General features: G+C 46.0%; 1 long non-coding RNA gene across 2 annotated transcripts; it reads right to left on the bottom strand.

Moving 5' to 3' along the window:
• Nucleotides 1–108,555: 108,555 nt before the first annotated feature.
• LOC122550823 (uncharacterized) lies at nucleotides 108,556–254,828 on the bottom strand. 2 transcript variants are annotated; one of them, XR_015757368.1, is made up of 3 exons: nucleotides 254,672–254,828; nucleotides 111,178–111,373; nucleotides 108,556–108,833 (listed from the first exon to the last, which is right to left on the bottom strand). It is a non-coding gene; the product is annotated as an uncharacterized LOC122550823 (long non-coding RNA). The 2 variants fall into 2 exon arrangements; XR_015757369.1 differs by lacking the exon at nucleotides 254,672–254,828 and adding an exon at nucleotides 118,576–118,692.
• Between the last annotated feature and the right edge of the window lie 6,693 nt (nucleotides 254,829–261,521).

Genomic DNA, 261,521 nt, shown 5'->3' with positions numbered 1-261,521 from the left:
TTGACATTAGTTGGCATTGACATCATTAAATTCTGCTACCTTCAATGTCATTCAGGATTACTATTGACCAGGAGCTGAACTGGATCAGTCTTAAAAACACTGTCACTATTAGACTGGTAATTCTTTGGTGAGTAAACTCTCTCATCATGCCTAAAGCCTTTCCAGCACGTACAAGGCACAAGTTAGTAGTGTGATGGAATACTCTCTATTTTCCTGGATGCGTGCAGTGCAACAACAATCAAGAAGCTTGATACCATTCAGAAATGCTTGTTTGGCACCCTATCCCACTATGTTCAGTTCTCACTCCTTTCACCATAGTGGCAGCAGTATATATAATCTGCAAGTTGCACCACAGCAACTTTGACAAATCTGTGGTCTCTATCACCTAGAAAGACATGAGCAGCAGAGGCATGAGAATGCCACCAACTGAGAGCTCTGGATTGGGACGATATCACTATTCCTGTACAGTTACTGAGTCAAAATCCTAGACATCCCCTCTTAGCAGCACTGTGGGTGCATCTAAATTCTGAAGATTGCAGCAGTTTCAGAAAGCACCTCATCACCACCACCTTCTGAAGTGTAGTTAGTGATGAACAACAAATACAGGCATAGCCAGCAATGCCCATATTCTGTAAACAAATGGAAAAAACCCACTTAAGATTAGAAAGCAGTGAATCTTTGTGGGTGGTTGTTTTTCAGACTGGACGATGATAGACAGCAGTGCTCCTTAAAGATTAAGTGCTTGGACCATTGTTTTTTGCTAGCAATAAGTGATACAAATCTGCAGAGTAAAATTTTAACATTTGCTGATGATGTCAAATTTGGAGGACTAGCAAATGGTGGGGTGAGATGAATTGCCTGGATCAAGTAATAGGTTAACAGAATGGGCAGACAAGTGGAAGGTAGAACTTAATGCAGATAAATGTAAGATGGTGAATTTTGGCGGAAAGAATGAGGAGATAGAGAATAAACATAGTGCCACAATTCTAAAGACTGTGTGAAACAAAGGGATGTCGGCTGGGTGTATTTTAGTATTTGAAGGAGGAAGGATATATTGAATTAGTGATTAGCAAAGCAAATGGGAAGTTGGGTTTATAACTACAGGCAGGGATGTTATGAGGTGGCTCAGTGGTTAGCAATGCTGCCTCACAATACAGAAATCCAGTTTTGTTTCTAGTCTCAGGCAACTGTGTGGAGTTAGTATGTTCTCCCTGTGTCTATGTGGGTTTCCTCCCACAGTCCAAAGATGTGCAGGTAAGGTAGATTGGCCATGCTAAATTGCCCATAGTGTCCAGGGATGTATAGGCTAGGTGGGTTTGCCATGGATAGGATGGGTCTGCTTCGAATGTTCTTTGGAGGATTGGTGTGGAAACACTGATGGGTTGAATGGCCTGCTTCCTCACTGTAGGGATTCTATGAGATTACCGTAAACTTCTAAAAAGCTCTTGTTAGGCAGTAAATGGAGCACTGCTTCCAGTTTTAGTCACTGCACATTAGAAAAGATATGAAGATCTATGTGATGGAGCAGAGGAGATTTGTTAGACATGGTAAAGTAAAACAGAGCTGCAGATGCTGAAGATTGAAACAAAACAAATTGCTGGAGAAAGTCGGTGGGTCTGGCAGCATCTGTGGAGAGAATGCCGTGTTAGCATTTCTGGTTCAGAGACCCTTCTTCAGAACTAGTAGTAACTAGGAAAAGGTAGTATATATGTTTATGTATGGTGTGTATATTTATGGTAGCTACTAATTGTTCGGAAGAAGAGTCACAAGTTTTGAAACATTAACTCTGCTTTCTTTCCACAGATTGTGCCAGATGTGCTGTGTTTCTGCAGAAGTTTCTGTTTTCATTAGAATGGTTCCAGGCGTGGAAAGGTTTCCAGTTAAAAGGTTAAATCAGTGAAGTTGGGTTTGATCTCCTTGGACCAAAGGAAACTGATAGATTTTAGATTAGATTAGATTCCCTACAGTGTGGAAACAGGCCCTTCAGCCCAACCAGTCCACACCGACCCTCTGAAGAGCAACCCACCCAGATCCATTCCCCTACCTTTACCCCTTCACCCAACACTACGGGCAATTTAGCATGGCCAATTCACTTAACCTGCACATCTTTGGACTGTGGGAGGAAACCAGAGCACGGAGGCAACCCATGCAGACACGGGAAGAATGTGCAAACTCCACAGTTGCTGGAAGTGGGAATTGAACCCGGGTCTCTGGCACTGTGAGGCAGCAGTGCTAACCACTGTGATACCCACCCTCTGCAAAATTTTGAGGTTTTGATAAAGGTTTAAAGTTTCGGGCAAGAGATGTAGGGAATGTGTAGAACAGCCCTTTGAATGGTTTGTGGAACTCACTTTGTACAAGGTCGCTGGAAGAAAATTATTTGGGCATTTGAGGGAAATAAACTTGCAGGAATCACAGAACATAGGTCTGACTGGAGTACTCTGAGGGGAGCTGCTTGGACTTGATGGCCAAATGGTCTCCTTCTATGCCACAAATGATTGCAAGAAGCTAACCAGGCTAGGTGTAAATCCTCATCTAAGATAGGATAAAAAGACTTTTGAGTAAATGTTGCTCCTGTTGGGGAAAAATGGGGAAGAATGACAAAGGTTCAAGCTAGTTGAAAGTGATATAGACAAAAATCTAAGAAAATGACTTTGATTGACCACATAGCTAGAGGTTGCGGATTGAATATAAACTAGCTTCAAAAGAGATTTTAAAAATTGCTCCACCACATGGAATACTGATTCGGAGGAGATGGTGTTGGACTGGGGTGGACAAAGATAACCTGGTGTTGTGTGATTTTTAAAATGGAATATTGAAGCAGTTTTCCAACAAAGCAGTTAACGATGTGGCAATACCTGGGTAAATAACTGGTAAATAATGAATTTGAAAGTTAGGGATAACATTAATGGTCCACGGTACACAATACTTTCATTGTGGGTAGCTTTTGTGGGGGGAAGGGCTGCAAGGCGTGGACATGTGAAGATATAGGTGAATAAATATTTTGGAGTTTCTCTTGGGTCCAAAGGGCTTTGCAACTTCCCTGTACCTGTAGAGAATTTTGGGGCTGAGATAGTGGAGTTAAAGCACAAAAGTTTAGCATAACATCTGTGATTAATCTGCCTTCTGCAGCTTACTGACTAGTTACTGAGATATCACACACGAGAGCTGATCTCATTACTCCGAGTCACCTTCCTGAGACACCAAAATCAAGCCGCAAAGGTTATCAGTAAGGATGTGATCTTTACATTTTTAGGCTACGCTGCAGAATCAGACCAAGCAATTGACTCATGCTTGCAAATTCAAATGAAAATATCTCCTGCAAGCTTTTTAAAGCAAAAACAACTCTTTAACACTTAGGCTTTTAGTTGCATGGCCTTTCTGATCAGGGAAATCATATTCCCCAGATTTCTGAGGCAAGATACAAGCTCAGGAAAGCTGTGGCCCTGGCTGGAAAATTACCTTCTGTATGGCGAGGCCGTTTAAAACCTAGGTATTGATCAAATTGGAGTTCTGGAGATGTTAATTATTCTATAAGACCATAAGACATAGGAGCGGAAATAAGGCCATTCGGCCCATCGAGTCCACTCCGCCATTCAATCATGGCTGATGGGCATTTCAACTCCACTTACCCGCATTCTCCCCATAGCCCTTAATTCCTTGTGATATCAAGAATTTATCAATCTCTGCTTTGAAGACATTTAGCGTCCCAGCCTCCACTGCACTCTGCGGCAATGAATTCCACAGGCCCACCACTCTCTGGCTGAAGAAATGTCTCCGCATTTCTGTTCTGAATTTACCCCCTCTAATTCTAAGGCTGTGTCCACGGGTCCTAGTCTCCTTGCCTAACGGAAACAATTTCCTAGCGTCCACCCTCTCCAAGCCATGTATTATCTTGTAAGTTTCTATTTGATCTCCTCTTAATCTTCTCAACTCCAATGAATACAATCCCAGGATCCTCAGCCGTTCCTCATATGTTAGACCTACCATTCCAGGGATCATTCGTGTGAATCTCCGCTGGACAAGCTCCAATGCCAGTATGTCCTTCCTGAGGTGTGGGGACCAAAACTGGACACAGTACTCCAAATGGGGCCTAACCAGAGCTTTATAAAGTCTCAGTAGCACAATGGTGCTTTTATATTCCAATTCTCATACCAATCAGACTTCTCCCTGAATACAATTAAAGACTGTAGGGTGTCTCCATTATTATTCAATTTTAATTCATAATTTTCACCTCCACATACATAGTAAATTGTAACTGATAAAACAGTGGTCAAGTTGCCATAGTTTTGCGCGACCATAGGACTGCTCTCTCATTAGAAATGACTGGTGATGGATTTAACCTGAGGGCCACGATGCCTCAGGCAAGGGGAGAGGTTGAGGAGGAGAGTCTTTCATGGTAACCTCAACCAGTGCAGGGACTGAACACACACTGTTGGCATCACACTGCTTCACAAATCAACTGTCTAAACAGTAGTACGTGTAAACTCATCAACAACACAATAATGCTCAGTGCAACAGGAACTGTATTTGCTGTAAATTTTAATTCCCCATTTGCTGGTCTTCACTTTCAGTCTTCAAGATGGGGGCTGCTGGGGAGGATTAAAAATGATCAAGATGAAGAGATTCATTCAGATTTTCATGTACAGTTGGTTGCCAAGTAGATGTAGTCAGTTTAGCCATTGAATAACTCCTGTTCAATTCTCAAGCTGTGTTGCGTTAGCAGATTTTCACTGCAGTAGCTATATGGGTATAGCGATTCTCCAGAGTTAGGATGGTAGATGATGAGGCATCCCTGCTTTCAGTTCGTTTTTGAACGCTAATATTTTTCACAAATTTTGGGTGAAGTCAGGAGCCCATGGTCTGTCCTGATGTTGACCATGATTCCTAGAACTGAATGGTGAAATTATTGTACTTCATACAAATAGTTTCAACAGACGTAACAAACCAAATGGAACCCAGCACCATAGGAAAATAAGACAAGGTAGGAGTGTCATGATGAATGGTAGAGCCTTAAGGAGTGTAGTGGAGAAGAGGGATTTTGGAGTTCAGGTTCACAGTTCTCTGAAAGTGGACTCACAGGTAGGGCAGTGAAGAAGGCTTTTGGCAGATTGGCCTTCATCAGTCATGGCATTGAGTATAGAAATTGGGAAATTATATTGCAAGTTATACAGGATGTTGATGAGACCACAGTAGCTCAAATCCTCCAACCCTGGCAACATCCTTGTAAATCATTTCTGAACCCTTTCAAGTTTCACAACATCTTTCCGATAGGAAGGAGACCAGAATTGCATGCAATATTCCAACAGTGGCCTAACCAATGTCCTGTACAGCTGCAACATGACCTCCCAACTCCTGTACTTAATACTCTGACCAATAAAGGAAAGCATACCAAACGCCTTCTTCACTATCCTATCTACCTGCGACTCTACTTTCAAGGAGCTATGAACCTGTACTCCAAGTTCTCTTTGTTCAGCAACACTCCCTAGGACCATATCATTAAGTATATAAGTCCTGCTAAGATTTGCTTTCACAAAATGCAGCAACTCGCATTTATCTGAATTAAACTCCATCTGCCACTTCTCAGCCCATTGGCCCATCTGATCAAGATCCTGTTGTAATCTGAGGTAACCCTCTTCGCTGTCCACTACACCTCCAATTTTGGTGTCATCTGCTAACTTACTAACTGTACCTCTTATGCTCGCATCCAAATCATTTATGTAAATGACAAAAAGTAGAGGACCCAGCACCAATCCTTGTGACACTCCACTGGTCACAGGCCTCCAGTCTGAAAAACAACCCTCCACCATCACCCTCTGTCTTCTACCTTTGAGCCAGTTCTGTATCCAAATGGCTAGTTCTCCCTGTATTCTGTGAGATCTAACCTTGCGAATCAGTCTCCCATGGGGAACCTTGTCGAACGCCTTACTGAAGTCCATATAGATCACATCTACCACTCATCAATCTTCTTTGTTACTTCGTCAAAAAATACAATCAAGTTTGTGAGACATGATTTCCCACGCACAAAGCCATGTTGACTATCCCTAATCAGTCCTTGCCTTTCCAAATACATGTCCATCCTGTCCCTCAGGATTCCCTCCAACAATTTGCCCATCACCGATGTCAGGCTCACTGGTCTACAGTTCCCTGGCTTGTCCTTACCACCCTTCTTATGGAATGATCTGCCAGTGGAAGTGATTGAGATGGGTACTTTAATAACATTTAAAAGACATTCAGACAAATGCATGGATAGGAAAGGTTTAGAAGGATCTGGACCAAGTGCAGGGAAATGGGGTTAATGTGGATGGACATTTTGGTCAGCATGGACCAGTTTGGGCCAAAAGGCCTGTTTCTGTGCCGTTGGACTCTATGACTCAGTGGCTGATGTCAACTGGAATGGCAGTAACCATAAGTTAAAAACCTTCATGAGAAACAAATGACTGAAGCGTTAATTGTCTTGAAGCAGTGACTCAATGATGTAGGAAAGAGTAGGAGGTCTTGCAGAGAATGTTTCAAGAGTTAACTTGCAGAATAAAGTGTGAAAATATGGAGGTGGTAATCTGGGGATTATATATCAGTGACTCGTTGCTGGGAAAGGATAAATGAGACACTTTAGATTATGGTTTAAAAGCTGCAATAAGAAACTATTTCAATTTCCATTAGGATAAATTGTGGGACTGAAGGAAATTATAGACAGCATAGATATGATCTGAATCAGATCCATCATCATGTATGAAAAAAACAACAGAAATTGGTGTAAAAGCTCAGCAGGTCTGGCAGGATCTGTAGAGAGAAATCAGAGTTAACATTTCCAGCGATCCTTCTTCAGAACTTCATCATGTATGCTTTGTCTAGGACAGATCCTTGACACTTATGGTTGGATTTAACAGCCGCCTGTTGATTAGTTTGAAGGTGGTGGCTGTTTAAATACAGACAGTGGGCTACCTATCACCTGCCTGTCCCCACTGCAACTATGCCATGGGGTGATCCACCTGCCAATGGGGTCAACTGAGATGGCCAAGCTTGTGGACAATCAGCACCCATTGGAGGACACTCCAAGGTGTAACTTCTCTGATTTCCCCTCTCAAAGATACCTTCTCCCTCATTAACTCTCAAATTCTGGCTCCCTCACTGACTCTTAATTACAAGTTCCCAACCCATTTAGAGCTTGTCCAGGTGCATTTAGCAATGGCCACCAATTCCACATGATATGGTACATGGAGAGCTGCCAGCCTCAATTCAGCTGGCATGCAAGACAGCTGTTCGAGATGGGACTTCAGTCCGTGGCTGGTGAGGGGGGGAGTCCCACTTCCAGGTTGTTAGTGACCAATTAGCTGATGTATCTTCATGAGGCAACTCTTATTTCTCTGGATGGGCTTCCCTTCGAGATTTTAGCTGGAGCAGAGAACATGGCCGATCGTATAATTAAGCTGATAGTTATCTCCATAACTCCCTATCCTCAGTATTTTCATTTTCCAATAATCTTCTTCAATTTTCAATCCAAAATCCATATTCTCTTCCTGTTCTCTTTTTCCTTGAAATCTTCCCTCCATAATGTACTAGTCCATTTCCTCATAAGCGCCTGCATTGTCTCTCTTCCTTTTCCTAATCACCTTCAGCAAATTTCTTTGTAAATACTCTCCTCAGCACCTCATCATTATTTATTCGGAGCAGATGATCCTTTCCATTCTCCTCCAAACCCACATTTCAAAGCTTTTTAGCAAGTCGGGTGTCTTCACTTTCCTTAAATTCCAAGGGTCAGATCCACACAAAAACAGCACTGCAAATCAAACTCTTTGCCAATCACTTCTTCGGTGGCTTATTCACTATTCCAGTTAGCAACTGTACGTTCAAAAAAATTTCAGAATTTCCTATCGCTATTGTTATAGTTTCTGCTTTGTTTCATTCTTCATGTACAAATATTATGCTCAGAAGTACTTGAATTCTTGCACATGTTCTTTGTCTTTTCGTAAATCAGACTAATATCAATAGAAAAAGTGGAAGAGGATCCACATAAATAAACTGGTTGTGGGTATAGCAGGTGGAAGGGTAAATTTAAGAAATTTAAAAAAATCAATGGATCTGGAAAAGATGTAAAAGCAACATGTTATCATACAAAGTGGGACATGATGGATAATGGTTTTGTATAGACTTGAAAACAGCAGATAAGTAAGTCAGTAAAGCCTGAAGCTACAACCACACTGGAAATGTTGAGCTTTAACTTACTGCAACAGTGCATCAAACGTATGGGCCATTACTTAGAATTGCTCTTGCATGTTTAGGTTATTAAACGTTTTGCGTGAGTAGTGGTTGAAAGTGTGAATTTATAATGTCACAACAAGGAAAACCAAATACCCAAGGTCCATGTAAATGGGGGCAAGCAGCTGTATGCCTCCGAACTAATTAGATGTGACTGTGAAATTACCAGTATAAGATCTGGAAAGGTAAGGTAAATTAGAATGGGAAAATTCAATGCCAAGTGAGATCAACAGTAGGAAAGAATGACTAAAGTTTGCAAGAGAAAAAAAGACGAGAGAAAAGTAAACTATTCTAAAGAAGAACATTTTTATAAGTTGTGACTCAAATTAAAATTAAATGATTGAGAATGTGACACTTTCACATGTGATCACTTATTTTAGTACATACTGCTTTGTTAAAAGGTGCTAGACAGGAATGGACCTAACAACTTCCTGTGGTAAGCTTAGTTTGTATCAACTGTGCATATACAACAACTTTACACTGTTCAGTGCAATTCCATGGTGAGCTCACCTTTCAATTTCATACTAATGTTCAAACTGGGAGCAAGAGTAAGCCACTTAGCCCCTGGAGCCTGCTCCGCCATTCTATAAGATCGTGCTGGACCTGATTATAATCTCAAATCCACATTCTGACCTATGTCCAGTAACCTTTCACTCCCTTGCTGACCAAGAATCTATCCATCTCTACCATAAAAATATTCAAAGACTTCCATCACTTTTTAAGGAAGAGAATTCCAAAGATTCTCAACTGTCTGTGAGAGAAAAAATGCACTTCATCTTTTTTTAAATAGGTGACCCTCTGTAACCATTTTCTCTGTAACCATTAGTTGTGGATACTCTCAAAACATGAAATCTTCTCTGCACTTAGCCTGTCAAGACTTCCCCAGAACTTACATGTTTCAACCAAGTCACTGTTTACTCTTCTAGCTCCAGTGCATACTAGTCTAGTCTGTCCAATTTTGAAGAAAAAATGAAGTGATAATCATTAGTTGGGCCAGCATTTATTACCTATTCCTATTTGCCCTTGTTGTGAGCTGCCTTCTTAAACCACTACAGTTCATTTGGAATAGATAAACTCATCCTTCTCTGTTATTTCATCAAAAGGAAATATGCTGAATTAAGCACAATCTTTGGCTAAGAAACCCGGACTGGGGGTTAATTAGCTCAAAACTTCTATAAATGTCAATTGATTCCCCTCCAACCTGACCCTGATTGTAAAACCTTACCAACCATTAAAATCAAACTGCTGGCCTGTACTTAGTCCTTACGTCCTTTCTGAAACAAAGGTGTGATATTAAACACTCCCTGATTCCTGGCACTTCTCAGGGAAAATTTAAAGATTACAGTAAGTCTTTCTGTGCTCACCATCACTGGTTTGTGCAGTATATCCTACCTCTTAATTTATACACTATTCATTACTTCAATCATCTTCACATCTTCTTATGTTTTGTCAGTATCCTCCTCCTTGGCAAGTACAAATACAAAGAACTCATTGTGCAGCCTTCGTTGTGAAGAAAATCCATCCTTCGTTACTACAATGAAATGAAGAGGAATTTGCATGATGTGAGAACCAAGGCACAAACATTCAGTTGTGAGAGGAATTCAATGGAAAATCAGATGAGTAAAGGTGGGAATAGAATGGCGGTTAGCATAAAATGTGACACAAAAATCTTCTATTGGCATATAAATAGTAAGCTATTAGTAAGAGGTGGGATCAGTCATAATTTCCTCTTCACTTTCCCTCTCAGCTTATTGTATTTCATCTTGTTCTCAACTAAAGAATTCACCTGCCATCCTTCACAAATTCATACACCCTTCCAGTTATATTTAATCATATTCTCTATCTCTGCTGTCAGCCAAGGAGCCCTGCCTTTGTTTCCTCAACCTTTAATTATTGTTGGAATGGACCTTTACCTGGAACGAACAAACTCATTCATCTCCAGTATTGGGCACTTGAATTATGAGGAGAGTTAGAACATAGAACATAGAACAATACAGCACAGAACAGGCCCTTCGGCCCACAATGTTGTGCCGAACATTTGTCCTAGCTTAAGCACCCATCCATGTACCTATCCAATTGCCGCTTAAAGGTCACCAAAGATTCTGACTCTACCACTCCCACAGGCAGCACATTCCATGTCCCCACCACTCTCTGGGTAAAGAACCCACCCTTGACATCTCCCCTATACCTTCCACCCTTCACCTTAAATTTATGTCCCCTTGTAACACTCTGTTGCACCCAGGGAAAAGGTTTCTGACTGTCTACTCTATCTATTCCTCTGATCATCTTATAAACCTCTATCAAGTCACTCCTCATCCTTCGCCGTTCCAACGAGAAAAGGCCTAGCACTCTCAACCTATCCTCGTACGACCTATTCTCCATTCCAGGCAACATCCTGGTAAATCTTCTCTGCACCCTCTCCAAAGCTTCCACATCTTTCCTAAAGTGAGGCGACCAGAACTGCACACAATATTCCAAATGTGGCCTAACCAAAGTCCTGTACAGTTGCAACATCACTTCACGACTCTTGAATTCAATCCCTCTGCTAATGAACGCTAATACACCATAGGCCTTCTTACAAGCTCTATCCACCTGAGTAGCAACTTTCAAAGATCTATGAACATAGACCCCAAGATCCCTCTGTTCCTCCACCTCACCAAGAACCCTACCGTTAACCCTGTATTCCGCATTCTTATTTGTCCTTCCAAAATGGACAACCTCATACTTGGCAGGGTTGAACTCCATCTGCCACTCCTCAGCCCAGCTCTGCATCATATCTAAGTCTCTTTGCAGCCGACAACAGCCCTCCTCACTATCCACAACTCCACCAATCTTCGTATCATCTGCAAATTTACTGACCCACTCTTAGACTCCCTCATCCAAGTCATTAATAAAAATTACAAACAGCAGAGGACCCAGAACTGATCCCTGCGGAACTCCACTTGTAACTGGGCTCCAGGCTGAATATTTGCCATCTACCACCACTCCCTGACTTCGACCCGTTAGCCAGTTTTCTATCCAATTGGCCAGATTTCCCTCTATCCCATGCCCCCTGACTTTCCGCATAAGCCTACCATGGGGAATCTTATCAAATGCCTTACTAAAATCCATGTATACTACATCCACTGCTCTACCCTCATCCACATGCTTGGTCACCTCCTCAAAGAATTCAATAAGACTTGTAAGGCAAGACCTCCCCTTCACAAATCCGTGCTGGCTGTCCCTAATCAAGCAGTGTCTTTCCAGATACTCATAAATCCTATCCCTCAGTACCCTTTCCATTACATAGCCTACCACCGAAGTAAGACTAACTGGCCTGTAATTCCCGGGGTTATCCCTATTCCCTTTTTTGAACAGGGGCACAACATTCGCCACTCTCCAGTCCCCTGGTACCACCCCTGTTGATAGTGAAGACGAAAAGATCATTGCCAACGGTACTGCAATTTCCTCTCTTGCTTCCCACATAATCCTAGGATATATCCCGTCAGGCCCGGGGGACTTGTCTATCCTCAAGTTGTTCAAAATGTCCAACACATCTTCCTTCCTAACAAGTATCTCCTCTAGCTTACCAGTCCGTTTCACACTCTCCTCTTCAACAATATGGTCCCTCTCGTTCGTAAATACTGAAGAAAAGTACTCATTCAAGACCTCTCCTATCTCTTCCAACTCAATACACAGTCTCCCACTACTGTCCTTGATCGGACCTACCCTCGTTCTCGTCATTCTCATGTTTCTCACATACGCATAAAATGCCTTTGGGTTATCCTTGATCCTATCCGCCAAAGATTTTTCATGCCCTCTCTTAGCTCTCCTAATCCCTTTCTTCAGGTCCCTTCTGGCTATCCTGTATCCCTCCACTGCTCTGTCTGAACCTTGTTTCCTCAACCTGATGTAAGCCTCCTTCTTCCTCTTTACAAGACATTCAACCTCCCTTGTCAACCAAGGTTCCCTCACACGACCATTTCTTTCCTGCCTGACAGGTATATACATATCAAGGACACGTCGTATCTGTTCCTTGAAAAAGTTCCACGTTTCCACGACATCCTTCCCTGACAGCCTATGCTCCCAACTTATGCTCCTCAGATCCTGTCTTACAGCATCGTAATTACCCTTCCCCCAATTGTAAAACCTACCCTGTTGCACGCACCTATCTCTCTCCATAACCAAGGTGAAAGTCACAGAATTGTGGTCACCATCACCAAAATGTTCACCCACTAATAAGCCCATTACTTGTCCCAGTTCATTACTGAGTACCAAATCCAATATGGCCTCCCCTCTGGTCGGACAATCTACATACTGAGTTAGAAAAGCTTCCTGGACACACTGCGCAAACACCGCCCCATCCAATCTACTTGATCTAAAGAGCTTCCAATCAATATTTGGGAAGTTGAAATCACCCATGACTAATACCCTGTGGCTTCTGCATCTTTCCAAAATCTGTTTCCCAATCTGTTTCTCCACATCTCTGCTGCTATTGGGGGGCCTATAGTAAACACCCAACAAAGTGACCGCACCTTTCCTATTTCTGACTTCAGCCCATACTACCTCCAAAGGCAGATCCCCCTCGAACTGCCTTTCTGCAGCCGTTATACCATTTCTAATTAGCAACGCCATCCCCCCCCCCCTCCTTTTTTACAACCCTCCCTAATCTTACTGAAACATCTGTAACCAGGAACCTCCAACAACCATTCCTGTCCCTCTTCTATCCACGTTTCCGTGATGGCCACAACATCGTCGTCCCAGGTACCGATCTACGCCTTAAGTTCACCCACCTTATTTCTGATACTCCTTGCGTTGAAATATACGCACTTGAACCCATCTCTGTGACCGCAAGTATTCCCTGTCTGTGCTACCTTCTTCACAGCCTCCCTACATTCTTGGACATCCTGACAAACAGCTAGCCTACTTGCTGGACTACAAGTCCAGATCCCATCCCCCTGCCAAATTAGTTTAAACCCCCCCGAAGAGTGCTAGCAAATCTACCCCCCAGGATATTGGTGCCCTTCTGGTTCAGGTGCAACCCGTCCTGCTTGTACAGGTCCCACCTTCCCCAGAATGCAGTCCAATTGTCCAAATACCTGAAGCCCTCCCTCCTGCACCATCCTTGCAGCCACATGTTCAACTGCACTCTCTCCCTATTCCTTGCCTCACTGTCACGTGGCACCAGCAACAACCCAGAGATGATGACTCTGTCTGTCCTAGCTTTTAGCTTCCAGCCTAACTCCCTGAGCTCTTGAATGACCTCCCCACCCCTCTTCCTACCTATGTCGTTGGTGCCAACGTGCACCACGACTTCTGGCTGCACACCCTCCCCCTTAAGGATTCTGAAGACAGGGTCCGAGACGTCTCAGACCCTGGCACCTGGGAGGCAACAAACCATCCGAGAGTCTCGCCCATGTCCACAGAACCGCCTGTCCGTCCCTCTAACTAGAGAGTCTCCTATAACTAGCGCTCTCCTCCTCTCCCCCTTTCCCTTCTGAGTCTCAGAGCCAAGTTGAAGAGCATCAGTTGTTACTTTAAAGAAGAATAGACTTAGGGGGAGATGTTAGTCAGATGTTCAAAATTTAGAAAAGATTGGATAAATTGAATTCTGTTAACAGGTTTGAGATTGGTACTGATGTATTTAACAAGGACACAGGCTGAGGTTCAGAAGTGAGAAGGCAGTTTAGACCAAATACTTTGTACAGAAACTGTAAACAACAACTTGCCACAGTGCCTTTAGTTTACTAAAATGCCTGAAGGTGCTTCATAATTAGTTAACAAAATGTGATACTGAATCATATAAGGAGTAGTTAGTAGTCTTGACCTTCACAAGGATGGGTCCTCTATTCAACACTCACACCCGTGATCTTGTGTTTTCCTCTTCAGTTGTTTGTGAGATCTTCCTATTGTCAACTTTAAGTTGCGTAACATCATCATTCTCTTTCTCCACCTTGGTCTACATCTCTCTAACCTTCCTTGAGTCACCTCCTCCGGCAGGTTTTCATGCACCAGAAAATGGCCAATCCTATCTTGTTGTCTTTTCTTGATACAGTATTCATTGATCATTTCCTGTTGAGAATTTCTTCATCATTGTTGTGCTGTCTCCAACTGACCCACCTCGTCCTCTTCCAGAACCACATTTCACAATTAGTCTTTGGCTGTCCAATTAATGTCTGAATTTTAGCCCCTTACAACAAGACACTTCAAATCACCATGTTAATTATTACTTTCTTGAGATCTCTACTTGTCCTTGTGCTGAGCAATACCTTATATTTGCTATTCTGGTCCTGATTTATTTGTGGCTGTAACCATCTTCTGACAAGGAGCTTCTCAAGCACTTATGTTGTGACACTTATCTTGATCTTAGCTTTCCACCATTTTTCCTTCAATTTTCTGAACTACTGTCTTTTTTACATTAATTCACATTCCTCAAGCTTTCAAAAACTTTATTAAGTCTATCCATTAGTATCTGTATATCTTTGGCTGTGTTAACCACCTGGGCCTGGTCAGCTTCAAATCTCACTACCTTCACCAATTGACCTACATCATTCAGTGCTTCTTTTATTTTGGTCTGAAGAGAACTAATTATAGCATAGAACAAGGAACATAGAACAGTACAGCACAGAACAGGCCCTTCAGCCCACGATGTTGTGCCGACCACTGATCCTCATGTATGCACCCTCAAATTTCTGTGACCATATGCATGTCCAGGAGTCTCTTAAATGTCCCCAATGACCCTGCCTCCACAACTGCTGCTGGCAACGCATTCCATGCTCTCACAACTCTCTGTGTAAAGAACCTGCCTCTGACATCCCCTCTATACTATCCTCCAACCAGCTTAAAACTATGACCCCTTGTGTTAGTCATTTCTGCCCTGGGGAATAGTCTCTGGCTATCGACTCTATCTATGCCTCGTATTATCTTGTATACCTCAATTAGGTCCCCTCTTCTCCTCCTTTTCTCCAATGAAAAAAGTCTGAGCTCAGTCAACCTCTCCTCATAAGATAAGCCCTCCAGTCCAGGCAGCATCCTGGCAAACCTCCTCTGAACTCTCTCCAAAACATCCACATCTTTCTTATAATAGGGCGACCAGAACTGGACGCAGTATTCCAAGTGCGGTCTAACCAAAGTTTTATAGAGCTGCAACAAGATCTCACGACTCTTAAACTCAATTCCCCTGTTAATGAAAGCCAATACACCATATGCTTTCATAACGTCATATGCAGAAAGCCTTGACCTACTCCATGCCAAAATGTACCAGGTTCAGTTTAATTAAATACTGTCCTGATTGTAGCAGTCTGTCCCATGTACAGTGTTAAAATCATTCATTTATCTCTCCAATCGACTCTGATTACCTGCAAAACTTTCAACAGCTTTGCCAATTCACCCAGTTGAAAGCTCTTTCATAACCCACAAAGCACGTGTATGTTTTGTGCTGGTATTCTATGCTTCTTTCACTTAACACTCTCCTCATTAATGCAACCTCTTTAGCTCCACAATCCTTCCTAAAACTGATGTGATCACAGATTATGTAAAGGCTTACTGTGACTTCCAATCTGTTTGCTAGAATCCTTTACACTACCTTGGGTGCTTGTGTAAGTAAAGTTATGCTGCAATACTCTTCACAGTGTTTGCTTTGTCCTCCATTGGGAACATCAGGCTCCCCAAAAAGTCCCTGGCCAATCTGTTTGTACTCAAGTTAATCAATTTTCTGATTCCCTTCTCTCCATGTAGACATTGGGACAGGTGACCAAAAGCTTGCTCAAACAGCCAAGTTTTAAGGAGCAAGTTCAGGGAGGAGAGAGAGGCAGTGAGGTTAGGGAAACAAACTCCAAGCTTGGGGCCTAGGCAACAAAATGAATAGCTGCCAGTTGTAGAGCAATGAAAATCAGGCATGCACATTATGTCAGAATTAGAAATTATCAGATATCTCAGAGGCTCATAAAACAGACCACCCAGAGACCTGGGTAGGTAGCATGGAAAACATTTGGGGAGAATCTTGTTGCCACCCTTGTAAATAGAGTTTAAAGCAAAATCTTCATTGTCTCTGTGTTTGTCCTGATTCTGGTAACTATTTCTGATTGGTAAGCTATGGATCAAGCAATGCTATTCACAAGTTTTCTCTCAGAACAACTCCTGAAAGACCTCCTTAGCTTTGATTTTTGCGGGAAGGCATTGTATCACGAAACTAACTTTGTCACTGGCTGCAGTTTATATGGTCCAGATGTCAGCAACGATGTTGACATCAACGGAACCTAGCAGGTTATCATTAAGAAAAGAGATCATCGTTCTAATGGTAGCTTACTTGTTCAATTTAATTCTGTTCTATTTATGTGCTGTGTTTGCTTTATCACCAGGGTCTGAACTGAGTTGTGCACTGTGGAGTTGTACAGTGTTTCATGAATATTAATTTGGAATAAAAGTGCACTGCCAGTATCTAAAGGCATTTCAGTGAGGATGATGGCAAAAGTCGGAGTTAGTGATTTATGCAGATGTGTTTTGAAGTGCTTAGGAACATTACTGAGGGTTTCTCTAATGTTTCAAAGTAATATTTACCAGACTTGCAAAAAGAGAACTGTTGGTTGAGCACTTTTTTTTATTTTTCAAAGCACCTTTGATACGTCATACACTGATGCCATTTAAAACCTAGTTGTACTGCATGAAGTATTTTTATAGATTGGCAGAAACGATGGAAAAAAGTTTTCTTTATATAAAAAATAGCTACTTTCAAGGTTGTGAAAAGATCCCTTTTAAAACTGCATGAAAAAGATGATATAGGCAAATCTAAAAATAAATTCAATACAATTTTTATGACCATGAAAAACAGAGCAGATTGAAATGCTTTTCCTGACCCCAGGACATCACAGTAGTCTTTGAATTGTAAGACCTAATGTATTGGAGGGAAATGTGGCAGACAATTTGCTTAGATCCTGATCTTAAAAACAGCAATGACCTAAATGACCAGGTAACAGCCACAAAATTCAGATACACAACCCTTTGTTGCAATGGCCGACCTTAGATGTTTAAAATAATGTAGTAAATATGATGTGGAGGTGCTGATGTTGGACTGGGGTGGTAAAGTTAAAAAAAAAACTAGTGGGTCATGATCATAGGACACAGAATTTACAGTAAAAGGACCGAAGTGTCATACAATTGATGAAATGTATTGAACAAACCTAGATTGCTGTTAAGTCTTTAATTGCTTAGAATGGGGATGCAGGTTTTGATTGATTAATACATAAATTCCCAAAACTTCTTTCAAGTCACATTCCAGAGATAAGTTAAGGTTTCATTAAAAAAAAGGTGCCATCTCAGTTCAGACAATGTATTAAAGGTGTGCAGTTAGAGTCTGTCTGTATTCCAATCTTGACTCAAACTGGTTCTATTTCCAAACTAGACATTTATAAAATGTCACATGGTCTGACTGTCTACAGATTGTGTGCTTTTTGAACAAAATAGAATGTACCTGCAAATACAAATCTACAAATGCAAATTCGCTCCATAGACGTGTGTGTGTGAGAGAGAGAGAGAGTGTGTGTGTGTGTGCGCGTGCGTGTGCGCGCCAGTGTGACAGAGTATATGCCTTTGAGAGGGTGTGCACATAAGTGTGTGTGTGTCTGAGAGAGAGCGTGTATATGAAGTAGGGTCTGTGTGAGTTTGTAGGACTGTGTGTGTATGTGTGCTAGTGTGTGTGTGAGTGTATAGTGTAGTGGGGTCACCTGTAGTGTGACATGAACCCAAGTTCAGTATCCATGTGATGGCCTCAATGGGGATCTTGGGTTCATGTCACAGTATTGGTGACTCCACTCCACTATACACTCAACAAACACAACCCATACACACCCACACCCACATGTGCACACCCTCTCAAAGGTGCATACTCTGTCATACTCGCACACACCCTATCAAGCATGCACACTCACACACACACACACACACACACACACACACAAGTCTATGGGGTGAACTTGCATTTGCAGATTTGTATTCACAGATATATTCTATTATGTTCAAAAAGCACACAATATGTACGCAGACAGTCCATGTGACATTTTATATATTCCTATTTTGGAAATAGAATGAGTCTGACTCAAGTTTGGGATACAGATAGACTCTAACCTCACATCTTTAATGTATTGTCTGAACTGAGATGTCACCTTTTTTTTAAAACCTTAATTTATCTCGGGAATGTGACTTGAAAGAAGTTCTGAGATTTACATAATAATCAATCAAAACCTGCATCCCCATTCTAAGTGATTGAAGACTTAGCAGCAATCTAGGTTTGTTCAATACACTGCGTCAGTTGTATGACACTATAAATTCTGTGTCCCTATGATCCTACCCCACTAGCTACCTGACAAAGGAGCAGAGCTTCGAAAGCTTGTACTTCCAAATAAACCTGGTTGGACTATAACCTGGTGTGTGTGACTTAATGTAGTAAATATGCACACTCCTGGTGCACGTCAGAGTGGATGGTATTTTGGTGAGAGTGCCAGGAGGTAGGCATTTGCGAATCATGATGTCAGTTAGTGTGGAACACTGATTTGATGCCAACATGGTGCTTTAGCTAACATCCTATCTTAATTTCACATTGCTGAACATGTGTTCAGCAGCAGGAATGTCATCTCAACACCAATGTTTCTTCTTTTCTGACTTTCCTTGGCTATTGCTACAATTGTACAAAATTTGATGGTATTCTAGAGTTGCTAAAATCAACAGGAAGTTGTGTGGAAAGTATTGAGGAAGTTCAAGGTCTCTGTGTAAACCAATTGCTCCTGATAATAGGTGCAGTAATAACTATTCCCCTGGAATACTGCATGGCCTGTAAAATATGGAGAGGTGACATGAAGTTCGACATGTTCCTGGAAAAGGGAGAAGGGAAAGAGGAAAAGGACTCCCAGCAGGAGGTTATAATCGTACAGTGTTCAGGCAGTTATGCTTCTACTCGAACCTCAATGTGGATCTGTGCCTGATATCGGCACTTCAGTAAGTTGAGGAACACTACAGGTCTGGCAACATCTGAAGACAGAGAAACAGTTAATGTCTCAAGTTCAATATGACTGAACACCCAAACTGGATCTGAATTGATCATGTCTTCTGGTTGTAGTTGGAGCTTTTTTGTTCATGACTATGGTATCTTCCCAGATGCGAAAACATTCAGGTTTAGCATCACTTTGCAAAGTGATGCGATATTTGGTCTTAAGATTTCTCAGACCAATAAATGGTGTTGGAAAATCTTTTCTCAAGTCAATTCTGGATTCTTGTTGACTAATGTCTTCCACTTTTCTGATAAGATTGAGAGCTTTACACGATAGATGTCATGATTATGTATGATATACAATATTTCAATATCTACTTTTCTTTTCAATGGAATGTTGCCTGTAGCTTTCCCTTGACTTTTAAATCAATCCTTACTGGCAATATAACATAAACCATGGTTCATTGTCTGATAAAAATGTTACACTCACTCCAGTATCTGGTTTGAAGTTGGTGGTGTGTTTGTTGACATAATTTTCTGCATTCTAGAATGCATGATTGGGGTCATTGATCTCACCAAAAAAAAAAATTTGATCCTCTCCTGTCAAGTTCATTAATAACCTCATATATGAAGACTGTTCCCTTTCCTGTGAAGGTAGAAGCTTAATGGGTACATTGTCCCAAAAGAGTCAATTTTTCTTCAGAGTAGGCATTCTTCAGAGTATTCTTTGTGCCTGTGGGTCTTTTTGGTGCAGTACCAATAGTATGGTTTAACAGCACCTTCTTTTACATTCCTATGCTAAAGAAACAAGGTTTCCTGAGCCAAGTTTTTACTTCACCTCTTAGTATTACTCTGTTTGATTTATGGTCCTTCATTTGTCTCACAAGATTGCTTTTCCTCAGCTAAGCTGTTAGATTCCAATAAGTCTGACAAGGATTCATAGGCTACACCTGTGGTCTCATACTAACTCCAACATCCTTCAACCAGTCTGTGAATATTATTGGTAGAAACATCTATCGCAAGTAAATGGGAAAGCTAATATAATTTTATTGCTTGCTGTGTGGGGAATTAAAAACAAAAGTAGTGGGGTTATGTTTCAATTATGCAGGGCATGGAGAGACATTTGGAGTGCTGTATACTGTATTGGGTCTCCTTATTTAAGGAAAGGGTGATATGCATTGGAAACAGTTCAGAGAATAATAATGGAATGGGCAAGTTTATTGTGAGGAAAGGTTGGACAGGCAAAAGTGTTCGGGGTTTAGAAGATTAAGTGGTGACTTTTTAAAAAAATTATTCCTGGGACAAGGACATGACTTGATTGAAACAAACAATACTGAGGTGCATTGACAGGATGCAAATAGAAAGGGTGTTTATTTTGTGGGAGAATCCAGAACTTGGAATCACCCACTTTAGAATTTCTTTTCACAGATGATTGTGAATCTTTGGAATTCTGTTCCTCAGAAAGTGGTGGAAGCAGTGCCTTTGATATTTTAAAGAAGAAGTAAATTAATAATCAAAGGGTAAAAGATTATCAGGATGGTTGAGAATGTGGAGTAAACACATTAACCATAATTTTACTGAATAGTGGAGCAGGCTGAAGTCTTGGGTACTGTGGGCGCCTCCCTTGTATATTCATATGTTCTTGATTTCTGGATCATTATTTGACCTTTTCAATCTTATTATTCTCCAAGTCTAAATAGTTGTTGAAGTCTTTAAATACTTCTTGAAGTTTATCTGCAATCTCATTAATGCCGTGTCATGCAATATTATCTTCTGCTACAGTACCTATGGAATAATGGGTGACCTGTTCACCTTGAGACTTGCTGTCCAATCCTGATATGATTTGGTACCTCAAGAATCTTTTTCTCCAAAGAGCCCAGTTTTGAGTTTGACTTGGTTTTTCTCTGTATCCAAACCTCTCATGTCAATTTAGGATTCATACATTCTCTGAACTTTTATGTGGTTTACCTGATGTAATAAACTTTCCTTACCTTCCCACACAATTCAGACTCACTAATTCTCTCTGTGGTCACTATCTGTCCCTGAGGAATCCCTCAGCTAGACTTGGTATTTATTTCTTGAATGGTGAAAAGCTGTTGAAAATTTCTTTTCCTTAATAATTTCAATAGTCTTTTCACTCCCTTCCTCTGGAATATTGAGTATTTTCAGCTGATTTTTTTGGGGGTGTACAATTCTTCACTAGCTCGTGGTTGCCATTAGTAATGGTGTTCATTTCAGATGTGGACTCCAGGGTTTTTTAGTTTAAGCCATCCTTTTTAGGAATCTGGTATTTCCAGCATTGCTTGCCAGTGTGTCATTGAAACCATTTTTTTCTATCCTTTTAGAGGGTTGCTCACCAGATCCACAATCTTTGGTTCCCTGACTGAAAGTTGCCATAATTCAGGATGACGTACTTTATTGAAGCTTACTTCTAGCATCATAGAACTTAGAACAGTACAGTATAGGAATGGGCCCTTCAGCCCACATCATGCCAAACATGATGCCAAATTAAACTAATCCCTTCTGCCTGCTCTTGGTCCATATCCCTCCACTCCATTCATATTCATGTGCTTATTTAAAAGTCCCTGAAACGCTCCTATTGTATCTGCCTCCACCACTACCCCTGGCAACACATTTCCAACTCCTACCACTCTCTGTGTAAACATAAGTGCCTCTCACATCTCTTTTGTACTTTCCCCCTTTTACCTTAAATGCATGCCCCCTGGTATTAGACATTTGAACTCTGGGAAAAAGATTCTGACGTCAACCCTATCTATGCATCTCATAATTTTATAGACTTCTATCAAGTCTCCCCTCAGCCTCCACCACCCCAGAGAAAACAACCTGAGTTTCTCTCGCCTCTCCTTCAGCTCGGGGCAGCACGGTGGCTCAGTGGTTAGCACTGCTGCCCCACAGCGCCAGGGACCTGGGTTTGATTCCAGCCTTGGACAACTATATGTGCAGAGTTTGCATATTCTCCCTGTGTCTGCGTGGGTTTCCTCTGGTGCTCTGGTTTCCTCCCACAATCTAAAGATGTGCAAGTTAGGGTGAACTGGCCATGCTAAATTGCCCATAGTGTTCAGGGATGTGTAGGTTAGGTACATTAGTCAGGGGTAAATGTAGAGGAATAAGTTTGGGTGGGATACTCTTTGGAGGGTGGGTGTGGACTTGTTGGGCCAAAAGGCCTGTTTCCACACTGTATGGATTCTAAGCCTATATTCTGTATTCCAGGCAGCATTTTGGAAACCTCTTCTGAACCCTCCCCAAAGCCTCCACATCCTTTCTGTTATGTGGCGACCAGAATTGAATGCAGTGTGGCCTAACCAAAGTCTTATAAAGTTGCAACATGACATCCCCACTTTTGTACTCAATTCCCTAACCAATAAAGGCAAGCATACCATACACCTTCTTCACCACCCTATCTACTTGTGTGGCTACTTTCAGGGAGCTATGGACTTGAACCGCAAGATCCTTCTGTACATCAATGCTGTTCAGAGTCCTGCCATTAACTGTATACTTTTCCTTAACAGTTGCTCTTCCAAAGTGCAATACCTCACATTATTTGGGTTAAACTCCATCTGCCATTTCTCCTCCCATACCTGCAACTGACCTACACTCAGTTCTGATATAACGTGATAGTTATGTTCTCGTGCGATCACGTAGCATAAGAAAATCGCTCGATAGCCGCGCCATTTAAACTAATGGGGCCCAAATTGAGTTATAGCCAATACAGGTAAGGAAGGTTCGTGTTTTACACATAACGGTCTAAATTCTTCCATCTCACTAAACCCAATTTGCGTTGAAGAAATGAATTATAGGAGAACCAACTGTATATCCCACTGTATCCTTTGATAACCAAGATGAACGAACAACCTTTGAAGTCAAAAATTCAACAAAGTTTCAGTGGAAGCTGCTTTATGGAGGCTACTTCTTATTCTTACATGCACTATCAGCTTCTGTATGGTACTCCCAGGTCAGGTGGCTCCCAATGAAGTACAAAGTGTTCCTGACTATATCTTATCTGAACACCATGTGATATCTAAAACTCCAGTCACTGTCATGACATCTCTCTCCTATCAGACTAAAAACATATCTAAGATTTTCTGGAATTACATGAATGAACACTTGCATACATACTGTTTTAAATTTTGCAAACAAACTGAATAGATTATTATTTTCCTCCCTCATTGAATAAATAATTTTCTTCAGTTACGAATGTTTGGTAAGTTTAGTGCATTACAGTCCAAAATAGTTACAGTCTTTTGCTGAGTATTTCACCTTTTTCCTTGCACTACATTTGCTTTTAGGGACAGTGATCAGTGTACATCCCTTATAGTTTGACCATAATCGCAATAAAATCTTTATGTCACTATGGGGGTCTCGTCCCATGCTGTGGGCTGCCTGTTGTCTCATGAAATCCAATCATCACATCAGGCTTAATAAGTCTCATTTTCCAGAGCGTTATGAACCAATGTCATTCATTCAGGTAGAAGAAGAATAATTGGAGCTGGAAGGGAGAAATGCAAATTTGTTACAATGTTTTAGTGTTACAAAACAGTCTTCAATTCGTTTAGTTCGGGATTACAGTCACTACGATACTGACTACGAGTTCATGATCGTAAAGCAACAACTAAAATCATCTGTTCCTAATGAGAGCTAAATGTTTTCACTTTGTAATTTTTATTAGCGATATGTAATTTCCTACTCTTATTTTAACAGTAACAACTACAATCTGGCTTTAGTTACAGGCGTCATGCCCCTGTTGTTGGTACTTACTGTTGAACCAAAACAAAGAGACAGGAAAAGCTGCAGGTTTCAGAGGCTTCCATGTGTATTGCTGGCCACTAGCCTTGGGCCCTCCTGGTTGATTTGAAATGGGTGGAAACATCTGCTGGGATTGTTTTGAGTTCACTGGAATGTGCTGGCTTTCAACATGTATGCAATGATTTTAAATCTAGATCTCTGTTTTGCTACCATGAGCACTCCCTTTGTCTTCTGCTCTAAGCACCTTCCACCACCTGCTCCACTTGCTACTCCACAACAGCATAAAAATAAATTATTTTCCACGCATACAGTTCCAAAGAAGAGTAATATATTGGACTCAAACCATTCACTTTGTTTTTACTTCCAGATGCTATCAGACCTGCTGGGTTTCTCCAGCATTTTCTGTTTTCATTGTAGATCCCACCTGGTGTGTAAAAGATCAGATTGAAGATCATCCAGGACATCGGCTATAACGTGACCTAGAAGTTCATCTTGTAGGGTCCCACAGGCACAACAGATTGCTAAATGACTGAAGTCATTTACGATGGCATGGTAGCTCAGTGGTTAGCACTGCTGCCTCAGAAAACCAGGAACACGTTCAATTCCATGCTTAGGCAACTGTCTGTGTGGGGTTTGCATGTTGTCCCTGTGTCTGCATGGGTTTTTGCCTACTGTCCAAAGCGTGTGGGTTAGGTAGATTGGCTATGTTTGAAAAAAAATTGACCCATAGTATCCAAGGATGTATGTGTTAGCCATAATTAAAAAAAACCCCAGGGTGCTGGGTTTGAATGGGATGCTCTTCAGAGGATTAGTGCAGGCTGAATGGCCTCTCTCTTCTATTGTAGGGATGCTATGAATCAGTGCCTCATTTTCCATTTAGACACATTACAGACTCAGGACTCAACATTGGCTTGAACAACATGAACACAGTACTCTATTTTGATACCTGACCACCACTGTCTCTGAGTGTTTTGTTTGCTTGGACTGGATCTCAGCAATACCAACCTGCTTTTGATTATTCGCACCTACCATCGGCATCTATTTTCTTCTTTTCTTTTAGATCTTCTGCATCCGTATTATTTTGCTTTCTCCAGAGAAGACCTCATGTTGTCCGAGTCTGCTTAAACAGCTCGGCAAACTGAAATCCCAGATGAGATAAAGGATTTTCTTGGAAACTCTCAGCTGAGCCTGTCAATTATTTAAAAAAATGCAAGTGAGCTGGGCCACTTAGAAATGAAAATTAATGTGAACAGCACCCATAGCCACCAGAACTTGTTGTTCATGGTGTACATGAACAATCCCATCAGTGGGAAAACTGCCCAGCCATCATATATATATATATATATATATATATATGTAGCTAAAAAATATATTGATTTACTTGATATTTAAAAAATCCCATTTGATTTGTGACTTATATCAAATTGTATCTTTGATATAAGTTTTGAAAAACTTAATCTCCCCTCAGCCTTCCCCTCTCCAAGAAAAAGGTCCTAACTTTTTCAATCTGTTTTCAGAATGAAGTTTCTTATTTCTGAAACTGCTCTTGGAACTCTTTTCTGTAGCCTGCCCATTCCATTCACAGCCTTTCTAAAGTGTGATGCCCAGATTTAGTGATGTGTAGCAGCCCTCATGCCATCTACTGACAATCCAATTTTTTTTTGTATCCAGACAACAAAAAAATACAAAAGAATTGCGGATGCTGGAAATTTGAAACAAAAACAGAAATTGCTGGAAAATCTCAATGGGTCTGGCAGCATCTGTGGACGGAAATCAGAGTTAACATTTCAAGTCCTGTGACCTTCTTCAGGACTGATTTCTGTTTTCAGAACAGAACTTCTGTTTTTGTTTGCATTTACTCCAGAGACTACATGCCTAACAATCTTACTATTACCTAGGAACATCCCATTACGCTAGTTAATGGTATTTGCTTTCAGTGATGCTTGCTTGTGTTGAGATACACTTGGAACTAGGGCTGAGCTATTCAAGTTCTTAGGATCCTGTCTCTTACCCACTTATGTCTCTAATGGAAATAGTTAATAGAAGGTTGTTGCTCATCAACAGACATATCTCTCTCTATAACCTCAATATGAACTCACAATGGGATTTTTGGACAACAGTTGGGTGAGATTGAAAAGGATAATCAGCTAACTGTGGCAACAGAATTTGTCAATAAACGGTAAACCTGCCAGCACCCTGTATGAAGAATGACAATGTGAATATAGTGCTTTATAAGGTGCAAGTTAATCCTTTTTGACATTTCAGGCAATGAGGGAGGATGCCAGGAGTTGGCAGTAAAGTTGAACATTGTGTATGGCAATCAAAGTGTAACAATATAGTTATACGAGAAGATGGGAGACTTGAACGGATTGGGAACAATTAAACTAAAGGAGGTGTAGCCCGTCAAGCTGTTCCATGGTTACTGCTCACCCTTGGCCAGCAGCCTTAAATAATTCACAGGATGTTAATTGTGTACTCTTATATATCCATATTTCAGTAGGGCACAGTGAGGGTGACTGTCCAGTTGAAACTCTTGTCACACTCGAGTTAGCATAGAGACAATGGGTGATCATCTCTGCTTTGGGGAGTGCATCAACATTTAAATATATGGCATTTAAGCTGTGGTATTCATTGGGAGGTGAAATAAAAATGCTAACCACATGGATCAACAGTCACCTTTTTTATGCGTTTGCAAGGAGTACATGCCATTGTAATGTTAGTAATAATTTGCAGCAAAGCATTTGAAGGAAGTGGTGATCTTCCCAACCACTTATCAGTGTTGTCCAATTGTTGCAGTTTGCATGCAGACATTATCACTGCAGATGATCAAACTTTGTGAAGTTTATCAACATTAAAACTTTGTTTCACTGAACCATGGAGTGTCGGAGGTGCCACATTTTGAAAGATTAATCCCAGACCCCATCTGCTGTATTACATGGACACAAAAAGGCACCATTTCAAGGAAAGTTCTCCTGGCATCATGTCCAGAGTTATCCCTCAACCAACATTACTAAAATAGATTGACTAGTTATTTAACTCTGCTGTTGTGACACCCTGCTGTTTCCTGCAACCACAGGGAAGTGGTGGTATAATGGTAATGTCACTGGGATGGTTGTCTAGAATCCCAAGCTAATTTAAATCCCACTGTGGCATTTGGTGAAATTTCAATTCATTAAAAAGCCAGTGCAATGTGACCAGATATCAATTGTTGTAAAAGCCCATCTTGTTCATGAATCCCCTTGAGGGAAGGAAATCTGCTATCCTTACCTGGTCTGGACTACATGTGACTCCAGACCCTCCAGACAATTTGGTTGACCATTAACTACCCTCTGGCAAATAGAAATGGGCAATAAATGCTGGCTGGTAGCCACCAATACTCTCAACTCATGAATTAATCTAAAATATCACATTCGTAAGCACATATCAAATATATTTCATTGATTGTAAGGCACTGATGTTCTGAGATCAAGAAGGATGCTATATAAATGCAGGTTCTTTCTTCTTTTAGAGTTGTCCTGGATTACTAAATCAGCATGATTGGGATCTACTTTTCATCCGAGCATATTTCCTTGCATATTGCAGAACTCAGATCATTTCAGGTTGTATTTAATTTTTCTTAAAGCTTGCCTTAAAACTAAACTGCTCACATTTATTTTAAAAATCTATTAAAAATGCTTCAAAAATTTGTAAAACTAAAATGGTATGGCAAAGATTGTAAGGTATCCCTGAAAGACCTCCTGTGTCCACACAGCATTCTTTGTTCCTTTTCCAAATTGGCACACAAAGGAACGCAGAAAGCACAAATATCATTATGTTGTGTTTCTGTTCACTTAAATACATTTGCATTAAATCCAAGTCCTTCATGGGAATTATTTCAGAAATGTGCATAAAGGTTTCAGCTTAGCAAGTGCAGAAATACTAGAACTTGCAGGCTAGAAGAAAAATTTTACTCATCCTGCTTCCCAATTAAATAATTATGTTGTGTTTACCACCCCCTCCCCCCACCAACACATAGAACCAGGAATATTGTCCTGTAAAGTACATCATGACAAACAGATGTAGAAAAAAAAATCTTTATTGAAATCAAAACAGAAAATGCTGGAGACACTCAGCAGGTCTGACAGTCTCTGAGGAGAGAGAAATCGAGTTAATGTTTCAAGATCAACATAACTTCATTGTACCTCTGAGGAAGTGGTTCTGAAGAAAACATAGAAACATAGAAATAGGAGCAGGCATAAGCCATTTGGTTCTTTATTCAACATGACCACTCCTGATCATTCTATTCATTACACTTTCCCGCTTTCTCCCGATATGTCTCACAAAACTTGAATGAGTTTTTTGAAGAAGTAACAAAGAGGTTTGATGAGGGCAGAGCTGTAGATGTGATCTATATGGACTTCAGTAAGGCGTTTGACAAGGTTCCCCACGGAAGACTGGTTAGCAATGTTTAATCTCATGGAATACAGGGAGAGCAAGCCATTTGGATGCAGAACTGGCTCAAAGGTAGAAGACAGAGGGTGGTGGTGGGGGTTGTTTTTCAGATTGGAAGCCTGTGACCAGTGGAGTGCCACAAGGATGGGTCCAACTACTTTTCGTCATTCATATAAATGATTTCGATGTGAGCTTAAGAGGTATAGTTAGTAAGTTTGCAGATGACACCAAAATTGGAAGTGTGGTGGACAGCGAAGAAGGTTACCTTGGATTAAAACAGGATTTTGATCAGATGAGCCAATGGACTGAGGAGTGGCAGATGGAGTTTAATTTAGATAAATGCGAGGTGCTGCATTTTGGGAAAGCAAATCTTAGCAGGATTTATACTCTTAATGGTAAGGTCCTCGGTAGTATTGCTGAACAAAGACACCATGGAGTGCAGGTAGATAGGGTAGTGAAGATGATGTTTGGAATGCTTTCCTTTGTTAGTTAGAGTATTGAGCACAGGAGTTGGGAGGTTATGTTGCAGCTGTACAGAACATTGATTAGGCCACTTTTGGAATATTGTGTGCGATTCTGGTCTCCTTCCTGTTGGAAGGATATTGTGAAACTTGAAAGGGTTCAGAAAGGATTTACAAGGATGTTGCCAGGATTGGAGGATTTGAGCAAGAGGGAGAGATTGAATAGGCTAGGGTTGTTTTCTCTGGAGCATCAGAGACCAGGGTGTGACCTTATAGAGGTTTACAAAATCATGAGGGGCATGGATAGGGTAAATAGACAAGGTCTTTTCCCTGGGGTCAGGGAGTCCAGAGCTAGAGGGCATAGGTTTAGGGTGAGAGGGGAAAGTTATAAAAGAGACCTAAGGGGCAACTTTTTCATGCAGAGGGTGGTGCGTGTGTGGTATGGGCTGCCAGAGTAAGTGGTGGAGGCTAGTACAATTGCAACATTTAAAAGGCATTTGGATGGGTCTTTGAATAGGAAGGGTTTGGAGGGATATGGGCCGGGTGCTGGCAGGTGGGACTAGATTGGGTTGGGATATCTAGTCAGCATGGACGAGTTGGATCGAAGGGTCTGTTTCTGTGCTGTGTATCTCTGTGTCTCTGGACTCTATGACTTTTATGCCTTTAGCCCTCAAACCTTAAGTCTTGCATGAAAACATACAATCTTTTGGCCCCAACCACTTTCTGTGGCTCTCAGAGGATCACAATCTCTGGGTGAAGAAATTTCTCCTCGTCTGAACTCTAAATGACTTACATCATATCCTTAAATCCTTAGGCTGTGACTCCTGTTCTGGACTCCCTTGGTCATTGGGAACATCCTTCCTGCATTTATCCTGTCTAATTCTGTTAGAATTTTATACATTTTTGAAAGTCATATTGGACTCCAAATAACATCTCTGGTTCGCTTTTGACAGAAGCTACCAGACCTCTTGCATTTTTCCCAGCATTTTCTGTTTAATTCAGATTCCCAGCAATACTTTGTTTTACCTTCTTTCAGGAATGTGCTCCAAAAACTTTGAGTCTCTGCTCTCACGCCAAGTCGAAAAATTACTTAGTGACTCGAATTTGTAAAGAGAATGCTGGCTCAAAATATGTGGCCCTATCTTCCAGTCTTTTTGAGACACGTGTCCCTCCAGATCATGCGTGGTTATTTCCCTTCTGTCATCATCAGCACAAATACTCTCAGGGTTTTTCAGATGTTTTGTTGTCACCATAAGATGAAACTTTCATTTTCAGCCACCATATATGCTTTTTGCAGATCTCTGCTGGAAGTTATCACTCTGTGCAAATTCTACTCATGTTGCAAAGTGGAAATTAAACTTTTAAATCTTCACCATTTGTTTTCCGCCATTCAGATTGACATACAGTACAAGATGTGCAGGTTAGGTGGATTTGCCTTGCTAAATAGCTCTATATATCCATGGATGTGCAGGCTAGGTGGGTTAACCACAGTAAATGTGGGGTTACAGGGTTAGGGTGGCGATTGGATCTGGGTGGGATGGTCTTCAGAGGATCAGTGCAAACTCGATGGGCCAAAAGGCCTCTTTCTGCATTCTATGATTCTATGACATGGGAACTGGGCAAGTACTGAAGGAAACAAGGCAAGGACTGGACTCATAAAAATATCTTCTGGGAAGGTGAGACCTACAGAGAATATTTATGTTACAATGGATCTCATTAGGGCCAACACAGATGTATGACAGATACCTAGTTGAGGAACTGGAAAAGTTTGCCAATTTCAAATAACCTCCCTTCCCATCCCCTGACTCCTTTCCCAGCCCCTCCCCCTCCCTTCCATTCCTCTGATCGACCCTCCCTTCCAGCTACCAGCTGGATTCATTGCTCCCATTGACCAACCAGGTCACACCCTCTACCTATGTTCTCCTATCCCCACTTCACCAACCTGCTTCCCTCCTCTGCATTACACCCACACCCAGTTCTGAAGAAGGGTTACACCCAAAATGTTGACTTCTCCATCTCTTGCTGCTGCCTGACTTGCTGTGTTCTTCCAGCCTCCTGCTTGTCCACCCAGGATTCAAGCAACTGCAGTTATTTTTTTGTCTTGAACTGGAAAATAGAGCAGAATACAGTTTTGATGAGCTGGTTGGGGAGTGATTCATTTTCCTGTGTGCATATCAAGGACATTTCAAACACTGTTCTTAGAATTCTGCCCCTTATATCTTTTTAAGATCCCAGAACTCATGCCTGTGAAGAACAGCCATTCAGAGTTGCCACAGCAACTAGAAAAATCAGAGGTAGTGCGGTCAATCAAGGTTTCCACATGTTCACTCCCGCTGTCCTTCATTTAGTGCACTTAACATGTTCTTTAATGGGATATTCTGAACAAAATTAATAATGCCATAAGAAAACATTAAGTAAGGTTCATTCATATTCTAGTTCTGAACAAAACACTGCTCACTGCCTTCCTCTGTATTAATGGCAACCAGACCAGAAACTGCAGCACTGCCTAAAGAAAAAGTGAATAGCACTCAACCCAAAAGAGTTCAAAGGAAGCTGCCCTGAAGTCAAGAGCAGAATTATACAGGACTGGGAGTGGATCTGGCTGCTGGACTGTTTGTATCCGATCCAGAAGCACCTGGCTGCAGCATCTCATTGCTTCCAAGACTCATGCCAGGCCTGAGCTCGAGCACTAGGCCAGATTGACTGGCTCCCAGCCATTCATGGATTAGTGATGCTGGAAGAGCACAGCAGGTCAGGCAGCATCTGAGGAGCAGTAAAATCGATGTTTCGGGCAAAAGCCCTTCATCAGGAATTATGGCAGAGAGCCAGAAGGGTGGAGAGATAAGCTAGAGGAGGGTGGGGGTGGGGAGAAAGTAGCATAGAGTACAATAGGTGAGTGGGGGAGGGGATGAAGGTGATAGGTCAGAGAGGAGGGTGGAGTGGATAGGTGGAAAAGGAGATAGGCAGGTAGGACAGGTCCGGACAAGTCATGGGGACGGTGCTGAGCTGGAAGTTTGGAACTAGGGTGAGGTGGGAGAAGGGGAAATGAGGAAACCGGTGAAGTCCACATTGATGCCCTGGGGATGAAGTGTTCCGAGGCGGAAGATGAGGCGTTCTTCCTCCAGGCGTCTGGTGGTGATGGAGCGGCGGTGAAGGAGGCCCAGGACCTCCATGTCCTTGGCAGAGTGGGAGGGGGAGTTGAAATGTTGGGCCACAGGACGGTGTGGTTGATTGGTGCGGGTGTCCCGGAGATGTTCTCTAAAGTGCTCTGCTAGGAGGCGTCCAGTCTCCCCAATGTAGAGGAGACCATATCGGGAGCAACGGATACAATAAATGATATTGGTGGATGTGCAGGTAAAACTTTGATGGATGTGGAAGGCTCCTTTAGGGCCTTGGATGGAGGTGAGGGAGGAGGTGTGAACGCAGGTTTTGCAATTCCTGCGGTGGCAGGGGAAAGCGCCAGGATGGGAGGGTGGGTTGTAGGGGCCGTGGACCTGGCCAGGTAGTCACAGAGGGAACAGTCTTTGCAGAAGGCGGAGAGGGGTGGGGAGGGTAATATATCGCTGGTGGTGGGGTCTTTTTGGAGGTGGCGGAAATGTCGGCGGATGATTTGGTTTATGCGAAGTTTAGAAGAGTCAGAGAAAACTTAGTTGAAACATAGTTAAAAATCATACAACACCAGCTTATAGTCCAACAGGTTTATTTGGAAGTACTAGCTTTCAGAGTGCTGCTCCTTCATCAGGTAACAAATGGGGGTGGGATCACGAGACACAGAATTTATAGCAAAAGATCACAGTGTCATGTAATTAAAATGATATGTTGAACAAACCTAGATTATTGTTAAGTCTTTCATCTTTTAGAATAGTTTGCAGGTTTCGGTTCATTAATATGAAAATCCCAGAACTTCTTTTAAGTCACATTCTCGAGATAATTTAAGGTTTTATAAAAAAGATGACATCTCAGCTCAGACAATGCATTAAAGATGTGTGGTTGGAGTCTGCCCGTATCCCAATCATAGGTCAGACTTGTTCTATTTCCAGAGTAGGAATTTATAAAATGTATTTATATAGTTTATAATATAGAACATAAATCTATGTTTGTTCAACATATTGTTTTTAATTGCATGACACTGTGATCTTTTGCTATAAATTCTGTGTCTCGTGATCCCACCCCATTTGTTACCTGATGAAGGAGCAGCGTTCTGAAAGCTCGAACTTCCAAATAAACCTGTTGGACTATAACCTAGTTTTGTGTGATTTTTAACTTTGTCCACCCCAGTTCCACACTGGTTCCTCCACATCTTAGTTGAAACATGTAAGATCCAGAGGGGACTTGACTAGAGGGATGTGAAAGAAAACTTGTGGAAGAATCTAGAATTAAGAGTCACAGTTTAAAAATAAGCGGCTGATCATTTAAGACAGAGATGAGAACTTTTTTTTCTCTCTCAGTGGGTTGTGGGTCTTTGAAATTTCCTTCCTCAAAAGGCAGTGGATCCAGAATCTTTAAAAAATTTTAAGGCAGAGGTCGATAGATTCTTAATTACCAAGGAGATGAAAAATTATCAGGGGTATTCAGCAATATACAATTGAGGTTAAAACTAGATCAGCCATGATCTTATTAAATATACAGCTGGCTCAAAGAGCTCAGTGGCTTACTCTCCTTCCTTGTTCATATGTTTATATAAATTTGTGAAACAATCACATAAACAGAATGAGATATATTATATGTAATTTTGTGAAAGCCTGCAATGCAAGTGCAAAAAAGCTTTGTCTTCATTATTCTTTTCAAGGAATTGCCAGCCATCTCTAAGTGGCCTTAAATTGGATGACTTGTTAGACCATTTCAGAGGGTAGTTAAGAATCAGCCACCTTGCTGTGGGTCTGGAGTCACATGGAGGACAGCAGATTCTCTTCCAAAAAGGGCATCAGTAACCACATTGTTTTTTAAATAGTTCAACTCCAAGTATTATTAATTGAGTTTGAATTTCAGTTATTGCTATGGTGGGATTTAGTATGGACATTTAGTTTAATAGTGCAGTGACATTATAATTATGCCAATGTCTCCCCATTTTTATATGTATACAGCGGATGACCTAAACCACCAATGCAAGATGGACTGCAATGCAACAGTTCAAGAAGGCATCTCACCCCCAGCTTCTTTTTTTGATGCAGGGATAAGTATCCTATAGAAGACATGATTTGGAGATGCCAGTGTTGGACTGGGGTGTACAAAGTTAAAAATCACACAACACCAGGTTATTTGGAAGCATAGCTTTCAGAGCGTTGCTCCTTCATACTCCACAACCACCTGATGAAAGAGCAGCGCTTCGAAAACTAGTACTTCCAAATAATCCTGTTGGACTATAACCTGGTGTTGTGTGATTTTTAACGTTGTATCCTATTGAATGAGCAGAGAGTCTGTTTATTATATTAATGGGCAATAAATGTTGGCCTTGCCATCAATGCCCTCATCGTGTGAATAAATTAAGCAAACCTCTCCTTCTAACTGTTAATGTCTGTTTATTTCCTCATATATCTCATTCATTTTTTGCCATCAGACAAACTTGCCACTCTGAGCTACTGACTAGTTTGTCTACTGGTGACATAAGCCCTGCTCACACGTGGAAACTCGGAATTTACATTTGTGTAACTGATACAGGAAGAGATTTTACCACTGTCTGGATTTTTATTATACTGCAGTATTAAACCCTGGTTTCTGGTTACACATGAAAAGATATGGATTTACATCTAATGGTTAATTGCTTAGTTCTGAAATAATTTTGAAATCCTGATGATTCGCATCCTTCTCATGTGCCAGTTAAACTGGCCTCAGAATTTTACTGTACACAAGATTGCTGTGCCTTTTCTGAACACCTCTTGAGTCTGAGAATTAACATATATTTTAATCTGTGGATGTAAAGCAGATGCCTTGTCTGATTTTGTAGGTAGGATGCTACAACTGAGTACGAACTTTCAATAGGCTCATTAAATGTTGAGTGGAATCCTGCCCAACAATAGAATTCTACTATCAACCCAGATGAGTTCACTTAATTCAGCTCCAATCAGATATTGTCCTTATGGCCTGAATTTGGGTTATTACCTCACCACTAGATTTAGATTTTAACATCATCTCATGTGTTGTAATCCCTTTTCTTAAAAAAAGAGCTTGATTATACTTCAGAATAAAAGCAATTTTTCAAAAGTGCATTTATTTTAAACTTCTTTTTATTCATAATGTCTTACGCCATTTATAAAGCCCTTGTAAAAATCTACCTTCTAAACTGCATCAGAGTCAACTCTCTAACCCTTCAAAATTTATGTGGCATATAAATTTAAGTTCCTGTTACTGTTACAGCTAACATTATTTAATTTCTAAAAGTCAGAATGAATAACACTGAAGATCTAGCACATCAATTAAATGAGCTAAACAAAACCTGCAAATACGACATAGAAGATGTGATTTAGATGCAGGGATAAGTATCCTATTGGATGAGCAGAGATTCTGTTTACTATATTAACGAGCCATAAATATCTCTGTACGGCTCCTCTCAAATTCTTCATCTCCACAGGGAATTCTTCAGCTGTGAATGTGCAAAGCAGGGGAAATTTAGTCTTGCAGTTTAAAGCTTCTTAAAATGGATGGGTGTTTCCCATAAGCATCATTACAACTTCTCACAAAATCTGATGAGCAACTGATTAAATAAAGTTATCTAATTAACCATGATATAGAGATCCCTGCTTGTGAATTGTTGGTATTTGGTTCAGTAAAACGTATCCATAGGGTACAGCAAAAACAGAAAATGCTGAAATACACAACAAATCTGGTAATTGTATATATTTTCTAAACGACCTGCTCACTAATGTTATTATATTCTTCTTGAGCTGGTTTTTTAAATTAAAATTCACTCAGAGACATGGGTACCACTCACTGGTCAGAATTTCTTGTTTGTCCTTAGTTACCTTCGAGAAGGTTGTGGTAAGCTGTCTTCTTGAACCACAGTAATTTATGTGCTGTAGGTAGACCCACAATGCCCTTAGGGAGGCAATTCCAGGATTTTGACCCAGTGACACTGAAGAAGGTCGGGATGGTGAGTGGCTTGGAGAGGAACTTGCAGGTGGTGGTGTACCCACGCTTCTGCTGCCCTTGTCCTCCTCGATGGAAGTGATTGTCTAAGGACCTTTGATCACTTTTGCAGTGCATCTTGTAAATGATATGCACTGCTGCTACTGAGCATCAAAAGTGGAGGGAGTGGATGTGGGTCTTGAACTCAGGCCTCCCAACTCAGCTGTAGAGATTCTACCACTGCACCACAATAGCCTCTCAGATCTGACTGTGGAAAGAGTAGACAAATATGTTTCAGGTGCAAAGCCTTCTATACTTGATGAAATACAATCAAAACTGCCAAATGTTGAAATTGCTATGTTAATTTCAGCACAGAATTGGTTAAGGTCATTCAATAATTGTTATTTTAGCAGAAGTGTTAACCTATTAAAAATAAATGAACTGATATCAATGTTAATAAATGGGTGTTTTTCTGGTTGGAGATCGTTGGCTAATGGTGTGCCTCAAGGGTCAGTGTTGGGACCGCAATTGTTTACAATTTACATCGATGATTGAGAGATGGGGACCAAGTGCAGCGTGACAAAGTTCGCCGATGATATTAAGATCAGTGGTAGAGCAAAGTGTGCAGAGGACACGGAAAGTCTCCAGAGGGATATGGATAGGTTAAGAGAATTGGCAAGAGTCTTGCAGATGGACTACAATTTTGGTAAATGTGAGGTCATCCATTTTGGCAGGAATAACAGCAAAATGGATTCTTATTTAAACGGTGATAAATTGCAGCATGCTGCTGTGCCGAAGGACCTGTATGTTCTTTTGCATGAATCGCAAAACTTGGATTTGAAGGTGCAGCAGGAAATTAAGAAGGCTAATGGAATATTGACCTGATTGCTAGAAGGTTGGAGTTTAAAAACAGGGAGATTATGCTGCAATTGTGTAGGGTGCTGGTGAGGTGTCACCTGGAGTACTGTCTACACTTTTGATCTCCTTACTTGAGATAGGATGTACTGACACTGGGGGGAGGGGGGGGGGGAATGCGGAGGAGGTTTACTAAGTTGGTTCTGGAGTTGAGAGGGTTGGCTTATGAGGAAAGATTGAGTAGTTTGGGACAATACACATTGGAATTTAGAAGAATGAGAGGGGATCTTATAGAAAACTGTAAAATTATGAAGTTAGAAGCAGTGAGGTTGTTTCCACTGGTGGGTGAAACTAAAACCAGGGGGCATAGCCTCAAAATAAGGGGGAAGCAGATTTAGGACTGAGTTGAGGAGGAACCTCTACTCCCAAAGCAGTGGGAATCTGTGGAATTCCCTGCCCAATGAAGCAGTTGAGGCTACCTCACTGAATGTTTTTAAGGGAAGGGTAGACAGATTTTGAACAGTAAAGCAATTAAAGGTTATGGTGAGCGAGTGGGTAAGTGGAGCTGAGTCCACAAGAAGATCAGCCATTGAATGGCGGAATAGGCTCGAAGGGTCAAACTTTTGAACATGAAAGTGGAAAATTCTAAAAAACGAACGTGATAACACTAATGAAAATTTACGTCAACATTGCTTTCTCTCTGAAGACTTTGTGAAACATCCTGCAAAAGCAATGCTTATAATACAGGTTGTCTAAATTGGCAAAGCTCTCATGTGTTTACAGAATCTAGTGATCTCAGTTCTGTCTTTAAATGTCAGTTTTATGCAGACACATTTGAAATGCCAAATATACCTTCACTGACCTTTTCATATTAGACAGTCTCACTAATTTTGGTTTTAGTTCATTGAGTGAGTTTTCTCAGTAACTCACAGGTCTCCAGTCATTGGCTTGTGATAATGGTGAATACTGCTGACATTTAAAAAAAAGCTTTTCAGCTCATAAGCTGTGTGTACTTTTATCTGTTATGCTGAGAGCAGAATTTCTAAAAGTCAAGTTTACCTGGTCAACTCAGCCACACAGAGATTAGTGGACACATTCACTCCTTGTATTCTATACTCATTACTTTTTTTTATTAGTTTATGGGACGTGGACATTGCTGACTAGGCCCATCGCTAAGGAAAAGTGAAATACTACAGAGATCTGAAATAAAAACAGAAAGTGCTGGAGAAATTCAGCAGTCCTGGCAGCATCTGTGAAGAGAGAAATAGAGGTAATATTTCACATCTAACATGACTTATCTTGAATTCAAAACATTATCTCTGTTTTCTCTTCTCTACTGAGTTTCTCCACACATTCTGCATTTTTTTGTTCATCCTTTATTACCCTGGAGAAGATGGTGGTGTGCTGCTGTTTTGAATCACTGTAATCTTTCTGGTATAGGGATTCTAACAGCATTGTTAAGAAGGGAGTTCCAGGATATTGACCCAGAAACAGTGAACTTCAGTTGTTTGAATATTTAAATAATCTCTTTTTAAAAATAATTTAAGAGAATAACATTTTCATCACATTTTACCTTGATTGTATCATTCCACTATTTTCAAAGCATTGAAACATAATGTTTAAAAGCCTATAACAGATTCAAAAAGGAGCATAATGGATTTAATATATCGTATCAGTCATAAAAAATGTCAATTTTATCAAAGGTGCTCTGCCAGTCAAATAGACCACAGTTTATTGTTTGAATTGTGGATTAATTAGTAGTATTCTCTCTCTTAAGTTGTGATATGGAGGAGCTGGTGTTGGACTGGGGTGGACAAAGTTAAAAAAAATCACACAACACCAGGTTATAGTCCAACCGGCTCGTTTGGAAGCACTAGCGTTTGGAGCTCTGCTCCTTCCAAAGCTACCTGATGAAGGAATAGCAGTCCAAAATAATTTCAGTTCACACTACAGTACAGTACTGAAGGAATGCAGTACAGTCAAAATGCTTTCTTTTGGATGAGACGTGAACTATATGCCTGACCTTCATATGGATGTAAAGGTACAATTTTGAAGAATAGAGGAGCTAACCCCTATCAGTTTAGATTAGATTAGATTACTTTACAGTGTGGAAACAGGCCCTTCGGCCCAACAAGTCCACACCGACCCGCCGAAGCGTAACCCACCCATACCCCTACATTTACCCCTTACCTAACACTACAGGCAATTTAGCATGGCCAATTCACCTGACCTGCACATCTTTGGACTGTGGGAGGAAACCGGAGCACCCGGAGGAAACCCACGCAGACACGGGGAGAACGTGCAAACTCCACACAGTCAGTCGCCTGAGGCGGGAATTGAACCCGGATCTCTGGCGCTGCGAGGCAGCAGTGCTAACCACTGTGCCACCGTGCCGCCCACTAATTGATTTATTCATCTACATCACAAATAAAGCAGATTGCCCAGTTGTTTCCATATTTCTGTTTGTGGATGTTTACTGTGTTGTCTATGTTTCAACTTTCAAGAGTACCTTTATTGACTGTAATGTGGATACCCAGTGGTTGTTAAAGATTCCTTATGATTGCAAACTAAACCACAATCACTCCAACCTCAGTCACTGAGCTTCAGCATGCAGTTGATGGCTATGTGTGCACTCACTCGCAACTAAGTTCCAGGTCATTGTTAATGCCTTCTTCAAAGCATATGAAAAAATTGCCCTTTTGAGAAACATGAGAATATAAACAGACAAAAAGTTATAATGCTGTTGCAGTCATTTCCCAGAGCAGAACACCTTCCTTCAACCACCCAACCATCAGCCAAGCACCACCGCCACCATCACAACCATGGAATAAGATCAATGGTGAGACTGGAGTAACTGGGGACCACTGTATCCTGGAAGCATTCACTCAACAAAGGCAGATACAGATTAGAAAATCCATCAACTCCTGCAATGAGCCAGCTCAGCCTTCTGCCAATTTAAGTAAATGAATTATTTGTTGACTAGAGTCCCAACCCTCAGACTCAGCACCGCCTTCTTGACCTGCAATCTTCTTCCCAACCTCTCCGCCCCCACCCCCTCTCCGGCCTATCATCCTCACCTTAATCTCCTTCCACCTATCGCATTCCCAATGCCCCTCCTCCAAGTCCTTCCTCCCTACCTTTTATCTTAGCCTGCTTGGCATACCCTCCTCATTCCTGAAGAAGGGCTTATGCCCGAAACGTCGATTCTCCTTCTCCTTTGATGCTGCCTGACCTGCTGCGCTTTTCCAGCAACACATTTTTAAGCTCTGATCCCCAGCATCTGCAGTCCTCACTTTCTCCTAGGAGCTCAAACCCAAGGTTAAGGTCATGGTTTATCAGGAAGCTGAGCACCCCAATCTTCTACATTCTTTGGAGACTGGGCAATAAATAATTTCAGTAACATCTCAAAATGCTGAAAAAATATTATTTGTGGTGTCTTCACAAGATCCACAAATCCAGATTTGAAGAAAGGAAAGCAAATAGCTGTATCTTCTCCTCAGCCAACACGCTGAGCAATGAGCACTAATCACTTCAAACCAGATCCACCGAGAAGGACATGTACTTCATACACGTGACGCCAGACAATTGAAGCAACTACTCCATTTGGAACTTGTTCATTGCCAGAAACTCCCAGGAAAACACTGAACATGCTTTAGGAATGCGTTCAAAGAATCCGTAAAGAGGTCAAACATTCTCAGATACTTATGGGAGTCCCTAGCTTGTGACTGGCCAAAGTGGAGAATGGTCACTCAAGAAGGCATTGAACACATCAAAAGACTTTGTTGCAAACATGCAGAGATGAAGTTGAAGCATTGGAAAGTGTGCATGGAACTCCAAACATCTTATCTAACCAGCCCTTCAATCAATGTCCCTTGTAGCAGGGTCTGTAGATTGTATATTGGGCCATCACCATCTCTGAAACCATCGAATCGGAATGGAAACAAATGATCCTCAATCCCAAGGGACAACCTGAGAAGTGCAAGCATTTTTGCTTTTTTGCCTTTGCTCTGTAACCTTTGCTGTACTTACATAACAGAAACCTATTTATTTCATTCCTGAAACTTCCAATTGACCTATTATTTACAGCTGTTTGGAAGAGAGTATGCCAAATTTCTACTTGTCTGAAAATGTGCTTCTTGATTTTGTTCCTGAATAGTTTAATTCTACCTTTAGTACACATCCCCTTGTTCTTCATTCGTTGATGGGAGGAAGTCATTATTCTGTATGCACCCTGTCAAATGTAGCAGGAGAATAGGTCAATTTAAATCATGGTAAATCTGTATGAATTAGGAAACGGACTGCTTACATGTTATTTATCATTCAATCAAAATTCCATGTTTTAGATACCAATAAATTTGGCGTGAATTTGTCCCAGCAGAATCCGTCATTAATCACTGCCAGAACCTTTCACAAACATAGTGTAATGGCTGTTAAAACATGCCCTTAGTATGCTCTTCCACGACAACAAGATAGCACACTAATCAATTAATCGCTGTAATGTCTGACCAGTTGATAAATCTCACTTCACTGTCTACCTACCTTTCTTGTGCAGTTCTTTCTATTGCACAATAACCTGTTGTAAATCTGCAGATGCTGCAGAAGTTCAGAGTGACGTTGAATGGTTTTGTGAACAGCTTTATTTATTTTAATGCAATATATGTTCATTGTTATGTACAAGCCCTTTCTTAATGTGTACAGATCAAAAGACATGAAAAAAGCCTTCTTTTCAATTGTAATTCTTGTTTTCAGTATAAGCAACATTAAAGTGAAAAACCTATTCAACAATGAAAAGATCCAACCCCAATCTATTAGAAAGAGCCCACATTGTCAGCTGAAATCATCTGATGTGCAATTTGTATACTCTATCTTAATCTAGCAATTGGGTACATTTAGAGATTTCCATAGCTATTTATAACTGAATCTTGACAGCTCATAGAAAGCCCACTGCTGTGTCCATTTAAAGCACAGTGAAAATCACACCTGGTGCGTGTGACTGAGTTATTAGCTTGTAATGACTGGTTATTAATGGCTGTCACAGCACTTACTTCACTCAGGGTGAAGAGAATCTTTTGCAAGGTCAACAAATTTGATTCTATTTGGGAATTGCAAATGATCCATGTGTTTAGTCTTGGTTAACTCTTTGCGGTTATCTTTCAAATTTGAACAAAGAAAATTTTTTCAATAAATATTCTGGGAGCAATGTATAGCATATCATTTTACGATGGGTCAGAGAAGTATTGCAACATTGCTTCTTTTATTTTGTAAAATATTAAACAGTGTTTAAGCAAGCAGAACAACCTCTCATTGTATTTCGGTGAGAGAGAGAAGTAAATGCTTTATTTTATTCCTTTTGCCTCCAAAGCTTTACTAAGAGATGATTCATAAGTGGTGACAATTGTCTGATACCTGGTTCATGAGGCATGAAGTTTGACCCAATGTGATCCAATTCCCTCTTGAATTCCTTGATCAAACATTCATCCACCAGTCTCACAGGCATTTCAGATCCCAACCACTTGCTACATAATGACATTTTCCCTCATGGGGCCAGCACTAATTTTGCTATTTAACTTAAATCTGTAACCTTCCTTGACCTTTCCACCAATGGAAATAGTTTCTCCTTTTCTACTCCATTCAAACGTATCATGATTTTGAAACTTTTTAATCAAATCTCACCTCAAATTTCTCTTCTCCAAAGAGTTCCAACTTTTCCAAATTTGAAAGATCACAATAATTTAGACTGCAGGGGACATGGGTGTTCGAGATTGGTAAGTTGACACTAATTGGCTGAGACATTGTGATGGAGAAAATAACTAGCCTTCCCAATCTCCCTAGAAATTCAAAAACAGGCACAAAGCTTGAACATATTGCTTTTGGTTACAGAAAATCATCCCCTCATCTCTCGTCAGCAAGCCATCACATTATGAGCTTGACTGTTTATAATAACAGTCTCAGGAGTGTTCAGCAACTGCTGCCCAATTGCAGGATCACATCTAACAGTAGACATTTTGTTTTGGGTTTTGGAAGTACAAGCTAGTTTAATCTAGATGGTCCTCTGCCCATTATGAACAGCCAAAAGAGATGTGTTATTTACATGATATCGCTCAGTGTGGTAGGCAGAGTGTCTTTTTAGAATAATGGCAACATTCTGATCGTGGAAACCATCACTCACGTCTTGCATAGTAGCAGGGTGAAATGGCTTGCTTAATTTGTTGTTCAAATTATTGAGATATCTTGCCTTTCCAAGGTACTTTCAGATAGATCAGATAGTTTCAGACCTGAAAGTGGTGATCTTTGGTCCTTTTGGAGTTTGTGTTATACTAGTAAACAATGATTTGATAAGGATGCCACTGTCCTGCAGGAGAGCTTTGATTCTATTTTAGTGTCAAACTTGTAAGGTGATCAAATGGGTAGCGTCCTAGTTACATGATTGCTGATAGGCCAGTCTTATAGATTGTGGAAATGGAGTTTAGAAGAATGAGGGGGATCTGATTGAAACTTACTAGAATACTGAATGGCCTGGACAGAGTGGACATTGGGAAGATGTTGCCATTGGCAGGAGAAACAAGGACCTGAAGGCACAACCTTAGAGTAAAGGGAGGACCTTTTAGAATGGGGAAAAGGAGCAATGCATTTACGCAGAGAGTGGTGGAATTCATTGCCACAGAAGGCTGTGGAGGCCAGGTCGTTGAGTATATTTAAAGGAGAGACAGATAAGTTCTTGATTGCCAAGGGGATGAAAGATTACGGTGAGAATGCAGAACAATGGGGTTCAGAAACCTATCACTCATGATTGAATGACGGAGCAAACTTGATTGGCTGAATAGTCTAATTTTTGCCCCTATGTCTTTTGGTCTTATGTAGTCTCCCGGTTAAGATGGCAATGAGGATTCCTTTTGTCAGAGAGTTGTTAATTTTAGGAATTCTTTTCCACAGATGGCACTGAAGCTTAGGTCATTAAATGCATTTTAGGCTGAGTTAGACCAATTTTATTCTACAAAGGAATGAAGGATTATGGGAGACAGGCTGGAAAGTTGTGTTAGCGCCAAAATCAGATCAGTCATGATCTTATTGATTGGTGGAGCAGACTTGAAGAGCCAAATGGCATACAATTGCTTTTATTTCTTATGTGCTTTTACCTATTAAGGAAAAGGTGGATAAACAGTTGAAATAGAGGAGCATATGGGCTATGGGGAGAGAGTGGAACACTGGGATTACTTTTGCAAAATGTCAGTAAAGATGAGTTGCCCTCCTATGGTTTGGTAAGCAGCTGCCATTCTGTGATTATCAAATACTCCTGCATAAACGCAAAACCAAAGCATCCTAGAATCTTGTACACTTAATGCCATTGTACAATTGTGCTTTCTGCTGTGTGATATCTCCAAAACTGATATTTCCAAGGATGTTCCCTTCAGCTTAAAATTGGAAGAAATCACAGAAATAGGCAGGAGAAACTATTGCTGAAAATGTGTTGCTGGAAAAGAGCAGCAGGTCAGGCAGGATCCAAGGAGCAGGAGAATCGATGTTTTGGGCATGAACCCTTCTTCAGGCTAAGATAAAAAGTAGGGAGGAGGGACTTGGGGGAGGGACGTTGGAAATGCTATAGGTGGAAGGAGGTAAAGGTGAGGGCGATAGGCCGGAGTGGGGGTTGGGGCGGAGAGGTCAGGAAGAAGATTGCAGGTTAGGAAGGTGGTGCTGAGTTCGAGGGTTGGGACTGAGACAAGGTGGGGGGAGGGGAAATGAGGAAACTGGAGAAATCTGAGTTCATCCCTTGTGATTGGAGAGTTCCTAGGCGGAAGATGAGGCGCTCTTCCTCCAGCCTTCGTGTTGTTATGGTCTGGCGATGGAGGTTTCCAAGGACCTGCATGTCCTTGGTGGAGTAGGAGGGGGAGTTGAAGTGTTGAGCCATGGGATGGTTGGGTTGGTTGGTCCGGGTGTCCCAGAGGTGTTCTCTGAAATGTTCTGCAAGTAGGTGGCCTGTCTCCCCAATATAGAGAAGGCCACATCGGGTGCAGCAGATGCAGTAAATGATGTGTGTGGAGGTGCAGGTGAATTTGTGGTGGATATGGAAGGATCCCTTGGGGCCTTGGAGGGAAGTAAGGGGGGAGGTGTGGGCGCAAGTTTTGCATTTCTTGCGGTTGCAGGGGAAGGTGCCAGGAGTGGAGGTTGGGTTGGTGGGGGGTGTGGACCTGACGAGGGAGTCACAGAGGGAGTGGTCTTTTTGGAACGCTGATAGGGGAGGGGAGGGAAATATATCCCTGGTGGTGGGGTCCATTTGGAGGTGGTGGAAATGACGATGGATGATACAATGTATATGGAGGTTGGTAGGATGATAGGTGAGGACCAGTGGGGGTTCTGTCCTGGTGGCGATTGGAGGGGCGGGACTCAAGGGCGGAGGAGCAGGAAGTGGAGGAGATGCGGTGGACAGCATCGTCGATCACGTCTGGGGGGAAATTGCGGTCTTTGAAGAAGGAGGCCATCTGGATTGTACGGTATTGGAACTGGTCCTCCTGGGAGCAGATGCGGCGGAGACGAAGGAATTGGGAATATGGGATGGCGTTTTTACAGGGGGCAGGGTGGGAGGAGGTGTAGTCTAGGTAGCAGTGGGAGTCGGTCGGTTTATAGTAAATGTCCGTGTTGATTCGGTCGCCCGAGATAGAAATGGTGAGGTCTAGGAAGGGGAGGGAGGAGTCTGAGACGGTCCAGGTAAATTTGAGGTTGGGGTGGAAGGTGTTGGTAAAGTGGATGAACTGTTCAACCTCCTCGTGGGAGCACAAGGCAGCGCCGATACAGTCATCAATGTAGCGGAGGAAAAGGTGGGGGGTGGGGCCAGTGTAGTTGCGGAAGATGGACTGTTCTACATATCCTACGAAAAGGCAGGCATAACTGGGGCCCATGCGGGTGCCCATGGTTTGGAGGAAGTGGGAGGATTGGAAAGAAGTTGTTCAGGGTTAGGACCAGTTCAGTCAGTCGAAGGAGGGTGTCAGTGGAAGGTTACTGGTTGGTACGGCGGGAAAGGAAGAAGCGGAGGGCTTTGAGTCCTTCGTGATGGGGGATGGAGGTGTACAGGGACTGGATGTCCATGGTGAAGATAAGGCGTTGGGGACCGGGGAAGCGAAAATCATAGAGGAGGTGGAGGGCGTGGGTGGTGTCCTGAACGTAGGTGGGGAGTTCTTGGACTAAAGGGGACAGGACCGTGTCGAGGTATGCAGAGATGAGTTCGGTAGGGCAGGAGCAGGCTGAGACAATGGGTCGGCCGGGACAGTCAGGTTTGTGGATTTTGGGCAGGAGGTAGAAACGGGCGGTGCGGGGTTGTGGGACGATGAGGTTGAAGGCGGTGGATGGGAGATCCCCTGAGGTGATGAGGTTATGGATGGTCTGGGAGATGATGGTTTGGTGGTGGGAGGTGGGGTTATGGTCAAGAGGGCAGTAGGAGGAGGTGTCTGCGGGCTGGCGTTTAGCCTCAGCGGTGTAAAATTCGGTGCGCCAAACTACTACCACGCCTCCCTTGTCTGCCGGTTTGATAGTGAGGTTGGGGTTGGAATGGAGGGAGTGGAGGGCTGCACATTCCGAGGGTGAGAGGTTGGAGTGGGTGAGAGGGATGGAGAGGTTGAGGCGGTTAATGTCACGGCAGCTGGCTATGAAGAGATCGAGGGCGGGTAAGAGGCCAGCACGGGGTGTCTAGGTGGATGGGGTGTGTTGGAGGCGGGAGAAGGGGTCATCAGAGGGTGGGCGAGAATCCTGGTTGAAGAAGTAGATTAGATTAGATTACATTAGATTAGATTAGATTACATTACAGCATGGAAACAGGCCCTTCGGCCCAACACGTCCACACCGACCCGCCGAAGCGCAACCCACCCATACATTTACCCCTTACCTAACACTACAGGCAATTTAGCATGGCCAATTCACCTGACCTGCACATCTTTGGACTGTGGGAGGAAACCGGAGCACCCGGAGGAAACCCACGCAGACACGGGGAGAACGTGCAAACTCCACACAGTTAGTCGCCTGAGGCGGGTATTGAACCCGGATCTCCGGCGCTGTGAGGCAGCAGTGCTAACCACTGTGCCACCGTGCCGCCCACAAAGTAGACGCGGAGGTGAAGGCTGCGGAAGAATTGTTTGATGTCTTGCCGCGTGAGGATGAAAGATCAGTCCTCGGCAGAGGCCTCACCTTCATTCCCCTATTCTCCTCGGAGCAACTATTGGCAAATATTCTGATAGTACTGATATAATCTTTTTAAAATAGTAATTTCCAAGACTTACTGATCAATCCATCAAAATAAAGTAAAAGTAACTTCAATTTTTTTTCCCTGTTCTTCTCCATTCTTCTTCTTCTGTCTTCTTCTCCTCCCCTTCCCCAATAATCTGCTATATTCCAGTTAAGAAGATAGGCCTACGGCATGTGCTCAGGTCTCTGCTTGTGTTGCTCAGAAGACGGCTGGTGAGAGGTGCGTGAGAAACACTCAGCTTGAGTGAACTCGTAGTATTCCCTGGTTCCCTTTGGGAAACTGCCTCACCTGAGCCCTTCACTACCTTGAGATCCCCAGCTGAAAAGAGGCACGCATTCTCTGGAGAGTCCTGGGCACGCTATCCCTTGGTAATAGTATCCCTTAGGTACAATATTCCAAATGGAATTTCTCCACAATATAGCAGCACAGCGTTCACAACACTATTCCCATTTTAAAATAACCCAAAGAAACACACATCCTGCTTCAATTTGAATGTTGCCTATGTTTAACTAAAAGATTTTGCTGAGAAAGATTTGTGATTTGATAACATGCTGAAAATATGTTTCAAATTTCGTAGGGAACACTGTTGCTGACATTACACAATGTTTACAGCCCAAGAAGAGATCTTTTGGGCCAGATCTTCTGTGCTGGCGTTTATACTTATGTGAAGAATTAATATGTTATCAAAAAGATAGAACCTGCACTTGCATTAATATTATCGATATTAGTCTGCCATTATACCATGTATGAATAAAATCCTTGCTCACTGTGACAATGATTTTGTAAAATCATGAATTGTCAAGAGAGAGACATTGCCCAATGGTTTGCAGCAGGAAGTTATCCCTCAAAGTATTTCAGTCAACCTGTCAAATCAACTTCACCTCACACGATGTAATCCTCAAAGGACATCCCTTTTTGTTGTTCTTAACTGCCAGAAGTGCTGTCGGAACTAAATCTGATGCAAGTCTATTAAATAGGGTCACTAATTCTGGTTGGACAGGTTTTCTGAAGATGCCATAGAGTCACTGAGTCATGCAGCATGGAAACAGACCCTTCAGTCCAACTAGTCCACACTGACCATGTTTCCAAATTAAATTAGTCCCACCTTCCTGCGCTTGTCTCATATAGCTACAAACCTTTCCTAATCACGTACTTATCCAAATGTCTTTTAATTGTTGTAACTGTACCTGCATTTCACCACTTTCTCATGAACCACTCTCTCTGTGTAAAAAAATGCGCCTGTAGCCTTTGTACCCCAGTTTTGAACTCGCCCACCCGAGGGAAAAGGCCTTTGTCATTCACTTTATCTATGCCCCTGATGGTTTTATAAACCTTAGAAAGGTTATCCCTCAATTCCCTAGGCTCCAGTGGAAAATGTCCCAGTCTTTCCAGTCTATTTTTATATCTCAAACTCTCCAGTCCTGGCAACATCCTGGTAAATATTTTCTGAACTCTCTCCAGTTTAATAATATCCTACCTACAACAGGGTGACCAGAACCATGCACAGCACTCCAGACGAGGCCTCACCAATGTCCTGTACAACTTGACATCCTAACTTCTCTACTCAGATCCAGAAGCCATGACCTCAAAACTCTGAACATTGGTCACCCAACATCCAGAATTGCTGTCTGAGGCCTTCACACACCAATTCAAAAGCAGATGAACGTTTAGAGATTTTTGACTGACTGTCAAGCAGTATCTTGTTTTCTCATCTCAGTCATCTGTATTATTAATAAGCTGAGCATTCAAAGGAATTTTTTTCTGTAAAAACACAGTTATTTTTAAAGGATCCCATGATGTTTCTCCTGGGTTGCTTGCAGCAGTGTCCTGGAGATTAGTCTTTAATCCCAGGAGACTCTATGGTAACCCTGGAGGGTTAGCAGTTGCAACTCTGAACAGTGTGCAAGCCACCCTGCAATACTGCACCTGGATGATGATTTCTCCATCACCCAGCGAGCACTAACTATACCTCACATCTAACGCTCGTGCTTTGTACTTCTGTGCAAAAATCATACATAGAATTTCAATCCAAAACATGTTACCAGTCAAGCTTTGCAGTAAAATGAATTTTACAGTTGTAAATAAAAGAAAAATGCATAATGTTTATTTTTAAAAAGATATTTGTTAACATCAAACTCTCTCTCTATTTTTCTTTTAAGTCTCTAAACCTTCATTAACTCCTAGTCATTTTCCAGATAATTTGATAGTTCCTGTGATTTGCTCAGCCATTCCTTGGCCTCTCTGGTTACAGAGATTTATATAACATGCGAGGGAGCAATATTTGCAGAAACATGAAAGGCTGACCAGTTCATGTGTTACAAAAACAGAAGTTGCTGGAAAAACTCAGCTGGCCAGATGATCTGGTCACTGGACCCAAAATGTTAACTTTGTTTTCTTTCCACAGATGCTGCCAGGCCTACTGAGTTTCTCCAGCAATTTCTGTTTTTGTTTTATATTTTCAGCATCTGTAGTTCTTTGTTTTATTTCGGTACATGTGTTTATTTGTCATTTGTAAAGGGCAAAGGTGGACACAATATGCAACAATAGTCATTTGCAATTTGAATAAATGTACAATACAGAACAGGCATAGAACACACATTTCAAATTTTGGACATAATAACTTGCATCCAAGGGGGGCCAATTCAACTCATGCCCATAACATGAATTATGTGGGGAGAGCATCCACTTCTGACCTCCCTACATTGTCTTGTTTTTATCTGTGATGGGCAGGCTGTCAGTGTTACTTGCTAGTTATTGGCAACTCCACAAAGGGGCACAGTGGAAAATAAGGCAACCCAATGCCATTTGTAACTCTTAAATAGGAGGTGGAATTTGGCCATGCTGTATGAAAGTGGATAATGCAGTTAGAATGAGCATTTTGAGGACAGCAGGACTTTTGGGCAGTGCTGTGGAAATCCTTGTGCAGGTAATCAGCAGGAGAACTATCTGTTTCTAGTTGACGTGAGGCAGTTGTTAAGGAAGTTATTCTGACAAAAAAGGCCAGAGGTACTTTGGAGGTGATTGCAAGGAGCAATGTGTCTAAGCTCTTGCTGCAGAGTAGGAATCTGATTAGGGATACTGTGGTCATACTCCCATTTACAGACTTGAATTTAATTCTGTGTAAGAGAATGAGTTTGATCTAAGTTAACATTCTGCCTTGTATTCCTGTTGCTCCCTATTGTGTGCTAAATCACCTTTAGCCCCAGAATTCATCAACTTTCTGTCCTTTACTTCACAGTAAAGACTTAGACTAATGATAAAAAAATGCTATCTAGGTCAGAGTGAAACTGTAATATTCAAAGTACTTGTGAAATGATTGTGGATGTTCAATGAATGTTAAATGTTCAGTGAAATTATGGAATTATGTTTTCTATTGCAAAATAGATATTACTTCTTTCAAGTTCTAAATGACTTTTATGTAGTGACATTACTGTAAAGCAAATTATTTTATCAAGTAGTGATTGTATTGATTTTAACTAGATTAAGACAACCATGATGTGGTAAAACAGTATACAATGCAGCACAGCTTTTACTTAACAGTCAGTGACAGGTGGCACCGACAAAACAAAGCAAATTGCCCAGTTCAGCTTGCCAGATTGTTAGTGCATGGCTTGGGGATGCCAGGCAGTGAGGAAGGGAATAGGAGTTTATCCTGAACTGGAAAAGAAAGGACAAAAATAGATGACTGAACAAACAATAATGAGGACTATGAAATAGTTCAGGAATGTGTGTTCAGGTAGATGCAATTTAAGGTGGCATACTTTTGGAGGAATGGGAGCATGTATCTTCTGAAGTGCTGAACAGCACGAATGAACAGAGAAAGTGATTCATTTGTAATTCCATATGATATTGGTTACTCGTGTATAAAACCAACAAAATATAATTTTGCTGTGTTATACACAGGTATGGAGGACAGGAATTAAGATGGAATGATGTGCCCATTGGTTTGTTAATAGTTGGAGCACTGTATGGAATTGTAGGCATCCCATTATAGGAAGAGCAATAACACCCAAAGGAGACAGGGACTGTGCAATATAACTTCATTAGGATGGCACCATGAATAGAAAACAATAGTTATGAGTAGAAACCAGTAATTTTGGACCAAAGAATCAGATTTAATGGTGGCTTTTACAATGATAAATGTTTTTGCTCAGAGTAAATTCCTTTAGAACAGTTATAAGTTTAAAATGTTCACTAATGAATTGAGGAAGAAGGTGACGGAAAAAGGCACAGGTTTGTCTAGCTTGAAACACATCTCATGGTGAATGGGCTGGGAAAAAAAAACTCTTGTATAATATGAAGGAAGTGGAATCATTGATGAGAGGAGAATACAGGACTGCTAGATTAATATTGAAATTTTAAAAATTATTTCAAGGGCTTTGGGCTTCACAGACTGGGCCAGCATTTGTTGCAAATCCCTGAGTACAATTAAAAATGTGGTGGTGTGTTGCCATCTTGAACTGCTACAGTATTTGGGGGTTATTGGTACACTCATAGTGCTGTTATGGAGCGAGTTCTCACAAATTTGAGCCAGTGACAATGAAGCAACAACAATGAAAGTTCCAAGTCCAGATGGTGTGTGGCTTGGAGGTGAACTTATTGGTGGTGAAATGCATCTGCTGCCCTCCATGCAGCAGAGATTACATGTTTGGAAGGTGATGTTGAAAAGGACTTGATGGAGTTGCCAAAGTGCATGCTATAGATGATGCCATAGCTGTCACAGGGTGCTGGTGGTTAGAGCATGTTGAAGTTGCTGGATGGGGTGACGACCAACCTTTACCCTGACTGATGTTGGAGCTCCTTGAGTCATGGAGCTGCACTCATCCAAGCAAGTGGGAGTCTTCCATCACACTCCTGGCTTACTCCTTGAAAATGATGGGCAGGCTTTGGGGAGACAGGATGTAACTTACTTGCTGCAGAATTTCCAACCTCTGACCTGCACTTACAGCTACAGTATTTATAAGTTTGGTGAGGTTTAATTCCAGGTCAACGATGATAGTGTGGAATTCAGCAATGGTTACCCATTGAATGCCAAAAGGCAATGGTTAGATTGTCTCTTCTTAGAGATGGTCATCACCTGGCACTTTTGTGGCATAAATGTCACTTGCTTTAACAGCTAGCAAGATACAACGGGCTTAGTGTTGCTATGGTATAATAGATGTTTAATTCTCTTTCCAATTCTAATTCTCTCTAAAGTAAATTTATAGACATCCTACAGAGACAACTGTAGAGATATTAAGTGGCTCCAGCATAATAGCTTTATTTAAACATGAGTGAAATTTATCAATGTTGTGATTTATGTAGGGAAATAAAATAGCTACCTCATCTAACTCCCCAACCACCCCATTCACATGCCCACATCCCCATATACCTCCCTTCAAGACAAAGCTTACATGCAAAGGCTGGAGAAGTTGTCAGCGTTAAGAATGCAAACATGCAGCAGTAACTATTATATCCTTTACAGGGTTGACTGAGCTTGGAGTTTACACAATTATGAGCCATGGTCGATAAACACAATATCATCCCTTTCATCTGAGTTATTAAATGTCAATGAACTTAAATGTATCTGAGAATAGTGGGATGAAGCCATAAATGGGGAGATTAAAGTTAATGGGAAACAGACAGCAATCCCTGCTAAGAAGATCTACGGTAAGACAGAGATTTCATCCAAACCAATCTCAAAACTGGAAATAACCCAAGTTGAGGAATTCAAAATTCATTGTACATTTTTCCAATTTCAGTCATTGTGGATTTGTGTCTGGCTCCAGACTGAAGTTAAAATCTGATTTTAATTATTAATGCAGGAGTTTGTGACCACCAGGGTTCACTCACTTGCTTAGCTAGTCTGCTAAGTATATAGCTTGCAAAATTCACCTCTGTTGCAACATTAGTGTCCACTCTATGGAAGCCTGGCACTGCAAAGATGCCAGCTAGAACATGTTCAGCCACTTTTGTGACGTGCCTCATGTGTGGTGGACCATGCCATGCTTGTAAGGATGCCAGTGTGGTTCAATGATGCAATGCATTAGGAGCGTGGAGAAGGGGCAATTTGTAATGTTAACTGCACCTAAATCTGACCTAGCTCACACATACCACCTGTGGGTTAACATGACTTGTTATTACCTTATCTTAAAAAATGTTCATATGCACAAGGATACCTTCAGTAGTTTTACTTAAAAGGAATAAATTAATAGGACTTCCAGGGTTGGTGTTTTGTTGTGTCTGAGTGAGTCTTGTGTTCAGGGTTGCCAAAAGCATATGGAAAATGTTTTGGATTCATGAGGGAGCAGTGCTGGATTTTGACAAGTAGATTATCCCTCATGGAGAAAGTGAGGACTGCAGATGCTGGAGATCAGAGCTGAAAATGTGATGCTGGAAAAGCGCAGCAGGTCAGGCAGCATCCAAGGAACAGGAGAATCGACGTTTCGGGCATAAGCCCTTCTTCAGGAAGAAGAAGGACTTCCTGAAGAAGGGCGTATGCCTGAAAGGTCGATTCTCCTGTTCCTTGGATGCTGCCTGACCTGCTGCGCTTTTCCAGCAACACATTTTCAGCAGCGATTATCCCTCATGCTCAGACATCCATCCAGGGTGCAGTTCTTGGGTACTTACCATGTGGAAGGTAGGGTTTGGGATCAGGGAATGTAAGGATGGCTTGGTTGCAAATTATTTTACTGTGTCATCACCCGTGTCTTAGTTGGTGGCACACTAGTCTCTGACGCAAAAGTTTTCATGTAGGAATCTTGGCTTTTCAGTATTGTATGGATGGAGTAATATTCTGTAGGAGATGATATCTTTTGGATAGGACATCAAACCAAGGCACCATTAGCCTACTCGGGTGGATGTGAAAGACACTGTGGCATTATTTTGAAGAAGACCAGAGGAATTATCTCCAGTATCTTGGCCAACATTATCCCTCAACTAACATCGCCAAGACAGACTATCTTCTTATTATAATATTGCTGTCTGTGGAAGGCTGCTGAATGTTAATGAGCAGTTGTGTTTCTTATAACAGTGACTACATTTCAAGAAAGGTGCTTCGTTGGCTGCAAAACACTTTAAGGTGGTCAGTGGTTATGAAGTGGGTGCTATGTAAATGCAAGACTGTTTTTCATTCTTTCTCTAAAGTTCCTATTTAATACCAGAAATCAAGAATAAAATGAGGTGCAGGTTTTAGAATATGATTGGGACAGCAAAATACCTTTATTCAAATGTTTTCAGTTATACCGAATGCATGGTCTCAGTCACTGCTGATCACAAAATGTGGACCACCATTTTCCCCAAAGAGTTCACGAAAGGCAGGCTACACGTTCTCTGCTGCTTCCTGCAGCTTTGAGCCGTTGTGTCCAATAAGAAAGAGCAAGGGTTATCACTGATTGCATCGCAATGCATTTATACCTTCAGTAGAGTCATTGAGTCATAGAGGTGTACAGCACGGAAACAGACCCTTTGGTCCAACTCGTCCATGCTGACTAGATATCCCAACCTAATCTAGTTCCATTTGCCAGTACTTGGCCCATATCCCTCTAAACTCTGCCTATTCATATACCCATCCAAATACCTTTGAAATGTTATAATTGTACAGTTGAATAGTTGAAAATGTCTGGAAGCTGCAAAAGCTGGGGGTGAGACTGGCAGCATTGATGAGTATTTAAGGGTGAGCTGGACATACAAATTTGGAATTGAATTAAGCTATTCAGCCGCTTGTGTTTGATTGGCCATTCAATACAATTGTGGCTGATCTGATTGTAACCCATAATCTGCTTTCCAGCCTATGCCCAATAACCTTTCATCAGCCCACCCACCTTGCTAACACCCTGTATTTTGATAATGTTCAGGCTATACCTGCATCACCATCACTTTCAGAAAGTGAGTTTTGAGGATTTCCTACTCTCTGAGAGAAAACAGTCTCTGTTTCAAATGAGTGACCCCGATTTTTAAATTGTGACCCTAGCATGTGAATTTTAAACATGGGGCCTTTGTTGATGGATGGATGAATGAGGATAGTGTGGTGCTTTGTTTGAAGTTGGTGGGTCAGAAAGTAAGATAGGTCAGTTAAAGATGTATTCACTGAACTTGATCACCTTTGTGACATCATTAACTTCTGATATTGTAGCCAGATCCTGGAAGTCAAACTCAGGAATTCAACTCCCTGGCACCTTCTTCAAAGACTTTTCTGACTAGCTGCTGTAGTCTGAATACACTTCCCTTTTAAGGGGTACAGTTTGTCTTTAAGAAGTGCAGACTATCTCAATGTTTTGTTAACCACACATGCATCTGGGCCAGCTGCTGAATATGCAAGTAGTCAGCACTTTGCACTGCATGGTATAATCATGTCGATTAGGACGCATCATGAAGTTTATGTGTTCCTGTCTTAACTTGACCGAAAGCAGGATAATTGTACATTGTTGCACATCCACTGACAGATCTAAATGAAAATTCTCCCTATAGTATCTCCTGCTGTTTTAGTTGTTTTAGTGAAGTTCAGATTCATGTGACCACAATCTTTACAACATTTGGAAAGAGGTTTTTGTAGCAGACATTTCTATCCAGTCCCTATAATATGAAAAGTAATGGTAAGCGTGAACTTACTAATACAGCATTTGCAATGATCAAACAGTCTTATTGTCTACTAGATCTACAAATGGTGCACCATGTAATTCAATGCCCTGTGCATTTTTCACTGTGTCTGATGTCCAGATTCACTGTGGGCTTAATCTGTTTAAATGTGTGAAAAAACATGAAGGTTTTATGCTTTTACTGGAACTCAATACCTTGTGATAACAAGGAAAAAAAGATTCACAGAGTATGTAGTGCCTGTGCCAGCCCTTTGAAAGAGCTATCTAATTACTCCAACTTCCCTGCTCTTTTACTCACTGCTCTACAAGTATTACCTTTTCTTAAGTATATACCCAACTGCCTTTTGCAAGTTATTATTGAACCTGCTTTCTTCATCCTTTCAGGCACTGAATTCCAAATCATAACCACCCACTGCATTAAAAAAAGACCTGATCTTCCTTTGGATCTTTTACCTATTCACATAGATCTGTGTCTTCCGATTACAAACTCTGTTGCTTTTCTTTGAAGTCTGCCAACACACAGATCATGGTTTGATGAAGAAACTATCACTGGGAAATTACAGGAAACCCCCTCCCCACTTTTCAGAAAGATTATAGAGAGAAAATCCTATGGAAATGTGAAGAAAGGGATTTCTTAAGGCAAGAATGGATTGTGGCATAAAGCATTTCCCAATTAATGCGCATACACATCAAAATGAGGTTTGAGCAGGCTTGAGAGTGAAACATGTCACAACTTTATAATCTCATTGAATTAAACTCAATCTGGTGGTAAAACAGCAGAAAATTATAAGGCCCTCTATCAAAGAAACTCTGATTATATTTATGATTGTGCCTCACATTCTTAACCTCAAAAGAACATCTTGCACGACACCTGCGCTTCGCATACACTGTACCCTTAGGGCTACCACTCTCAAGGAACATGCAGAAGCAATTTGTACCACATTTCGAGACAATCTTTTTTTTTGAAGGGAACAAGATATCAGTGCAGCAGTGAAACAGACAGGCCTGCAAAACTGAAAACAAAATAGCTGCTGTTGCTAGGCATGCCGGCATAATATTGCATACAAGCATTTGCAATACAATCTTTTTCTTTATTTTTTTCATGGGATGTGTGAATCACTGACAAGCCTATCATTTTTTGTTTGTCCATTCATAATTACCATTGGCTTGCTGGCTTTTGCAGAGGGTGGTTATGAGTCAACACCAAGAGCGTATCTACTTTCTGCATAGGTTGAGGAAAGCCCACCTCTCACCTCCCATCCTCAGCACATTCTACAGAGGGTTCATTGAGAGTACCCTGAGCTGCTGTATCACTGCATGATCCAGGAATTGCACCATCTCAGATCATAAGGCCTTATAATGGATCCTGAGAGGATCATTAGGATCTCTCTTCCCTCCATTACAGACACTTACACTACACGCTGCATCCGAAAGGCTAAGCGCATTGTGCAAGACCCCACACACTCCTCATTCAAACTCTTCTTCCTTCTGCCATCTGGCAGAAGATACCAGAGCATTTGGTCTCTCATGGCCAGACTGTGCAACAGTTTCTTCCCCAGGGCCATCAGGCTCCTTAACACTGTATGATCAGACTCTGTTCTATCTGAATTTGTACACCACTGTGCCTATTGTCTTGATGTGTCAGGAATTATTGTGCTGTCTTGCATGTTTTGCACTTCTTATGCACTTTATGCCACCCTGTATATGATCATTGTGTAGTTTGTGGTGTCCATGTAGCATCTTGTCCTTGGAGGAGCGCTGTCTCGTTTTTACTGTATAGATTGCATATGGTAGAAATGACAAATCAGGCTACTGTTGACTCTTGACTTGACTCTTGAGAAAGTGTGGAGTTGCATGCACACTAGACCAGGTAAGGACAGCTGATTTCCTTACCTAAAGCACACTAAGGGATGGATTTTTATAACAAAAACTTTGGTCACCATTGTTTTTAATACCAGAATTGTTCAAATTTCACAAGCTGCCATGGTGAGATTTTAACCGGTGTCCCTGGACATGACATCTGTGTTATTAGTCCAGTCTCATTACCATAACACCAACCCTCCCCACTAATGATTTTAAAACTGAAGAGCTGTCATCTTAATTCTGCTACAAAATGATTGTATATACACATATCATTGATTATTATTTATTTGCTTGTGTAAACTTTTCATATGGACCATAACTTCCCTCTATAAATGCCACTTTGATACCAAAAAGACATCTTTCCCGCAAGCACCCAGTCCCTGTGGTGTCACTTTTGACCGGAGCATTCTAGCTAACATCATCCCTAAATTCACATGCAGCTAAACACAGCTGAGCAGGTTGAAGGACCCATTGATCTCCCCACCACCCAACAAACCCCACCTGAATTGTTTAAAGAGTTATCATCTAGCTGCAAAGTGTTTTCTAATGGCTATTGCTGAGTTTGGAAGTTTTGTTATTATTTAAAGTTGGAGTGGTGTGGCATAAGATTGAAGGACTTGGTTCTCATTTCAAGGTTTCTGCTCAGACCACTTGCTCATGGCTCCGGTAGTTTCCATTGTTCAAGGCAGAATGATGGAAAATAAGCAGACACAGTACAGCTACAGGAATAACTGAAGAAGAAGGTCAGGACAAATTCCTTGCAAAGTGCCTTCAGAGAGAAATTCTCCCATCATAAATTCAGGGAGAATCAGTCTATGTGATGTGCCTGTTACACTAAGAAGGTGTTCACTGAAATTTATGCCGTCTCAGATTGGGAGATTGTTTGTGACCATCACCACAACAATGACCATGGTTGGAACAGATGGTTTTTCCAACATCTTCCAGTTTGCTGGCTAATATTGTATCAGGGAAGTCACTAAATCTCTGTATCTGAGAGAACTAGATATATATTTCACTCTCTATTTCTAGAAAGTTTCAGGCAGAATGTATGTATAGCTTTGATAGAATAACATATTTCCCCATGGTGTTGACTGCAGACAGGTCACTGTAGGTATCATATGTAAATGCAAACATGTACTGTAATCAGAAGGGGGTCCACTCCCTCAGAATCCAGCTGATGTATGACCACACCACGTCAATGGCAATTAAGGTGCTTATTATTCTGTGGCCATCTGCTCGGTTATCAGCATTTGAGCCACTACATCAAATCAGGGAGTGACTATTGGGTAACAAGGACAATCCACTGACCACTGTGCTCATGACAACCCATGCATATGTGAAAAGGATGTTTATAACATGTTTATAACATGCTGGCACATCGAGCAGGCTGTTAGCATGTTTCGGTAATACTTAGCTGCCAGGACACCCTGGAGGATCTCTGCAGTATAACTATGTCACAGTTTGTTATAGCCTGTTGCAGCCTTGCCACCATGAAGAAACAGACCTTGCCAGCAAAGAGACGATGACCAACTAAGGATGAGAATGAAGAAGTGTAGGGGATGGAGGTGACCAACACGTCCAATTTCTGGCTCAGATGTCTGCTGATCACAGTGAATACAAATCAAGTACCTCTTTCACTTACTGTCCCACGCCTTTCCTGTTATCCATTATTAGTGTCATAATGTCCTCTTAACCACAATGCTGAAAACAAACATTTCAAAGCAAATTCATAAACCACACCATTTCATATTCCACACCGATAATCACACCATTGGTTTTCAATTCCCCTTTCTCTGTCCTAGTTAAAAAAAGATAAAGTCCTCACAGTGCTGCTCTCTCATTAGAGAGAGAGCGAGATGTCTGGTGGTGAGTTTAACCTGAGGGCCACCACATCTCAGATGAGGGGGGAGGCTGAGAAGATAGGACTTTCATGGTCATCTCAGCTGGTGTAGAATTGAACCAATGTTGTTGGCATCCCTCTGCATAAGACACCAGCTGTCCAGCCAACTGACCTCACTGAAAGCGTGCGCCATCTAGGAGATGTGGAAGGATAAAGTGAAGCTATAAAGGTGAGTCATGGTTGTTTGTTTTTGTTTGTGGGTATTTGAAGGGAAAGTGTGGTTAATTGGACAGTCAGTGAGGCATTCGTGTGAAGTCATTGAATTTCTGTGGCATTGAATCCAGGTCCTTGGGATTCCGTTGGTATTGGCCATGATGGCAATCTGCTCCCTTAACCTAGATAGTTCCTGATCTTCTTTGGATAGTTGACCTTCATGGCTTTATCCACTTCCTTGGCTTCCAGTGCTGCTTTGGCGAAACTTGAAGCTCACTCTGTATTCTGTTGCACTATTATTCAGTGTTTTGCCAGATGGGAGATTCTTGGTCAGCCTCTCCTGAAATCTATTCCAGCCAACATGCAGTTCCCTGACAAGAGGGGCAAACTGGATTGAACCGGTGCAAGGCTAAGTATTGCACAAATATATGACACCAGTTGAGGCATATGGCCATTCAACAGTGCATTTAGGGCTAATTGCAAATTGTAATCGTAGTAATGGGCAGATAGAACCAAATTTTCATGTTGTTTCATGAGAGAGATGGACGCAGTTCAATGTTACATCTGTAACTTCAGGAAGAGTTTTCAGGAGCTATACTATTTTGTTCCCTGGATCCTTAATCCTGTTTCACTCCTTTGCCTTTTTAATCATTGAACAATAAAAGTAGCAGTTGAGAATCAATAAAATATGACGCTAGACTGAACCGATTAACTAATTAAATCTAAATGCTTCAGGGTCTGCTGTGATGGGGTTGGTGGTGGTGGTGGTGGTGGTGGTGGTGGTGGGGGGGGGGGGGGTGGGATGGATGGCCCAGTGGAGGGAGAGCAGTTACCAGACAGAAAAGCGTCAATAGAACTGATGGCTAGAGGCAAAGTGAGTAAAGTTGTGTCTAGGACTGATCTCAATAAGGAATTGGAGGAAATGAAATTGGCAAAAGTTGATGTAAGGGGTGAGAATTGGGGAGAACAGGGGGCCAAAGGGCAGATATGGCTTCAAGACAGGAAGATATCAACCTGGAATTTCATTAAAGAGAAACAAAGCTTTGCAATTTTTTTTCAGCTTGGAAAACCTACAAAGATAAAACAAGGCTTTATTACCTTGCTAATTACACCTTTCTAATTGTCAAGTGTCAGCTTTATGCAGTGTGTAGTGCAACAGAGCTAAATTAATCAGTGAGCTTGCTGCAAGTAATTCACATTAACTTTTGAATTTTTCAATCTGAATCAGAAGGGTTTATGGTCTCATTATTATCAGCCAGTCAACATCACTGACACCATTTTCAAACCAATTTACCTCTCTTTTCATTTCTAATCATTTCCTAAAACAGTAAATCTCTAAAGGTTGTTGCACAATTAAAATGTACTAACTTAAAGTTATAGCATATGGTTCATGGCATCTATAGCTGCAGTGCCCCTATTATGGCTAACTGTAAATAGAAACTGCATTTAACTGATTTTATTTTACCCATGATAAAACACAGCTGACCAGCTTCTGGGAAATAGGAAGAATTTCTGAAAAATTATTCAATATGTTTGTGTACATTGTGGGTGTGTGTGTATGTTTTATTTAAATCAAGATGCACATCTAAGTGTCTGCCACTTTATTCTACTTATCAATAGTTCAGTTGTGATTGATCTATGTAATCAGTTAAAAAAAGGCAGAAAGAAACTTGTGGTATTCTGACAGTTGCATTGCATTTATTACTAAGAATAACTAAACATTGCAAAAAAATATTTAGCTGTTATTTGTTTAATAGAGGTGATATAGATCCAACTTCTTCTAAATTTCTACCTAGCACCAGACTGAAGGTTAGTGTAATCAAAAGTTTGAATTCATAATCTAAACTGATTCTTTTGTATAACATATTATGCAAGAGAAGCCATAATTTGGATGGAGAATTGAAATATGCTTCTGTATACCGTTCCTAATGACACATTTTGATAGTAATGATCGCACAGCACATTTTAAACTTAGGGAGAAGTTTTCATTGTGTCCTGGCCAATGTTCCTCCTTCAACTATGCCACAAGATTATCTTGTCTTTGTTGTTTGGGGAATTTGATATGTGCAAAATGTCTGCTGTAGTTGCTTACTTAAGAGCAACAATTGCTCTTCAAAGTTGTTTAATGTATGTCAGATGCTTTGAGATTTTTCTGAAAGATGTGATAATATTCTCTGTAAATATGAGTTTTTATTTTCTTGTAGAGAGTAGGGCTATTTATGGTCTTTCCTTCAGGAATATGAAGTTTATCTTCAATTATTATTAAATAATAATTGTGAAACTGGTAAAATTGCAGAACAATAATTTATACATTGGTTCATGAATGTTTACATAAATAAGAAGATCATTGGCAAAATCACGCACCATACTGAATTACTAGTATGTAGTTTTTAAAATTAGTTTTCTTCATTCCTGAATGTAAAGATAATTTCACTAAATTATTCATTTTGTGAAATATCTTGTTATTCATCTTGTTGAAGGTGTAGACTATTGATGCTTAAGAAAATATTTTTTGTAAATAAGCTATCCAATTGCTTTTCTCTTCTAGGTTTTTAAGTAATGATGTGTGGCTCTTAGATTTTGAAGTAATTACTGATAAAATTGAGAAGTGTCTCTGAAATCTTTTACAGCCACTCTTTATACAAGTGATTTTATGTGCCTCACCACAATTAAATTGGGTAAATTGTAGGTTTACCTAGACAAAATGTTTTTGACGATGATGACTTGCTTTTATGCAGTCCCTTTTAATATTGCAAGACAAAAGATAATTTAAAAAATGGCTGCTGAGCTGAGAAAAAGATATTTCGAGGGATGCCAAAAGCTTAGATATTGAGTTGGACTTTAAAAGAGGAGAAGGAGGCCAATTGGCAGTGAGGTTTGGAAGGAGATCAAGCACAAAAGGGAATAAAGGCAGTCTCTTTAAAAATGCAAATTAATATTGAATTTTTAGATTTAAAGAAAAATGCATTTACATAGCATGTTATAATACTCCATAAACAAATAGGATTGTCAGTTTTGTAGACAAAGCTGTTAACCAATTAGTGCACATCAAGGTCCCACAATCAGCATGAAGTCTTCATGAACTTGTATCTAAAGATTTGCTTTACTTCAAGGCAGGTTATGTGGATTTTGAGCCATATTTCTGCAGCACGTTGAACATCAAAACAACATTATTGTTTGTATTTAATATCACTGAATCCTGGCATTATTGACTGTACAATATTAAAGGAAAATGATGGCATCCCTCAGGTATAATAGCACCAGCTAGATTTCTCCACAACAGAGAGGAACACATGGCAAAGCAGCCAGCAGATGTGTTTTTGAGTAACGTATTGAAATTGTAACATTTGTGGAAATGAGTGGATCTTGAAAACACTTTGATTTATTTAGTTCTGTTATCCAATATATGATTGCCTAAATTTCCTTATATAATTTGATGATTTGAAAGAAAACAGATATCGGAGTATAATCTACTGAAAGAGGTTGCACTTGTTTTATAACTGTGAGAAAGTGAGGGCTGCAGATGCTGGAGATCAGATTTGAGAGTGAGATGATGGAAAAGCACATTCCTGATGAAGGGCTCTTGCCCGAAACGTCGATTCTCCTGCTCCTTGGATGCTGCCTGACTTCCTGTGCTTTTCCAGCATCCCACTCTCGACTCTGTTTTATAACTGTATCAGCCTTGTACTCTATTAAAACATGAAGGAGATGGATTAATTACGAATGGTTTATGGAACTGGCGTGACACAATTGAGAGGAAATTGATAAATTAATAGAAAGATGTGTTACCAACTTTCTGTTTTCACTTTCCAAAATGGATTTATTCCAAAAAGTTTATGCTAACCTTGTGAGTCTCAGGTGTGAAAGAGTCCTTAGAATAAAACGATGATGACAGCTGGTCCATTCAACAAATTCTGGCTGACTGTGCCTAATTAACTGCTCCACAGATGCTGCTGACTTCACGCACAATTACACTCTGGTTAAACTGAGCTCCCAACTGTAGGGTGGCAGAGAGAAATTTTACAGTAAAGCATTTTATTAGGCTGCTATTTCTGGTCATGAAAGTTTGGAACTGTGTTCAAGTCTTTTTCTGAGTATTGAGGTGGAATGATTCATTTGGGGGTGAGTTCAGATGGTATTTAGGGCATAAGTAGTGTGCTTACTGGACAACATACAAAGACTTCTTCTGTTTCCAATGGTGCCGTACCATGGCTTGGGTAACAGTTACACTTTTTCCATGTGTTAAAAGTACATAGAAAATGTCTGTTGGTGGCTCAATTGGCAAGTCCAATTCCCATGGTGGTACCGAGCTATGCAGATCAGGAAGATTCCAGGTTTGATCCCTGGCCTCTGCTGTATTACTTGTCTTGACTATCGTAACTGCAGCACCCTAAGCTGCAAAGTGATGGTGAGATTGGTCTGGAGAGGTAATCAAGCAAAGCTTCTGCTACTGATCAAATTCATTCACCCAATCTCAAAAAGGTGTGGCCACCAAATAAGGATAGCAACAGATCTGTCTACATAGGCACTCTCACTTTCTGTCATCTAGGTGAATATCTAATGGACAGGGATGAGGTGTGAGAAGACTACAGGCACACAAATGATGAGGCAGTGAATTTAAGAAAGGAGCAGAGAAAATTGAGGGAAAATAAAATGTTCTTTTTGTAAACTAAAGGTTTGAAAAAATAGTTTAAAGGGTGAGAATGTGATAGTGTTAGACTATGGGAAAGAATTCTTTGTGGAGGTAACACATGCAATGGATAAAGGGAGTCTGGTGGGTGCACTGTACTCGATTTCCAGAAGGTATTTGATAAGGTGGCACATCAAAGATTACTTCAGAAAATAGAAGACCACAGTATAAGGGGTAACATATTGGCATTTCAGAAGATTGGATGGCTAACAAAAAGCAGAAAGTAGGCATAAATGAGCCTTTTTCAGGTTAGCAAGATATAACAAGTGGTGTGCCACAAGGATCAGTACTGGAACCTCACCTGTTTAAAATTTATGTAAGTGACTTAGATGAAGGGGCAGATGATACAGTTGCCAAATTTGCTAACAGCACATAGGTAAGTCGGAAAGTAAGTTCTGAACAGCACACATGGAGGTAATTAAAAGATATTGATGGGTTAAGTGAGTGAGGAAAGATGTGGCAAAATGTGGAAAAATGTCCAATTGTTCCTTTTGACAGGAAGAAAGAAACATACCATCCAAATAGTGAGACATTCAGAGATACAGAGGATTCTGGGTGCCATTGTGAATGAATCACAAAAGGGTAGCTTGTAAGTATAACAGATAATTAGGAAAGCTAATATGTTATAATATATTGTGAGGGGAATCGAATATGAAAGTTCTGCTTCAGTTCAGCAGGACTTTGGACACTGATCATGAGTATTATATATAGTATTGGTTACCTTGCTAGAGAAAGGATGTGAATGTGTTGGAGGCAGTTCAAAAAATTTACAAAACTAATATCTGGCATAGGCAGGATATCTTATGAGAAAGGCTTGATAGACCAGGTTGGTATCCTTTGGAATTAAGTAGAAGATGCGGTGACTTTATTGAAAAGCTTAAGATCAGGATAGATGTGGAGAGGATGGTTCCTCTTATGGGAGCATCTTGGACTAGGTGTCACTGTTTAAAAGTCAGAGTTCAGCTATTTAAAACCAATAAGGTTATTTTTTTTCCTGTTTCAGAAGGTTGAGGGGCTGAATGGCCTATTCCTGCTCCCGATTCAAATGTTTGTAAGACTAATTTCAGATGGGAATTGATGAATGGATAGAGGACACGTCAGGAGGAGATACAGTCTTGTTTGAGGAGCTTCTCATAATGTCCTTTCCAGTGAGCATTCTCAATGAACTCCCTCAATGCTTGGCTCTTTAAAGAGCTGGCCTCTTTAATTCTTAGGTCATGGATAACCTTGATGTGCTGAAGAAATTGTGTAAGTTATTTGTTTTTGTGTGTAGTTGGATCACCTGCAGTCTTTATGTTGTGGGTTTTGTGCTGTACTACAGCCTTCAGCTGTCTGTTGGACCCCAGTTTTTCTCTTGAGCTGCAGTGAAGTTTCTAATTAATGAAAGCTTTGCGCTTATACTTGGTTAGGTCCTATATGGTTTTGTAACTTGTTTGATGTCATTATCTATGTTTCCTGGTAGAGGTGCAGAAGACCTCTTCAGCTTGCTTGTTATGGTTGACTTCAGGGTTGACCAGGCACTATGGGCTAGATCAAGATGAGAGTGGTGCTGGAAATGCTCAGCAGGTCAGGCAGCATTCGAGGAGCAGGAAAATTGACGTTTCGGGCAGGACCTCTTCATCAGGAATGGGCTGAGAATTAAAGGATTAACATTGAGGCCTAACTCAGAAGGGCAACACTGGTGATGATCAGTCCAACAGTCATCAGTATCAAGTCATGGCACAGGGGATGAACAATTATGTAGTCAAGCAGATTCTGGTATTTAGAGCCTGGGTATTGCCCAGGTCTTGCTGTTGGAACAGGGTGTTCGTTATGACAAGGCTGTGTTCTAGAGATTTTATTAGGAGGAGAACTGTATTGGAATTTGATGTCTCCCACCCTTTCCTTACCAATCACATCCTTTCTGAGATTCATGTCTTTCCCAACACTAATGTTTAAATCACCAACACTGATAAGTCTGTTTTGTTTTACCGGAACTCAGACTAAGGATTCCATATGACCAATGTAGAATCCGTCTTTGGTCTCAAATAAAAGCAAAGTACAGTGGGTGCTAGACAGCTGAAATAAGAACAGAAAGTATTCAGCAGTCAGGCAGCATCTGAAGAGACAGAAATAAAATTAAAGTCTCGAGTCTGATACAACTCGTTATGGAAGCCTCCTTGGTCTCATCTGCTGCCTGAACTGTAGCAGCATATGTGTTAATGATAGTGGCACGCTGATGGCAAGGTGAGCCAGGCAGTCATGAGACATCACCTATCCCACTGGGGGAGTCACTGAAGCACCAGGTAAGCTCAGTTGATGATAAAACTCAGGCAGAAGACAGAAGATCCTCCTCACTGCATGTCACCTCGCAATTGTGCAACTACTGTTCCTGCACTCTAAATAAAATAATTCCAAGGCACTAATGAAAGGCTCTCTATAGTTATTATTATTCGAAAAACCAAATACCAGTTCATTCCTGATGAAGGGTTTATATCCGAAACGTCAACTCTCCTGCTCCTCGGGTGCTGCCTGACCTGCTGTGCTTTTCCAGCACCACACATTTGGACTCTGATCTCCAGCATCTGCAGTCCTCACCTTCTCCTAAAAACAAATACTGTTAATTGTGCTATAATGGCCCCTTTAAGAAAGACTTGGTATATTCAATAAAATCACTTGGCTATTAATTGACATAATCTAACTCTAGTTTGAACAGTATATTAAATCTAACGGCATCTCCTAAATTAATTACCCAAACACCCCATGTTGCAAGATACCATTTTGTGTCTATAATATTTTCTGAGGAAATTAAGTTCTGGGTTTCAGCCATGGATATGTTGTTTCATTGGGAGCTTTTGGACATTTTGTCCACAGAGCAGTGAAGTTAGGGATATGGTGGTAATGACAGTGGGCTAGTAATCCAGTGCTCCAAGCTAATTTTCTGTGAGCATTGGTTCAAATCCCATCATAACAAAGGTGAAAGTTGAATTCAATGGAAACCTGCAATAAAAGGTTGGCCTAATGCTGATCATGTAAACCCTTTTTTTTTGCAGTTAAAACTCACCTGGTTCACTAATGCCCTTTAAAAAAGGAAATCTGGCACCCATAACTGGTAGGCCTGCATCTGATTCCAAACTGACAGCATGTGATTGACTCTCAACTGCCTTCTGGGAAAATAAGGATGGTCAACAAATATTGGCCTAGTCAGCATCATGCACATTCAGTGAATGAGTGGTGTGATCTGCCAACCATGCTGTAGTGATCTTGGGTAGATTCTTCTAAGGCACTGGGTGACATGGGTATTAGTGAGAAAGTTCAGAGAATCACATGAGATGGCCATTGAGGAGGGAGCTTCCTGATGTTGGGAGCAAAAAAATTTCCATTTGCCAACCAAGTGTTGAATGCCAGACAAGATTCTCACTAGTGAGCAGCTAGAGGTCTATTTGTATGTATTAATAACCTCCTTATTGTGCCATCTCACCTCATGCAGTATGCAGTTTCTTATTCTTCCACCGACCAAATAGAAACCAGATGCTGGCAAATCCCAATATGAAAGACCGATCAGTTACCGGGTGACTCTTGCTTACTGTATACTACTTTGGTGTCTCATTTGTCACAAACATCTCAGGGTATGCACCACGGTCAGTGACTGCACACCCTATGCCCCCACCAGGACTTTTAGGTCTTCCATTGGGTTCAGTGGGATACTGATTTCCTCTCTGGCTATATGTGCATGGATACTGACGGGAACTGAGCAGCCCCAGATTGCCAGTGCTTAACTTGGCACACAGCTCAACTTTAAAGATGAAGGGGGTATCAGAAATCCTGGGTGGAGGGGAGGGCATCAGTTGTGGTCAATAATTCAGCCTGTGGTGTGTGGGTAATGTAAGGAATGGCATGACATAGGGGCATGGTTCATAGGTAAGAAGGGAGTTTGGGAAGGTAGGATGAAAAATCTTGCTAGGCCTCATGGAGAGAAACCCTCCAAAAGTAACTCTTTAGCTGATTACTGATAAGATTCAGCCCCATAACTTTGTTTTCTGATTACTTCATGGTCACTGTCTCTGTAACCTCCTCCAGCTCAACAACTTTCCAAGACAGCTATGTTGCTCTAATAGGCATTCTTGAACATATAAAATTGGAATTGCTTCAACTATTGGTGGGTATGTCTGCTAAACTCTAGGACACTTGACTTTCTGCCTCTCTATTTTTCTCCCTCTCTCTCTCTTCTTTTAAGATGCTTGTTAAAACCTTACAATTTGACCAAACTTTTGAACATTGTCCGAATATCTTCTAACGTGGCTTGGTGTCAAATTTGGCTTTCTAATATGAGACTAGATTCCCTCCGGTGTGGAAACAGGCCCTTCAGCCCAACAAGACCACACAGACCCTCCGAAGAGCAACTCACCCAGACCCATTCCCCTAACTAATGCACCTAACTCTACGGGAAATTTTTTAGTATGGCCAATTCACCTAACCTGAACATCTTTGGACTGTGGGAGGAAACCGGAGCACCCGGAGGAAACCCACACAGACATGGGGAGAATGTGCAAACTCCACACAGGCAGTTGCCCAAGGCTGGAATTGAACCCAGGTCCCTGGCACTGTGAGGCAGCAGTGCAGTCCCGGTAAATAGTTCTGTGAAAATTCTTGAATTTCTGTCATCTTAAAATCAGGATACAAATACATGTTTAGGGCTCTTGTGATGAGGTGGTAGTGTCCTACCCCCGGCTGAGAAGATTCAGGTTCAAGTCCGAACTGCTCTGGAGATGTCCCATTCTAAGCCCAACGCAAAAGAAGAAAGAGCTTGAATTTATATAGTGCCTGTCACTGCCTCAGGATGTTCCAAAATGATTCATGGGTATTGGAGAATTTTTGAAGTGTAGTCCCGGTTGTGATATAAGGATATATGACATGCAATTCGTAGACAGCAAGCTGTCTCAGACAGGAATGAGACAAATATCCAGATAATTTGTTCCAGTTACTCAGTGATCCACAACATATTTTCACAATAGTTTATGTTTGCCTTTGTAACAGGTTTGCAGATGTATTCTTGGCTCCAAATCCTTGAACTCTGAATGTAAACACCTTTGCTGTAGAAAGCAAAGTTTCCGATTACCAGCTTGTTCTTTTGTGTCTTCAAACATTGCGCTGTTTCTGTACACTAGCCGGGTGTACCACACTACAATAATGACGTGGAAACATTGCCAGTGTCAGGTTGTTGTGTTAAATAATCAAAATGATCTGTTTAATAACGAGCTTATTAAACACTCAACTTATAATGGAAAGAAGGATCTATTATGTATGTCCTACTCACTGTAGGGATTCTATGATTCTATGATTTTATTCCTTCTGGGTCTCCATGCTTGGTAACTGAAGTTTCCTCTGGACTTTTGAGGAGGGGGTTTGGTTTCTTGAGGACCTGGTAAAGGCTTTTCCAGTGTAATGTGACTCATGAATTCCTGTGGGATCCATAAGTTCAAGAAGAGGCAAACCTCCTGCATAGCAGCTGCAACCTTGGCCTACACCATCAGCAAATATTCACTTTTGCTCCACCGGAGCACTGGCCTGTTCCTCCACTTCCTCCCAGTCCATCCCAGGGTGATTGCAAGATACTTCATGGATCACCAACACCTTCTCAAGGACAATTTGTGATGGGCAACAAGCATTGGCCTTGCCAGCTATGCCCACAGTTCTTGCACGTAGAAAGAAATAGGCAAAGACCACTTTGTACTGCAATGTATTTAAGAAAAAAAACTGACAAGCTCCGCTGCTCAGAAATGAAAGGCTTTAGTCTGGCACATTACACTGTGTTCAGGAGCCAAAGCAGGCAGCCAAATTAATCAAAATGTGGGAGCCAACCTCAGGGGGTGCTTTGATCGAATGGCTTTATTTACTGCTCAGTTGGCACATGTATCTCTTTTCATTTGCTTATGTTGCATTCTTCACCTGCATTTGGGGAGATAGAACGATGTTTCAAAAGACTTGTTTCAGGATATTAAGGGACTTGTCTTGGACACTGGTGAACTGTATCCCAAGCCAAAAGATTCCTGTAGAATTTATGAGACTTAGGCTGTCTGCCAAGGAAGAGATATTAGACAGAAGCTGATTGTAGGTTCTCTGTGTAAAAGTGAAGTGACAATGATGAATTAGTCTCCCAGACGACGACTTTTAACCTCTCTCTAAAATGCATGTTGCATTTTTAGTTTTGTTTGATCCCATGGCAATAGTCCAATTTAATTCACAGAGATCTTATTGAGAATGAACAGGGAAAAGAAACCAGCTGTTAATTTGCAGTTCCTTTTGATTTTTTTCTCTACAACACTGCTAAATGATATTTACCTTGTCTAACAATGTCTGACCTTTCACACTTCTACAAGTTGCTACTGTTAGTTTATTAACCACACAGCTCCCCTATCTTTTTAAGTCAACAACTACAAATTATGTGATTATGTCACGTGTACAGCATTGGTTAAAGGGGAGAAGTCAAGGCTGTGGAATGGAAATGTACCACTTAGATGAACAGGCAGAAAAGAAGCACACACTAATGTATACAACCAAAGCTGTATACAGTATTACATGATGGTGGTGTCCTCAAACAAATCTTAAAGAAAGGCTTTCCTGTTTGAACTGTGCTATCTATTTTTATTCATATTTATAATTGTTGAGTCTAGACACAGTTCAATGTCCTAATAGCTATTCAGCTACAAAATTCAAAACTTACTAAGCCCATTAATGAAAAGGTATATCTGTTATCAGAGTCATAGAGTCATACAGCACGGAAACAGACCTTCAGTTCAACCCATCCATGCCAAACATCATCCCGAACTGATATATTAATTTTAATTTCCGAATCACGGAATTTGTTTTAGGACGTCATGGAATTCCTGCCTGTTCTCAAAGTTCAACTCACAGAGTCATAGAGATGTACAGCATGGAAACTGACCCTTCTGTCCAACCCGTCCATGCTGACCAGATATCCCAACCCAATCTAGTCCCACCTGCCAGCACCCGGCCCATATCCCTCCAAACCCTTCCTAATCATATACCCATCCAAATGCCTCTTAAATGTTGCAATTCTACCAACCTCCAACACTTCCTCTGGCAGCTCATTTCATACACATACCACCCTCTGTGTGAAAACGTTGCCCCATAGGTGTCGTTTATATCTTTCCCCTCTCACCCTAAACCTATGCCCGCTAGTTCTGGATTCCCCAACCCCAGGGAAAAGACTTTGTCTATTTATCCTATCCATGCCCCTCATAATTTTATAAACCTCTATAAGGTCACCCCTCAGCCTCGGATGCTCCAGGGAAAACAGCCCCAGCCTGTTCAGCCTCTCTTTATACCTGAATTCCTCCAACCCTGGCAACATCCTTGTAAATCTTCTCTGAATCCTTTCAAGTTTCACAATATTTTTCTATTAGGAAGGAGACCAGAATTGCATGCAATATTCCAACAGTGGCCTAACCAACCTGTAGAGCCACAACATGACCTCCCAATTCTTGTACTCAATACTCTGATCAATAAAAGAAAGCATATCAAATGCCTTCTCCACTATCCTATCAACCTGCGATTCCACTTTCAAGGATTTATGAACCTGCATTCCAAGGTCTCTTTGTTTAGCAACATTCCCTAGGACCTTACCATTAATTGTATAAGTCCTGCTAAGATTTGCTTTCCCAAAATGCAGCACCTCACATTTATCTGAATTAAACTCCATCTGCCACTTCTCAGCACAATGGCCCATCTGGTCAAGATCCTGTTGTAATCTGAGGTAACCTACTTCGCTGTCCACTACGCCTCCAATTTTGATGTTATCTGCTAACTTACTAATTGTACCTCTTATGCTCACATCCAAATCATTTATGTAAATGACAAAAAATAGAGGAACAACGAATCTTGTGGCACTCCACTGGTCCCAGGCCTCCAGTCTGAAAAACAACCCTCCACCACCACCCTCTGTCTTCTACCTTTGAGCCAGTTTTGTATCCAAATAGCTAGTTCTCCCTGTATTCCGTGAGATCTAACCTTGCTAATCAGTTTCCTATGGGGAACATTGTCGAACGCCTTACTGAAGTCCACATAAATCACATCTACCGCTCTGTCCTCATCAATCCTCTTTGTTACTTTCTCAAAAAACTCAATCAAGTTTGTGAGACATGATTTCTCATGCACAAAGTCATGTTGACTATCTCTAATCAGTTCTTGCCTTTCCAAATACATGTACATCCTGTCCCTCAGGATTCCCTCCAACAACTTGCCCACCATCGACGTCAGGCTCACTGGTCTATAATTCCCTGGCTTGTCCTTACCACCCTTCTTAAACAGTGGCACCACGTTAGCCAACCTCCAGTCGTCTGACACCTCACCTGTGATTATCGATGATACAAATATCTCAGCAAGCGGCCCAGCAATCACTACTCTAGCTTCCCACAGAGTTCTAGGTTACACCTGATCAGGTCCTGGGGATTTATCCACCTTTATGCATTTCAAAACATCTAGCACTTCCTCCTCAGTAATATGGACATTTTGCAAGATGTCACCATCTATTTCCCTACAGTCTATATCTTCCACAGTAAATGCTGATACAAAATACTCATTTAGTATCTCCCCCATTTTCTGCGGCTCCACACAAAGACCGTATTGCTGATCTTTGAGGTGCTCTATTCTCTCCCTAGTTACCCTTTAGTCCTTAATGTATTTGTAAAAACCCTTTGGATTCTCCTTAATTCTATTTGCCAAAGCTATCTCATGTCCCCTTTTTGCCCTCCTGATTTCCCTCTTAAGTGTACTCCTACTTCCTTTATACTCTTCTAAGGATTCACTCGATCTATCCTGTCTATACCTTACATATGTTTCCTTCTTAACCAAATCCTCAATTTCTTTAGTCATCCAGTATTCCCTATACCTACCAGCCTTTCCTTTCACCCTGACAGGAATATACTTTCTCTGGATTCTTGTTATCTCATTTCTGAAGGCTTCCCATTTTCCAGCTGACCCTTTACTTGCGAACATCTGCCCCAAACAGCTTTTGAAAGTTCTTGCCTAATATTGTCAAAAGTGGCCTTTCTCCAATTTAGAACTTCAACATTTAGATCTAGTCTATCCTTTTCCATCACTATTTTAAATCTAATAGAATTATGGTCGCTGGCCCCCAAGGTGCTCCCCCACTGACACCTCAGTCACCTGCCCTGCCTTATTTCCCAAAAGTAGGTCAAGTTTTGTTCCTTTTCTAGTAGGTACATCCACGTACTGAATCAGAAAATTGTCTTGTACACACTTAACAAATTCCTTCCCATCTAAACCTTTAACACTATGGCAGTCCCAGTTTGGAAAGTTAAAATCCCCTACCATAGCCACCCTATTATTCTTACAGATAACTGAGATCTCCTTCCAAGTTTGTTTCTCAATTTCCCTCTGACTATTGGGTCTATAATACAATCCCAATAAGGTGATCATCCTTTTCTTATTTCTCAGTTCCACCCAAATAACTTCCCTGGATGTATTTCCGGGAATATCCTCCCTCAGCACAGCTGTAATGCTATCCCTTATCAAAAATGCCACTCCCCCTCCTCTCTTGCCTCCCTTTCTATCCTTCCTGTAACATTTGTGTCCTGGAACATTAAGTTGCCAATCCTGCCCATCCATGAACCATGTCTCTGTAATTGCTATGATATCCAGTCCCATGTTCCTAACCATGTCATGAGTTGCATTGAAATAAATGCAGTTTTATTTATTAGTCCTACCTTGTCCTTACCTGCCCTGACTGTTTGACTCGCTTCTGTTCTCAACTGTACCCGTCTCAGATTCAAATTTTTCCTCACTATCTCCCTGGGTCCCACCCCACCTTACAAGTTTAAATCCTCCCAAGCATTTCTAGCAAATTTCCCTGCCAGTATATTAGTCCCTTTCCAATTTAGATGAAATCCGTCCATCTTATACAGGTCACTTCTACCACAAAAGAGATTCCAAAGATCCAAAAATGTGAATCCTTCTCCCATACACCAGCTCCTCAACCATGCATTCATCTGCTCTACCCTCCTCTTCCTGCCCTCACTAGCTCATAGCACCGGGAGTAATCCAGATATTATTACTCTCGAGGACCTCCTTTTTAAATTCCTGCCTAACTCTCTGTAATTTCCCTTTCCATGTGGTTGGTTCCAATGTGGACAATGACTCCTTGCTGGCCCCTCTCCCCCGTGAGAACATTCTGCACCCTCTCTGAGACATCCTTGATCCTGGCACCAGGGAAGCAACACACCATTCTGATTTTTTGCTGCTGGCCACAGAAACGTCTGTCAGTACCTTGGACTAGAGAATCCCCTCACACAATTGATCTCTTGGAAGCCGACATACTCCTTGTTGCATTAGAGCCAGTCTCAATAACAGAAACTTGGCTGTTCGTGCTATGTTCCCCTGAGAATCAATCACCCCCTACATTTTCCAAAACAGCATATCTGTTTGAAATGGGTATATCCACAAAAGACTCCTGCACTAGCTGCCTATCTCTCTTACCTTTCCTGGAGTTAACCCATCTATGTGACTGTATCTGAGACTTTCCCCCCTTCCTATAACTGCCATCCATCACATACTGTTGCTGTTTGCAAATTCCTTATTGCTGCTAACTGTCTCTCCAACCGATCCATTCGATCTGATAAGATTCGCAACCAACAGCATTTATGGCAGATATAATCCACAGTAACCCTTAAACTCTCTCATCTGACAAGAAGCACAAATCACTCTACTAAAGGCCATTTTTGCTCCTTCACAATCTGCAGACCCAGAAAATAACATTGTCTTATTCCTCTACAAACACTGCCGCAGGTTAAATTAATAGTTATGGCTTAAATTTTAAGTTTAATCAAGAGACATATCTCCAAAAACATATAATCAAGAAAGAACCCACTCTACTGACTACTGCAGACTTTCTGTAGGTCACTTAAAACAATATATTTACCTGATTCTGTTCTGTGAACTTTACCTGAACAGTTCTTCCAAGATCAGTTGTGAATTTCACTGTTTGTTAATTTTCCCAGACGCACTCTGATGTCCAGTGATGCATGAATTCCAACAGCAAAGGCAGTGTCAATTTCTTTCTCTCTCTGTCTCTCTCCTGCATTGCCCTCACCATGTGCTTCCTTTTTCTGTTCTTCTCTCTTTTAAAAATGCTGTTGTTTGGACTTGTTTTTCCCCAAAATTCCAAAACAATGCAACAGCATATAAAACAGTAATTGCTGCTCCTGGAATTCAAGGAAATCACCTCCAGCACCTAAAATACCTCAAAAAAGAAGCAGCTGTTACAACCAGAAATTTTTCCCATTCTCCATCTTGGATTACCCAGAATCCTTCCCTGTTAATATTTTATGCTGAATTTAATTGTAATCTTATAGAGGGAGATTTTGGATTGCCCATTAATATGAGCAACAAATTGGAAATGATGGGCCTGATTTTAGACAGACGCAGTCTTGCTCAACTCAACGCTATAGCTGTGTTACTTAATATGGCAGCAAACATGGTGATTTTATTTGTGTATAGCTGCCGCAAAGCAATTTATTCCAATTTTCAGTGGTTCCAAAAGAATTAAAGAGTTGACACTTTGTGTGAGTAAACTTGATTTGCCATTTTCATGATAAAATTAATTCAATAATAGAGTGCAAATCGTAGTAAAATATCTTGGAATTCCCTTTAAAAATGGACTTGCAAGTCACCAATAACTAGTGATACCAAATGTGAATAGTATAATTGAGAATCAAAGCCACTGAGTTGTGGCTTTATGCAAGAAACGTTGAAAATAGGGTGTGATTTTAACACTGAGATGGGAATGTGGAGTAGTGAGTGGCAGTAGTTGGCTTTTGCAGATTATAACGATTGGCCTTCATTAACAAGTCATTTTTTGGCTGGGGATTTTTTGGAAACCAACTGTTTCACTATGAACATCAGATGGAGAAAGGCTAACTCTGGGAACACAGGGGTAAAATCACTCAGAAAATAAGCCCTCTCAGAGGAAAGCCCTGGTCAGGGGAGAGATGGAAACCTAGTACAGGGAATTCACAAGGTTTCTGTGGGGCCCAGAATGGTACTCTTGCTTATCTTGGCCCTCAAGGAAACAAACATTTAAAAACCTATCTAAGTGATAAGCTGTCAACTGTAATTATATGTATTCCTGGAGGCTTCATCACATGACTTGTTCTCATGGCCAACACATTCACCCTGTAAAGGATTCATTATCCAATTGGTTAACTGTCAGCCATTTTTTAAAATTTTCATCATTTTTATAACTGATAAAGAGTAATACTCAAAGTTTGATCAGCACCCTCCCCATCTCCAACATAAACATTCTCTCCCTCCATTATCACGAATGGTGGCATCAGTGTGCATCATCTACAAGATGCACAGCAGCAACTTTAATAGATCCTTTGACGGCACCTTCGAAACCCATGGCCACTACCATCCAGGAGCATGAGAGTAGCAGATTCATGGGAACACCAGCACCTATCAGCTCTTCTCCAAGCCATTCACCATCCTGACTTGGAAATACTTTGTTGTTCCATCATTGTCATTAGGCCAAAGTCTAGGAACTCCCTTCTTAACAGCACAGTGGGTCTACCTTCAGCAGCTGGATTTCAAGTTCAGTTTTGCAAGATAGTGGCTCATGATGACCTTCTCAAGGGCAAATGAGGATGGACAGTAAATGCTACTTTTGTCAGCAATGATAATATCCCGGAATTTTAAAAAAAGCCTGGCTGGAATGAAACTTAAATTTATAATTGCATTTATAATTGCAGCCCAATTGAAGTAGAATACTGATAGGCATGTCCTATACTCCTGCCTTAACTACAATCTCTCTTGCTTTCTACCAATTAGTAGAAGTCAATATTAAGCTCTTGATTCCCAAAATAATTGTCAAAAAAATCCATATTCCAATGTGATAAACTAATAGAAATCAATGACCTTACTTACATGTGTCTGAAATAATTTTAGGTTTAATCTCATCTTCAAATCTATAACTGCACATGTCATGTAGCAGGTCCACATTGCATTATCTTTGCACTTGTGAACTTTTGTCAATCTGCTTGCAGTCAGATGTGTTGTTACAAAAAAAAATGAATGGGAGTGTAATTCTAAGAACTATCCTTTGTTTTCACTGGCTCAGAGACAGTTGTAGTTCCCAGTGAATGGTTCAGTTCCTACTTATTCCATATGTCTGGTATTCAGTCTTTTAGTTTGTCTTACCAATGAGTGATCTATAGTTCTGGGAATGAATTGTCTCCTTGTACACTGTCTAGAGTGAGTAATGTTGCACAACATGCTAGAAATTGCAGTACTCTAAAAGGTATGCGGTGCTTATATATTGATGACTGTTCAGCCACAAAACTTCCTCATTCTAAGCATCTAGTTGCAGGTCAAATAATTTGAACTCAAGGAGAGCAAAAGTCAGCCATATTAAAGCTTACTTTAATCAATAACTTTTCAAATTGGAGTCCTTGACCATTAAAAATTCATATCCTTCTGTCATCACATTTATGCAAATATTAAATAAAGAAGGAACGTGTCCTTTCTTTGTAAAATCAACCTATTCAGAGATATTGTGACATATATCTGGAGCAAGTAGGCCTTGAAACCAGACATCCTGACACACTACCACTGTGCCACAAGAGTCCTCAGGGTGCAGGATCTGGTATTGAGGGTCTGATACTGATTATTAAAATCACCCAAAATGCATTCTCACTGATTTCTGAATTCTGCTAGCCAGTGTCCCACAAAAGATGTTAATTGACCAACAACCACATTGTAGAAAGTCCTCTTTAGATTAGAAGTTGCACTCAATCACTGTAAGATATGAATGCACCATGCCCTAGTCATCTCTGGTAACATCTTGAAAATTTGAAAGCAACTTCTCAGCAAGTGACAGTGATATCATGTCTTTTGGAAACTTGGTCTGAATCACATTTGGGAAAATTTCCAACTCTGCATCTGCTCTCCCTGAAACAGTGCTGAGGTAGCCATACATTGATATGGAGACAGCCTATTTGAAAGCCAACCTCAGTGTTCCTCCATTTTGTCCCCTCTGTGAAAACAACAAGGGGAAATAATAAATATCTCTTTAGCATTCATCCCCACACACCTCCCATGCCCTATCCATCCCAGCTCATGTGCAGACTGACCCCCTACCGGCCTTCATATACTCTTTGCCAAACCATTCCCTTCTAAGCATCTGTAGTGCCTCTCCAAAGCTCCATGCCACCAGATGCTCCCATCCACACCCTTATGTCCTCCATACCAAGTTATATGACTCAATCAAAATCTTATATGCCAAGTTAGTATCAACTAATGTCATTGCATATTCCACGACATGGCACAACTTATCCTTACACCCTCCATGCTAACTCACCCAGTATTTACTACAGACAAACATATGCTCCTTGGCTGAAGTGAAATAAAGTTAATTTCAAAATGTTTATTGTTGATTTCACTATGTTAACGAATCAGCGCTCTCAAAAATAAAACAAATTTCTACATTTAGATTCATTCACATCTAAATCCCTTAGAATAACCATTTGTATTCTTAGACATACATCAACAAAGACTTAATAAGTACTTGGAATTAATAATAAAACTGCCTGTTCAGAATCACCCACTAGCTTAATAATAGGTTTTGTAATCAGTCATGCAGCTCAAATGCTATAATGATGACTCTCAGGCATTGGTCAACAGAAAGAGTGAAATAGCAAGCAATAAATATTTTTTTCAACTTCAGACAGTTCTAGTTTTAGTTAAAGGTCAAGCTCTTTAAATACCTTGAAATTTTGACAGTTCCAATATGCTTTATTATTCCAATGAGTTTATCTGATTTCTTTTTGCATAATCGTTTCTACTATATTTTTATCAACTCTGAAGGGCACTTTTCCTTTCCTAAAGGTGTCCCTGGAGCTCTACAAAAGGGCACCCCACCTTTCCAAGGACTCTGGTAAATTTAGACCTCCTCTTGAAATTGGAAGTGGATCTGTTTGAAGTCCGCTACATATTTTCGCACTTTCAGGTGTTTACATAAAATATACTGTACAATCTATAATGTGCTCCTCACATATTCCTCACCTCTGGTGAAAATGGTGGATAATGGGTGGGATTTCTGGAATCAGGCCCCTGGCCCCATTTTGGCTCAGGTGGAGACCCTTTCTTGGTGAAAATTCAAGCCATAGTATTGAACGTTACTTGAAAGTGATTATTATAATATGCTTATAATATGTCACAATCAAGTATTTATCTCACTGCCTCCTTCAGCCTCTGGTGTGGATGTTTGGTTATAAAATGCCAACAAGATTGTTGCCTTGCAATATTTGAGACGCTGGTAGAACCTGCCTCAAAGCAATTCCAGAACAAATTCTGCAGCTAAAATTAATCCAATCTAATCGCTCTACAATTAGTTTAGTATCAGATGAAAAACTCACACTGCACAAGTAAAATGTTTTTTTTTAAGAAAATCTCCAAGTTACTCAGGCTGAATGATTATGAGGAGATTAATTTCTTTGATGTAACAGTTTGTTGAAAAAGAATACAGAAGTATATTAAACACAATGATATCAGTATTGAAATGTGTACATCATAACAAACAAGTTGTTATGGGCAGAATTTAAACCAAGCTTGTCTGGCATCTGACTTTTTGTGATTCATGTCGCACTCATAATTGTCATTGGATATACCTCTTTGATTGGACATGTTACTTTCTATAATGGAAAAGCAATATACTTTATTTTAAAATTAGATAACTTAGATACATTAAATTTAGCTAACGATAGGACCATTAAGAGATGAGCAAAGTAAGCTCAGAGGAGTGAGTTTTGAAAGGCAGGGATACAGGATAGATCCTTTGTCTTAGATCTTCCTGATGAGGCTAACAAAGAGAAAATGCCAATAGCGGAAGTTGTCAAGAAGGGCATTGTAACAGATAAGGTTTGATGTTTGTTGCAGCTGAGATGATTTTGATTAATTAGTTTTAGGGGAGTGCTGGAGATCCGAAATAAAAATTGAAAATGCCTGAAACACTCAACAGGCCAGATTGTTGCTTCATAAAATTGGTGAGGTTGTAGATTCTGGTGCCCCATAAAGAATTTCTTCACAAAGTACAGCTGAGTATTCAAGTCTAGCACCAGAAACCACTGCTCAAACTTCTGGTACACTGTGCCTTGCCGATAGATATTTCTGGGTGGTTATAGCTTTGAAGAGATTTATTCCTTGAGTTAGGCCTTGGAGGTCATCAAGAGTTTGATGGGAGCTTCATCTAGATTAGAGTGGCGCTGGAAAAGCACAGCAGTTCAGGCAGCATCTGAGGAGCAGGAAATTCTACGTTTCAGGCAAAAGCTCTTCATCAGGAATAGAGGCAGAGTGCCTGCAGGGTGGAGAGATAAATGAGAGCCACCCTGCAGGCACTCTGCCTCTATTCCTGATGAAGGGCTTTTGCTCCTCAGATGCTGCCTGCCCTGCTGTGCTTTTTCAGCACCACTCTAATCTAGAATCTGGTTTCCAGCATCTGCAGTCCTTGTTTTTACCTGGAAGCTTCAAGGGGCAGCAGCAATAACGCCGAAACATGTTCTGAGCATCGTACCTTGAGTCGCTAATGCATCAATGTAAAGTGCAACAAAGAGTACAATTTTCTTTTAACTAATTGGTACATTTCTGACTCATGCTGAGATTGCTTTTTGAGTAGAGACATAATTTGTGGAATGTTTGTGAGTTGGTTGGGAGTTTTGTCAGTGACGCATATCTGACCCAGTTACAAGAACATGCAATGAAGGAAAAAGAACACAAAGCTTATTAAGCTTGCATCCAGAGACATGGTCATCTCACAGATCATGGAGAGGTTGTTGTAGCATGGATTTGATCAAAATAATTTCACTTGTTATGAAAAGGACTGTTCTCCTTCGTCCACCTTTGGAATATTTATGGACCCTTATTTTGCACATGTTAAAACCTGCTTGGTAGCCTACTTTGGCATTTCATTTTCACATGCATTGTCATAGAGTCATAGAGCTGAACAGCACAGAAACAGACCCTTCAGTCGAACCCTCCATGCCAACCAGATATCCCAACCCAATCTAGTCCCACCTGCCAGCACCCAGCCCATATCCCTCCAAACCCTTCCTATTCATATACCCATCCAAATGCCTTTTAAATGTTCCAATTGTATTAGCCTCCACCACTTCCTCTGGCACCTCATTCCATACATGTAATACCCCCCCCCATTTGAAAACGTTGCCCCTTAGGTCCCATTTATATCTTTCCCCTCTCACCCTAAACCTATGCCCTCTAGTTCTGGACTCCCCAACCCCAGGGAAAAGACTTTGTCTATTTATCCTATCCATGCCCCTCATGATTTTGTAAACCTCTATAACGTCACACCTCAGTCTCCGAAGCTCCAGGGAAAGCAGCCCCATCCTGTTCAGCCTCTCCCTATAGCTGAACTCCTCCAACCCTGGCAACATCCTTGTAAATCGTTTCTGAAACCTTTCAAGTTTCACAATATTTTTCCGATAGGAAGGAGACCAGAATTGCACGCAATATTCCAACAGTGGCCTAACCAATGTCCTGTACAGCTGCAACATGGCCACCCAACTCCTGTACTCAATACTGACCAATAAAGGAAAGCATACCAAACGCCTTCTTCACTATCCTATCTACCTGCGACTCCACTTTCAAGGAGCTATGAACCTGCACTCCAAGGTCTCTTTGTTCAGCAACACTCCTTAGGACCTTACCATTAAGTGTATAAGTCCTGCTAAAATTTGATTTCCCAAAATGCAGCACCACACATTTATCTGAATCAAACTCCGTCTGCCACTTCTCAGCCCATTGGCTCATCTGATCAAGATCCTGTTGTAATCTGAGGTAACCTTCTTTGCTGTCCACTACACCTCCAATTTTGGTGTCATCTGCAAACTTACTAACTGTATCTCTTATGCTCGCATCCAAATCATTTATATAGATGATGAAAAGTAGAGGACCCAGCACCAATCCTTGTGGCACTCCACTGGTTACAGGCCTCCACTCTGAAAAACAACCCTCTACCACCATCCTCTGTCTTCTACCTCTGAGCCAGTTCTGTATCTAAATGGCTAGTTCTCCCTGTATTCTGTGAGATCTAACCTTGTCAACCAATCTCCCATGGGGAACCTTGTTGAATGCCTTACTGACGTCCTTATGGATCATATCTACCGCTCTCTGCCCTCATCAATCCTCTTTGTTACATCTTCAAAAAATTCAATAAAATTTGTGAGACATGATTTCCCATGCACAAAGCCATGTTGGCTATCCCTAATCAGTCCTTGCCTTTCCAAATACATGTACATCCTGTCCCTCAGGACTCCCTCCAACAACTTGCCCATCACTGACATCAGGCTCACTGGTCTATAGTTCCCTGGCTTGTCCTTACCACCTTTCTTAAACAGTGGCATATCATTAGCCAACCTCCAGTCTTCCAGCACCTCACCTGTGACTATTGATAATACAAATATTTCAGTAAGAGGTCCAGCAATCTCTTCCCTAGCCTCCCACAGAGTTCGAGGGTAGACCTGATTAGGTACTGGGGATTTATCTACCTTTACGTGTTTCAAGACATCCAGCACTTCCTCTTCTGTAATATGGATATTTTTAAAGATGTCACCATCTATTTCCCTACATTCTGTATCTTCTATGTCCTTTTCCACAGTAAATACTGATGCAAAGTACTGTTTAGTATCTCCCCCGTCTCCTGTGGCTCCACACAAAGGCCACCTTGCTGACCTTTGAGGAGCCCTATTCTCTCCCTAGTTACCCTTTTGTCCTTAATGATTTGTAAAAACCCTTTGGATTATCCTTAACTCTATTTGCCAAAGCTAACTCATGTCCACTTTTTGCCCTCCTGATTTCCTTCTAAAGTATACTCCTACTGCCTTTATACTCTTCTAAGGATTCACTCGATCTATCCTGTCTATACCTGATATATACTTCCTTCTCTTTCTTAATCAAACCCTCAGTTTCTTTAGTCATCCAGCATTCCCTATACCTACCAGCCTTCCCTTTCACCCTAACAGGAATATACTTTCTCTGGATTCTCGTTATCTCATTTCTGAAGGCTTCCCATTTTCCAGCCGTCCCTTTACCTCCGAACATTTGCCCCCAGTCAGCTTTTGAAAGTTCTTGCCTAATACCATCAAAATTGGCCTTTCTCCAATTTAGAACTTCAACTTTTAGATCTGGTCTCTCCTTTTCCATTACTATTTTAAAACTAATAGAATTATGGTCGCTGGCCCCAAAGTGATCCCCCACTGACACCTCAGTCACCTGCCCTGCCTTATTTCCCAAGAGTAGGTCAAGTTTTGTTCCTTCTCTAGGAGGTACATCACGTGCTGAATCAGAAAATTTTCTTGTACACACTGAACAAATTCCTCTCCATCTAAACCATTAACACTATGGCAGTCCCAGTCTATGTATGGAAAGTTAAAATCCCCTACCATAACCAGGAAATATCATATTTCACACAATGTTTAATCTTCATCTATAATTATCCTTGTGATACTCAATTATGTTTGTAACCTGATTGTCATCTAATTTATTTTCAAAGGTGTTATGAAGTACAGTAAGAAAGGTTTCATGCTCCCTTTAAACTTCAGAGCTGTGAATAATGGCAAAAATATGGACAGGACACCGAGGACCTCTTGGAATAAATGCTTGACTTGACACCATCAAATAAGCAGTGCATGCTACCAACGTACACTCTCAGAGCTCCAATATGAATCTGGCCATTCAGCATACTGCACTGCTGCCATGATTGAATCTTGCCTATACTTACCACCACGGAATCACTCAGACTGACCAAACTTTGGTGTCTTGTACTCAGTGAGATATCAAAGATAGGGACAAAGTGCAGAACAGAATCACTGAGATGATCACAAGTATGATGGGAGACTAGAGAAACTAATGCTTTCTGCATCAGAATGAAAAAAACATAGAAGAGGGTACATTAGAAAGATTCAGAATTGTGAGAGGTTTTGATGAAGCCAGGTTTAACTATTTTGACTGGTCAGTGTTGGATTAAGATAATCTCCAAATGAAAACAAGGCAGGTCTAGGAGAATTTCATTGTACAAGTTGCTCAGTCAGTGTCATTTTAATCAACCTGTTCAGACGCACCCCCAGGACAGGTGGGATTTCAACTTCGTGCTCAGAGATAAAGGTACTGCCATTGCACAGGTTTAAGGAGAAATGGGAAAGGTTTAAAAGGGATCTAAGAGGCAATTTTCTTCATACAGAGGGTGGTGTTTATGTAGAATGAGCTGCCAGAGGAAGTGGTGGAGGCTGGTACAATTACACCATGTAAAAGGCACCTGGATGGGTATATGATTAGGAAGGGTTTAGAGGGGCATGGGATCAATTCTGGCAAATGGGACTAGATTAATTTTGGATACCTGGTCGGCATGGATGGATTGGTCTGAAGGATCTATTTCTGTCTGGTTCTATGACTGGAATATGAGTTCCCTGATTGTGGTTGTTAACCTGGTGCAATCAGTGATCCCTGGCTGACAGAGATTCTGTTTTGTCTGAGAACTGTCTCTGAGGGAGCTGGATCAGTGTCAAGACTTGCCATATGTAAAGAAAGGATGACTTGGTGATGCGATACCAGCCTCTGTGGAGTTATTTCAACCTTCAGTTGTTGAGTCAAAGAATGGCTTACTTTCAATACATTTTAAAAGGCCAATGGATAAACAGTTAAGAAATAAAACAAAGGTGTTTGGCATATGGTAGATGGACAGCAACAAGGAGGTAGCTCATATGGAGAGGTGATGGAAGCGTCAATGGTCCCAGTGGCATTCTTGTGTGCTGTAAATCTCCAATCTGTAGAAATTGATGTTCCTGATTTTTCAGGTACAGGGGTTACTATTTGCAATGTATCTATGCTCGCTCCGATTGAGTTGGATAACATGCAAAGTTACTGTGTGCACCTCATCTGCACAATTGTGGTGTGAGCCAATGTCCCTCCCAAGATTGCTCTCTCTGCTTCTTCATGCTTTGCACAAGCTTTACATCCAGCAGGAGGCCCTTGTGGTGAATCCTTGGAATTCTGTACCCTAGAGGACTATGGAGTCTCAGTTATTGAGCTTGTTCAAGATAGACATAGTGCAAGATAGTGCAGGAAAGTGGCATTGAAGTGGCCATGATCTAAATAAATGGCAAGGCAGGCTCAATAGGTGGAATAGCTGAAATAATTGCACAGGGACTGGTATGCCATCAGCAAGTCACTCTTTATTTACTTGTGCACAGATCACTGCCTATGGCCAGCCAGCTCCGAATCAGTGCCCTGAACTGAGGAGATTCTAATTCCCTGTTAATATTTTAAAAATCTTTTTCATTACCCCCACACTACCACCGAACAGCGATAGTGCTTATTTTTCCCCAGCACCCATGTTGTATGTATGTAGGTGTAGGACACAGTGAAGAACAACAGGTGTTTAAATCTTTATTTGTATTCCATCTCCAAGAAGAAAGGAAATACCTGAGTGCATCCCTGTTAATATTGGTCAGCCAGGGCTTTCCTGATTGGCCCAGGCTGACAACCCCAATTTTGTAGTCAACAAGATCCACCTGGTTCCAATCACAATTCCTATGCCTTTTCCAGTGGTCCTAACGTTGTGTGAAACAGATGGTACAGGCAGCCTCCTGAAAAGTAAGCTGGATAGTAAATTTGCTACCATGCAAACTGTTGTAAAATCATCACCAGCAGAATACATGGATGGATTCCAGATTGATGGGTGCGACACTGCAGGCATGGGTGCTTCCAATGATATTTTGAGGCTCTTTATCAAGATGAAAAGTCCCAAAAATATAACCTGTTTGCGATCAGTATGTTAGTGTTTCAAATACTATTTTAGGAGGGCTCATTTAAAGCTTCACACTTCTTTTCTATGAGTAAGACAAATGCTTGGGGCACATTAGTTGCTAAAACTTGAGACCTTGGCCCTTGGTCAGTGCCAAAACAAAATTCTCTGGCACATGCATGGGATGCCCTTGCTTGCACCCATATTTTCAAAGAACACCAAGTAATGGTGTATGGTGCATGTAAGAAGCAGAGGTAGGGTTTCTAGGTAGCACTAGAAACAATGCTGTACAAATGAATTCTGTGTCTGATAATGTTACATAACGAAGTTTTGACATGATTGGTATTGAGGGAAAATTTGCAATTTTAGAGCAAGTTGCTCCCTCTCCACCCTGCCCCCTTAACCTGACCTTACCTGCCCATTGTCCTTCCCAAATACCTATTCCACCCTTCCCACTGACCAATCACAGCCACCTCCTACCTGCATCCACCTATCGCCATCCCACCCACCTTCCTCCAGCCCCACCCCTCCCTCTATTTATTTCTCAGCCCCCTTCCCCTCCCTAGTCCTGATGAAAGGTTCTGACCTGAAACATTGACTCCCCTTCTCCTCTGATGCTGCTTGACCTATTGTTATATCGGCAATTTAAATAAATGGAGTGGACGTGACAGCAGTGGAATCAATTTTTTAAAAAAAGTTTTGGTTAATTCTTTGGAATCTGATTTCCTGTATTTTGTAACCAGTTCCAGTAAAGAAGGAATGAAAATTGTGTGCAACCTTATAGAATGTGCGTACGCAAGACCTTAAACATTTATCTCTTCATTCTCTGTGGTAGACCGCAAGCTATGTAATTTCCTTTAGACCTACCTGTTTCACATTTACTTGTATTTCGGAAAGCTTGTCTTTTTAATGCACATAGCTTGAAGCACCTCTCAAAACAGAAATGTAAACTGAACACAGAATTAAAACGAGCTTTCATTATTAATGTCTACAATTTTATTTAAGCACAATGAGCCCTTAGTGGGGAGAACAGTAAGGTGTCAAATCTCAATTCCTGAAGTAAATCCAATTCCAGTCTTATTGTCTCTTACAGATTTTAAGAATCCTGGCTTGTTAAATCATGACTGGACCCCTATAGAGGACTTGATGCACTTTGTGAAAAAATATCCAAAGGTTTCACGAGCTTGCCAATCTGCACAAGGCTCTGATTGTTTTTGCTGGGGAACATTTGTAGAAAAGCACAGAACGAAACCCTAAAAATGAACCTTTTTGCATGTTCTCTAGAGCAGACATGAAAAGGATAATGTGCATCCTGACTGCATGAACAGCGAATGAACACTATGCTTATTGGCTACTGTTCTACTTTATCAACACACCAATTTCTTTGTGTTGGATGCAGTCTGATGTGATTCGACCAGATACAGATGCAACTTCTATCATAACCACACAGGAAACGTACGAATCCTGTCAGTGCTCTTGCAGCTTTTACAGGATGTACACTTTTTATTTTAATTAGAACATCTGCAGGAATTAGCCTATGCAAATTAACAGCAGTTTAAAGAAGAAATAGAGAAGTGCACAGAAGCCAAACTGTCAAATGTACTATTTCTAGATTTACAGAACAATCTGATTGCAGCAAGATTATAGGGTACAGTAGACTGTGAATATTCTTGTAAGTGAACATGGTTTGTGAGAGTGAAGGGAAATGGGCAACGATGTACTTAATCTTGTTACGTGATCTTTTTACATTCAAGATTGACATGATTAAGCTGGTAATATCTTTTGCCTTATATCACAGTACAGTTATCATCTTCCAATGCTGTCAGAAAACTGACAGATCAAAAACTGGACTACAGAGATATAGATTGTCAAATAAAAAGGTATTAATTTTCAAGGCAAGTTGAGGATGCAACTCAAAGAAACTGACTCAACCTCAGCACTGAGTAGAATATGATCAACGTCAAAGTGGTCCTTGCACATTGAGTTTGCAAAGTGTGTCAGGATGTTAGCGGTTCCAAACATTTTGCCTAAATTGCTTCTATTTATTTCCAGCCCATCATGATGGTTAGAGCATTAGTGCAGACAGGCTGTACATTGGCCAGATATAACCTGCTAATACGGAGGTGAGTTGGGTTCCTTGTGGTGTCTGTGTCCAGTGCAGGTTCATAAAGGCAGATGTGGTTTGGGCCCAGTACGAGAACTGGTGGCACCTGCTGCGGCTGCATGAGTGAGATGGGCCCGAAGCAGACTCGAGTCAGCGGCGGAGTCGGGTTTGGGCAACTGTGGTACCTGATGGCATATGTGGCATCTGCATTGTCGAGGTCCAATGAGGACTTAGTGATGAGGGCATCATTGGAGGCAAGATGGCGCCGAAGAATGATGACTTTCATGCCAGCAACAGAGTGTGACAAAGGGGACTTGTGATTGTCTTCCAGACCCATGGTGCATGTTGGAGCACTGAACAAGAAGAACTGTGAAGTTGGACACTTCCTTTATTTCTTCATTTTTCTGCCTTTATTTTCTATGTTTTGGTTTATTTTTCTGTGTTTTAAGATGATGCTGGACAGTGGCGATATTATACAACACTTTTCACTGCATTTTGTAACAAGAAACATGTGACAATAAATAAATCAAATGACACAAATTAGATCAAATCAAGTAAACAGAATGGGCAGCTCTTGATGCTTATTGGGTGAAGTGCTCACCATTACCCAACTTCTCATCTAGACTCAGCATGACAGCCTCCTCTTTATCAAATTCTGAAATCAAAGACATCCGAAAATAAAATTCCATAATAACTTTATCCATCAAAGTTTTCAATAATATATTAAACTGAATTATTGACCAGTGTGTTTCCTGATAAGCGTTCGTTCAGTGGAAGCAGGGTGGACAGTGAAAAGCTGCTGAATTTCAGGGGGGGGTGGTGGGGCATGCTGAAGATAGTCTGGAATCAGGCTATGGAGCTGCTCTGGTTCTGGAAGGTCCAGTTAATATTACATTACATTACTGCTGTCAGAGAAGAGAGAGGCAGCACTGTCATTTAACGTGCCCTTTGCGGTCTCCAATTCAGACTCTGGCCCTGCACAGGATGGAGAGGTTTGTAGTGAGTTGGGACCTATTTGTGGTAGGTCACCAGGAGTGACTGCAACCACATCCAGACGGAGAGGATTATGGGTGGGCCACCTGAATTCTGAGCTGCTGCCCCAGCAGAGTATCAGTAGATCCCTGGTGCACCAAGCATTGTCAGCATTCCTTTACTCTCCCCTATTGACAATATTTTCAGAATTCTTTACCACAACTCACATGTCATCTTGCCCTCTATTGAGGTGGACCACCCATAATCCTCTCCCTCTGGTTTTGGTTGCAGCCACTCTTAGTGACCTACCACAAATAGGTCCCGACTCACTACAAACCCTCTCCATCCTGCGCAGGGCCCGAGTCTGAACTGGGGACCATAAAGGGCATGTTAAATGACAGTGCTTCCTCTTCAGAACTCTGCTCTTGAGAGAACTTGGGAAAACTCTTTGTGGCTGTTGTTTGCTTGACAGTATGCTTCCTTCTATCAAAGACAGTTTCACCAAATGCTGTAGCCTTTGTGCACCTTCTCTTGAATGGAGACAGTCTACCTTTAGAAGGCTTATCACACATCTAGGCCCCAGCTGAGCCTGTGGGTGCATCTTGCCATTGGTTGAGAGGATGAGTGAGGTTTGGATCTACTGAGAGTGAGCTACATTTTAAAGTATCTATTCTTTCATGGGATGTGGGCATCACCAACAAGGCTAATGTTGGTTTTTCACCTCCAAATCATTTGCCAGGCCATTCCAGAAGACATTTAAGATGATAAGAAAAATAACACTGAGTTAATCACATGTGGATGTGAAGCAAGTTGTGGATGTAAACCCACATGTAGGCCAGGTCAGGTGATAACGACAAACCTTCATTGTTAAGAAAACTAATTAGTGAACCAGATCAGTTTTTACAATAGTCACCATTCCTGACATTATTTTTCAAATTGATTTAAGTCAGTTGAATTTAAATTCCATCAATAGTGTGGTGGGATTTGAACCCATGCTGTCAAAGCATTACCTGGATCATGGGAATTCACAGTTGTATTACCACTACACTAGCATTTTCCCCACTCAGGGCCTGTTGTGTAACTACCTGTTTTCAAACTGCAGCTCTGTTTGTAATTCCATTCTAGGGTTTCCTAATTAGAGTATTAATCAATTGAATGTTAATAATAAAATAATAATCAATTGCTTTAATTGGATTAATACAGGACAATGCCATTGTGCCTGATCTTTTAAAACTGTAGATATGTTAACAATCACACATCGCTTCAAGGCCCATTGCAACAAGCTGGAGGGTATGCTGATTTTGCATGGTTGTCAAACTACAGTTAGTATGATAGTTTATGAAATATTGTCTTTATATAAATTGTCTATTTCAGTTGTATGCAAGGTGGAGTTCACTGGAATAAGCTAATGTGGGTATTGTCAAAAGATTTCTTTAGCTGTGGCAGATGGCCAGTTGTGATGATTGCGTACCTGTTTGCTGTCTCTCAAACAACCTCCACCCTTCTGTACTCTGAAATAAAAACTATTCATAACTCCATATGTCCTCCCATCATTTATGCAGTTTTCAGATGTGCAATGTGTATTCACACAAGTGGTTTCAGGCAAGGTCACCATTAAAACATTTCTCACAGATACAAATCTTGCTATCTCATCAAAATGATAAAAAACGCAGATGAGGTAGGTCATCCATATAATCATATGTACTTTCAGAAAGTCCCTCTCCTTCCAGTACATTTTGGGGTTTTACGTTATATTTTCTATATTTGGGTCAGTGTTCCCCAACATTAGCACTCTGTTGCTGCGATATTTTTATAGCCATTGGTTTATCAAACCATAATGCTACCTTCATATTTATTGGCCTTCACTTCAGAAAACCTTACTGTCTCCTGCCATAGGTAGATACCTGGAAATGGTCCCATCATTGTGTTCTAAATCCCCAAATGCTACATATTGAAGGGTGTCTGATGCACAACTAACTTAGCCATTCATTGCCAGACTTGGCTGGACCACATCAAACACTATGGGTCTCCAGCCCTGTCAAAGTTGCCAATTCATCAATTCTTCTTCTGGGTCTTGAAAATTAACTTTTGGGTAGAATTTTCTGTTCTCATCAGCAGCAAGGGGCAATGGTGAGAAGATTGAGAAAATATGGGAAAAATGGAGATTGTTGACATTGAGAGGTGGTGGAAAGGACGATGGATGAGGACTTGCCATCTGAGGTAGTTTGGGCTGAGGTTCGGAATAGGAAAGGTGAGGTCACCCTGTTAGGAGTCTTTTACAGGCCTCCCAATAGTCCTAGAAACGTAGAAGAAAGGATAGGGAAGGTGATTCAGGAGATGAGTGACAGTAACAGGGTGGTGGTTATGGGGGACTTTAACTTTCCTGATATTGATTGGGAAAGCTATAGCTCAAGTTCGTTAGATGGGTCAGTGTTTGTTCAATGTGTGCAGGAGAGTTTCCTGACACAATATGTAGACAGGCCAACAAGAGGTGAGGCCATACTGGATTTGGTTCTGGGTAACGAACCAGGCCAGGTGTTAGAATTAGAGGTAGGTGAGCACTTCGGGGATAGTGACCATAATTCGGTGATTTTTACTCTCGTGATGGAGAGGGATAAGTGTGTACTACAGGGCAAGAGTTATAGCTGGGGTCAGGGAAATTATGATGCGGTGAGGCATGACTTAGGATGTGTGGCCTGGAAAAGTAGACTCCAAGGCAAGAGTGTAAATGATATGTGGAGCTTGTTCAAGGAGCAACTATTGAGTGTCCTTGATAATTATGTACCTGTCAGGCAGGGAGGAAAGGGTCGTGCGAGGGAGCCGTGGTTTAATAAGGAATTGGAATCCCTTGTTAAATGGAAGAGGGCGGCCTATCTCAAGATGAGACGTGAAGGTTCAATTGGGGCGATTGAGAGTTATAGGGTAGCCAGGAAGGACCTGAAGAGAGAGTTAAGAGCAGCAAGGAGGGGACATGAAAGGTCCTTAGTCGGTAGGATTAGGGAAAACCCTAAGGCTTTCTATAGGTATGTTAGGAATAAAAGAATGACTAGGGTAGGAATAGGTCCAGTCAAGGATAGTAGTGGGAAGTTGCGTGTGGAGGCGGAAGAGATTGGGGAGACACTGAATGAATACTTTTCTTCAGTATTTACTCAGGAACAGGGCATTGTCGTCGATGTGAATACTGAGTCACAAATAAGTAGAATGGATGGCTTTGAGGTATGTAGAGAAGAGGTGTTGGAAATCCTGGAAAAGGTGAAAATAGATAAGTCCCCTGGGCCTGATGGCATTTATCCTAGGATTCTCTGGGAAGCAAGGGAGGAGATTGCAGAGCCATTGGCCTTGATTTTTATGTCCTCTTTGTCTACAGGAGTAGTGCCAGAAGACTGGAGGATAGCAAATGTGGTTCCCTTGTTCAAAAAGGGGAGTAGGGATAACCCTAGTAACTATAGGCCGGTGAGTCTCACTTCTGTTGTGGGCAAAGTCTTAGAGAGAATTGTAAGGGATAGGATTTATGCACATCTGGATAGGAATAATGTGATCAAGGATAGTCAGCATGGTTTTGTGAAGGGCAGGTCGTGCCTCACAAACCTTATTGAATTCTTTGAAAAGGTGACGAAGGAGGTTGATGAGGGGAAAGCGGTAGATGTGGTATATATGGATTTTAGTAAGGCGTTTGATAAGGTTCCCCATGGTAGGCTACTGCAGAAAATACGGAGATATGGCATTGAGGGTGAGTTGGAGGTTTGGATTAGGAATTGGCTGGATGGAAGAAGACAGAGGGTAGTAGTTGATGGCAAAGTTTCTTCATGGAGTGCCGTCACTAGCGGTGTTCCGCAAGGATCTGTTTTGGGACCATTGCTGTTTGTCATTTTTATAAATGACCTGGAAGAGGGGTTAGAAGGTTGGGTGAGCAAGTTTGCGGATGATACGAAAGTCGGAGGAGTTGTTGACAGTGAGGAAGGATGTGGCAAGTTACAGCAGGATATAGAGAAGCTGCAGAGCTGGGCAGAAAGGTGGCAAATGGAATTCAATGTAGCTAAATGTGAGGTGATTCACTTTGGGAAGAATAACAAAAAGATGGGGTACTGGGCTAATGGTCGGATACTTGGTAGTGTGGATGAGCAGAGGGATCTTGGTGTCCATGTACACAGATCTCTGAAAGTTGCCACCCAGGTAAATAGTGCGGTGAGGAAGGCATATGGCGTACTGGCTTTTATTGGTAGAGGAATTGAGTTCCGGAGTCCTGAGGTCATGATGCAGTTGTATAAAACTCTGGTGCGGCCGCATCTGGAATATTGTGTGCAGTTTTGGTCGCCATACTATAGGAAGGATGTGGAGGCACTGGAACGGGTGCAGAGGAGGTTTACCAGGATGTTGCCTGGTATGGAAGGAAGATCGTATGAGGATAGACTGAGACACTTGGGGCTGTTTTCATTAGAGAAAAGAAGATTTAGGGGTGACTTGATTGAGGTGTACAAGATGATTAGGGGGTTAGATAGGGTTGACAGTGTGAACCTTTTCCCGCGTATGGAGTCGGGTATTACAAGGGGGCATAGCTTTAAATTAAGGGGGGGTAGATATAGGACTGAAGTTAGGGGTAGGTTCTTCACTCAGCGAGTCGTAAGTTCATGGAATGCCCTGCCAGCAGCAGTGGTGGACTCTCCCTCTTTATGGGCATTTAAGCGGGCATTGGATAGGTATATGGAGGATAGTGGGTTAGTATAGGTTAGGTGGGCTTGGATCGGCGCAACATCGAGGGCCAAAGGGCCTGTACTGCGCTGTATTCTTCTATGTTCTATGTTCTATGTTCTATGAGAGAAAAATTCTGAAAATTTCCCTTACGGTTTAAAGGGTGAGTTCAGAATCTCACTAATGAGTGGTGACCACCTTATTTCCATGTATTTGCATCTCTTATGAGTTAGACTCATCTCATTTGTATGCAGCTTCTGATTCCTGACATGAAAGTCATTTACCTGGTGGCAGGAACTTGCAGCTGGCTTCCCTGTGCCTTCACCTAACTCTCTGCATTCTCCAAGGACACAGTCCTCTTTCATCCAAAAAAGTCAGCAACAGCAATCATGGCTGCATTCTGGTAACTCACACGCCACTTCAACCCCTGTATTGGAGCTCAGGGGCACCTATGTTGTTGCCCCACTGCAGGGACACACCTGAATCTCATTCATCTGGACAGAATGCAATCTTTTGGCTCATACTTTCGTTCAGTGTTCACTCAGGTTGCAGTTACTTGGAGTCTGTCATTCTCTGTGGCTTGCATTGCCTTTTAGCGCATAAGGCGAGGAGGCCGTCTGTCAGGTTGGAGATGACTGATCATTCAAAGGGGTGTGACGATGTTGACATGCTGTACTCTGCTATGTCAACGTCACACCCAACACATTGCCAGCAGCTTACACAGCAAGTGCACCAAGATGATGGCGGTGTAGCAGAGCTGAGACTAGGGCTCGCCTGCTCCCATCTGCTTTATTTTCTACTCTTTTCTTTTTTGCTTTTGCTCTTTTTTCTCTTTATTTCTTTGTTTTCGTTTCTTTGAAGCCTGGAGAGTGGTGAGTGAAAGAGGAGGCCTCTGGCAACACTGTGAAGATATGCTGCACATGGTTCCACCCCCAGGCCGGGTTCTCCTGGGAGGCAAGGAGCAGGTAGCGTTCATGTTGAGCCCATTTTCTCCAGGATGCTCGCATTCTCTTTCTTTCTCTCCTTTTTATCTTTATCCTTTTTCTTTTCTTTATCTTCATGGTGTAGCAAAGAGGCCAGGGGGTGTCAACACTCCTGGCTTCGTAGGCCTGATATGTGGACTCCTGTATTTGCGGTAGGGTGGTGGCTGCAATGACAGCAGAACAGGGGCTCCTGGCTACGATAGGCCTGGAGCATGAAGTCTTGGTGACAGTGGTGGGTTGTCTCCTGTAGCAGTGTTGGTGCCTGGAGCAGAGACTCCTGGCTGTGGTAGGCCTGGAGTGAGGACCTTGCAGAAGTCCTGGAGACAAGCTTGGGACCCTGGCCAATGAAGGTGAACGCAATTTAAATACTTCTGTTTATTCTTCCTGTCCTCAAAACGGCGCTGGATTGGGGTGACTGAACACTTTTCACTCTATCTCCTTAGATATATACGACGATGAATAAATCATTCATTTAATCACCACATGTCTTTCGATCAAATACCTATTAGCGAGTTTTGAGAAGATTTGTAGCTCAGGTTGAGGTTCTGGTTCTTCATTTACAAAATACCATGCAAGAACTATAACAAACACTACATTGGACAAACAGGCAGAAAACTAGTCACCAGGATACATGAACACCAACTAACCACAAAACGACATGACCCTCTCTCACTAGTATCCTTACATACAGATAAGAAAGGGCACCACTTTGACTGGGACAACACATCCGACTTAAGACAAGCCACAGAGACACGCATGAGAATCCTTAGAAGCATGGCATTCCAACTGGAACTCTATCAACAAACACATTGAGTTAGACCCCATCTACCAACCACTGAGAAAAAGAATAGGAAATGACATTACCACAGGAAATGACATCACCAACCCAAAGAAACCCAAAGATATAAAAAGAAAGCAGGAATCATGTACAGTGCTTCGCCTGAGGCCCACTGAGGATGAACCTTCCAGCTCAGCGAGCAAACCTACATCTATCAAATACATCAGGGAGGCTCCCTTCATCCATCAAAGGGGACAATGGTTAGTCAGGGGCTAGCACCACTGTCAGTGAAGCTGCTCATCTGATTCTGGGCCAGAGGGTAGGCCCAGTTCATGCTGCAGGTCAAGTGAACTCTGTCCAGGGATGATCGTTACGTCAGTAAGTGTGTTATGGAAACATCAGTCTGAATCGGGTGTTGCAAATGTTTCTATAATAAGACAAAGAGAGAGGCTGTCTCCCCTAAGCTGTGAGTGATGGGCAGATGTGGCTCACAGCACCAACTTCCCATTCCAAGACTGGGCCGAGCACAAATCTTAGAGAACTGTGTAGAAGGGAAAAAAATTGGTGAAATGTTTCATGGTGAGGTATGAGCAGGATAGGGGATAAGGGGTCATCAATGAGTGGGTGGGAAGTGTAGAGGACAGGAAGGGTTAATATGCTGGGAGGATGAGATGGATGAGAGCCATTGATTGGATGTGATCCATGCAATGGATCATTGTAGTCCATGAGTCTGGGCGAGAGGTGTGTGCAGTGGCAGGGTTAGAGTGAGTGATGCCTGAGTGAGTGTCAGGTAGCAGAGAGAAGGTGGTGGCACTTACCTTAGCAGAGCATAGAAGACCATTACACTTCTTTCTGCACTGCTGTGTTGCATTTCAAAAGGGACACTCAATGGGCCCATGTCATTATCTCAGTTCAGGCTGACAGTGTAGCTTCCTTTGGCCATTATCAGGATATGACACTGTCCTTCTTTCCACCAGTACCTCCAAACTCTAGTCAGTGAACTGAGGAGCTAACCTATTTCACTCAGCTATTTCCTTTGGGGTAGTGGTGTGGGACCACAGTGTGATGTGCTGTGGAGCTGTGATTTAAGTATAGTATAGTACCAGCATCATGAGGGTGGCATTTGTGGGTGGCATGGTGGCACAGTGGTTAGCACTGCTGCCTCACAGCGCCAGAGACCCGGGTTCAATTCCCGCCTCAGACGACTGTCTGTGTGGAGTTTGCACATTCTCCCCGTGTCTGCGTGGGTTTCCTCCGGGTGCTCCGGTTTCCTCCCACAGTCCAAAGATGTGCGGGTCAGGTGAATTGGCCATGCTAAATTGCCCGTAGTGTTAGGTAAGGGGTAAATGTAGGGGCATGGGTGGTTTGCGTTTCGGCGGGTCGGTGTGGACTTGTTGGGCCGAAGGGCCTGTTTCCTCACTGTAAGTAATCTAATCTAATCTAATCTAAAAAATGAGAGTGGCAGCGGTGAGTACTGCTCCCTCTCTTGCTTGCACCATGTCCTGAGACGGATGTCAGTCAGGCCAGTTGCACAATTAATGAGATGAAGAGCAAAAGATTACATATGAAAAGTCAACTTTGGCCATGATGTACCAGGCGCCAATACTAATCAAAAAGGTTCTAAGCTTGATTTGATGAATTTGTTGATCTTATTTTGGGCACAATTCGTTGCACACTCTGGAATGAGCGTCCACATTTCTAGGCTAGAAAGAGGGAAATCAACCAAAGTTTATGCCCTGGATCGTTACTGAATGTTCTCCTTCTGGGAGAGATTTTATATATATATATGTGAGTCTGGGTATGGACAGATTCTCACAGAGTTGAAATGCTCGCCCATGCAGGAGCAACTTGCCAACACTAAATGCTGGGCTTAAAGACAACAAAGGATTGCTTACAGAATTGTATTCCAGCACAAATCACTGCAGTCAAAAGAGAACATGGAGAAAGTTGGAAAATCAAGACTAGGCAGATGGAATAACTATTCTAAAATCATTTATTCCTGCAACATAATCTACCATCTGTGCTTACAGTACTGTTAGACTTAAACTTCAGTCCTATTTAAGTAATTCAACCGTGTGCTTCTTTTCCTGCCAAAGTGCTGCTAAAGAAGTATTTCTTCAGTGTTTACAGCTTTGGAGGTAGAAAACTGCTGCTACTCTCATTGAGGACCAATCACATGGTTACGGTATGTGATTCTGAGCAGCTTTGGGCCTTGAGGTCCTGGTTACAGCCCACCAGGAGATTTGGAGATGAGTTACCTGTGTGAGATTATAAAGTGCGCTGGAATGTGAAGGAGCAGGTTTCTAATGATCCTGAAAGACAACATCAGGTACCTCTTCTATGGATTCAAGGTCATTCTCCTGTAGCTCTACTTCAGGACGCTTTTGGCTCTGCATGAGTACAGAGTGCAGGAGTGACGTGACATGATAGAGTTCCCTTCTGTTTAAAAATGGTGGTTCCCAAAGTAAAAATAGCAACTGGTGTGATACATATTGCAGCTGCTCGAACTGTCAAGGTAAACTCCAAGAGGGGCCACAGTTGCATTGATGGAGCTGACTCCTCATTCCATATCGAACAAAATCATGCCCATGTTCTAGAAGAATCTTTGACACAACTTGGAGCTGAATGCTTCCACACTTTGCAGCATTGTGCGTACTCTGCTGCTCAGCGCATCTAACATTATCCTTCTCTCTGACAGGCTGTGATCTGCAAGTAACATCTGAGTACTCTGAAGCAGAGCTGGCATGCAATGACGCACTGTGGCAGGCTGGCACCTGTGGCATCCAATCTACTTGACTTATCTCCTGCAGACATTTGCCTAGTGATTCAACATATGTCTAATCCAGCTTAGAAACAGCAACAACAACTTATATTTATGTGTTTGTTATTAATGTACTAAAACATCCCAAGATGTCATAGGTTCATTCAAAAACAAAATATGACAGCAAGCCACATAAGAGATATTAAGTCAGACGAACAAAGGCTTTGTCAAAGAGCCAGATTTTAGGAGTATCTTAAAGGAGAAAAGCAAGTTAGAGAGGCAAAAAGGTTTGGGAATGGAAATCTATAGCTTGGGCGAAGGCACAGACATCAGTTGTGGAATGATTATTTTGGGGATGCTCAAGAGGCTGGAATTATGAGTACAGATACGTCAGACAAAAATGGAAATTGCTGGAGAAGCTCAGCAGGTCTGGCAGCATCGGTAGACAGAAATCAGAGTTACCATTTTGGATCAAGTGACTCTTCTTCAGATGCTAGATACTTTAGGGCTGTGGGGCTAGAGAAGGTTGCAGCAAGGATGGAGCAATGGAGCAGGAGAATCGACATTTGGGGCATAAGCCCTTCATCAGGAATTTCTCCTGCTCCTCGGTTGCTGCCTGGTGTGCTTTTCCAGCACCACACACTCGACTCTGATCGCCAGCATCTGCAGTCATCACTTTCTCCTAGTTGTTATAGCAAGGAGCCTGGCTATGGAAAGACTGAGAACATGGATGAAAAATTTTAAATCACATACTTTCTTGACTATGAGTTAATGCAGGTCAGTAAGCACAAGGGTGATAGAGACTTGATGTGGTTCAGAAACAAGCAAAAGTGATTTAGATGCCATTAAGTTTATGTAGAATATGATGTGGGAGACGGTAATAGAACAAATGCATGAATTAGGATCTCAGCAGCAGATCAACTGAAGCAGGGTAATGTTGCAGAGGTGGAAATCAATGGTATTAGTGATAGCATCAATATGTGGCCAGCAGCTAATATCAAGGTTAAATATGACCAAAAGATTGCAAGCAATCTACTTTAGATTCAGAAATCCTTTAGAGAGTATGTTGGATTGGTTAACCAGAAATGAAGTCTAGGGCAGAGACAACGATTTCAGTCTTCCCTATGTTTAACAGAAGAACATTTCTGCTTATTTGGCAGTTGATGTTGGATAAGTAACCAGATGATTTTGCAATAATGGAAAAGTCAAGAGAGGAGGTGATTAGGTATAACTGTGTCATCAATATACATGCGAAAACTAATGCTGTGCTTTCAATGAATTGTCAAGAGAGAACATGTAGATGAGAAATAGGACAGAGGTCAAGGATGGATCTGCAAGTGACAGCAGAGATGACTGAGTGGGAGTAGGAAGAAAGGCCATTCAAAATGATTCTCTGACAATAATTAGATTGGAAAGAATGGAGTTAAGTGAGAACTGAAACCCAGTCAGTTTGAGGAGACTAGAGAGGAACTGCAATTGGACGATGCTACCATCTGTTTCAAAAGTTGTTGAAAAGGATGAGGGGAGGTAGTTGAACTTTATAGATGTTACACAGGAGGCCATTTGTGAATTTACTAAGAACTATTTCATTGCTGTAGCAGTGGCAGAAGCCTGAATGGAGGAATTCGAACAGATAGTACTGGGAAAGATGGGAAGAGATTTAGGTATTCTTGCAAATTGTCCTGATGACTGCAAGACAACAAGTTTTGAGAAAGTGTATATTACTTCAACAATGCTGTAGTTCTTTAATAACAAAAGGCTAAAGAGAAGCTTGCCCTTAGTATCAGTTATCTTGGGGACCAACTGAGTGTTGGGCAGTAAACAGATTACAGAGAACAGAGTTGAGGGATCAAGACACAAGCATCATAGACAAGTGCAATTTGGCAAGAGCATTAGGGGAAGTGGCTGACAATTTAAAAAAATATTTGAGTTCAGGTTAGGTTGGAATGGTGGTTTTAGAGGGTGTTTGGCTTTTTGGGCTAGTAAAAGGGAGGGACATGGCTGATTGTTAATTAGATGGTCTCGATCTTAGCAACAAAGGACACCATCAGCTCCTTTCATTTATTGTTGGAACGATGCCATCATCTGGTGCTTGAAATGGTGAGAAGCCTTCCAGAAGTCTAGCAAACCTCTTTCATACAAATCAGGACCAGCTATTTGGCTCCTTGAGCTCATTCTATCATTCAATAAGATTATGGCTGATCTGTTAATGTTTTGAATTCCACATTCCCATCAACAACCCATTTAAAGTGATGCGCAAAAGAAGGTAAAAATGAAGTCAGGAAAAGCTTTTTCACTCAGCAAGTAATTAGGGTGTGGAAATACTAGTGGAAGTGTGATGTAGGCAGGTTCATTTGGCGCATTCAAGAGGGCATTGGATGACTTTATGGATAATAACAATGTGCAAGCTGTGAGGAAAAAGCAGAAGATTGGCATTGGGTAATGACAGTCATTTAGCGAGCTGGTTCGGGCATGATAGGTTGAATCGAAAAGTTTGCCCCTGAAGAGCTTATGCCCAAAAAGTCAACTCTCCTGCTCCTGAGATGCTGCCTGAACTGCTGTGCTTTTCCAGCACCACACTTTTTGACTTTGACTCTCTGGCATCTGCAGTCCTCACTTTCGCCATGCTAGGCTGAATGGTCTCCTTTTGTGCGTAACACTTGCGTGATTCTCTGATTCTGTGAATGCTTGATGGCCTCAAATTTCCTTGCCTAGAAGGATTTTTGCAACTCCATCTTAAAAATGTTCAACAATTCTGTTTCCATCGCCACCTGAGGCAGAGAGTTCCAAAGTTACACAACCATCTGAGAGGAAAGGAAATACTTCTCATCTCTGTTTTAAAAGGGAAAGCCCTAATTTTGAAACAGCGCCACTAGTTCTGGTCTCAACCATAAAAGGAAGCATCTTTCTCACGTCCACTTTGTCCAGACTGTTTACAATCTTAGCCACTTCAGTCAAATCCCCCCTCACTCTTCTTAACTCAGGTGAAAACAAGCTCAGTCTGTCCAATCTTCCCTGCTATGACAGCCTGTTCAATCAATCTAGTAAACCTTCTCTGACCCAGTTCCAATTTAGTTACAGTTTTCCTGAAATAAAGAGAGCAAAACTCCATATAGTTCCAGGAATTAGTTGAAAATCAATGTTGGCAAGTTTCAATGTGAGCTTCTCTCCATGAGCTCTAGTGAGTTTTCTCACTCTATCTTCCTAAACTCACCTCATTATTGAGGCACCACAACCCCTTGGCACCCTGCTTGTCATACTCTCCCATGACACAACTGAGTTTCTCACTTGTTCTCTGGGGGAGATATTCATGCTCCCTCAATCAATCTATGCTTTGCACATCATGTAGACACTGCATAACAGAAAAATAAATACTTTTGCATTACCGATCAAACCCTCATAACCTGTTGACCTGCATAGTCTTTGAAAATCAGTTCGACTAATTTTTCTATCTCAAGCAAAGCTACTGGAAAAAGCAGCAGCACTGAAGAGTTGCGTTGGTCAGTCATCCGGTAATAATGAATTTGAAAAACATGCTTAGTATGTTATGTATCTTTTTAGGGGAAAGGGTGACTCCTGCAAATTCCTGTGGTTTTGGCACCCTCAAGTTTCTGAATGAATAAGATGTCTCGGAAATTATAAGGAGAAAAGATTGTTTTGTTTCAAGCATAGGTTTTATTTATAATTATGTAGTTGAGGAGTTTAGCATTGCATAGCAACTGTGGTAAAGTAGCTTTTTTAAATTTCATAGATTACTTGCAAATTTGTAAAAAATCTTAGTATGCTCAGACAATGGGGAAGCATAAATTGAGGCTGCAGATACATCCACAGTTCCACAAGGATTGAAGTATCAAGAGTTTGAACCATTGTCAGTGAAGAAGCAGTAATATAGTTCCACACCAAGTTACTGTGTGACATCAGAATGCACAGGATGCATGAAGCATGACAATAATGGTTGGGTTATGTCCGCAATCTTTCAGAATATTTTACCCTGTAAACATTGCAGCTTCCACATATGCAAGATGACATCCAACTCTACCTCTCAACCGCTGCTGACAAGACTTGCACTTTGAGTTTCTGATTGACAGAAAATAAAATTGAAAACTAGCCTTGGAAGCGAATGAATGCTCAATTTCTTTTTGAAGTTAATCAGTAATGACATGGAAAGGACATAAACATCTCAAAAATTAAAGATCTTGATTTTTTTTGGGAATACATAACAGCTCCTTGAGCATCAAAAGCGACAGAAAAAGTGAATAAACACATTGAATGGGAAACATTTCATGAAATTCTAACTTTGTCTGAGAGAAATTAGGGCAGAAAACCTTTAAACGGTGACAATTGCTGCTCAACTGATGTGGAAGGTTGTGCTCACGGCTTTATTGAAGCAGTCTGCTTCACTACTGATGGAAGTCAGTTCACCTCCCTCAGAATGATATGTACTGTCCCACTGTCAGCCTTCACTATAGCATGGAAGCAAATTAAGCAGCTCAACACTAGTCTCGTGTCTACATTACTCCAAACCCACAGTAATGTGGTTAACTCTTGACAGTTCTACGAAACGTGGCTTAGCAAACCACTCAGTTGTATCAAGCAGAAAAAGGAGTGTGGATGTTACACCACATAAACTGCAGTGACTCAAGAAGGCAGTTCACTACCAGGTATTGACGTACGTTGACATGGGTGGCTTTGTTATCTACTGGGTTTCATTCATCTATGCAATCATCAGCGAATATCCCCACTTCTGAGAAATGTTCTGCAGTTGCGTTGATTTGCTTGAAGAACCACAACTACCATCGTTTGGGCTGGGTATGATTCCAGCCAGTGAAAAGTTATTCCTCTGACTCTCATTGACTTCAATTTTGCTTGGGCTCCTTGATACCACACTCAGTCAAATGCAGGCTTGCTGACAGGGGCAGTCACTTCCACCTTATTTCTCAGCTTTTTGGTCCATATTCATACCAAGGCTGTAATTAGGTTGCCAGAGCCCAAACCGCATTGGTGAATAGATTATTGATATGTCAGGGCTGCTCCTTGTTAACACTGCCAATACCACCTTCCACCATGTTCCTGATAGGGTGGTAATTTCCAGATTGGATTTATCCTGCTTTTTGTGTACATACCTGGGCAAATTGTCACTCTCAGGCAGAAGCCAGTGTTGTAACTATGCTAGAATGTTGGTGTGATGGAATATTTCAGGCCCAATAGCCTTCACAGAATACAATGCCTTCAGCTAATTCTTAATATCGCACGGGGTGAATCAAATTGATTGAAGTCTGGCATTCAGGATATAGGGGATCTACAGAAGAGGCTGAGATGGGTCATCTATTCTGCACTTGTGGTTGAAGATGGGGGTATCTTGTGGAGCCCCATCTTGCACTTATGATTGCATGTGGTAGGACAGTAGAGCTTTGATCTGATTTGTTGGTTGTGGGATGGCTTAGTTCTATCTGTACATTCTGCTTTCACTTTTTGGTGTGCCTGTCATGCTGTGTTTTAGCTTCCCTGAATGACAGTTCAGTTTAACAGCTACTGCTTGCATACTTTCCTGCAATTCTCATTTTTCCACATTGGTTGGAAAAACTATGCATTTGGCTATTAAAATGTGCTAGATGGGTTTTCAATTGATCCTCAGTTTTAATAGATAAGGATGTACATTATTTTAGCACATTAATGATGAACTGGGCTTTTCATTGGCTGCACATTAAGTACTAAGCCTGAATAAAAGGATAAGTGTTATGTTAAGGACAGATAGGAGCATTTTAAGATAGCAAGAGTATATGAGAAAGGGACAATAGAACTAGTAGTATAAAGAATAATGAGAAGTACATGAACTAATTATTGCTTTAGGATCATTATAATAGTGATAAATCTAATTCAGACATTTTGGTCACTTTATTCTTCTAATACCAGACATTGGTTGCAACGTTGTGGAGCATGATTTGAAGAGGTACATAGTTTATGTCTCGTGAGACAGTGATTGTTCTACACAGTCTAAGGATTAATATAGCAAATAAGCTAAACATGGAAACTATTATTACCGATCAACTCCTGCTTATGAATTTTTGAGGAACTTGGAAATTGTTCTTCCATTTTCTTTGCATTCAACATTTGTATTTTGCTTTCCTTCTAAAATATTAACAAAATATGCCCAATCCAAGAGGATAAAGAAATGATTTCTCCAACATTTGTGCTAACATTTCTCTTGTGAGTGACAGGATGTTATAATGACTGGTGATCTAATCTAGTCAGAAACTCATCATGTGCTCAATTACAAGAGCAACATATTTAAAAGTAGGTATATCAGAGCTCCAACAAACTGAGAATCAGACAGAGATAGGCATCTGTAGAAGACAAAAGATCCACTTGGCCCATTGAGCCCCAACTTTATAAAATTTAGTCATTTACTTTTCCAAAGGAGTTGACCAATCGCAAACAAAATTTCAAGCAGGATCGAACTAAAATTCACCTTGGCCCCCAAATTGGTTTGTTTCAATTTGAATCAATTTTGCTCAATCCATTGGAGAAGCACAAGACATGAAACAACTCACCAACGTTTTTGTGAAAGGCAAGTCATTTTTGTCAAATTTGCTAGAGTTCTTTGTGGGTATTACAAGCAGAATTGGTAAAGGTAGATGTCGTGTATTTTGGTTCCTAGAGGATATTCAATAAGGTGTGACATCCAAGGGCATAGCAAAAGGTTCATGGTACTATGTTTCAGCATAGATTGCAGATTGGTTAACACACAGAAACCAGCATTGGAATTAATCAATCTTTTTCAAGTTTGAAGGTTGTAATTAGAGGAATGCCAAGGACTTCAATTATTCACTATCTATATTAATGACATGGAAGACAATACAGAGTACAATGTATCCAAATTTTCTGATGAAACAAAAGTTGGTGGGAGGATATGCTGCAATGAGGAACATCTTAAGGAGTCTGCAAGGGGATATTAGACAGGTTCAGTGAGTGACTAAAAACTTGGCAGATGGAATTTAATGTATAAGAGTGTGAGGTCAGGCACTTTGGTAGGAAGAATCAAAAAGCAGACTATTATTTAAAAGGGAGAGACTCCAAAAAAAAATACAGTGCAGAGGGATCTGGGTGTTTCTATGTATGAAACACAAAAAGGTAGCTTGCAGGTATAGCAAGAAATGAAAAAGGCAAATGGAATCTTGGTATTTATTGCTAGAGGATTAGAGTTTGAAAATAGGGAAGCTTTGTTATAACTGTATATGACATTGGTGAGGCTGCACAGGAGTATTGCATACAATTTAGCCTTTAATTTAAAGCCGAGCTGCAAAGGAATTCCTTCTCCCACAGGGTTGTGAATGTTTGCCTGAAATTTTCCACCCCAGAGAGTTGTGGAGGCTAGATCACTGAAAGTATCTTAAGCAGGGGTAGGTAGATTCTTGAAGTATCAAGGAGTTGAGCAATATGAGGAGCTGGCATGAAAGAGGAGTTGTGGCCTGGAGAAGAAAAGTCATGATTTTGTTGAATGGTAGGGCAGGCTTGAGGGTCTGCTCCTGTTCTTATTAAAACTTTGCTCCCCCAAAGCAGTCAATTACTGAGCTGTGTGAACAAGTTCAGTAATTTTAAGTATGAACTTCCTGTTTTTATTTGCCACAGAAGCATCTTGGGATATTGAACCAAGGTAGGTAAATGGAACTAAGGTAGAGATCGAAATCTAATTGATGGCAGCTTAGGCTTGAGGGACCCAATCACTTTCATGCCTATGATCCTCCCACTAAGGCTCTGTTTAGCTTTGTTGATTATCTTTTGCAATTTGGTTAGCTGCAATTCACAGATTATTTTTGGTTGCATCAGGAGAAATAGTATAGCTCTGTTTGAACCAGATATTTGCCATTTTTAAACGATATGCTCAACACAGGATAAGTATTCACTCCAGATATCTACAGTAAGGGAAAATCATGGCACCATTCCCTGGTATTGATTGAGGCTTAGTGATTGTTGTTCTTGTGCCCTATAGACTACAATTTACTCTTACACCTTCAGACAGTATCAGTTTGCTTCTTTGCAATGTTCCCATAATCTCATGAGTGGACTTTCCCTATACACCACAATTTATTTCTTTATGTTGTCTTGGTGTTTCTGTGTACTTTCATCATTTATTTATGGCTGGGTTTTTTTAATTGTCTGTGCCACTATTCTCTTTTGGGAAATTTGTATTGTTGTTTTTTGCTCATGCTTTGCCTTTTGATGTGTTGATGAAGGAGTAGAGCTGTTGGTCTGATAATGCACCTGGCCTGGCAAATGAAGGGATGGTGCCATGAGGGTTGGCTTTGAGCAATTATCCTTCACACCAGCCGCAGTAGTGCTAAGTGCTAAACAAACTTCAAAAAAGTTTACGTTATGGATTCAGAGAATTTTACAGAAGGCTATTTGGCCCTATGTAACTACACTTAGCCGTTCAACTAGTCTAATATCTCCTTTCCTGCGCCAAAGTTTTGTTAGTTTGCTTTATCATGTACATGTACAATTCCCTTTAGAAAGTTGCTACTGAACTTATTTCCACTGCCTTTTCAATTAATGCATTCCAAATCATAATAACACAGTGTGTCAAAAAGAAATATTGCCTCATCTTCCCTTTGGTTATTTTGCCAATTACCTTAAAATAGATTCTTCAGATTATTAACCCTCCTGCTAGTTTTCCTGTCTGCTCTATCAACGCTTCATAAATTCTTTACTTCAAAACTTCCAGTGTCACAAATGATCCAACTGTGTTGTTGGCTAACATTAACGTTGTTACAGAGCACTTGGAATTCCAATGAGTATAATACTGTATTCATGTGGAATTGCAGTGCCTTCCCTTCCAAATCCATATTTTTTGCTGAGGCTGTTAAATTTAAACAATACGTTTGTAGAGATGGCTGATTTGGGCCACATCCATAACCTCACTTTTTTACAACTGCGCACACCTCAAACTCAGATTTTGTTATATGACTGCCAAAATATACAGTGTGTCATCTTGACTCTGCACCCTCAGGTAAGATTAAGCAGGCCCCACCTGCAGTTACATAAAGGTTGCTGTTGTGAGTCTTCTACTCGTTTTCAGCTTCCTGGAATTGCTTGAGGTCAAATGTAGTTTGACTACACAATATGCTAGTGTGTGAGCTACGAGGCTGGTTAACACCACTTCTAAAGCTGTGAGTGCTGCAGGCAATAAGAAGTAGGCTAAAGGTGTTGTAATTCATCAAGAAAATCCATGACTGAGCATTTCCACATTATGAGTCAGTTGACCTTTATATCGTGGACATTTTTAATGCTTTAACTAATTTTCACAGTTCATATTTTTATTCAAAATAAATGCCACCATGAGAATGAGAAATCCACATAAATTGGCTACTAGACAATAGTGAAAATAACCATGTTTTTATTGCAACTAATCTGTTAAAAGTAGAAGTTCAACAGAAATAGGTTAACTTGTTCTTTCTCAAAGGTATTGAATGAAAATTACCGCTAGGTCAAGCTCATCTGTAATCAGGAGGGCCTTTTTTGTATCTATTAATTGAAGTTAATAGGTACAATTTCATAACATTTTCATCTCTGCAGTTTCAATCCTGCTGACTATTCATGGGGGTAGGTGTTGGGAGGTAGCAATTTTCAGCAATCATTAAAAGTGTTTTTTTATATGATGCTAGGGAAAGCTGATTGCAGGTTTGACACACACTTCCAGGATAGCTGCTTTAGGCTTTTGACACTTAAAGGTGCTGCAATGATTTTGTGGATTTTCATTCAATTCACTCTTGATAACTCCATCCTCTCCCTTTGTCACACAGCTACAAACTATTTGAAATCAACTAACCTACTGTATTTCCCTACCCACATAGTTGGGTTATCTACAGGGAGAGAGGTTTTCATCGGCAGCTTGTGAAATTAATGGAAATAAGTCTGGGCAAAAAACCTAACACTGGCTTCATGAAGATTTATTTGGGTGGGTATAACATATCAACAACTTGCGCAATTAGTGTTTAAACCTAAAAATTGCTCCCTTTGTATCATGATGAGAAGGGCATTATTGTTAAGTTCTAGGGAAATGATAGTTGCAGTTAGCAATTATGCTTTATTGAATAGGTCAGCAAAACAGAGGCAACAACAACTGCACACAGTAATGCAATGGATTTTGGTGAAGGTTCTCCGGCAGAAGTTTAATGACTGACTCTATCAGTGAGTATCGTGCAGTCTGAGCTTATCCAAACTACATTGTGTTTAGTGCTGTGCAGATGAGGTAGTTAACATCTGGTCAGCTAACATCTGTAACCATCTGCTTTTCCATGTGCTGTTTAATTTAAAAGTGTCTACAACCTGCAACAAGCTCGCTTTTGAACAGTGAGAGCACTGTATTCTCTACTCCAGATGAGTGTACACTGGGTGGGGACCCTGTCAGTGCAGGTGCCTCAGTCTTTGTTCTGCAGGAGTTCTTGTGGTTTGTGTGGCTGCTGTTGTAGTGTGATGCACTGTCTGTGGTGAACTCCAGATGTCCATGTTCATCTGTGGAGAATACAACAGAATATGCAAACTTAATTGTGCATTTTATTACATCCATTACCACATTGACAATAAAATAGATCGTGGTCATAAATTTAACATTGTGAAATGCTGGATAGAGTTGCTAAATAAAAGCTACTATTATTGTAATTATACAATTAGTGGGTGCTTACTATAACCTGTGGCATAAAAATATGCATGTCAAAAAAATTAAAGATTAAACGTATCAGCTACTTTTTCCATTTTACTATTACCACTTAATTACAACTGGCCTGCATTCCTTCTCCTGTTCTGGGTGCAATTTCTTTTTGATTTTTTAAAAAGTGTCATTCAAATTTCTGACTAACTCCCACTATATAGATTTCACATAAAATCATAGAATCCCTATAGTGTGGAAACAGGCCCTTTGGCCCAACACGCCCACACCGACCCCCCCCAAAAAATAACCCACCCAGATCCATTCCCCTACCCCTATTGCTCTACATTTATCCCTTACTCATGCACCTAACCTACACGTCCCTGGACACTGTGGGCAATTTAGCATGGCCAATTCACCTAACCTGCACATCTTTCGAATGTGGGAGGAAACTGGAGCACCTGTAGGAAACCCACACAGACACGGGGAGAATGTGCAAACTCCATACAATCGTCTGATGGTGGAATCAAACCTGGGTCCCTGGCGCTGTGAGGCAGCAGTGCAAACCACTGAGGCACCGTGCTGCCCTCTGAGCCACTGTTGCTGCCACCGTAAATGAGTTACCTTAGAGCAGAGAAGGGGATCTGATTGAGGGGTAAAAGTTCTGAAATGCATAGATAGGCTAGATAGAGAGAAACATTTCTTCTCAGCAGAGAGGTCAATATTCAGGGAGTACAGTTTAGAGGTAAGGATCAGAAGGTTAGGGGGGATTTGGGTAAGAATGGTTTCAACCAGAGGGTTGTAGGCACCTGAACCTCACTGCCTCAAAGGGTTCTAGAGGCAGCTACTCTTAAGACATTTAAGAATTGTTTAGATGAGCACTTGAAGTGCCATAGTATACAGGGATTAGAATAGATGGACGTTTGATGACTGGCAAAGACACAATGCACCGAAGAGTCTCTTTCTGTTCTGTAAAAACTCTATGTCTCTAAAGGGATTGTGGTTCAGTGGGTCACATTTAGATTTCAGTATATCCAATAATACAGCAGTCCCTGTCTGCTGTACTTCAGTTTAGCTAAGTCAGATTTCAAGTCAAGGAGTTTGAGGCTATAATCTTCTGGTTCAGAGCCAAGTGTGTGACCAACAGAACTAAACTGGTTCTCAAACCCAGCATTGATAGGAAACAATGTCATTTAGAAGATTTCAGCAATCACAAGAGGACACAACAGTATTTTAAATTCTTTGCCTCCTTTCATTTTAAGAAACAATTCTGCTTTCTCTCAGAATGACATTCATATTAACGTATTCTCGCAAGTAATTTGGCGTGATGATTCACCTCACCTTTTGTGAGCAAATTGCTTCTACATCTAGAACATGCCCGACATTAATTAGTGAGATCCTAATGATTGCTATTAAGCATTTCCCTCTCCTCAAGGGGAAACAATCCTGAGACAAAATGGGCTAGACATAAGTAAAATAAAGATCGGTTGTGCAAAAATAAATCAAATTAGGTATGGAGTCTGAACATGAGTTGCAATGTGCAGCAAGAAGTGCCCAATAGTGTGAATAGTGTTTCCAAAGATCTAGTGGATTCAGCAGGACTTGTCACTGGGGAGCAGAAACACTTGTCTAATATATTGTATAATTCTAATATGGCAACTTTTCCCATTGATTAATGTTCATAGAAATGATATTAGCCAAATTGCTTCTTAGAAATAAAGTTTGCTCGAGGCTTTTATAAATATGAGGAAAATTATTTGACTTTCAGTGCTTTTGCGAATCTTCCTTTTCGAATAAGTTTATTGTTGCATAAATCAACCATGAAGACAAATAGTCTCACTGCCAAAATAAATCAGATAATAATTATTATTCAGATGCAAAAGAACATGATCTGGATTTACACAAAATGAGAAGCTGGATAAATCTAAACTTTACAATAAACAGGTATACTCCCTGTTTTTTATTTGCAAATTTGATTGTTGTCAGACTTTGTTAGAAAAACGTTTGTGTAACAACTGAATTTCTGTAAAACGTAGTCACCAGTGTTTGCAGGCATATGTATACCTAGCCATAAATTCAAATACAGGAATTCTAAAAAAGAAGCAGCAAGTATTGTAAATATATGTAAATAGCATCTTCAACTGAAAAAGAGAATGTGAGGATTTCACTGAATCATTAACCTGACTTTCCAGAGTTTTTATTTCAACTGACCTTTTTATCCAACCATCCTTGTAAACTGTTGCTTCTATCTCCAAACGCAACTTCTTTCTTGGATATGATGTCACTTCCCAGGTTCATGCCCATCTTTTCCAGGACGCTATGTGTGAATTCCTCCAAATTGATCTTCTCCTGCCACCTCAGTAGGAAAGAGTAGTTTATCTGGATAACTTGTTGCAGGCTTCCTTACCTTGTTTTAGAATAAACGTAGAGAATAGAAACAAAACTGGCAGTTCAGTCTTACTTTCCTGCTCCACCATTCAATATAATCATGGCTGATCATCCAACTCAGTACCCTAATCCTGCTTTCTCCTCATACTCTTTGATCCCTTTAGTCCTAAGAACTCTATTTGACTCCTTCTTTAAAACATCAATGTTCTGACCTCAAATGCTTTCTGAGGCAGAGCATTCCATAGGCTCACCACTCTCTGCATGAAGAAATTGCTCCTCATCTTAGTCCTCATCCTAAATGGCCTACCCACATCATTCAACAGTGACCCCAGGTTCTGGACACGCCTGATGAAGGACTTTTGTCCAAAATGTCGACTCTCTTGCTCTTCGGATGCTGACTGACCTGACCTGCTTTTCCAGCGCCACACTTTTTGACTCCAAGTTCTGGACACCCTGGTCAACAGAAACATCCTTCTTACATGATATGGAGATGCTGGTGTTAGACTGGGGTGTACAAAGTTAAAAATCACACAACACGAGGTTATAGTCCAACAGGTTTAATTAGAAGTACTAGCTTTCAGAGCGCTGCTCCTTCATCCTGTTTAGTCCTGTAAGAATTTCGTAGGCTTCTGTTCGAATTTTATAGGTTTCGATAAAATGACCTAACCTCATTTTTCTAAACTTTTGTGAATACACTTTTTACCAAACCAGTCTCTCTTCTTATATCAGTCCTGTCAATCCAGGACTGGCAAACCTGGTAACCTTTGCTGCACTCCCTCTGTAGCAATGACATCTTTCCTCAGATAAGACCAACAGAACTGCACACAATACTCCAAAGGTAGTCTCACCAAAGCTCTGTACATTTGCAGCAAGACATTTCTGTTCCTGTACTCAAATCCTCTCACTATGAAGGCCAGCATACCTTTTGCTGTCTTCACTGTCTGCTGCACCAGCATGCTCATCTTCAGTGTCTGTTGTACAAGGATATTCAGATGCCATTGCACCTTCTTCTTTCCCAACGCCATTCTGATAATAATCTGTCTTCTTCATTCTACTGCCAAGTGGATAACCTCACAGTTATCAACATCACACTTCCTCTGCCATGCATTTTCCCTCTCATTCAACTTGTCCAATTCATACTGAATTTCTGCATCCTCCTCAAAGTTTAACCTCCCACCCAACTTTGTGGTGTCTTCAAACTTGTAGCTATTACACTTAGTTCCCTCATCAAAATCATTCCTATATATTGTGAATAGCTGGGGTCCAAGCAATGTTCACTGTGGTACTCCACTAGTCACTGTCTGCTACTGGGAAAAAGACCAATTTATTCCTATTTTCCTATCTGCTTATCAGTTTTCTATCCATGTCATATACATCCCTCAATCGCATGCACTTGGAAGCAAAACCTTTGCATGTGACATAGAGTCATAGAGTCATAGAGATGGAGAGCATGGAAACAGACCCTTCAGCCCAACCTGTCCATGCCGACTAGATATCCCAACCCAATCTAGTCCCACCTGCCAGCACCCATCCCATATCCCTCCAAACCCTTCCTATTCATATACCGATCCAAATGCCTCTTAAATGTTGCAATTGTATCAGTCTCCACCACATCCTCTGGCAGCTCATTCCATACACGTACCACCTTCTGCGTGAAAAAATTGCCCCTTAGGTCTCTTTTATATCTTTCCCCTCTCACCCTAAACCTATGCCCTCTAGTTCTGGACTCCCCGACCCCAGGAAAAAAACTTTGTCTATTTATCCTATCTATGTGCCTCATAATTTTGTAAACCTCTATAACGTCACACCTCAGCCTCCGACTCTCCAGGGAAAACAGCCCAAGCCTGCTCAGCCTCTCCCTGTAGCTCAGATCCTCCAACCCTGGCAACAACCTTGTACATCTTTTCTGAACCCTTTCAAGTTTCACCACATCTTTCCGAAAGGAAGGAGACCAGAATTGCATGCAAAATTCTAACAGTGGCCTAACCAATGTCCTGTACAGCCGAAACATGACCTCCCAACTCCTGTACTCAATACTCTGATCAATAAAGGAAAGCATACCAAACGCCTTCTTCACTATCCTATCTACCTGCGACTCCACTTTCAAGGAGCTATGAACCTGCACTCCAAGGTCTCTTTGTTCAGCAACACTCCCTAGAACCTTACTATTAAGTGTGTAAGTCCTGCTAAGATTTGCTTTCCCAAAGTGCAGCACCTCGCATTTATCTGAATTAAACTCCATCTGCCACTTCTCAGCCCATTGGCCTATCTGGTCCAGATCCTGTTGTAATCTGAGGTAACCCTCTTCGCTGTCCACTACTCCTCCAACTTTGGTGTAATCTGCAAACTTACTAACTGTACCTCTTATGCTCGCATTCAAATCATTTATGTAAATGACAAAAAGTAGAGGGCCCAGCACCGATCCTTGTGGCACTCTACTGGTCAAGGCCTCCAGTCTGAAAAACAACCCTCCACCACCATCTTCTGTCTTCTACCTTTGAGCCAGTGCTGTATCCAAATGGCTAGTTCTCCCTTTATTCCATGAGATCTAACCTTGCTAATCAGTCTCCCATGGGGAACCTTGTCGAACGCCTTACTGAAGTCCATATAGATCACATCTACCGCTCTCTGCCCTCATCAATCTTCTTTGTTACTTCTTCAAAAACTCAATCAAGTTTGTGAGACATGATTTCCCATGCACAAAGCCATGTTGACTATCCCGAATCAGTCCTTGCCTTTCCAAATACATGTACATCCTGTCCCTCAGGATTCCTCCAACAACTTGCCCACCACCGAGGTCAGGCTCACCGGTCTATAGTTCCCTGGCTTGTCTTTACCGCCCTTCTTAAACAGTGGCACCACGTTTGCCAACCTCCAGTCTTCTGGCACCTCACCTGTGACTATCGATGATACAAATATCTCAGCAAGAGGCCCAGCAATCACTTCTTTAGCTTCCCACAGAGTTCTCCGGTACATCTGATCAGATCCTGGGGATTTATCCACCTTTAACCATTTCAAGGCATCCAGCACTTACTCCTCTGTAATGTGAACATTTTGCAAGATGTCACCATCTATTTCCCTACAGTCTATATCTTCCATATCCTTTTCCACAGTAAATACTGATGCAAAATATTCATTTATATCTCTCCCATTTTCTGTGGCTCCACACAAAAGCACTTTGCTGATCTTTGAGGGGTCCTATTCTCTCCCTCGTTACCCTTTTGTCCTTAATATATTTGTAAAAACCCTATGGATTCTCCTTAATTCTACTGGCCAAAGCTATCGCATGTCCCCGTTTTGCCCTCCTGATTTCCCTCTTAAGTATACTCCTACTTTCTTTATACTCTTCTAAGGATTCTCTCGATCTATCCTGTCTTTACCTGACATATGCTTCCTTCTTTTTCTTAGCCAAACCCTCAATTTCTTTAGTCATCCAGCACTCCCTATACCTACCAGCCTTCCCTTTCACCCTGACAGGAATATACTTTCTCTGAATTCTCGTTATCTCATTTCTGAAGGCTTCCCATTTTTCAGCCGTCCCTTTACCTGCGAACATCTGTGTCCAATCAGCTTTTGAAAGTTCTTGCCTAATACCATCAAAATTGGCCTTTCTCCAATTTAGAACTTCAACTTTTAGATCTGGTTTATCCTTTTCCATCACTATTTTAAAACGAATAGAATTATGGTTGCTGGCCCCAAAGTGCTCCCCCACTGACACCTCAGTCACCTGCCCTGCCTTATTTCCCAAGAGTAGGTCAAGTTTTGCACCTTCTCTAGTAGGTACGTCCACATACTGAATCAGAAAATTGTCTTGTACACACTTAATAAATTCCTCTCCATCTAAACCTTTAACACTAAGGCAGTCCCAGTCGATGTTTGGAAAGTTAAAATCCCCTACCATAGCTATCCTATTATTCTTACAGATAGCTGATATCTCCTTACAAGTTTGTTTCTCAATTTCCCTCTGACTATTGGGGGGTCTATAATACAATCCCAATAAGGTGATCATCCCTTTCTTATTTCTCAGTTCCACCCAAATAACTTCCCTGGATGTATTTCCAGGAATATTCTCCCTCAGCACAGCTGTAATGCTATCCCTTTTCAAAAATGCCACTCCCCCTCCTCTCTTGCCTCCCTTTCTATCCTTCCTGTAGCATTTGTATCCTGGAACATTAAGCTGCCAGTCCTGCCCATCCCTGAGCCATGTTTCTGTAATTGCTATGATATCCCAGTCCCATGTTCCTAACCATGCCCTGAATTCATCTGCCTTCCCTATTAGGCCCCTTGCATTGAAATAAATGCAGTTCAATTTATTAGTCCTACCTTGTCCCGGCCTGCTCTGACTGTTTGACTCAATTCTGTTCTCAGCTGTACCAGTCTCAGATCGATCTCTTTCCTCACTATCTCCCTGGGTCCCACCCCCCCACCCCCACCTTACTAGTTTAAATCCTCCCAAGCATTTCTAGCAAATTTCCCTGCCAGTATATTAGTCCCCTTCCAATTTAGGTGCAATCCGTCCTTCTTGTACAGGCCACTTCTACCCCAAAAGAGATTCCAATGTTCCAAAAATGTGAATCCTTCTCCCATACACCAGCTCCTCAGCCATGCATTCATCTGCTCTATCCTCCTATTCCTGCCCTCACTAGCTCGTAGTACTGGGAGTAATCCAGATATTACTACCCTTGAGGACCTCCTTTTTAAATTTCTGCCTAACTCTCTGTAATCTCCCTTCAGAGTTTCAACCTTTTCCCTTCCTATATCGTTGGTTCCAATGTGGACAATGACTCCTTGCTGGCCCCTCTCCCCCTTGAGAACATTCTGCACCCTCTCTGAGACATCCTTGATCCTGGCACCAGGGAAACAACACACCATTCTGCTTTTTCTCTGCTGGCCACAGAAACGTCTGTCTGTTCCTCAGACTACAGAATCCCCTAACACAATTGATCTCTTGGAAGCCGACGTACCCCTCATTGCATTAGAGCCAGTCTCAACACCAGAAACTTGGCTGTTCGTGCTACGTTCCCCTGAGAATCCATCACCCCATACATTTTCCAAAACAGCATACCTGTTTTAAATGGGTATATCCACAAAAGACTCCTGCCCTAGCTGCCTACCTCTCTTACCCTTCCTGGAGTTAACCCATCTATGTGACTGTATCTGAGACTTTCCCCCTTCCTATATCTGCCATCCATCACATACTGTTGCTGTTGCAAATTCCTCATCGCTTCTATCTGTCTTTCCAACTGATCCAGTCGATCTGATAAGATTCGCACCCAACAGCATTTATGGCAGATATAATCCGCAGTAACCCTTAAACTCTCTTTAAACTCCCACATCTGACAAGAAGTACATATCACTGCAAAGGCCATTTTTGCTCCTTCACAATCTACAGACCCAGAAAATAACACCGTCTTATTCCTCTCCAAACACTGCCCCAGGTTAAATGAATAATTATGGCTTATATTTTAAGTTTAATCAAGAGACTTATCTCCAAAAACATATAATCAAGAAATAATCCACTGTACTCACTACTGCAGCCTTTCTCTTGGACAGACTTAAAACTACAATTAACTTACCTGATTCTGTGTTGTGAACTTTGGCCAACAGTTCCTCCAAGATTAGTTGTGAATTTCACTGTTTGTTAATTTTCCCAGATGCACTCCTATGTCCAGTGATACACAAATTAAAACAACAAAGGTGGTAACTGTGCAGGTTCTCTCTCTCTCTCTCTCTGTCTCCTGCACTATCCTCAACATGTGCTTCCTTTGTCTGCTCTTCTCCCTTTTAAACTGCTGTTGTTTTGACTTTTTTTTCCCAAAATTCCAAAACAATGCAACAGCATATAAAACAGTAATTGCTGCTCCTGGAATTCGAGGAAATCACCTCCAGCACCTAAAGTGCCTCAAAAAAAGGAGCAGCTCCTACAGCCAGAAATTTTTCCCGTCCTCCATCTTGGATTACCCAGAATCGTGGCATGGAAGTTGTAAATCTATTTTCATCTACACAGTGCAATCCCGCTATTATATCACCGATGTAAAGTTCCTCTGGTGAAGTGTGTGACTAGTGCTCTGTGTGAATCAAGTCATACTAATATTCCATCATCACACGTCTTCCTTGACAAGGTATATACTTTATTTCAAATGCTACTCATAATGCATGGATAATGAAGTCAGGGTTCAGAAAAGATTTACAAGGATGTTGCCAGGGTTGGAGGATTTGAGCTATAGGGAGAGGCTGAGCAGGCTGGGATTGTTTTCCCTGGAGAGTCGGAGGCTGAGGGATGACTTTATAGATGTTACAAAATTATGAGGGGCATGGAAGGGGTAAATAGGCAAAGTCTTTTCCCTGGGTTGGGGAGTCCAGAACTAGAGGGCAAAGGTTTAGGATGAGAGGGAAAAGATATAAAAGAGACCTAAGGGGCAACTTTTTCATGCAGAGGGTGGTACGTGTATGGAATGAGCTGCCAGAGGATGTGGTGGAGGCTGGTACCATTTCAACATTTAAGAGGCATTTGGATGGGTATATGAATAGGAAGGGTTTGGAGGGATATGGGCCAGGTGCTGGCAGGTGGGACTAGATTGGGTTGGGATATCTAGTCGGCATGGACGGGTTCGACTGAATGGTCTGTTTCCATGCTGTACATCTCTATGACTCTAAATTCCAGCATAGGAATCTTTGGAAACAAGTGTCAGCATTTGCAATAAAGCAGTGAATTGGCCAACACTGGCTACCCATCTAAATTGAAGCATCTGTTACAATTCACGCGCAAGAGAATGTACAATCAGAGGCAGACCTGGCAGCTGTGTTGGGAGCTGAGTTATTGCTCTTACACTTGAGGCAATTTACTGTGTTGATTTAATCCAAGGATTGGACATCACCCAAGAAAGCAGTTCTGACCTGGGGATAATAAGGAACACCCTCTTTCAAACTCCCAAGGGATTTAAGGTTTTGCACAACACTTGACAATATTGGTCTGAGGGTGCAGTCATATTTTCAGTATGCATTACAACTTATTGTGAGATGATGGGAGTGGTGAAATACCTTAAAAATACAAATTGTAAAATGCCTTGGCAGAACAGCATGTTGAGAAATAATTAGATACAAACTTGCAGATTACACAAGCTCTAAACTGGAATTTCTAACATGTTAAGAGCATTGCCTGGGCATGTTTTACAGTTTTGTTTCTCGCGGTTAATGTCTGTATATTTTGGTCTTACTTACCCAAGATCGTGTGAATCTATACTTTTTCTGCAAACTTGTGTCATTCTTTTGTGTGAGGTGGCAGCCAGTGGTGGCTACGGCAGTTACTCAGTTGGTTAGATAGCCAGCAAATCTTTCAGAATAACATCAACAGCCCACCATTCAATCTGCATCCTACTTCAGGTACACTGGGTGACTGCCTCCTTAGCCTATCCATAGTAAAATCATACACTATAGTTCAGCAATCCTCAAATTATATTTCAATGCTCCAGGCAAACAAATAATTTCGCTGCATTTATCACTATAATCCCTGTTCCTTTTATCCAATCTTGACTACTGACATAGGTTTCTGCCTCCTCCAATTAATTCTATAGCCTCATAATTGCAGGTTTCTCCTGCCCTCTGTCTCATTTTTCATACACGTAATCTTATATCTGTGCTCCTTCATTTTTGACCCTTCAACTAGTGGAGACAGTTGACTTCTGTTTAACTTTTCTCATTCTTTCAGGATTTAAAATGCTTCCATCATCATCGACCAATATCTGCATTGTTCTAATGCAAAGGACTCAATACTGCAAGTCTTTCTTTATATGTATATGTGTACTTCACCAGCTATCTTGTACCTTCTCCAAAATTCCAATATCCTTCCCAGAGTGAAAACTGCACACAACACTCTAACTGGCGGCATTATTAAAGTTTATCAAACCTTCTTGGTTTTTTATATTCTAAAACCTATGCTCAGCAGGAATGTGAACCAATCTCCAGAACCCAAATCAAGTTAAGAGACGCTTCAATGGCTTGAGAAAAATTGTAAAGGTAAGCCACGTCTCTACCTAAACAGCAGATCATCAGAGCTAAGGCTGCAAAGTTAGTTCTGAAAAGACTATTTAGAATACTATGGGATATACCACACAGAAATAGGACATATGGCCTATCAATCCATGTCTGTGTTTACATTTCACTCAAACCCCTTTTTTATTTCTTTTCAAATTCTACAAATTAATAATCCATTCCCTTCTCTTGTCTAGTTTTCCCTTTGACACATTTAAACAATTACCTTTAAACATTTCCTGTGAGTAACAAGTTCCACATTCTTACCACTCTTTAACAGAAAACATTTCTCCTGAATTTTCATTGGATTTCTTGGTGACGATCTAATGTTGACGGCCTCTACTTGTGTTCAACCTAAACAAATGACCTGTGATGTTAATGCCATCATCATTACATGGTGCAAATACAATGTGATAACTAAAATTAGTGTGGAAATTAACTACAAATAGTGCATTCATGCCCATGGGGCAAGCAGTCTCATTACGATTAGAAATTTGTATTTTTAATGAAAACCTGGGCTATCTGATAATACTCTGGAAGTGGTTGGGATTCATGAGGTGATGTTAAAAAAAATGACATTAGTGTTATTCACATCTTGAGTTCAGAATATTTTCTGCCCTAATATTCAACTAAAATATGTTGGAAATGCTCAACAGGTCATACAACATGTGTGGAAAGAAAAACTGATTTAAAGTTTCACGTCATTGAACTTTGATACTGAGTCATTTATTAAGGCATCTGGTAAAAACTTGGTTAATGAAATGGGTTTGAAGGAATGCCAGTTGGTGGGGTGTGTTGAGGGGAAGAGATAGGTGGAGAGATGTGGAGAGATTTAGTATGGGATTTCCAAGGATTGGAGACTGGCAAACTGAATGCACAACTGCCAATGGTATAGCAATGAAGATCAGGGAATGCTACAGGCCACAATTAGAGGAGGACAGAGATCTCAGCTATTGAATTGGATGAGCAAGATTACAGACATAAGTTATATTATATATTATAATATATCAGTTGGTGATTTCCTTTTTCTATAATGCTAGTATGTTTGCCTGACTTGAAGATACTTAGTACCAATTTAGATCAGTAATAACAGTACAGGAGAGAATGTACAATGCCAAACATAAACTAGTGCCAATCTACACATCAACAATTAACAAACCATTAATTGGTATTATTAATCAATTTCACTAACAGAATGGCATTCTTTTCCATTGGGTGGGACTAAATATATCAGCCAATACTGCTAGTGCTATTTTTATTTGCCACCCCTAGCAACCTACATGGGCTGTACCAATAGAAAGCATACCTGGACATGTCTAACCATCCAGAAAATGCTTATTCCAGCTTCTTGCTTTCTTATGTGGCCATTTTAATCCTGTGTACAATACATTCCATCCATGTAATGTAAAATAAGCACTGTAGTTAATGAGGCAGCGGTGAGCTTGTAGGCCCATTCAGTGTTGCTAATGATACTATTCCCTGAAGCCTAATCAAAGATTTGTACATCTAATTGCTGTCAAGTCAAGTCCAGCCACCTGCCATTTCTGAAGCACCTGAGCTCACATTTTGCTAGCTATAGTTCTGCATGAATGCACAACCATTTCATGTGGAAGGAAAATAAAATTGCTGGGCAACATCTAATAGCACCTACTTTTGAGAAAAGAAATATTAACAGGCTGTAAGACAGGCATTTTGGCTGTGTTGCAGTTTACGTAAAGCCACTTTAATTAGGGTCAGATATTATCAGGCACTGCTAAGCAACATATGAATATTGACAGAATAACACATTCTTGATGCTTCACTATTTTCCTTAGAATAGAAATTGATTATCATTAAGATAATCATGAGTTTGTATTAATTAAAGAGAATTGAAGATAGATTAAGAAAAGCATTATTAATTTTATGCTGACATCCTTGTTTTCACTGAATAGATAATGGAAAGTAAGAGGAACTGGTGCTCCTGATTTTCAGTGGAGGAGCATTTTGGCTGAGGTTGTCAGCAATGAAGATGCTTTCTTCAGCAACTTATCCACCACCACATGAAAACTGTAGAAAGATCAAGCTCTCCAATTAGTCTTCAGTTGACAGTTAGGAAGCACTTGTTCTATACCGTTTTATTGTCCATTTTAGTAAGTAAACAGAGGTCAAAAGTTTCTAGCACACATGGTGTAAACCTCAATTCTTTACATTAGCATTGCAGCAGCTTAAGAAACAATTGGCAAAAATTACAAAGGATTTTGTAGGCATAATAAATAAAAAGCATATTTTTTTTAAGGGAATCATGTGGATGATTCATTGTAGTTGATGGTTAGCATTACCATTGCGGGCCAGGTATCAAAGAATGATGAGTCGGAATACAAGAAAGAGGCAGAGTGTTTGGTGACGTGGTGCAAAGATAACAATCTCTCCCTCAATGTCAGCAAAACTAAAGAGCTGATCATTGACTTCAGGAAGCAAGGAGGAGGACATGCCCTTACCTACATCAGTGGAGCTGAGGTAAAGCTGGTCGAGATCGTCAAGTTCCTAAGAGTAACAATCACGAGCAATCTTTCCTGGACCACCCATGTTGGTGCAAAGGTCAAGAAGGCACAATGATGCTTCTTCTTCCTCAGGAGGTTAAGGAAATTTGGCATGTCCATAAGGATCCTCACCAGATTTTACAGATGCACCATAGAAAGCAATCTATCTGGACACGAGACGGTTTGGTTCAGTAACGGCTCTGCCCAGGACGGTAAGAAATTACAGAAAGTTGTGAACACAGCCCAGACCATCATGCAAGCCAATCTTCTATTCATTGACTCCATTTACAAATCTCAATGCATCAGAAAGGCAGCCAACATCATCAGAGACTCCTCCCACCCCAGTTACAACTTCTTCTAACCTCTTCCATCTGGAAGAAAAAAAAAGAAGGTTGAAGACACGTATCAACAAGTGCAAGAACTGCTTCTTCCCTGATGTTATTAGACTTCTGAATGGACCTCTCAAATTTCAAATCTAATGTTGATCTTGCTTTTTGTGCACTTTCTTTGCAGCTGTAACTTTGTATTCCTCACTCTGTTCAATCACCCTATTATCTTTGTACGTTATGATCTGCCTGTACTGCACGTGAAACAAAACTTTTCACATTGAAAATGCTTCAGCCCAAATTATTGAAAGCTCCTGAAGACTATTGAGAGCCTTTTAATGACTTGCAATGTATCTTTAGAAGGAATTGCAAGGAATTTGTTACTCCTACTGCCCACCAGAGTCAATATATTGTAGCAAAATCACACATTAGTGGTGAAACTCAGCAGGTCTGGCAGCATCTGTGGGAAGAAAGCAGAGTCTTCATCAGAATACTGGACTTGAAACATAAAGTTTGCTTTCTTAATAGTCTCAGAGAAAAGGTTGTTCTCAATGCCATTTATTACATTTGAGACCAATTAAACAGACCTATTAACTCTGATAGGATATGCACTGTCTTCTTATAGATACAACTGGCACCAATACCATCAAATGTGAAGGCATCTTTTGCCATCTTTGATTTCTTTGGCAATATTCCTTTCCTTTCATTCAATTTCTGAATGATCATGTCATGATTTTGTTCAATTCTGGAGTTGAGGGAGTTAGCTTATGAGGAGAGACTGAGTAGACTGGGATTACGTTCATTGGAATCTTGAAGAATGAAGGGGGATCTTGTAGAAACATATAAAATAATGAAGAGGATAGATAAGATAGAAGTAGAGAGGATGTTTCCACTGGCAGGTGAAACGAGCACAAGAGGGCATTGCCTCAAATTAAGGGGGAGCAGATTTAGGACTGAATTGAGAAGGAACTTCACCCAGAGGATTGTGAGTCTGTGGAATTCCCTCCCCAGTGAAGTAGTTGAGGCATCCTCAGTAAATGTTTTAAAGCACAAATAGGTAACCTTTTGAACAGTAAAGGAATTAAGGGTTATGGTGAGAGGGTGGGTATGTGGAGCTGAGGCAACACAAAGATCAGCCATGATTGTACATAATGGCGGAGCGGTCTTGAAGAGCCTGCTCCTGCTTCTAGCTCCTATGTTCTTATGTTCTAACTGATTTCTCCCTTGTCTGAGGCTGATTGATAGAAATTATTATCAAATCAATTTATTTTTAAGGACACGTGCTGGTTTGGTTAAGTGGCTCATTCTTCTACTAAGGATACAATTGATTTATTGACAACAGGTTTCAGATTGCAGTGAAATGGTAGATTTTGAAAAAAAATCTTTTACTGTAGACAATAGAAATATAGAAATGGGCCAGAGAGATTGTATCCAAAAATGGTGTTAATGTTGAGAATGGTATGTGTTTATGGTGAAATATGAAATCCAGTCAAGAAATCAGAATTAATCAAAACTGTTGCATTGCAGTTCATCAATATGTCATAGGAGCTAAGGTTTTATTTCATAATAAACCAAACAAATTGTTCAAGTAACATCATATGTATATCAAACAAAACCAAAGGTAACTCAAATATTCTACTTTGTATGATACAAATCAAATGGATCTCGGATTTGTTTGGTTTAAGTTGATGTTATGTCATTTATCGATTGTATTTATGTTCAATAACTTGCTGGGGCCAACAACATAGGAAAGAGTAGGCAAACAGTTCTGTTGCAGAGTACCAAGAGAACAGAATAATGTAAACTGTACTTTGGACACTATAGGGAAAGTGAGAATGAGGATGTAAAGTGATTTTTATTATTATTTATTCAAGGGATGTAGTCTTGCTGGCTGGGCCAGCACTTATTGCAGTATTTGCCCTTGAGAAGGTGGTAGTAAGTAATCATTTTGAATTGTTGCTGTCCATTTGGTGTGAGTACACCCACAATATTGTTGATTCCTGGGAGTTCTAGGATTTTGACCCGGCAATACTGAAAGAATAATAGAATAGAGAACATAGAACAGAGAACAATACAGTGCAGAATGGGCCCTTCGGCCCTCAATGTTGCGCTGACCTGTGAACTATTCTCAGCTCATCCCCCTACATTAACCCATCATCATCCATGTGCTTATCCAAGGATTGTTTAAATCTCCCTAATGTGGCTGAGTTAACTACATTGGCAGGCAGGGCATTCCACCTGCCTCTGACATCTGACTTAAATCTATTGCCCCATAATTTGTAGTTATGCCCCCCTTGTACAAGCTGACATCATCATCCTGGGAAAAAGACTTTCACTGTCTACCCTATCTAATCCTCAGATCATCTTGTATGTCTCTATCAAATCCCCTCTTGGCCTTCTTCTTTCCAATGAGAACAGACCCAAGTCTCTCTGCCTTTTCTCATAACAGTTTCTCTCCAGACCAGGCAACATCCTGATAAATCTCCTCTGCATCTTTTCCAATGCTTCCACATCCTTTCTGTAATGGGGCAACCAGAACTGTACACAATATTACAAGTGTGGCCACACTAGCATTTTGTATAGTTGCAGCATGATATTGTGGCTCCAGAACTCAATCCCTCAATGAAACCTAACACACTGTATGCCCTCTTAACAGCACTATTAACCTGGGTGGCAACTTTCAGGGATCAATGTATATGGACTCCAAGATCCCTCTGCACATCCACGCTACCAAGAATCCTTCCATTGACCCAGTACTCTGCTTTCCTGTTATTCTCCCAAAGTGCATCACCTCACATTTAGCTACATTGAATTCCATTTGCCACTTCTCCCCAATTCTGCAGTTTATCCAAGTTCCCCTGCAACCGGTAACATTCTTCCACACTGTCCACTACTCCACTGACTTTAGTGTCATCTGCAAATTTACTAATCCATCCACCTATGCCTGCGTCTAAGTCATTTATAAAAATGACAAACAGCAGTGGTTGCAAACCAGATCCTTGTGGCACACAACTAATAACCAGACTCCAGGCTGAATATTTTCCATCAACCACCACTTGCTTCCTTCTTTCAGAAAACCAGTTTCTAATCCAAACTACTAAATCACCCTCAATCCCATGCCTCTACATTTTCTCCAACAGCCTACCATGTGGAACTTTATCAAAGGCTTTACTAAAGTCCATGTACACCACGTCAACTGTCCTACCCTCAACTACATGGTAAAAACAATGACTGCAGATGCTGGAAACCAGATTCTGGATTAGTGGTGCTGGAAGAGCACAGCAGTTCAGGGAGCATCCAAGGAGCAGCGAAATCGACGTTTTGGGCAAAAGCCCTTCATCAGGAATAAAGGCAGAGAGCCTGAAGCATGGAGAGATAAGCTCGAGGGGGGTGGGGGTGGGGAGAAAGTAGCATAGAGTACAATAGGTGAGTGGGGGAGAGGATGAAGGTGATAGGTCAGGGAGGAGAGGGTCGAGTGGATCGGTGGAAAAGGAGATAGGTAGGTAGGACAAGTCTGGACAAGTCATAGGGACAGTACTGAGCTGGAAGTTTGGAACTAGGGTGAGGTGGGGGAAGGGGAAATGAGGAAACTGTTGAAGTCATCTCTACTGCCCTTCTTGAACAAGGGCACAACATTTGCAATCCTCCAGTCCTCTGGTACTAAACCTGTAAACAATGAGAACTCAAATATCAAAGCCAAAGGCTATCTCCTCCCTAGCTTCCCAGAGAATCCTCGGATACATCCCATCTGGCCCAGGGGACTTGTCTACTTTCACTCCTTCTAGAATTGATAACACCTCCTCCTTACTAACCTCGATCAGTTCTAGTCTAATATCTCATATCTCATTCTTCTCCTCTACAATATTCTCCTTTTCCTGAGTGAAAACTGATGAGGAATGTTCGTTTTGCACCTCTCAGATCTCCACAGGGTCCACACTCAACTTCCCACTTCTGTCTTTGACTGGCTCTATTCATACCCTAGTCGTCCTTTTATTCCTCACGTACCTATAGGAAGCTTTAGGGTTCTCCTTTATTCTATTTGCTAAAGACTGCTCGTTTCCTGTCTTTTGTCTTCTTAACTCTCTCTTTAAATCCTTCCTAGCTGATCTGTAACTCTCCATCGCCTCATCTAAACCATCTTGTTTCATCAACACATAAGCCTCCTTCTTCTGCTTAACAAGAGATGCAATTTCTGTAGTAAACCACGGTTCCCTTACCTTATCACTTCCTCCCTGCCTGATAGGGACATACCTATCAAGGACACGCAATATCTGTTCCTTAAACCAGCTCCACATTTCCATTGTCTGCATCCTCTGCATTTTGCTACCCCATTCTATGCATCCTAATTCTTGCCTAATTGCATTATAATTGCCCTTGCCCCATCGATAACTCTTGACCTGTGGCATATATCTATCCCTTTCCATCACTAAACTAAACGTAACTGAATTATGGTCACTCTCTCCAAAGTGGTCACCTACCATTAAATCAAACACCTGGCCTGGTTCATTACCAAGCACCAGATCCTCCTCTCTTGTCGGCCCTTCGACATACTGTGTCAGGAAACCTTCCTGACACATTGGACGAAAACTGATCCAGCCGACGCACAGCATTTCCAGTCAATGTTGGGGAAGTTAAAGTCACCCATAATGACCACCCTGTTCCTTTCACTCCTACCCAGAATAATTTTGCCAATCCTCTCCTCCACCTCCCTGGAACTCTGCGGAGGCCTATAAAAAAACTCCAAGCAGTTGACCTCTCCTCTCCTGTTTCTAACCTCAGCCCACACTACCTCAGTAGACGAGTCCTCGTCAAAAGTTCATTCAGCCACTGTTATACTATCCTTGACTAACAAGGCCACATCTCCCCCTCTTTTACCGCCTTGCTTGCTCTTAATGAAAGATCTAAACCCTGGCACCTGCAACATCCATTCCTCACCCTGCTCTATCCATGTCTCCAAAATGGCCACAACATTGAATTCCCAGGTACCTATCCATGCTGCAAGCTCACCTACCTTATATCAGATACTTCTGGTTTTGAAGTAGACACACTTCAAACCAGCTTGTTGTCTGCCAGCACATTCCTGTGATTGTGAAATCCTGTCCCTGTCCTCCCTACTCTCATCTTCCTGTGCACTGCAACTACACCTCAGGTTCCCATCCCCCTGCTGAGCTAGTTTAAACCCACCTGAATAGCACCAACAAATTTCCCACCCAGGAGAGTACCCCTCTGGTTCAAATGAAGATCGTCTTGTTTGTACAAGTCCCAACTTCCCCAGAATGAGCCCCAATTATCCAAGTACCTGAAACCCTCCCTCCTGCTCCATCCTTGCAGCCACGTGTTCAGCTGATATCTCTCCCTATTCCTTGCCTCGCTATCACGTGGCATGGGTAACAAACCAGAGATAACAACTCTGTTTGTTGTAGCTCTCAGCTTCCACCCTAGTTCCCTAATATACTTCCAAGTCAATATGATTCATGGCTTGCAGGTGGTATCTATTACCCTTGCTTTTGGAGCGCCGCTCCTTCATCAGGTGGTGAAAGCTAGTGATTCCAATTAAACCTGTTGGACTATAACCTGGTGTTGTGTGATTTTTAACTTTGTAAACTCCAGTCCAACACCAGCATCTCCAAATCTATTACCCTTGTCCTTCTAGATGGCAGCGGTCATGGGTTTGGTAGGTGGCGGTAATATCATTGAATTCAAAGGGTAAGGATAAGATTCTCTTGTTGGAGATGGTCACTGCCCAGCACTTGCATGCCATGAATGTTACTTGTCAATTATCAGTCCATACCTAGAAGATTTTCAGGTCTTGCCGCATTTGGATATGGACTTCAGTATAGAATGTGTGTGAATGAAGCTCAGCATTGTACAATTATCAACAAACATCCCCACTTCTGACCTTGTGACTTCCAATAATCTCAACCATCTTCCAGCGGAGAATTTTCCTTCAGATTCCCATTGACCACACTTGGTCAAATGTGGCCTTGATGTCAAGGGCTGTGACTCTTACCTCATCTGTGGAATTAGCTCTTTTGTCTAAGTTTGAACTAAGGGTGTAATGAGGTCAGAATCTATGTGGTTCTGGAATAACTAAACTGATTGTCAGTGCTCCTTTTTAGCAGTGGTGATGATAGTTTCCATCATTTTAATGATGATTGAGAATAAACAGATGAGAAAGTATTTGGCTGGGTATCAGCTAGCAGTGTGATGCATTTGTCATGCTAGAAGTTACAAATATGAATACACAGAACTCTGTTTTATGTAGGTAAAAGGAATTTTTTTTTCCATTAAAAAAAGAGGTCGCAGAGATAGCAAATCACTGTTGCATCCTCATGGCAACACCCTGACCAATCAGAATCTACATCCTAGTCTGCGAACAAACATTGACAGATCGAGAGTGTGTTGCTGGAAAAGTTGCTTTTCCAGCAACACACTCTCGACTCTGGACTCCAGCGTCTGCAGACCTCACTTTCTCCAAAGATTGACAGGTAACTGTTCTTGCTGAAGCAACTTCTTCTTATATTTTGTAGAATGTATCTGAAATAACTCATACAAGCAGGTATCTTATTACCAAGTCACCCTTAATTTACATGTTGGCCACCCGTGAAACTGGTACAGCTCCCTCAGAGCCAGCTCTCAGAGTGTCAGAATGTCTGACACTCCACTTTTTTTCTTTTTTTTTAGCAAGTTAGGCTCCTAATAACCAAAAAGGCTGTCCACAAAGGCTGTTGGTCTATCACCAAGTCACCCTTAATTTACATGTGGAGAGTTCTTAACACTGATCCAGCTCCCTCAGAGCCAGCTCTCAGAGTGTCAGAATGTCTGACACTCCTGGTTTTTTTAACCCCCCACACTACCGCCTAATTGCGGTAGTGCTTATTGTTTCCCCCAGCACCCATGTTGTGTGTGTGCAGGTGTGAGACACGTTGAGAGACACAAGGTGCGCAAATCTTTATTCAGTTTCCACCACCAGGAAGAAACGAAACTCCGGTCTCTGACACTCATTTTTTTTTTGCTTATTTTTTTCCTCCAGCACCCATGTTATGTGTGTGCAGATGTGAGACACAGTGAAAGACACAAGGTGCACAAATCTTTTTTCAGTTTCCACCACCAGGAAGAAAGGAAACACCCGAGTGGCCAGTAACATTCCTGTTTTTATCTGTCAGTCAGGGCTCACTGATTGGAGCAGATTAACAGGCCCAATGAGGGAACTCATATTCTATGAGGACTACCTCCTTGCAGTCACTACTGTGTCCCTTTTTTCAAGTTTGTGTATTGTTTCATACTTCTGATTTCCTTTTAACAATATTTAGTGACAAATCCACAGGTAGGTTTCATTCCATAATTTGAAAGGAAATAGATGCAACCATTTCATATGCTGTAGCTACAATCTTTCAAAGTTATTTCTCTTCAGGAATCATTACTTTTGATTGGAAAATTGCACATATCACTCCATTGTATAAAAAGCTGAAAGAGGGAGATCAGGGAATTATGTTTAACAATTGTTATTGGGGAAACATGAGTGTCTGCAAGGATAGAGTGACTATACATATTGAACAATTTCAGCTAATTTGAGAGAGCCAGCATGGATTTGTGAAGGACTTATTGTATCTGATAAAGGTGATCAAGTTCTTTTGAAAAGATAACAGAAGTTGTGTACAGAGAAATTTTTATTGATGTTATTATGTGAACTTCCAAAAATCATGCCCTAAAGTCTTTCATACCAGATGTTAGTATACACAATGCAGGTCCCAAGAGACTTGGGGATGCAGGTACATAGAATATTGAAGTACATAAACAGGAATGGAAATTATCCAAAATGGCATTCTCACCTTTATATCTAATAGTGTAGAACTCAAAATCTAGATATTATGTTACAACTATACAAATCCATGTTTACATTAGACCTGGAATACTGTGGGCAATTCTGGGTTCCATATCTCAGGAGGGATACATTGGCCTACGAGGCAGTGCAGTGTAGATTCAGTAAAATGAGACAAAGAACAAAGATCAAAGAAAATTACAGCTCAAGAACAGGCCCTTCGGCCCTTCAAGCCTGTGCTGATCCAGATTCTCTATCTAAACCTGTCGCCTATTTTCTAAGGATCTGTACCCCTCTGCTCCTGCCCACTCATGTATCGGTCTAGACACAGCTTAAGTGACAGTATTGTGCCTGCTTCTACCAACTCCGCTGGCAACGCATTCCAGGCACCCACCACCCTCTGCGAAAAGAACTTTCCCCACATATCTCCCTTAAATGTTTCCCCTCTCACCTTGAACTTGTGATCCCTCGTAATTGAGTCCCTCACTCTGGGAAAAAAGCTTCTTGCTATCTACCCTGTCTACACCTCTCATGATTTTGTACACCTCAGTCAGGTCCCCTCTCAATCTCCATCTTTTTAATGAAAATAATTCTAATCTACTCAACCTCTCTTCATAGCCAGTGCCCTCCATACCAGGCAACATCCTGGTGAACCTCCTCTGCACCCTCTCCAAAGCAAACACATCCTTTTGGTAATGTGGTGACCAGGACTGTACATAGTATTCCAAATGTGGCCAAACCAAAGTCCTATACAACTGTAACATGACCTGCCAACTCTTGTCTTCAATACCCTGCCCGATGAAAGAAAATATGTCATATGCCTTCTTGACCACTCTATTGACCTGCATTGCCACCTGCATTGCATCCTTACCCTCAGTATCTTCTCTAGCAGCTTCCCTACCTCAGGGTACAATGGACCTGAACACCCAGATCTCCTGTACATCAATTTTCCCCAGGGCTTTTCCATTTACCGTATAGTTTGTTCCTGAATTGGATTTTCCAAAATGCATCACCTCACATTTGCCCAGATTGAACTCCATCTGCCATTTTTCTGCCCAACTCTCCAATCTATCTATATTCTGCTGCACTCTCTAACAGTCCCCTTCACTATCTGCTACTCCACCAATTTTAGTGTCATCTTCAAACTTGCTAATCAGACCACCTATAACTTCCTCTAGATCATTCACGTATATCACAAACAACAGTGGACCCAACACAGATCCCTGTGGAACACCACTGGTCACAGGTCTCCATTTTGAGAAACTCCCTTCCACTACTACTCTCTATCTCCTGTTGCCCAGCCAGCTCTTTATCCATCTAGCAAGTAAACCCTGGTTCGTATGCAACTTCACTTTCTCCGTCAGCCTACCATGGGAAACCTTATCGAACACTTTACTGAAGTCCATGTATATGACGTTCACAGCCCTTCCCTCATCAATCAACTTTGTCACTTCTTCAAAGAATTCTATTAAATTGGTAAGACATGACCTTCTCTGCACAAAACCAAAACTGATAGGCCCATTTTCTTCCAAATGTAAATAGATCCTATCCCTCAGTATCTTCTCTAGCAGCTTCCCTACCACTGACGTCTGACTCACTACCTGGTCAATAATTAACTGGATTATCCCTGCTAATTTTCTTAAACAAGGGGACAACATTAGCAAATCTCCAGTCCTCTGGAACCTCACCTGTGTTCAAGGATGCTGCAAAGATATCTGTTTAGGCCCCAGCTATTTCGTCTCTTGGTTCCCTCAGTAACCTGGGATAGATCCCACCTGGATCTGGGGATCTGTCAACCTTAATGCCTTTTAGCATATCCTCCCTCCTTATGCCGTCTTGACCTAGAGTAATCAAACATCTATCCCCAACCCCAATATCTATCATGTTCCTTTCCTCGGTGAATACCGATGCAAAGTACTTATTAATAATCTCACCCATTTTCTCTGACTCCACGCATAACTTTCCTCCTTTGTCCTTGAGTGGGCCAACCCTTTCTCTAGTTACCCTCTTGCTCTCTAACTTGGACTCTAATTTTACAGAATAATTTATGAAGAGAGATGACACATTACAGTTGGACTGCTGTGAATTTAGATGGTTAAGAGGTGACTTGATTGAAGTTTCCAAGATCTTGCGGGTTACTAGTAGTGTGGATTGAAATTGTATTTGCCGATTGGGGAATCTTGAATGAGTGGGCAACATCTAAAATTTAATACCAGAGAAATAAAGTTAGGAAACAGAAGACTGAAAGTTGGAGCTGGATCAATTGTAAATACTAAATCCAAGGTTGTTCGAACTGGGGGCAAAGTGAAAGGGACAAAGGTAGGTATGTGGAATTAGTCACAGATTAGCCATGACCTTATTGAATATCAGAACAGATGTGCTGAACTGTTCCAATGTACCTAATTTCAAATCATGTAGCTATGCATTTTCTTTTATCTTCATAGATAGTTCATCCACACAAAGTCTGAGAAGCAGAGAAAGTTATTGTAGTACCTGAGGTGGGGATACAAGTTGAAGGATGCAGGATGAAGACCTACAGCCAGGTAAGAACAGTGTGGTGTACAGAAAATCCTGTTACCATGTTCTACAACATATGGTTGTTTAACCATGTGCAAATCTGGTGGACTTAGCCACAATAATTTTCATAATAATATTCATTAAAAATATTCCATAAATAAGATCATTAGAAAAGACTTGAGTGATAATTCCTACATTGCGTCTGAAGCTCTTTTTTTGACATAAAAACATAAAACATTAAATGATCATCATCGTGAATCCTAATTTCTCACACATGGATTAAAGCTGATTGCGCATCTGGAAAAAGAATTGCAATTCAATGTCTTGAGTCTTCGCTGTACTTCATGATAAACTAAGCTGCAACATGTGAAACTTTGCAGATGCTCTCCAACTTGTCATCTCAAAATCTCAGTTTTCCAAAAAAAAAGTTAATTCTGAGAGAGAAAAGCTGCTGAGCAGGAACTAAGTGAAAAAGATGATATTCATTTAAATTGGAGATGTTTCACTTGTCTGTAATCTTGTTATGAGGAACACACTATGACTTAATAGAGGGACAGACCAGCTTTAGGTTGCTCACTTTTATTTGACACTTCAAAGAAATAAGCAAAATGCCATGAGCAGTGTAAAGAGATCACTGGATATTAGCTGGAAGTAATTCTCATGCATGTTTTAGCCAGCTGGCTTAGAATATGTTAAAACAGTCCAGAGAATTTTGAAACAGGAGCCAATATCTTCAAATAAAATAAATAAAAAAAGCTTAAAAGACAACGTTGAAGGAATTCTTTAATAATTAAATTGGTGAACATTTAAAATGAAATTGGCAGTACCAGACAAAGGTTTCGTTTCATGAATAGCGAGCAAAGTAACTGGACTCAAGGTTCCTTGTGTTTCAGAGCACAGTCTGTAAAATTCCATTACAGCAGGGACAGCAAGCAGCAAGCACTGCATCACGGGACTAGTCTTTGAGAAATGAGTTGCTACTTAAGAATTATCTGGAAAGGTTCAGTAATAGAAGGCAGTGGCAAGTGGAGACAGTGGCTGCATAATGAGCTCTATAGCAGCAATTCTGCTAAGTACAGCTGGGAGCCTTGTGCTCTCAGGAACGGCCATCTTGGACTTGGCTGATCCTGTCAATGCGATCTGTTAAACACGTACAGCTGGATATACAGCTACACGTGGGTGCTGCCATGAGCGCTATTGAAAAGAATCAGCATTCCAGCTTCCAGGTGAGGTACTTTTGGCCATCTACATGCTGCTGTAGAGGGAGGAGAAGTACAGTATTCTTGGAAGAGAAGAATTGACAGAATTTCTTTCAGTCAGAGGGTGTAGCATTGTCTTCATGGACCTGACACATAGACATTTACGGCGGGCATTCAGCCCATTGTGTGCATGCCAGTCCACAAGGATCAATCTAATTCCATTTGCTCGCTATTCATGAGCCCTGTGGGTATGGTAATGCAGGTGAATATGTAAATATTGATTTAATGTTACGAGAGTTTTCAATTCAACCACCCTTTCAGGCAGTGAGTCCCAGACGTCCACCAATCTCTGAGTGGAAACATTTCTCTTCAATTCTTAGCCTCTACCTTAAATCTAATCCCATGGTTATTGACCCTGCTACTGTTAAGATCATAAGGCCATAATAAATAGGAACAGGAGTAGGCTGTTCAGCCTATTGACCCTGCTACACCATTCTATAGGATCATGGCTGATTCTCACATCCACTTTATTGCTATTTCCCTATAACCCTTTATTCTTCCACTGACCAAGGTCTAGCTATCTCAGCCTTATATATGCACAAGGTTGCTGACCCCACAGCTCTCTGTGGCAAGGAGTTCCAAAGACTCTTAACTATCTGAGAGAAGAAATTCCTCCTCATCTCAGACTTAAATTGGTGCCCCTTTATTCTGAGACTATGCCCTCTGGTCCTAGACTCTCCCATGATGGAAAACATCCTCACACTTACCCTGTCAAGCCCTTTTGAGAATCCTTTACATTTCAATGAGATCAACTCTAATTCATCTAAACTCCAGTAAGTAGAGTTCTAACCTGTTTAACCTTTGCTCATAAGACAACCTCTCCAAACCAGGGATCATCCAGAGAATCTTCTCTGAACTGTTTCCAAAGAAATGATATCTTTTTTTAAAAGGAATCGAAATTGCTCACAGTGCTCCAGAAGTGGTCTCACCAGCACCATATACTGTTCCAGTGAGACTTCCCCACTCTTATACCCTAACCTTCTGGAAATAAAGGGCAATACTCTATTAGCCTTCCTGATTACCTGCTGCAACTATGCACTAGCTTCCTGTGTTTCATGCACAAGTACCCCAAAGTCCCTTTATATTGTAGCTTTCTGCTGTTTTTTTTTCCATTTAAATACTATATTGTTCTTTCATTCTCCCTTCCAAAATGAACAACTTTACTTTTCCTCATATTGTCAACATTTTGCCCACTTACTTAACCTATAAATATCACTCTGTAAACTGTAAGCTGATGAAAAAAGTGTCTTCCTGTCCACCCTATCCATGACCTATATACACCTGTATACACACCTCTATCCTCTCAACTTTCACTGCTCCAAGGAAAACAAACATAGAGAAATTGCAGTAAATAGGGTCAAAGGGGGAAAAATTGTAAAAAAGCAAAATTATTTCAATTCATGTAGTATCCAGTACAAAATAAAAAAAAATTTTGAGCACAAGTATAGGTTAATGATGTTTAAGCCATTGCAAAAACACAACTACATAGAGATCAAAGCTGGGCTTTCACTTTTCAGTAGTATATGACTTTTCCATAGAAAAGGTAGTAAGGAAAGGGAGATGGGGTAGCGTTGATGGTACAGGATGGAACACGTATGATCGCAGGAAATGATATTGAAAGGGAAGATGTAGAACCCATGTGGGTGGAGATAAATAAAAAGGAAAGGAATACCTTGATAAGAATCGTCCATAGGACCCTTAACGGTGGGACAGAGAATAAATCAAATGATAATGAGGGCATGTAACAAAGGCAGTACATTAATCATGGGTGGCTTTGATTTTCATTTAGATTGGGATGGCCAGATTGGCAGAGGAAGCCATGGGGGAGAATTCATAGGGTGTATTCAGGACATATTCTTCTACCATTACATTATACATACAATCAGGGATCAGTTTATTTTGGAAATGATGATCTGCAATGATGCAGATTTAATAAATTAAATCTGTATAGAGGATCTCCAAGGAAATGGTGACCATAACCATGGCTGAATTTAGCATTCGGCTGGAGAGGGAGATACTTGAGTTAGAAACAATTATGTTAAACTTTAGATTAGATTAGATGATTTACAGTGTGGAAACAGGCCCTTCGGCCCAACAAGTCCACACCGCCCCGCCGAAGCGCAACCCACCCATACCCCTACATTTGCCCCTTACCTAACACTACGGGCAATTTAGCATGGCCAATTCACCTGACCTGCACATCTTTTTGGATTGTGGGAGGAAACCGGAGCACCCGGAGGAAACCCACACGGACACGGGGAGAAGGTGCAAACTCCACAAAGTCAGTCGCCTGAGGCGGGAATTGAACCCGGGTCTCCGGCGCTGTGAGGCAGCAGTGCTAACTGCTGTGCCACCGTGCCACCCACTTAAATAAGGAATGAATGCAGATCTGACTGGAGTGTGCCGGGCAAGGAGTTTAGCAGCAAAGATGATTGAGGAACATTGAAAACAGTTTGTGGTTCATACCAGAGATTCATTCCAAAGAAGAGGAAGGATTCTAGGAAGGGAATAAGCCAACCATGGTTAACCAGGAAAGTTAAAGATAACATCAGATTGAAAGAAAAAAGCATACAATGTGGCAAAGATTAAAAGTACTCCAGACAATTGGAAAAATTTTAAAACCAACAAAAGGAAATCAAAACATAATAATGGGGGGAGGAAATAAACTTTGAGCGTAAACTTGCAAGGAATAAAGACAGGCAGTGAGAGATGATTTTCATATATAAAAAGGAAGAGAGAAGTCAAAGTGCACATAGATCTCTTAGTGATTGAGGCTGGGGACAAAAAAAGGAAGCAGGATATGGTGGAGGAGTTGGATAAATACTTTGCATCAATCTTCTCAGTAGAAAACATGAATAGTATTCCAAAAGTTATTAAATAACCAAGGGTCAAAAAGAGGAGAGAAAATAAATACAATAACTATTACAAGAGAAACAAATGCTTGGGAAACTAATGGGCCTGATGATTGATAAATCTCCTGGATCTGTCTGAACTCACCCTAGGACATTAGAGGAAGCTACAGAGATAGTGGATGCACTAGTGATAATCTTTCAGGAATCCTCAGATTCCGGAAAAGTCAAAGAGGATTGGAAAACTGCCAATGCAACACCTTTGTTTAAAAAAGCAAGCAGCCAAAAAAAGGCCAGTTAGCTTGAAGTCTGTTATTAGGAAAATGTTAGAGTCTATTATAAGGGATGCATTTGGAAATACATAATATATTCAAGCAAAGTCAGCATGGCTTCATGAAGGGGAAATCATGCCTGACAAATTTATTAGAATGTATTGATAAGTAACAAACAGGATAAAGGTGAAGCAATTGGTGCAATACATTTGGATTTTCAGAAGGCATTTGATAAGGTTCCACATATGAGGCTACCTAATAAGATAAGAGCTCATGGTATTGGAAGTAATATATGAGCATGGATAGAGGATTGGCTAACTAATAGAAGGCAGAGAGTTGGGATAAGGCACGCATTTTCAGGATGGCAACCTGTTACTAGTGGAGTACCACGGGGATAGGTGCTGGGCTCTCAATTATTTACGATATAATGTTAATGACTTGGATGACAAAAAAAGTGAATGTGCTGCAGCCAAGTTTGCAGATGATACAAAAATATATGGAAAAGTGGTGGTGAAGATGAAAAAAAGTGCCTGCAGAGGCAAATGGACAGGTTAAGGGAGTGAGCAAAATTTTTCAGATGCAATGTGGGGGAATGTGAGGTTACACACTTTGGCAGGAAGCATAGTCACCAGGTCACCAAAGTACCCTGGATAAATTTCTTCCACCTCCCCCTCTCACTATGTTTTCTGTACACAATAGGTCTGTGGCTGGATGTGGAATGGGCTCTGGGATTCCAATGAAAATGGAATTAGACAACCACACTGAGGAGACGAGGGCTGCTTCTTCTTTTATTTATTCGGGTTTTTGCATGGATTTGCTGGAGCCTTTCACAAGAGATGTAAAAAATCAAGACCTCTCAGTAAATCAACTAGTGGAGAAAAACATTTTCATTCCCTGTCCTCCTTCTTTAGAGACCACAATTTCCCTTCCCACGTGGTTAAAGATGCCCGCCAACGCATCTCGTCCACATCCCGCACCTCCGCCCTCAGACCCCACCCCTCCAACCGTAACAAGGACAGAACGCCCCTGGTGCTCACCTTCCACCCTACAAACCTTCGCATAAACCAAATCATCCGCCGACATTTCCGCCACCTCCAAAAAGACCCCACCACCAGGGATATATTTCCCTCCCCACCCCTTTCCGCCTTCCGCTAAGACCATTCACTCCATGACTACCTGGTCAGGTTCACGCTCCACGACGACCCACCCTCCCATCCTGGCACTTTCCCCTGCCACCGCAGGAACTGTAAAACCTGCACCCACACCTCCTCCCTCACCTCTATCCAAGGCCCTAAAGGAGCCTTCCACATCCATGAAAGTTTTATCTGCACATCCACTAATATCATTTATTGTATCCGTTGCTCCCGATGCGGTCTCCTCTACATTGGGGAGACTGGGCGCCTCCTAGCAGAGCGCTTTAGGGAACATCTTTGAGACACCCGCACCAATCAACCAAACTGCCCTGTGGCCCAACATTTCAACTCCTCCTCCCACTCTGCCGAGGACATGGAGGTCCTGGGCCTCCTTCACCGCCGCTCCCTCACCACCAGATGCCTGGAGGAAGAACGCCTCATCTTCCGCCTCGGAACACTTCAACCCCAGGGCATCAATGTGGACTTCAACAGTTTCCTCATTTCCCCTTCCCCCACCTCATCCTAGTTTCAAACTTCCAGCTCAGCACTGTCCCCATGACTTGTCCGGACTTGTCCGACCTGCCTAGCTCCTTTTCCACCTATCCACTCCACCCTCTCCTCCCTGACCTATCACCTTCATCTCCACCCCCACTCACCTATTGTACTCTATGCTACTTTCTCCCCACCCCCACCCTCCTCTAGCTTATCTCTCCATGCTTCAGGCTCTCTGCCTTTATTCCTGATGAAGGGCTTTTGCCCGAAACATCGATTTTGCTGCTCGTCGGATGCTGCGTGAACTGCTGTGCTCTTCCAGCACCACTAATCCAGAATCCATGTTCAGCAGCCCCAACCCAGCAAACTTCACCCCCAACCCCTTGGGCAGCCTTCACCTTCCCACTGCGGCACAGACAGTGCTCACACAACCACACCCTCTCACTGTCAGACAGTGCTCACACAACCCCCACCCTCTCACTGTCAGACAGTGCTCAAACAAACCCCACCCTCCCACTATCAGACAGTGCTCACACAACCCCACCCTCTCACTGTCAGACAGTGCTCACACAACCCCCACCCTCTCAGTGTCAGACTGTGCTCACACAACCCCACCCTCTCACTGTCAGACAGTGCTCACACAACCCCCACCCACTCACAGTCAGACAGTGCTCACACAACTCCACCCTCACTGCCAGACAGTACTCACACAACCCCCACCCTCTCACTGTCAGACAGTGCTCAAACAACCGAACTCTCTCACTGTCAGACAGTGTTCACACAACCCCCACACTCTCACTGTGAGACAGTGCTCACACAACCCTACCCTCTCACTGTCAGACAGTGCTCACACAACCACCACCCTCTCACTGTCAGACAGTGCTCACACAACCCCACTCTCTCTCTGTCAGACAGGGCTCACACAACCCCACTCTCTCTCTGTCAGACAGGGCTCACACAACCCCACTCTCTCACTGTCAGTCAGGGCTCACACAAACCCCACCCTCTCACTGTTAGACAGTGCTCACACAAACCCCACCCACTCACTGTTAGACAGTGCACAGACAACCCCCACCCTATCAGTGTCAGATAGGGCTCACACAGTCCCCACCCTTTCACTGGCAGACAGGGCTCACACAATCCCCACCCTCTCCCTGTCAGACAGGGATCACACAACCCCCACCCTCTCGCTTTCAGGCAGGGCTCACACAACCCCCGCCCTCTCACTGTCAGGCAGGGCTCACACAATCCCCACCCTCACACTGTTAGACAGTGCTCACACAACCATCACCCTCTCCCTGTCAGACAGTGCTTGCACAACCACCATCCCCACACTGTCAGAGAGTGCTCACACAACCACCGCCAACTTACTCTCAGACAGAGCTCACACAACTGAACTCTCTCACTGTCAGACAGTGCTCACACAACCCCCACCCTCTCAGTGTCAGACAGTGCTCACACAACCCCCACCCTCTCACTGTTAGACAGTGTTCACACAAACCCCACCATCTCACTGTTAGACAGTGCTCAGACAACCCCCATCCTCTCACTGTCAGACAGGCCACACACAAACCCCACACACTCACTGTCAGACAGTGCTCACACAACCCCCACCCTCTCCCTGTCGGACAGGGCTCACACAACCACCACCCTCTCCCTGTCAGACAGTGCTCAGACAACACCCACCCTCTCCCTGTCAGACAGTGCTCAGACAACACCCACCCTCTCCCTGTCAGACAGTGCTCAGACAATCCCCACCCTCTCCCTGTCAGACAGTGCTCAGACAACCCCCACCCTCTCACTGACAGACAGTGCTCGCACAACCACCACCCTCACACTGTCAGACAGTGCTCACACAACCACCGCCATCTTACTCTCAGACAGTGCTCACACAACTCCACTCTCTCACTGTCAGACAGTGCTCACACAACCCCACTCTCTCACTGTCAGACAGTGCTCACACAACCACCACCCTCTCACTGTCAGACAGCGCTCACACAACCACCACCCTCTCACTGTTAGACAGCGCTCACACAACCACACTCTCTCTCTGTCAGACAGGGTTCACACAACCACCACCCTCTCGCTTTCAGGCAGGGCTCACACAACCCCCGCCCTCTCACTGTCAGGCAGGGCTCACACAATCCCCACCCTCACACTGTTAGACAGTGCTCGCACAGCCACCACCCTCTCCCTGTCAGACAGTGCTCACATAACCACCGCCAACTTACTCTCAGAGAGTGCTCACACAACACCCACCCTCTCACTGTCAGACAGTGCTCACACAACCCCCACCCTCTGACTGTTAGACAGTGCTCACACAAACCCCACCATCTCACTGTTAGACAGTGCTCAGACAACCCCACCATCTCACTGTTAGACAGTGCTCAGACAACCCCCATCCTCTCACTGTCAGACAGGGCTCACACAACCCCCACCCTCTCCCTGTCAGACAGGGCTCACACAACCCCAACCCTCTCACTGTCAGACAGGGCTCACACAACTCCCACCCTCTCCCTGTCAGACAGGGCTCACACAACCCCCACACTCTCCCTGTCAGACAGTGCTCAGACAACACCCACCCTCTCACTGTCAGACAGTGCTCACACAACCCCACTCTCTCAATGTCAGACAGTGCTCACACAACCCCACTCTCTCACTGTCAGACAGTGCTCACACAACCACCACCCTCTCACTGTCAGACAGCGCTCACACAACCACCACCCTCTCACTGTTAGACAGCGCTCACACAACCACCACCCTCTCACTGTTAGACAGTGCTCACACAACCCCACTCTCTCTCTTTCAGACAGTGCTCACACATCCCCACTCTCTCTCTGTCAGACAGGGCTCACACAAACCAACTCTCTCTCTGTCAGACAGGACTCACACAACCCCACTCTCTCGCTTTCAGGCAGGGCTCACACAATGCCCACCCTCACACTGTTAGACAGTGCTCGCACAACCACCACCCTCTCCCTGTCAGACAGTGCTCACACAACCACCGCCAACTTACTCTCAGAGAGTGCTCACACAACACCCACCCTCTCACTGTTAGACAGTGCTCACACAAACCCCACCCTCTCACTGTCACAATTTGCTCACACAATCCCCACCCTCACACTGTTAGACAGTGCTCACACAACCACCACCCTCTCACTGTTAGACAGTGCTCACACAAACCCCACCCTCTCACTTTCACAATTTGCTCACACAACCACCACCCTCTCACTGTCAGACAGCGCTCACACAACCACCACCCTCTCCCTGTCAGACAGTGCTCACACAACCACCGCCAACTTACTCTCAGAGAGTGCTCACACAACACCCACCCTCTCACCGTCAGACAGTGCTCACACAACCCCCACCCTCTGACTGTTAGACAGTGCTCACACAAACCCCACCATCTCACTGTTAGACAGTGCTCAGACAACCTCACCATCTCACTGTTAGACAGTGCTCAGACAACCCCCATCCTCTCACTGTCAGACAGGGCTCACACAACCCCCACCCTCTCCCTGTCAGACAGGGCTCACACAACCCCAACATCTCACTGTTTGACAGTGCTCAGACAACCCCACCATCTCACTGTTAGACAGTGCTCAGACAACCCCCATCCTCTCACTGTCAGACAGGGCTCACACAACCCCCACCCTCTCCCTGTCAGACAGGGCTCACACAACCCCAACCCTCTCACTGTCAGACAGGGCTCACACAACTCCCACCCTCTCCCTGTCAGACAGGGCTCACACAACACCCACCCTCTCCCTGTCAGACAGTGCTCAGACAACACCCACCCTCTCCCTGTCAGACAGTGCTCAGACAACCCCCACCCTCTCACTGACAGACAGTGCTCACACAACCACCGCCATCTTACTCTCAGTCAGTGCTCACACAACTCCACTCTCTCACTGTCAGACAGTGCTCACACAACCGTACTCTCTCACTGTCAGACAGTGCTCACACAACCACCACCCTCTCACTGTGAGACAGTGCTCACACAACCCCACCCTCTCACTGTCAGACAGTGCTCACACAACCCCACTCTCTCTCTGTCAGACAGGGCTCACACAAACCAACTCTCTCTCTGTCAGACAGGACTCACACAACCCCACTCTCTCACTGTCAGTCAGGGCTCACACAAACCCCACCCTCTCACTGTTAGACAGTGCTCACACAAACCCCACCCACTCACTGTTAGACAGTGCACAGACAACCCCCACCCTATCAGTGTCAGATAGGGCTAACACAGTCCCCACCCTTTCACTGGCAGACAGGGCTCACACAATCCCCACCCTCTCCCTGTCAGACAGGGATCACACAACCCCCACCCTCTCGCTTTCAGGCAGGGCTCACACAACCCCCGCCCTCTCACTGTCAGGCAGGGCTCACACAATCCCCACCCTCACACTGTTAGACAGTGCTCACACAACCACCACCCTCTCCCTGTCAGACAGTGCTCGCACAACCACCATCCCCACACTGTCAGAGAGTGCTCACACAACCACCGCCAACTTACTCTCAGACAGAGCTCACACAACTGAACTCTCTCACTGTCAGACAGTGCTCACACAACCCCCACCCTCTCAGTGTCAGACAGTGCTCACACAACCCCCACCCTCTCACTGTTAGACAGTGTTCACACAAACCCCACCATCTCACTGTTAGACAGTGCTCAGACAACCCACATCCTCTCACTGTCAGACAGGCCTCACACAACCCCCACACACTCACTGTCAGACAGTGCTCACACAACCCCCACCCTCTCCCTGTCGGACAGGGCTCACACAACCCCCACCCTCTCCCTGTCAGACAGGGCTCAGACAACACCCACCCTCTCCCTGTCAGACAGTGCTCAGACAACCCCCACCCTCTCACTGACAGACAGTGCTCGAACAACCACCACCCTCACACTGTCAGACAGTGCTCACACAACCACCGCCATCTTACTCTCAGACAGTGCTCACACAACCCCACTCTCTCACTGTCAGACAGTGCTCACACAACCACCACCCTCTCACTGTCAGACAGCGCTCACACAACCACCACCCTCTCACTGTTAGACAGCGCTCACACAACCACCACCCTCTCACTGTTAGACAGTGCTCACGCAACCCCACTCTCTCTCTGTCAGACAGTGCTCACACATCCCCACTCTCTCTCTGTCAGACAGGGTTCACACAACCACCACCCTCTCCCTGTCAGACAGTGCTCAGACAACACCCACCCTCTCCCTGTCAGACAGTGCTCAGACAACCCCCACCCTCTCACTGACAGACAGTGCTCGCACAACCACCACCCTCACACCGTTAGACAGTGCTCACACAACCACCGCCATCTTACTCTCAGACAGTGCTCACACAACCACCACCCTCTCACTGTCAGACAGCGCTCACAGAATCACCACCCTCTCACTGTTAGACAGCGCTCACACAACCACCACCCTCTCGCTTTCAGGCAGGGCTCACACAACCCCCGCCCTCTCACTGTCAGGCAGGGCTCACACAATCCCCACCCTCACACTGTTAGACAGTGCTCGCACAACCACCACCCTCTCCCTGTCAGACAGTGCTCACACAACCACCGCCAACTTACTCTCAGAGAGTGCTCACACAACACCCACCCTCTCACTGTTAGACAGTGCTCACACAAAGCCCACCCTCTCACTGTCACAATTTGCTCACACAACCCCCACCCTCTCACTGTTAGACATTGCTCACACAAACCCCACCATCTCACTGTTAGACAGTGCTCAGACAACCCCACCATCTCACTGTTAGACAGTGCTCAGACAACCTCCATCCTCTCACTGTCAGACAGGGCTCACACAACCCCCACCCTCTCCCTGTCAGACAGGGCTCACACAACCCCAACCCTCTCACTGTCAGACAGGGCTCACACAACTCCCACCCTCTCCCTGTCAGACAGGGCTCACACAACCCCCACCCTCTCCCTGTCAGACAGTGCTCAGACAATCCCCACCCTCTCACTGTCAGACAGTGCTCAGACAACCCCGACCCTCTCACTGACAGACAGTGCTCGCACAACCACCACCATCACACTGTCAGACAGTGCTCACACAAACACCGCCATCTTACTCTCAGTCAGTGCTCACAGAACTCCACTCTCTCACTGTCAGATAGTGCTCACACAACCACACTCTCTCACTGTCAGACAGTGCTCACACAACCACCACCCTGTCACTGTCAGACAGCGCTCACACAACCACCACCCTCTCCCTGTCAGACAGTGCTCACACAACCCCACTCTCTCTCTGTCAGACAGTGCTCACACAACCACCGCCAACTTACTCTCAGAGAGTGCTCACACAACACCCACCCTCTCACTGTCAGACAGTGCTCACACAAACCCCACCATCTCACTGTTAGACAGTGCTCAGACAACCTCACCATCTCACTGTTAGACAGTGCTCAGACAACCCCCATCCTCTCACTGTCAGACAGGGCTCACACAACCCCCACCCTCTCCCTGTCAGACAGGGCTCACACAACCCCAACATCTCACTGTTTGACAGTGCTCAGACAACCCCACCATCTCACTGTTAGACAGTGCTCAGACAACCCCCATCCTCTCACTGTCAGACAGGGCTCACACAACCCCCACCCTCTCCCTGTCAGACAGGGCTCACACAACCCCAACCCTCTCACTGTCAGACAGGGCTCACACAACTCCCACCCTCTCCCTGTCAGACAGGGCTCACACAACACCCACCCTCTCCCTGTCAGACAGTGCTCAGACAACATCCACCCTCTCCCTGTCAGACAGTGCTCAGACAACCCCCACCCTCTCACTGACAGACAGTGCTCACACAACCACCGCCATCTTACTCTCAGTCAGTGCTCACACAACTCCACTCTCTCACTGTCAGACAGTGCTCACACAACCGTACTCTCTCACTGTCAGACAGTGCTCACACAACCACCACCCTCTCACTGTGAGACAGTGCTCACACAACCCCACCCTCTCACTGTCAGACAGTGCTCACACAACCCCACTCTCTCTCTGTCAGACAGGGCTCACACAAACCCACTCTCTCTCTGTCAGACAGGACTCACACAACCCCACTCTCTCACTGTCAGTCAGGGCTCACACAAACCCCACCCTCTCACTGTTAGACAGTGCTCACACAAACCCCACCCACTCACTGTTAGACAGTGCACAGACAACCCCCACCCTATCAGTGTCAGATAGGGCTCACACAGTCCCCACCCTTTCACTGGCAGACAGGGCTCACACAATCCCCACCCTCTCCCTGTCAGACAGGGATCACACAACCCCCACCCTCTCGCTTTCAGGCAGGGCTCACACAACCCCCGCCCTCTCACTGTCAGGCAGGGCTCACACAATCCCCACCCTCACACTGTTAGACAGTGCTCACACAACCACCACCCTCTCCCTGTCAGACAGTGCTCGCACAACCACCATCCCCACACTGTCAGAGAGTGCTCACACAACCACCGCCAACTTACTCTCAGACAGAGCTCACACAACTGAACTCTCTCACTGTCAGACAGTGCTCACACAACCCCCACCCTCTCAGTGTCAGACAGTGCTCACACAACCCCCACCCTCTCACTGTTAGACAGTGTTCACACAAACCCCACCATCTCACTGTTAGACAGTGCTCAGACAACCCCCATCCTCTCACTGTCAGACAGACCTCACACAACCCCCACACACTCACTGTCAGACAGTGCTCACACAACCCCCACCCTCTCCCTGTCGGACAGGGCTCACACAACCCCCACCCTCTCCCTGTCAGACAGTGCTCAGACAACACCCACCCTCTCCCTGTCAGACAGTGCTCAGACAACCCCCACCCTCTCACTGACAGACAGTGCTCGCACAACCACCACCCTCACACTGTCAGACAGTGCTCACACAACCACCGCCATCTTACTCTCAGAGAGTGCTCACACAACACCCACCCTCTCACTGTTAGACAGTGCTCACACAAAGCCCACCCTCTCACTGTCACAATTTGCTCACACAACCCCCACCCTCTCACTGTTAGACATTGCTCACAAAAACCCCACCATCTCACTGTTAGACAGTGCTCAGACAACCCCACCATCTCACTGTTAGACAGTGCTCAGACAACCTCCATCCTCTCACTGTCAGACAGGGCTCACACAACCCCCACCCTCTCCCTGTCAGACAGGGCTCACACAACCCCAACCCTCTCACTGTCAGACAGGGCTCACACAACTCCCACCCTCTCCCTGTCAGACAGGGCTCACACAACCCCCACCCTCTCCCTGTCAGACAGTGCTCAGACAATCCCCACCCTCTCACTGTCAGACAGTGCTCAGACAACCCCGACCCTCTCACTGACAGACAGTGCTCGCACAACCACCACCATCACACTGTCAGACAGTGCTCACACAAACACCGCCATCTTACTCTCAGTCAGTGCTCACAGAACTCCACTCTCTCACTGTCAGATAGTGCTCACACAACCACACTCTCTCACTGTCAGACAGTGCTCACACAACCACCACCCTGTCACTGTCAGACAGCGCTCACACAACCACCACCCTCTCCCTGTCAGACAGTGCTCACACAACCCCACTCTCTCTCTGTCAGACAGTGCTCACACAACCACCGCCAACTTACTCTCAGAGAGTGCTCACACAACACCCACCCTCTCACTGTCAGACAGTGCTCACACAAACCCCACCATCTCACTGTTAGACAGTGCTCAGACAACCTCACCATCTCACTGTTAGACAGTGCTCAGACAACCCCCATCCTCTCACTGTCAGACAGGGCTCACACAACCCCCACCCTCTCCCTGTCAGACAGGGCTCACACAACCCCAACATCTCACTGTTTGACAGTGCTCAGACAACCCCACCATCTCACTGTTAGACAGTGCTCAGACAACCCCCATCCTCTCACTGTCAGACAGGGCTCACACAACCCCCACCCTCTCCCTGTCAGACAGGGCTCACACAACCCCAACCCTCTCACTGTCAGACAGGGCTCACACAACTCCCACCCTCTCCCTGTCAGACAGGGCTCACACAACACCCACCCTCTCCCTGTCAGACAGTGCTCAGACAACATCCACCCTCTCCCTGTCAGACAGTGCTCAGACAACCCCCACCCTCTCACTGACAGACAGTGCTCACACAACCACCGCCATCTTACTCTCAGTCAGTGCTCACACAACTCCACTCTCTCACTGTCAGACAGTGCTCACACAACCGTACTCTCTCACTGTCAGACAGTGCTCACACAACCACCACCCTCTCACTGTGAGACAGTGCTCACACAACCCCACCCTCTCACTGTCAGACAGTGCTCACACAACCCCACTCTCTCTCTGTCAGACAGGGCTCACACAAACCCACTCTCTCTCTGTCAGACAGGACTCACACAACCCCACTCTCTCACTGTCAGTCAGGGCTCACACAAACCCCACCCTCTCACTGTTAGACAGTGCTCACACAAACCCCACCCACTCACTGTTAGACAGTGCACAGACAACCCCCACCCTATCAGTGTCAGATAGGGCTCACACAGTCCCCACCCTTTCACTGGCAGACAGGGCTCACACAATCCCCACCCTCTCCCTGTCAGACAGGGATCACACAACCCCCACCCTCTCGCTTTCAGGCAGGGCTCACACAACCCCCGCCCTCTCACTGTCAGGCAGGGCTCACACAATCCCCACCCTCACACTGTTAGACAGTGCTCACACAACCACCACCCTCTCCCTGTCAGACAGTGCTCGCACAACCACCATCCCCACACTGTCAGAGAGTGCTCACACAACCACCGCCAACTTACTCTCAGACAGAGCTCACACAACTGAACTCTCTCACTGTCAGACAGTGCTCACACAACCCCCACCCTCTCAGTGTCAGACAGTGCTCACACAACCCCCACCCTCTCACTGTTAGACAGTGTTCACACAAACCCCACCATCTCACTGTTAGACAGTGCTCAGACAACCCCCATCCTCTCACTGTCAGACAGACCTCACACAACCCCCACACACTCACTGTCAGACAGTGCTCACACAACCCCCACCCTCTCCCTGTCGGACAGGGCTCACACAACCCCCACCCTCTCCCTGTCAGACAGTGCTCAGACAACACCCACCCTCTCCCTGTCAGACAGTGCTCAGACAACCCCCACCCTCTCACTGACAGACAGTGCTCGCACAACCACCACCCTCACACTGTCAGACAGTGCTCACACAACCACCGCCATCTTACTCTCAGACAGTGCTCACACAACTCCACTCTCTCACTGTCAGACAGTGCTCACACAACTCCACTCTCTCACTGTCAGACAGTGCTCACACAACCACCACCCTCTCACTGTCAGACAGCGCTCACACAACCACCACCCTCTCACTGTTAGACAGCGCTCACACAACCACCACCCTCTCACTGTTAGACAGTGCTCACGCAACCCCACTCTCTCTCTGTCAGACAGTGCTCACACATCCCCACTCTCTCTCTGTCAGACAGGGTTCACACAACCATCACCCTCTCCCTGTCAGACAGTGCTCAGACAACACCCACCCTCTCCCTGTCAGACAGTGCTCAGACAACCCCCACCCTCTCACTGACAGACAGTGCTCGCACAACCACCACCCTCACACTGTTAGACAGTGCTCACACAACCACCGCCATCTTACTCTCAGACAGTGCTCACACAACCACCACCCTCTCACTGTCAGACAGCGCTCACAGAATCACCACCCTCTCACTGTTAGACAGCGCTCACACAACCACCACCCTCTCACTGTTAGACAGTGCTCACGCAACCCCACTCTCTCTCTGTCAGACAGTGCTCACACATCCCCACTCTCTCTCTGTCAGACAGGGTTCACACAACCACCACCCTCTCGCTTTCAGGCAGGGCTCACACAACCCCCGCTATCTCACTGTCAGGCAGGGCTCACACAATCCCCACCCTCACACTGTTAGACAGTGCTCGCACAACCACCACCCTCTCCCTGTCAGACAGTGCTCACACAACCACCGCCAACTTACTCTCAGAGAGTGCTCACACAACACCCACCCTCTCACTGTTAGACAGTGCTCAGACAAAGCCCACCCTCTCACTGTCACAATTTGCTCACACAACCCCCACCCTCTCACTGTTAGACATTGCTCACACAAACCCCACCATCTCACTGTTAGACAGTGCTCAGACAACCCCACCATCTCACTGTTAGACAGTGCTCAGACAACCTCCATCCTCTCACTGTCAGACAGGGCTCACACAACCCCCACCCTCTCCCTGTCAGACAGGGCTCACACAACCCCAACCCTCTCACTGTCAGACAGGGCTCACACAACTCCCACCCTCTCCCTGTCAGACAGGGCTCACACAACCCCCACCCTCTACCTGTCAGACAGTGCTCAGACAATCCCCACCCTCTCACTGTCAGACAGTGCTCAGACAACCCCGACCCTCTCACTGACAGACAGTGCTCGCACAACCACCACCATCACACTGTCAGACAGTGCTCACACAAACACCGCCATCTTACTCTCAGTCAGTGCTCACACAACTCCACTCTCTCACTGTCAGACAGTGCTCACACAACCACACTGTCTCACTGTCAGACAATGCTCACACAACCACCACCCTCTCACTGTCAGACAGCGCTCACACAACCACCACCCTTTCACTGTCAGACAGTGCTCACACAACTCCACTCTCTCTCTGTCAGACAGGGCTCACACAACCCCCACCCTCTCACTGTCAGACAGGGCTCACACAACTCCACTCTCTCTCTGTCAGACAGGGCTCACACAACCACCACCCTCGCACTGTCAGACAGTGCTCACACAACCACCGCCATCTTACTCTCAGACAGTGCTCACACAACTCCACTCTCTCACATTCAGACAGTGCTCACACAACCCCACTCTCTTATTGTCAGACAGTGCTCACACAACCACCACCCTCTCACTGTCAGACAGCGCTCACACAACCACCACCCTCTCACTGTTAGACAGTGCTCACACAACCCCACTCTCTCTCTGTCAGACAGGGCTCACACATCCCCACTCTCTTTCTGTCAGACAGGGTTCACACAACAACCACCCTCTCGCTTTCAGGCAGGGCTCACACAACCCCCGCCCTCTCACTGTCAGGCAGGGCTCACACAATCCCCACCCTCACACTGTTAGAGAGTGCTCGCACAACCACCACCCTCTCCCTGTCAGACAGTGCTCACACAACCACCGCCAACTTACTCTCAGAGAGTGCTCACACAACACCCACCCTCTCACTGTCAGACAGTGCTCACACAACCCCCATCCTCTGACTGTTAGACAGTGCTCACACAAACCCCACCATCTCACTGTTAGACAGTGCTCAGACAACCCCACCATCTCACTGTTAGACAGTGCTCAGACAACCCCCATCCTCTCACTGTCAGACAGGGCTCACACAACCCCCATCCTCTCCCTGTCAGACAGGGCTCCCACAACCCCAACCCTCTCACTGTCAAACAGGGCTCACACAACTCCCACCCTCTCCCTGTCAGACAGGGCTCACACAACCCCCACCCTCTCCCTGTCAGACAGTGCTCAGACAACACCCACCCTCTCCCTGTCAGACAGTGCTCAGACAACCCCCACCCTCTCACTGACAGACAGTGCTCGCACAACCACCACCATCACACTGTCAGACAGTGCTCACACAACCACCGCCATCTTACTCTCAGTCAGTGCTCACAACTCCACTCTCTCACTGTCAGACAGTGCTCACACAACCACCACCCTCTCACTGTCAGACAGCGCTCACACAACCACCACCCTCTCACTGTCAGACAGTGCTCACACAACCACCACCCTCTCACTGTCAGACAGTGCTCACACAACCCCACCCTCTCACTGTCAGACAGTGCTCAGACAAGCCCACTCTCTCACTTTCAGATACTGCTCACACAACCCCACCCTCACACTGTCAGACAGTACTCGCACAACCACCACCCTCACAATGTCAGACAGTGCTCACAACCACCGCCATCTTACTCTCAGACAGTGCTCCCACAACTCCACTCTCTCACTGTCAGACAGTGTTCACACAACTCCACTGTCTCACAGACAGTGCTCACACAATCCCCACCCTCTCACTGTTAGTCAGTGCTCACACAAACCCCACCCTCTCACTGTCAGACAGTGCTCACACAACTCACACCCTCTCACTGTCAGACAATGCTCACACAACCGCACCCTCTCACGGTCAGACATTGCTCACACAACCACCACCCTCTCACTGTCAGACAATGCTCACACAACACCCCCCTCTGACTGTTCGACAGTGCTCACACAACTACCACCCTCACACTGTCAGCCAGTGCTCACACAACCACCACCCTCTCCCTGTCAGACAGTGCTCGCACAACCACCACCCTCTCACTGTCAGACAGTGCTCACACAACGCCCACCCTCTCACTGTTAGACAGTGCTCACACAACTCCCACCCTCTCACTGTCAGACAGTGCTCACACAACGCCCTCCCTCTCACTGTTAGACAGTGCTCACACAACTCCCACCCTCTCACTGTCAGACAAGGCTCGCACAACCACCGCCATCTTACTCTCAGAGAGTGCTCACACAACGCCCACCCTCTCACTGTCAGACAGTGCTCACACAACTACCACCCTCACACTGTCAGCCAGTGCTCACACAAACACCACCCTCTCACTGTCAGACAGTGCTCACACAACCACCGCCTTCTTACTCTCAGAGAGTGCTCACACAACTCCGCCCTCTCACTGTCAGACAGTGCTCACACAACACCCCCCCTCTGACTGTTCGACAGTGCTCACACAACTACCACCCTCACACTGTCAGCCAGTGCTCACACAAACACCACCCTCTCACTGTCAGACAGTGCTCACACAACCACCGCCTTCTTACTCTCAGAGAGTGCTCACACAACTCCGCCCTCTCACTGTCAGACAGTGCTCACACAACCCCACTCTCTCACTGTCAGACAGTGCTCAGACAACCCTCACCCTCTCACTGTCAGACCGTGCTCGCACAACCACCACCCTCACACTGTCAGACAATGCTCACACAACCACCGCCATCTTACTCTCAGACAGTGCTCACACAACCCCACCCTCTCCCTGTCAGACAGGGCTCACACAACCCCCACCCTCTCACTGTCAGACAGTGCTCACACAACCCTCACCCTCCCTCTCTCAGACAGTGCTCAAACAACCCCACTCTCTCACTGTCAGACAGTGCTCACATAAACACTACCCTCTTACTGTCAGACAGTGCCCAGACAACCCCACTCTCTAACTTTCAGATAGTGCTCAAACAACCCCACCCTCACACTGTTAGACAGTGCTCACACAACCCCACTCTCTCACTGTAAGTGTTCACACAAACACCACTCTCTCACTGTCAGACAGTACTCGCACAACCACCACCCTCCCACTGTCAGACAGTGCTCACACAACAACCGCCATCTTACTTTCAGACAGTGCTCACACAACTCCACTCTCTCACTGTCAGACAGTGCTCAAACTACTCCACTCTCTCACTGTCAGACAGTCCTCACACAACGCCCACCCTCTCACTGTCAGACAGTGCTCACACAACCCCACCCTCTCCCTGTCAGACAGTGCTCACACAACCACCGCCACCTTACTCTCAGACAGTGCTCACACAACCCCACCCTCTCCCTGTCAGACAGTGCTCACACAACCACCGCCACCTTACTCTCAGACAGTGCTCAGACAACACCCACCCTCTCACTGTCAGACAGTGCTCAGACAACACCCACCCTCTCCCTGTCAGACAGTGCTCACACAACCCCCACCCTCTCACTGTCAGACAGCGCTCACACAACCACCACCCTCTCACTGTCAGACAGTGCTCAGACAAGACCACTCTCTCACTTTCAGAAAGTGCTCACACAACCATCACCCTCTTCCTGTTAGACAGTGCTCACACAACCCCACTCTCTCACTGTCAGTGTTCACACAACCACCACCCTCTCACTGTCAGACAGTACTCGCACAACCACCACCCTCACAATGTCAGACAGTGCTCACAACCACCGCCATCTTACTCTCAGACAGTGCTCACACAATTCCACTCTCTCACTGTCAGACAGTGCTCATACAAACTCCACCCTCTCACTGTCAGACAGGGCACACACAACTCCACTGTCTCACAATCAGACGTGCTCACACAACCCCCACCCTCTCACTGTTAGACAGTGCTCACACAAAACCCACCCTCTCACTGTTAGACAGTGCTCACACAAACCCCACCCTCTCACTGTCAGACAGGGCACACAGAACCCCCACCCTCTCATTGTCAGACAGGGCTCATACAAACCCCACCCTCTCCCTGTCAGACAGTGGTCACACAACCGCACCCTCTCACGGTCAGACATTGCTCACACAACCACCACCCTATCACTGTCAGACAGTGCTCACACAACACCCCCCTCTGACTGTTCGACAGTGCTCACACAACTACCACCCTCACACTGTCAGCCAGTGCTCACACAACCACCACCCTCTCACTGTCAGACAGTGCTCACACAACCCCCACCCTCTCACTGTCAGACAGTGCTCACACAACCCTCACCCTCTCTCTCTCAGACAGTGCTCACACAAACCCACTCTCTCCCTGTCAGACAGTGCTCACACAAACACCACCCTCTCACTGTTAGACAGTGCTCACACAACTCCCACGCACTCCCTGTCAGACAGTGCTCATACAACCCCCACCCTCTCACTGTCAGACAGTGCTCACACAACGCCCACCCTCTCACTGTTAGGCAGTGCTCACACAACTGCCACCCTCTCCCTGTCAGACAAGGCTCACACAACGCCCACCCTCTCCCTGTCAGACAGTGCTCAGACAACACCCACCCTCTCCATGTCAGACAGTGCTCAGACAACCACCACCCTCTCACTGTCAGACAGTGCTCGCACAACCACCGCCATCTTACTCTCAGACAGTGGCTCACACAACTCCACTCTCTCACTGTCAGACAGTGCTCACACAACCCCACTCTCTCACTGTCAGTCAGTGCTCACAGTAACACCACCCTCTCACTGTCAGACAGTGCTCACACAACCACCACCCTCACACTGTCAGACAGTGCTCACACAACGCCATTCTCTCTCTGTCAGACAGGGCTCACACAACCCCACTCTCTCTCTGTCAGACAGGGCTCACACAACTACCACCCTCTCCCTGTCAGACAGTGCTCACACAACCCTCACCCTCTCTCTCTCAGACAGTGTTCACACAACCCCACTCTCTCCCTGTCAGACAGTGCTCACACAAACACCACCCTCTCACTGTCAGAAAGTGCTCAGACAACCCCACTCTCTCACTTTCAGATAGTGCTCACACAACCACCGCCATCTTACTCTCAGACAGTGCTCACACAACCACCGCCATCTTACTCTCAGACAGTGTTCCCACAACTCCACTCTCTCACTGTCAGACAGTGCTCACACAACCCCACTCTCTCACTGTCAGACAGTGCTCACACAACCCCACTCACTCACTGTTAGACAGTGCTCACACAACTACCACCCTCATACTGTCAGACAGTGCTCACACAACCACCACCCTCACCCTGTGAGACAGTGTTCGCACAACTACTATCCCCACACTGTCAGACAGTGCTCACACAACCACCACCCTCTCACTGTCAGACAGTACTCGCACAACCACCGCCATTTTACTCTCAGACAGTGTTCCCACAACTCCACTCACTCACTGTTAGACAGTGCTCACACAACTACCACCCTCACACTGTCAGACAGTGCTCACACAATCACCACCCTCACCCTGTCAGACAGTGCTCGCACAACTACCATCCCCATACTGTCAGACAGTGCTCACACAACCCCACTCTCTCACTGTCAGACAGTGCTCACACAACCACACTCTCACACAGTCAGACAGTGCTCACACAACCCCCAGCCTCTCACTGTTACACAGTGCTCACACAAACCCCACGCTGTCACTGTTAGACAGTGCTCAGACAACCCCCACCCTCTCACTGTCAGACAGGGCCCACACAAACCCCACCCTCTCCCTGTCAGACAGGGCTCACACAACTCCCACCCTCTCCCTGTCAGACAGGGCTCACACAACCCCCACCCTCTCCCTGTCAGACAGTGCTCAGACTTCCCCCACCCTCTCACTGTCAGACAGTGCTCGCACAACCACCGCCATCTTCCTCTCAGAGAGTGCTCACCCAACTCCACTCTCTCACTGTCAGACAGTGCTCACACAACCCCAGTCTCTCACTGTCAGACAGTGCTCACACAACCACCACCCTCTCACTGTCAGACAGTGCTCACACAACACCCCCCCCTCACTGTTAGACAGTGCTCACACAACTACCACCTTCACAGTGTCAGACAGTGCTCACACAACCAACACCCTCACACTTTCAGACAGCGTTCACACAACCACCGCCATCTTACTCTCAGAGAGTGCTCACACAACTCCACTGTCTCACTGTCAGACAGTGCTCACACAACCCCACCTCACACTGTCAGAGAGTGCACACACAACCTCACTCTCTCACTGTCAGACAGTGCTCCCATAATCCACGGCCCTCTCACTGTCAGACAGTTCTCACACAACCCCCACCCGCGCACTGCCAGACAGTGCTCACTCAATCACCACCTTCTCACTGTCAGACAGTGCTCACACAACTACCACCCTCACACTGTCAGACAGTGCTCGCATAACTACCACCCTCATACTGTTAGACAGTGCTCACACAACCCCACTCTTTCACTGCCAGACAGTTCTCACCCCACCATCCTCTCACTGTCAGACAGTGCTCACACAACCACTGCAATCTCACTGTCAGACAGTGCTCACACAATCCCCACACTCTCACTGTCAGACAGTGCTCACACAAACCCGCAATCTCACTGTCAGACAGTGCTCACACAATCTCCACCCTCTCACTGTCAGACAGTGCTGACACAATCTCTACCCTCTCACTGTCAGACAGTGCTCGCACAACCACCGCCATCTTACTCTCAGACAGTGCTCCCACAACTCCACTCACTCACTGTTAGACAGTGCTCACACAACTACCACCCTCACACTGTCAGACAGTGCTCACACAACTACCACCCTCACACTGTCAGACAGTGCTCGCACAACTACCATCCCCATACTGTCAGACAGTGCTCACACAACCCCACTCTCTCACTGTCAGACAGTTCTCACCCCACCATCCTCTCACTGTCAGACAGTGCTCACACAACCACCGCAATCTCACTGTCAGACAGTGCTCACACAATCCCCACCCTCTCACTGTCAGACAGTGCTCACACAAACACCACCCACTCACTGTCAGACAGTGCTCAGACAACCCCACTCTCTCACTTTCAGATAGTGCTCACACAATCCCCACCCTCACACTGTTAGACAGTGCTCACACAACCACCACCCTCTCCCTGTCAGACAGTACTCGCACAACCACCGCCATCTTACTCTCAGACAGTGCTCACAGAACCACCGCCATCTTACTCTCAGACAGTGTTCCCACAACTCCACTCACTCACTGTTAGACAGTGCTCACACAACTACCACCCTCACACTGTCAGACAGTGCTCACACAATCACCACCCTCACCCTGTCAGACAGTGCTCGCACAACTACCATCCCCATACTGTCAGACAGTGCTCACACAACCCCACTCTCTCACTGTCAGACAGTGCTCACACAACCACACTCTCACACAGTCAGACAGTGCTCACACAACCCCCAGCCTCTCACTGTTACACAGTGCTCACACAAACCCCACCCTCTCACTGTTAGACAGTGCTCAGACAACCCCCACCCTCTCACTGTCAGACTGGGCTCACACAACCCCCACCCTCTCCCTGTCAGACAGTGCTCAGACTTCCCCCACCCTCTCACTGTCAGACAGTGCTCGCACAACCACCGCCATCTTCCTCGCAGAGAGTGCTCACCCAACTCCACTCTCTCACTGTCAGACAGTGCTCACACAACCCCAGTCTCTCACTGTCAGACAGTGCTCACACAACCACCACCCTCTCACTGTCAGACAGTGCTCACACAACACCCCCCCCTCACTGTTAGACAGTGCTCACACAACTACCACCTTCACAGTGTCAGACAGTGCTCACACAACCAACACCCTCACACTTTCAGACAGCGTTCACACAACCACCGCCATCTTACTCTCAGAGAGTGCTCACACAAACCCCCACCCTCTCCCTGTCAGACAGGGCTCACACAACTCCCACCCTCTCCCTGTCAGACAGTGCTCAGACTTCCCCCACCCTCTCACTGTTAGACAGTGCTCGCACAACCACCGCCATCTTCCTCTCAGAGAGTGCTCACCCAACTCCACTTTCTCACTGTCAGACAGTGCTCACACAACCGCACCCTCTCACTGTCAGACAGTGCTCACACAACACCCCCCCCTCACTGTTAGACAGTGCTCACACAACCACCACCCTCACACTTTCAGACAGCGCTCACACAACCACTGCCATCTTACTCTCAGAGAGTGCTGACACAACACCAGTGTCTCACTGTCAGACAGTGCTCACCCAACCCCACCTCACACTGTCAGAGAGTGCTCACACAACCTCACTCTCTCACTGTCAGACAGTGCTCCCATAATCCACAGTCCTCTCACTGTCAGACAGTTCTCACACAACCCCCACCCGCGCACTGCCAGACAGTGCTCACTCAATCACCACCTTCTCACTGTCAGACAGTGCTCACACAACTACCACCCTCACACTGTCAGAATGTGCTCACATAACCCCACCCTCTCACTGGCAGACAGTGCTCACACAACCCCCACCCTCTCACTGTCAAACTGTGCTCACACAAACCCTACCTCTCACTGTTAGACAGTGCTCACACAACGCCCACCCTCTCCCTGTCAGACAGGGCTCACACAACCCCCACCCTCTCACTATCAGACAGGGCTCACACAACTCCCACCCTCTCACTGTCAGACAGGGTTCGCACAACCCACACCCACTCCCTGTCAGACAGTGCTCACACAACCCCCACCCTCTCACTGTCAAACTGTGCTCACACAAACCCTACCTCTCACTGTTAGACAGTGCTCACACAACGCCCACCCTCTCCCTGTCAGACAGGGCTCACACAACCCCCACCCTCTCACTATCAGACAGGGCTCACACAACTCCCACCCTCTCACTGTCAGACAGGGTTCGCACAACCCACACCCACTCCCTGTCAGACAATGCTCAGACAACCCCCACCCTCTCCCTGTCAGACATTGCTCAGACAAACACCACCCTTTCCCTGTCAGACAGTGCTCGCACAACCACCACCCTCACACTGTCAGACAGTGCTCACACAACCACCGCCATCTTACTCTCAGACAGTGCTCACACAACTCCACTCTCTCTCTGTCAGACAGGGCTCACACAACCTCCACCCTCTCACTGTCAGACAGGGCTCAAACAAATCCCACCCTCTCCCTGTCAGACATTGCTCACATTATCCCCACCCTCTCATTGTTTGACAGTGCTCACAAAACCCCCACACTCTCACTGTCAGACAGTGGTCACACAACCCCCACCATCTCACTGTCAGTCAGTGCTCACACAACCCCCACCCTCTCCCTGTCAGACAGTACTCACACAACCGCCACTCTCTCACTGTCAGAGAGTGCTCAAACAACCCCACTGTCTCACTGTCAAGTAGTGCTCCACGACCCCACCCTCTCACTGTCAGACAGTGCTCACACAACCCCACTCTCTCTCTGTCAGACAGTGCTCACACAAACCCCACCTCACACTGTCAGAGAGTGCTCACACAACCTCACTCTCTCACTGTCAGACTTCGCTCACACAACTCCCACCCACTCACTGTCAGACAGTGATCACACTATCACCACCCTCTCACTGTCAGACAATGCTCACATAATCCACGGCCCTCTCACTGTCAGACAGTTCTCACACAACACCTACCTGCGCACTGCCAGACAGTGCTCACTCAATCACCACCTTCTCACTGTCAGACAGTGCTCACACAACTACCACCCTCACACTGTCAGACAGTGCTCACATAACTACCACCCTCATACTGTCAGACAGTGCTCACACAACCCCACTCTTTCACTGCCAGACAGTGCTCACCCCACCACCCTCTCACTGTCAGACAGTGCTCACACAACCCCCGCAATCTCACTGTCAGACAGTGCTGACACAACCCCAACCTCTCACTTTCAGACCGTACTCACACAATCCCCACCCTCTCCCTGTCAGACAGGGCTCATACAATCCCCACCCGCTCACTATCAGACAGTGCTCACACAACCCGCACCCGCGCACTGTCAGACAGTGCTCACTCAATCACCACCCTCTCACTGTCAGACAGTGCTCACACAACCCCACCCACTCACTATCAGACAGTGCTCACACAAGCCCACCTTCTCATGGTCAGACAGGCTCACACAACCCCCATCCTCTCCCTGTCAGACAGGGCTCACACAAGTCCCACCGGCTCCCTGTCAGACAGGGCTCACACAACTCCCACCCTCTTCTTGTCAGACAGTGCTCAGACAAACCCACTCTCTCACTGTCAGACAGTGCTCACACAACACCCCCCCTCTCACTATCAGACAGTGCTCACACAACCACCACCCTCTCCCTGTCAGACAGTGCTCGCACAACCACCACCCTCACACTGTCAGACAGTGCTCACACAACCACAGCCATCTTACTCTCAGAGAGTGATCACACAATTCCACTCTCTCACTGTCAGACAGTGCTCACACAACCCCACTCTCTCACTGTCGGACAGTGCTCGCACAACCACCACCCTCACACTGTCAGACAGTGCTCACACAACCACCGCCATCTTACTCTCAGAGAGTGATCACACATCTCCACTCTCTCACTGTCAGACTGTGCTCACACAATCCCCACCCTCACACTGTCAGACTGTGCTCACACAATCCCCACCCTCTCACTGTTAGACAGTGCTCAGACAACACCCACCCACTCCCTGTCAGACAGGGCTCACACAACCCCCACCCTCTCACTGTCAGACAGGGCTCACACAATGCCCACCCACTCCCTGTCAGACAGGGCTCACACAACTCCCACCCTCTCACTGTCAGACAGGGCTCACACAACCCACACCCTCTCCCTGTCAGACAATGCTCAGACAACCGCCACCCTCTCACTGTCTGACAGTGCTCACACAACTCCACCCTCTCACTGTCTGATAGTGCTTACACAACCAGCACCCTCACACTGTCAGACTGTGCTCACAGAACCCCACTCTCTCACTGTCAGACAGTGCTCACACAATCCCACTCTCTGACTGTCAGGTACTGCTCCACAACCCCACCCTCTCACTGTCAGACAGTGATCACATAATCCCCACCCTTTTCCTGTCAGACAGTGCTCACACAACCCGCACCCTCTCACTGTCAGACAGTGCTCACACAATCCCACTCTCTGACTGTCAGGTACTGCTCCACAACCCCACCCTCTCACTGTCAGACAGTGATCACATAATCCCCACCCTTTTCCTGTCAGACAGTGCTCACACAACCCGCACCCTCTCACTGTCAGACAGTTCTCACACAACCCCAACCCGCGCACTGCCAGACAGTGCTCACTCAATCACCACCTTCTCACTGTCAGACAGTGCTCACACAACTACCACCCTCACACAGTCAGAATGTGCTCACATAACCCCCACCCTCTCACTGGCAGACAGTGCTCACACAAACCCTACCTCTCACTGTTAGACAGTGCTCAGACAACGCCCACCCTCTCCCTGTCAGACAGGGCTCACACAACCCCCACCCTCTCACTATCAGACAGGGCTCACACAACACCCACCCTCTCCCTGTCAGACAGTGCTCAGACAAGCCCCACCCTCTCCCTGTCAGACAGTGCTCGCACAACCACCACCCTCACACTGTCAGACAGTGCTCACACAACCACCGCCATCTTACTCTCAGACAGTGCTCACACAACTCCACTCTCTCTCTGTCAGACAGGGCTCACACAACCTCCACCCTCTCACTGTCAGACAGGGCTCAAACAAACCCCGCCCTCTCCCTGTCAGACATTGCTCACATTATCCCCACCCTCTCACTGTCAGACAGTGGTCACACAACCCCCACCCTCTCATTGTTAGACAGTGCTCACACAACCCCCACACTCTCACTGTCAGACAGTGGTCACACAACCCCCACCATCTCACTGTCAGTCAGTGCTCACACAACCCCCACCCTCTCCCTGTCAGACAGTGCTCACACAACCGCCACTCTCTCACTGTCAGAGAGTGCTCACACAACCCCACTGTCTCACTGTCAAGTAGTGCTCCACGACCCCACCCTCTCACTGTCAGACTGTGCTCACTCAATCACCACCCTCTCACTGTCAGACAGTGCTCACACAACCCCACCCTCTCACTGTCAGACTGTGCTCACTCAATCACCACCCTCTCACTATCAGACAGTGCTGACACAACCCCACTGTCTCACTGTCAGACAGTGCTCACACAACCCCACTCTCTCTCTGTCAGACAGTGCTCACACAAACCCACCCTCTCACTGTCAGACAGTGCTCACACAAACCCCACCTCACACTGTCAGAGAGTGATCACACAATCTCACTCTCTCACTGTCAGACTTCGCTCACACAACTCCCACCCACTCACTGTCAGACAGTGATCACACTATCACCACCCTCTCACTGTCAGACAGTGCTCACATAATCCACGGCCCTCTCACTGTCAGACAGTTCTCACACAACCCCCACCCGCGCACTGCCAGACAGTGCTCACTCAATCACCACCTTCTCACTGTCAGACAGTGCTCACACAACTACCACCCTCACACTGTCAGACAGTGCTCACATAACTACCACCCTCATACTGTTAGACAGTGCTCACACAACCCCCGCAATCTCACTGTCAGACAGTGCTGACACAACCCCCACCCTCTCACTGTCAGACAGGGCTCACACAATGCCCACCCACTCCCTGTCAGACAGGGCTCACACAACCCGCACCCTCTCACTGTCAGACAGTGCTCACACAATCCCACTCTCTGACTGTCAGGTACTGCTCCACAACCCCACCCTCTCCCTGTCAGACAATGCTCAGACAACCGCCACCCTCTCACTGTCTGACAGTGCTCACACAACTCCACCCTCTCACTGTCTGATAGTGCTTACACAACCAGCACCCTCACACTGTCAGACTGTGCTCACAGAACCCCACTCTCTCACTGTCAGACAGTGCTCACACAATCCCACTCTCTGACTGTCAGGTACTGCTCCACAACCCCACCCTCTCACTGTCAGACAGTGATCACATAATCCCCACCCTTTTCCTGTCAGACAGTGCTCACACAACCCGCACCCTCTCACTGTCAGACAGTGCTCACACAATCCCACTCTCTGACTGTCAGGTACTGCTCCACAACCCCACCCTCTCACTGTCAGACAGTGATCACATAATCCCCACCCTTTTCCTGTCAGACAGTGCTCACACAACCCGCACCCTCTCACTGTCAGACAGTTCTCACACAACCCCAACCCGCGCACTGCCAGACAGTGCTCACTCAATCACCACCTTCTCACTGTCAGACAGTGCTCACACAACTACCACCCTCACACAGTCAGAATGTGCTCACATAACCCCCACCCTCTCACTGGCAGACAGTGCTCACACAAACCCTACCTCTCACTGTTAGACAGTGCTCAGACAACGCCCACCCTCTCCCTGTCAGACAGGGCTCACACAACCCCCACCCTCTCACTATCAGACAGGGCTCACACAACACCCACCCTCTCCCTGTCAGACAGTGCTCAGACAAGCCCCACCCTCTCCCTGTCAGACAGTGCTCGCACAACCACCACCCTCACACTGTCAGACAGTGCTCACACAACCACCGCCATCTTACTCTCAGACAGTGCTCACACAACTCCACTCTCTCTCTGTCAGACAGGGCTCACACAACCTCCACCCTCTCACTGTCAGACAGGGCTCAAACAAACCCCGCCCTCTCCCTGTCAGACATTGCTCACATTATCCCCACCCTCTCACTGTCAGACAGTGGTCACACAACCCCCACCCTCTCATTGTTAGACAGTGCTCACACAACCCCCACACTCTCACTGTCAGACAGTGGTCACACAACCCCCACCATCTCACTGTCAGTCAGTGCTCACACAACCCCCACCCTCTCCCTGTCAGACAGTGCTCACACAACCGCCACTCTCTCACTGTCAGAGAGTGCTCACACAACCCCACTGTCTCACTGTCAAGTAGTGCTCCACGACCCCACCCTCTCACTGTCAGACTGTGCTCACTCAATCACCACCCTCTCACTGTCAGACAGTGCTCACACAACCCCACCCTCTCACTGTCAGACTGTGCTCACTCAATCACCACCCTCTCACTATCAGACAGTGCTGACACAACCCCACTGTCTCACTGTCAGACAGTGCTCACACAACCCCACTCTCTCTCTGTCAGACAGTGCTCACACAAACCCACCCTCTCACTGTCAGACAGTGCTCACACAAACCCCACCTCACACTGTCAGAGAGTGATCACACAATCTCACTCTCTCACTGTCAGACTTCGCTCACACAACTCCCACCCACTCACTGTCAGACAGTGATCACACTATCACCACCCTCTCACTGTCAGACAGTGCTCACATAATCCACGGCCCTCTCACTGTCAGACAGTTCTCACACAACCCCCACCCGCGCACTGCCAGACAGTGCTCACTCAATCACCACCTTCTCACTGTCAGACAGTGCTCACACAACTACCACCCTCACACTGTCAGACAGTGCTCACATAACTACCACCCTCATACTGTTAGACAGTGCTCACACAACCCCCGCAATCTCACTGTCAGACAGTGCTGACACAACCCCCACCCTCTCACTGTCAGACAGGGCTCACACAATGCCCACCCACTCCCTGTCAGACAGGGCTCACACAACTCCCACCCTCTCACTGTCAGACAGGGCTCACACAACCCACACCCTCTCCCTGTCAGACAATGCTCAGACAACCGCCACCCTCTCACTGTCTGACAGTGCTCACACAACTCCACCCTCTCACTGTCTGATAGTGCTTACACAACCAGCACCCTCACACTGTCAGACTGTGCTCACAGAACCCCACTCTCTCACTGTCAGACAGTGCTCACACAATCCCACTCTCTGACTGTCAGGTACTGCTCCACAACCCCACCCTCTCACTGTCAGACAGTGATCACATAATCCCCACCCTTTTCCTGTCAGACAGTGCTCACACAACCCGCACCCTCTCACTGTCAGACAGTGCTCACACAATCCCACTCTCTGACTGTCAGGTACTGCTCCACAACCCCACCCTCTCACTGTCAGACAGTGATCACATAATCCCCACCCTTTTCCTGTCAGACAGTGCTCACACAACCCGCACCCTCTCACTGTCAGACAGTTCTCACACAACCCCAACCCGCGCACTGCCAGACAGTGCTCACTCAATCACCACCTTCTCACTGTCAGACAGTGCTCACACAACTACCACCCTCACACAGTCAGAATGTGCTCACATAACCCCCACCCTCTCACTGGCAGACAGTGCTCACACAAACCCTACCTCTCACTGTTAGACAGTGCTCAGACAACGCCCACCCTCTCCCTGTCAGACAGGGCTCACACAACCCCCACCCTCTCACTATCAGACAGGGCTCACACAACACCCACCCTCTCCCTGTCAGACAGTGCTCAGACAAGCCCCACCCTCTCCCTGTCAGACAGTGCTCGCACAACCACCACCCTCACACTGTCAGACAGTGCTCACACAACCACCGCCATCTTACTCTCAGACAGTGCTCACACAACTCCACTCTCTCTCTGTCAGACAGGGCTCACACAACCTCCACCCTCTCACTGTCAGACAGGGCTCAAACAAACCCCGCCCTCTCCCTGTCAGACATTGCTCACATTATCCCCACCCTCTCACTGTCAGACAGTGGTCACACAACCCCCACCCTCTCATTGTTAGACAGTGCTCACACAACCCCCACACTCTCACTGTCAGACAGTGGTCACACAACCCCCACCATCTCACTGTCAGTCAGTGCTCACACAACCCCCACCCTCTCCCTGTCAGACAGTGCTCACACAACCGCCACTCTCTCACTGTCAGAGAGTGCTCACACAACCCCACTGTCTCACTGTCAAGTAGTGCTCCACGACCCCACCCTCTCACTGTCAGACTGTGCTCACTCAATCACCACCCTCTCACTGTCAGACAGTGCTCACACAACCCCACCCTCTCACTGTCAGACTGTGCTCACTCAATCACCACCCTCTCACTATCAGACAGTGCTGACACAACCCCACTGTCTCACTGTCAGACAGTGCTCACACAACCCCACTCTCTCTCTGTCAGACAGTGCTCACACAAACCCACCCTCTCACTGTCAGACAGTGCTCACACAAACCCCACCTCACACTGTCAGAGAGTGATCACACAATCTCACTCTCTCACTGTCAGACTTCGCTCACACAACTCCCACCCACTCACTGTCAGACAGTGATCACACTATCACCACCCTCTCACTGTCAGACAGTGCTCACATAATCCACGGCCCTCTCACTGTCAGACAGTTCTCACACAACCCCCACCCGCGCACTGCCAGACAGTGCTCACTCAATCACCACCTTCTCACTGTCAGACAGTGCTCACACAACTACCACCCTCACACTGTCAGACAGTGCTCACATAACTACCACCCTCATACTGTTAGACAGTGCTCACACAACCCCCGCAATCTCACTGTCAGACAGTGCTGACACAACCCCCACCCTCTCACTGTCAGACAGGGCTCACACAATGCCCACCCACTCCCTGTCAGACAGGGCTCACACAACTCCCACCCTCTCACTGTCAGACAGGGCTCACACAACCCACACCCTCTCCCTGTCAGACAATGCTCAGACAACCGCCACCCTCTCACTGTCTGACAGTGCTCACACAACTCCACCCTCTCACTGTCTGATAGTGCTTACACAACCAGCACCCTCACACTGTCAGACTGTGCTCACAGAACCCCACTCTCTCACTGTCAGACAGTGCTCACACAATCCCACTCTCTGACTGTCAGGTACTGCTCCACAACCCCACCCTCTCACTGTCAGACAGTGATCACATAATCCCCACCCTTTTCCTGTCAGACAGTGCTCACACAACCCGCACCCTCTCACTGTCAGACAGTGCTCACACAATCCCACTCTCTGACTGTCAGGTACTGCTCCACAACCCCACCCTCTCACTGTCAGACAGTGATCACATAATCCCCACCCTTTTCCTGTCAGACAGTGCTCACACAACCCGCACCCTCTCACTGTCAGACAGTTCTCACACAACCCCAACCCGCGCACTGCCAGACAGTGCTCACTCAATCACCACCTTCTCACTGTCAGACAGTGCTCACACAACTACCACCCTCACACAGTCAGAATGTGCTCACATAACCCCCACCCTCTCACTGGCAGACAGTGCTCACACAAACCCTACCTCTCACTGTTAGACAGTGCTCAGACAACGCCCACCCTCTCCCTGTCAGACAGGGCTCACACAACCCCCACCCTCTCACTATCAGACAGGGCTCACACAACACCCACCCTCTCCCTGTCAGACAGTGCTCAGACAAGCCCCACCCTCTCCCTGTCAGACAGTGCTCGCACAACCACCACCCTCACACTGTCAGACAGTGCTCACACAACCACCGCCATCTTACTCTCAGACAGTGCTCACACAACTCCACTCTCTCTCTGTCAGACAGGGCTCACACAACCTCCACCCTCTCACTGTCAGACAGGGCTCAAACAAACCCCGCCCTCTCCCTGTCAGACATTGCTCACATTATCCCCACCCTCTCACTGTCAGACAGTGGTCACACAACCCCCACCCTCTCATTGTTAGACAGTGCTCACACAACCCCCACACTCTCACTGTCAGACAGTGGTCACACAACCCCCACCATCTCACTGTCAGTCAGTGCTCACACAACCCCCACCCTCTCCCTGTCAGACAGTGCTCACACAACCGCCACTCTCTCACTGTCAGAGAGTGCTCACACAACCCCACTGTCTCACTGTCAAGTAGTGCTCCACGACCCCACCCTCTCACTGTCAGACTGTGCTCACTCAATCACCACCCTCTCACTGTCAGACAGTGCTCACACAACCCCACCCTCTCACTGTCAGACTGTGCTCACTCAATCACCACCCTCTCACTATCAGACAGTGCTGACACAACCCCACTGTCTCACTGTCAGACAGTGCTCACACAACCCCACTCTCTCTCTGTCAGACAGTGCTCACACAAACCCACCCTCTCACTGTCAGACAGTGCTCACACAAACCCCACCTCACACTGTCAGAGAGTGATCACACAATCTCACTCTCTCACTGTCAGACTTCGCTCACACAACTCCCACCCACTCACTGTCAGACAGTGATCACACTATCACCACCCTCTCACTGTCAGACAGTGCTCACATAATCCACGGCCCTCTCACTGTCAGACAGTTCTCACACAACCCCCACCCGCGCACTGCCAGACAGTGCTCACTCAATCACCACCTTCTCACTGTCAGACAGTGCTCACACAACTACCACCCTCACACTGTCAGACAGTGCTCACATAACTACCACCCTCATACTGTTAGACAGTGCTCACACAACCCCCGCAATCTCACTGTCAGACAGTGCTGACACAATCCCCACCCTCTTACTGTCAGACAGGGCTCATACAATCCCCACCCTCTCACTGTCAGACAGTGCTCACACAACCCGCACCCGCGAACTGTCAGATAGTGCTCACTCAATCACCACCCTCTTACTGTCAGACAGTGCTCATACAATCCCCACCCTCTCACTGTCAGACAGTGCTCACACAACTCGAACCCGCGAACTGTCAGATAGTGCTCACTCAATCACCACCCTCTCACTGTCACACAGTGCTCACACAACCCCACCACTCACTATCAGACAGTGCTCACACAACCCCACCCTCTCACTGTCAGACAGTGCTCAAACAACCCCGACCCTCTCACTGTCAGTCAGTGCTCACACAGCCCCACTCTCTCACTGTCAGACAGTGCTCACACAACCCCATTCTCTGACTGTCAGATAGTGCTCTACAACCCCTCCCTCTCCCTGTCAGACAGTGCTCACATAATCCCCACCCTCTTACTGTCAGACAGAGCTCACACAACCCCCACCCTCTCTCTGTCAGACAGTGCTCAAACAACCCCCACCCTCTCACTGTCAGACAGTGCTCACACAACCCCCACCCTCTCACTGTCAGACAGAGCTCAAACAACCCCCACCCTCTCACTGTCAGTCAGTGCTCACACTCCTCCACCCACTCACTATCAGACAGTGCTCATACAACCGCACCCACTCACTGTCAGACAGTGCTCACACAACCACACTCTCTCACTGTCAGACAGTGCTCACACAACCCCCACCCTCTCACTGTCAGACAGTGCTCAAACAACCCCCACCCTCTCACTGTCAGAATTGGCTCATACACCTCCACCCTCTTACTATCTGACAGTGCTCATACAACCGCAACCACTCACTGTCAGACAGTGCTCACACAACCCCACTCTCTCACTGTCAGACTGTGCTCACGCAACCACCACCCTCTCACTGTCTGACAGTGCTCACACAACCCCAACCTCTCACTGTTTGACAGTGCTTACACAACCACCACCCTCTCACTGTCAGACAGTGCTCACACAACCACCACCCTCTCACTGTCAGAGAGTGCTCACACAACTACCACCCTCACACTGTCAGACAGTGCTCACACAACTACTATCTCCACACTGTCAGACAGTGCTGACACAACCCCACTCTCATTGTCAGACACTGCTCACACAACCCCTTCTATCTCTGTCAGACAGTGCTCACACAAACCCACCCTCTCACTGTCAGACAGTGCTGACACAACCTCACTCTCTCACTGTCAGACTTCGCTCACACAACTCCCACCCACTCACTGTCAGACAGTGCTCACACTATCACCACCCTCTCACTGTCAGATAGTGCTCACATAATCCCCGGCCCTCTCACTGTCAGACAGTTCTCACACAACCACCACCCGCGCACTGCCAGACAGTGATCACTCAATCACCACCCTCTCACTGTCAGACAGTGCTCACACAACTACCACCCTCACACTGTCAGACAGTGCTCACATAACTACCACCCTCATACTGTTAGACAGTGCTGACACAACCCCCGCAATCTCACTGTCAGGCAGTGCTGACACAATCCCCACCCTCTTACTGTCAGACAGGGCTCATACAATCCCCACCCTCTCACTGTCAGACAGTGCTCACACAACCCGCACCCGCGAACTGTCAGATAGTGCTCACTCAATCACCACCCTCTTACTGTCAGACAGGGCTCATACAATCCCCACCCTCTCACTGTCAGACAGTGCTCACACAACTCGAACCCGCGAACTGTCAGATAGTGCTCACTCAATCACCACCCTCTCACTGTCAGACAGTGCTCACACAACCCCACCCACTCACTATCAGACAGTGCTCACACAACCCCACCCTCTCACTGTCAGACAGTGCTCACAAAAGCCCCACACTCTCACTGTCAGACAGTGCTCAAACAACCCCGACCCTCTCAATGTCAGTCAGTGCTCACACAACCCCACGCTCTCACTGTCAGACAGTGCTCACACAACCCCATTCTCTGACTGTCAGATAGTGCTCCACAACCCCTCCCTCTCCCTATCAGAATTGGCTCACACAACTCACACCCACTCACTATCGGACAGTGATCACACAATCACCACCCTCTCACTGTCAGACAGTGCTGACACTACCCCACTCTCTCACTGTCAGACAGTGCTCACATAATCCCCACCCGCTTACTGTCAGACAGTGCTCACACAACTACCACCCTCACACTGTCAGACAGTGCGCACACAACTACCATCTTCACACTGTCAGACAGTGCTGACACAACCCCACTATCTCACGGTCAGACAGTGCTCACATAATCCCCACCCTCTTACTGTCAGACAGAGCTCACACAACCCCCACCCTCTCTCTGTCAGACAGTGCTCAAACAACCCCCACCCTCTCACTGTCAGACAGTGCTCACACAACCCCCACCCCCTCACTGTCAGACACAGCTCAAACAACCCCCACCCTCTCACTGTCAGTCAGTGCTCACACAACCCCCACTCACTCACTATCAGACAGTGCTCATACAACCGCACCCACTCACTGTCAGACAGTGCTCACACAACCCCACTCTCTCACTGTCAGACAGTGCTCACACAACACCCACCCTCTTACTGTCAGACAGTGCTCAAACAACCCCCACCCTCTCACTGTCAGAATTGGTTCACACACCTCCACCCTCTCACTATCAGACAGTGCTCATACAACCGCAACCACTCACTGTCAGAGAGTGCTCACGCAACCCCACTCTCTCACTGTCAGACAGTGCTCACGCAACCACCACCCTCTCACTGTCTGACAGTGCTCACACAACCCCACCCTCTCACTGTCTGACAGTGCTTACACAACCAGCACCCTCACACTGTCAGACAGTGCTCACACAACCCCACTCTCTCACTGTCAGACAGTGCTCACACAACCCCACTCTCTCACTGTCAAACAGTGCTCACACAACCCCACTCTCTCACTGTCAGACAGTGCTCACACAACCCCACTCTCTGACTGTCAGATAGTGCTCCACAACCCCACCCTCTCACTGTCAGACAGTGCTCAAACAACCCCCACCCTCTCACTGTCAGAATTGGCTCACACACCTCCACCCTCTCACTATCAGACAGTGCTCATACAACCGCAACCACTCACTGTCAGACAGGGCTCACGCAACCCCACTCTCTCACTGTCAGACAGTGCTCACGCAACCACCACCCTCTCACTGTCTGACAGTGCTCACAGAACCCCACTCTCTCACTGTCTGACAGTGCTTACACAACCAGCACCCTCACACTGTCAGACAGTGCTCACACAACCCCACTCTCTCACTGTCAGACAGTGCTCACACAACCCCACTCTCTGACTGTCAGATAGTGCTCCACAACCCCACCCACTCACTGTCAGACAGTGCTCACACAATCACCTTCATCTCACTGTCAGACAGTGCTGACACTACCCCATCCTCTCACTGTCAGACAGTGCTCACATAATCCCCACCCTTTTCCTGTCAGACAGTGCTCACACAACCCGCACCCTCTCACTGTCAGACAGTGCTCAAGCAACCCCCACCCTCTCACTCTCAGACAGTGCTCACACAACTCCACCCTCACACTATCAGACAGTGCTCTTACAACCACACCCACTCACTGTCAGACAGTGCTCACACAAGCCCCACAATCTCACTGTCAGACAGTGCTCACACAGCCCCACCCTCTCTCTGTCAGACAGTGCTCACACAGCCCCACCGTCACACTGTCAGACAGTGCTCACACAACCAGCACCCTCACACTGTCAGACAGTGCTCACACAACCACCACCCTCTCACTGTCAGATAGTGCTCCACAACCCCACCCTCTCACTGTCAGAATTTGCTCACACAACTCCCACCCACTCACTGTCAGACAGTGCTCACACAAGCCCCACAATCTCACTGTCAGACAGTGCTCACATAATCCCCACCCTCTTACTGTCAGACAGTGCTCACACAACCCCCGCCCGTGCACTGTCAGGCAGTGCTCACTCAATCACCACCCTCTCACTGTCAGACCGTGCTCACACAACCCCCTGCCCTCTCACTGTCAGACAGGGCTCACACAACCTGCAGCCACGCAGTGTCAGACAGTGCTCACTCAATCACCACCCTCTCACTGTCAGACAGGGCTCACACAATCCCCACACTCTCACTGTCAGACAGGGCTCACACAATCCCCACCCTCTCACTGTCAGGCAGTGCTCACTCAATTACCACCCTCTCACTGTCAGACAGTGCACTAACAACCCCCACCCTCTCACTGTCAGTCAGTGCTCACACACCTCCACCATCTCACTATCGGACAGTGCTCATACAACCGCACCCACTCACTGTCAGACAGTACTCACACAACCCCACTCTCTCACTGTCAGACAGAGCTCACACAATCCCCACCCTCCCACTGTCAGACAGTGCTCACACAACCACCACCCTCTCACTGTCAGAGAGTGCTCACACAACTACCACCCTCACACTGTCAGACAGTGCTCACACAACTACCATCTCCACACTGTCAGACAGTGCTGACACAACCCCACTCTCTCACTGTCAGACAGTGCTCACACAACCCCTTCTATCTCTATCAGACAGTGCTCACACAAACCCACCCTCTCACTGTCAGACAGTGCTGACACAACCTCACTCTCTCACTGTCAGACCTCGCTCACACAACTCCCACCCACTCACTGTCAGACAGTGCTCACACTATCACCACCCTCTCACTGTCAGATAGTGCTCACATAATCCCCGGCCCTCTCACTGTCAGACAGTTCTCACACAACCTCCACCCGCGCACTGCCAGACAGTGATCACTCAATCACCACCCTCTCACTGTCAGACAGTGCTCACACAACTACCACCCTCACACTGTCAGACAGTGCTCACATAACTACCACCCTCATACTGTTAGACAGTGCTCACACAATCCCTGCAATCTCACTGTCAGACAGTGCTCACACAACCCCCGCAATCTCACTGTCAGACAGTGCTGACACAATCCCCACCCTCTCACTGTCAGACAGTGCTCACACAACCCGCACCCACGCACTGTCAGATTGTGCTCACTCAATCACCACCCTCTCATTGTCAGACAGTGCTCACATAACCCCCTGCTCTCTCACTGTCAGACAGGGCTCACACAACCTGCAGCCACGCAGTGTCAGACAGTGCTCACTCAATCACCACCCTCTCACTGTCAGACAGGACTCACACAATCCCCACCGTCTCACTGTCAGACAGGGCTCACAGAATCCCCACCCTCTCACTGTCAGGCAGTGCTCACTCAATTACCACCCTCTCACTGTCAGACAGTGCTCAAACAACCCCCACCCTCTCACTGTCAGTCAGTGCTCACACACCTCCACCATCTCAATATCAGACAGTACTCACACAACCCCACTCTCTCACTGTCAGACAGAGCTCACACAACCCCCACCCTCTCACTGTCAGACAGTGCTCACACAACCACCACCCTCTCACTGTCAGAGAGTGCTCACACAACTACCACCCTCACACTGTCAGACAGTGCTCACACAACTACCACCCTCACACTGTCAGACAGTGCTCACATAACTACCACCCTCATACTGTTAGACAGTGCTCACACAATCCCTGCAATCTCACTGTCAGACAGTGCTCACACAACCCCCGCAATCTCACTGTCAGACAGTGCTGACACAATCCCCACCCTCTTACTGTCAGACAGGGCTCATAAAATCCCCACCCTCTCACTGTCAGACAGTGCTCACACAACCCGCACCCGCGCACTGTCAGATCGTGCTCACTCAATCACCACCCTCTCATTGTCAGACAGTGCTCACACAACCCCCTGCCCTCTCACTGTCAGACAGGGCTCACACAAACTGCAGCCACGCAGTGTCAGACAGTGCTCACTCAATCACCACCCTCTCACTGTCAGACAGGACTCACACAATCCCCACACTCTCACTGTCAGACAGGGCTCACACAATCCCCACCCTCTCACTGTCAGAGAGGGCTCACAAAATCCCCACCCTCTCACTGTCAGGCAGTGCTCACTCAATTACCACCCTCTCACTGTCAGACAGTGCTCAAACAACACCCACCCTCTCACTGTCAGTCAGTGCTCACACACCTCCACCATCTCACTATCAGACAGTGCTCATACAACCGCACCCACTCACTGTCAGACAGTACTCACACAACCCCACTCTCTCACTGTCAGATAGAGCTCACACAACCCCCACCCTCTCACTGTCAGACAGTGCTCACACAACCACCACCCTCTCACTGTCAGAGAGTGCTCACACAACTACCACCGTCACACTGTCAGACAGTGCTCACACAACTACCATCTCCACACTGTCAGACAGTGCTGACACAACCCCACTCTCTCACTGTCAGACACTGCTCACACAACCCCTTCTATCTCTATCAGACAGTGCTCACACAAACCCACCCTCTCACTGTCAGACAATGCTGACACAACCTCACTTTCTCACTGTCAGACCTCGCTCACACAACTCCCACCCACTCACTGTCAGACAGTGCTCACACTATCACCACCCTCTCACTGTCAGATAGTGCTCACATAATCCCCGGCCCTCTCACTGTCAGACAGTTCTCACACAACCCCCACCCGCGCACTGCCAGACAGCGATCACTCAATCACCACCCTCTCACTGTCAGACAGTGCTCACACAACTACCACCCTCCCACTGTCAGACAGTGCTCACATAACTACCACCCTCGTACTGTTAGACAGTGCTCACACAATCCCTGCAATCTCACTGTCAGACAGTGCTCACACAACCCCCGCAATCTCACTGTCAGACAGTGCTGACACAATCCCCACCCTCTTACTGTCAGACAGGGCTCATAAAATCCCCACCCTCTCACTGTCAGTCAGTGCTCACACAACCCGCACCCGCGCACTGTCAGATCGTGCTCACTCAATCACCACCCTCTCATTGTCAGACAGTGCTCACACAACCCCACCCACTCACTATCAGACAGTGCTCACACAACCCCCACCCTCTCACTGTCAGACAGTGCTCACAAAAGCCCCACACTCTCACTGTCAGACAGTGCTCCACAACCCCACGCTCTCACTGTCAGACAGTGTTCACACAGCCCCACTCTCTCACTGTCAGAGAGTGCTTACAGAACTACCACCCTCACACTGTCAGACAGTACTCACACAACTACCATCTTCACAATGTCAGACAATGCTCACAAAACCCCACTCTCTCTCTGTCAGACAGTGCTCACACAAACCCACCCTCTCACTGTCAGACAGTGCGCACACAACTACCATCTTCACACTGTCAGACAGTGCTGACACAACCCCACTCTCTCACGGTCAGACATTGCTCACACAACCCCCACCCTCTCACTGTCAGACAGTGCTCAAACAACTCCACCCTCTCACACTCAGACAGTGCTCACACAACCCCACGCTCACACTGTCAGACAGTGTTCACACAGCCCCACTCTCTCACTGTCAGACAGTGCTCACACAACCCCATTCTCTGACTGTCAGATAGTGCTCCACAACCCCTCCCTCTCACTGTCAGAATTGGCTCACACAACTCACACCCACTCACTGCCAGACAGTGCTTACACAACCAGCACCCTCACACCGTTAGACAGTGCTCACACAATCCCACTCTCTCACTGTCAGACAGTGCTCTCACAATCCCACTCTCTGACTGTCAGATAGTGCTCCACAACCCCACCCACTCACTGTCAGACAGTGCTCACACAATCGCCACCCTCTCACTGTCAGACAGTGCTCACACAACCACCTCCATAGCACTGTCAGACAGTGCTGACACTACCCCATCCTCTCATTGTCAGACAGTGCTCACATAATCCCCACCCTTTTCCTGTCAGACAGTGCTCACACAACCCCCACCCTCTCACTGTCAGACAGTGCTCAAGCAACCCCCACCCTCTCACTGTCAGACAGTGCTCACACAACTCCACCCTCACACTATCAGACAGTGCTTATACTACCACACCCACTCACTGTCAGACAGTGCTCACACAACTCCACTCCCTCACTGTCAGACAGTGCTCACACAATCACCACCCTGTATCTGTCAGACAGTGCTCACACAGCCTCACCCTCACACTGTCAGACAGTGCTCACACAACCAGCACCCTCACACTGTCAGACAGTGCTCACACAACCACCACCCTCTCACTGTCAGGCAGTGCGCACACAATCCCCACCCTCACACTGTCAGACAGTGCTCACAGAATCACCACCCTCACACTGTCAGACAGTGGTCACACAACCCCACTCTCTCCCTGTCAGATAGTGCTCCACAACCCCACCCTCTTACTGTCAGAATTTGCTCACACAACTCCCACACACTCACTGTCAGACAGTGCTCACACAATCACCACCCACTCACTGTCAGACAGTACTCACACAACCCCACTCTCTCACTGTCAGACAGAGCTCACACAATCCCCACCCTCCCACTGTCAGACAGTGCTCACACAACCACCACCCTCTCACTGTCAGAGAGTGCTCACACAACTACCACCCTCACACTGTCAGACAGTGCTCACACAACTACCATCTCCACACTGTCAGACAGTGCTGACACAACCCCACTCTCTCACTGTCAGACAGTGCTCACACAACCCCTTCTATCTCTATCAGACAGTGCTCACACAAACCCACCCTCTCACTGTCAGACAGTGCTGACACAACCTCACTCTCTCACTGTCAGACCTCGCTCACACAACTCCCACCCACTCACTGTCAGACAGTGCTCACACTATCACCACCCTCTCACTGTCAGATAGTGCTCACATAATCCCCGGCCCTCTCACTGTCAGACAGTTCTCACACAACCTCCACCCGCGCACTGCCAGACAGTGATCACTCAATCACCACCCTCTCACTGTCAGACAGTGCTCACACAACTACCACCCTCACACTGTCAGACAGTGCTCACATAACTACCACCCTCATACTGTTAGACAGTGCTCACACAATCCCTGCAATCTCACTGTCAGACAGTGCTCACACAACCCCCGCAATCTCACTGTCAGACAGTGCTGACACAATCCCCACCCTCTCACTGTCAGACAGTGCTCACACAACCCGCACCCACGCACTGTCAGATTGTGCTCACTCAATCACCACCCTCTCATTGTCAGACAGTGCTCACATAACCCCCTGCTCTCTCACTGTCAGACAGGGCTCACACAACCTGCAGCCACGCAGTGTCAGACAGGGCTCACTCAATCACCACCCTCTCACTGTCAGACAGGACTCACACAATCCCCACCGTCTCACTGTCAGACAGGGCTCACAGAATCCCCACCCTCTCACTGTCAGACAGGACTCACACAACCCCCACCGTCTCACTGTCAGACAGGGCTCACAGAATCCCCACCCTCTCACTGTCAGGCAGTGCTCACTCAATTACCACCCTCTCACTGTCAGACAGTGCTCAAACAACCCCCACCCTCTCACTGTCAGTCAGTGCTCACACACCTCCACCATCTCAATATCAGACAGTACTCACACAACCCCACTCTCTCACTGTCAGACAGAGCTCACACAACCCCCACCCTCTCACTGTCAGACAGTGCTCACACAACCACCACCCTCTCACTGTCAGAGAGTGCTCACACAACTACCACCCTCACACTGTCAGACAGTGCTCACACAACTACCACCCTCACACTGTCAGACAGTGCTCACATAACTACCACCCTCATACTGTTAGACAGTGCTCACACAATCCCTGCAATCTCACTGTCAGACAGTGCTCACACAACCCCCGCAATCTCACTGTCAGACAGTGCTGACACAATCCCCACCCTCTTACTGTCAGACAGGGCTCATAAAATCCCCACCCTCTCACTGTCAGACAGTGCTCACACAACCCGCACCCGCGCACTGTCAGATCGTGCTCACTCAATCACCACCCTCTCATTGTCAGACAGTGCTCACACAACCCCCTGCCCTCTCACTGTCAGACAGGGCTCACACAACCCCCACCCTCTCACTGTCAGAGAGGGCTCACAAAATCCCCACCCTCTCACTGTCAGGCAGTGCTCACTCAATTACCACCCTCTCACTGTCAGACAGTGCTCAAACAACACCCACCCTCTCACTGTCAGTCAGTGCTCACACACCTCCACCATCTCACTATCAGACAGTGCTCATACAACCGCACCCACTCACTGTCAGACAGTACTCACACAACCCCACTCTCTCACTGTCAGATAGAGCTCACACAACCCCCACCCTCTCACTGTCAGACAGTGCTCACACAACCACCACCCTCTCACTGTCAGAGAGTGCTCACACAACTACCACCGTCACACTGTCAGACAGTGCTCACACAACTACCATCTCCACACTGTCAGACAGTGCTGACACAACCCCACTCTCTCACTGTCAGACACTGCTCACACAACCCCTTCTATCTCTATCAGACAGTGCTCACACAAACCCACCCTCTCACTGTCAGACAATGCTGACACAACCTCACTTTCTCACTGTCAGACCTCGCTCACACAACTCCCACCCACTCACTGTCAGACAGTGCTCACACTATCACCACCCTCTCACTGTCAGATAGTGCTCACATAATCCCCGGCCCTCTCACTGTCAGACAGTTCTCACACAACCCCCACCCGCGCACTGCCAGACAGCGATCACTCAATCACCACCCTCTCACTGTCAGACAGTGCTCACACAACTACCACCCTCCCACTGTCAGACAGTGCTCACATAACTACCACCCTCATACTGTTAGACAGTGCTCACACAATCCCTGCAATCTCACTGTCAGACAGTGCTCACACAACCCCCGCAATCTCACTGTCAGACAGTGCTGACACAATCCCCACCCTCTTACTGTCAGACAGGGCTCATAAAATCCCCACCCTCTCACTGTCAGTCAGTGCTCACACAACCCGCACCCGCGCACTGTCAGATCGTGCTCACTCAATCACCACCCTCTCATTGTCAGACAGTGCTCACACAACCCCACCCACTCACTATCAGACAGTGCTCACACAACCCCCACACTCTCACTGTCAGACAGTGCTCACAAAAGCCCCACACTCTCACTGTCAGACAGTGCTCCACAACCCCACGCTCTCACTGTCAGACAGTGTTCACACAGCCCCACTCTCTCACTGTCAGAGAGTTCTTACAGAACTACCACCCTCACACTGTCAGACAGTACTCACACAACTACCATCTTCACAATGTCAGACATTGCTGACACAACCCCACTCTCTCACTGTTAGACAATGCTCACAAAACCCCACTCTCTCTCTGTCAGACAGTGCTCACACAAACCCACCCTCTCACTGTCAGACAGTGCGCACACAACTACCATCTTCACACTGTCAGACAGTGCTGACACAACCCCACTCTCTCACGGTCAGACATTGCTCACACAACCCCCACCCTCTCACTGTCAGACAGTGCTCAAACAACTCCACCCTCTCACACTCAGACAGTGCTCACACAACCCCACGCTCACACTGTCAGACAGTGTTCACACAGCCCCACTCTCTCACTGTCAGACAGTGCTCACACAACCCCATTCTCTGACTGTCAGATAGTGCTCCACAACCCCTCCCTCTCACTGTCAGAATTGGCTCACACAACTCACACCCACTCACTGCCAGACAGTGCTTACACAACCAGCACCCTCACACCGTTAGACAGTGCTCACACAATCCCACTCTCTCACTGTCAGACAGTGCTCTCACAATCCCACTCTCTGACTGTCAGATAGTGCTCCACAACCCCACCCACTCACTGTCAGACAGTGCTCACACAATCGCCACCCTCTCACTGTCAGACAGTGCTCACACAACCACCTCCATAGCACTGTCAGACAGTGCTGACACTACCCCATCCTCTCATTGTCAGACAGTGCTCACATAATCCCCACCCTTTTCCTGTCAGACAGTGCTCACACAACCCCCACCCTCTCACTGTCAGACAGTGCTCAAGCAACCCCCACCCTCTCACTGTCAGACAGTGCTCACACAACTCCACCCTCACACTATCAGACAGTGCTTATACTACCACACCCACTCACTGTCAGACAGTGCTCACACAACTCCACTCCCTCACTGTCAGACAGTGCTCACACAATCACCACCCTGTATCTGTCAGACAGTGCTCACACAGCCTCACCCTCACACTGTCAGACAGTGCTCACACAACCAGCACCCTCACACTGTCAGACAGTGCTCACACAACCACCACCCTCTCACTGTCAGGCAGTGCGCACACAATCCCCACCCTCACACTGTCAGACAGTGCTCACAGAATCACCACCCTCACACTGTCAGACAGTGGTCACACAACCCCACTCTCTCCCTGTCAGATAGTGCTCCACAACCCCACCCTCTTACTGTCAGAATTTGCTCACACAACTCCCACACACTCACTGTCAGACAGTGCTCACACAATCACCACCCACTCACTGTCAGACAGTACTCACACAACCCCACTCTCTCACTGTCAGACAGAGCTCACACAATCCCCACCCTCCCACTGTCAGACAGTGCTCACACAACCACCACCCTCTCACTGTCAGAGAGTGCTCACACAACTACCACCCTCACACTGTCAGACAGTGCTCACACAACTACCATCTCCACACTGTCAGACAGTGCTGACACAACCCCACTCTCTCACTGTCAGACAGTGCTCACACAACCCCTTCTATCTCTATCAGACAGTGCTCACACAAACCCACCCTCTCACTGTCAGACAGTGCTGACACAACCTCACTCTCTCACTGTCAGACCTCGCTCACACAACTCCCACCCACTCACTGTCAGACAGTGCTCACACTATCACCACCCTCTCACTGTCAGATAGTGCTCACATAATCCCCGGCCCTCTCACTGTCAGACAGTTCTCACACAACCTCCACCCGCGCACTGCCAGACAGTGATCACTCAATCACCACCCTCTCACTGTCAGACAGTGCTCACACAACTACCACCCTCACACTGTCAGACAGTGCTCACATAACTACCACCCTCATACTGTTAGACAGTGCTCACACAATCCCTGCAATCTCACTGTCAGACAGTGCTCACACAACCCCCGCAATCTCACTGTCAGACAGTGCTGACACAATCCCCACCCTCTCACTGTCAGACAGTGCTCACACAACCCGCACCCACGCACTGTCAGATTGTGCTCACTCAATCACCACCCTCTCACTGTCAGACAGGGCTCACACAATCCCCACACTCTCACTGTCAGACAGGGCTCACACAATCCCCACCCTCTCACTGTCAGAGAGGGCTCACAAAATCCCCACCCTCTCACTGTCAGGCAGTGCTCACTCAATTACCACCCTCTCACTGTCAGACAGTGCTCAAACAACACCCACCCTCTCACTGTCAGTCAGTGCTCACACACCTCCACCATCTCACTATCAGACAGTGCTCATACAACCGCACCCACTCACTGTCAGACAGTACTCACACAACCCCACTCTCTCACTGTCAGATAGAGCTCACACAACCCCCACCCTCTCACTGTCAGACAGTGCTCACACAACCACCACCCTCTCACTGTCAGAGAGTGCTCACACAACTACCACCGTCACACTGTCAGACAGTGCTCACACAACTACCATCTCCACACTGTCAGACAGTGCTGACACAACCCCACTCTCTCACTGTCAGACACTGCTCACACAACCCCTTCTATCTCTATCAGACAGTGCTCACACAAACCCACCCTCTCACTGTCAGACAATGCTGACACAACCTCACTTTCTCACTGTCAGACCTCGCTCACACAACTCCCACCCACTCACTGTCAGACAGTGCTCACACTATCACCACCCTCTCACTGTCAGATCGTGCTCACATAATCCCCGGCCCTCTCACTGTCAGACAGTTCTCACACAACCCCCACCCGCGCACTGCCAGACAGCGATCACTCAATCACCACCCTCTCACTGTCAGACAGTGCTCACACAACTACCACCCTCCCACTGTCAGACAGTGCTCACATAACTACCACCCTCATACTGTTAGACAGTGCTCACACAATCCCTGCAATCTCACTGTCAGACAGTGCTCACACAACCCCCGCAATCTCACTGTCAGACAGTGCTGACACAATCCCCACCCTCTTACTGTCAGACAGGGCTCATAAAATCCCCACCCTCTCACTGTCAGACAGTGCTCACACAACCCGCACCCGCGCACTGTCAGATCGTGCTCACTCAATCACCACCCTCTCATTGTCAGACAGTGCTCACACAACCCCACCCACTCACTATCAGACAGTGCTCACACAACCCCCACCCTCTCACTGTCAGACAGTGCTCACAAAAGCCCCACACTCTCACTGTCAGACAGTGCTCCACAACCCCACGCTCTCACTGTCAGACAGTGTTCACACAGCCCCACTCTCTCACTGTCAGAGAGTGCTTACAGAACTACCACCCTCACACTGTCAGACAGTACTCACACAACTACCATCTTCACAATGTCAGACATTGCTGACACAACCCCACTCTCTCACTGTTAGACAATGCTCACAAAACCCCACTCTCTCTCTGTCAGACAGTGCTCACACAAACCCACCCTCTCACTGTCAGACAGTGCGCACACAACTACCATCTTCACACTGTCAGACAGTGCTGACACAACCCCACTCTCTCACGGTCAGACATTGCTCACACAACCCCCACCCTCTCACTGTCAGACAGTGCTCAAACAACTCCACCCTCTCACACTCAGACAGTGCTCACACAACCCCACGCTCACACTGTCAGACAGTGTTCACACAGCCCCACTCTCTCACTGTCAGACAGTGCTCACACAACCCCATTCTCTGACTGTCAGATAGTGCTCCACAACCCCTCCCTCTCACTGTCAGAATTGGCTCACACAACTCACACCCACTCACTGCCAGACAGTGCTTACACAACCAGCACCCTCACACCGTTAGACAGTGCTCACACAATCCCACTCTCTCACTGTCAGATAGTGCTCCACAACCCCACCCACTCACTGTCAGACAGTGCTCACACAATCCCACTCTCTCACTGTCAGACAGTGCTCTCACAATCCCACTCTCTGACTGTCAGATAGTGCTCCACAACCCCACCCACTCACTGTCAGACAGTGCTCACACAATCGCCACCCTCTCACTGTCAGACAGTGCTCACACAACCACCTCCATAGCACTGTCAGACAGTGCTGACACTACCCCATCCTCTCATTGTCAGACAGTGCTCACATAATCCCCACCCTTTTCCTGTCAGACAGTGCTCACACAACCCCCACCCTCTCACTGTCAGACAGTGCTCAAGCAACCCCCACCCTCTCACTGTCAGACAGTGCTCACACAACTCCACCCTCACACTATCAGACAGTGCTTATACTACCACACCCACTCACTGTCAGACAGTGCTCACACAACTCCACTCCCTCACTGTCAGACAGTGCTCACACAATCACCACCCTGTATCTGTCAGACAGTGCTCACACAGCCTCACCCTCACACTGTCAGACAGTGCTCACACAACCAGCACCCTCACACTGTCAGACAGTGCTCACACAACCACCACCCTCTCACTGTCAGGCAGTGCGCACACAATCCCCACCCTCACACTGTCAGACAGTGCTCACAGAATCACCACCCTCACACTGTCAGACAGTGGTCACACAACCCCACTCTCTCCCTGTCAGATAGTGCTCCACAACCCCACCCTCTTACTGTCAGAATTTGCTCACACAACTCCCACACACTCACTGTCAGACAGTGCTCACACAATCACCACCCCCTCACTGTCAGACAGTGCTCACACAAGCCCCAAAATCTCACTGTCAGACAGTGCTGACACTACCCCACCCTCTCACTGTCAGACAGTGCTCACATAATCCCCACCCTCTTACTGTCAGACAGTGCTCACACAACCCCCACCCGTGCACTGTCAGGCAGTGCTCACTCAATCACTACCCTCTCACTGTCAGACAGTGCTCACTCAATCACCACCCTCTCACTGTCAGACAGTGCTCACACAACTACCACCCTCACACTGTCAGGCAGTGCTCACACAACTACCATCTCCACACTGTCAGACAGTGCAGACACAACCCCACTCTCTCACTGTCAGACAGTTCTCACACAACGCCAGTCTCTCTCTGTCAGACAGTGCTCACACAAACCCACCCTCTCACTGTCAGACAGTGCTCACACAAACCCCACCCTCACATTGTCAGACTTTGCTCACACAAGTCCCACCCACTCACTGTCAGACGGTGCTCACACGATCACCACCCTCTCACTGTCAGATAGTGCGCACACAACTACCATCTTCACACTGTCAGACAGTGCTCACACAACTCCACTCTCTCACTGTCAGACAGTGCTCACTCAAACTCCACCCTCACACTATCAGACAGTGCTCATAAAACCCCACCCACACACTATCAGACAGTGCTCACACAACCCCCCCTACTCACTGTCAGACAGTGCTCCCACAACCACTACCCTCTCACTGTCAGACAGTGCTCACATAACCCCATGCTCTCACTGTCAGACAGTGCTCACACAACCCCACTCTCTCACTGTCAGACAGTGCTCACACAACCCCACTCTCTGACTGTTAGATAGTGCACCACAACCCCTCCCTCTCACTGTCAGAATTTGCTCACACAACTCACACCCACTCACTGTCGGACAGTGCTCACACAATCACCACCCTCTCACTGTCAGACAGTGCTCACATAATCCCCACCCGCTTACTGTCAGACAGGGCTCACATAACTACCACCCACACACTGTCAGACAGTGCGCACACAACTACCATCTTCACACTGTCAGACAGTGCTGACACAACCCCACTCTCTCACGGTCAGACAGTGCTCACACAACCCCCACCCTCTCAATGTCAGACAGTGCTCAAACAAACCCCACCCTCTCACTGTCAGTCAGTGCTCACTCACCTCCACCCTCTCACTATCAGACAGTGCTCATACAACCGCACCCACTCACTGTCAGACAGGGGTCACACAACCCCACTCTCTCACTGTCAGACAGTGCTCACGCAACCACCACCCTCTCACTGTCTGACAGTGCTCACACAACCACACCCTCTCACTGTCTGACAGTGCTTACACAACCAGCACCCTCACACTGTCAGACAGTGCTCACACAATCCCACTCTCTCACTGTCAGACAGTGCTCACACAACCCCACTCTCTCACTGTCAGACAGTGCTCACACAACCCCACTCTCTCACTGTCAGATAGTGCTCCACAACCCCACGCACTCACTATTAGACAGTGCTCACACAACCCCCACAATCTCACTGTCAGACAGTGCTGACACTACCCCACCCTCTCACTGTCAGACAGTGCTCACATAATCCCCACCCTCTTACTGTCAGACAGTGCTCACACATTCCCCACCCTCTCACTGTCAGACCGTGCTCACACAATCCTCGACTATCTCACTGTCAGACAGTGCTCACACAACCCCCACCTTCGCACTGTCAGGCAGTGCTCACTCAATCACCACCCTCTCAGTGTCAGACAGTGCTCACACAACCACCACCCTCTCACTGTCAGACAGTGCTCACACAACCACCACCCTCTCACTGTCAGAGAGTGCTCACACAACTACCACCCTCACACTGTCAGGCAGTGCTCACACAACTACCATCTCCACACTGTCAGACAGTGCAGACACAACCCCACTCTCTCACTGTCAGACAGTGCTCACACAATGCCAGTCTCTCTCTGTCAGACAGTGCTTACACAAACCCACCCTCTCACTGTCAGACAGTGCTGACACAACCCCACTCTCTCTCTGTCAGACAGTGCTCACATAAACCCACCTTCTCACTGTCAGACAGTGCTCACACAAACCCCACACTCATACTGTCAGACTTTGCTCACACAACTCCCACCCACTCACTGTCAGACGGTGCTCACACTATCACCACCCTCTCACTGTCAGATAGTGCTCACATAATACCCGGCCCTCTCACTGTCAGACAGTTCTCACACAACCCCCACCCGCGCACTGCCAGACAGTGCTCACTCAATCACCACCCTCTCACTGTCAGACAGTGCTCACACAACTACCACCCTCACACTGTCAGACATTGCTCACATAACTACCACCCTCATACTGTTAGACAGTGCTCACACAACCCCACTCTTTCACTGCCAGACAGTGCTCACTCCACCGCCCTCTCACTGTCAGACAGTGCTCACACAACCTCCGCAATCTCACTGTCAGACAGTGCTGACACAACCCCAACCTCTCACTTTCAGACCGTACTCACACAATCCCCACCTTCTTACTGTCAGACAGGGCTCATACAATTCCCACCCTCTCACTGTCAGACAGTGCTCACACAACACCACCCACTCACTATCAGACAGTGCTCACACAATCTCACCCTCTCACTGTCAGACAGTGCTCACAAAAGCCCCACACTCTCACTGTCAGACAGTGCTCACACAACCCCACGCTCTCACTGTCAGACAGTGTTCACACAGCCCCACTCTCTCACTGTCAGAGAGTGCTAACAGAACTACCACCCTCACACTGTCAGACAGTACTCACACAACTACCATCTTCACAATGTCAGACAGTGCTGACACAGCCCCACTCTCTCACTGTTAGACAATGCTCACAAAACCCCACTCTCTCTCTGTCAGACAGTGCTCACACAAACCCACCCTCTCACTGTCAGACAGTGCGCACACAACTACCATCTTCACACTGTCAGACAGTGCTGACACAACCCCACTCTCTCACGGTCAGACAGTGCTCACACAACCCCACCCTCTCACAGTCAGACAGTGCTCACACAACCCCACTCTCTCACTGTCAGACAGTGCGCACACAACCCCATTCTCTGACTGTCAGATAGTGCTCCACAACCCCTCCCTCTCACTGTCAGAATTGGCTCACACAACTCATACCCACTCACTGTCGGACAGTGCTTACACAACCAGCACCCTCACACCGTTAGACAGTGCTCACACAATCCCACTCTCTCACTGTCAGATAGTGCTCCACAACCCCACCCACTCACTGTCAGACAGTGCTCACACAATCGCCACCCTCTCACTGTCAGACAGTGCTCACACAACCACCTCCATAGCACTGTCGGACAGTGCTGACACTACCCCATCCTCTCATTGTCAGACAGTGCTCACATAATCCCCACCCTTTTCCTGTCAGACAGTGCTCACACTACCCCCACCCTCTCACTGTCAGACAGTGCTCAAGCAACCCCCACCCTCTCACTGTCAGACAGTGCTCACACAACTCCACCCTCACACTATCAGACAGTGCTTATACTACCACACCCACTCACTGTCAGACAGTGCTCACACAAGCCCCACTCCCTCACTGTCAGACAGTGCTCACACAATCACCACCCTGTATCTGTCAGACAGTGCTCACACATCCTCACCCTCACACTGTCAGACAGTGATCACACAACCAGCACCCTCACACTGTCAGACAGTGCTCACACAACCACCACTCTCTCACTGTCAGGCAGTGCGCACACAATCCCCACCCTCACACTGTCAGACAGTGCTCACCAAATCACCACCCTCACACTGTCAGACAGTGGTCACACAACCCCACTCTCTCACTGTCAGACAGTGCTCACACAACCCCACTCTCTCCCTGTCAGATAGTGCTCCACAACCCCACCCTCTTACTGTCAGAATTTGCTCACACAACTCCCACCCACTCACTGTCAGACAGTGCTCACACAATCACCACCCCCTCACTGTCAGACAGTGCTCACACAAGCCCCACAATCTCACTGTCAGACAGTGCTCACACTACCCCACCCTCTCACTGTCAGACAGTGCTCACATAATCCCCACCCTCTTACTGTCAGACAGTGCTCACTCAATCACCACCCTCTCACTGTCAGACAGTGCTCACACAACCACCACCCTCTCACTATCAGACAGTGCTCACACAACTACCACCCTCACACTGTCAGGCAGTGCTCACACAACTACCATCTCCACACTGTCAGACAGTGCAGACACAACCCCACTCTCTCACTGTCAGATAGTGCTCACACAACGCCAGTCTCTCTCTGTCAGACAGTGCTCACACAAACCCACCCTCTCATTGTCAGACAGTGATCACACAAACCCCACCCTCACATTGTCAGACTTTGCTCACACAAGTCCCACCCACTCACTGTCAGACGGTGCTCACACGATCACCACCCTCTCACTGTCAGATAGTGCGCACACAACTACCATCTTCACACTGTCAGACAGTGCTCACACAACTCCACTCTCTCACTGTCAGACAGTGCTCACTCAAACTCCACCCTCACACTATCAGACAGTGCTCATAAAACCCCACCCACACACTATCAGACAGTGCTCACACAACCCCCCCTACTCACTGTCAGACAGTGCTCCCACAACCACTACCCTCTCACTGTCAGACAGTGCTCACATAACCCCATGCTCTCACTGTCAGACAGTGCTCACATAACCCCACTTTCTCACTGTCAGACAGTGCTCACACAACCCCACTCTCTGACTGTTAGATAGTGCTCCACAACCCCTCCCTCTGACTGTCAGAATTTGCTCACACAACTCACACCCACTCACTGTCGTACAGTGCTCACACAATCACCACCCTCTCACTGTCAGCCAGTGCTCACATAATCCCCACCCGCTTACTGTCAGACAGGGCTCACATAACTACCACCCACACACTGTCAGACAGTGCGCACACAACTACCATCTTCACACTGTCAGACAGTGCTGACACAACCCCACTCTCTCATGGTCAGACAGTGCTCACACAACCCCCACCCTCTCACTGTCAGACTGTGCTCAAACAAACCCCACCCTCTCACTGTCAGTCAGTGCTCACACACCTCCACCCTCTCACTGTCTGACAGTGCTTACACAACCAGCACCCTCACACTGTCAGACAGTGCTCACACAATCCCACTCTCTCACTGTCAGACAGTGCTCACACAACCCCACTCTCACTGTCAGACAGTGCTCACACAACCCCACTCTCTCACTGTCAGATAGTGCTCCACAACCCCACCCCCTCACTGTTAGACAGTGCTCACACAACCCCCACAATCTCACTGTCAGACAGTGCTGACACTACCCCACCCTCTCACTGTCAGACAGTGCTCACATAATCCCCACCCTCTTACTGTCAGACAGTGCTCACACAATCCCCACCCTCTCACTGTCAGACAGTGCTCACACAACCCCCACCTTCGCACTGTCAGGCAGTGCTCACTCAATCACCACCCTCTCACTGTCAGACAGTGCTCACACAACCACCACCCTCTCACTGTCAGACAGTGCTCACACAATCACCACCCTCTCACTGTCAGACAGTGCTTACACAACTACCACCCTCACACTGTCAGGCAGTGCTCACACAACTACCATCTCCACACTGTCAGACAGTGCAGACACAACCCCACTCTCTCACTGTCAGACAGTGCTCACACAATGCCAGTCTCTCTCTGTCAGACAGTGCTTACACAAACCCACCCTCTCACTGTCAGACAGTGCTGACACAACCCCACTCTCTCTCTGTCAGACAGTGCTCACACAAACCCACCCTCTCACTGTCAGACAGTGCTCACACAAACCCCACCCTCACACTGTCAGACTTTGCTCACACAACTCCCACCCACTCACTGTCAGACGGTGCTCACACTATCATCACCCTCTCACTGTCAGATAGTGCTCACATAATACCCGGCCCTCTCACTGTCAGACAGTTCTCACAAAACCCCGACCCGCGCACTGCCAGACAGTGCTCACTCAATCACCACCCTCTCACTGTCAGACAGTGCTCACACAACTACCACCCTCACACTGTCAGACAGTGCTCACATAACTACCACCCTCATACTGTTAGACAGTGCTCACACAACCCCACTCTTTCACTGCCAGACAGTGCTCACTCCACCACCCTCTCACTGTCAGACAGTGCTCACACAACCTCCGCAATCTCACTGTCAGACAGTGCTGACACAACCCCAACCTCTCACTTTCAGACCGTACTCACACAATCCCCACATTCTTACTGTCAGACAGGGCTCATACAATCCCCACCCTCTCACTGTCAGACAGTGCTCACACAACACCACCCACTCACTATCAGACAGTGCTCACACAATCTCACCCTCTCACTGTCAGACAGTGCTCACAAAAGCCCCACACTCTCACTGTCAGACAGTGCTCACACAACCCCACGCTCTCACTGTCAGACAGTGTTCACACAGCCCCACTCTCTCACTGTCAGAGAGTGCTAACAGAACTACCACCCTCACACTGTCAGACAGTACTCACACAACTACCATCTTCACAATGTCAGACAGTGCTGACACAGCCCCACTCTCTCACTGTTAGACAATGCTCACAAAACCCCACTCTCTCTCTGTCAGACAGTGCTCACACAAACCCACCCTCTCACTGTCAGACAGTGCGCACACAACTACCATCTTCACACTGTCAGACAGTGCTGACACAACCCCACTCTCTCACGGTCAGACAGTGCTCACACAACCCCACCCTCTCACAGTCAGACAGTGCTCACACAACCCCACTCTCTCACTGTCAGACAGTGCGCACACAACCCCATTCTCTGACTGTCAGATAGTGCTCCACAACCCCTCCCTCTCACTGTCAGAATTGGCTCACACAACTCACACCCACTCACTGCCAGACAGTGCTTACACAACCAGCACCCTCACACTGTTAGACAGTGCTCACACAACTCCACTCTCTCACTGTCAGACAGTGCTCACACAATCCCACTCTCTGACTGTCAGATAGTGCTCCACAACCCCACCCACTCACTGTCAGACAGTGCTCACAGAATCACCACCCCCTCACTGTCAGACAGTGCTCACACAACCCCCACAATCTCACTGTCAGACAGTGCTGACACTACCTCACCCTCTCACTGTCAGACAGTGCTCACATAATCCCCACCCTCTTACTGTCAGACAGTGCTCACACAACCCCCACCCGCGCACTGTCAGGCAGTGCTCACACAACTACCACCCTCACACTGTCAGGCAGTGCTCACTCAATCACCACCCTCTCACTGTCAGACAGTGCTCACACAACCACCACCCTCTCACTGTCAGACAGTGCTCACACAACTACCACCCTCACACTGTCAGGCAGTGCTCACACAACTACCATCTCCACACTGTCAGACAGTGCAGACACAACCCCACTCTCTCACTGTCAGACAGTGCTCACACAACGCCAGTCTCTCTCTGTCAGACAGTGCTCACACAAACCCACCCTCTCACTGTCAGACAGTGCTGACACAACCCCACTCTCTCTCTGTCAGACAGTGCTCACACAAACCCACCCTCTCACTGTCAGACAGTGCTCACACAAACCCCACCCTCACACTGTCAGACTTTGCTCACACAACTCCCACCCACTCACTGTCAGACGGTGCTCACACTATCACCACCCTCTCACTGTCAGATAGTGCTCACATAATACCCGGCCCTCTCACTGTCAGACAGTTCTCACAAAACCCCCACCCGCGCACTGCCAGACAGTGCTCACTCAATCACCACCCTCTCACTGTCAGACAGTGCTCACACAACTACCACCCTCACACTGTCAGACAGTGCTCACATAACTACCACCCTCATACTGTCAGACAGTGATCACACAAACTCCACCCTCACACTATCAGACAGTGCTCATAAAACCCCACCCACTCACTATCAGACAGTGCTCACACAACCCCCCCTACTCACTGTTAGACAGTGCTCCCACAACCACTACCCTCTCACTGTCAGACAGTGCTCACACAACCAGCACCCTCTCACTGTCAGGCAGTGCGCACACAATCCCCACCCTCACACTGTCAGACAGTGCTCACAGAATCACCACCCTCACACTGTCAGACAGTGCTCACACAACCCCACTCTCTCCCTGTCAGACAGTGCGCACACAATCCCCACTCTCTCACTGTCAGACAGTGCTCACACAACCCCACTCTCTCACTGTCAGATAGTGCTCCACAACCCCACCCTCTTACTGTCAGAATTTGCTCACACAACTCCCACCCACTAACTGTCAGACAGTGCTCACACAATCACCACCCCCTCACTGTCAGACAGTGCTCACACAAGCCCCACAATCTCACTGTCAGACAGTGCTGACACTACCCCACCCTCTCACTGTCAGACAGTGCTCACATAATCCCCACCCACGCACTGTCAGGCAGTGCTCACACAACTACCACCCTCACACTGTCAGGCAGTGCTCATAAAACCCCACCCACTCACTATCAGACAGTGCTCACACAACCCCCCCTACTCACTGTCAGACAGTGCTCCCACAACCACTACCCTCTCACTGTCAGACAGTGCTCACATAACCCCACGCTCTCACTGTCAGACAGTGCTCACACAACCCCACTCTCTCACTGTCAGACAGTGCTCACACAACCCCACTCTCTGACTGTTAGATAGTGCTCCACAACCCCTCCCTCTCACTGTCAGAATTTGCTCACACAACTCACACCCACTCACTGTCGGACAGTGCTCACACAATCACCACCCTCTCACTGTCAGACAGTGCTCACATAATCCCCACCCGCTTACTGTCAGACAGGGCTCACACAACTACCACCCTCACCCTGTCAGGCAGTGCGCACACAACTACCATCTTCACACTGTCAGACAGTGCTGACACAACCCCACTCTCTCACGGTCAGACAGTGCTCACACAACCCCCACCCTCTCACTGTCAGACAGTGCTCAAACAACACCCACCCTCTCACTGTCAGTCAGTGCTCACTCACCTCCACCCTCTCACTATCAGACAGTGCTCATACAACCGCACCCACTCACTGTCAGACAGTGCTCACACAACCCCACTCTCTCACTGTCTGACAGTGCTCACACAACCAGCACCCTCACACTGTCAGACAGTGCTCACACAATCCCACTCTCTCACTGTCAGACAGTGCTCACACAACCCCACTCTCTCACTGTCAGATAGTGCTCCACAACCCCACCCCCTCACTGTTAGACAGTGCTCACACAACCCCCACAATCTCACTGTCAGACAGTGCTGACACTACCCCACCCTCTCACTGTCAGACAGTGCTCACAAAATCCCCACCCTCTTACTGTCAGACAGTGCTCACACAATCACCACCCTCTCACTGTCAGACAGTGCTCACACAACCACCACCCTCTCACTGTCAGACAGTGCTCACACAACTACCATCTCCACACTGTCAGACAGTGCAGACACAACCCCACTCTCTCACTGTCAGACAGTGCTCACACAACGCCAGTCTCTCTCTGTCAGACAGTGCTTACACAAACCCACCCTCTCACTGTCAGACAGTGCTGACACAACCCCACTCTCTCTCTGTCAGACAGTGCTCACACAAACCCACCCTCTCACTGTCAGACAGTGCTCACACAAACCCCACCCTCATACTGTCAGACTTTGCTCACACAACTCCCACCCACTCACTGTCAGACGGTGCTCACACTATCACCACCCTCTCACTGTCAGATAGTGCTCACATAATACCCGGCCCTCTCACTGTCAGACAGTTCTCACACAACCCCCACCCGCGCACTGCCAGACAGTGCTCACTCAATCACCACCCTCTCACTGTCAGACAGTGCTCACACAACTACCACCCTCACACTGTCAGACAGTGCTCACATAACTACCACCCTCATACTGTTAGACAGTGCTCACACAACCCCACTCTTTCACTGCCAGACAGTGCTCACCTCACCACCCTCTCACTGTCAGACAGTGCTCACACAACCTCCGCAATCTCACTGTCAGACAGTGCTGACACAACCCCAACCTCTCACTTTCAGACCGTACTCACACAATCACCACCCTCTTACTGTCAGACAGGGCTCATACAATCCCCACCCTCTCACTGTCAGACAGTGCTCACACAACCCCACCCACTCACTATCAGACAGTGCTCACACAATCTCACCCTCTCTCTGTCAGACAGTGCTCACAAAAGCCCCACCCTCTCACTGTCAGACAGTTCTCAAACAACCCCGACCCTCTCACTGTCAGACAGTGCTCACACAACTCCACCCTCACACTATTAGACAGTGCTCATACAACCCCACCCACTCACTATCAGACAGTGCTCACACAACCACCACACTCTCACTGTCAGACAGTGCTCACACAACCCCACGCTCTCACTGTCAGACAGTGCTCAAACAACCACCACACTCTCACTGTCAGACAGTGCTCACACAACCCCACTCTCTCACTGTCAGACAGTGCTCACACAACGCCACTCTCTCACTGTCACATCGTGCTCCACAACCCCTCCCTCTCACTGCCAGAATTTGCTCACACAACTCACACCCACTCACTGTCGGACAGTGGTCACACAATCACCCCCCTCTCACTGTCGGACAGTGCTGACACTACCCCACCCTCTCACTGTCAGACAGTGCTCACATAATCCCCACCCTCTTACTGTCAGACAGGGCTCACACAATCCCCACCCTCTCACTGTCAGACAGTGCTCACACAACCCCCGGCTATCTCACTGTCAGACAGTGCTCACACAACCCCCACCTTCGCACTGTCAGGCAGTGCTCACTCAATCACCACCCTCTCACTGTCAGAGAGTGCTCACACAACCACCACCCTCTCACTATCAGACAGTGCTCACACAACTACCACCCTCACACTGTCAGGCAGTGCTCACACAACTACCATCTCCACACTGTCAGACAGTGCAGACACAACCCCACTCTCTCACTGTCAGACAGTGCTCACACAACCCCACTCTCTCTCTGTCAGACAGTGCTTACACAAACCCACCCTCTCACTGTCAGACAGTGCTGACGCAACACCACTCTCTCTCTGTCAGACAGTGCTCACACAAACCCACCCTCTCACTGTCAGACAGTGCTCACACAAACCCCACCCTCACACTGTCAGACTTTGCTCACACAACTCCCACCCACTCACTGTCAGACGGTGCTCACACTATCACCACCCTCTCACTGTCAGATAGTGCTCACATAATACCCGGCCCTCTCACTGTCAGACAGTTCTCACACAACCCCCACCCGCGCACTGCCAGACAGTGCTCACTCAATCACCACCCTCTCACTGTCAGACAGTGCTCACACAACTACCACCCTCACACTGTCAGGCAGTGCTCACACAACTACCATCTCCACACTGTCAGACAGTGCAGACACAACCCCACTCTCTCACTGTCAGACAGTGCTCACACAACGCCAGTCTCTCTCTGTCAGACAGTGCTCACACAACGCCAGTCTCTCTCTGTCAGACAGTGCTTACACAAACCCACCCGCTCACTGTCAGACAGTGCTGACACAACCCCACTCTCTCTCTGTCAGACAGTGCTCACACAAACCCACCCTCTCACTGTCAGACAGTGCTCACACAACTCCCTCCCACTCACTGTCAGACGGTGCTCACACTATCACCACCCTCTCACTGTCAGATAGTGCTCACATAATACCCGGCCCGCTCACTGTCAGACAGTTCTCACACAACCCCCACCCGCGCACTGCCAGACAGTGCTCACTCAATCACCACCCTCTCACTGTCAGACAGTGCTCACACAACTACCACCCTCACACTGTCAGACAGTGCTCACATAATTACCACCCTCATACTGTTAGACAGTGCTCACACAACCCCACCCTTTCACTGCCAGACAGTGCTCACCTCACCACCCTCTCACTGTCAGACAGTGCTCACACAACCTCCGCAATCTCACTGTCAGACAGTGCTGACACAACCCCAACCTCTCACTTTCAGACCGTACTCACACAATCCCCACCCTCTTACTGTCAGACAGGGCTCATACAATCCCCACCCTCTCACTGTCAGACAGTGCTCACACAACCCCACCCACTCACTATCAGACAGTGCTCACACAATCTCACCCTCTCACTGTCAGACAGTGCTCACAAAAGCCCCACCCTCTCACTGTCAGACAATTCTCAAGCAACCCCGACCCTCTCACTGTCAGACAGTGCTCACACAACCCCACCCACTCACTATCAGACAGTGCTCACACAACCACCACACTCTCACTGTCAGACAGTGCTCACACAACCCCACGCTCTCACTGTCACATCGTGCTCCACAACCCCTCCCTCTCACTGTCAGAATTTGCTCTCACAACTCACACCCACTCACTGTCGGACAGTGCTCGCACAATCACCACCCTCTCACTGTCGGACAGTGCTGACACTACCCCACTCTCACACTGTCAGACAGTGCTCACATAATCCCCACCCGCTTACTGTCAGACAGGGCTCACACAATCCCCACCCTCTCACTGTCAGACGGGGCTCACACAATCCCCACCCTCTCACTGTCAGACAGTGCTCACACAACCGCCACCCTCTCATTGTCAGAGAGTGCTCACACAACTACCACCCTCACAATGTCAGACCGTGCGCACACAACTACCATCTTCACACTGTCAGACAGTGCTGACACAACCCCACTCTCTCTCTGTCAGATACTGCTCCACAACCCCACCCTCTCACTGTCAGACTTTGCTCACACAACTCCCACCCACTCACTGTCAGACAGTGCTCACAGAATCACCACCCTCTCACTGCCAGACAGTGCTCACACAACCCTCGCAATCTCACTGTCAGACAGTGCTGACACTACCCCACCCTCTCACTGTCAGACAGTGCTCACACAACCCCCACCCGTGCACTGTCAGACAGTGCTCACTCGATCACCACCGTCTCACTGTCAGACAGTGCTCACATAAACACCACCCTCACACTGTCAGACAGTGCTCACACAACCACCACCCTCTCACTGTCAGAGAGTGCTTACATAACTACCACCCTCACACTGTCAGACAGTACACACACAACTACCATCTTCACACTGTCAGACAGTGCTGACAGAGCCCCACTCTCTCACTGTCAGACAGTGCTCACACAACGCCACTCTCTCACTGTCACATCGTGCTCCACAACCCCTCCCTCTCACTGTCAGAATTTGCTCACACAACTCACACCCACTCACTGTCGGACAGTGCTCACACAATCACCACCCTCTCACTGTCGGACAGTGCTGACACTACCCCACTCTCACACTGTCAGACAGTGCTCACATAATCCCCACCCGCTTACTGTCAGACAGGGCTCACATAATCCCCACCCGCTTACTGTCAGACAGGGCTCACATAATCCCCACCCGCTTACTGTCAGACAGGGCTCACACAATCCCCACCCTCTCACTGTCAGACAGTGCTCACACAACCGCCACCCTCTCACTGTCAGACAGTGCGCACAGAACTACCATCTTCACACTGTCAGACAGTGCTGACACAACCCACTCTCTCACTGTCAGACAGTGCTCACACAACCCCACTCTCTTACAGTCAGATACTGCTCCACAACCCCACCCTCTCACTGTCAGACTTTGCTCACACAACTCCCACCCTCTCACTGCCAGACAGTGCTCACACAACCCTCGCAATCTCACTGTCAGACAGTGCTGACACTACCCCACCATCTCACTGTCAGACAGTGCTCACACAACCCCCACCCGTGCACTGTCAGACAGTGGTCACTCGATCACCACCGTCTCACTGTCAGACAGTGCTCACATAACCACCACCCTCACACTGTCAGACAGTGCACACACAACTACCACCCTCACACTGTCAGACAGTGCTCACATAACTACCACCCTCATACTGTTAGACAGTGCTCACACAACCCCACTCTTTCACTGCCAGACAGTGCTCACTCCACCGCCCTCTCACTGTCAGACAGTGCTCACACAACCTCCGCAATCTCACTGTCAGACAGTGCTGACACAACCCCAACCTCTCACTTTCAGACCGTACTCACACAATCCCCACCTTCTTACTGTCAGACAGGGCTCATACAATTCCCACCCTCTCACTGTCAGACAGTGCTCACACAACACCACCCACTCACTATCAGACAGTGCTCACACAATCTCACCCTCTCACTGTCAGACAGTGCTCACAAAAGCCCCACACTCTCACTGTCAGACAGTGCTCACACAACCCCACGCTCTCACTGTCAGACAGTGTTCACACAGCCCCACTCTCTCACTGTCAGAGAGTGCTAACAGAACTACCACCCTCACACTGTCAGACAGTACTCACACAACTACCATCTTCACAATGTCAGACAGTGCTGACACAGCCCCACTCTCTCACTGTTAGACAATGCTCACAAAACCCCACTCTCTCTCTGTCAGACAGTGCTCACACAAACCCACCCTCTCACTGTCAGACAGTGCGCACACAACTACCATCTTCACACTGTCAGACAGTGCTGACACAACCCCACTCTCTCACGGTCAGACAGTGCTCACACAACCCCACCCTCTCACAGTCAGACAGTGCTCACACAACCCCACTCTCTCACTGTCAGACAGTGCGCACACAACCCCATTCTCTGACTGTCAGATAGTGCTCCACAACCCCTCCCTCTCACTGTCAGAATTGGCTCACACAACTCACACCCACTCACTGCCAGACAGTGCTTACACAACCAGCACCCTCACACCGTTAGACAGTGCTCACACAATCCCACTCTCTCACTGTCAGACAGTGCTCACACAATCCCACTCTCTGACTGTCAGATAGTGCTCCACAACCCCACCCACTCACTGTCAGACAGTGCTCACACAATCACCACCCTCTCACTGTCAGACAGTGCTCACACAACCACCTCCATAGCACTGTCGGACAGTGCTGACACTACCCCATCCTCTCATTGTCAGACAGTGCTCACATAATCCCCACCCTTTTCCTGTCAGACAGTGCTCACACTACCCCCACCCTCTCACTGTCAGACAGTGCTCAAGCAACCCCCACCCTCTCACTGTCAGACAGTGCTCACACAACTCCACCCTCACACTATCAGACAGTGCTTATACTACCACACCCACTCACTGTCAGACAGTGCTCACACAAGCCCCACTCCCTCACTGTCAGACAGTGCTCACACAATCACCATCCTGTATCTGTCAGACAGTGCTCACACAGCCTCACCCTCACACTGTCAGACAGTGATCACACAACCAGCACCCTCACACTGTCAGACAGTGCTCACACAACCACCACTCTCTCACTGTCAGGCAGTGCGCACACAATCCCCACCCTCACACTGTCAGACAGTGCTCACCAAATCACCACCCTCACACTGTCAGACAGTGGTCACACAACCCCACTCTCTCACTGTCAGACAGTGCTCACACAACCCCACTCTCTCCCTGTCAGATAGTGCTCCACAACCCCACCCTCTTACTGTCAGAATTTGCTCACACAACTCCCACCCACTCACTGTCAGACCGTGCTCACACAATCCTCGACTATCTCACTGTCAGACAGTGCTCACACAACCCCCACCTTCGCACTGTCAGGCAGTGCTCACTCAATCACCACCCTCTCAGTGTCAGACAGTGCTCACACAACCACCACCCTCTCACTGTCAGACAGTGCTCACACAACCACCACCCTCTCACTGTCAGAGAGTGCTCACACAACTACCACCCTCACACTGTCAGGCAGTGCTCACACAACTACCATCTCCACACTGTCAGACAGTGCAGACACAACCCCACTCTCTCACTGTCAGACAGTGCTCACACAATGCCAGTCTCTCTCTGTCAGACAGTGCTTACACAAACCCACCCTCTCACTGTCAGACAGTGCTGACACAACCCCACTCTCTCTCTGTCAGACAGTGCTCACACAAACCCACCTTCTCACTGTCAGACAGTGCTCACACAAACCCCACCCTCACACTGTCAGACTTTGCTCACACAACTCCCACCCACTCACTGTCAGACGGTGCTCACACTATCACCACCCTCTCACTGTCAGATAGTGCTCACATAATACCCGGCCCTCTCACTGTCAGACAGTTCTCACACAACCCCCACCCGCGCACTGCCAGACAGTGCTCACTCAATCACCACCCTCTCACTGTCAGACAGTGCTCACACAACTACCACCCTCACACTGTCAGACAGTGCTCACATAACTACCACCCTCATATCGTTAGACAGTGCTCACACAACCCCACTCTTTCACTGCCAGACAGTGCTCACTCCACCGCCCTCTCACTGTCAGACAGTGCTCACACAACCTCCGCAATCTCACTGTCAGACAGTGCTGACACAACCCCAACCTCTCACTTTCAGACCATACTCACACAATCCCCACCTTCTTACTGTCAGACAGGGCTCATACAATTCCCACCCTCTCACTGTCAGACAGTGCTCACACAACACCACCCACTCACTATCAGACAGTGCTCACACAATCTCACCCTCTCACTGTCAGACAGTGCTCACAAAAGCCCCACACTCTCACTGTCAGACAGTGCTCACACAACCCCACGCTCTCACTGTCAGACAGTGTTCACACAGCCCCACTCTCTCACTGTCAGAGAGTGCTAACAGAACTACCACCCTCACACTGTCAGACAGTACTCACACAACTACCATCTTCACAATGTCAGACAGTGCTGACACAGCCCCACTCTCTCACTGTTAGACAATGCTCACAAAACCCCACTCTCTCTCTGTCAGACAGTGCTCACACAAACCCACCCTCTCACTGTCAGACAGTGCGCACACAACTACCATCTTCACACTGTCAGACAGTGCTGACACAACCCCACTCTCTCACGGTCAGACAGTGCTCACACAACCCCACCCACTCACTGTCAGACAGTGCTCACACAATCACCACCCTCTCACTGTCAGACAGTGCTCACACAACCACCTCCATAGCACTGTCGGACAGTGCTGACACTACCCCATCCTCTCATTGTCAGACAGTGCTCACATAATCCCCACCCTTTTCCTGTCAGACAGTGCTCACACTACCCCCACCCTCTCACTGTCAGACAGTGCTCAAGCAACCCCCACCCTCTCACTGTCAGACAGTGCTCACACAACTCCACCCTCACACTATCAGACAGTGCTTATACTACCACACCCACTCACTGTCAGACAGTGCTCACACAAGCCCCACTCCCTCACTGTCAGACAGTGCTCACACAATCACCACCCTGTATCTGTCAGACAGTGCTCACACATCCTCACCCTCACACTGTCAGACAGTGATCACACAACCAGCACCCTCACACTGTCAGACAGTGCTCACACAACACCACTCTCTCACTGTCAGGCAGTGCGCACACAATCCCCACCCTCACACTGTCAGACAGTGCTCACCAAATCACCACCCTCACACTGTCAGACAGTGGTCACACAACCCCACTCTCTCACTGTCAGACAGTGCTCACACAACCCCACTCTCTCCCTGTCAGATAGTGCTCCACAACCCCACCCTCTTACTGTCAGAATTTGCTCACACAACTCCCACCCACTCACTGTCAGACAGTGCTCACACAATCACCACCCCCTCACTGTCAGACAGTGCTCACACAAGCCCCACAATCTCACTGTCAGACAGTGCTCACACTACCCCACCCTCTCACTGTCAGACAGTGCTCACATAATCCCCACCCTCTTACTGTCAGACAGTGCTCACTCAATCACCACCCTCTCACTGTCAGACAGTGCTCACACAACCACCACCCTCTCACTATCAGACAGTGCTCACACAACTACCACCCTCACACTGTCAGGCAGTGCTCACACAACCCTCACCCTCTCTCTCTCAGACAGTGTTCACACAACCCCACTCTCTCACGGTCAGACAGTGCTCACACAACCCCACCCTCTCACAGTCAGACAGTGCTCACACAACCCCACTCTCTCACTGTCAGACAGTGCGCACACAACCCCATTCTCTGACTGTCAGATAGTGCTCCACAACCCCTCCCTCTCACTGTCAGAATTGGCTCACACAACTCATACCCACTCACTGCCAGACAGTGCTTACACAACCAGCACCCTCACACCGTTAGACAGTGCTCACACAATCCCACTCTCTCACTGTCAGATAGTGCTCCACAACCCCACCCACTCACTGTCAGACAGTGCTCACACAATCACCACCCTCTCACTGTCAGACAGTGCTCACACAACCACCTCCATAGCACTGTCGGACAGTGCTGACACTACCCCATCCTCTCATTGTCAGACAGTGCTCACATAATCCCCACCCTTTTCCTGTCAGACAGTGCTCACACTACCCCCACCCTCTCACTGTCAGACAGTGCTCAAGCAACCCCCACCCTCTCACTGTCAGACAGTGCTCACACAACTCCACCCTCACACTATCAGACAGTGCTTATACTACCACACCCACTCACTGTCAGACAGTGCTCACACAAGCCCCACTCCCTCACTGTCAGACAGTGCTCACACAATCACCACCCTGTATCTGTCAGACAGTGCTCACACATCCTCACCCTCACACTGTCAGACAGTGATCACACAACCAGCACCCTCACACTGTCAGACAGTGCTCACACAACCACCACTCTCTCACTGTCAGGCAGTGCGCACACAATCCCCACCCTCACACTGTCAGACAGTGCTCACCAAATCACCACCCTCACACTGTCAGACAGTGGTCACACAACCCCACTCTCTCACTGTCAGACAGTGCTCACACAACCCCACTCTCTCCCTGTCAGATAGTGCTCCACAACCCCACCCTCTTACTGTCAGAATTTGCTCACACAACTCCCACCCACTCACTGTCAGACAGTGCTCACACAATCACCACCCCCTCACTGTCAGACAGTGCTCACACAAGCCCCACAATCTCACTGTCAGACAGTGCTCACACTACCCCACCCTCTCACTGTCAGACAGTGCTCACATAATCCCCACCCTCTTACTGTCAGACAGTGCTCACTCAATCACCACCCTCTCACTGTCAGACAGTGCTCACACAACCACCACCCTCTCACTATCAGACAGTGCTCACACAACTACCACCCTCACACTGTCAGGCAGTGCTCACACAACTACCATCTCCACACTGTCAGACAGTGCAGACACAACCCCACTCTCTCACTGTCAGATAGTGCTCACACAACGCCAGTCTCTCTCTGTCAGACAGTGCTCACACAAACCCACCCTCTCACTGTCAGACAGTGATCACACAAACCCCACCCTCACATTGTCAGACTTTGCTCACACAAGTCCCACCCACTCACTGTCAGACGGTGCTCACACGATCACCACCCTCTCACTGTCAGATAGTGCGCACACAACTACCATCTTCACACTGTCAGACAGTGCTCACACAACTCCACTCTCTCACTGTCAGACAGTGCTCACTCAAACTCCACCCTCACACTATCAGACAGTGCTCATAAAACCCCACCCACACACTATCAGACAGTGCTCACACAACCCCCCCTACTCACTGTCAGACAGTGCTCCCACAACCACTACCCTCTCACTGTCAGACAGTGCTCACATAACCCCATGCTCTCACTGTCAGACAGTGCTCACATAACCCCACTTTCTCACTGTCAGACAGTGCTCACACAACCCCACTCTCTGACTGTTAGATAGTGCTCCACAACCCCTCCCTCTGACTGTCAGAATTTGCTCACACAACTCACACCCACTCACTGTCGTACAGTGCTCACACAATCACCACCCTCTCACTGTCAGCCAGTGCTCACATAATCCCCACCCGCTTACTGTCAGACAGGGCTCACATAACTACCACCCACACACTGTCAGACAGTGCGCACACAACTACCATCTTCACACTGTCAGACAGTGCTGACACAACCCCACTCTCTCATGGTCAGACAGCGCTCACACAACCCCCACCCTCTCACTGTCAGACTGTGCTCAAACAAACCCCACCCTCTCACTGTCAGTCAGTGCTCACACACCTCCACCCTCTCACTGTCTGACAGTGCTTACACAACCAGCACCCTCACACTGTCAGACAGTGCTCACACAATCCCACTCTCTCACTGTCAGACAGTGCTCACACAACCCCACTCTCACTGTCAGACAGTGCTCACACAACCCCACTCTCTCACTGTCAGATAGTGCTCCACAACCCCACCCCCTCACTGTTAGACAGTGCTCACACAACCCCCACAATCTCACTGTCAGACAGTGCTGACACTACCCCACCCTCTCACTGTCAGACAGTGCTCACATAATCCCCACCCTCTTACTGTCAGACAGTGCTCACACAATCCCCACCCTCTCACTGTCAGACAGTGCTCACACAACCCCCACCTTCGCACTGTCAGGCAGTGCTCACTCAATCACCACCCTCTCACTGTCAGACAGTGCTCACACAACCACCACCCTCTCACTGTCAGACAGTGCTCACACAATCACCACCCTCTCACTGTCAGACAGTGCTTACACAACTACCACCCTCACACTGTCAGGCAGTGCTCACACAACTACCATCTCCACACTGTCAGACAGTGCAGACACAACCCCACTCTCTCACTGTCAGACAGTGCTCACACAATGCCAGTCTCTCTCTGTCAGACAGTGCTTACACAAACCCACCCTCTCACTGTCAGACAGTGCTGACACAACCCCACTCTCTCTCTGTCAGACAGTGCTCACACAAACCCACCCTCTCACTGTCAGACAGTGCTCACACAAACCCCACCCTCACACTGTCAGACTTTGCTCACACAACTCCCACCCACTCACTGTCAGACGGTGCTCACACTATCATCACCCTCTCACTGTCAGATAGTGCTCACATAATACCCGGCCCTCTCACTGTCAGACAGTTCTCACAAAACCCCGACCCGCGCACTGCCAGACAGTGCTCACTCAATCACCACCCTCTCACTGTCAGACAGTGCTCACACAACTACCACCCTCACACTGTCAGACAGTGCTCACATAACTACCACCCTCATACTGTTAGACAGTGCTCACACAACCCCACTCTTTCACTGCCAGACAGTGCTCACTCCACCACCCTCTCACTGTCAGACAGTGCTCACACAACCTCCGCAATCTCACTGTCAGACAGTGCTGACACAACCCCAACCTCTCACTTTCAGACCGTACTCACACAATCCCCACATTCTTACTGTCAGACAGGGCTCATACAATCCCCACCCTCTCACTGTCAGACAGTGCTCACACAACACCACCCACTCACTATCAGACAGTGCTCACACAATCTCACCCTCTCACTGTCAGACAGTGCTCACAAAAGCCCCACACTCTCACTGTCAGACAGTGCTCACACAACCCCACGCTGTCACTGTCAGACAGTGTTCACACAGCCCCACTCTCTCACTGTCAGAGAGTGCTAACAGAACTACCACCCTCACACTGTCAGACAGTACTCACACAACTACCATCTTCACAATGTCAGACAGTGCTGACACAGCCCCACTCTCTCACTGTTAGACAATGCTCACAAAACCCCACTCTCTCTCTGTCAGACAGTGCTCACACAAACCCACCCTCTCACTGTCAGACAGTGCGCACACAACTACCATCTTCACACTGTCAGACAGTGCTGACACAACCCCACTCTCTCACGGTCAGACAGTGCTCACACAACCCCACCCTCTCACAGTCAGACAGTGTTCACACAACCCCACTCTCTCACTGTCAGACAGTGCGCACACAACCCCATTCTCTGACTGTCAGATAGTGCTCCACAACCCCTCCCTCTCACTGTCAGAATTGGCTCACACAACTCACACCCACTCACTGCCAGACAGTGCTTACACAACCAGCACCCTCACACTGTTAGACAGTGCTCACACAACTCCACTCTCTCACTGTCAGACAGTGCTCACACAATCCCACTCTCTGACTGTCAGATAGTGCTCCACAACCCCACCCACTCACTGTCAGACAGTGCTCACAGAATCACCACCCCCTCACTGTCAGACAGTGCTCACACAACCCCCACAATCTCACTGTCAGACAGTGCTGACACTACCTCACCCTCTCACTGTCAGACAGTGCTCACATAATCCCCACCCTCTTACTGTCAGACAGTGCTCACACAACCCCCACCCGCGCACTGTCAGGCAGTGCTCACACAACTACCACCCTCACACTGTCAGGCAGTGCTCACTCAATCACCACCCTCTCACTGTCAGACAGTGCTCACACAACCACCACCCTCTCACTGTCAGACAGTGCTCACACAACTACCACCCTCACACTGTCAGGCAGTGCTCACACAACTACCATCTCCACACTGTCAGACAGTGCAGACACAACCCCACTCTCTCACTGTCAGACAGTGCTCACACAACGCCAGTCTCTCTCTGTCAGACAGTGCTCACACAAACCCACCCTCTCACTGTCAGACAGTGCTGACACAACCCCACTCTCTCTCTGTCAGACAGTGCTCACACAAACCCACCCTCTCACTGTCAGACAGTGCTCACACAAACCCCACCCTCACACTGTCAGACTTTGCTCACACAACTCCCACCCACTCACTGTCAGACGGTGCTCACACTATCACCACCCTCTCACTGTCAGATAGTGCTCACATAATACCCGGCCCTCTCACTGTCAGACAGTTCTCACAAAACCCCCACCCGCGCACTGCCAGACAGTGCTCACTCAATCACCACCCTCTCACTGTCAGACAGTGCTCACACAACTACCACCCTCACACTGTCAGACAGTGCTCACATAACTACCACCCTCATACTGTCAGACAGTGATCACACAAACTCCACCCTCACACTATCAGACAGTGCTCATAAAACCCCACCCACTCACTATCAGACAGTGCTCACACAACCCCCCCTACTCACTGTTAGACAGTGCTCCCACAACCACTACCCTCTCACTGTCAGACAGTGCTCACACAACCAGCACCCTCTCACTGTCAGGCAGTGCGCACACAATCCCCACCCTCACACTGTCAGACAGTGCTCACAGAATCACCACCCTCACACTGTCAGACAGTGCTCACACAACCCCACTCTCTCCCTGTCAGACAGTGCGCACACAATCCCCACTCTCTCACTGTCAGACAGTGCTCACACAACCCCACTCTCTCACTGTCAGATAGTGCTCCACAACCCCACCCTCTTACTGTCAGAATTTGCTCACACAACTCCCACCCACTAACTGTCAGACAGTGCTCACACAATCACCACCCCCTCACTGTCAGACAGTGCTCACACAAGCCCCACAATCTCACTGTCAGACAGTGCTGACACTACCCCACCCTCTCACTGTCAGACAGTGCTCACATAATCCCCACCCACGCACTGTCAGGCAGTGCTCACACAACTACCACCCTCACACTGTCAGGCAGTGCTCATAAAACCCCACCCACTCACTATCAGACAGTGCTCACACAACCCCCCCTACTCACTGTCAGACAGTGCTCCCACAACCACTACCCTCTCACTGTCAGACAGTGCTCACATAACCCCACGCTCTCACTGTCAGACAGTGCTCACACAACCCCACTCTCTCACTGTCAGACAGTGCTCACACAACCCCACTCTCTGACTGTTAGATAGTGCTCCACAACCCCTCCCTCTCACTGTCAGAATTTGCTCACACAACTCACACCCACTCACTGTCGGACAGTGCTCACACAATCACCACCCTCTCACTGTCAGACAGTGCTCACATAATCCCCACCCGCTTACTGTCAGACAGGGCTCACACAACTACCACCCTCACCCTGTCAGGCAGTGCGCACACAACTACCATCTTCACACTGTCAGACAGTGCTGACACAACCCCACTCTCTCACGGTCAGACAGTGCTCACACAACCCCCACCCTCTCACTGTCAGACAGTGCTCAAACAACACCCACCCTCTCACTGTCAGTCAGTGCTCACTCACCTCCACCCTCTCACTATCAGACAGTGCTCATACAACCGCACCCACTCACTGTCAGACAGTGCTCACACAACCCCACTCTCTCACTGTCTGACAGTGCTCACACAACCAGCACCCTCACACTGTCAGACAGTGCTCACACAATCCCACTCTCTCACTGTCAGACAGTGCTCACACAACCCCACTCTCTCACTGTCAGATAGTGCTCCACAACCCCACCCCCTCACTGTTAGACAGTGCTCACACAACCCCCACAATCTCACTGTCAGACAGTGCTGACACTACCCCACCCTCTCACTGTCAGACAGTGCTCACAAAATCCCCACCCTCTTACTGTCAGACAGTGCTCACACAATCACCACCCTCTCACTGTCAGACAGTGCTCACACAACCACCACCCTCTCACTGTCAGACAGTGCTCACACAACTACCATCTCCACACTGTCAGACAGTGCAGACACAACCCCACTCTCTCACTGTCAGACAGTGCTCACACAACGCCAGTCTCTCTCTGTCAGACAGTGCTTACACAAACCCACCCTCTCACTGTCAGACAGTGCTGACACAACCCCACTCTCTCTCTGTCAGACAGTGCTCACACAAACCCACCCTCTCACTGTCAGACAGTGCTCACACAAACCCCACCCTCATACTGTCAGACTTTGCTCACACAACTCCCACCCACTCACTGTCAGACGGTGCTCACACTATCACCACCCTCTCACTGTCAGATAGTGCTCACATAATACCCGGCCCTCTCACTGTCAGACAGTTCTCACACAACCCCCACCCGCGCACTGCCAGACAGTGCTCACTCAATCACCACCCTCTCACTGTCAGACAGTGCTCACACAACTACCACCCTCACACTGTCAGACAGTGCTCACATAACTACCACCCTCATACTGTTAGACAGTGCTCACACAACCCCACTCTTTCACTGCCAGACAGTGCTCACCTCACCACCCTCTCACTGTCAGACAGTGCTCACACAACCTCCGCAATCTCACTGTCAGACAGTGCTGACACAACCCCAACCTCTCACTTTCAGACCGTACTCACACAATCACCACCCTCTTACTGTCAGACAGGGCTCATACAATCCCCACCCTCTCACTGTCAGACAGTGCTCACACAACCCCACCCACTCACTATCAGACAGTGCTCACACAATCTCACCCTCTCTCTGTCAGACAGTGCTCACAAAAGCCCCACCCTCTCACTGTCAGACAGTTCTCAAACAACCCCGACCCTCTCACTGTCAGACAGTGCTCACACAACTCCACCCTCACACTATTAGACAGTGCTCATACAACCCCACCCACTCACTATCAGACAGTGCTCACACAACCACCACACTCTCACTGTCAGACAGTGCTCACACAACCCCACGCTCTCACTGTCAGACAGTGCTCAAACAACCACCACACTCTCACTGTCAGACAGTGCTCACACAACCCCACTCTCTCACTGTCAGACAGTGCTCACACAACGCCACTCTCTCACTGTCACATCGTGCTCCACAACCCCTCCCTCTCACTGCCAGAATTTGCTCACACAACTCACACCCACTCACTGTCGGACAGTGGTCACACAATCACCCCCCTCTCACTGTCGGACAGTGCTGACACTACCCCACCCTCTCACTGTCAGACAGTGCTCACATAATCCCCACCCTCTTACTGTCAGACAGGGCTCACACAATCCCCACCCTCTCACTGTCAGACAGTGCTCACACAACCCCCGGCTATCTCACTGTCAGACAGTGCTCACACAACCCCCACCTTCGCACTGTCAGGCAGTGCTCACTCAATCACCACCCTCTCACTGTCAGAGAGTGCTCACACAACCACCACCCTCTCACTATCAGACAGTGCTCACACAACTACCACCCTCACACTGTCAGGCAGTGCTCACACAACTACCATCTCCACACTGTCAGACAGTGCAGACACAACCCCACTCTCTCACTGTCAGACAGTGCTCACACAACCCCACTCTCTCTCTGTCAGACAGTGCTCACACAAACCCACCCTCTCGCTGTCAGACAGTGCTCACACAAACCCCACCCTCACACTGTCAGACTTTGCTCACACAACTCCCACCCACTCACTGTCAGACGGTGCTCACACTATCACCACCCTCTCACTGTCAGATAGTGCTCACATAATACCCGGCCCTCTCACTGTCAGACAGTTCTCACACAACCCCCACCCGCGCACTGCCAGACAGTGCTCACTCAATCACCACCCTCTCACTGTCAGACAGTGCTCACACAACTACCACCCTCACACTGTCAGGCAGTGCTCACACAACTACCATCTCCACACTGTCAGACAGTGCAGACACAACCCCACTCTCTCACTGTCAGACAGTGCTCACACAACGCCAGTCTCTCTCTGTCAGACAGTGCTCACACAACGCCAGTCTCTCTCTGTCAGACAGTGCTTACACAAACCCACCCGCTCACTGTCAGACAGTGCTGACACAACCCCACTCTCTCTCTGTCAGACAGTGCTCACACAAACCCACCCTCTCACTGTCAGACAGTGCTCACACAAACCCCACCCTCACACTGTCAGACTTTGCTCACACAACTCCCTCCCACTCACTGTCAGACGGTGCTCACACTATCACCACCCTCTCACTGTCAGATAGTGCTCACATAATACCCGGCCCGCTCACTGTCAGACAGTTCTCACACAACCCCCACCCGCGCACTGCCAGACAGTGCTCACTCAATCACCACCCTCTCACTGTCAGACAGTGCTCACACAACTACCACCCTCACACTGTCAGACAGTGCTCACATAATTACCACCCTCATACTGTTAGACAGTGCTCACACAACCCCACCCTTTCACTGCCAGACAGTGCTCACCTCACCACCCTCTCACTGTCAGACAGTGCTCACACAACCTCCGCAATCTCACTGTCAGACAGTGCTGACACAACCCCAACCTCTCACTTTCAGACCGTACTCACACAATCCCCACCCTCTTACTGTCAGACAGGGCTCATACAATCCCCACCCTCTCACTGTCAGACAGTGCTCACACAACCCCACCCACTCACTATCAGACAGTGCTCACACAATCTCACCCTCTCACTGTCAGACAGTGCTCACAAAAGCCCCATCCTCTCACTGTCAGACAATTCTCAAGCAACCCCGACCCTCTCACTGTCAGACAGTGCTCACACAACCCCACCCACTCACTATCAGACAGTGCTCACACAACCACCACACTCTCACTGTCAGACAGTGCTCACACAACCCCACGCTCTCACTGTCACATCGTGCTCCACAACCCCTCCCTCTCACTGTCAGAATTTGCTCTCACAACTCACACCCACTCACTGTCGGACAGTGCTCGCACAATCACCACCCTCTCACTGTCGGACAGTGCTGACACTACCCCACTCTCACACTGTCAGACAGTGCTCACATAATCCCCACCCGCTTACTGTCAGACAGGGCTCACACAATCCCCACCCTCTCACTGTCAGACGGGGCTCACACAATCCCCACCCTCTCACTGTCAGACAGTGCTCACACAACCGCCACCCTCTCATTGTCAGAGAGTGCTCACACAACTACCACCCTCACAATGTCAGACCGTGCGCACACAACTACCATCTTCACACTGTCAGACAGTGCTGACACAACCCCACTCTCTCTCTGTCAGATACTGCTCCACAACCCCACCCTCTCACTGTCAGACTTTGCTCACACAACTCCCACCCACTCACTGTCAGACAGTGCTCACAGAATCACCACCCTCTCACTGCCAGACAGTGCTCACACAACCCTCGCAATCTCACTGTCAGACAGTGCTGACACTACCCCACCCTCTCACTGTCAGACAGTGCTCACACAACCCCCACCCGTGCACTGTCAGACAGTGCTCACTCGATCACCACCGTCTCACTGTCAGACAGTGCTCACATAAACACCACCCTCACACTGTCAGACAGTGCTCACACAACCACCACCCTCTCACTGTCAGAGAGTGCTTACATAACTACCATCTTCACACTGTCAGACAGTGCTGACAGAGCCCCACTCTCTCACTGTCAGACAGTGCTCACACAACGCCACTCTCTCACTGTCACATCGTGCTCCACAACCCCTCCCTCTCACTGTCAGAATTTGCTCACACAACTCACACCCACTCACTGTCGGACAGTGCTCACACAATCACCACCCTCTCACTGTCGGACAGTGCTGACACTACCCCACTCTCACACTGTCAGACAGTGCTCACATAATCCCCACCCGCTTACTGTCAGACAGGGCTCACATAATCCCCACCCGCTTACTGTCAGACAGGGCTCACATAATCCCCACCCGCTTACTGTCAGACAGGGCTCACACAATCCCCACCCTCTCACTGTCAGACAGTGCTCACACAACCGCCACCCTCTCACTGTCAGACAGTGCGCACAGAACTACCATCTTCACACTGTCAGACAGTGCTGACACAACCCACTCTCTCACTGTCAGACAGTGCTCACACAACCCCACTCTCTTACAGTCAGATACTGCTCCACAACCCCACCCTCTCACTGTCAGACTTTGCTCACACAACTCCCACCCTCTCACTGCCAGACAGTGCTCACACAACCCTCGCAATCTCACTGTCAGACAGTGCTGACACTACCCCACCATCTCACTGTCAGACAGTGCTCACACAACCCCCACCCGTGCACTGTCAGACAGTGGTCACTCGATCACCACCGTCTCACTGTCAGACAGTGCTCACATAACCACCACCCTCACACTGTCAGACAGTGCACACACAACCACCACCCTCTCACTGTCAGAGAGTGCTTACATAACTACCACCCTCACACTGTCAGACAGTACTCACACAACTACCATCTTCACACTGTCAGACAGTGCTGACAGAGCCCCACTCTCTCACTGTCAGACAGTGCTCACACAACCCCTGCAATCTCACTGTCAGACAGGGCTCACACAATCCCCACCCTCTCACTGTCAGACAGTGCTCACACAATCCCCAGCCTCTCACTGTCAGACAGTGCTCACACAACCCCACTCTCTATCTGTTAGACAGTGCTCACACAAACCCACCCTCTCACTGTCAGACAGTGCTCACACAACCCCCACGCTCTCACTGTCAAACAGTGTTCACATAACCCCCCCCTACTCACTGTCAGACGGTGCTCACACAATCCCACCCTCTCGCTGTCAGAACGTGCTCACACAGCCCCCACCCTCTCACTATCAGAATGTGCTCACACAGCCCCCACCCTCTCACTGTCAGAGAGTGCTTACAGAACTACCACCCTCACACTGTCAGACTGTACTCACACAACTACCATCTTCACAATGTCAGACAGTGCTGACACAGCCCCACTCTTTCACTGTTAGACAATGCTCACAAAACCCCACTCTCTTTCTGTCAGACAGTGCTCACACAAACCCACCCTCTCACTGTCAGACAGTGCTCACACAATCCCAACCCTCACACTGTCAGAGAGTGCTCAAACAACTCCACTCTCTCACTGTCAGGCAGTGCTCACACAACCCCACTCTCTCACTGTCAGATAGTGCTCCACAACACCACCCTCACACTGTGAGACTTTTCTCACACAACCCCACCCTCTCACTGTCAGAGAGTGCTTACAGAACTACCACCCTCACACTGTCAGACAGTACTCACACAACTGCCATCTTCACACTGTTAGACAGTGCTGACACAGCCCCACTCTCTCAATGTCAGATAGTGTTCACACATCCCCCACCCTCTCACTGTCAGACAGTGCTCACACAATCCCCACTCTCCCCCTGTCTGACAGTGCTCACACAACCACCACCCTCTCACTGTTAGACAGTGCTCACACAATCCCACTCTCCCCCTGTCTGATAGTGCTCACACAACCACCACCCTCTCACTGTCACACAGTGCTCACACAACACCCACCCTCTCACTGTCACACAGTGCTCACATAACCCCCACCCTCTCACTGTCAAACAGTGTTCACATAACCCCCACCGTCTCACTGTCAGACAGTGCTCACACAACCCCACTCTCTCACTGTCAGACAGTGCTGACACAACCCCACCCTCTCACTGTCAGAAGGTGCTCACACAATTGCCACGCTCTCACTGTCAGACAATGCTCACACAACCCCCACCCTCTCGCTGTCAGAACGTGCTCACACAGCCCCCACCCTCTCACTGTCAGAGAGTGCTTACAGAACTACCACCCTCACACTGTCAGACAGTACTCACACAACTGCCATCTTCACACTGTTAGACAGTGCTGACACAGCCCCACTCTCTCAATGTCAGATAGTGCTCACACATACCCACCCTCTCACTGTCAGACAGTGCTCACACAATCCCCACTCTCCCCCTGTCTGACAGTGCTCACACAACCACCACCCTCTCACTGTTAGACAGTGCTCACACAACCCCACTCTCCCCCTGTCTGATAGTGCTCACACAACCACCACCCTCTCACTGTCACACAGTGCTCACACAACACCCACCCTCTCACTGTCACACAGTGCTCACACAACCCCCACCCTCTCACTGTCAAACAGTGCTCACATAACCCCCACCGTCTCACTGTCAGACAGTGCTCACACAATCCCCACCCTCTCACTGTCAGACAGTGCTCACAAAACCCCCACCCTCTCACTGTCAGATAGTGATCACCACAATCCTATCCTGCCATTGTCAGACAGTGCTAACCATCACAATGTTCCCTCCTGCACCGCAGACAGTGCTAACCACCATCCTGTTTCCTCCTGTACCACAGACAGAGCTAACCCCATCCTGTTCCCTCCTGTACAACAGACAGTGCTAACCACCATTCTGTTCCCTCCTGTACCACAGACAGTGCTAACCACCATCCAGTTCCGTCCTGTACCACAGACAGAGCTAACCACCATCCTTTTCCCTCCTGTACCACAGACAGAGCTAACCAGCATTCTGTTCCCTCCTGTACCACAGACAGAGCTAACCACCATCCTGTTCCCTCCCTGTATCACAGACAGAGCTAACCACCATCCTGTTCCCTCCTGTACCACAGACAGTGCTAACCACCATCCTGTTCCCTTCTGTACAACAGACAGAGCTAACCACCATCCTGTTCCCTCCTGTACCACAGACAGAGCTAACTACCATCCTGATCCCTCCAGTACCACAGACAGAGCTAACCACCATCCTGTTCCCTCCTGTACCACAGACAGAGCTAACCACCATCCTGTTCCCTTCTGTACCAGAGACAGAGCTAACCACCATCCTGTTCCATCCTGTACCACAGACAGACCTAACCACCATCCTGTTCCCTCCTGCACCACAGACAGAGCTAACCACCATTCTGTTCCCTTCTGTACCACACACAGTACTAACCACCATCTTGTTCCCTTCTGTACCACAGGCAGTGCTAACCACCATCCTGTTCCATCCTGTACCACAGACAGTGCTAACCACCATTCTGTTCCCTCCTGTACCACAGACAGAGCTAACCACCATCTTGTTCCCTCCTGTCCCCCAGGCAGAGCTAACCACCATCCTGTTCCCTCCTGTGCCACAGACAGAGCTAACCACCATCCTGTTCTCTCCTGTACCGCAGACAGTGCTAACCCCCATCCTTTTCTCTCCTGTACCACAGACAGAGCTAACCACCATCCTGTTCACTTCTGTACCACAGACAGAGCTAACCACCATCTTGTTCCATCCTGTACCACAGACAGAGCTAACCACCATCTTGTTCCATCCTGTACCGCAGACAGAGCTAACCACCATCCTGTTCCCTCCTGTACTGCAGACAGTGCTAACCACCATCCTGTTCCCTCCTGTACCACAGACAGAGCTAACCACCATCCTGTTCCCTTCTGTACCACAGACTGAGCTAACCACCATCCTGTTCCCTTCTGTACCACAGACAGAGCTAACCACCATCTTGATCCATCCTGTACCACAGACAGACCTAACCACAATCCTGTTCCCTCCTGCACCACAGACAGCGCTAACCACCATCCTGTTCCCTCCTGCACCACAGACAGCGCTAACCACCATCCTGTTCCCTCCTGCACCACAGACAGCGCTAACCACCATCCTGTTCCCTTCTGTGCAACAGACAGTGTTAACCACCATCCTGTTCCCTTCTGCACCACAGACAGTGTTAACCACCATCCTGTTCCATCCTGTACCACAGACAGACCTAACCACCATCCTGTTACCTCCTGCACCACAGACAGGGCTAACCACCATCTTGTTCCGTTCTGTACCACAGACAGTACTAAGCACCATCTTGTTCCCTTCTGTATCACAAACAGTGCTAACCACCATCCTGTTCCATCCTGTACCACAGACAGAGCTAACCACCATCCTGTTCCCTTCTGTACCACAGACAGTGCTAACCATCATCCTGTTCCCTTCTGTACCACACACAGTAAAAACCACCATCTTGTTCCCTTCTGTACCACAGACAGACCTAACCACCATCCTGTTCCATCCTGTACCACAGACAGACCTAACCACCATCCTGTTCCCTCCTCCACCACAGACAGAGCTAACCACCATCCTGTTCCCTTCTGTACCACACACAGTACTAACCACCATCTTGTTCCCTTCTGTACCACAGACAGTGTTAACCACCATCCTGTTCCCTTCTGTACCACACACTGTACTAACCACCATTCTGTTCCCTTCTGTACCACAGACAGAGCTAACCACCATCCTGTTCTATCCTGTACCACAGACAGACCTAACCACCATCCTGTTCCCTTCTGCACCACAGACAGTGCTAACCACCATCCTGTTCCCTTCTGTACCACAGACAGAGCTAACCACCATCCTGTTCCCTCCTGCACCACAGACAGTGCTAACTACCATCCTGTTCCCACCTGTACCACAGACAGTGTTAACCACCATCCTGTTCCCTTCTGTACCACAGATAGTGTTAACCACCATCCTGTTCCCTTCTGCACCACAGACAGTGCTAACCACCATCCTGTTCCCTCTAGCACCACAGACAGAGCTAACCACCATCCTGTTCCCACCTGTACCAGACAGTGTTAACCACCATCCCATTCCCTTCTGTACCACAGACAGTGTTAACCACCATCCTGTTCCCTTCTGCACCACAGACAGTGCTAACCACCATCTTGTTCCATCCTGTACCACAGACAGACCTAACCACCATCCTGTTCCATCCTGTACCACAGACAGTGCGAACCACCATCCTGTTCCCTCCTGTACCACAGACAGAGCTAAGAACCATCCTGTTCCCTTCTGTACCACAGACAGAGCTATCCACTATTCTGGATCAGTGGTGCTGGAAGAGCACAGCAATTCAGGCAGCATCCGAGGACAGGCAAAATCGACGTTTCGGGCAAAAGCCCTTCATCAGGAATAAAGGCAGAGAGCCTGAAGCATGGAGAGATAAGCTAGAGGAGGGTGGGGGTGGGGAGAGAGTGGCATAGAGTACAATAGGTCAGTGGGGAAGGAGATGAAGGTGATAGGTCAGGGAGGAGAGGGTGGAGTGGATAGGTGGAAAAGGAGCTGGGCAGGTCGGAAAAGTCCGGACAGGTCAAGGGGACAGTGCGGAGCTGCAAGTTTGAAACTAGGATGAGGTGGGGGAAGGGGAAATGAGGAAACTGTTGAAGTCCACATTGATGCCCTGGGGTTGAAGTGTTCCGAGGCGGAAGATGAGGCGTTCTTCCTTCAGGCGTCTGGTGGTGAGGGAGCGGCGGTGGAGGAGGCCCAGCACCTCCATATCCTCGGCAGAGTGGGAGGGGGAGTTGACATGTTGAGCCACTGGGCGATTTGGTTGATTGGTGCGGGTGTCTCGGAGATGTTCCCTAAAGCGCTCTGCTAGGAGGCGCCCAGTCTCCCCAATGTAGAGGAGACCGCATCGGGAGCAACGGATACAATAGATGATATTAGTGTATGTGCAGGTAAAACTTTGATGGATGTGGAAAGCTCCTTTGGGGCCTTGGATAGAGGTGAGGGAGGAGGTGTGGGCGCAGGTTTTACAGTTCCTGCGGTGGCAGGGGAAAGTGCCAGGATGGGAGGGTGGGTCGTAGGGGGGCGTGGACCTGACCAGGTAGTCACGGAGGGAACGGTCTTTGCGGAAGGCGGAGAGGGGTGGGGAGGGAAATATATCCCTGGTGGTGGGGTCTGTTTGGAGGTGGCGGAAATGTCGGCGGATGATTTGGTTTATGCGAAGGTTGGTAGGATGGAAGGTGAGCACCAGGGGCGTTCTGTCCTTGTTGCGGTTGGAGGGGTTGGGTCTGAGGGCGGAGGTGCGGGATCCACTATCCTGTTCTCTTCTGTACTGCAGACAGTGCTAACCACCATCCTGTTCCCTCCTGTACCACAGACAGAGCTAACCACCATCCTGTTCCCTTCTGTACCACAGACAGAGCTAACCACCTTCCTGTTCCCTTCTGTACCACAGACAGAGCTAACCACCATCTTGTTCCATCCTGTACCACAGACAGACCTAACCACAATCCTGTTCCCTCCTGTATCACAGACAGCGCTAACCACCATCCTGTTCCCTTCTGCACCACAGAGAGTGCTAACCACCATCCTGTTCACTCCTGCACCACAGACAGAGCTAACCACCATCCTGTTCCCACCTGTACCACAGACAGAGCTAACCACCATCCTGTTCCCTTCTGCACCACAGGCAGTGCTAACCACCATCCTGTTCCCTTCTGTACAACAGACAGAGCTAACCACCATCCTGTTCCCTCCTGTACCACAGACAGAGCTAACTACCATCCTGATCCCTCCAGTACCACAGACAGAGCTAACCACCATCCTGTTCCCTCCTGTACCACAGACAGAGCTAACCACCATCCTGTTCCCTTCTGTACCAGAGACAGAGCTAACCACCATCCTGTTCCCTTCTGTACCACAGACAGAGCTAACCACCATCCTGTTCCATCCTGTACCACAGACAGTGCTAACCACCATCCTGTTCCCTCCTGTACCACAGACAGAGCTAAGAACCATCCTGTTCCCTTCTGTACCACAGACAGAGCTATCCACTATCCTGTTCTCTTCTGTACGACAGGCAGAGCTAACCACCATCTTGTTCCATCCTGTACCACAAACAGACCTAACCACCATCCTGTTCCCTTCTTTACAACAGACAGAGCTAACCACCATCTTGTTCGTTTCTGCACCACAGACAGTGCTAACCACCTTCCTGTTCCCTCCTGCACCACAGACAGTGCTAACCACCTTCCTGTTCCCTCCTGCACCACAGACAGTGTTAACCACCATCCCATTCCCTTCTGTACCACAGACAGTGTTAACCACCATCCTGTTCCCTTCTGCACCACAGACAGTGCTAACCACCATCTTGTTCCATCCTGTACCATAGACAGACCTAACCACCATCCTGTTCCCTTCTGTACCACAGACAGAGCTAACCACCATCCTGTTCCCTCCTGTACCACAGACAGAGCTAAGAACCATCCTGTTCCCTTCTGTACCACAGACAGAGCTATCCACTATCCTGTTCTCTTCTGTACGACAGGCAGAGCTAACCACCATCTTGTTCCATCCTGTACCACGAACAGACCTAACCACAATCCTGTTCCTCCTGCACCACAGACAGACCTAACCACCATCCTGTTCCCTCCTGTACCACAGGCAGAGCTAACCACCATCCTGTTCCCTCCTGTACTCCAGACAGTGCTAACCACCATCCTGTTCCCTCCTGAACCACAGACAGAGCTAACCACCATCCTGTTCCCTTCTGTACCACAGACAGAGCTAACCACCATCCTGTTCCATTCTGTACCACAGACAGAGCTAACCACCATCTTGTTCCATCCTGTATCACAGACAGACCTAACCACAATCCTGTTCCCTCCTGTACCACAGACAGCGCTAACCACCATCCTGTTCCCTCCTGCACCACAGACAGTGCTAACCACCATCCTGTTCCCTTCTGCACCACAGACAGTGCTAACCACCATCCTGTTCACTCCTGCACCACAGACAGTGTTAACCATCAATCTGTTCCCTTCTGTATTACAGACAGTGTTAACCACCATCCTGTTCCCTTCTGTACCACAGACCGAGCTAACCACCATCCTGTTCCCTTCTGTACCAAAGACAGTGCTAACCACCATCCTGTTCCTTTCTGTACCACACACAGTACTAACCACCATCTTGTTCCATTCTGTACCACAGACAGTGCTAACCACCATCCTGTTCCATCCTGTACCACAGACAGACCTAACCACCATCCTGTTCCCTCCTGCAGCACAGACAGAGCTAACCACCATCTTGTTCCGTTCTGTACCACAGACAGTACTTAGCACCATCTTGTTCCATTCTGTACCACAGACAGTGCTAACCACCATCCTGTTCCCTTCTGTACCACAGACAGAGCTAACCACCATCCTGTTCCCTTCTGTACCACAGACAGTGATAACCACCATCCTGTTCCATCCTGTACCACAGACAGACCTAACCACCATCCTGTTCCCTCCTGCACCACAGACAGAGCTAACCACCATCTTGTTCCGTTCTGTACCACAGACAGTACTAAGCACCATCTTGTTCCATTCTGTACCACAGACAGACCTAACCACCATCCTGTTCCCTCCTGCACCACAGACAGAGCTAACCACCATCCTGTTCCCTTCTGTACCACAGACAGAGCTAACCACCATCTTGTTCCCTCCTGCACCACAGACAGTGCTAACCACCTTCCTGTTCCCTCCTGCACCACAGACAGTGCTAACCACCTTCCTGTTCCCTCCTGCACCACAGACAGTGTTAACCACCATCCCATTCCCTTCTGTACCACAGACAGTGTTAACCACCATCCTGTTCCCTTCTGCACCACAGACAGTGCTAACCACCATCTTGTTCCATCCTGTACCATAGACAGACCTAACCACCATCCTGTTCCCTTCTGTACCACAGACAGAGCTAACCACCATCCTGTTCCCTCCTGTACCACAGACAGAGCTAAGAACCATCCTGTTCCCTTCTGTACCACAGACAGAGCTATCCACTATCCTGTTCTATTCTGTACGACAGGCAGAGCTAACCACCATCTTGTTCCATCCTGTACCACAAACAGACCTAACCACAATCCTGTTCCTCCTGCACCACAGACAGACCTAACCACCATCCTGTTCCCTCCTGTACCACAGGCAGAGCTAACCACCATCCTGTTCCCTCCTGTACCACAGCCAGTGCTAACCACCATCCTGTTCCCTCCTAAACCACAGACAGAGCTAACCACCATCCTGTTCCCTTCTGTACCACAGACAGAGCTAACCACCATCCTGTTCCCTTCTGTACCACAGACAGAGCTAACCACCATCTTGTTCCATCCTGTACCACAGACAGACCTAACCACAATCCTGTTTCCTCCTGTACCACAGACAGCGCTAACCACCATCCTGTTCCCTCCTGCACCACAGACAGTGCTAACCACCATCTTGTTCCCTTCTGCACCACAGACAGTGCTAACCACCATCCTGTTCACTCCTGCACCACAGACAGTGTTAACCATCAATCTGTTCCCTTCTGTATTACAGACAGTGTTAACCACCATCCTGTTCCCTTCTGTACCACAGACCGAGCTAACCACCATCCTGTTCCCTTCTGTACCAAAGACAGTGCTAACCACCATCCTGTTCCTTTCTGTACCACACACAGTACTAACCACCATCTTGTTCCATTCTGTACCACAGACAGTGCTAACCACCATCCTGTTCCATCCTGTACCACAGACAGACCTAACCACCATCCTGTTCCCTCCTGCACCACAGACAGAGCTAACCACCATCTTGTTCCGTTCTGTACCACAGACAGTGCTAACCACCATCCTGTTCCCTCCTGTACCACAGACAGAGCTAACCACCATCCTGTTCCCTTCTGTACCACAGACAGTGATAACCACCATCCTGTTCCCTTCTGTACCACACACAGTAAAAACCACCATCTTGTTCCATCCTGTACCACAGACAGACCTAACCACCTTCCTGTTCCATCCTGTACCACAGACAGACCTAACCACCATCCTGTTCCCTCCTGCACCACAGACAGAGCTAACCACCATCCTGTTCCCTTCTGTACCACACACAGTACTAACCACCATCCTGTTCCATCCTGTACCACAGACAGACCTAACCACCATCTTGTTCCCTCCTGCACCACAGACAGAGCTAACCACCATCCTGTTCCCTTCTGTACCACAGACAGAGCTAACCAACATCTTGTTCCCTCCTGCACCACAGACAGTGCTAACTACCATCCTGTTCCCACCTGTACCACAGACAGTTTTAACCACCATCCTGTTCCCTTCTGTACAACAGACAGTGCTAACCCCCATCCTGTTCACTCCTGCACCACGGACAGAGCTAACCACCATCCTGTTCCCACCTGTACCACAGACAGTGTTAACCACCATCCCATTCCCTTCTGTACCACAGACAGTGTTAACCACCATCCTGTTCCCTTCTGCACCACAGACAGTGCTAACCACCATCTTGTTCCATCCTGTACCACAGACAGACCTAACCACCATCCTGTTCCCTTCTGTACAACATACAGAGCTAACCACCATCCTGTTCCATCCTGTACCACAGACAGTGCTAACCACCTTCCTGTTCCCTCCTGCACCACAGACAGTGCTAACCACCTTCCTGTTCCCTCCTGCACCACAGACAGTGTTAACCACCATCCCATTCCCTTCTGTACCACAGACAGTGTTAACCACCATCCTGTTCCCTTCTGCACCACAGACAGTGCTAACCACCATCTTGTTCCATCCTGTACCATAGACAGACCTAACCACCATCCTGTTCCCTTCTGTACCACAGACAGAGCTAACCACCATCCTGTTCCCTCCTGTACCACAGACAGAGCTAAGAACCATCCTATTCCCTTCTGTACCACAGACAGAGCTATCCACTATCCTGTTCTATTCTGTACGACAGGCAGAGCTAACCACCATCTTGTTCCATCCTGTACCACAAACAGACCTAACCACAATCCTGTTCCTCCTGCACCACAGACAGACCTAACCACCATCCTGTTCCCTCCTGTACCACAGGCAGAGCTAACCACCATCCTGTTCCCTCCTGTACCACAGCCAGTGCTAACCACCATCCTGTTCCCTCCTGAACCACAGACAGAGCTAACCACCATCCTGTTCCCTTCTGTACCACAGACAGAGCTAACCACCATCCTGTTCCCTTCTGTACCACAGACAGAGCTAACCACCATCTTGTTCCATCCTGTACCACAGACAGACCTAACCACAATCCTGTTTCCTCCTGTACCACAGACAGCGCTAACCACCATCCTGTTCCCTCCTGCACCACAGACAGTGCTAACCACCATCTTGTTCCCTTCTGCACCACAGACAGTGCTAACCACCATCCTGTTCACTCCTGCACCACAGACAGTGTTAACCATCAATCTGTTCCCTTCTGTATTACAGACAGTGTTTACCACCATCCTGTTCCCTTCTGTACCACAGACCGAGCTAACCACCATCCTGTTCCCTTCTGTACCAAAGACAGTGCTAACCACCATCCTGTTCCCTTCTGTACCACACACAGTACTAACCACCATCTTGTTCCATTCTGTACCACAGACAGTGCTAACCACCATCCTGTTCCATCCTGTACCACAGACAGACCTAACCACAATCCTGTTCCCTCCTGCACCACAGACAGCGCTAACCACCATCCTGTTCCCTCCTGCACCACAGACAGCGCTAACCACCATCCTGTTCCCTCCTGCACCACAGACAGCGCTAACCACCATCCTGTTCCCTTCTGTGCAACAGACAGTGTTAACCACCATCCTGTTCCCTTCTGCACCACAGACAGTGTTAACCACCATCCTGTTCCATCCTGTACCACAGACAGACCTAACCACCATCCTGTTACCTCCTGCACCACAGACAGGGCTAACCACCATCTTGTTCCGTTCTGTACCACAGACAGTACTAAGCACCATCTTGTTCCCTTCTGTATCACAAACAGTGCTAACCACCATCCTGTTCCATCCTGTACCACAGACAGAGCTAACCACCATCCTGTTCCCTTCTGTACCACAGACAGTGCTAACCATCATCCTGTTCCCTTCTGTACCACACACAGTAAAAACCACCATCTTGTTCCCTTCTGTACCACAGACAGACCTAACCACCATCCTGTTCCATCCTGTACCACAGACAGACCTAACCACCATCCTGTTCCCTCCTCCACCACAGACAGAGCTAACCACCATCCTGTTCCCTTCTGTACCACACACAGTACTAACCACCATCTTGTTCCCTTCTGTACCACAGACAGTGTTAACCACCATCCTGTTCCCTTCTGTACCACACACTGTACTAACCACCATTCTGTTCCCTTCTGTACCACAGACAGAGCTAACCACCATCCTGTTCTATCCTGTACCACAGACAGACCTAACCACCATCCTGTTCCCTTCTGCACCACAGACAGTGCTAACCACCATCCTGTTCCCTTCTGTACCACAGACAGAGCTAACCACCATCCTGTTCCCTCCTGCACCACAGACAGTGCTAACTACCATCCTGTTCCCACCTGTACCACAGACAGTGTTAACCACCATCCTGTTCCCTTCTGTACCACAGATAGTGTTAACCACCATCCTGTTCCCTTCTGCACCACAGACAGTGCTAACCACCATCCTGTTCCCTCTAGCACCACAGACAGAGCTAACCACCATCCTGTTCCCACCTGTACCAGACAGTGTTAACCACCATCCCATTCCCTTCTGTACCACAGACAGTGTTAACCACCATCCTGTTCCCTTCTGCACCACAGACAGTGCTAACCACCATCTTGTTCCATCCTGTACCACAGACAGACCTAACCACCATCCTGTTCCATCCTGTACCACAGACAGTGCGAACCACCATCCTGTTCCCTCCTGTACCACAGACAGAGCTAAGAACCATCCTGTTCCCTTCTGTACCACAGACAGAGCTATCCACTATTCTGGATCAGTGGTGCTGGAAGAGCACAGCAATTCAGGCAGCATCCGAGGACAGGCAAAATCGACGTTTCGGGCAAAAGCCCTTCATCAGGAATAAAGGCAGAGAGCCTGAAGCATGGAGAGATAAGCTAGAGGAGGGTGGGGGTGGGGAGAGAGTGGCATAGAGTACAATAGGTCAGTGGGGAAGGAGATGAAGGTGATAGGTCAGGGAGGAGAGGGTGGAGTGGATAGGTGGAAAAGGAGCTGGGCAGGTCGGACAAGTCCGGACAGGTCAAGGGGACAGTGCGGAGCTGCAAGTTTGAAACTAGGATGAGGTGGGGGAAGGGGAAATGAGGAAACTGTTGAAGTCCACATTGATGCCCTGGGGTTGAAGTGTTCCGAGGCGGAAGATGAGGCGTTCTTCCTTCAGGCGTCTGGTGGTGAGGGAGCGGCGGTGGAGGAGGCCCAGCACCTCCATATCCTCGGCAGAGTGGGAGGGGGAGTTGACATGTTGAGCCACTGGGCGATTTGGTTGATTGGTGCGGGTGTCTCGGAGATGTTCCCTAAAGCGCTCTGCTAGGAGGCGCCCAGTCTCCCCAATGTAGAGGAGACCGCATCGGGAGCAACGGATACAATAGATGATATTAGTGTATGTGCAGGTAAAACTTTGATGGATGTGGAAAGCTCCTTTGGGGCCTTGGATAGAGGTGAGGGAGGAGGTGTGGGCGCAGGTTTTACAGTTCCTGCGGTGGCAGGGGAAAGTGCCAGGATGGGAGGGTGGGTCGTAGGGGGGCGTGGACCTGACCAGGTAGTCACGGAGGGAACGGTCTTTGCGGAAGGCGGAGAGGGGTGGGGAGGGAAATATATCCCTGGTGGTGGGGTCTGTTTGGAGGTGGCGGAAATGTCGGCGGATGATTTGGTTTATGCGAAGGTTGGTAGGATGGAAGGTGAGCACCAGGGGCGTTCTGTCCTTGTTGCGGTTGGAGGGGTTGGGTCTGAGGGCGGAGGTGCGGGATCCACTATCCTGTTCTCTTCTGTACTGCAGACAGTGCTAACCACCATCCTGTTCCCTCCTGTACCACAGACAGAGCTAACCACCATCCTGTTCCCTTCTGTACCACAGACAGAGCTAACCACCATCCTGTTCCCTTCTGTACCACAGACAGAGCTAACCACCATCTTGTTCCATCCTGTACCACAGACAGACCTAACCACAATCCTGTTCCCTCCTGTATCACAGACAGCGCTAACCACCATCCTGTTCCCTTCTGCACCACAGACAGTGCTAACCACCATCCTGTTCACTCCTGCACCACAGACAGAGCTAACCACCATCCTGTTCCCACCTGTACCACAGACAGAGCTAACCACCATCCTGTTCCCTTCTGCACCACAGACAGTGCTAACCACCATCCTGTTCCCTTCTGCACCACAGACAGTGCTAACCACCATCCTGTTCCCACCTGTACCACAGACAGTGTTAACCACCATCCCATTCCCTTCTGTACCACAGACAGTGTTAACCACCATCCTGTTCCCTTCTGCACCACAGACAGTGCTAACCACCTTCCTGTTCCCTCCTGCACCACAGACAGTGCTAACCACCTTCCTGTTCCCTCCTGTACCACAGACAGTGTTAACCACCATCCCATTCCCTTCTGTACCACAGACAGTGTTAACCACCATCCTGTTCCCTTCTGCACCACAGACAGTGCTAACCACCATCTTGTTCCATCCTGTACCATAGACAGACCTAACCACCATCCTGTTCCCTTCTGTACCACAGACAGAGCTAACCACCATCCTGTTCCCTCCTGTACCACAGACAGAGCTAAGAACCATCCTGTTCCCTTCTGTACCACAGACAGAGCTATCCACTATCCTGTTCTCTTCTGTACGACAGGCAGAGCTAACCACCATCTTGTTCCATCCTGTACCACAAACAGACCTAACCACAATCCTGTTCCTCCTGCACCACAGACAGACCTAACCACCATCCTGTTCCCTCCTGTACCACAGGCAGAGCTAACCACCATCCTGTTCCCTCCTGTACTCCAGACAGTGCTAACCACCATCCTGTTCCCTCCTGAACCACAGACAGAGCTAACCACCATCCTGTTCCCTTCTGTACCACAGACAGAGCTAACCACCATCCTGTTCCCTTCTGTACCACAGACAGAGCTAACCACCATCTTGTTCCATCCTGTACCACAGACAGACCTAACCACAATCCTGTTCCCTCCTGTACCACAGACAGCGCTAACCACCATCCTGTTCCCTCCTGCACCACAGACAGTGCTAACCACCATCCTGTTCCCTTCTGCACCACAGACAGTGCTAACCACCATCCTGTTCACTCCTGCACCACAGACAGTGTTAACCATCAATCTGTTCCCTTCTGTATTACAGACCGAGCTAACCACCATCCTGTTCCCTTCTGTACCAAAGACAGTGCTAACCACCATCCTGTTCCTTTCTGTACCACACACAGTACTAACCACCATCTTGTTCCATTCTGTACCACAGACAGTGCTAACCACCATCCTGTTCCATCCTGTACCACAGACAGACCTAACCACCATCCTGTTCCATCCTGTACCACAGACAGTGCTAACCACCATCCTGTTCCCTTCTGTACCACAGACAGAGCTAACCACCATCCTGTTCCCTTCTGTACCACAGACAGTGATAACCACCATCCTGTTCCCTTCTGTACCACAGACAGAGCTAACCACCATCCTGTTCCCTTCTGTACCACAGACAGTGATAACCACCATCCTGTTCCCTTCTGTACCACACACAGTAAAAACCACCTTCCTGTTCCATCCTGTACCACAGACAGACCTAACCACCATCCTGTTCCCTCCTGCATCACAGACAGAGCTAACCACCATCCTGTTCCCTTCTGTACCACAGACAGTGATAACCACCATCCTGTTCCCTTCTGTACCACAGACAGAGCTAACCACCATCCTGTTCCCTTCTGTACCACACACAGTAAAAACCACCATCCTGTTCCATCCTGTACCACAGACAGACCTAACCACCATCCTGTTCCCTCCTGCACCACAGACAGAGCTAACCACCATCCTGTTCCCTTCTGTACCACAGACAGAGCTAACCACCATCTTGTTCCCTCCTGCACCACAGACAGTGCTAACCACCTTCCTGTTCCCTCCTGCACCACAGACAGTGCTAACCACCTTCCTGTTCCCTCCTGCACCACAGACAGTGTTAACCACCATCCCATTCCCTTCTGTACCACAGACAGTGTTAACCACCATCCTGTTCCCTTCTGCACCACAGACAGTGCTAACCACCATCTTGTTCCATCCTGTACCATAGACTGACCTAACCACCATCCTGTTCCCTTCTGTACCACAGACAGAGCTAACCACCATCCTGTTCCCTCCTGTACCACAGACAGAGCTAAGAACCATCCTGTTCCCTTCTGTACCACAGACAGAGCTATCCACTATCCTGTTCTCTTCTGTACGACAGGCAGAGCTAACCACCATCTTGTTCCATCCTGTACCACAAACAGACCTAACCACAATCCTGTTCCTCCTGCACCACAGACAGACCTAACCACCATCCTGTTCCCTCCTGTACCACAGGCAGAGCTAACCACCATCCTGTTCCCTCCTGTACTCCAGACAGTGCTAATCACCATCCTGTTCCCTCCTGAACCACAGACAGAGCTAACCACCATTCGGTTCCCTTCTGTACCAAAGACAGAGCTAACCACCATCCTGTTCCCTTCTGTACCACAGACAGAGCTAACCACCATCTTGTTCCATCCTGTACCACTGACAGACCTAACCACAATCCTGTTTCCTCCTGTATCACAGACAGCGCTAACCACCATCCTGTTCCCTCCTGCACCACAGACAGTGCTAACCACCATCCTGTTCCCTTCTGCACCACAGACAGTGCTAACCACCATCCTGTTCACTCCTGCACCACAGACAGTGTTAACCATCAATCTGTTCCCTTCTGTATTACAGACAGTGTTAACCACCATCCTGTTCCCTTCTGTACCACAGACCGAGCTAACCACCATCCTGTTCCCTTCTGTACCAAAGACAGTGCTAACCACCATCCTGTTCCTTTCTGTACCACACACAGTACTAACCACCATCTTGTTCCATTCTGTACCACAGACAGTGCTAACCACCATCCTGTTCCATCCTGTACCACAGACAGACCTAACCACCATCCTGTTCCCTCCTGCACCACAGACAGAGCTAACCACCATCTTGTTCCGTTCTGTACCACAGACAGTGCTAACCACCATCCTGTTCCCTCCTGTACCACAGACAGAGCTAACCACCATCCTGTTCCCTTCTGTACCACAGACAGTGATAACCACCATCCTGTTCCCTTCTGTACCACACACAGTAAAAACCACCATCTTGTTCCATCCTGTACCACAGACAGACCTAACCACCTTCCTGTTCGATCCTGTACCACAGACAGACCTAACCACCATCCTGTTCCCTCCTGCACCACAGACAGAGCTAACCACCATCCTGTTCCCTTCTGTACCACAGACAGACCTAACCACCATCCTGTTCCCTCCTGCACCACAGACAGAGCTAACCACCATCCTGTTCCCTCCTGCACCACAGACAGAGCTAACCACCATCCTGTTCCCTTCTGTACCACAGACAGAGCTAACCAACATCTTGTTCCCTCCTGCACCACAGACAGTGCTAACTACCATCCTGTTGCCACCTGTACCACAGACAGTGTTAACCACCATCCTGTTCCCTTCTGTACAACAGACAGTGTTAACCACCATCCTGTTCCCTTCTGCACCACAGACAGTGCTAACCCACATCCTGTTCACTCCTGCACCACGGACAGAGCTAACCACCATCCTGTTCCCACCTGTACCACAGACAGTGTTAACCACCATCCCATTCCCTTCTGTACCACAGACAGTGTTAACCACCATCCTGTTCCCTTCTGCACCACAGACAGTGCTAACCACCATCTTGTTCCATCCTGTACCACAGACAGACCTAACCACCATCCTGTTCCCTTCTGTACAACATACAGAGCTAACCACCATCCTGTTCCATCCTGTACCACAGACAGTGCTAACCACCATCCTGTTCCCTCCTGTACCACAGACAGAGCTAAGAACCATCCTGTTCCCTTCTGTACCACAGACAGAGCTATCCACTATCCTCTTCTCTTCTGTACGACAGGCAGAGCTAACCACCATCTTGTTCCATCCTGTACCACAAACAGACCTAACCACAATCCTGTTCCTCCTGCACCACAGACAGACCTAACCACCATCCTGTTCCCTTCTTTACAACAGACAGAGTTAACCACCTTCCTGTTCCTTCCTGCACCACAGACAGTGCTAACCACCTTCCTGTTCCCTCCTGCACCACAGACAGTGTTAACCACCTTCCTGTTCCTTCCTGCACCACAGACAGTGTTAACCACCATCCTGTTCCCTTCTGTACCACAGACAGTGTTAACCACCATCCTGTTCCCTCCTGCACCACAGACAGTGTTAACCACCTTCCTGTTCCTTCCTGCACCACAGACAGTGTTAACCACCATCCTGTTCACTCCTGCACCACAGACAGTGTTAACCATCAATCTGTTCCCTTCTGTATTACTGACAGTGTTAACCACCATCCTGTTCGCTTCTGTACCACAGACCGAGCTAACCACCATCCTGTTCCCTTCTGTACCAAAGACAGTGCTAACCACCATCCTGTTCTTTTCTGTACCACACACAGTACTAACCACCATCTTGTTCCATTCTGTACCACAGACAGTGCTAACCACCATCCTGTTCCATCCTGTACCACAGACAGACCTAACCACCATCCTGTTCCCTCCTGCACCACAGACAGAGCTAACCACCATCTTGTTCCGTTCTGTACCACAGACAGTGCTAACCACCATCCTGTTCCCTCCTGTACCACAGACAGAGCTAACCACCATCCTGTTCCCTTCTGTAGCACAGACAGTGCTAACAACCATCCTGTTCCCTTCTGTACCACACACAGTACTAACCACTATCTTGTTCCCTTCTGTACCACAGACAGAGCTAACGACCATCCTGTTCCATCCTGTACCACAGACAGACCTAACCACCATCCTGTTCCCTCCTGCACCACAGACAGACCTAACCACCATCCTGTTCCCTTCTGTACCACAGACAGTGTTAACCACCATCCTGTTCCCTCCTGCACCACAGACAGTGTTAACCACCTTCCTGTTCCTTCCTGCACCACAGACAGTGTTAACCACCATCCTGTTCACTCCTGCACCACAGACAGTGTTAACCATCAATCTGTTCCCTTCTGTATTACAGACAGTGTTAACCACCATCCTGTTCCCTTCTGTACCACAGACCGAGCTAACCACCATCCTGTTCCCTTCTGTACCAAAGACAGTGCTAACCACCATCCTGTTCTTTTCTGTACCACACACAGTACTAACCACCATCTTGTTCCATTCTGTACCACAGACAGTGCTAACCACCATCCTGTTCCATCCTGTACCACAGACAGACCTAACCACCATCCTGTTCCCTCCTGCACCACAGACAGAGCTAACCACCATCTTGTTCCGTTCTGTACCACAGACAGTGCTAACCACCATCCTGTTCCCTCCTGTACCACAGACAGAGCTAACCACCATCCTGTTCCCTTCTGTAGCACAGACAGTGCTAACAACCATCCTGTTCCCTTCTGTACCACACACAGTACTAACCACTATCTTGTTCCCTTCTGTACCACAGACAGAGCTAACGACCATCCTGTTCCATCCTGTACCACAGACAGACCTAACCACCATCCTGTTCCCTCCTGCACCACAGACAGACCTAACCACCATCCTGTTCCCTCCTGCACCACAGACAGTGTTAACCACCATCCTGTCCCCTTCTGTATCACAGACAGTGTTAACCACCATCCTGCTCCCTTCTGTAGCACAGACCGTGTTAACCACCATCCTGTCCCCTTCTGTACCACAGACAGTGTTAACCACCATCATGTTCCCTTCTGCACCACAGACAGTGCTAATAACCATCCTGTTCCCTTCTGTACCACAGACAGTGTTAACCATCATCCTGTTCCCTTCTGTACCACAGACAGTGCTAACCACCATCCTGTTCCCTTCTGCACCACAGACAGTGCTAACCACCATCCTGTTCACTCCTGCACCACAGACAGTGTTAACCATCAATCTGTTCCCTTCTGTATTACAGACAGTGTTAACCACCATCCTGTTCCCTTCTGTACCACAGACAGTGCTAACCACCATCCTGTTCACTCCTGCACCACAGACAGTGTTAACCATCAATCTGTTCCCTTCTGTATTACAGACAGTGTTAACCACCATCCTGTTCCCTTCTGTACCACAGACCGAGCTAACCACCATCCTGTTCCCTTCTGTACCAAAGACAGTGCTAACCACCATCCTGTTCCTTTCTGTACCACACACAGTACTAACCACCATCTTGTTCCATTCTGTACCACAGACAGTGCTAACCACCATCCTGTTCCATCCTGTACCACAGACAGACCTAACCACCATCCTGTTCCCTCCTGCACCACAGACAGAGCTAACCACCATCTTGTTCCGTTCTGTACCACAGACAGTGCTAACCACCATCCTGTTCCCTCCTGTACCACAGACAGAGCTAACCACCATCCTGTTCCCTTCTGTACCACAGACAGTGAAAACCACCATCCTGTTCCCTTCTGTACCACACACAGTAATAACCACCATCTTGTTCCATCCTGTACCACAGACAGACCTAACCACCTTCCTGTTCCATCCTGTACCACAGACAGACCTAACCACCATCCTGTTCCCTCCTGCACCACAGACAGAGCTAACCACCATCCTGTTCCCTTCTGTACCACAGACAGACCTAACCACCATCCTGTTCCCTCCTGCACCACAGACAGAGCTAACCACCATCCTGTTCCCTCCTGCACCACAGACAGAGCTAACCACCATCCTGTTCCCTTCTGTACCACAGACAGAGCTAACCAACATCTTGTTCCCTCCTGCACCACAGACAGTGCTAACTACCATCCTGTTCCCACCTGTACCACAGACAGTGTTAACCACCTTCCTGTTCCCTTCTGTACAACAGACAGTGTTAACCACCATCCTGTTCCCTTCTGCACCACAGACAGTGCTAACCCCCATCCTGTTCACTCCTGCACCACGGACAGAGCTAACCACCATCCTGTTCCCACCTGTACCACAGACAGTGTTAACCACCATCCCATTCCCTTCTGTACCACAGACAGTGTTAACCACCATCCTGTTCCCTTCTGCACCACAGACAGTGCTAACCACCATCTTGTTCCATCCTGTACCACAGACAGACCTAACCACCATCCTGTTCCCTTCTGTACAACATACAGAGCTAACCACCATCCTGTTCCATCCTGTACCACAGACAGTGCTAACCACCATCCTGTTCCCTCCTGTACCACAGACAGAGCTAAGAACCATCCTGTTCCCTTCTGTACCACAGACAGAGCTATCCACTATCCTCTTCTCTTCTGTACGACAGGCAGAGCTAACCACCATCTTGTTCCATCCTGTACCACAAACAGACCGAACCACAATCCTGTTCCTCCTGCACCACAGACAGACCTAACCACCATCCTGTTCCCTTCTTTACAACAGACAGAGTTAACCACCTTCCTGTTCCTTCCTGCACCACAGACAGTGCTAACCACCTTCCTGTTCCCTCCTGCACCACAGACAGTGTTAACCACCATCCTGTTCCTTCCTGCACCACAGACAGTGTTAACCACCATCCTGTTCCCTTCTGTACCACAGACTGTGTTAACCACCATCCTGTTCCCTCCTGCACCACAGACAGTGTTAACCACCTTCCTGTTCCTTCCTGCACCACAGACAGTGTTAACCACCATCCTGTTCACTCCTGCACCACAGACAGTGTTAACCATCAATCTGTTCCCTTCTGTATTACAGACAGTGTTAACCACCATCCTGTTCCCTTCTGTACCACAGACCGAGCTAACCACCATCCTGTTCCCTTCTGTACCAAAGACAGTGCTAACCACCATCCTGTTCTTTTCTGTACCACACACAGTACTAACCACCATCTTGTTCCATTCTGTACCACAGACAGTGCTAACCACCATCCTGTTCCATCCTGTACCACAGACAGACCTAACCACCATCCTGTTCCCTCCTGCACCACAGACAGAGCTAACCACCATCTTGTTCCGTTCTGTACCACAGACAGTGCTAACCACCATCCTGTTCCCTCCTGTACCACAGACAGAGCTAACCACCATCCTGTTCCCTTCTGTAGCACAGACAGTGCTAACAACCATCCTGTTCCCTTCTGTACCACACACAGTACTAACCACTATCTTGTTCCCTTCTGTACCACAGACAGAGCTAACGACCATCCTGTTCCATCCTGTACCACAGACAGACCTAACCACCATCCTGTTCCCTCCTGCACCACAGACAGACCTAACCACCATCCTGTTCCCTCCTGCACCACAGACAGTGTTAACCACCATCCTGTCCCCTTCTGTATCACAGACAGTGTTAACCACCATCCTGCTCCCTTCTGTAGCACAGACCGTGTTAACCACCATCCTGTCCCCTTCTGTACCACAGACAGTGTTAACCACCATCATGTTCCCTTCTGCACCACATACAGTGCTAATAACCATCCTGTTCCCTTCTGTACCACAGACAGTGTTAACCATCATCCTGTTCCCTTCTGTACCACAGACAGTGCTAAGCACCATCCTGTTCCCTTCTGTACCACAGACAGTGCTAACCGCCATCCTATTCCCTTCTGTACCACAGACAGTGCTAACCACCATCCTGTTCCATCCTGTACCACCGACAGACCTAACCACCATCCTGTTCCCTCCTGCAATACAGACAGAGCTAACCACCATCCTGTTCCCTTCTGTACCACCGACAGTGCTAACCACCATCGTGATCCCTTCTGTACCACAGACAGTGCTAAACACCATCCTGTTCCCTCCTGCACCACAGTCAGTGCTGACCACCATCTTGTTCCCTACTGCACCACAGACAGTGTTAACCACCATCCTGTTCCATCCTGTACAACGAACAGAGCTAACCACCATCCTGTTCTCTTCTGTCCCACAGACAGAGCTAACCACTTTCCTGTTCCCTTCTGTACCACAGACAGTGCTAACCACCATCCTGTTCCCTTCTGTACCACAGACAGTGCTAACCACCATCCTGTTCCCTTCTGTACCACAGACAGTGCTAACCACCATCCTGTTCGCTTCTGTACCACAGACAGTGCTAACCACCATCCTGTTCTCTTCTGTACCACAGACAGTGCTGACTACCATCCTGTTCCCTTCTGTACCACAGACATGTTAACCATCATCCTGTTCCCTTTTGTACCACAGACAGTGTTAACCATCATCCTGTTCACTTCTGTACCACAGACAGTGCTAACCACCATCCTGTTCCCTTCTGTACCACAGACAGTGCGAACTACCATCCTGTTCCCTTCTGTACCACAGACAGTGTTAACCATCATCCTGTTCCCTTTTGTTCCACAGACCGAGCTAACCACCATCCTGTTCCCTCCTGCACCACAGACAGTGCTAACTACTATCCTGTTCCCTCCTGTACCACAGACAGACCTAACCACCATCCTGTTCCCTCCTGCACCACAGACAGTGTTAACCACCATCCTGTTCCCTTCTGTATCACAGACAGTGTTAACCACCATCCTGTTCCCTTCTGTACCACAGACAGTGTTAACCACCATCCTGTTCCCTTCTGTACCACAGACAGTGCTAACCACCATCCTGTTCCCTTCTGTACCACAGACAGTGCTAACCACCATCCTGTTCCCTCCTGCACCACACACAGTGCTAACCACCATCCTGTTTCCTTCTGTACCACAGACAGTGTTAACCACCATCGTGTTCCCTTCTGTACCACAGACAGAGCTAACCACCATCCTGTTCCCTTCTGTACCACAGACAGTGCTAACCACCATCCTGTTCCCTACTGCACCACAGACAGAGCTAACCACCATCCTGTTCCATCCTGTACAACAGACAGAGCTAACCACCATTATGTTCCCTTCTGTACCACAGACAGAACTAACCACCATCCTGTTCCCTCCTGTACCACAGACAGTGCTAACCACCATCCTGTTCCCTCCTGTACCACAGACAGTGCTAACCACCATCCTGTTCCCTCCTGCACCACAGACAGTGCTAACCACCATCCTGCTCCCTACTGCACCACAGACAGAGCTAACCACCATCCTGTTCCCTCCTGCACCACAGACAAAGCTAACCACCATCCTGTTCCCTCCTGTACCACAGACAGTGCTAGCCACCTTCCTGTTCCCTCCCACATCACAAATACTCCTAACCACCTTCTGCTCACCCACACACCACAGACAATACTGACCACCATCCTGCTCGCTTCACCCACACCACAGGCAGCACTAACCACCATCTTGCTCCCTCTCCTTGCATCACTGACCGTGCTCACCACTATCCTGTTCCCTCCTGCACCACAAACATTGCTAACTACCATCCTGTTCCCTCCTGCACCAAAGACAGTGCTAACCATCATCCTGTTCCTTTCTGTACCAAAGACAGTGCTAACCATCATCCTATTCCCTCCTGCACCACAAATAGTGCTAACCACCATATTGTTCCCTTCTGTACCAATGACAGAGCTAACACCCACATTGTTACTCCACCATGCACCACCGACAGTGCTAACCACCATCCTGCTCACCTCCACAACTACAAACAATGCGAGCTACCATTTTGTTCCCTCCTGTACCAGACACAGTGCTACCCGCCTTCCTGTTCCCTCCCACATCACAAACACTCCTAACCACCTTCTGCTCACCCCCACACCACAGACAATGCTGACCACCATACTGCTCCCTTCACCCACACCACAGACAGCACTAACCATCATCCTGCTCCCTCTCCTCGCACCACTGACAGTGCTCACCACTATCCTGTTCCCTCCTGCACCACAAACATTGCTAACTACCATCCTGTTCCCTCCTGCACCAAAGACAGTGCTAACCATCATCCTGTTTCCTGCTGCACACAGAGCTAACCACCATCCTGATCCCACGCCATGCACCACAGAGTGTGCGAAATACCATCCTGTTCCCTCCTGCATCACAGACAGTGCTCACCACTATCCTGATCCCTGCTGCACCACAGACAGAGCTAATCACCATCCTGTTCCTTTCTGTACAACAGACAATGCTAACCACCTTCCTGTTCCCTCCTGTACAACAGACAGTGCTAACCACCTTCCTGTTCCCTCCTGCACCACGGAGAGTGCTAACCACCATCCTGTTCCCTTCTGTACCACAGACAGAGCTAACCACCATCCTGTTTCCTCCAGCACCACAGACAGAGCTAACCACCATCCTGTTCCCTCCTGCACCACAGACAGTGCTAAATGCCATCCTGGTCCCTTCTGTACCACAGTAAGTGCTAACCACCATCCTGTTCCCTTCTGTACAACAGACAGTGTTAACTACCATCCTCTTCCCTTCTGCACCACAGACAGTGTTAACCACCATCCTCTTCCCTCCTGTACCACAGACAGTGCTAACCACCATCCTGTTCCCTCCTGTACCACAGACAGTGCTAACCACCATCCTCTTCCCTCCTGTACCACAGACAGTGCTAACCACCTTCCTGTTCCCTCCTGCACCACAGACAGTGCTAACCACCTTTCTGTTCCCTTCTGCACCACGGAGAGTGCTAACCACCATCCTGTTCCCTTCTGTACCACAGACAGAGCTAACCACCATCCTGTTCCCTTCTGTACAACAGACAGTGTTAACTACCATCCTCTTCCCTCCTGCACCACAGACAGTGCTAACCACCATCCTATTCCCTCCTGCACCACAGACAGAGCTATCCACCATCCTGTTCCCTCCTGCACCACAGACAGTACTAACCACATTCCTGTTCCCTCCTGCACCACAGACAGAGCTAACCACTATTCTGTTCCCTCCTGTACCACAGACGGTGTAAACACTTTCCTGTTACCTCCTGTACCACAGACAGAGCTAACCACCATCCTGTTCCCTCCTGCACCACAGACAGTACTGACCACCACCCTGTTCCCTCCTGCACCACAGACAGAGCTGACCACCATCGTGTTCCCTTCTGTACCACAGACAGAGCTAACCACCATCCTGTTCCCTTCTGTACCACAGACAGTGCTAACCACCACCCTGTTCCCGTCTGTACCACAGGCAGACCTAACCACCACCCTGTTCCCTTGTGTACCACAGAGAGAGCTAACCACCATCCTGTTCCCTTCTGTACCACAGACAGTGTTAGCCACCATCCTGTTCCCTTGTGTACCACAGAGAGAGCTAACCACCATCCTGTTCCCTTCTGTACCACAGACAGTGTTAGCCACCACCCTGTTCCCTTGTGTACCACAGAGAGAGCTAACCACCATCCTGTTCCCTTCTGTACCACAGACAGTGCTAACCATCATTCTGTTCCTTTCTGTACCACAGACAGTGCTAACCACCATCCTATTCCCTCCTGCACCACAAATAGTGCTAACCACCATATTGTTCCCTTCTGTACCAATGACAGAGCTAACCCCCACATTGTTACTCCACCATGCACCACCGACAGTGCTAACCATCATCCTGCTCACCTCCACAACTACAAACAATGCGAGCTACCATTTTGTTCCCTCCTGTACCAGACACAGTGCTAACCGCCTTCCTGTTCCCTCCCACATCACAAACACTCCTAACCACCTTCTGCTCACCCCCACACCACAGACAATGCTGACCACCATACTGCTCCCTTCACCCACACCACAGACAGCACTAACCATCATCCTGCTCTCTCTCCTCGCACCACTGACAGTGTTCACCACTATCCTGTTCCCTCCTGCACCACAAACATTGCTAACTACCATCCTGTTCCCTCCTGCACCAAAAACAGTGCTAACCATCATCCTGTTTCCTGCTGCACAACAGAGCTAACCACCATCCTGATCCCACGCCATGCACCACAGAGTGTGCGAAATACCATCCTGTTCCCTCCTGCATCACAGACAGTGCTCACCACTATCCTGATCCCTGCTACACCACAGACAGTGCTAACCACCATCCTGTTCCTTTCTGCACCACAGACAGTGCTAACCACAATCCTGTTCCCTGCTGCACCACAGACAGTGCTAACCACAATCCTGTTCCCTGCTGCACCACAGACAGTGCTAACCACAATCCTGTTCCCTGCTACACCACAGACAGTGCTAACCACAATCCTGTTCCCTGCTACACCACAGACAGTGCTAACCACCATCCTGTTCCTTGCTGCACCACAGACAGAGCTAACCACAATCCTGTTCCCTGCTACACCACAGACAGTGCTAACCACAATCCTGTTCCCTGCTACACCACAGACAGTGCTAACCACAATCCTGTTCCTTGCTGCACCACAGACAGAGCTAACCACCATCCTGTTCCTTGCTGCATCACAGACAGTACTAACCACCATCCTGTTCCCTCCTGCACCATAAACAGTGCTCACCACCTGAGAGTGTCCTAGTTTTTTCTGCATACAGGTAATGCTAACCAATGTCCCTGTTCCCATCCTGTGCCACCGACTGTCTCACCATCCATCACCATTCCCTGAACTCACTCTTACTGCACCCCTTCTCTGGTCTCAGGTTCTGGAATCCCTGATGCCTGTGTGGATGATCTGGAAAGGGTCAGTATATAATTGTACATATTGGAAGGGCAATTTGAGGCTTTCCATGCTTTTAAGTGTGTGAACACTGTAAGGGGGCTGAGGGAGGGAGATAACACTGGTCAAGGAAGGGGGTGAACAATAGTGAGTGAGAGGGCTGTGACTAATGTCAACAGGGTGAGGGAGGTTATCTCTTTAAAACTATGCAAGATAATAAAATATGGACAAACATTAAAGACCATGTCTTCAGTTCATAACTAGAAAAAGGTGCACAACTGTGCTGCTGGTTTTATCTGACAGTTCGCTTCCTGATTGTTTTCCTGTGCTGCAATTGACATCAGAAGATGTAAAGGTTCTGGCGTAAAATAGCAACCTTGTAGATTAGATTACTTAGCATCGATGCACCCTTTTGGGCACTAACTGCAGGATCTGGATCCATTTTCCACATGACAGTCTGTACCTATTACAAGTGATAATATTGTGGCATTAAGAGGTGTTTTTATTCCTGGTTTTGAGTAAGAAGAAAGGTTGAGACAGAGGTGTTGGAAGGTCTGCTCCAAAACCAATAAACAGCTTGTGAGGGCTTGTGTTTTTTTTAAAGTTGGAACAATAGAAGCAGTCTGGATGGGTGGGGTCAATCTCCCACAGAACCAGGCTTTTTAGTTTTGCTTTCAGTAGTTGTTGGGTTGTGAAAGCTGCTACATGTCTCCCTGTTTACTACAGCTAGAACATGGGATTCTCTTCATGCAGCTTGAATTGCATGTGCGACAATCTGTTTTACTGACTTTGCTTTTGCCAAGGATGTGCTAATAGAATGTTATTATATTGAGACAGTCAATGAGTGTTTTTTTAAGTATTTTTTTAGAGTTACAGCTAAGCCAATTCTTTTACTTTTATTTGGTCTGTATTTTAACTGCAGTGTATGTATAATGTGTGTGCTTTAGACTTGGTAGTCTGACCATGAAATTACATTCGGAACACACTGCCTGGCGCTTGCCTTAACATAAGAAAAACATAGGGTCTAGGCTATCTCCTTGACATGTTTTGAGGGGTTTGGCCTTGTCCATAACAAATTGAGGGCTCTTGTCGGGATCAAAGTCTCTACTTCCAGGTTGGAATTATTTAGGATCATTGGTCTTAAAGTGAATGGTGAGTGCTGTTTTTTTTTTTAAATTTTAGGTAGTATGCTTGGTCGGTTTAAATAGGGTGTGTCATATATAATAATGGCTCTTTCAGGCACTAAGAGTTTCTTGGGGGTGAAAAAGAAGTCACTTTGGACATTTTACAGAAAGTGTGCAAGGCAGAACCTTCAGAATTGTCAAACAAATTGAACTTGGAATAGTCTGTATCTGTGAGGGGAAACAATGGCTCAGAAATTGCCAGAAATATACTTGGAATCCTTGGAAACGGCTAAACTTCAATTGCAAATGAAGTGTCTTGAATTAGTGGCAAGAGAAAAGGAAATGAAGTAATTTGAATTATTATTAAAAGCAGAGGGAAAAGGAAAGAACGGCTCTGATAGAAAGGTACCTATCAACTAAGACATGCAGGATCTTCAGCCAACAACATGTGCTTGTTTCAGTGGCACCTGCTAGATTATTGGTATTAGTCCTTTGATAAAAATGTACAATATCTATTATTAACATTGGGGGATTTGAATTGTTAAAATAGAGACAGATGGGTTTTGGCTTCCTTCTGTGAAGATACGTTTTAATATTTTAAAAGTAAAGTTAATTTGGAGAAATGACCCAGAAACATTATTTCTAACAAAGCATGTGACTAAGCAAGCAAAACAGAAAATTTGAATCCTTTTCTGAAGAAGGATCACTAATCTTGAAACATTAACTCGGCTTGCTTCCCATAGATGCTGCCTGACCTGCTGGGTTTCTCCAGCAATTTCTGCTTTTCTTTCAAATCTCCAGCATCTGCAGATCTTGGCTTGATTTAATAAGTACTTCATCAGATATCTGTGGTGTTAATCAATTAAGTATTTACACTGCTGAGTTAATGATAAACAGACAAATGAATGATCCTGGGATGCTGGTAGATTTTTTGAGTTAGGTTCATGCTTGCTGAATCTTCAGGCTTTTTCAATTCAGAAGAGCAGCTTCATTTCAGCAGCAGGGCAGTTTGTTATTTTTATGGAATTTGCGAAGAGTTTCTTGACCTTTCTTGGCTGTCAGAAGTGAAAAGCATTTGCAAGCCTTCAAAATGAAAGGAGCTTCAGGCCCAGTGGATATAGTCAGTTAAGTAAGAAATTAAAGGGTTAAAATAGGTGTAATATTTTTCTGGGATTGAATATGTGAAAAGGTTGTTGCTGAAAAACAAAAGTTGAATCTATATTTAACTTAGGTTAAGATCAATCCATATTGACTTATGCAGCCAGTGGATTCAAAATGCTAACTCTGCTTTCTCTCCACAGATGCTGCTAGACCTGCTTAGTTTCTCCAGCAATTTCTCTTTTGGTTTCAGATCTTCAGCATCTGCAGCTCTTTGTTTTATTATATATATATATATACACACACACATAAAATAGCTTTGTTTGTTTTTCTTCCTTTTGTGAATAAACTTACATCATTATGTTAAAAGAGTATTGGTAGCCTTGTATGAATAAATTCAGTGACTATTGCAATGACTATTAAACTGTAAAAAGTGAACTTCTAATCAATGATGGCAGGTTTCACTTGGGATCTGACTCGTTCAATATCCCCATTAGCTGGGATCATAACACTATCAACTAAATCTTGCCAATAAAACTACCTAAATCACAGAAAAGATTTACAAGGATGTTGCCAGGGTTGGACGATTTGAGCTACAGGGAGAGGCTGAACAGGCTAGGGCTGTTTTCCCTGGAGCATCGGAGGCTGAGGGGTGACCTTATAGAGGTTTACAAAATTATGAAGGGCACGGATAGGGTAAATAGACAAAGTCTTTTCCCTGGGGTGGGGGAGTCCAGAACTAGACGGCATAGGTTTAAGGTGAGAGGGGAAAGATATAAAAGAAACCTAAGGGGCAACTTTTTCACACAGAGGGTGGTGTGTATATGGAAAGAACTGCCAGAGGAAGTGGTGGAGGCTGGTACAATTGCAGCATTTAAAAGGCATCTGAATGGACATATGAATAGGAAGGGCTTAGTGGGATATGGGTATATGAATAGGGAGGGTTTGGAGGGATATGGGCTGGGTGCTGGCAGCTGGGACTAGATTGGGTTGGGATATCTGGTCGGCATGGACGGGTTGGACCAAAGGGTCTGTTTCCATGCTGTACATCTCTATGACTCTATGACTCTATAAACATATGGATATAAAAATTTGATGTAACCAACAAATGCTGTCCTTACCCATATCCCACGAAAGAATATTTTGTTAAAAGTGTTTGTACTATCACATTGCATCTTGTCACAAGTCCCTTCAAAACCTTTAATATGTAACTGGATCTTCAAGTTTATACTGAAATGGAGCGGGAACAGGAAACAGAGAGAAAGAGGAAAGTTATAATTTAGTTCCATTCCAATTATTTCATCCTGCCTACTTTTCAGCGCATATCATTTGTTCTCACAATGTTAATAATATAAAAACAACATGGAGAAGGCTCAGTGTTCTTAAAATAAAGTTTGAGATTGCATTTAATTTTATGCATGAACTCTGCTTATTACTGTACTATGGGAGTGGATTCCCATTGGTGGGGAATTGTGTCCCCTGGCCATTTTTTAATCTGGCATCAGAATCAAATGGGCTAATACTAAGATTCCCTTATCCCTGAGAATTACAAGTGATAAACAAATAGCATTCCACTGAGGACATTGATAATATGCTGAGGTTAACCATGTTTCTGCTGTTACACAGTACTGTCCTTCTTTAGTCTCAACAAATTGTATGGTGCTCTGGAACACTTAGCAGAGATTTTCTTCTGCATTCTGATCTAACAGGAGACACTGAAACTGATTGTTGCCTATCCATCCTGGTTATGGTTCAATTCCTTATCTTCATGGGATGAAGGCGTTGCCGGCTCGACAGCATTTATCGCCCATCACTAATTGCTCAGAGAGCAGTTAAGAGTCAACCACATTGCCTTAGGTCTGGAGTCACATGTAGTACAAATCAGGTAAGGATGGCTGTTTTCTTCCCTAAAGGATATTAATGAACGAGATGGATTTTTACAATTGACAATGGATTCATTGTCATCATTAAACGTAATTCCAGTCTTTTTTTAAAAATTGAATTCAAATTCTACTATCTTCAGTGGCGAGATTCAAACCTGGGTCCCCAGAACACTACCTGGTCTCTGGATTAACAGTCCAGCAATCATACACTAGGCTATCGCCTCCCTCTAAACTGCCCTGTCCCTGCCCCTGTCAGCTATACCACTGTCTCTGCTTCAAGTTTATTACATGCACACACTATAGTGGAAATGATTGGATTTCCCTTCCATTTTTCTGCTTTCTGATTGTCATAGTGAAACTTGCAAAGCCTATCACACTGGATCTCAGCAACTGGGGATAGACTTTCATGATGCTGGCCTCCTACACAAACGTAGGAGCAGGTCACTCAGTCCCTCCTGTTGGTTCAATCTGGTTCAATAAAATCAAAACCGATCAGATTACTCCATGTTGCTCCCTACCTCTGATATATTTTCATTCCCTTGTTTATCAAGAATCAATCAACCTCTGCTCTGTACCTACCACCTTTTGTGGAAGAGAGTACCAAAGATTTAAGTCCTTTTGAGAGAAAAATATTCATCTTTGACTTAAATGGGTGACTGCTTATTTTCAAACAGTGACCCCGCGTTCCTAATTCTCCCACAAGAAGCAACATCCTTTCCACAATCATTCTTGTGAAGATCCCTTAGGATCCCATGTACTGATCAAGTTGTCTCTTACCCCAGTGGATACTAGCCAATCTGTCCAATCTCTCCTCATAAGACAACCCATCAATTCCACTTACTCCTGTACAGCTTTTCTGCCCAAGACAACCCATCCATTTCAGTTATTATTACCACATTAATTCCTGATTAGATTAGATTCCCTACAGTGTGAAAACAGGCCCTTTGGCCTAACCAGTCCACACTGACCCAGACCCATTTCCCTCTGACTAATGCACTTAACACTATGGGTAATTTAACATGGCCAATTCACCTAACCTGCACATCATTGGACTGTGGGAGGAAATTGGAGCACCCGGAGAAAACTCACGCAGACACAGGCAGAAGGGCTTTTGCCCGAAATGTCGATTTTCCTGCTCCTTGGATGCCTCCTGACTTGCTGTGCTTTTCCAGTACCACTCTAATCTTGACTATTACCACATTAATACCGAGTCTTCATTTATATCTGTTCCCTACTACCATGTGCAATCTCTATACCTTGCAATGTTTGTGCCCTCACCAACTTTTCCACTTGCTCCTCTTTCCCTTTTTGTCAAAAGAATAAATTCATCAAATGCCAACATTCTTCAGTTCCGAAGGAGAGTCATAATGGATTTGAAACATTAGCGCTGTTTCTTTCTCCACTGATCATCCAAGATCTGTTGAGTTTCTCCAGCATTTTGTTTTCATTCCAGGTATTCATCTTCTTTGAACTGTTTTCAGTGCATTTACATTATTCATTAAATAAGGTTAGCAATTTGTACACAGTACTCCAGATGTGGCTCAATGATGCCCATATAACTGAAGCATAAACTTCCTATTTCTGCATTCAAATCCCCTCACAATAAGCCACAATATTCTATCAGCTTTCCTAATTACTTGCTGCATACCTTCATACTAATTAGGTATGATTTATGTATTTTCGGAATGTTACTTACCTCAAAAGTGAAAAGTGTTCTAAGTTACTGTGTAGTTCAACTGTCATCTCCATATTTTCCATCATTAATTTCCCAGACTCACTTGCTAATAAGACCAATGCTTGCTTTGTTATTTCTTTCTCTTTATAAAATATCTATGGAAACTCTATTTTCTGTTTTTATATTTCTCGCTAGATATTTCTTGTGCTTTTTTTTCACGTCCTAATCTGTTATTAATTCTCTGCAGTTTTTTAACGTTCTATCTAATATCTGACTTTCCACTGTTTTTGCACAATTATATGCTTCTTCGTTAAGTTTAAAACTGACTTCAGCTTTTTTTAGTTAACCACAGATAGGGGGCTCTCCCATTGGAATTTTTGAACAGTACCTGTTCTGTATGTTCTTAAATATCCCCTTAAATGTCTGCCACTGATCTATCTCTTAAGCTATTTTGCCCATTCACTTCAGTTAGATTTGCTTTCATCCCCTCATAATTGCCGTTAGTTACGTTGCAAATAAAAGTCTCAGTTGGACTCTTCTCTCCCTCAAACTGAATGTAAACTTCAATCATAATATGATTGTTGCTACCTATTGCTGCCTTTACTATAAAGTAGTTAATTAATCCTATCTGCTTGCCAAATCTAGTTTACTGTAATTTGCTCTCTGGTTAGCTCTGAACCACGCTGTTGGAGGAAACTATTCCAAAAAAAAACATTCCATGAACTTCTCATCTTGTTTTTCCTGTCTATATGTAAATTAAAATCCCTTACAATTTTTGCCACACCTTTCTGACAAGCTCCCATTATTTCTTCCTTTATATTCCATCTGACTATGTGGTTACTGTTAGGAGGCCTGTATACCACTCCCACAAGTGAATTCTTGCCTTTATTATTTCGGGTCTGTACTCAAACTGATTCTACATAGAGTCATAGAGTCATAGAGATGTACAGCATGGAAACAGACCCTTCGGTCCAAACTGTCCATGCCGACCAGATATCCCAATCCAATCTTGTTCCACCTGCCAGCACCCAGCCCATATCCCTCCAAACCCTCCCTATTCATATACCCATCCAAATGCCTCTTAAATGTTGCAATTGTACCGGCCTCCACCACATCCTCTGGCAGCTCATTCCGTAAACGTACCACCTCTGTGTGAAAAAGTTGCCCCTTAGGTCTCTTTTATATCTTTCCCCTCTCACCCTAAACCTATGCCGTCTAGTTCTGGACTCCCCAACCCCAGGGAAAAGACTTTGCCTATTTATCCTATCCATGCCCCTCATAATTTTGTAAATCTCTATAAGGTCACCCCTCAGCCTCCGACGCTCTAGGGAAAACAGCCCAAGCCTGTTCAGCCTCTCCCTGTAGCTCAGATCCTCCAACCCTGGCAACATCCTTGTAAATCTTTCCTGAACCCTTTCAAGTTTCACAACATCTTTCCATCCTAGCTTCCTGAGCTTAGATCATTTTTCTCTATTGTGCGAATATCATCATTAATAAACAGAGCCACACACACACCCCTTCCTTGTTTCCTATCCTCCCTAAATAACGTGCACCCTTTAATATTCAGCTCCGAACCTGTCTTTTTGCACCCTTGTCTATATTGCAATGGCTGCTGGATGATATTTATTTCTGTCTGTGCTTTAACTTCATCTGTTTTGTTTCTACTGTGTCACACATTCATATAGAGGCTTTAGCTTTGTCCTTTTTACTACTTCTGTACCCTCTTGCACTAACTATTGATTTGTTCTTAGACTTGTACACTCTACTTCCTGTCACAGTCTGAACAGCATTTCCCATATTTTCTCTTTATAATTACCCACTTTTCTCTCTTGCCTTGCCTTGCCTCTGCTCTTTAATTTATCACATCTTCCAAATTTGATCCAATGACCCCATTATTTAGTTTTAAACTCTACTTCTCTGCGAATGAGATTCACTAAAGCACCAACCACAGCACAGCTCAGGCTTAGATGGTTCAAATGTTACAGCCTTGATTTTCCCCAGTACTGCTACAGTGCCACACAATGTGCAACCCACTTCTAAAACACCAGTCTTTGAACCATACATCAATTTCTCTCATCTTACTTGCCCCTTGCCAGTTTGTATGTGGTTCAAACAGTTGTAAAGATTATTACCTCTGAGGTTCGGCTGTTTAATTTGGTGTTTAGCTCTGTATATTGACTATTTCCTCTTTCCTTGTTCTGCCTTTGTTGTTGATATCTACGTGAACCACAACAACTGGATTTCCCTTTCCGACCATAGCTGCCTCTCTAGCCCTGAGCAGATATCCCAAATCCTGGCTCGGGGAAGGCAACAAAGCCTTCAGGACTCTTGCTCTTTGCTGCAGAGTACAATGTTAATATCCCTCATGGTGTTGTCCTTCTTATCACTATGTTTCTGTTTGCTCCCCCCACTTAAACAGCTTCCTGTATAAGAAGAGGGTTTTGTATCTCTCATCTCCTGACATTCTGGTCACTGCGACTTCTTTGTTGAAGACTCTGTTCTTTGCCAAAGCCTTTGGTCATTCCTGATCTACATTCTTGGTCCTTACTTAATGTTTGGCAACCAAGGTCCAATCTTTGCTCACAGGTCCATCACTGGCATGTAAAACTAGAGATTAGCAAACAGGGTGTCGCAGCTTACTTTTTAATTATTCAGACTCTCAGGTGTTAAAGTGGCCTCATCCATGATAAAGTGGGTGTAAGACTTCTGTTTCTTACTTAAGGGAGAGACACAGAATGTCAGATTCTAAAATTATACCACATGAAGTTCAATGTACAAAAACTCAACACATTTGTATTAAACTCTTGTAAAATTACTATTTTGCATGCGGTGTTGAACTATTAGTTACAGGCTAGCTTCGAAGGGACTGACTGGGGAATCATGTATACCTGTCGATGTTTTAAGCATTTGTGTGTTAATCTTCCAAGAGTATAATTTTAAGGCTATAATTTTCAAGTAAAATTTGAAGCTTTCAGGCAAACATGAAAAGATTTGCACTTGCAGTCTCCTTCTTTAAAGCTCAAAGCCTGCTTTTACCTTCAATGCTTAATCCAGGAAAATAGGTCAGGTGTGGAGTGGATGCAAAGAAATGGGAAAAAGTCCCAACCTGCCATCTCAACACTACAAAATATACTTTTCGGTCTCTTATTCTCCCCCTCCTGTTCTGACAGAAATGACTAATGTTTGATTATAATTTCCAAGTGTTCTACTCAACCAATGGTTATTTCAATGGTCAATTTTGACATGTAAATGTGGATCACAGGACTGAAGTTGTAACTTCCCTAACACCAGCCTGCCAGTCTAACTGAACTTAGTGGAAACTAGAGACTTCTAATATTAGTGGTTCAATGTTACACAAGACAATGCATTCATCCATTGGGCTTAGCAAGTTTCCATACCCTCCAACACCCAATCCCTCCCTCACCTCTGACCAAATTTTGAAAGTTTGAACGGGACATAATTGTTGTCCCAGGCAAAATGACAATCCAACAATTCCTAAAATACACTTTAATGTAATGAGCAGCAATCAATATCTTGAAAACCTGAAGATACTTCTGTTCCTTCCAAACTGCAAAGTGTGAAATTGGGACAGAGTGTTTTCAGCACAGTAAATGTTCTGAGAAAACTTCATCATACTGTTGATTCATTTGGACCAAATTAGACACAACTTTGGTGGTACTGAAGTGAAACGTCAAGCCTTTCAGATTTCCAGCATCAGAGCTCAGGCCTTTTTTGAACGAGTCGTGTCGTAATTAAATAAGAATCTGAAAAAATACATTTCTAGGAGTTAAGAAGCTTTAAAAGGTGGGCACTTTGTTTTGTTGAATTGCTTAGACTTTCAGGGATTAAAATGGTGTCACCCATGCAAAAGTAGACAAAAGACTTTTGTTTTCATGCTTAAGGAAAAGGCGCCAACTATTTGGGCTGAATAGTCTCTGTGCTGTTACATTCTATATTTTCATGAAGAGACATCAGCTTTAAAATTATTCCATACAAATCTTAATGCAGAAAAATTAATATACATGGGTTGAAATTTTGAAAATATTATTTTAGTAGAGGTCTTAAGCTATTAGTTAATGGCTTGGCATCTCCATTAAAATCGCAGCCTAAGGATAAAACATAGTTTAGTTAAGTGTTTATAGGGTTAATTTTTTAATAGTATAGTTTCAAGGCTGCAATTTTCAGTAAAACATGATGCTTTAAAACCAACATGAAAAGGCTGGACAAATGCTTTTTGAAAATAGTGTATTTTAAAAATACTAAAGGATGTATCATAACAAAGGTTGCCACAAAACTTCCTCAAATTTTACAGAATTTGTAAACAGTGTACTCATGAGTCATAGACATAATTGTCCCTTAAATGGACAGAGTGCATAATGACACTAAACACGCAGTCTGAGAAGATGAAATATAGATATCTGATAGGATTGCTTTGGAAAACCAGTCTGCATATACAGTACAATGATTCATGTAACTCCAAATTTGGAAAAATCAATTTACTTTTAGAACTGAGGGTTCTAGCAATTCTATTCCTTTGGCTACAGAATTTCTGGATGGGGAGAGAAGAAAAAAGTTTATTTGGATCAAACCCTAATTTTGAAACAGATTTCGGACTTCCCCATCCTGTTTCCTCAATTCCTGGATCTGCTGTGCGACTTCTTGAGACTTTGGTCTTTCCTTCTGTCTTTCATCTTTCTCTCTCTTATTCTGCATAGCAGTTTCTTGTAAAACCAGTCGAAGGGATTAACTGTATTGTATTGCAGGAATAACAACAGAGATTTGCAAGCATGTTGGTGAGGTACGTTTAAGGCACAAAACTGAAAATGCTGGAAAACTCAGAAGGTCTGGCAGCATCTATGGAGGGAAATCAGCATTACCATTTTGTGTCTGGTGACCTTCTTCAAAACTGCTCAGGAAATCTTAGCTCGAGGAGGGGGAGGTAAATATAAGGATTTATTAGATAGAACATCAGTTGAGAATATTACTAAAGAGAACTGATACAAATGTGTGTTGCTGCTTAACGGATATCATTCCATTTTTGAAAGACTAATGATCTCATATGCCATTCAAGCAGGAGGTCATAATCAGGTTTAGGGTAAGCGTGAGCTATGGGCTCAGATTTGGTGTGTATGGGTAACAAGGCTGAGTATTGGAGAAGTGGCTGTTTTGCTAAAAACCATGGGACACTGGCACTGGTACTGGGGAAGAGCTGTTGCTCTGTTGGGTCATCACACTGGAATCAGTATCCTGGTGAATTCTACAACCGAGGGTGTAAAAAAGACTCTAAATTAAATCGGTGTTGAGAGTGTGGAAGAGGGCTCATGTGAGGGGAGATTTTAAAGGGAAAGAATGAGGCAATGGTACAGGTATAGAAATGCAGGTAATGATAACCGGAGGATGACTGGAAGGGACAAAGTGCACAAGGATGAACATGCGCCAGTAAATAAGACCAGAGTGTGGAAAAAAAAAGATAAAATTGAAAGCCCTTTATCTGAATGCATGAAGTATTTGCATCAGCATAGATGAATTGATAGCACAAATAAAAATAAGTTAATATTATACGATGACCATTACGAAGGCATGGTTGCAAATTTGTGGCCAATTTTTATTATTTGACAGGGGCCTGGAAGAAGGATAAAGTTATTTAAGAGTGAGATTGGTATAGAAAGAAAAATGATCTTGGTTCAGAGGACCAAAATTAAAATCAGTCTTGATGGAGATGAGAAATGGCAGAGATAAGAAACCATTGGTGGAGTATTCATATGCCCCGTGACAGGAGCTACACTGTAGGATTCAGTATAAATGAAACACTAATAGAAGCTTGTAAGAAAGGTACCATAGCAATAATGGAGACCCTTATATAGATGAATGAATCAAACTGGCAAAAATAACTGGAGGATGTTGTTCTTAGAGTGTACTTGAAACAGATTTGTGGAACAGCATTCTCTTGAACCATATGAACAGAAGAATCAGGATCAGGAGTAAGCCATTCAGCTCCTCAAGCCTGCTCCCCATTCTATAATGTCATGGCTGATCTGAATATAACCTCAAATTTACCTTCCCATTAATCCCTGACCAGCCAGGAAACCGGCAACTTTAGACTTGGTAATAATGGAATGAGACAGGATTAATTAATGACCCTAAGATTCAGATAAGATCCCAGAGATTGAAAATTAACAAATTTTACTACTTTATTGAAAAGAGGGAGGCAGAAAACAGGAAACTACAGGCCAATAAACTTAACATCTGTCATAGGGAAAATGTTAGAAGGCATTATTAATGGGGCGGCACAGTGGCTCAGGGGAAGCACAGTGGCTCAGTAGTTAGCACTGCTGCCTCACAGCATCAGCGACCTGGGTTCGATTCCCACGTCAGGCGACTGTCTGTGTCGGTTTCCTCCCACAATCCAAAGAATGTGAATTGACCATGCTAAATTGCCAAGTCAAGGGTAAGTTTAGGGTAGGGCTGAAACGTCGATTCTCCTGTTCCCTGGATGCTGCCTGACCTGCTGCGCTTTTCCAGCAACACATTTTCAGCTCTGATCTCCAGCATCTGCAGACCTCACTTTCTCCTCATAAGTTTAGGGTGGGGGAATGGATCTGGGTGGGTTAGTCTTCAGAGGGTTGGTGTGGACTTGTTGAGCCAAAGGGCCTGTTTCCATGCAGCAGGGAATCTCATATCGAGTTATAACATGGCACTTGGATAACTTTGAAGTAATCAGGTAGAGTCAGCAATAGTTTTACGAGAGAAAGATCTGTTGAAGTTCTTTGAGGAAATAACATGTTGTGAACAAAGGGGAATGATGGGTGAATTGTTCTTAGATTCCTAGTATTGATAAAGTATCACATGAGAAAGGATGTATGAGGATTAATTTAACCAAAATTATAAGCACCTTCTGATGAAAATGAAATTGTGAAAAGAGAGACTGTTCAATGTGACTAATGATTTATGAAAAAAGTTAGAGTAAAAGAAAACAGAATTAATTAATGGAGAGCAGAAAAATTGATGGATTTGTCAGGTTCCAATTAAATGATAATCAAGAACTAATTTTATATTCAATATTACTACTTTTTTGTTTTTATATTGTCTTCCACGTGGTCAAATACCAATAATGTTTAAATGAAACAGGTTTTTTTTCTTCATTTTGTGGTAGCTATGACATCATTTTGTTTGAGTTCATCTTCACCCATGGCTAAGTTGTTGACTTTGTTTTGTTACAAAGGAAATCTGCCATCCTTACCTGGTCCGGCCTATATGTGACTCCAAATGTGGTTGGCTCTTAACTGCCCTTTGGGTAATTAGGGATAGGCGATAAATGTTGCCGTAATCGATGATCCCGTGAATGAATTTTTAAAATATTTATTTCTTTTACTTACTTCAACCTTTAATTTCATTGCATGGAAATACTGGAAGGGAGGGAAGGATTAAGTAAAAATCAAAAGAACTGCAGACGCTGTAAATCAGAGTCAAAAACAGAAACTTATATTCAACCTTGTTCTGAGGTTAACCCTAAATGTTAATTCTGTTTTCTCTTCACAGATGCTACCAGACCTGCTGAACTTTTTCAGCAATTTTTGTTTTTTTGTCAGGGAAAGATTAGACTTGTCTTTCAGTGTCAAGTGATGTGGTAGACTGCTTTAAGCCGTCGAAGGTGTCCTGACCGGGGACTAGAACTGTAGTATTCACAGAGTGGATTGCCTACTGATTGGCGCTGAAATTTGTGACAGAAAATTCGAGGAACTTTCTAACGTTTTACAGCCACGCAGAGCCTGCCGCTGCAGAACAGCCGCAATCTCTCAGCCTCGTGGTTCATTCGGAAGAAAGTGAGTTGGGGAGCTCAAATTCACACATCAATCACTTATTTCACACAGTACATCAGCAGATACTCGTGACATGATAGTTCGAAATGATAGGAGTGCATAAAAATTGAGTGCAGTTGTGACTTGGAAATACACTGGGAGTGCTTGTTTTGTAAGTTGGCTTCAGACCATGTTACATAACATCGCTGCTCCTCTGCCAAACTGCACTTGGGCAAATGGAAGCCAGCGTGATCCTGGCCTTACATTCTGATGTGGGGTTACTGCCGGGTATTGGTGCTGGTTTCCTTCACAGCCTGACGCACTTCTCATCTTCCTTTACATAAAAAAAAGGAAACAGCAATATCGAAGCTAATTCTCAGTCGCCAACAGGAGGAGAGGGAGCAAACAAAAAAAAAATTAAAAAGGGGTTTCAACCACCCCAGTGACCAACAGGGTAAAGAAAAGGGTAGAAGTTTACAGGACATGGTCATGGGGTCTTTACTTCTGGTTTTGCAATGCGTGGAGGAGAGTGGTGAAAATATAAATGACGCTGTGATTCTCCATTCACTGACTTAAATCCAACTACATACCGCGTTGTTATTATCAGAGCCGAGCAAGGGGCAGAGGTAACGAGCTGTGCCCCTATTCACGATGGGCTGTGCCCTCTGTTAATCCTCAACGCGGGCTGTTTACCCTATGGGACTTCCTGCAGCATGTGTTCACAGACAGTGCGTATTGCTACAGGAACTCTGCCTTTCATGCTGTTGTCGGCGCGTCTGTGTGTGTGTGTGATCAGGGATGGGGGGAGATATTGCTGGCAAACCCCTGAGAATCTTTGCTAAGGTTGCCGATTCCCCACCTGAGACATTAAACACGAACCTCTCCTCAAGCACAGCGGCAGGATGCATTTAACAGGTAACCTCATTTCCAGCAGAGTTCTGTCAATGTCAAACCCGGAGAGACAAAACAAACACATTTTAAACAAAAAAAAACAGACTTGACAATCTACGGTGTGGGGGTGGAGGGCGTGAATACCACACACACACAATTCAGGTTACAATTTCACACAGTGATACACTGAATTTCTACCTTATAATTGTACCAGCTGATTAATTATGTTACCTGGACACTTAGCGACATGGGTATAAATAAACAGAGCTGCAGAATACCCAGGGAGCTAATTTCATCCAGGCATGCCCAAACTGGCATTCTTCACTTCAGGGTGCCATACGACACACAGCTATGCTTACTCCCCTGATGCACTTGAGTCTGAAGCTGTTGTTCAGTTGCCGGAGTGCCACCAGCTTTCACATCAGCTAGGGCTGCTCCTCAGATCCTGTGTGACGATGACCATGCCACTTTTCAATAGGATGGGCCAATCACTCTCTGCTCTGCATTTAGCAGGGCAGTCAAACAAGAAATATTTCAATCGTAAGAAGGATAGGACACAGGGTAGGTGTCGGAGCTTAGTAAAATGCAAGTGCTGTATAGGCAATTTGATTTAGGGAAATGCAGTCTGTTCAGGTTTTTAAAGGCAGGGAGAAAGAAACCCATGCTTCAGTTCTCTCGAATGATTCCCAGTAACAGGTCGACTAGAGTGTAACCAAATGGACGATCATCATGCAATGTTCATTGTAAAGACAATGTAAAGGTTATGCTGGTGACTCACTCCATTGAATCAATTCTGTAAATGTCAGCACATGCTCCAATATTATTGGGTCAGATAAGAGCAAGCATTTTAGGGTTGGCATATGCATAGGCAATGATAGCAATAAAATTCCTTTGAAACACAGTTGCAGCAGCTTTTCACTATTTCACTCTCTTGCACTCCCCTTAAATGCCCAATGATGGCTGATAACCTTCAGTTGCTTGCAAAGAGTTTTTATTTATGGTAAAATAGTGAACATCAGCAGGCTATTTGATTGTTGAAACATATCCTATTTCTGTTCTCACCCCCGTATCCAGTAGAAATCACTCAACAGCAATCAGTGGCAGAAACCATGCTCTTATTTCCCTTCCGATATCCAGGGAATAACTGGACCAACATCTTGCTTCAGATCAGCAAATCCCAGATCCACAGTCTCTAATCCTTAGAAGATCAAGGGCAGCAAATGCATATAAACACCTGTAAGTTCCCCTCCTAGTTCCACATCATCCTCTACTCAGAACAGTACTGTGTCTAGAAGTCAGAAGTCTAGAACTGTCTTCCATCGAAATATTGAGGATTTGCCCACACCACATCAACTGCAACATTTCAAGCAGCCAGCTCACCACCAGGGGGACAAGGCTGGTAAGTATAAAATTATGGGGGCATAGACTGGGTAGACAGAAGAAACCTTTCCCCTTGGTGGCGGGATCATTGACTAGAGGGTGTATATTTAAGGTAAGGGGCAGGAGATGATGTGAGGAAAAAATCTTTCACCCAAATGGTAGTGGGATTCTGAACTCACTGCCTGTAAGGGTGTGAGAGACAGAAACCCTTACAACAATTAGGAAGTATTTAGATGTGCATTTGTGATCCCAAGGCCTACAATGTTCCAGGCCAAGTGCTGGAAAATGGCTTTAGAATAGTTAGGTGGTTGTTTTTGATGAGCACAGACTCAATGGGCCAAAGGGCCTTTTCCAGTCTGTACATCTTGACAATTCTCTGACCACCTTTTCAAGGGCAAATAGGGGATAAGCAATACATCCTCTCCATGCTAATGAAACCTTCATCCCATGAACAGATAAATAGTAACTAAGAAAGTCAGTTGATTCAGATGAAGCATTGCAGCCTGGAATATGGCTGAGCTATTCACTAAATATAATTGCTTTAGCCATGCGATATTAAATATTGCAAGTGACTACATTTTAAGTCATTAATAGTAACCATTGATCAATAACAATCGCACTTGAATTTCTGCGGAAACTAGAAATCAGATCTTTGAAGGTTACATCAGTGTTTCATTACATTATGAATGGAGTTGGGCAGAAAATGGGAGTTATTCATATTCAACTGCTTCATCAACAACCTTCCCTCCATTGTTAGGTCAGAGATGGCAATATTCACTGAAGATTGCATTGTGTTCAACAACATTTGCAACACTTCAGATAGTGAAACAGCCCATGTGGCAAGGTGGCTCAGTGGTTCCACTGCTGCTTCACAGTGCCAGCGACCCAAGTCTTGGGTAACAGACCTGGAGTTTGCATGTTATCCCATTGACTGTGTGAGTTTCAATCAGGTGTTCCAATTTCCTCCCACAGTCCAAAATTGTGCAGGTTAGGTGAACTGGCCACGCTATATTGGCCCATAATGTATGGGCTGTGCAGGCTTGGTAAAATGCGGGATTACAGGGATAGGGTGGGGGCTGGGGCTGGGTTGGATGTTCTTCAGAGGGTGGATATAGACTTAATGGGCTAAATGGTCTCTTTCCACGCTATAGGGATTCCATGATTCCATGTCCAAATGTAGAACAACCTGGATAACTGTCAGATTTAAGCTGATAGGACACACATACATAACATGCATCACAGAAGTGTGAGACAATGAACATCTCCAAAAAGAAAAATTCAAACATCAACCTCCACCATTGACAAAAGACTGAACTGGACCAACCATATGAATACTATAGCTACAAGAATTCTGTGGCAAGTAACTTCCCTGCCGACTCCCCAGAACCTGTCCACCATTTAGAAGGCAAGTCAGAAGTGCACTGGAATAGGCTCCAGTTGGTTAGATGAGTGTGACTCAAGCAACACTGAACACCAGCCAGGACAAAGCAGCCCACTTCATTGACAGCCCAACTAAGACCTTCATCTTTCACTCCCTCGATATTTCTATGAGATTGCTTTCTATTCTTTGAAATTCTGGAAAGTTTGTCAAATCTCTCTTCATAGGACAGTCCTGCTTTTCCTGGCAACAAGACTCATGAACCTTTGTTGCACTTTCTCCATAGCAATAATGTCTTTTCTTGGATAAGGTTAAAACAGCGCAGATTACCCTCAGTGCGGTCTAATCAAGTTCCTTTACAAGTGAACAAAGACTTCACTACTCATACAGAAATCCTGTTATAATAAAGGATGCACAGGATGCACTGTGGAAATTCATGAAGTCTACTTAGACAACACCATCCAAACCCTTAATCATGACCATCGAGAAGGATAGATATATGGGAACACCACTGCCTCTAAGTCACTCACCATGCTGACTTGAAACTGCATTGCTATTCCTTCAGTGTCTCTGGGTCAAAATCTTGGAACTCCCTCCCTAATAGCATTGTGGTTCAACCTGGACCAGATCTACTATACCAGTTCATGAATGCAACTGACTACCACCTTCTGATTTTCCTGCTCCTCGGGTGCTGCCTGACCTGTTGTGCTTTTCCAGCATCACTCTAATCTAGACCACCTTCTAAAGGGAAAACGTGAGGACTGCAGATGCTGGAGATCAGAGCTGAAAAATGTGTTGCTGGAAAAGTGCAGCAGGTCAGGCAGCATGCAAGGAGCAGGAGAATCGACGTTTCGGGCATAAGCCCTTCTTCAGGAATTCCTGAAGAAGGGCTTATGCCCGAAACGTCGATTCTCCTGCTCCTTGGATGCTGCCTGACCTGCTGCGCTTATCCAGCAACACATTTTTCAGCACCTTCTAAAGGGCAATGAATTAAAGATGAGCAATAAATGCTGGTCAAACCAGCGAAAGTTACACCCAATGATTTTAAAAAGGCAAAATAAATACAATCAAAAAAAACTGAAAGAATTTCAGGTGCTGGAAATCAGAACAAAAGCAGAAAATGACAGCAAACACTCTGTAGGTCGAGCAGCATCTGTGGGGTGAAAGCAGAATTAATGTTTTGGGTCCAGTGAGCCACCTTTAGAACAGAATAAATAATGCTTTCACATCATATAATGCTAAATATTATGGTTCGGATTGTCCTAGATTCAATTCCCTGATCTGCACTCAACTATTTGAACTCAGCCTAGGTACAGTTGGTTTGCTCCAATTGGACTGAGACCCCATTCAAGAGAATGGACAGATGAGCCAGTACTTCTTGTTGACTCCTGCTTGGGAAATGTGCCTGTGTGGATGTTGGAAGAGAATAGAATTCACCATTAAAGATCACACAACACCAGGTTATAGTCCAACAGGTTTAATTGGAAGCATACTAACTTTTGGAGCGATGCTCCTTCATCAGGTGGTTGTCACATCTGGTGTTTTGTGATTTTTAACTTTGTACACCCCAATCCAATACTGGCATCTCCAAATCAGAATTCATCATGGCCTTCATCGTGCCCATCAAATGGTTCTGAATATTATGTAGTCTCACATATGAAAAGAGTGACTGAGGTAAAATACCAGAGGAATCCTAGATTCAATTCCCTGATCTGCACATTAGCATGGGTTAAGATTTTAAGAAGCAGGGAGAGAAAAGACAAAGCAAATAATAAAAAGGAATAAGCCGTAGGATCTGCTAGGTTAGATCCGGGAATACATTTCCCTGCAATCATGCATCAGGCTTGAGAGGAGATTGCTTAGCAGCTAAAGATGGTGCCAACAGTAAAACAGCCTGGCACAAGGACATAAAATGTATCAATAGGGTTACATGCGTTCTGAGGAAATGTTTGCATTTAACTCTTAAACTGCCAGAGCAATCTACAGTGTGCTCTAAAAGCAGCAACTAATTGGTTCAGTAATGGTTTAGAGAGGGTTACAGAAGCTCAGGGAGAGCTAATGACTCTGGAAAAAACCTCTGATAAGAATACATATGATATTATGGGAAAACATATTGCAAAACCATAGTACTAGAGACTCTTATTAGAAACCTAAGGTTGTGCAAATGCATATGTATATGTAATTTCAGATTTGATACAGCATATCCCCGTTAATATGTAGAGACCTTCTTTAATCCTGATGTTGTTATGAAAGTGGTGTGACACATTCCTAATCTGATACTTTATTTCTCTCTGCAGATGAGCATGCACCATCTGGAGTTGGAACACAAACAACGCAATAAACAACACTCTATACCACATGCTACTTCTGCAAGCATAAACATAGAGGTTGCACCACATTGTTAAAACATTCCATGGTCCACCCTGACAAGAGCAAGGAGTTTTACAAGGCTGTGAGTGGAAGAAACCAGAGTTTAGGTAGGCAGATCTTGAAGGTAAAATTGTTGGAGCCATTCAACACTGTTGATCTGTTTTGTAGTTTGGTGGATCACAAGCTTCATCATGCTGAGAAACATGCCCATATTCAATTTTATGGGTGGCATGATGGCTCAGTGGTTAGCACTGCAGCCTCACAGCACCAGGGACGGGGGGTTCAATTCCTGCCTCAGGTGACTGTCTGCGTGAGCTCCCTCTGTGTACTCTGGTTTCCTCCCACAATCCAAAGATGTGCAGGTCAGATGAATTGGCTATGCTCAATTGCCCATAGTGGTAGGTGTGCTAATCAGAGGTAAATACTGGGTCGGGAGTGGGTTGCTCTTCGGAAGGTTGGTGTGGGCTTGTTGAGTCTGTAGGGAATCTAATCAATTACCAAAGCAGCTGTACTCCTTATTATAGGGAAAAATGCTACCTGCCATAATAGTTCCTTGGACTCTTCACTCACTTATGGATTTAACAACATAGAAACAGTTTAGTAAAATGTGGAACTGTGGCTTTCCTTGGGCTTCACGCTTGTAAGATGAAGTTTCAGTTGTGAAAAATAGAATTTGCAGTTTTCGATAAGGGAAGCATTTCTGATGAAAGGCTTATGCCTGAAACATTGACTCACCTGCTCCTCGGATGCTGCCTGACCAGCTGCGCTTTTCCAGCACCACACTCTCGACTCTGAGTTCCAGCATCTGCAATCCTCACTTTCTCCCATTGCAGGATTCATAGCCAATTGAGGATAAAAGGAAAACAAAGACTTTTGAATACACTTTTACTAGTCACTGAATATCTCAAAGCACTTTACAGTCAATGAACTACAGATACGATTATAATGTAGGAAATAGAGCAGCTACTTTGTGTACATCAAACCGCCAAAACAGCGGTGTGATTGTGACCAGATTTATCTTTCTTTATCTAATATTGATTTAGGGATCAAAATTATCCAGAGCACCAGGGATAGCTCCCAGGCTGTTCTTTGAAACTGCATCAAGGGAAATTGTTTGTCACAGATAGCACATCAATTTAACATATCATGTAAAACAGAACTTCCGACATTGCAGCACTATTCTGGACCTAGTGCTATGTAATGAACCAGGCTTTATAAAAAATCTTAAAGTAAGGGAACACTTAGGAAGCAGTGATCATAATATGGTAGAGTTCAGTCTGCAGTTTGAAAGAGAGAACGCAAAATCGGATGTAATGGTGTTACAGTTAAATAAAGGAAACTATGCAGGCATAGGAGAGGAACTGACGAAAATAGACTGGAAGCAGAGCCTAGCACGGAAGACAGTAGAGCAAAAATGGCAGGAGTTTGTGGGTAAAATTGAGGACACTGTACAGAGGTTCATCCCCAAGAAGAGAAAGATTATCCGGGGAGGGATTAGACAGCCATGGCTGACAAAGGAAGTCAGGAAATCTATCAAAGAAAAAGAGAGAGCCTATAAAGTGGCCAAGAGCACTGGGAAATCAGAAGATTGGGCAGGCTACAAAAACAAACAGAGGATAACAAAGAGAGAAATAAGGAAGGAAAGGATCAAATATGAAGGTAGGCTAGCCAGTAATATTAGAAATAATAGTAAAAGTTTCTTTCAATATATAAGAAACAAACGACAGGCAAGAGTAGACATTGGGCCACTTCAAACTGATGCTGGAAGCCTAGTGATGGGAGATAAGGAAATAGCAGGAGAACTTAATAAGTACTTAACGTCAGTCTTCACAGTGAGTAATATCCCAACAATTAAGGGAGTCAGGGGGCTGAGTTGAGTATGGTTGCCATTACAAAAGAGAAAGTGCTAGAAAAGCTAAAAGGTCTTAAAATTGATAAATCTCCTGGCCCTGA

The sequence above is a fragment of the Chiloscyllium plagiosum genome, unplaced genomic scaffold (assembly GCF_037043375.1).
Source record: "Chiloscyllium plagiosum isolate Xiang-an unplaced genomic scaffold, Cpla_swu_hap1 HiC_scaffold_6, whole genome shotgun sequence".
Taxonomy (NCBI): Eukaryota; Metazoa; Chordata; class Chondrichthyes; order Orectolobiformes; family Hemiscylliidae; genus Chiloscyllium; species Chiloscyllium plagiosum.
The sequence above is the reverse complement of the archived record's forward strand: the minus strand, read 5'-3'. Positions and strand labels throughout refer to the sequence as shown.